Source organism: Cetorhinus maximus, chromosome 2, assembly GCF_964194155.1.
Source record: "Cetorhinus maximus chromosome 2, sCetMax3.hap1.1, whole genome shotgun sequence".
NCBI classification, from domain to species: domain Eukaryota; kingdom Metazoa; phylum Chordata; class Chondrichthyes; order Lamniformes; family Cetorhinidae; genus Cetorhinus; species Cetorhinus maximus.
Window position 1 is genome coordinate 192,716,007 of NC_135880.1, and position 243,377 is coordinate 192,959,383.

The 243,377-nt window shown below is 43.0% G+C and overlaps 5 protein-coding genes and 1 long non-coding RNA gene across 13 annotated transcripts; 2 read left to right on the top strand and 4 right to left on the bottom strand.

Moving 5' to 3' along the window:
* Positions 1–447: 447 nt before the first annotated feature.
* Positions 448–63,476, bottom strand: dcps (decapping enzyme, scavenger). Its single transcript, XM_078531004.1, has 6 exons — positions 63,258–63,476; positions 59,180–59,348; positions 15,644–15,789; positions 5,841–5,954; positions 3,473–3,583; positions 448–1,299 (listed from the first exon to the last, which is right to left on the bottom strand). The coding sequence occupies exons 1-6, from the start codon at positions 63,459–63,461 to the stop codon at positions 1,033–1,035; spliced, it is 1,011 nt and encodes a 336-aa protein (XP_078387130.1). The 5' UTR covers positions 63,462–63,476; the 3' UTR covers positions 448–1,032.
* A 5,077-nt stretch (positions 63,477–68,553) lies between these two features.
* On the bottom strand, positions 68,554–78,576 carry tirap (toll-interleukin 1 receptor (TIR) domain containing adaptor protein). The gene is made up of 4 exons (XM_078531030.1): positions 78,450–78,576; position 76,918; positions 72,373–72,966; positions 68,554–69,702 (listed from the first exon to the last, which is right to left on the bottom strand). Exons 1-4 carry the CDS (start codon positions 78,513–78,515, stop codon positions 69,590–69,592), a joined length of 774 nt encoding a protein of 257 aa, XP_078387156.1. The 5' UTR covers positions 78,516–78,576; the 3' UTR covers positions 68,554–69,589.
* Positions 76,239–108,320, top strand: LOC144668704 (uncharacterized). Its single transcript, XR_013573539.1, has 3 exons — positions 76,239–76,415; positions 96,833–97,015; positions 107,833–108,320. It is a non-coding gene; the product is annotated as an uncharacterized LOC144668704 (long non-coding RNA).
* On the bottom strand, positions 88,895–143,202 carry foxred1 (FAD-dependent oxidoreductase domain containing 1). The gene is made up of 11 exons (XM_078531019.1): positions 143,046–143,202; positions 131,327–131,547; positions 125,606–125,716; positions 121,627–121,745; positions 120,807–120,901; positions 110,628–110,729; positions 99,937–100,013; positions 98,176–98,336; positions 95,558–95,687; positions 94,707–94,811; positions 88,895–92,328 (listed from the first exon to the last, which is right to left on the bottom strand). Exons 1-11 carry the CDS (start codon positions 143,191–143,193, stop codon positions 92,074–92,076), a joined length of 1,524 nt encoding a protein of 507 aa, XP_078387145.1. The 5' UTR covers positions 143,194–143,202; the 3' UTR covers positions 88,895–92,073.
* A 525-nt stretch (positions 143,203–143,727) lies between these two features.
* Positions 143,728–187,630, top strand: srpra (SRP receptor subunit alpha). 2 transcript variants are annotated; one of them, XM_078531099.1, is made up of 14 exons: positions 143,728–143,948; positions 157,503–157,586; positions 162,998–163,161; positions 167,327–167,469; positions 170,112–170,283; positions 170,811–170,961; positions 174,061–174,167; positions 174,313–174,431; positions 174,569–174,655; positions 176,047–176,219; positions 179,555–179,768; positions 181,212–181,375; positions 183,796–183,894; positions 187,129–187,630. In XM_078531099.1, the coding sequence occupies exons 1-14, from the start codon at positions 143,832–143,834 to the stop codon at positions 187,255–187,257; spliced, it is 1,923 nt and encodes a 640-aa protein (XP_078387225.1). In that variant the 5' UTR covers positions 143,728–143,831; the 3' UTR covers positions 187,258–187,630. The 2 variants fall into 2 exon arrangements, with proteins under 2 accessions (XP_078387225.1, XP_078387219.1); XM_078531093.1 differs by having other exon boundaries at positions 143,730–143,948; positions 170,808–170,961.
* A 3,062-nt stretch (positions 187,631–190,692) lies between these two features.
* fam118b (family with sequence similarity 118 member B) lies at positions 190,693–229,402 on the bottom strand. Of its 7 annotated transcripts, XR_013573550.1 has the most exons (9): positions 229,332–229,402; positions 216,179–216,266; positions 210,607–210,859; positions 206,698–206,925; positions 204,764–204,892; positions 199,083–199,186; positions 196,121–196,397; positions 193,801–193,857; positions 191,397–191,847 (listed from the first exon to the last, which is right to left on the bottom strand). XR_013573550.1 is itself a non-coding variant. In XM_078531079.1 (8 exons), the coding sequence occupies exons 2-8, from the start codon at positions 216,241–216,243 to the stop codon at positions 191,804–191,806; spliced, it is 1,053 nt and encodes a 350-aa protein (XP_078387205.1). In that variant the 5' UTR covers positions 216,244–216,266; positions 229,332–229,402; the 3' UTR covers positions 190,693–191,803. The 7 variants fall into 7 exon arrangements, 6 of the variants coding, with proteins under 6 accessions (XP_078387205.1, XP_078387174.1, XP_078387190.1 ...); XM_078531079.1 differs by lacking the exon at positions 199,083–199,186 and having other exon boundaries at positions 190,693–191,847; XM_078531048.1 differs by lacking the exon at positions 199,083–199,186 and having other exon boundaries at positions 190,693–191,847; positions 196,112–196,397; positions 216,179–216,268; positions 229,332–229,399.
* Positions 229,403–243,377: the final 13,975 nt, after the last annotated feature.

The window sequence follows — 243,377 nt, forward strand, 5'->3', positions numbered from 1 at the left end:
CTGCCTGTCGTTTTCGTATGTTACCCCTGCTCTGCGTTGAATTAGCTGATCACTTCCTCAGCAATCTCAGCTCCTGCCCACTGGCAAAGGGTGGGGTGGGTGAAGAAGGAAAAACAAATAAGGTTCCCAGTTCCACTGCCACTCAGTGAAAGATATGGAACCTTCATGCCTGAAGACATGATAAAGGCTGTGGCATCCCTTTGGTTGGTTAGCATGACATCGCCTAATTATTGGTTTGCATGTGAAGAATGGGCTGAAGTGTGCTTTGGTGTCTGTGGAACTTTATCCCCACAAAAATCAGGACTTCCAGGAGGGAGGGCGAGAGGGATATGTAAGCATTGATATATTTGTAGAAAAATCGTTAACAACCTCTTCATAAAAAGAGGGCTTTGCTACAAATAAAAAAGAGGAAATCCTCTGTGACAGGAAAGAAGCAGAATCAAGAACCTGGATCTAACCACACACAAACATACACTGAGTTGGGTTACATTGCATGAGCAGTGAAGACAGAAGCTCCATTGAGGAGCCCTCACCCAGCCTAAACCCTGCTTACTCAGGCTAAAGATTTCCAAGCGTTTCTGCATGAGCAAACCTGAATACAAACTCTATTCAACAGTTTTGGCTGGGTTTTGCATCAACTTACGAGTGCCCACCTCTCTCTCTCTCTCTCCATCCCATCCCCACCAACTCCCATATGAGGAAAAGCAGGATAGTGATCAGAAATCAAGCCTGACAAAGCAGGTTCACTTCCTTTTGTTTTTGAAGCTACATTTGGGAATTTGACTCTATCTCCAAATTCTGGCAAGGAACATTTTAATGCCATAGCAACAACATTTATTTTGTTCAAATGGAAACTCTTAAAGCTCTGTGTTCTGAGCAACTGGAGGTCAGAACCCAGGGCCTGCTTGCTCAAAGGGAATCTGTCTCCAGTGTTGATGTTTCTAAAGCAGTGTAACCCAACTCAACGTGCATGTAGTGTCAGGTCGGTTTATTTCAAAGAAAATAGACCGTAAACAAATATTTCGCACTCTTCTATACCTTTCCTGCCTCTTTGAACTTTTGCAGGAGGGGATCGTCAGCCTTCAAGGCAAAGGTCAAGGTTCGTTTCTGGTAATACTCTGGGTTGGTTTGCAGGTTCTCTATGACACTGGAAAGTAGATGCGCACGTTCCACCATGGACCCTGGAGCGTCATAGCTAAGAGCAGTGAAGTGAATGTGAAGGTGGTAGTAGGAGGGTTGATAATGAAGATAAATCCTCAATTGGCTTCCTGGAATATTATAGCGCTTGGAGATGGCCACCTGCAGGATAGAAAAATCAGGGTTTTATAACAACACCGTTAAAGTGCACCCTTGTAAGCAAGACTAGATTATAGGATCTTAGAGCACAGAAGGTTTTGGGCCCCTCATGCCTGCTTTGAGGGTGCTCCATGCTGTGACAAATACTAATTTCCAAAGATGATGCTTCTCCTCCACTCACTCCACATCCACCTCTCTCTGATGGCCAAACAAAAGCTGGAAACTCTTAAACTGGTGTAAACCCTGGGCAGAAAACCATCCTAGCCATCCTATGGCGCTAGCACTCACATTTTGCTTGCTTGTCCTACGATTATTAAAATAATATTTTCAGTGTCCATGATTCACAAGGTAGAAAAACTTGTAACATTCTTAATTTTCACTTCAAATCCTCCATATTTTATTTAAAAAAAATTTGCCTGGAAATTGTGGAACCCCTAGCTGAATTATTGTTGTTAGCAATGCGGCAATTAGGTGACAGGTTGTTTTGAGGGTACATTTATTTTTGAAGATGCCTTTAAGGTGGTATGATGCTGCCAAAGACACTAAAAGCTAAATTGGCAGCACTGAAAGCTAAGTCATTTGGATGTACATCTTAAAAAATTGGAAAACTTGGTTTTATTTGCAATGTGACTGACTGCCGCTTGTCTTCTTGGGGCAGTCGAAGGGCTTTTCCTGCTGAAAGCGGGTTTATCAGAGTTGGTGTAACAACATAGCCTCACATACATGTGCTAATTCCCCAGGGGCTGCTAGTACATCTCTTTCTGCAAATTTTGTCATGTTAGCGCTTAGCACTGTGTGTATTGATCAACTTGTCACTGTTGACTTCCATGTGTGTGACACAGCGAGGTTTACGGTCATGGCCCATTTATAAGGTTTGATCACAATGACAGTAAGCAAATGGAAGAGAATAACAGATTTTTGCTGTTCTTCCAAGACCCAGGCTTCACATGAGGCAAAGGGAAGATTGAATAAATATAGGAACTTGAACATGATAAAGGACTGTTGGAGAGAGAGCAGGGCAGGGCGATCAGTTTTGGACTGCTCTAGTCGAGGACTGTCGTAGACATAATGTGCCTAATGACTTCCACTGTGCTGTAAAGCTCAGTGGTTTAATTCTCTGAGTGAATATTATGTAGTCAGCTGCAAGTGAAAAGTTGGCTGATACATGCTAAAAGCAGCAGCTGCAGATTGATCAGACAACAACAATAACATGCATGATATAGGAACACACAGCAGACATGGCACAGAAACAGGCCGTTCAGCCCAACTAGTGCATGCCTGTGTTTGTGCTCCGCTTGAGCCTCCTCAGCGGGATTTTACAGTCCCGCCGAAGTCAATAGAGTTTAGAATGGCTTGCCGCATTTTACGGCCCCGATCCCGTAGAATTCCAGCCATGTGTTTTTGTTTTAAAATATGGAAAAATGTTGCATTTTCTGGGCATTTGGATGCTGACCTAGATTTTCTTTTTAAAAAGGGTCATAAGTTCACCTTGGAACTGCCAACAAGCAAGCCTTTTCCAAGAAATCAAGAGGAAGGTTTGCAGTGGGGTTCCTCAGGGGACAGTGTTGGGACCCTTGTTCTTCCTGATATATATTAATGACCTAGACTGTGGCGTGCAGAGCATGATTTCAAAATTTGCAAACGATATGAAGATTGGAAATGTTGTCAGCTGTGATGGGGATAGTCTTGAACTTCTAAAAGGACACACACATGTTGGTGGATTGGGCAATTGGGCAGACAAGTGGCAGATGAAGTGCAATGCAGGGAAGTGTGAGGGGATTCATTTTGGCAGGAAAAATATGGTGAGACAGTATAAATCAAAATGTTGCTTGCCTGGGAGCCAATGTAGATTAGCAAGCACAGAGGAGAAGGGTGAGTGGGACTTGGTGCAAATTAAAACAAGGGCATCCAAGTTTTGAATTACCTCAGGTTTGCAGAGAGTAGTATGTGAGAAATCATCTAATAGTACTTTGGAATAATCAAGTCCAGAAGTAATAAAGGATGAGGGTTTCAACAATGGACAAGCTAAGGCAAGGTCCAAGTCAGGCAATGTTATGGAGGCGGAAATAGCTGGAAATAAATGGTGTCAATGTGCGGTTGGAGGTACATCTCGGGATCAAATACGACACCAAGGTTATGAACAATCTGGTTTAACATCAGCTGTTTACATACTCACCTGTCCTTCCTGCAGTATGTTCTGCAACATTGACAGGTGTTCTGCTGTTAGGTCACGCAGTGACTTCACCCCACGGCGTTGGCAAATAGCAATCAGGTACAGGTCATCCACCTGCAGCATATAAGGGAAATGGTGAATAACTTACATGTCATTACATTTATGACAGACAACTAGTTTAGCCATTCATTGCCAAATTGGGTTGGACCACATAAAGCACTACCAGGCCCTGCTGTCCTCTGTCAAAACTGTTCACTGCCTCAGGGTCATCCTGGAATGTAACAATAATCCTTGGTCCTTTTTTTACCACTACAAACTGACTCCTTTAACCCTTCTCTCCTGCCCCTCCACCTCTAACAGTAAGTGCAAGGAGCTCATGGAGTTCTTTGTCACTGTGATAGAGACCTCCCTTCTCCTGACCCACTGGGTCAAACTTTCCCTAATATTCCCCTCTTCCCTAGCCCTACATCTTTCTCTAGCTTCTCTCCCATCTCCCCTGTTCCTTCGCTGAACTCATTTGTCCATGAGACCCACCTCCTACTCCCACTAAACTGCTGACCATCTAGTATCCCTTTCTGACCCCCATAATAGCTGATATTGTTAATAGTACCCTCCCCTCAAGTATTATCTCTCCTTTAAATCAACCGTCATCACCACTCCTCAAAAAAACCCACTCTTGACCTCTCTGTCCTGCAAATTATGGCCCATCTTCAACCTCCCTTTCTTCTTCAAAATCTTTGAATGTCCCCAAATCTGTCCTACAACTCCATACCCCAGCACAAGGCCTTTATCAAAGTCACAAATGACATTCTATATGATTGTGACCATGTTAAACTATCTCTCCTCATTCTTCTTGATCTGTCTGCAGTCTTTGACATGGTCGACCACATCATCCTTCAATCTCTCTCCTCCATCATACAGCTGCATGGGACTGACCATGCCTGGTTTCATTCCTCTCTATAAAATAAGAAATCATTCTTATTTTGACGTGGCAAAATTGAAATTGAAAAGAAATCTGCTATGCCTTGTGGATGCATTTGGAATTTCATTTTCTCTCCAGTTTTCTTTCAGATTTGTTAGCTTTTCTAGTTGATAGTACCCTTCCCCTCTGACTTAGGAGCTTGTGGCTTCAAGCCCCGCTCCAGGATTTAAGCATCTAGTCTAAGTTGGAGGAGCTGTCCAAATGTTGCAATCATGTTGCAGAATGCCGACTGATCAGAAGCATCACAATTAATTAAAAAAAAATCATGCCACAATTGTTTCCCATGTTTTGTTGATCCTGTACGTCTTAACATTCACTGTACGTCATAACATTCAAGGCTATGGGTCAAGTGCTGGTAAATGGGATTAAGTAGGTAGGTCAGGTGTTTCTCACGTGTCGGTGCAGACTCGATGGGCCGAAGGGCCTCTTCTGCACTGTGATTCTGAATTCTATCCAGTTGTGGCCAGAGAATCACCTGTAAAGGCTTTTCTTCATGCTCCTGAAAACTTGTCTGTGGAGTTCTCTTAAGGATCTATCCTGGCTCTTCACCTATCTACACCTTCTCATCTACATGCTGCCCCTCAGCGACACATCTGAAAACACTATCACTCTAAACTCCTCCAGCCCTACAACTCTCTTGAGATCCCTGCATTCCTCCAATTCTGGTCTTGAGCATCCCTGATTTTACTCATTCCACCATTGGCAGCCAAACCTTCAGCTGCTAAGGCTCTAAGCTCTGGAATTCCCTTGCTAAACCTCTCCACCTCCCTTTTGTCCTTTAAGATGTTCCTTTTTGACCAAGCTTTTCGTCAAATGATCTAATATCTACTGATGTGGCTTGATGTCACATTTTATTTGATGCTGCACCTGAGAAACCAGAGGAAGATTTTTCTCAGCTGTATCACCTTGGTGATCATGACACACTGTCAGAAACTGACACTGATGGCATAGAAGAGGTGGTAGGTGCAACGTGAGCTCAAAATGAAGAGGGGTTGGGGGAGAACAGGAACAGAATCAGGACCATGAAAATATTATGGTGACACTAACTGACTGACGCTGTCTCTGTGGTTTTAACATTGCAATGTGCTTTGGATCCGCAACCCAAAATAAAACCAGAGTGAGATTTGGAAAGTTGGATGTAGTCTGGCGCCATACTGGCAGATAAAGACAATTCAAATTGGGTTCCAGAGTTCTTTGGCGGAGATGTGAAGGAACTGATTTTCCCATGTAAAAATGGGATGGTCATCACCACAAAAACTGCAGTGGTTCAAGGAAACGACCCACCAACCCCCAGTTGCTCAAGGCAGTCAGGGATGGACAATAAATGTGCCCTTGCCAACACACCCACATCCCAGAAGCAACAAAATGATACGTCATACACGATCCTACCTGCTTCTGATTCCACTTAAAGTCTGGAATCAGGACAAAACCATCTTGTGGATCTGGATTTTCATAAATTATTCTCTCAACTTCTGCCTTCTTTTCCAGAATGTTGTACACCCACTGAAAGAAAGCACACAAATAAATATGGGAAAGTTCAGGAAACCTGCATGACTGTCCATGAGATTAACAGAAGCCATAATACATTAACATGCTAGGAAAACCTCCGAATTGTTTAAGAAAGAATTGAGGCAGGGAACTGTAGGTTCTCTCCGAATGGATGAGTGAATAAGCCTTACTTAATCTCATCTATCTCCTGATTATAAACTAATCAAATGGAAGTCTATTTATTTGAGATGCTTGCTCTTCAAAACAGCTTAGAATACAACTGTAACTATCACCAAGTAATCTACCCTTAAAGTTAGAGCGCCCACCTACTGTTCAATCAAATGCAAAATGAGTTGTGTAATCATTCCTCTTGGATATGCAGGAATGGGATGTTTTGCGCATCTCCAATCGCTCTTCGTTTCATGCATCAGCAGGCAAGCCTGTTTTGCACATATCACCAGTCTTTTAAAAGCTGCCAGCACTGGAGAGCAATGGGGACAAAATTTTCCTCTGGCACTTAGGGTTATTGGATCACCTGAAGGCTGCGAATACAGGAACATCAGACAGAGAGAAACAGCCTCCCCTAAGAAGCTCAATTTCATTTGAATGGGTCTAAAATTGGACAGATTCGCAGGACGGGTGTGTGCCTCTCCTTACCTGATATTTCTCTATTTGACTTTCCAATAACCCCAGGAACACAAAAACCTATTTTTGTCTGTTTTACATTGCTCAAAATTATTGGGTCTCTTCCCTGAAATCATATCATCTGGTTCAAAACTGGACAGAGTGGTCAAAGGAATTTTTACTGAAGAAGCAGAGCTGGCCTCACTAGAATACAGCCCTAATCAAAGTCCTTTGGTTTAGTTTCAATGAGCAGAATTAGGGCGGCGGGTGCGGGGGTGCACCCCTGCCTACTTCACCTCCAGGAGCCCCAAGGGCCATTTCTGTACTTCCTGCACTTTCCCTGGTAGGCTGAAAATTCTACCCCTGAGAGCAGTTGTCCAATCAGTGGCTGGCAGAACTTTATTATCAGCAGCACCACTGGGAGTGGTAGCTATTGCCAGTAACATACTTGGGCCTTCACTGGAGTTCATCGTGGGATTCCCAAGAAAGGCAAGTGACAGTGAGGTTGGGGTTGCAGGGACTGGGATTGTCAGTAAGGGGAACTGGGGGAAAAGGCGGGAGGGGAGGTGGGTGTTAGCTGTAAGCAGGCCCTCCCTTTCCAATGCCGGGTTCCCCAACCAGGCACTGATGCTCAAGAACGAGGGACTCCACCCCATGCCACCACTAGGCTGTAAGCAAATTTAACAGGGTTTCCTTACTGGTCTTCCCGCATGGCGAAACTCCTGCCCGCTGCTGGTTGAATACCTGGACTCTGCCGCCTCTGAACCTGCCTCTGGGGGGCATTAAATTCTGCCCTATGTTTCCCATTCTATAGGTCAAGAAGAGTAAGAGACACAGGCCATTTATTAAGTAAAATATATGGATCGCAAGCACTTGAAAATTAGTTGGGATATATGGCCTGATTTACTCTCCTCTGACTGCAATCTAAAGCTGTATGGAATTCTATACTCAAACTCTTAGAATCAGAAGAATACTGATTTAAGGTGATTGACAAAATAAACAGAGGAAACATAAGGAAAAACTTTTTTTTTTACACAGTGAATGGTTAGAATCTGGAATGAGCTGCCCGATAGTGGAGGCAGCTTCAATTGTGGCTTTCAAAAGAGAATAAGATGATTAAGAGAAAAAATTTGCAGGGCTGTGGTGAAAGGGGAAGGAAGTGTGCTAGCTGAGTTGCTCTTGCAGAGAGCTGGCACGGACACAACAGGCCAAATAGTATCTTTCTATGCTGTAAACATTTTATGATTTTATGATTCAATCTCTGAAGCTCTGTGGGACCAGTAATCACTTTCTAAAGTAATAGCACAATGATAACTCACTTCATCCTTTCCAACACGCAGCGATTTAGGTTTAAAATTAGAGTCTTTATTTCCCAAAATAGTAAAATTCATTAAGTGCTTTGCAGATTAGGAAGGTCACAGCTTCAATCCCTGAACTGCTGAGGCCATCACTGAACATTCTGCACTGATGTCCAATTCTCACTCCTATTCAAGATCCAGCAAGTACCCCTTTCCCCAGAAAATGTGCATGCTGGGCAGCCACTCCCCATGAAGAAATGAGGATGATGCAGGAGGAGAGGCGAGAGTAATTGCCCTTGACCTTAAGGCAGCATTACACTGAGAGTATGACACTAAACAGTGCTACCAAAAACTAATAGGGGGTCAAAGGGAAAGTGGCTGCATCTACACTTGACACAAAATGAAGATGGGCATGGTCACTGGAGGTTAACCAATAGAGCATCGCTGCAGGAGTTCCTCAGGACAGCATCCATGATGAAATCATCTTTGGTAACATCAGATCTTCCTCTTCAACATAAGATTAGAGAGGAGTTACTTACAATTTTACAGTGTTTAGCTCCATTTACAAACCTTCTGATAATGAGGTATCCCACGTCAGTCTACAACAGGATCTGGACAATATCCAGGCTTCAAGTCACAAACAACAAGTAATGCCAGTGCAAGACAATTATATCTAACAAGAGAAGTCCAAGTCACTTCACCTTAACATTCAGCAACATCTCCAGCATCAGGTTCCCACCAACAACATCCTTGAGGCTTAAGTAACCCAATTTTACCAATACTGATTATAAGGTCATGGCAGGATAGAAAGTCCCTCCACCATCTCCACAAGTCGAAAGTCATAGGTGTCAGGGAATATTTACCACTTGCCTGGGTGACTGCAGCTGCTGAAAGACACTGAGGATGCTTAACATCACCCAGGAGAAGGCACTCTGCCTGATCAGCACCCCTGTCACTGGACCCCAAATCCACTTCCTCCACATCTGGGATACCTTGGCTGCGCTGCAGCAAATCAACAAGCTTACTTCGACAGCAAGCACCTCCAAGTCTTAGTATCACCAAGATGGACAAGAGCAGCAAGATCATGGGGACAACATCATCTCCAAGTTCCCCTTCAAGTCACACACCATCCTGACTTGGACATACATTTCGGTTCCTTCATCGCCACTGGATTAGACAACTGGAAGCTTTCCCTGCATGGACCACATCCTGAAAATAAATATTTTTTTAAATTTAAGTTTCTTGCCAATACTCACTGGCAAGGCACATATGGTAAAGAATATCTGTTTGTGAAAGCTGCTAAAGAGTTACAGATTATCCTGGTACTGTACTCCATTCTGAGTCAGAACTTTCAGGATAGCTGGAAAGAAAATAATGAGGGAGGTAGGAGAAGGAATATATAGTCTTATATTGAGTGCTGAAGCTGCTGAAAAATAATCACCACGTGACAGGCTAGTGCTGGAATCATTTAAAATAGTAATTTCAAAGGAGATTCTGTTTCAGTCTCTGGCTGTTTCCAAATTGGACTACAGCGTGGCTCATCTCCAAGGCTTTAATATTTCTTGGCAACTTCAACAGAAATAATTTCAATAAATCAACACAACATGCACACACAGCATTCAATCTATCATAGGCAGTGGTTATGTTACTGGACCAGTATTCCAGTGGCCTGGACTAACCTCTGGAGATGTGTTCAAATCCCATCACACCAGCTGGGAGTTTAAATTCAATTAATTAAATAAATTCTGGAACTAAAAGATATGGAATTAAAAACCCAGTAATCGTGGCTAAGAAACTATTAGATTGACATAAAATCTGTCTAGCTCACTAACAACAACTTGTATAGAGTCTTTAACATAGAAAAACATTCCAAGGTTCTTCGCAATGAAAAATAACTGGACACAAAAGCAGAGAATGAGACAACTAAAACATTGTCAATGATGTAGGTTTTATGGAATGTCTTGAAGGAGGTTGAAAGGCAGAGTGGGTTTTGGAGGGAACTCCAGATTATGGAGCCAAATTGACTGAATGCATGGGTGCTAATGGCAGTGTGAATAAGGTCAGGGAGTGGCATGGGGGTCATATAGAAGGTCAGAGAGCCAGAGAACGTTATAGAGACAGGCAAGGAAAGGCCATGAAGCAATTTAAGCATGAAGGTGAGAATTTTAAACAAGGTGTTGGGACAGCAAAAGCCATTGTGGGTCAGCAAGGATAGGGACCATGTGTGAGTGTGGCTTGATACAAGTTTATAGGATAAAGGCAGCAAGTTTTGGATGACCTAAATTTCATGGAGGATGAAAGATAGGAGGCTTGGCCAGACGAGCATTTGAATAATTGAAAGTAAAACTGTGTGTTGGAAATCTGAAATAAAAGCAGAAAGTGCTGGAAATACTCAGCAGGTCAGACAGCATCTGTGGAGAGAAAAACAATTAAAATTTCAGATCGATGATGTTTAGAGCAGTTGAGTTTCGCTGTGACGAAGGCCTAGATAAAACTTTCGTCGCAGCTGGACGGAAGTTGGGGCATACGAAGGTATGAATTAGGAGCAGGGGTAGGCCACTTGGCCCCTCGAGCCTGCTCTGCCATTCAATAAGATCATGGCTGATCTGACTGTAATCTCAACTCCACATTCTCGCTTACCGCCCAATAACCTTTCACCCTCTTGCTTTTCATGAATCTACCTAGCTCTGCCTTAAAAATATTCAAAGACTCTGCTTCCACCGCCTTTTGAGGAAGAGAGTTCCAAAGACTCATGACCCTCAAAGAAAAAAATTCTCCTCAACTTTGTCTTAAATGGATGACCTCTTATTTTTAAACAGTGACCCCTAGTTCTAGATTCTCCCACAAGAGGAAACATCCTTTTGTAAAGAACATATCTTATTATTTCTGTTGGACTAGGGATTAAAATTGCAATGGCTGCAGTTTGAAAGACATGTCTACTGGAACAGTGTGAGGGATATATACAATGTTGCTGCCCTGGAACAGCCATGAAAGGCAGGATGGTGCTGAGGAGGAATCTGGTCAACAGGGAACTCCAGACCCATAGCAGTGTGGTTGACTCTTAAAATGCCCTCTGATCAAGGGCAATTAGGGATGGGCAATAAGTGCTGGCATAGCCAGCGACAACCACATTCCATGAACGAATAAAATAAAATAGCTGGGAAATTATGCTGAAACTGTTTAAACCTCTAATTAGGCCACAGCTAGAGTACTGTGTATAACTCTGGCGAAGAGTGTGTGAAAAGGGAAGGATATGATTGTACTGGAGAGAGAACAAAGGAGATTTACAAGGATGTTGCCAGGAATGGAGAATTTTAGCTATGAGGTAGGATTGGATAGAAAAGGATCTTTTTTTTTTGGAACAGAGGAGGCTGAAAGGGGGATTAATTAAGGTGTATAAAATTACGAAAGGCCTACATAGCTTGGATAGGAAAGATCTATCCCCATTAGCAGAGAAGCCAATAACCACAGGGCATAGATTTGAAGTAATTGGTAAAAAGACTGGAGGGGAGTTGAAGAGAAACCTTTTCTGTCAGAAGGTGGTGGGAATCTGGAATTCATTGCCTGAAAGTGTAGAAGCAGAAACCCTCATCACATTTACAAAATTCTTTGATATGCACTTGAAATGACGTAATTACAGGGTTATGGGCTAAGAGGTGGAACATGGGATTAGGCTGGATAATTCTTTTACAGCCGGTACAGACATGATGGGCCGAATGGCCTCATGTGCAAGACTGGATGTCAGACAAGAGATTTGACTGCAAAGAGGTGGTGGAATGGTTGAGATAGGCAGTAGACAGAGTTGGGCATCATCAGTGCACAAGTGGATGGTGTTGCCATGTCCATGGATGATGCCACCAAGGAGCAGAATATTAATAAGGAAAGGTAGGAGCTAAGGACTGATACTTAGGGGACTCTGGAGGTAACAATATAGAGGTGGAAAGAGAAACCATTACTGGAGATGTTCCAACTATAATCAGCTAGGTAAGAATGCAGGTAAGCAAGCGCATTCCCACCAAGATAAGGAAGATAAGGACGATCATATGGTTGACTGTATCCAAGGCTGCAGAAATGTCAAATAGCATGAAGAGAGACAATGTGCCACAGTCACAACTAGTATTGTTATGACTTTGGTTAACAGCCATTTCAGTGCCGTGATGGAGGTGGAAACCTAATTGGACATTCAAACCGGAAGTTGCAGGAAAGGTGGGCATGGATTTGTGAGGCAGTGACATGTTCCAAGGATATTGGAGGGAAGAGAGAGATTAGATTTGGGGCAGTAGTTTTCAAGGGCAGAGGCAGGCTATTTTGAGGGCACGAAATTGAAATCAATTTCCCTTTGAAAGGGAAGATGATAATTCCTGGTGAAAGGAATCATCTGCAATATCAGTATGGGAGCCAGGAAGTGAAGTTGGGTGGTCAAAATTTTAATAGGAATGGGGCTGAGGGAACAGGAGCTAGATCCCAAAGATGAGGAAGCTTTGGAGAGAGCATGGCAGTGGAGTGGGCTGTTTGAGGGGGGGGGGGCATTGGTGTGTGGGAAAGATGGTAGATAAAATAGAACAAAATACAAATCTAAAGCTAGTGTGATCAGGTGCTTGGGGGCAGGTTTGGCTTTGTGGTCAAAAGTAAAGGAGAAGCAGCAGAGGTACCTTAACATATAAGGGATAATTTTAACCCCCCCAAAAACAGGTAGGTTTGTTCTGTTAGAAAATTAAAAAGCTAAAATTCTTAAATAGTAACCTAACCTGTCTCAAAGCCAAAGGCAAGGCAAGGAGCAGGCAAGAAATCTGCTCATAGGAAGCATGTCGACCATAGACATCTTTTAAGGTGGTTGACTGCCTTAATTTTAACATTAGCAGTGAAGTTTCACTAGATTGATTCCTAGGATGAGAAGGTTGTCCTATGATGAGAGATTGAGTAGATTTGGCCTTACTCTCTGGAATTAAGAAGAGTGATCTTATTGAAATTTGCAAGATTCTTAGGTGGCTTGATAGGGTAGATGCTAAAAGGATGGTTTCCCTGGCTGGAAAGTCTAGAACTAGGCGGCACAGACTCAGGACGAGGGGCTGTTCATTTAAGACTGAAATGAGGAGGAATTTCTTCACTCAGAGACTTGAGAATCTTTGGATTTTCTACTCTAGAGGGATGTGGATGTTCCGTCTTTGAGTGTAGTCAAGGCTGAGATTGATCGATTTCTGGACATGAAGATAATCAAGAGAAATGAGGATCGGTGATTGAAGTTGAGACCAAAGATCAGCCATGATCTTATGGCGAAGCAGGCTCTTATGGCCTACTCCTGCTCCTATTTCGTATGTTCTTAAGACCACTAGAGCCTTTGGACTAGTTCACTGGTTAAGATGCGGTGGCACTTGCTTTAATATGTATAATAAGCAAAGCAGTTTTAGAAATTAATATTAGGTATCTGTTCCCTTACCATAACCTGGATGCTATCAAAGTTGAAAGCAAAACTTAATTGAGGTCTTGTTCTTATTGACTAATTGATATCTGGCAAATAGAGTCTCTGATACATACATGTCCATTTAAATGACACTTTGGAAATGATCCATGTGACAGAATCTACTGATTGTGACCAAGAGTTTGCCCAAGAGGGATTCAGTTAGTAAGAATAGAATCATAGAATGGTTACAGCAGGAAAGGAGGCCATTTGGTCCATCAAGACTTTGGCACCTCTCTGCAAGACCAATTTAGCTAGTCCCACTCTCCCGCCCTTCCCCAAAACCCTGCAAATTTTTTTCCCTTCATATACTCATCCAATTCCCTTTTGAAAGCCATGACTGAATCTGCCTCTACCATCCTTTCAGGCAGTGCATTCCAGATTAATAACTACTTGCTGATTAAAAATGCTTTTTCTCATGTCATATTCAGCCTAGTTCTCACTTGTATTATCAACCTGACATCTATCAAAGCACTGCTTCATCTTACTCTCTATCTCTTCCATCATCCAGAGAGCTCTGGTTTTGGTTGCCATACCTTTCCCCCTTGTAGAAATATACCCTCGCTGTAATAGGGCACCAATAAATGAGGATTTCAGAATGGTCCCAAGAAAGTTGCGATAGGCAAACAGAAAAATAAACAAACAGAAGTTAAAAAAGAAATATAATGTTTTGAAATTCATCAGAGAAAAGGACAGTGTAGATAATGTATTAAATGTAAACATGCTTTTTTTAGTAACTGGGACAGGGCAGCTTGTTAAAACTGGTTTTTTTTCTTGTCTTCTTTTACGGGACGTGGGAGTTATTGGACAGGTCAACATTTCTTGCTCATCCCTAATTGCCCTTGAACTGAGTAGCTTGCTAGGCTATTTCAAAGGGCAATTGAGAGTCAACCACATTGTTGTGGGTCTGGAGTCATTTGCAGGCCAGACTGGGTAAGGATGGCAGATTTCGTTCCCTAAAGGACATTAGATGAACCAGATGGGTTTTTACAACCATCAATGTTAGCTACCGTGGTCACCCTTACTGTGACTAGCTTTATATTCCAGGTTTATTAATTGAATTTTTTCAATTCCACTAGGGCCTCTGGGTTTGCTAGTCCAGTGATGTTACCACTGTCACCATCGCCCCTGGTTCTTAAAGTTCATATGTGGCAGGAAACCTTCTCTAAATCCATATTTTGCAAACGCCTCAAAACTTAAGTATCCTATTAAATTATACTGTGATTAAAGTCAGAATGTTGGGATCTTTAACTAGGTGTGTAATTTATATGCTGAGAGATGTAATTCTAAAGTTATATCTGGCCTCAGTGAGACTACATTTGGAGTAGTGTGCAATTTTAGTCTCTCCATTTAAAAAGTATTAGTTTACTGGAGGAAATGTAGATGAAGGTTGCTGGATTCATCCCAGAACTAAAGGTACAGAGCTTTCTGGGCAAATTAGCTACCTTGGGACAAATTTTTCTGAAAATAGACTAAGGGTGAATATTTAAGATTTGAAGCGATTGTAGAACGTGGATTTAGAGAAGGTCTTCTGCCACGTATGAGCTTCATTGTTATCATTGCACATTAAGGATGACAAAACAAAGTGGGGAGTTTAGGCAAAATGTTTCCAGTAAAAGGCACGGTAAACATATGGATTGGCTACTCTGGAAGAGTTCAAAAAGGGACTAGTTAGATTCCTGTCAGCAAATATGCTTCAATATTATTAGATCTAGAAATGCTTCGAGGTAATCTTGTAGGGAATTGGATTGGTCAGGCAGATGGACCAAATAGCTACTGCTGCCTGCACGTAATCATCACTTAGTAAATTATGGCATAGAAGAGAACCATTTGGCCCATCACATTGTGCCTGCGTCATTCGGAAAAAAAAGCCTTCCAGCCGAATCCCATTTTCCAGCTCTTGGGCTGTAGCCCTGTAGGTTTCATCACCTCAGGAGTCTATCCAAAGATTTTTTTAATGTTATAAGGGTTTCTGCCTCTACCACCCTTTCAGGTTTCCCACACCCTCTGGGTCAAAAAATTCCTCCTCAACTCCCCTCTAATCCTTTTAGCAATTACTTTAATGCCCCCTGCTTATTTTTTTTCTTGAGTTGGATCTTATTTGTGTTGACACAGAGCAGGGGCCTAACAGTTCCTCAGAAAGAATGAAAATTAATAAAGAGGGTGCAGTACCAATGTTGCTCTTGTATATTTCCAACTAGCCGAACTGGCTGTGGTTTTAGCAGTTGCCTGGGACATGGCACAAGCCTGCTTGCACACCCACCTTTAACGGAGCCCACAAAAAAAAAAGAGCAGAAAGGGAAATGAACTGAAGTGCACAATACCTGAACACTAAAGGCTTGGGACTGAAGGTATGGGCTGGTGATGGTTTTGTAGTCACCTGCTGTTTCATTAATGAGGTACATCTCTTGCTTCAGATATTTCTTGATGTGTTTCTCTGTAGCTGGATATACCACTGTGGTCTTTATCTCTGTGAAGAAATAAACACTTTATCTTAGAATTTAAAATGTGTTTTTTAAAATTCTCTACATCATCTATTGTTATTTCCTCCCCACTTCCCATGGTATGGTTGCTGGGTCAGCATGAACAAGAGGCTTGTTTCTTATAGCAGTATTTAATGGAAGTGAGGGAGTTCTCATGGTGGTAGAGTCGGCAAGAGCCCCATGTCGCCTCCTTTTTGGGAAGGCCTACTGATTCCTAACCAGCCAGCGACAGGTCTTCCCTGATATCAAGGACCCCAGTGGAGGGAGGGGAGGTGGAAATCCTGCCCCTGAGATCTGATGGCCAATCAGAGGCCACCAGCTGTCATTGCAGGCAGCGCCACTCGAGGAGTGGTGGTAGCTGTCAGCAATGCACCTACCTGATGCCCAGGATCGCTGAGGGACTGAGGCCACAGATCAGCAATAGCGGGACGGGATCATGGGAGAAGGTAGGGGGGCACGGTGGGAAGAAGCAAGGGCAGGGGTGCTCTCAGCTGGCCCTCCCCCTTCCCAATGCCAGGTTCCTTGATCAGACACTAAGTGCCTTTGAACAAGAGACACTGCACCCACCCCCGCACTTTCCTTGGGTGCCTGCAAGCAATCCCAATAGGGTTTGCTTTTTAGGTTTACTGCTTGACGAGCTCTCAACCCTACCCCTCGCCACTTGTTGAACACCAGCAATGATGTGTTGAGGCCCTTAAGTGGGCATTAATTGCTCACTTAAGGACTTCAATTGGCGGCAGGGCAGGAAGGTCATCCACGAGCCTTCCAGCTCTGGACTTAATTGCGCCAGAGGCGAGAAGGTAGCGGGGTCCAAACTCAGCACCCTCCTGCCTGTTTAAATTCCCCTCTGCCACAAAACTCACCTCGGGGGTAGGGCATTAAATTCCGCCCTCAGCCTCCAACAATTCCATTCTATAACTACCAAGTAGGAGGTGCAGAAAACTCCAATGTTAAGCCTGATTGACCACAGGGAAGTATCTGCTTGTCCATAATACAATGGCTGCAGTAAAATCATAGATTTTACGCACAGAAACCCAGATCATTTGGCCAAGCAAGTCCGTGTTTGTATTCTGATATGCTACCTAATCTAATCCCACTTTCCTGCTGGCCCCCCATGCGTTTAATATCCCAGCTAGTCTAAACTTACTCATCTTTTGTCTCCCCACACTCTTTTGTATCCCAGCTCGACTAATACCACTTTCTTCCTTGCTCCACATGCCCTTTAATATCTCACCTAGTCTTATTCTCCTCTTCTGTTTCCAATTAGCCAATTCCCTTTCAAAAGGAATGTGCATTCAATAATTTGTGGTAGGAATTTTCACATTTGAACTACTCTTCATGTTAAGAAACTTCATCTAGCTTCCATTTGTACTGTTTTAAGACCATCTTCAATTTATGCCATTCTGTTACCATTTCACTGACCAGTGAAACAATCGATTACTATCAGTCACTCATCAAACAGTGAATGGTTAAAGGATATCTGTCTGCACCATAAAGCTCCAACATTTATCACCCCCCTCAAAAAAGGTAAACGGTCACCTTTTGATAGAAGTGGTTTCGAATTTTTCAGCTGGTTCATTCCTAAAGCCCGGAGTGTGAGTCTTATTAAATTGTTGTAGGGTTGTAGCCGCCCGATTTGTGTTGGCCTCACTTTGTTTGCATTTCATAATGTCCATTTTTTAATGGATGTAAGGTTATTGCCCTTGAGAAGATGGTGGTGAGCCGCCTTCTTGAACGGCAGCAGTCTATGCGGTGTAGGTACATCCACAGTGCTGTTAGGAAAGAACTTTCAGGTTTTTGACTCAGCGACAATAAAGGAATAGCGATAGTTTTCCAAGTCAGGATGGTGTGTTACTTCTAGGGGAACTTGCGGGTGGTGTTCCCATGTGCCTGCTGCCCTTGTCTTTCTAGGTTGTAGAGATTGCAATTTTGGAAAGTGCTGTTGAAGAAGTCTTGGCAAGTTGCTGCAGCACATCTTGTAGATGGTACACACTACTGCCACAGTGCACTGGTGGTGGAGGGAGTGAATGTTTCATGGTGAATGGGATGCCAATCAAGGGGCTGCTTTGTCCTATTTTTTTAATTCTTTGATGGGATGTGGTCATCATTGGCAAGATCAGTATTGTTGACCATCCCTAATTACCCTTGAACTCAATGGCTTGCTAGGCTATTTCAGAGGGCAGTTAAGAGTCAACCACATTGCTGTGGATCTGGAGTCACATGTAGCCCAGACCAGGTAAGAATGGCAGATTTCCTTCCCTAAAGGGCATTAGTGAACCAGGTGGATTTTTTACAACGTTCGATGATAGTTTCATTGTCACCGTTACCGAGTCTCGCTTTCAATACCAGAGTTTTTTTTAGTAATTGCATTTAAATTCCACCAGCTTCCATAGTGGGATTTGAACCAGTGTCCCCAGAGCATTAGCTTGGTTCTCTGGGTTACTAGTCCATGACATTACCACTACACCATCATCTGCCCCAACTCCATCTCTTCTTCCGTGTTGTTGGAATTGCACTCATCCAGGCAAGTGGGGAGTGTTCCTCCACAAACCTGGCTTGTGCCTTGTAGGAGGTGGACAGGTTTTGTGGAGGCGGGAGGTGAGTTCCTTGCTGGAGAATTCCTAGCTTCTGACCTCCTCTTGTAGTCACAGTATTTATGAAAAATACAGTTCCTGTGGATCCAGACACTTAAATACAGTGAAAAAAGTATTTACTCATTATGCTTCTCAACCACTTCATGGCTGTAATTCAACCAAAACTAAATCAGTTATAATTGAAATTGGTGACTCAAAAGATCATGCTTGACAGATCATGTACCTAAAGCTAAAACATCAGTTTGAAATGAGTACAGAAAATGCTGAAAATAGACAGCAAGTCAGTCAGCACCTGCAAAATGACAAGGCAGGTATTTCAGGCATGTATCCTTCATCATTATGAAATAAGCACTAGTCTTGAATAACATAGGGCAATAGCCTGTTTTCAGGTGCATAACCAGTGTCATGCTAAATAGGAAAGATTAAGAACAGATCCAGAAGCTCAATACTAGGAATCAATGAGATGATGTAGGCCATCAGCAGCAGCAGAGTTGTACACTTCCACAATCATGCCAGGTGACCAACACTAGTTCAATGAATAGTGTACAGACCATTCCAGGGACAGCATTGGATGTACCTAAAAATGAGTTGCCAAATTGCTGAAGTTACACACGGCACTACATGCATGTTAACAGCGGAAACAACATGCTATAGACACGGTTAAGCGATCCCGCAACAAATAGATCAAATCAAGGCTCTGGAGTCCTGCCACATCCAGTCATAAAGTGGAGGACAATTAAACAACTAACTGGAGGAGGAGGCACCACAAACATTTCCATTTTCACTTTGTTGTTTGAGGACAGATCTGTCCTGGGGAAACTGGAATCAAAGAGTGGCAGGAAAACTGTAATTAAACAAGGAGCTGCCGTTAAAGATGAGATGGTTTGGATTCGGTCCAGGTACATCCCCACAAGGAGAAAGGTAGGGCAAACAAAGGTAGAGTGCCCTGGATGACAAAGGAGACAGATAGTAAGATGAAGCAGAAATGACCAATGCCAGGCTGATAATACAAGTCAGGGCCAAGTTGAATACAGGAAGTTCAGAGCGGAAGTTTAAAAGAAAGTGAGTCAAAGAGAGAAGAGATTGGCAGCTAGCATGACAGGGAATCTAAAAGTCTTCTATATATAACTAAAGGGTAGAAAGAGGAGTAGTGGGAGGATTAGGGACCAAAAAGGCAGAAGTACTAAATGAGTACTTCACATCTGCCTTTACTAAGGAAAGAAGCGTGCCAAAGAAATAGTGAAACAGGAGGTAGATGAGATACTGGATAAGCTAAAAATTGATAGTCTATACTTAAAAGTTGATAAGTACTTAGACAAGCTAGTGGAATGGGCAGGCATGTGGTAGATGAAATTTAATGCAGAGAAGTGATAAGCCATACATTTTAGTAGGAAGAATGAGGAACGCAATATAAAACAAAGGATACAATTCTATAGGGCGTGCAGGAACAGAGAGACCTGAGCCTACATGCATATAACTTTGTTGAAGGTAGCAGGACAGGACGGATTGAGAAAGTGGTTAGAAAGAGACCGAAAGAATAGTTGCTAAATTTGCTGACAACACAAAGATAGGTAGGAAAGTAAATTATGAAGAAGGCATAAGGAAGCTACAAAGTGACATTGATAGGTTAAGTGAGTGGGCAAAGATCTGGCAAATGGAGTATAATGTAGGCAAATATGAAATTGTCCATTTTGGCAGGAAGAATAAAGGAGAAGCTTATTAACTAAATGGTAAGAGATTGCAGAACTTTGAGATGCAGAAGGATCTGGGTGTCCTAGTATATGAATCACAAAAGGCTAGCATACAGGTTCAGCAAGTTATTAGGAAAACAATAGAATACAGTGTACAGTACTGGTCTCCTTATTTAAGGAAAGATGTAAATGCGTTGGAAGCAGTTCAGAGAAGGTTTACTAGACTAATATCAGGAATGGGTGGGTTGTCTTATGAGGAAAGGTTGGACAGGTTAGGTTTGTATCCACTGGAATTTAGAAGCATAAGAGGCAACTTGATTGAAACATATAAGATCCTGAGGGGACTTGACAGGGTGGACGTGGAGAGGATGTTTCCTCTTGTGGGAGAACCTAGAACTAGGGGTCACCGTTTAAAAATAAGGAGTCGCTCATTTAAGACAGAGATGAGGAGAATTTTTTTCTCTCAGAGGGTAGTGAGCATTTGGAACTCTCTTCCTCAAAAGGCGGTGGAAGCAGAGTCTTTGAATATTTTAAGGCAGAGCTAGATAGATTCTTGATTAACATGGGGTTGAAAGGTTATCGGGGATAGGCAGGAATGTGGGGTTGAGGTTACAATCAGATCAGCCATCACCTTATTGAATGGTGGAGCAGGCTCGAGGGGCCGAGTGGCCTACTTCTGTTCCTAATTCATATGTTCGTAAAACATTTGCGAAAATGGTTCCTGGGATGACCAGCCTCAGTTATGTGGATAGATTGGAGAAACTGGGATTATTCTCCTTAGAGAAGAGATGGTCGAGAGGAGATATGATAGAGGTGTTCAAAATCATTAGGGATTTAGGCAGAATAGACCAAAATAAACTGTTCAATTGGTGGAAGGGTTGAGAACCAAAGGATACCAATATAAGATGAATGGCAGAAGAGCCAAAGGTGAGACAAGGAAAAACTTTATTATGCAGTGAGTGATTATGATCTGAAGTGCATTGCCTAAGGTTGTGGTGGAGGCAGATTTAGTCATGGCTTTCAAAACATAATTGGATAAGGAACTAAAGAGAAAAAGAATTGCGAGGATACAGGGAAATGAGACTAGCTAAGCTGTTCTTGCAGACAGCCGACACGGAAACGAGAGGCCGACTAGCCTTGTTCTGTTCTGCAATCATTCTATGATTCTATTCTGCCACCAGAATCTAATGGAATGCATCCAAAAATGCTGAAGAATATAAGTGGAGACTGCAGAGATACTGGCCATAACCTTTTGATCCTCCTTTAACACAGCAGTGCTGCCAGAGGATTGGATAATTGCAAATTATCTGGACTAGCTTTTTACATACTATGGCTACAAGAGCATGTCAGAGGCTAGGAATCCTGCGGCAAGTAACTCACGTCCTGGCTCCCCAAAGCCTGTCCACCATCTACAAGGCACAAGTCAGGAGTGTGATGGAATACACTCCACTTGCCTGGGTGAGTGCAGCTCCCACAATCTCAAGAAGCTTGACACCATCTAGGACAAAGCCGTCCGCTAGATTGGCACCCCATCCACAAATATTAACTCCCACCACCACTGACGCACAGTGGCAGCAGTGTGTACCATCTACAAGATGCACTGCAGGAACTCACCAAGGCTCCTTAGACAGCACCTTCCAAACCCACTACCATCTAGAAGGACAAGGGCAGCAGACACACGGGAACGCCACCACCTGGAAGTTGCCCTCCAAGCCACTCACCATCCCAACTTGGAAGTGTATGGCAGTTGCTTCACTGTCGTTGGGTCAAAATCCTGGAACTCCCTTCCTAATAGCACTACGGGTGTAGCTACACCACATGGACTGCAATGGTTAAAGGCAACTCACCATCACCTTCTCAAGGACAATTAGGGATGGACAATAAATGCTGGCCCACATCCCATGAGTGAATTAAAAAAAATGTTACATCATTGTTCAAAAAATGGTGCAAAGATAAACCCAGCAACTACAGGCCAGTCAGTTTAATCTCAGTGGTGGAAATGGTATCAGAAATGATAATTCAGAATAAAATTAACAGTCACTTGGACAAGTGTGGATTAATTAAGGTAAACTGGTACAGGTTTGTTAAAGGCTTTTTTAATGATGTAACAGAAACGGTTGATGAGGGTAATGCGGTTTATGTATACTGACTTCCAGAAGCTATTTGATAAAGTGCTGCACAATAGGCTTGTCAGCAAAGTTGAAGTCCATGAATTAACAGGGACACTGGCTGCATGGACATGAAGTTGAATTCATGCAGAAAAGTGTGTGGTGGGGGCCTGTTGTTTCTCGGTGTGGAGGAGGGTTTACAGTGGTGTTCCCTAGGGCTCAGTTCTAGGACCGCTGTTTTTCTTTATATACATTAATGATGTGTCACAATTTCAAAAGTTGCAGAAGACACAAAATCTGGAAGTAAACTAAAGTAGGATAGTGATAGACTTCAAGAGGATGTGAACAGGCTGGTGGAATGGGTGGGCAGGTGGCTGATGAAACTTAAGGCAGAGAGGGGTGAACTAATACATTTTGTAAGGAAGAATAAGGAGAGGAAATCTTTAATAATAACATTATGCAGGTTTTGTCTTTCTGGGTTGTTTTGATTGGTCAGTTTAAGGGGTTTGTCTGTTGGTGGTTTATTGGTGGGTAGTGCCTGGGTACATTGAGTACCTGAATGTGACAACAAAGTTTTAAAATATCTAATTAACCAATTGTCATCCCACAGGCACAGAACAACAGAGTTTTGCAGAACAACCTCACCAAACATAAAGAGTGGGGGATTGGGACAGCATGAGGATGTGAATACATGGGTGGAATGGAATGGGGGATGGGGCGGGAAAGGAAAAAAGGCTGGGATGAGATGAAATGAGAGGGATAAAAGAAATGGCATGGGTATCGCATAAGACAGATGGAATGGAAAAGATGGAACGGAGATTTAAAGAGGTGCTGTTGTAAAAAAGATAGTAACTTCACCACAAATCTTTTGTGCATTGGAAGGTAAAGGGAGCCCAATATCAAAGTTACCCTGGCTAGAGGGAGTGGGAGAGTGGGGTGAGGCCGCAGCATGGAAGTGGGAGCTACAGAATGGAGAGGGCAGTGGGGTAATGTATGGGTGGAACGGAAGGGTCAGGAGGAGGCATCACGGAATGGTGGCAGGCAGCTTCTGGGAATAGATGATGGCATGGGGAGGGAAAGGCATGGGAGAGATGGAATGCGTTGGGGATGGCATAGGAAAAAAAGGTGGCATGGGGATAATATGAGAAGGATGAAAGGAATGAGATAGGTATGGTATGAGAGGGATGGCATGGGAGAATAGAATGCCACAGGATGGGAATTTAAAGAAGTATTGTTGCAATAAATAAATTAATTTCACCACAAATGTTTTGTGGGTCCCTGCTAGAACAACATACAATTCTAAAACAGGTGAGGAACAGATGGGTCTGGGTTACATTTATTTTTCTTTATTCTTTCATGGGATGTGGGCATTGCTGGCAAAGCCAGCATTTGGTGGAAATCCCTAATTGCCCCTTGAATTGAGTGCCTTGCTAGGCCATTTCAGAGGGCAGTTAAGGGTCAACCACATTGCTGTGGGTCTGGAGTCACATGTAGGCCAGACCAGGTAAGGATGGCAGATTTCCTTCCTTGATCATTAAAGACTTGTGACTGGTCAAAATCTAATCTATATGATACAACGAGCTTGTTTTCTTGTCTTCACATTATGGAATTCTCTCGGGTGGCAACAGATTGGCCCATGCCAGGCAGGCTCTCTTTATTTAGCATCTGTACCCCTTGAAGACTAGCCTGGCCATGGCTTTGACATCAATATTCAGACTTGTGATTTTCGATTAACCGGAAATAACCTGTATGGTTAGTTTTTCAGCGAATCTACAGGCCGATCTTTTTGGAATGTTGCTCCTATTTCCAAAGTAGATGAAGTGCAGGAGGCAAAGAGCGAGGAGCAACCTGTTCAGGTTGCAGGTAAAATAAGGCACATCAGAAAAAGGGAAATTTAAAGCTAAGCAAAATAGAATAGAGAGAGGCAGAGTAGAGAATGGAAGTAATAAAATAAAAGAAAGAAGAGAGGGCAAACACAGTTAGTATTCAGCATTTGAAATAAACTATTTTAGTTTAGTTCAGGAGTTAAAAACGTTAAATGTTTAGTTCAGAAGTTAAACACAAAGCAGCTGCCAAAGAAGTTTGTTTTTCATTAGTCACCCAGCTGCAAGGAAGTGAAAAGCATCAACAAGCCCCTGAGAATTGTGTGGGCTGGGATTCTCCGGCCCCGCTGTGATGGGACCTGCTACAGGAGATGCAGTGGGCCAGCCAAAGGTCCACTGACTTTCAGCAGGACTGGACAATTACGGTGCTGGGTGGGTCTGGAAAATCCCGCCCATAGCTTTTACATAGTTTTCAAATCTGTTCATTACAAATTTATGAACTGAAACTCCGGAATTCAATATGCATTATGTTTTGTTTCTGGAATGTCACTAATTGGTCAGTGATAACTCAGTGATAACGCCTGTAAGAAACAGCTGAGGAGTGAACAGTTAGTCCCTGTCAGATCCAACTATCTTCCTCCACATCCAAACATCTTCCTCCACATCCAACCACTCTTTAACTGGCTCCTCTACCATCTTACATAATGACATCCAGAGTTCAGGCCCACTGCATAGTTGCACTTAATCCTCTTCCTTTACCCATCAGCTTAATTGTAGTACTTCTGCCTAATAAAGCATTGATATAAAGAGGCATGAAAATATTTGTTTGTCTTTTTTTATTAAAAAAGCGATGGGGCTGAAGGAGAAGTATGGACATTAAATAAACTGTGTAATTGTACAATATTTTTGTTTCATTCCATTACAGCCACCTCAGCTCACTTTCTGTATCTGATCTTCCTTTTATCTACATCATTATGACACCCTACCAGCTTCACACATTTGGTGGGAATCCTATGTGTGAAATTGGGAATTCCTGCATGTATGCTACAGCAATCGGACTGCGGCAGGTTCTATGTTGCAGTATGACTACTTTTTTTATTTGTATGGCTGGTAAGCAGTTTTAGTTCAATGTAGAGGTTAACAATCCATTCAATGGGTTCAGCTGACACAGTATGAATGGTAGTGATGCCACCAAGAATGGATCTCTTAGGGCAGCAGTTCAGTATATGGGCGATGATCTCATTTGGATGGCCACACTCACAATTTGAGTTATTCCTCATGCTCCACGTGTGGAGCAAGTGGCCACATCTTCCCTGGGCCGCCGTCAAGCAGTTGAGGGTTGTCCAGATTTTCCGTGGAAGGTTGGAACCTGAGACTTCACCACTCGGGTCAGTTACCAGGTCACAGTTGCCGATGTTTGCAGTGAAGCAGGTGTGCCATCAAGCGATGGGGCTGTCGTCAGTCTGGAGGGTGTGGAGTGTGTTCCAGTAGGGAGCATGGGATTTCAGATGAGTGTGTGGGTTTTTTCAAGGTCCTCGAAAATGAGAGTGCTTTGTTAGCTGTCGGCCAGTGGTATTCTTTGAAGGGGTTGGGGGGGGGGGGGGGGGGGGGGGGGTTTGGAGGCAGGTGCTGATGCTGAAATTGCATCACGAAGCTGACCCTAAACCGCCGACTTCTGCATTTAACTACAGGCGTGTCGGGCTGAGAGTAAATGGTCATCAGTTTCAAGACGTTAAATCACTCAATTAGTGCAATATTAACACGGCTTTTGGAGTTTAACTGTGGCTATACAGGTTTCCTGGCTTTCCTGGAACTCAGTGAAAGGAATGCAAGAACACAGCAGTAATTGAAGTGGATGACAGGGAAATTTGCCAATAAGTACTGATATACCACAGCTGCTTTCGTGCTTGCTTGTGTGAAAAAGGCATGAATTTAACAACTTTGGAGGTCTGTACATCTAATCTCTACTTTACAGCTGTGATCTATCAGGTCAGCGTGGGTGTCACTTTTGCTTTTTTTACATCAGGCCTCACATTAGGACCAAGATAACCTACAGCACCAGCAGCAGGAAGAATACTAGCAGGAGCATCAGCAGTAGGAGATGTACCAGCCTCATCCTCACAGACCTGCCATTCCACAGGAGAGAGGAGAAGAGTGCAGAGGTGAAGCTCACACGAGGGCTTACTCACAACACAGGGTCTACAGGCAGCAGGTCAGCTTCCTCAACATGTTGAAACACCAGCATCTCAGGAGGCTCAGGGTCTCATGTCAGGTGGTAACCTGCTGGAACAAAACCTGCTGCGAAGTGTGCCTGGTGGCCACGCTTTACCACCAACCTCAACCTTTTTGCCTCTGGTTCCTTCCAGGGCTCTGCCATAGACATTTGCAGGATCTCGCAATCAGTGTCCCAGAAATACTTAAGTCAAATACCTGGTGGCAGGCAATTATCTCAGCTTTGCTCTAATGACGTCAGTCAGAGCTTGGGTTCTTGTGTTTGTTGCTCTAACTGGCTTCCCACAAGTGCAGGGTGTCATTGACTGTGCACAAGTAGCTATTAAGGTCGCCGCAGATCACCCAGGAGTACTCATCAGCCCCAACAGCTTCGCCCCATCAATTAGTGGCTCATGTGTAACCACAAAAAGATGTTTAAGTAGATAGAACCATAGAAAAATTACAGCACAGAGAGGCCATTCAGCCCATTGTGTCTGCACTGGCCAAAAAAGAAAAAAATTTTAAAAACTAGCTGCCCAGATTTCCAGGCAGCTGCCATAATGCTTTTATCCTGCAGCAACCACCCTCCATGATCCCTTCACACCTTGAAAACAACTTACCAGTTTGTTGCTTTTTAATGGCTTAAAAAATGCCTGATGACACTCATGATGAACCCAAACAATGTGGCCCAGGAGCAACAGAATGAAAGCCACATGATAACCAGATGTGCCACTGAACAAACCATGCTGAAGATTTGCCTCAGGTGCCTAGAGAGGCACCGATATGCACCAGTTAGGGTCTCCAGAATGGTCGTAGTGTGCTGCGCTCTGACACTGCAGCAGCGAGGTTTGGGCCTTCAGGACGAATGAGGTGTACTCTTCAGATGGCTCTGAGGAGGAGGAGGAAGGAGAGAAATGTGATACAGCCAAAACACCAGCAGTGGCACACCTTGTTGCTCTTTTTCACTGCTGGGCACTGCCACCATGGGTCTCCCTTATACTTCTTAACAATCTAGATTTTTATTTTTCAGCCAACATTTTAATGTTTGTTAGTTTGGCATATGCCATTAGTCAGAGAGATTAGGAGGGTACAGTGGGATCCTGTACTATTTTTAGTGCATTAATTAACAGTAAAATAAATTGACCCTTCTGTCCCAGGATATATCATGCAAAAGACCATGTTTTTGGTTCACAGAGACAAAGGTGTTTTCTTTATTCTTTCATGGGATGTGGGCATCGTTTGCTAGGCCAGCATTTATTGCCCATCCCTAATTGCCCTTAAGAAGGTGGTGATGAGCTACCCTCTTGAACTGCTGCAGTCCATGTGGCGTAGGTACATCCATAGTGCTGTGGTATCTGGAGTCATTTCAAATCGTAGTACAGGCTCCTCTGGACTTGCATCAATTCTTTCCCCCCACTCCCCCCAAGAGCAATTGAACCATTCTGACCATAAAGGTCCCAGCAGCACTGTTTAGACAGCTGATCTCAGCCAGAGCAGTAAGGGGTTCACAGCTGGTTTCAGCACCTCTGGACTAGCAATGGGGTAAACAAAAACTAAACACATGCTTGGGCTACACAGTGAGAGCAAGATCTGGCACAGCTGTGATATCTGGCATAGCCAAATAACCTTGAACACATACGAGAGAAAGGGTGTGGAAGGACAATCCAGCAAGTCAGCTTGCCCTATCCAGACATGTTCAGCACTAACCCACCTCCAATCATGCAACCTGGGACAAGCAAAAGAAAAGCAGAAAAAGGACTTGTAACTTCAGCAAAATCCAAAGTTCTTCTCTAAATATCTAAGATAATGAAGCAAAGCCCTGGGAGATTGCAGTAACTCAACACAATCACAACCAACCCTCAGTAGGCCTGACTGTATCTTCCTGTCTAGTTGATGCATAAAGGATGCTCTTTGGGACAAGGTGTTACAGCCTTATCTGTGGCTTTGTACCCCAACAAGAGTCAGCAGCTCCGGGCAAGGAAAGGTAGAAAAAAATAGTGGAGCTGGCAAGGAAAACATTTGGCCCACTAAGCATGAAAGTCTAGCTCGTCAGTCTGGCAATACAACCAAGTAATCACTCTTCTATGAGTTTGCCTCTGGCCTTTTATCCAGAGCATGTATGACTGCTGGCAGGCATCATCAGAAAGAAAAAGCGCACACAGATATTTTCCACGATAACACATTTCCATTAAAATAAACACCTCAGCTTTTAACTCCAAGTAAAAGAACAAATGGGAAGAAAGAAAAAATGGGAAGAGACAGAAATTGTGTTACAATGAAGGGTTCACAAGAGGAACAGTCTGTTTAGCCCATAGCTGAGGGAATCCTAAATGACTCCAGAATTAATAAAGCTCCTCATTGTAAACAGGCAAAATTAACTTTGTTTTTGTTTTTTTTAAAATTAATTTATATTTGCTTAATAAGATGAATTCATTTCAGAAACAGGAAATAAAACATAGTAATATTGAGAGTCGAGTCTTTCTCAGCTCCTGCTTGCTTCTAATTTTGCTTCCAGTAGCCCCTCAGACTTACACAGGTTCACTGCCAATGGTTTCCTCACCAATGAAAGAGCCATCCAATGGGTGACAAAGGCAGGGAAAGAGAGTTAAGCCCAAAACAGCATCAATCTTTTTTTAACTATACAAACAACTGGGCAATATTGGCACTGAATCCCAGGCAGAGACTGCTTCCTGCAAGAGTTTGAGGAGAAATCATAGTACAACTTGCAATTACTGCAGCAGCTTTAATATTAAAAGTCTCCTGAGGGAAATTATAATGATGAATGTGTGATGTTGAGGGAGTTAAAAGAGACAACCAAAAGCTGAATTCAAAAAAAGACTTTCAAAAAAGGTGGAAAAGTGTTTAGGGAGTGTGCTCCTTGAGACTGCTTCCAAGACAGCAGAAGGTTTGTCATTACTGAGTGAAGCAAAGGGAAGCAAAAGTCTGCAGGATTAAATGAGGTTGCAAAGAAAGAGTGAGGTTAGGGTGTGGAGAAGAAAAAAGGTAAAGCTGCTAATAGATCTGAGTGTACGACACTAAAATGGTGAAGGGTGGTGGGGTGGGGTGGGGTGGGGTGGGAGCAGTGTTTTAGAAGAATGATTTTTTTTAAAGATTCTAAAGCCTAGAAACCACACAATGCATTATCAACTTGTAGTCGGGTTAAGTCCATGTGAAATTACTTTCTATTTTGTTAAAAGTGTTTTATTAAAAAACACAAACATAAACATGTAAAAAAAAGCATACAAAGTAATTTCATAATTACACTACTACTGAAACAGCATAATTTAAATGCTAGTGTGGTAACATATGAAGCTGTAAGTCATGTAATCAGGTAAAGATCAAAGATGCAGTACACTTTGGAGTCTGGTCTGGAATCTTTTAAATTTACTAAATCCATTTAGGCTTGCTCCTCTATCTCTCTCACTATCTGGAAGCCTACAGAATACCCCCAGTAGTACAATCTTACCTTTTTGCTTCTCAACTCTAACCACATGGATTATGTCCTTGCTCCCTCAAGGACAACCTCTCTTTCCAACACTATAATGTCTTCCCTAATCAGTAATGCTACCAATCTCTCTTTTTTCTTTCTCTACACTTTGCACCTGTGAATATTAAGCACCCAATCCTCATCTTTAAGCCATATTTCTATTATTGCCACGACATCATATTCCCACTCCATCAAATTGGGGGGCTTTAATTATTGAAATAGCGATTGGGATAATGTCAGGGTAAAGGGTAAGCAGGGGAGGAGAATTTCTGAACTGTGCTCAGGAGAATTTCCTTGGCCAGTATGTTTTTGGTCCAACTAGGAAAGAGGCATTGCTGGATCTGGTACTGTGGGGGTGAGGTGGATCAAGTATACATAGGTAAGAACGATCATCGTATCACAAGGTTTAGATTAGTAGTTGAGAGGAGCAAAGAACAATTAAAAATTTCCAAATTGGAAGAGGGTTAACTTCAGTGGGATGTGAGGGGAACGATCCAGGGTAAAAATAAAATAAAAGTTTGACAAGGAAAAGCTGTAATGGGACAATGGGTGATCTTTAAGGAAAAGATGTTTCAGCTACAGGCTAAGTACATTCCAACAAGAGGGAAAGCCAGGGGAACAAAAGCCAGGGCTCCATGGTTATTTGTGTTTGAAGCTCACCAATGTATTCAGCACACTTTGTGCATTTATATACATGCATTGCAAATGTGTTTTTGCATGCTTCTTGTAGTCCTTCTTCATCTGCTCCTATCTAATATGGTACTATTTCCTTCTCTGATATTATCCAACATTCTTACTCTTAAACACACCTTATTCCACTGTTTCACTTGCCCACTAAATGGGCCACATCTATGGCCAGGAGAACTCTTGTCTCTGAATCAAACAATTGCGAGTTCAAGTCCCACTGCAGAGATTTGAACATAAAATCCAGACTGACACTCCAGTGAAACAGCAACACCCTTGCACTCATATAGCACCTTCAACATAAAACATCCCATGGTGCTTGAGTCTGAGCCACATAAAGAGATACTAGGACAGATGCAAAGAAGTTTGTAAAGCATCTTAAAGGCAGATAGGTAAAGAGATTCAGGTAGGGAACTTCAAAGTTTGAGGCTGAGACAGCTGAAGGCACAGCAGCCAATGGTAGAGCAATCAAATATAGGAACTCGTAATGGGAAAAAAAAACTGGTGATCTTGCAGAGGATCTTACAGCATTGGAAAGGTGTGAGTGATGGAGGGATTTGAAAACAAGACTAAGAATTTTAAAACTGAGGATGAGCCAGACTGGGGGCCAACGTAGGTCAAGTGAGCAGAGGAGTGATGGATGAACAGGACTCGGTGCAAGTTCGGAAAATGGCAGCAAAGTTTTGGATGAGCTCAAGTTTATGTAGAAATGAAGTTGGGAGGCTGGCCAGAAGAGATAACAATGTGGGATTCAATACCAGATGAGCCAAGGCAGGGGTGGAGGTGGACGATATTATGAAGGTGGAAATTGGCAGTCTTAGTGATGGCATGGATATGTGCTCAGAGGCTCATCTTGGGGTCAAATCAGACACCAAGATTTCAAACAATCTGATTCAGCTTCAGACCATTGTCAGGGAGATCTATGGAGTTGGTGGCTAGGGATCAAAGCTTGTAGTAGAGGCTGAAGACAATGCCTTCATTTTCCCAATATTTAGTTGGAGGAAGACCCCCTGCTATCAACACAGATGATGCAAAGGAGGGTTTAGTTGAAATTAAGAAAGGGAAAGTGTCATGCAGAAATGGCTTTCCCCTGAATTTCTTCAACTTGTTTTCCTCTTTTCAACAACCTCTGTGTTTACTTGAACTATTCATAAGTTTAAAGACCTCTATTAGGGCGCTCCACAGTCCCCCCTTTACACTAGAAACGAGACTTGTAGGAGTTGTGAATAATTCTCTCATGATGTTTTTAATTGAAACATCTCATGTTACTGGACCACAGCTGCTGCTGCAACCTCATTAATATTACAAGGCTGTCATGGTTCTGCAGCTGTACTTTCACTTCAATTATAAACGGAAATCAGTATGAAGTGTTTTAAGCTCCAAAATAAAAGAAAAATGGAAAACACTAAGTTTATTGTCAATACTCTTGGCTATGTTGGCCAAAGAGCTATTATTCACTCATGAATCTCTTAATCAGCTGTTTGGTCATGTGGAACATAGAATTTGATCACAGTTCTGTCTTCAATTGACATCCATGCATCTACAGCAGAGGTCAATGGGTAGTCATCAGGAGCAGGAATGCTGGCTGGTTCTCCCAGCTGAAATGTATTCAACTCAGCACAATCCAGGCATTGAACCTTGGACCTCCAGTTCTTTAGAGCTGTTAATCACTCAACGAACTTAACACATCAGGGGAGTTGGTAAATTATAATACATTTCTCCTTTTTAATAAACCTTTTCATCTCTGAACTTTACTAGATTTTCCAATTTTAGTTGTTTTCCTGTATAGTTTTTAGTCCTTATATGAGCTGTTTAATTGGAGGCACAAGTCAGTCTTTTATGTGTTTCCCATTTTCCTTTCTTAAAAAAAAAATCGAAGTAAAATTGGACAGAAAAAGAAACCCAGCTATATTCTGCTGGACAATTTTAACAGGAATACACAGCATTGTGGAACACAGTGGAGGAAAGGTTAGCAGGCAATGAAAGAGGCGAAGACAGATGATTAAACTCAGGTGGAGGAAAGATTAAAGAAAATATGTTATTAAATCTAGCAGAGAGCCAGGAAGGATTAAAGGAAAGAAGTCATTAGCTTCAGATTACATTACAAAACAGTAATTTAAAACAACCAGAATCTGAACCCAAAATTGTGGGAAAGGAATGAACTTGGAAGAGAATAATTTTACCAGGTCAACAAGTAAATCACAACACAGATCAGACCTGCTGTGTTGCAGTTAACTTGCTGGTTGCTCATCAAACAGTTGATTATAGTAATCTTCTCCTCTTAGTAAATCAGAGCCAGCAGCCAGAATAAAAAGCATTGAAATATCATTCATTTAATGAAATTACATATAATCTTGCCTTCCTTCTGATCTGTTGTTCTAGAGTCTGATGGGTTTTAATGCAGTCAGCAATTTCCCTTGCAGCTAGGCCAATGAGAGTTGCTTACATCACAATGGCAGTCTCATCACTGTATGCACAGGCAATCTCATCCAGTGCAGTCATGAAAGTGATCACTTTTATCAATTCCAACCCACGCAGCATTTGGTTCTAAACCCTCCTTGGAGACTTTGAGGACACTTGTGGAGATTTTCAGCCATCTCCGAGTGTGTCACAGACTTCAGCTTTTGCAATAGTGTTTGTGATCACTTTATTTGTGAGTATAGCACAGCTCACAGACTTTCACCTGTACTTGCTGGCACAACTTTGTGTCTTTCATGTTGATTTTTTCTGTTTAAAGAGTACTTCAAATACAACCATATAGCTTATCTCAGTGATCTTACAGTACAAAGGAAGAAGTTGTGTTCACATATTGACTTTCACAACTTCAGGGCATCTAAAAGTGACTTACAGCCAAATAATTGTTTTTGAAGTGTAGTCACTATTGTAATATATGAAATGTTAATACACAGCAAAGTTCCAAATCTTGCAAACTAGCAATGCATATTGACCAAATCGTCTGTTTTAGTGATGCTGGTTGAGAGACAAATATTGTCTTGGAAACTGGGGACAAGTCTCCCGCTCTTCTTTTCAAAATACTGCCACAGGATATTTTAGGCCCAACCGATAGGGTAGATGCAAACCTCAGTTTAACATCTCTTCTAAAAGGCAGCACCTCTAACAGTGCAATGTTCCTTCAGCACTGGATTGGAGTAACAGCCTGGATTGTGTTCAAGTTGCTGAAGGGAAACTTGAAGCCACAATCCTTTCTGATCAGGGGTGACTAGCTGAGTCATAGCTGACTTCCTTAACTCTTCAGATATCACAAGTCCAAGTAATAGAAATATTAAAGAGAGAACGGCAGCAATTTCATGGTTATTAGGTCAATTCTAGGTTACCACTTGCCCGCTCTTTCCCCATTCCCCTTGACACCTTTGGAAGCTAGAAATCTATCTATTTCCTTCTTAAATATATTCAGTGACTTGGCCTCCATAGCCTCTGTGGTAGAGAATTCCATAGGTTCACCACCCTCTGAGTAAAGAGGTTTCTCCTCATCTCAGTCCTAAATGGTCTACCTGTATCCTGAGATTGTGACCCCTTATTCTACACTCCCCACAGCCAGAGGAAATATCCTCCCTGCATCCAGACTGTGCAGCCCTATCAGAATTTTATATGCTTCAATGAGATCTCATCTCATTCTTCTAAGCTCCAGTAAATGCAGGCCTAGTCAGCCCAATTTCTCCTCAATCCTGCCATCTCAGGAATCAGTCTGGTGAACCTTCGCTGTACTCTATGGTAAGTATATCCTTTCTTAGGCAAGGACACCAAAACTGCGCACAATGCTCCAGGGGAAGAATTTTCGGGTTGGCGAGCAGGGGCGGGGCCCGCTCACCGAGATGTAAAATGACGCACGGGGACATCGGGCTGACGTCCCCACACGTCATTTAGATTTTCAGTTCGGAGGACGCGCAGCCGACTCGGCTGCGTACCTGCTGAACTGTCAAAGGCCTATTAAGGCCATTTAAATATCAATTAAAACAATAACCTGAGTTGCCCATCCAACCTTAAGGTAGGCAGCCGTCACATTTTTCATGAAACCTCATACACGGGCGGGATGAGGTTTCATGAAGGGTTTATTAATTAAAGAATTTTCAAACATTTGATAAACATATCCCAGCTCATGTGACACTGTCACATGAGGGGACATGTCTGAATAATTTTTTTCTGACTTTAATAAAAACTTACACTCTGAACTTAATCTCCCTGAGGCACAGAGCTGCCTCCGGGAGATTTCTGCGCTCTTTTGCGCACATGCTTCCGGACGGCTTGCCCACATAAACTGGCGGTGCAGTCCCGATCAGGGGCACCGATTAGGTTTGCGCCCACAGCCCCCCCCGGACGGGGAGAAGTTTCTGCCCCAGGTATGGTCTCGCCAAAGCACTGTACAGCTGTAGTAAGACATCCTTGCTCCTGTGCTCAAGTCCTCTTGCAATGAAGGCCAACGTTTGCCTTCTTGACTGCCTGCTGCACCTGCATGTTTGCTTTCAGTGATTGGTGTACATGGACACCCAGGTCCCTTTGTATATCAACATTTCCTAATCTAAACCATTTAAATAATACTCTGCCATTCTGCTTTTCCTACCAAAGTGGATAACTTCACACTTATCCACATTATACCGCATCTGCCATGTATTTGCCCACTCACTCAACCTGTCTAAATCGCCTTGAAGCCTCTTAACACCCTCCTCATCACTCACATTCTCACCAAGCTTCATGTTGTCAGCAAACTTGGAAATATTATATTTGGTTCTCACAATCATTGATATGTATTGTAAATAGCTGAGGCCCAAGCACTGATCTCTGCAGTACACCACTAGTCACCGCCTGCCCCTCCAAAAAAGACCCATTTATTACAGCTCTGTTTCCTGACTGCCAACCAATTCTCAATCCATGCCAATATATTACCACCAATCCCATGTGCTTTAATATTCACACTAACCTCCTTTGTGGTACTTTATCAAAAGCTTTCTGAAAATACAAATACACCATATCCATTGGTTCTCCCTTATCTATTCTGCTAGTTATGTCCTCAAAAAACTCCAGTAGGTTTGTCCACATGATTTCCCTTTCATAAATCCATGTTGACTTTGTCTAATCCCGCTGATATGTTCGAAGTGTCCTGTTATCACATCCTTTATAACAGACTCTAGCATTTTTCCAACCATTGATGTTAGGTTAACCAATCGTAATTCGCTGTTTTCTCCTTCCATCCTTTTTTAAATAGTGGGGTTACATTTGCCTCCCCCCAATCTGCTGGGACTGTTACAGGATCTACGGAATTTTGGAAGATGACAACCAACGCATCCACTATTTCTATGGCTACCTCCTTTAGTACTCTGGGATGTAGATTATCGGGCCCTGGGGATTTATTGGCTTTTAGTTAGAACCACAGAAAAGTTACAGCACAGGAGGCCATTCGGCCCATCTTGTCCATGCCAGCCTGAGGACACCCAGGTGCCTTTTCTAATCCCACCTTACTGCACCCGGCCCATAGCCCTGCAGCTTACAGCACTTTAGGTGCAGATCCAGGTACTTTTTATTCCATTAATTTCTCCAGCACTATTGTTTTAGTAATATTAATTCCCTTCAATTCCTCCTTCTCACTCAATCCTTGGTTCCCTAATATTTCGGGGAAGTTATTTGTGTATTCCTCTGTGAAGACGGAACTAGAGTAGTTGTTTAATTGCTCTGCCATTTCTTTGTTTTCTATTAGAAATTCTCCCATTTTAGACTGTAAGGGACCTACATTTGTCTTCAATAATCTTTTCTTTTTACATACTTTTGGAAGCTTTTACAGTCTGCTTTTATGTTCCTTGCAAGTTTTCTCTCATACTCTATTTTTCTCCTCTTAATCAATCTCTTGGTCCTCCTTTGTTGAATTCTAAACTGCTCCTAATCCTCAGGCTTACTACTTCTTCTAGCAACTTTATATGACTCCTCTTTGGATCTAATACTATCCTTAATTTCTTTTGTTAGCTATGCTTGGGCCACTTTTCCTGTTGTGTTTTTGTGCCAGAAAGGAATGTATAACTGTTGCAATGCATACATTCGTTTCTTAAATATTAGCCATTGTCTATCCACTGTCATGCCTTTTAATGAAGTTCCCCAATCTATCTTAGTCAACTCATACCTTTGTAGTTTCCTTTGTTAAGATTTAGGATCCTAGTTTCAGATTGGTCTACTTCACTTTCCATCCTAACGAAGAATTCTCATGTTATGTCACTGTTCCATAAAGGACCCCGCACCACAAGATTATTAATTAAACCCTTCTTATTGCACAAAACCAAATCTAGGATAGCCTGTTCCCTAGTCGGTTCCCCGACATACTGGTCTAAAAAAACCATCGCATACACACTCCAGGAATTCATTCACCACAGTATTATTGCTAGTTTGTTTTGCCTAGATGTAGGTTGCTGTAGCGCCCTTGTTACATGCATCTCTAATTTCCTGTTTTAATACCATCCCCTACCTTATCACTACTGTTTGGAGGCCTATAGACAACTCCCACTAATGTTTTCCGCTCTTTGTTGCTCCTTTGCTGCACCCAGATTGATTCTACATCTAGATTTTCTGAGCCAATATCCTCTCTCACTATTGTACTGATTTCATCCTCAACTAACAACGCCACATCACCTCCTTTTCCTTTTTGCCTGTTCATCCGAAATATTGAGTACCCTTGGATGTTCCGTTCCCAGCCTTGGTCACTCTGCAGCCATGTCTTCATAATCGCAATCATATCATACCCGTTTACATTTATTTGTCCTGCTAATTCATCTATCTTACTGCGAATGCTCTGTGCATTCAGATACAGTGCCTTTAGACTTGTCTTTTTAACATTTTTACACAATTTTTTTGTACTAAGGCCCTATTTGCTGCCAGCCCTTGTTTCCTCTGCCTTCCACTTTTGCTTTCTACTTTTTTGTCTTTCATTCCTATCTTTGTTTCCCTCTCTGGTGTCTCCCCGCTCAGGTCCCCACCCCCCCTTGCCAATCTCCCCCACAGTACTAGTGAATACCCCTGCGGGGATATTGGTCCCAGTCCTGCTGGGGTGCACCCTGTCCAACTTGTATAGGTCCCATCTACCCCAGAATCAGTCCCAATGCCTCAGGAATCAAAATTCCTCCCTCCTATGCTATCTCTCCAGCCAGGCATTCATCTGGTCTATCCTCCTACTCCTGATCTTGCTAGCACATGGCACTGGGAGTAATCCTGAGATTACTACTTCTGAGATCCTGCTTTTTAATTTATTCCCAGCTCCCTATATTCTGCTTTCAGAACCTCAGCCCTCATTTTATCTATCTGGTTGGTACCGATGTGGACCACAACCTCTGGCTGTTCACCCTCCCATTTCAGAATGTCCTGCAGCTGCTCAGTGACATACTTGACTCTGGAACCAGGGAGGCAACATACCATCCTGGTGTCACATCTGCGGCCGCAGAAATGTCTATCTGTTCCCCTTTACGATACAATCCCCTATCACTATTGACAATCCCCTATCACTATTGACAATCCCCTATCACTATTGACAATCCCCTACCACTATTGACAATCCCCTATCACTATTGACAATCCCCTATCACTATTGACAATCCCCTATCACTATTGCTCTCCCACTCTTTTCTCCCCACTCTGTGCAGCTGAGCCATTCATGGTGCCACAGATCTGACTCCTGCTATATTCCCCTGAGAAAGATAGTTCCAAATGCTTCAGCCTTTTGAGCTGATAGGCTGAGTTCCCTCCTCATTGAGAATGGGGATATTTATGGAGCCTCCTCCTTGGGTTAATTATTTAATTGTCCACCACCGTTCAAAACTGGACGTAGATGGACTGCAGAGCTTAAATCTGTGGGATTCCTAAGATAGTAACTTAGTTAACTGGCTTAAACAAACTTTCAGAAGCTAGATTCAGACAGCATAAAAACAAGCCATCTGCAGTGCTGCTTTTATCTGCACTGGAGTGCTGCTATGGACATCATTAGTGTGCTTCAGTTGCAGTTTGGTGACAGAAGGAAGGAGGTGATCCTTTTGTTTTCCACCTTCCTCAGTAAGAAGAGCGGCAGTCTTGGTCAGTAGGTCCTCAGCAGTATCCAGAACAGAAAATCTGTTGGAGAGGGAGATGAACCCAGGGGACTCCTGCACTACCTGCCTAGTGCTTTTACTCTGTCTGGCGGTCACCCATTCCCTTTCTGCCTGGGCAGTCTTTATCTGCGGTGTGACCACCTCAATGTACGTGCTATCCACAAAGATTGCATCCTTACGGGTGCTCCACAGTGGCTCCAGGTGCAGCTCCAGCTCCGAAACATGGATCTCGGAGTAGCTGCAGCTGGAGCCATTTTCTGCACACATGGTCACCCTGGACGTGTCCCTGACTTTCCCCCATCGCACAGGAGATTTCCACTTGGCCGAGCTGCCCTGCCATGACTACCCTTAAATTACTTCCTTTACTTTTACTTCCTCTAGTTTAGTGAACATTAAGGACAAAAGAAATACTTACCAAGACCATACTTACCAAGGCTGCCACTCTTCTTACTGAGGAAAGGTGGAAAATGAAAGGATCACCTCCTTCCTTCTCTCACCAAACTGCAACTGAAGTACACTAATGCAGTCCATAGCAGCACACCAGTGCAGACAAAAGCAGCACTGTAGATGGCTTGTTTTTATGCTGTCTGAATCTAGCTTCCGAAAGCCTGTTTAAGCCAGTTAACTAATTTACTATTTTAGGAATCCCACAGATTTAAGCTCTGCAGTCCATCCACATCCAGTTTTGAATGGTGGTGGACAATTAAATAATTAACCCAAGGAGGCGGCTCCATAAATATCCCCATTCTCAATGAGGAGGGAACTCAGCCTATCAGTTCAAAAGGCTGAAGCATTTGGAACTATCTTCAGCCAGAAATGCCAAGTTGATGATCCATCTCGGCCTCTTCCAGAGGTCCCCAACATCACAGATGCCAATCTTCACTCCATGAGATATCAAGAAACAACTGATGGCACTGGATACTGAAAAGGCTATGGGCCCTGACAACATCCTAGCTGTAGTACTGAAGAATTGTGCTGCAAAACTAGCCATGCCCCACCCAAGTTGTTCCAGTACAGCTACAACACTGGCATCTACCTAACAATGTGGAACATTGCCCAAGTATGTCCTGCCCACAAAATGCAGAACAAATCCAACCCAGCCAACTACTGCCCATCAGTCTACTCTCAATCATCAGCAAAATGATCGAAAGTGTCATCAACAGTGCTATCAAGAGGCACTTACTCAGCAATGACCTGCTCAGTGATGCTCAGTTTGGGTTCCACCAGGGACACTCAGCTGCTCACCTTATTACAGCATTGGTCCAAACCAAATGGAAAAAAGAGCTGAACTCAAGAGGTGAGGTAAGACTGACTGCCCTTGACATCAGGCAGCATTTGTGAGCATGGCATGAAGGAGCCCTAGCAAAATTGAAGTCAATGGGCAAACTCTCGACTGGTTGGAGTCATAACTAACATAAAGGAAGATGGTTGTGTTTGTTGGAGTCCAATCATCTCAGCCCCAGGACTAGCAGGAGTCCCTCAGGGTAGTGTCCTAGACCCAACAATCTTCAGCTGCTTCATCAAAACTTCCCTCCAACATAAGGTGAGAAGTGGGAATATTCACTGAAGATGGCAGAGTTTTCAATACCATTCACAACTCCTCAGATACCACTTGCAGCAAGTCCTGGACAACATTCAGGCTTAGCCTGATAAGTGGCAAGTAACATTTGTGCTGCACAAGCAGCAGGCAATGACTATCTCCAACAAGACAGGATTTAACCATCTCCCCATGACATTCAATGGTATTACCATTATTGGATCTCCCACCATCAACATCCTTGGGGTTACCATAACCAGAAACATGACCCATCCAGTCATATAAATACTGGGCTGCAAGAGCAGGTCAGGGGCTGGGAATTCTTCAGCAATTAATCACTTTCTAACACCCCAAATCCTGTCCACCACCCACAAGACATAAGTTAGGAGTATGATGGAATACTCTCCACTTGCCTGGATGAGTGCAACTCCAACAAGACTCAAGAGATTCATCACATCCAGGGCAAAGCAGTACGCTTGAAAGGCACCCCATCCACCATTTAAAACATTCACTCCCTCCACCGCCGGCACACAGTGGCAGCAGTGTGTACCATTTGCAAGATGTACTGCAGTAACTCACCAAGGCTCCTTCGACAATACCTTCCAAACCCGTGGCCTCTACCACCTAGAAGGACAAGGGCAGCAGATGCACGGGAACATCACCACCTTCAAGTTCCCCTCCAAGCCACACACCATCTGACTTGGAGCTATATCACCGTTCCTTCACTGTCATTCAGTCAAAATCCTGGAACTTCCTAACAGCATTTTGAGTGTACCTCCACCACATGGACTGCAGCAGGTCAAGAATGTGGCTCACCACCTCCTTCTCACGGATGGGAAACAAATGCTAACCTTGTCAGCGATACTGACTTCCCATGAAAGAATAAACAAAAACCTTAAGAGGCTATTCAACTCAATGACATGCTATGTAAGTATAAGTACTACTTGTCTACCACACCCTAAAAATGAGTTTGTCTGGGGTTATAAATCGGAAGAAAAGCACAGATGTTATTTTGTGCCTGTTAGAACTTCATAATTAAAGCCAAATATTAATTAAATCTACAGGAGAGGGACCAATTTGTATTTTCCTACACATTCTTATTTTGATAAACTGTTGGCTTTACTTAAGATTTACATTAAAGCCAATTCTTTCTTTGCCAGTGAGGTGACATGCCACAGAATCTGGCACCAGTGATCATCCACGTGGTAATTACCGTTATATTGCAGCCACTGGGCACACTTTGAGCCAGCAGCAAACTTGCCTGAGTGTCTGAATACCACCACCTGGTGGTTGTGATGAGGTGCTAACACCTTGTGACAAGGGGCAGAATTTTACAGCCCCGTTCCGGTGTAAAATGCGGCAGGCCGTTATAAATCCCATTGACGACAGTGGGAACGTAAAATCACGCTGTTGTAAAATTCTGCCCAAGGAAAAGACTCTTTTGAGTAATACAGAATCCTAAAATGATTCGGTGTAGGAGGCCATTTGGCCAAACACTCCTGTGCTGGCTGTGCAAAAATCCAATCAATTAATTCCACTCTCCCACTCTTTCCCTATAGCCCTGTAAAATTATCCCCTTCAAGTACATCTCCAATTCCCTTTGAAAATTATTATTGAATATGCTCTCAGGCAATGAATTACAGATATTACAGATTATAACAACTCACTGCATAAAAATAATTCTTCACGTTCACCCTTTATGTGATATCTGGTTACGAACCCATTTGCCACTGAAAACAGCTTCTCCTCATTTACTCTATCAAAGCAAATCACCCCTTGACCTTTCCTGCTCTAAAGAGAAAAACCCCAGTCTCTCAGGACTGAAGGGCGGCATTTAATGGAGGCAACCGAGGTCTTGCCCATCAGCTGGAGAGCCGGCAAAAGCCCCACACCACCACCTTTCAGGAATTAAATACAAATTAGGCACTTAACTGGGCCTTCCCTGGGATCAAGGACCCATCAGAGGCCAGCAGCTGTGCATTGTTAGGCAGTGCCAGTGGGAGCGGGGGCTGCTGAAGGCAATGCACACACCCGAGGCCCAGGATTGCTGAGGGACCAGGCTCAGGTGAGTGATGGCAGGATGGCGGAGGAGTGGGGAGTCGGCAGCAAGGGCTGGCAGGGGCGGGGGTCCTTCCTGATGCCGAGTCCCTTGGTCAAGCAATGAATGGCTTTAAAATGTGCAAACCCCCATCCCCAGAAGCAACCTTGACAGGCCTTGCTTATCATGCTTCCCGCATGGTAAGTTTCCTGCCTGCCACTGGGTGAATACCAGAGACCAAGGGATAAAGTGCTTAAGTGGGCATCAGTTGCCTAAATTGAAGTTGGGGTGGGAAGGCCTTCCACAAGTCCACTTGCTAGTCCTGTTGGAGAGGGTTTAAACCAGTTTGGCAGAGGAAAGGGAACCTGACAGCATTAAAAGAATTATTCATGTTTTTTCTTAATCAATTACTTTAAATCTATGCTGTCTGGTTATGAACCCTTCTGCCACTGGAAACAGTTTCATCTCATTTACTCTATCAAAGCGCTTCATGATTTTAAACAGCTCTATCAAATATCCTCTTGATCTTTGCTGCTCTAAGGAGAATGTATATTCAGAAGGGTTAGAAGCAAAACTGGAAATGGAAGGCAGAAAATTAGTAAGTAAAGGTGGAAGGCGCAGGAAACAAGGGCTAGAAAATAGTTCAACAAAGAAATTTCAGCGGTTAATGATATATACTTCAAAGATGAGAATAAGGCAGATGAGTTGAGGGTGTAGACACTTGGAAGTATGATATCATAGCCATCACTGAAATGTGGCTTAAAAGGAAGGCAGGAATGGTTGCTCAACATTCCCAGCTACGGGATTTTCAGACAAGATAGAAAGGGAGTTTAAAACAGGAAAGATGCGAGGGCTTGCAATATTGGTTAAACAAACAATCCCAACTGTGAGGAGGGATGGTATGGTCAAAGGATCATTAAATGGGGAGACACGGATTGAACAGAGGAACAAAAATGGGCAATCGCACTACTCAGTGTATTACAGACCCCCAAACAGTTAGAGGGAGACAGAAGAATACACAGGCAAATTTCTGAGAAGTGTAGGAAAAGTAAGGTAGTAAAAGGGGATTTCAACTTCCTGAATATTAACTGTGATAAAATCAGTGAAAAGAGTATACAGGGCACAGAATTCTTAAAATGCATTCAGGAGAATGATTTTTGCCAGCATTCAACAAGCTCAAGAGAAGGGGCAGTTCTGTATTTAATTTTAGGAAACAAAGTTGGGCAAGTGGAAGGGGTATTAGTGGGACAGCATTTTGATGTTAGACATGGTAGTTGAGGAGGCGGCGTGTGAACTATTAGATAGCATAAACTTAGTGAAAGAGGAAATCTTTTAAAGGGGATAACTCACCAGGACCAGATGAAATGTATGCCAGGCTGCTAAAAGAAGCAAGGGAGGAAAATGCAGAGGCTCTGACCATCATTTTCCAATCCTCTCTGGCTACAGGTGTGGTACCAGAGAACTATTAGCTTAGGACCATTGTTGGAAAAGGAAAGAAGGGGCAGACTGAGTAATTAATTACAGGCTGGTCAGCCTAGCCTCGGTGGTGGACAAATTATTGGAAAAAATTCTGAGAGACAGTATAAATCATTATTTAAAAAGACAGATTAATCAAGGGCTGTTGGCATAGATTTATTAAGTCATGTCTGAATAACTTGATTGAATTTTTTGATGAAGGCAGCACATTTGATGTAGTCCAGATGAATTTTAGTGAGTCTCTTGACAAGACAGGTCAAGGCATCCAAGGAAATATGGCAAATTGGATCCAAAAAATTGGCTTCGTGGCAAGAGGCAAAGGATAATGGTCGACGGGTGATTGGAAAGCTCTTTTCTGTAAGATTCTGCAGGGCTCACTACTAGGTCCTTTGCTTTTCCATCCAATACATCAATGAGTTAGATTTAAGTGTAGGGGGCAGAATTAAGAAGTTCGCAGATGATACAAAAATTGGTTATGTGGTTGGTGGTGACGAAGAAAGTTGTAGACTGCAGGAAGGTGTCAATGGACTGGTCAGATGGGCAGAAAAGTGACAAATGGAATTCAATCCGGAAAAGTGTACGGTCGTCATAGTCCCTTGGAATCGAGGATGACGTCTGTCAGGCTTGGTGGGACTTCAGATGGCTGAGGGGCCCAATTCTGGATCCACATGTTCTTCCACAGTGAGGGCACATCATTGTGCAGGGGAGTTGAAACCGCAGACCCCGGTTAACTTCCCTCACCTTCCTTTGCCGCAGCCATTCTGCCTCGCTGTCGAGTCACTAAGCCTCAAAGTGGCTTGTGCCTTGATGGACCAGGTGGTGCCATGCTAAGCGATCGGCAGCATTCTCCTCCCAGTCAGTGGTGTCAATGCTTCCAAGCTTTAGGGTGACCTCAAGTGTATCCTTATTCCTTTTCTTCTGGCCACCCTTTGAGCCTTGGCCAATGGAGAGCTGCGAGAAAAGAGCCTGCCGAGGAAGATGGTTTTCAGGCATACAGATGCAATGGACCATCCATCGGAGTTGGTTCCACAGGAGCAGGCCTTCAATGCTGATAGACGCAGCTTCATGGACTACACTCGCATTAGCCTGGTGGTCCTCCCATTTGATCCCCAGGATTCGACGCAAGCATCACTGATGGAAGCTCTCAAGGATCTTAATGTTGCATTGGTAGACAGTCCACATTCCACTGCAGAGGAGGGTGGTCAACACAACAGCCTTATAAACCAGAACCTTTGTTGGCTTGCAATGGTCCCTGTTGTCAAAGACATGTTGTCGCAGCTTGAAGGCAGCGCTGGCACAGTTGACTCGCTATTGGACTTCCTCAGCGATGGCAGTCCCTTGGGAGAGGTGGCTGCAGAGATAAAGGAAGTGCCACACAAACTCCAGAGCCACCCCATCTACGTGGATGGCATGGGGGATGTTCAACTGGCCCAGGGAAGGTTGGTGAAGGACCTTCGTCTTGGCAATGTTTAAGGACGGGCCAAGCCTTTTATACGAGGTGTTGAAGAGGTCAAGTGTCCTTTGCCAGTCCTGTACAGAGTAAGCCATCACACAGCAGTCATCCACAAACTGAAGGTCGTGGATGTCCATGGTGGTGAGTTTTGTTTTTGTCTGGAAGTGACCAAGATTGAAGAGCTTCTTGTCCAGACGATACTGAATGCTGACACCAGGTGGTAGGTAATCTCAGGTGAGGTCAACAATGATGGTCAGGTAAATGGTGAAGAAGGCGGGGGCGGTCACACAACCTTGTTTGACCCCGGTCAGGATGTGCAAGGTGTCAGTTTCAGATCCTCCACTCAGGGCTGTGGCGGTTACGTTGTCATGCAAGAGTCTCAGGTCGATAACAAACTTCAACAGGCAACCAACGCATTGGAAGACGATCCATAAGAGCTTCACAATTTAAAGAATCAAACACCTTGGTCAGGTCGACGAAGGCGAGGAACAATTCTTGATTTTGTTCCCGACATTTTCCCTAGATCTGTCTAGCCACAAAGACCATGTCCACAGTACCCCAGGATGGTCGGAAGCCGCACTGGTAAGGGTAACCAAAGCAAATGACTAGATAATAACTGGCAGGATACTGAGAAGAGCAAGTGTTATTCACTTTCTGATGTCTTGATCACTTTTCCCACTAGACTTTATTAGGCTACTTAAATAATAGGACCACCTCTATGGAAAGCAGAAAGACATAACTTAAATGCCAAAAGTTGGAATATGAGCAAGGCAATGGAAGATAAAAGGCAATAGAGATATGGGGCAGAATTTTGCCATTGGCGAGCAGGGGGCGTGGCTCGCTCACCAATGCGTAAAATGATGCGGGATGATGTCGGGCGGAACCCCCAACATCATCCCACCCCATTTAAATTTTCAGGAAGGTGGGGGCACAGCCAAATCAGCTGTGCGCCCGCCGCCGACCTGTCAATGGCCAATTGAGGCCATTGACAGGATCATTTAAACGATTAAAGGACCTGCCCGCCCAACCTTAAGATTGGCGGGCAGGCCAGGAGCCCTGGCGGACAATAGAAAAAACATGAAACCTCATCCAGCGGTGGGATGAGGTTTCATGCAGGGTTTTAAACATTTTAATAAAGTTAGTATGTAAATTATGAACATGTCCCATCTCATGTGACATTGTCACATGAGGGGCACATATTTGGGAATTTTTTTTTCTATTTTTAACATTTTTCAGAGTGTAAGCGATCTCCCTGAGGCAGCACTTAGCCTCAGGGAGATGTGCGCTTTATCGTGCGCATGCGCGAAAGAGCACACTCTCGTTTTTGTGAAATCCCCCCCGCCCGCACAGGGAGCGCATAGCGCTTCCCGCCGGACGTCACACTGGGTGGGCCTTAATTGGCCCGCCCACGTAAAATGGCAGCGGGGCCCGCTTCTCCAGCAGGAATCAGCTCCCCGCCCGCCGGAGATTGGGTCGGGCCCGCCCACCTGACAGGCAAAAAATTCTGCCCATGGTTTCTGAGATGTACAATGAGAGTTAGTTGAACACACCGAACTAATGTGGAAGTTTTGAGGAAAGCAGGCACACAGGAAGAACTTCCGCAGATGATCACCAAGACACAGCTACAATTTTCTTCGGCATGTACTTAGGAGAGAGAAACTAGAACATCTGGTAGTGATTGATAAAATTGAGGGTAGCAGAGCAAGAGGGAAACAAAGGAGGAATACACTAACAGCCTAAAAAGCAGAACAGGCACAAGATGTGAGAACACCACCAAAATGTTGGTTGCTATCAGGGACCATGAAAGTTGGATAGCCATGATTGCCAAAGTTGTAAAACATGGCACCTGAAGAACTGAGACGTGAAGAAGAACAGAGGGACATTAAGAGAGCATGTCCACAGATCCCTGAAGGTAGCAGGACAGGTAAATAGGGTATACAGGATGCTTTCCTTTATCTGACAAGGCATAGAATAGAACAGCAGGAATGTTCTGCTAGAATTGTGGTAAAACACTAGTTTGGCCACAATGAGAGAATTGTGTACAATTCTGGTCACTCCATTTACAGGAAGGACATGATTGCACTATAGGGACTACAGAAGAGATTACTGTTGTCAAGAATGGAGAATTTTTGCAATGAGGAAAGGTTGGGTAGGCTGGGGTTGTTTTCTTTGGAACAGAAGAAGCTGAGGAAAGATATAATTGATTTGAAATTTCAAAATTTTCAGGGGCCTATAAAGTGCATAGGAAGGACTTATTTACCTTAAAAGAGAAATTAATAACCAGAGTGCATGGATTTAAAGTAATTGGCAGAAGGATTATAGGAGAGTTGAGGAGAAATCTTTTTGCCCAGAGGGCAGTGGGGCAGAATGCACTCCCTAAAAGGGTGATAGAGGCAGAAGCTCTCATTGCATTTATATGTAGTCGAATTGCTATAACTTACAAGACTATGCACCAAGATCTAGAAAGTGGGATTAGGCATGATTGCTCATTTTGGTTGGTACAGACACAATGGGGTGAAAGACCATAAACTTTATGCCATAAATTTTTGACATTCCCATGTCTCTCTGTTCCTGAACCCACTTTAAGATTGTGACCATTTAGTTTATATTGCATTTCCTCATTTTTGTGTGGAGAATTCATTTTAAAACCGCGCCGGGGTGGGGGGGAAGGGAGTGTCGAGGCTTCATTTTAAACAAAGAACGGGGAGGTTTCATTTAAAAAGAGCGGGGAGAACAGCTGATTGGTGAGTTGGATTGGTGAGTATTTCTAGTCTTTGAAGTAAAATTAAGGTCTATAGTTTGTATTTAGTCTCTTTATTTTATTTCATAAAAATAACTTTACAAGTATAAGACTGACACTAGTGTGAAAAAAAATTAATTGCTTTGTGCTTCTCCATGTAAAATTTCTGTCATCATCTGTATTTCACCAGTCTACTTACATCATACTGAAATCTATTACTATCATCTAGTTATGACATAGCAGATGGTAAATGCTGAGTTGTTCAAATTCCAGAGGGAAACCTGAAACAACTGTCACAACTAATTTTCAATTTGTATAAATTTCGAGATGCATGCCTTGAATTCAGTAAGAATTCAGAATTCTTATTGAACACCAAGTCTTATAGGTTTTTTATAAAACTAAATTAAACATTTATTAAGAAGAGAAATGGTTTAAATACAAACAAAGGTCTACAAAATACTACTTTGATAACTTCTAAATCCCCTAATCAATCTAACTCCCACTCACATTTTTGTTAAGGCAACAGTGAGGCACATATAGATTTTAAAAGATAAAAACAAAAAACTGCGGATGCTGGAAATCCAAAACAAAAACAGAATTACCTGGAAAAACTCAGCAGGTCTGGCAGCATCGGCAGAGAAGAATAAAGTTGACGTTTCGAGTCCTCATGACCGTTCAACAGAACTGAGTAAAATTAGGAGGGGTGAAATATAAGGTGGTTTAAGGTGGGGGGAGAGAAGTTGGGGGGGGGGGGGTGGTGGGGTGGTTGTAGGGACAAGCAAGCAATGATAGGAGCAGATAATCAAAAGATGTCACAGACAAAAGAACAAAGAGGTGTTGAAGGTGGTGATATTATCTAAGAGAATGTGCTAATTAAGAATGGATGGCAGGACACAAGGTACAGCTGTAGTGGGGGTGGAGTGAAATAAGACTACCAGGGCATAAAAGGTATAAATTTAAAAATAATGGAAATAGGTGGGAAAAGAAAAATCTATATAAATTATTGGAAAAAACAAAAGGGAGGGGGAAGAAACGGAAAGGGGGTGGGGATGGAGGAGAGAGTTCAAGATCTAAAGTTGTTGAATTCAATATTCAGTCCGGAAGGCTGTAAAGTGCCTAGTGGGAAGATGAGATGCTGTTCCTCCAGTTTGCGTTGAGCTTCACTGGAACAATGCAGCAAGCCAAGGACAGACATGTGGGCAAGAGAGCAGGGTGGAGTGTTAAAATGGCAAGCGACAGGGAGGTTTGGGTCATTCTTGCGGACTGACCACAGGTGTTCTGCAAAGCGGTCGCCCAGTTTGCGTTTGGTCTCTCCAATGTAGAGGAGACCACTTTGCAGAACACCTGCGGTCTGTCCGCAAGAATGACCCAAACCTCCCTGTCGCTTGCCATTTTAACACTCCACCCTGCTCTCTTGCCCATATGTCTGTCCTTGGCTTGCTGCATTGTTCCAGTGAAGGTCAACGCAAACTGGAGGAACAGCACCTCATCTTCCGACTAGGCACTTTACAGCCTTCCAGACTGAATATTGAATTCAACAACTTTAGATCTTGAACTCCCTCCTCCATCCCCACCCCCTTTCCGTTTCTTCCCCCCGCCTTTTGTTTTTTCCAATAATTTATATAGATTTTTCTTTTCCCACCTATTTCCATTATTTTTAAATTTATATCTTTTATGCCCTGTTAGTCTTATTTCACCCCACCTCCACTAGAGCTATCTGTACCTTGTGTGTCCTGCCATCCATTCTTAATTAGCACATTCTCTTAGATAATATCACCACCTTCAACACCTCTTTGTTCTTTTGTCTGTGACATCTTTTGATTATCTGCTCCTATCACTGCTTGCTTGTCCCTACAACCACCCCCGCCCCCCCACTTCTCTCTCCCCACCACCCCCCCCACCTTAAACCAGCTTATATTTCACCCCTCTTCTAATTTTACTCAGTTCTGTTGAAGGGCCATGAGGACTCGAAACGTCAACTTTATTCTTCTCTGCCGATGCTGCCAGACCTGCTGAGTTTTTCCAGGTAATTCTGTTTTTGTTTTAGATTTTAAAAGACCCAGGCAAAGAAACATGATACCCTGAACAAGTTGAATTCCAAGTGAGTTTTCTTAACTTCAGTCCTTTGAAGGCAGCAGCTTGAGGCATAGATGCTGAAGGCTTTCTCACACTTGTAAGGTCCAGTGCTTAAGGCACAGGAAACCTGCACTCTTTTATTCCATCTAGGAAAGGTCGTTTATGGGTTAAGTCTTGGGAAAGAGAATTCTTGAGAACCAAGAAATTTTCATTTTGAAAACCGAGCAGGGTGAGTGTGGAGAATTCATTTTAAAACTGTGCAAGGGCGGGGGGAGAGTGGAGGCTTCATTTTAAACAAAGAACGGAGAGATTTCATTTAAAAAGAGCGGGGAGAACAGCTGATTGGTGAGTTGGATTGGTGAGTATTTCTAATCTTTGAAGTAAAATGAAGGTCTATAGTTTGTATTTCGTCTCTATATTTTCTTTCATAAAAATAACTTTACAAGTATAAGATTGACACTGGTGTAAAAAAAATTACAATGAAGTGTAAAGAGCAGGGATACCTAGAGTAATTAATCAATAAATTAAATAAGTTAGCGATAGGAGGACGGGTGATGTGTTGCTGCTGCAGCATGTGGGATCTGCTGGACACCAAGGTGATCCAAAGAGAACAAACCTGTACTAAGTCAAAAACAGAATTACCTGGAAAAACTCAGCAGGTCTGGCAGCATCGGCGGAGAAGAAAAGAGTTGACGTTTCGAGTCCTCATGACCCTTCAACGAACTAAGTAAAAATAGGAGAGGGGTGAAATATAAGCTGGTTATTTGCAGCTCGAGGAACTTCGGACCCGAGTTGAGGAGCTGGAGTCCGAGCTGCAGACATTGCGCCACATCGGTGGGGGGGGGAAGTTATCTGGACACTTTGCTCCAGGAGCGGGGGTCATACCCCTCGGATTAGGTAATTCAAATTTGGTCTGTGATCAGGGACAGGAGGGTGTGACTGCAGGTGAGGCAGGTATGGGGACCCAGGGAGTTGCGTTCGAGGAGCCTCAGCCCCTGCAATTGTCCAACAGTTACGAGGTTCTTGCAAGCTGTGTGGACGAGAACAGGGAGTGCAGGGAGGATGAGCGAACTGACCACGGCCCTGTGGTACAGGGAGCCATTCAAGTAGGAGGAGGAAATAGGAACATAGTAGTGGTAGGGGACAGTATAATTAGGGGGATAGATACTGTTCTCTGCAGCCATGAGCGTGAGTCCCGAAGGCTGTGTTGCCTGCCTGGTGCCAGGGTTAAAGACAGCTCCTCAAGGCTGGAGAGGAACTTGGAGTGAGAGGGGAGGGATCCAGTTGTTGTCGTCTACGTTGGTACCAATGACATTGATAGGGCTAGAAAGGAGGTTCTACTGAAAGAATTTGAACAGTTAGGAGCTAAATTAAAAAGCAGAACCTCCAAGGTAATAACCTCAGGATTACTACCTGAGCCAAGGCAAAGTGGCATAGGGTAAATAAAGTCAAGGAGTTAAATGCGTGGCTCAATGATTGGCGTGGGAGGAATGGGTTTCAGTTAATGGAGCACTGGCATCAGTACTGGGGTAGAAGGGAGCTGTTCCAGTGGGACGCGCTTCACTTGAACTGTGCTGGGACCAGTGTCCTGGCGAATCAAATGACTAGGGCTGCGGAGAGGGTTTTAAACTAAATGGGGGGGCTGGGCCTCTGGAAATGGGATGTGTAGGCTTACAAAGCAAAGATATGGCAGCCTTGCAGGGCAGCTTTTTTAGGCAATGATACCCAGAGTGTGACAGGAAGGGACAGAGTGTACAAACATTTAAAAAAAAGCAGCAAATAGGGTCAAAGGGGGAAAAAATTATAAAAAGGCAAAATTAATGGCTCTTAAATGCACGTAGTATTCGGAACAAAATACATGAATTAACAGCACAAATAGAGGTTAATGGGTATGGTCCTGTAGCCATTATGGAGACATGGTTAAAAGAAGATCAAAGCCGGGAACTAAATATTCAGGGGTATGCAACTTTTCGAAAGAACAGACAAGAAGCAAAGGGTGGTGGGGTGGCCTTGTTAGTACGAGATGGGAAAAGTACGATAGCAAGAAATGACCTTGGATTGGAAGATGCTGAATCTATATGGGTGGAGGTAAGAAATAACAAAGGGAAGACGACACTGGTGGAAGTAGTCTATATGCCCCCTAACAGTAGCTATGCTGTAGGACAGAAAATAAATCAGGACATAATGAGGGCATATAAAGAAGGCAGTACATTAATCATGGGTGACTTTAATCTTCATATGGATTGGGAAAGTCAAATTGGCAGAGGTAGCCGCAAACAAGAATTCATATAGTGTATTCGGGACAGTTTCCTAGAACAATATGTTGTAAATCCAACCAGGGATCAGGTTGTTTTGAATCTGGTAATGTGTAATGAGGCAGGTTTAATAAATGATCTCAGAGTAAAAGGTGCCCTGTAAAACAGTGACCATAACATGGTAGTAGAATTTAGCATTCAGTTTGAGAGTGAAAAACTTGGGTCGGAAACAACTGTGCTAATCTTAAATAAGAGTAATTACAAAGGAATGAGCACAGAGATGGCTGGAGTGGATTGAGAAAGGAGTTTAGCAGAAAAGACGGTTGATGAACAATGGCAGACATTCAAGAAAATAGTTCATGACTCACAACAAAGATATATCCCAGTGAGGAAGAAGGATTCTAGGAGGGGGATAAACCAATCATGGTTAACCAAGGAAGTTAAGGAGTGCATCAAATTGAAAGGAAAAACATACAATGTGGCAAAGATTAGTGGTAAGCCAGAGGATTGGGAAAGTTTTAAAACCAACAGAAGATGAACAAAAAAATAATAAAGAGGGAGAAAATAAACATTGAAGTAAACTAGCAAGTAATATAAAAACGGACAGCAAGGGAAGATAGGGACAATGTGGACATAGGTCCCTTAGAGAACGAGGCTGAGGAAATAATAATGGGGAACCAGGAAATGGCAGAGGAGTTGAATAAATACTTTGCATCAGTCTTCACGGTAGAAGACACTAATAGCATTCCAAAAATACAAAATAATCAAGGGGCAAAGTGGGTGAGGAAATAAATACAATAACTATCACTAGAGAAAAAGTACTAGGGAAACTAATGGGTTGCATTCTTAGATACTAAAGGAAGTAGCTGCAGAGATAGTAGATGCACTGGTAGTAATCTTCCAAGAATCCTTAGAGTCTAGAAAAGTCCTAGAAATTGGAAAACTGCCAATGTAACACCCCTATTCAAAGAGAGAGGGAGACAAAAAACAGGTATACCAGTTAGCTTAACATGTGTCATTCACAGAATCTCTCAGTGCAGAAGATGGAACGTCGGCCCATCGAGTCTGCATCGACACGAGAAATACCTGACCTACCTACCTAATCCCATTTACCAGCACTTGGTCCATAGCCTTGAATGTTATGATGTGCCAAGTGCTCATCCAGGTGCTTTTTAAAGGATGTGAGGCAACCCGCCTCCGCCATCCTCCCAGACTGCGCGTTCCCGACCGTCACCACCCTCTGGGTAAAAAAGTTTTTCCTCACATCCCCACTAAACCTCCTGCCCCTCACCTTGAAGTTATGCCCCCTTGTGACAGACCCTTCAACTAAAGGGAACAGCTGCTCCCTATCCACCCTGTCCATGCCCCTCATAATCTTCTACACCTCGATCAGGTCGCCCCTCAGTCTTCTCTGCTTCAACGAAAACAACCCAACCTCTCTATCCAACCTCTTCATAAGTTAAAATGTTTCATCCCAGGCAACATCCTGGTGAATCTCCTCTGCACCCCCTCCAGTGCAATCACATCCTTCTTATGTGGCGACCAGAACTGCACACAGTACTCCAGCTGTGGCCTCACCAAGGTTCTATACAACTCCAACATGACCTCCTTACTTTTGTAATCTATGCCTCTATTGATAAAGGCAAGTGTCCCATATACCTTTTTCACCACCCCACTAACATGCCCCTCCACCTTCAGAGATCTATGGACATACACGCCAAGGTCCCTTTGTTCCTCAGAACTTCCTAGTGTTATGCCGTTCATTGAATACTTCCTTGTCAAATTACTCCTTCCAAAGTCATTAGGAAAATGTTAGAGTCTACTATAAAGGATGTAATAGCAGAGCATTTAGAAATGCATAATATAATCAGGCAGAGTTAGCATGAGTTCATGAAGGGGAAATCATGCCTGACAAATTTATTACAATTCTCTGAGGAGGTAACAATCAGGATAGATAAAGGGGAACCAGTAGATGTAATATATTTGAATTTCCAAAAAGCTTTTGATAAGGTACTGCACATAAGGCTACTTAATAAGATAACAGCCCATGGTGTTGGGGGTAGTATATTAGCATTGATAGAGGATTGGCTAACTAATAGAAGACAGAGAGTTGGGATACGGGGGGGCATTTTCAGGATGGCAACCTGTAACTAGTGGAATGCCACAGAGATCAGTGCTGGGGCCACAATTATTTACAATATATATTAATGACTTGGATTGGGAAATGAATGTACTATCACCAAGTTTTCAGATGACACAAAAATAGGTGGGAAGACAAGTAGTGAGGATGACACAAAGAGTCTACAGAGGGATATAGACAGGTTAAGTGAATGGGGAAAAACCTGGCAGATGGAATATAATGTGGGAAAATGTGAGGTTATGCACTTTGGCAGGAAGAATAGAAGAGCTGAATCTTACTTAAATGAAGAAAGACTGCAGAAAGTTTCAGCACAGAAGGATTTGAGGGTCCTTGTGCATGAATGCCAAAAAGTTTGCATACAAGTTCAACAGGTAATAGGAAAGGCAAATGGAATGTTGGCCTTTATTTCAAAGGGAACGGAGTATAAAAATAGGGAAGTCTTGCTAAAACTATACAAGGCATTAGTTAGACCGCACCTAGAATACTGTGAACAGTTTTGGTCCCCTTATCTAAGGAAAGATGTACTGGCATTGGAGGCAGTCAAGAGAAGGTTCACCAGGTTAATCCCGGGGATGGAGGGATTTTCTTATGAGGAGAGGTTGAGTAGGTTGGGTCTGTACTCATTGGAGTATAGAAGAATCAGAGGCGACCTTATTGAAACATATAAGATTCTTAGGGGGCTTGACAGGGTAGATGCTGAGAGGTTGTTTCTCCTTGGAGGAGAGTCTAGGACCAGAGGGCATAATCTCAGAGTAAGGGGTTACCCATTTAAAACAGAGATGAGGAGGGATTTCTTCTCTCAGGGAGTAGTTAATCTGTGGAGTTCGTTACCACAGAGGTCCGTAGAGGCTGGGTCGTTAAGTATATTCAAGGCTGAGATAGACAGATTTTTAATCTGTAAGGGAATCAAAGGTTATGGGTAAAAGGCAGGAAGGTGGAGTTGAGGATTATCAGGTCAGCCATGATCTCATCGAATGGTAGGGCAGAGTCAATGGGCTGAATGGCCTACTTCTGCTCCTACAGCACTTAGCCTCAAGGAGACGAGTGTGCTCTTTCGTGCGCATGTGTGAAAGAGCGCACTCTCGATTTTAGGGATTTCCCCCACCCCGCCTGCACAGGGAGCGCATAGCATTTCCCTGCGGACGTCACGCTGGGCGGGCCTTCATTTGCCCGCCCATGTAAAATGGCGCACCGCCTCCAATCGGGGACGCTGATCGGAAGCATGCCCGCACTTACCAGCCCATCAACTTCCCCCCCCAACGGGGGGAAAATTCTGCCCGCTGTTTCTAAACTTCACCCGGCTAGGTGACACATTTCACCCCTCCTTTGAAAACAATCTAGCCTGGTTCATTTCAAAATGCAAATGTTTCCTTGATACCTATGTTTCTAAACTTCCCCATGTTTAACTAATTAACATTTCAAACTTCTCTTCTTAGATCAAAGCACCCAGACTAATTCAATTAAGTCACTCTCTCACACACACACACACACATCAAACACACACACACACATCCCACTATTAATCTATTTAAAATAAATTCCAATAACATTATGAGAATTATTACATCTTCTTGACACATTCTCACTGCTTACCTCATAAGAGATAATGCAATGTCCTATGTGGGGTTTCCTCTGGATCCATTTCAAAGGTAAATAGGAAACAGACTTCAAAACTGTGAAATTTAACACCCGGTTCAGTTGCCAAAATAGAATAATGTGACATTATAAAGAGGTAAATAATTTTTATTGAAGTGTCCAGCAATGGCTCAATGCCAGCCTTTGCACTGTCATTTCCTTCAAAATAATGTTTAAAAATGCACTAAAACTTGTCAAAAGCTTAGTGACTGGAAATGCAAGACATAAGATTATAAAGTTAAGGATATTAATTAAACATTAAGCTCCAAAGGATAGAGTGTGCTGTGCAAAAATTCTGATTCAGCAGCCAACATCTAACAGCAATGTTATGATGACACAACAATCTGTTTTAGTGATGTTGCTTGAGGGATCAATACCTACCAGGGCACCAGAGAGAACTTCCCTACTCTTCTTCGAATACTGTGTCTTTTACATCCACTGAACAAACTATGTTTTCATGTTTTATCCAAAAGGTGGCATCTCTAACTCCTTGAGTACCGCACAATGGTGCCATCCTTGATTTTTGTGCTCAAATTTGGATTGGGGCTTGAAACTTAGAGGCAAAGGTGCTCCCTCTGAGATATAGCTGATGCCAATCAGTCATAGGAACTGGCTAACACAAGACAACGCAATTCAATATTTAACTTTGTCACAACATCAGACATGAGAAATGGACTCTTATGTTAACATAGTTCATGTCACATGGAGCCTCGAGTGGCACATATAAAAGTTTAAATCCAAGTTCCCCTTAATGTACAGATGTCAGAAGTTGCTTATACTCACAGGTCTTGTTGTTCAGATTTATCAGTCAGGTGAGGGAAGGTGGTGGCATCGTGGTATTATCACAGGACCGGTATTCTAGAGGCCCAGGGTAATGCTCTGGGACTCAGGTTCACATCCCACCAACTCAGGCCAGGCAAGATCTGGGTACTGAGGTGGGTCCCTAGGACCTAGTGTTGGGGACTGTAGAGTCGCAGGTAAGGGAGCCACGCCACCTTTTTTTTTTAATTCATTCATGGGATGTGGGCTTCAATGGCTGGGTCAGCATTTATTGCCCATCCCTAGTTGCCCTAGAGAAGGTGGTGGTGAGCTGTGTTCTTGAACTGCTGCATAAACTGCCATAAACCAGGTCCAGCCAGGTTTAAAAGGTCTTTGACAAGCCAGGGAGAAGGTAAGTGCAAGTGGTTAGGGCTGGGAGTGGGGTGGTCGGGTAAAGCCTTGTGAGGGGGGTAGTGGGGTCAGGCCTGGGGGGCTGGGGCATTGGGTTGAGCCTTGGGGATAGGGGTGGGGCATGGACGCGCATCCCGCCTTTGGGAGAGGGAAACACTGTCAGGTTGGGCCGGGCCCTTTGGGGGTGATCAGTGGGCTTTTGGGAGGTGAGGGAGGGGAGGGGTGCGGAATCGGGTCGAGCTTTGGGTGGGGGTGGAAGGCTGGGGGCAGGTTTGGGTCAGGTATCAGGTCGCATCAAGCCTTGGGAGGGGTGGTGGTGGGGCTGGGGGCAAAAGCCAGGCCTGGCTGTGGGGTGGAGGGGGTGGTTTGAGATGAGAGTAGGGCTTGATAGTGGCAGGGGAGGGGAGGAGGGAATGAGAGTAGGGCCTGGTGGCAGCTGGGGGGGTGGGGGCAGTGGGCAGGGTGTAAGATACCCCGTGGGGGCAGGGTGGGGTTTGTCAGGGGGCAGATGGAGGAGTCAACTGGAGGTTCAGGATGTTGGGCTGCGGTGTGTCAGTGCTATAGTAACCCAGAAGCTAGAAGTGGTTTTAATTCTTCTAACCTTTTTGGGGTAACTACTGATGTAAGACAGTCGGAACCATCCGATGTTTGCGATTTAAATGTAATTTTCAGATGGCTCCCGGTGCAGAGCAATTGCCCATCGGAAGTTTGCACTCGCCTTGCAATCCTTACCTGGGAATTTCCTGGAGGGGGTTGTGGGAGGGTGGCATGGGGGTGTGTTCCCCAGCGCATCTTTGGGGTGCCCCCCCCGCAATGCGACACCCTGGAGCTTGGAAGTGACGGCCCTATGACACAGATCTGTATTCAGCAGTACTATACTCCAGTGTTATAGTGACAGATGTGCACCTACCAGTGCTGTACCCCATTGTTACATATAGACAAACATGTACCCACCAGTACTGTAGCCCCTTATATCTTGTGAGATCTGCAGTAACTATTCCTATACCCCAGTATTATACAAAGACAGACCTGTACCCAGAAGTACTGTACCTAGCATTATACAGTGACAGACCTGTACATACCAGTTATGTACTCCAGTGTTATACCGTGTGAGATCCGCACCAACAATTTCAGTATCCCACTATCATACAGTGACAGATCTGATCCATCAGTACTGTACTTCAGTAATAAACCACCACACTAGCTACTGACTGTATCCTTCTCACTGGCAACAGTCTGGGATAAGCCAGTCTGTTGGCAACATTGGTCATATTTGATCCCGAGATGATTTCCCAGCCTCATATTCATGCCATCACTAAGACCACCTTCTTCCACTTCTGTAACATCACCCGACTTCTCCTTGTCTCAGCTCATCTGCTGCTGATCCCTCACTCCTGCCTTCATTACCTCTAAACATGACTGCTCAGTGCACTTCCGGCTGGTCTTCTGCAATCTACCCTCCATAAACTTGAGGTCATCCAAAACTCTGCTACCCATGTCTTAACTCATAGCAAGACCAGTTCCCCTACCACTCTTGTGCTTGCTGACCTACATTGGCTCCTAGTCGAGCAACATCATAATTTTACAATCCTCATCCTTGTTTTCAAATCCCTCCATGGCCTCGCCCCTCCCTATCTCTGTAATCTGATCCAGCCCACAACCCTCCAAGATATATGTGCTCTTTAATTCCGGCCTCTTGTGCATTCCTGATTCTAACTGTTCCAGCATTGGTGGCCGTGCCTTTAGCTGCCGAGGCTGAAAGCTATGGTATTCCCTCACTACATCTCTCCACCTCTCTTTCTTCCTTTAAGACACTCTCTAAAACCTACCTCTTTGGCCAAGCTTTTGCTCATCTGACCTAATATCTCCCTTATGTGATCTGGTGTGTTTTACGATCCTGTGAAGCACCTTGGGAGGTTTCATTACATTAAAAATGCGGATTAGTACAGTTGTTGCTATTGAAACTCTCTCCAGGTGTTTGAAAGAAGAATAACTGTACTTCTGAAGTTTTAGGTGGACAAGTTTGAAAGTTTCACACCCATCTGCACTTCAGTCAAGTACTAAGGAAACCACTGAATTTAGAAACCATTAAAACTGTAACTGATGTTCTAAATTAAGCTGCAGCCCAGCTTGATGCTGACCAATTGCGTATGGACAGCAGGGCTGGGCTGGACTGCATCGTACCATTGAAGGCTGGAAGGGGGTAGAGGTGGTGTGTGCTGTAGATGTCATTCTTCATCTGAAGGCGGAGATCTGCGTCCTTGTTGAGAAGCTGTGGTAGAGTTTCCTCACAGAAAGGTGTCTTCTCTAGAATGACCACGGCATCCTGAGTTTCTCCGCAGTCCTCTCCAACCTGCCACATTAAACAAATCGTTTACCAAATCATAGCACTCAACCACCACCACAGAGTGCAGTGGAATGTGTCTGCTCTAATGAATACAATCTGACCACAAGGAATCCTCTGCTAATCCATCATTACATTGAAACAAAAGCAAAATACTGCAGATGATGGAAATCTGGAATAACAGAAAATGCTGGAAATAGCAGATCTGGCAGCATTGGTAGTTTGAGAAAGAGAGTTAATTATTTCAGGTCGATGACCTTTCATCAGAACTGGAAAAAGTTTGATATGTAATTGGTTTTAAGGAAATGAAAGGTGGGGGTTGGAAACGGTGGGAAAATGAACAGAAGGAAAGGTATGTGATTGGTTGAAAAACAGGAGAGATTAAATGACAAGGTGGTGCAAGGCCAAAGGGACAATTTTTTTTTATTCATTCACGGCTGGGCCAGCATTTTATTGCCCATCCCTAACTGCCCTTGAGAAGGTGGTGGTGAGCTGTCTTCTTGAACCGCTGCAGTCCATGTGCTGTAGGTACACCCACAGTGCTGTTAGGGATGGAGTTCCAGGATTTTGACCCAGCGACAGTTAAGGAACGGCGATATATTTCCGAGTCAGGATGGTGAGTGACTTAGAGGGGAGCTTCCAGGTGGTGGTGTTCCCATCTATCTGCTGCCCTTGTCCTTCTAGGTGGTAGTTGTTGTGGGTTCGGAAGGTACTGTCTAAGGAGCCTTGGTGAATTCCTGCAGTGCATCTTGTAAATGGTACACACTGCTGCTACTGCGCAGCGGTGGTGGAGGGAGTAAACGGTTGTGGGTGTGGTGCCAATCAAGTGGGCTGCTTTGTCCTGGACGCTGTCCAGCTTCTTGAGTGTTGTGGGAGTTGCACTCATCCAGGCAAGTGGAGAGTATTCCATCACACTCCTGACTTGTGCCTCGTGGATGGTGGACAGGCTTTGGGGAGTCAGAAGGTGAATTACTCGGTCGCACGATTCCTAGCCTCTGACCTGCTCTTGTAGCCACAGTATTTATAATGGCTAGTCCAGTTCAGTTTCTGGTCAATGGTAACCCCCAGGATGTTGATAGTGGGGGATTCAGTGATGGCAATGCAATTGAACATCATGGGGCGATGGTTGGATTCTCTCTTGTTGGAGATGGTCATTGCCTGACACTCGTGTGGCACAAATGTTACTTGCCACTTGTCAGCCCAAGCCTGAATATTGTCCAGGTCTTGCTGCATTTGGACATGGACTGCTTCAGTATCTGAGGAGTTGCGAATGGTGCTGAACATTGTGCAATCATCAACAAACATCCCAACTTCTGACCTTATGATGGAAGGAAGGTCACTGATGAAGCAGATGAAAATGGTTGGGCCCAGGACACTACCCTGAGGAACTCCTGCAGTGATGTCCCGCAGCTGAGATGACTGACCTCCAACAACCACAACCATCTTCTTTTGTGCTAGGTATTACTCCAACCAACAGAGAGTTTTCCCATTGACTCCAGTTTTGCTAGGGCACCTTGATGCCACACTCAGTCAAATACTGCTTTGATGACAAGGGCAGTCACTCTCACCTCACCTCTGGAATTCAGCTCTTTGGTCCATGTTTGAGCCAAGGCTGTAATGAGGTCAGGAGCCGAGTGGCCCTGCAGAACCCAAACTGGGCATCAGTGAGCAGGTTATTGCTAAGCAAGTGCCGCTTGATAGCACTGTTGATGACCCCTTCCATTACTTTACTGTTGATCGAGAGTAGACTGATGGGGCAGTAATTGGCCAGGTTGGATTTGTCCTGCTTTTTGTGTACAGGACATACCTGGGCAACTTTCCACATAGCCAGGTAGGTGTCAGTGTTGTAGCTATCCTGGAACAGCTTGGCTAGTGGCGTGGCAAGTTCTGGAGTACAAGTCTTCAGTACTATTGCCAGAATAATGTCAGGGCCCATAACCTTTGCAGTATCCAGTGCCTTCAGCCATTTTTTGATATCACGTGGAGTGAATCGAATTGGCTGAAGACTGCCATCTGTGATGCTGGGGACCTCTGGAGTAGGCCGAGATGGATCATCCACTCAGCACTTCTGGCTGAAGATTGTGGGACAAGCAAAGAAACAAATGATGTGTCTAGAGCTGTTCTGAAGAGAGTCAGGCTCGACACAAATTTTAACTCTCTGTTTCCCTCCTAACAGGGAGATGGGAGCCAGAATGTAGCGTTTATAGAGAGAAAAAAGGTGCACAAAGTATTGAGAGAGGCAGAGAGCGTCAGAGTAAGAGATAATAAGTTATCAGGTGGGGTCAAGACCAAGGTGAAATGCAAATGCACAAAGCGTAGTCAATATGATTGGTGAGGTGCAGATGCACATAACCAGATGGTGATATGATGTTGTGGCATCAAAAAAGGATAGGGTTGGCTACTCTAAATATTACAAGACATTCAGGAAAGATAGGGAAAGAAATAAAGGAGGACGGACGATAGTGTCAATTAAGAAGTATATAACAGTGCTGGAGAGCAAAAGTGAAAGCATGAGAGAGCAAGCGAGTAAGAGAGAGAGACTTTATTTATCCTAATATAGACAGGGATAGTAACAGTGTAAAGGGCAGAGAGAGAGAAGAGTTTTTGATGTACTTCCAGGAGAAATCTCTTGATCAGTACTTTTCTGACCCAATGAGGAAGTATTACAGGATCTGGTTCTGGGAAATGAGGTGAGTCAAGAGTATCAAGTGTCTGTAGGGAACATTGTTCATAGTGTCGTAAGGTTAGAGTAAAAATATTTAACCAAGTAGATTCAATTTCAACAAGGGAACAGATCTGGCAAAAAACTGCAGCAGAACAATGGGCTACCCATAATGAATAAATGGTTCAAGTACAGTGAAGGCACATTCCCACAAGAGGGAAAGGTGTGACATGCAAATACAGGGTTCTTTGGACTCATGAAGGAGATAGAGAGCGAGACAGAGCAGAAAAATAGTGTGTATGACAGATGTCAGGTTGCCAATACATGTGAGAACCAAACTGAATATAAAAGTTCAGAGTGGAAGAGAAAAAGGAAATAAGCAGAGTGAGAATGAGAGGAGATTGAGAAATAACACAAAAGCAAATCCAAGTGTTCTATAGTCACATAAAAGAGTAGTAGTAAGAAGAGGGGGTTGATTAGGGACCAAAAAGATGATCTATGCATGGGGGCAGAGGACATGGCTAAAGTACTATATGAGAGGTTTGCATCTGTCTGTACCAAGGAAGAAGATTCTGTGGAAATTACAATGAAGCAGGAGGTGGTTAAGATACTGGATAGGCTAAAAATTGATAAAGAACATATATGAGAAAGGCCGGCTATACTTTAAAGTCATCAGAGCCATGGACCGCATCCAAGGGTACCGAGGAAAGTAAGGGAGGAAATTATGGAGGCACTGGCAATAATCCTCCGATCCTTCTTAGCTACAGAGGTAGTGCCAAAGAACTGAAGGATCGCAAATGTTACACCCTTGCTTAAAAAAGTGTGTATGGTGTAGAAAAGTTTAAGTTTGATAATTATTCAGAAATAGCAGTTTAGCTATGTGCAGTAATCAAGTTATTGAAGTATATCACCCAATATATTATGCTGAATTGTGGGACACTAGCACATCACATAGAAATTAGGAGTAGGCTATCCAGCCCTTCGAGCCTGCTCCGCCATTCAATATGATCATGGCTGATCCTCTATCTCAACGCCATATTCCTGCTTTCTCTCCATACCTCTTGAAGCCCCTAATATCCAAAAAATTATCAATTTCTTTCTTGAACATACTCAGTGACCTGGCCTCCACAGCCTTCTGTGGTAGAGAATTCCACAGGTTAACCACGCTCTTGAATGAAGAAATTTTCCCACTGGGGGCCCTCCCCCTTCCCACTGGGGGCCCTCCCCCTTCCCACTGGGGCCCCTCCCCCTCTCACCTTGCCGTGAATGAAGATGGTTTTATCCCGCGCGCTCTCTCTTAGTATTTTCTCGACGCTGAAGCTGTTCAGCTTGAAGCTGCTTCGCTCGGCCGGCGCCTTCTGCACCTCGGCTCCACTCCCGCTCAGTTTCCGCTTCTTTTCCTCCGGCCCCGGCGCGCTCTCCGCCTGATTCTCCGCCATCTTCAAAACAGCGGCCGGCATTCCGTTGGCCAATCAGCGAAGGGTGTTGATGGCTACGGCGAATCAGTGAGGCCTTTACTCACTGCACCCAATCAGCGGGGACTTTGTTTGAACATTGGTGACCGGGCGGCTCCATGGTGCCGCTGCAGAGTCCGCCCGATACGCTACCCCACCCCCTAGTGGCTGGAGGACAGGCTCACAGCTTTCCGCACAGGGAAGGAGCTGCTGCTCTAAAAATGGGACTTTCAATTCACTTATGCCATGTTTTCAGAATATCGCAGCATTCACCTGAGTTTATATAAGGATCCTAAAATAAATAAATTATAAACTGGGCGCAAAATCTGTTTCTAAGAATACAGAGGCGACCTTATTGAAACATATAATATTTTTAGGGGGCTTGACAGGGCAGACGTGGAGAGGTTGTTTCCCCTTGTGGGACAGTCTAGGACCAGAGGGCATAATCTCAGAGTAAGGGGTCGCCCAGTTAAAACAGAGATGAGGAGGAATTTCTTCTCTCAGAGGGTAGTGAATCTGTGGAGTTCTTTACCACAGAGGGCTGTAGAGGCTGGGTCATTAAGTATATCCAAGGCTGAGATAGACAGATTTTTAATCAGTAAGGGAATCAATGGGGACAAGGCAGGAAAATGGAGTTGAGGATTATCAGATCAACCATGATCTCATTGAATGGCGGAGCAGACTCAATGGGCTGAATGGCCTAGTTCTGCTCCTATGTCTTATGGTAAGGGACATTAACGAAGCACTCAACACAACAGATACAAGAATACCAAATTTTTACCAAAAGGGTGCCAACTGATTTTCTCATGCAGTATAAATTGTTGCCCCTTTGAAATTTGGCGTTCTTGCATCCATCCTGATGAGCGGAAGATGAAAAGCTTCGATGGCAAGTCTCTTATCTTAGGAATACTCAAGTTCAAATGACAGATTAGATAATAGGTGTCCAAAAGTATGAAGGGTTTTGATAAGAGTGAAGAGGAAAAACTGCTTCCACTGGCTGCAGGTCAGAGGACAGATTTAAAATAATTGGCAAAAAAAGAGGGGACATAAGGGCCACTATTTAAAAATAAGGGGTCACCCATTAAAACAGACGAGGCAACATTTTTTCTCTCAAAGAGTTGAGAGTCTTTGGAACTCTTCCTGAAAAGGCAGTGGAAGCAGAGTCTTTGAATGTTTTTAAGGCAGAGGTGGATAGATTATTGGTAAGCAAGGGGGTGATAGGGGGTAGGTGGGATGCAGATTTCAGGTTACAGTCAGATGAGCCATGATCTTATTAAATGGCGGAGCAGGTTTGAGGGGCTGAATGGCCTACTCCTGCTCCTTGTTCGTATGTTTCTACCCAACAAATTATTGCAATCTTGAATGCATTGCCCAAAAGGGTGGTAGAAGCAAATTCAGTAGTAACTTTCCAAAGAGAATTGGATATATACGTCAAAAGGAAAAATTTGCAGGGCTATGTGGAAAAAAGGTGGGACAAATTAATCTCTCAGAGGCAAGGTGGACCAAATGGAATCTTTCTATGCTAAATAATCCTATGAATGACTAGCATTTTATTGAGATTCCAACCCCAGCACCCTCCTCTTCCACATTAAGTTCACAATCTTAACTGTGTTTGACGAATGACAACAGACCAAGGTAAGCAGACAGAGCTGAAGGGTCATCAATTCGCCAGCTCACCAGGGGCTTGGAGAAGCCAAGCACAAAGAGGGAGAAAAGGTACATTTAACCAGACTTCTCCAGAAAAATAACATCCATGAACTGTACGATCCATGGGTTATGCAAAAAATCCTCTACAGCTTGAAACCCAGGATGGCACTCCCTCAGTGGTAATGGCACACTTACATCACTATAGAATATACTCTTCAGGTGTCAAGGTATTTGCAAACTCTAGGTATTATGGTCCACCCTCTTTTCACCTCCCCCATCCCCAAAAGGGTATTTGTAACACCCAAGACTAACTGGAATAGAATTACTCCAGCATCAGTCTTCACAGAGGGGTTCCAAGATATGGTATTGTGGGGTGTTGGAAGACACTAAAGAAGCCTCACCAATTAGCAGAACAAAACAATCTTCTAGAAAATCAGTGTAAGAACATAAGTAGCAGTAGCCCATTCAGCTCTTCAAGCTTGCTCCCCCATTCAATAAAATCATGGTTGATCTACTTCAACTCCACCTCCCCTGCTGATCCCCATAAGAGTTCAAAAAACAATTGATCTCAGTCTTGAACATACTCAATGACCAAGTATCCATAGTTGCCTGGGGTACAGAATTCAAAAAGATTCACAACTCTGAGTGAAGTAGTATCTCCCCCTTTCAGTCCTAAATAGTTGGCCGACATCCTGAGATTGTGACCCCTACTTCTAGACTCTTCAGCCAGAGAAAATAGCCTTTCAGGGAGCTTGACAGAGTAGATGCTAAGAACCTTATATGTTTCAATGAGAACTCTTCTCATTCTTCTAAACTCCAGAGACTATAGGCCTAGTCAATCTCTCCACATAGGACAACCCTCTCATGCCAGGAATCAATCTACTGAACGCTTTCTGTACCACCTCTATTATAAGTATATAGTTCCTTAGATATGGAGACCAAATCTGTACACAGTACTCCAGGTATAGTCTTACCAAAGCACCTCTACAATTGTAGCAAAATTCCCTTTCTTGTACCACATCCTCTTTGCAATAAAGCTCAGCAAGATTTACCCATTACTGTTATAAATAACAGCAAAATACTGCGGATGCTGAAAATCTGGGACAAAAACAGAAAATGCTGGAAACATTCAGCAGACCTAGCAACATCTGTGGAGAGAGAAACAGAGTTAACAATTCGAGTCTGTTTGACCCTTCTTCAGAAGAAGAGTTTTTCCAGCATTTTCTGTTTTTGTTGTTGACTGTTATAAATAAAACTGTCATGAATTAAGGAAATGTAGAGGAACCAGCTGAATGTTCTCAGGTATAACATGTCACAGAGTGCAAGCTCCTCCCAGCCTGCAGGTAGCATTGTTCTTGGGTCCTCCCATCCTACTTTATCAAACTTTTTTTTAAAATGTAGCAAATATTTGAGAAGTGACCACCTCCAACATAATTTTATTTTGTTCATAAATCAAACACTACGATAAGACTAACAACATGATAATATAGAGTGAACCACACAGCCAGACATCACCTACTGTGGTCCATTATAAAAGATTTAATAGCTGAGCACGTGGAAAACAGTGGCAGAATCGGACAAAGTCAGCATGGATTTATGAAAGGGAAATCATGCTTGACAAATCTACTGGAATTTTTTGAGGATGTAACTAGTAGAGTTGATGAGGGGGCACCAGTGGATGTAGTTTATTTGGACTTTCAGAAGGCTTTCAACAAAGCGGGCATGAGAGATTGGCATGTAAAATTAATGCGCATGGGACTGGGGGTAGTGTATTGAGATGGATAGAAAACTGGTTGGCAGACAGGAAACAAAGAGTAGGAATAAACGGGTCTTTTTCCGAATGGCAGGCAGTGAATAGTGGGGTACTGCAGGGAACAGTGCTGGGACCCCAGTTATTCACAATATATATTAATGATTTAGATGCGGGAATTAAATGTGATATCTCCAAATTTGCAGATGACACAAAGCTGGGTGGGAGGGTGAACTGTGAGGAAGATGCAGAGATGCTTCAGTGTGATTTGGACAAGCTGAGTGAGTGGGCAAATGCATGGCAGATGCAGTATAATGTGGATAAATGTGAGGTTATCCATTTTGGTAGCAAAAACAGGAAGGCAGATTATTACCTGAATGGCTATAAATTGAGAGAGGGGAATGTGCAACGAGACCTGGGTGTCCTTGTACACCAGTCGCTGAAGGTAAGCATGCAGGTGCAGCAGGCGGTAAAGAAGGCAAATGGTATGTTGGCCTTCATAACCAGAGGATTCAAGTACAGGAACAGGGATGTCTTGCTGCAATTGTACAGGGTCTTGGTGAGACCAGACCTGGAATATTGTGTGCAGTTTTGGTCTCCTTATCTGAGTAAGGATGTACTTGCTATAGAGGGAGTGCAGCGAAGGTTTACCCAACTGATTCCTGGGATGGCGGGACTGACATATGAGGAGAGATTGAGCCGATTAGGATTATATTCGCTGGAGTTCAGAAGAATGAGGGGGGATCTCATAGAAACCTATAAAATTCTAACAGGACTTGACAGGGTCGATGCAGGAAGGATGTTCCCGATGATGGGGGAGTCCAGAATCAGGGGTCACAGTCTGAGGTTATGCGGTAGACCATTCAGGACTGAGATGAGGAGAAATTTCTTCACCCAGACAGTGGTGAGCCTGTGGAATTCGTTACCACAGAAAGTGGTTGAGACCAAAACATTGTATGCTTTCAAGAAGGAGTTAGATATAGCTCTTGGGTCGAAAGGGATCAAAGGGTATGGGGAGAAAGCGGGAGCAGGCTATTGAGTTGGATGATCAACCATGATCATAATGAATGGCGGAGCAGGCTCGAAGGGCCTACTCCTGCTCCTAGTTTCTATGAGAGGCGATGCTCTTTTGCTAGATTTCTTGGTCCTCTAGTGACAGTCTCAGTCAGGAGTGAGAGCGTGCAAGAAAGCAGGATGTGCAACAAACAGAGGATATCACAATCCAGGACAGTGAAAACACAAAGCAAAAATACTTGTATTTATAAAGCATCTTGGCCTGATGAAAAAACTTAACACTTAATACATGGTGGAGTGTGATGACTGGTAACAATTATAACGTGTACTTATATAGCACCTTTAACACAGTAAACATTCTAAGGTGCAGCGCCATCAAACAAAATTTGACACTAAGCTGGATAGTGAGATATAAGGGACAGGCGACCAAAAGCTCAGTCAAAGAAACATGTTACAGGTGAAGATAAGAAGGGATTGAGAGCTTAGGGCTCAGACAACTGAAGGCACAGCTACCAATGGTGCGGCAAAGAAAATCAGGGATGAGCAACAGGACAGAATTGAAGTAGTGCAGAGATCTCAGCTGGTTGTTGGGCTGGAAGGGGTTACAAAGATAGGGGGCGATGAGATCATGGAAAGATTAAAAACAAGGAATCTGAATGGGGAGCCACAGGAGTTAGTGCAGGTTAGGAAACAGACAGCAGAGTTTTGGATGAACTCAAGTTTAGGGGGGGGTGGGGGGCAAAAGATAAAGCACTGTGTACTGTTGACAGCTGAGTCAGTGAAAGAGAGTACGTGGAGGAAAGTTTGAATGCATGTGGTGACCCAGGGAAGAGGAACATCGGAAGGAGAGTTCGAAACCCTGGAGGTGAACCCTTGTGGAAGGCTTCTGAGAGAAAGCGTTGGTTTGGGAGAAGATTCCAAGGCGAGTTCCTGGAGAGTGGAGATTGGAACCTTCGTGTGAAAGACTGAGTGCAGTGAGGTTGGTTGTCTCATGGTGTGACAAGTGTCTGGGTGGCGTCTGTCACTTGGTTTCAGAGTGTGGTGTGTCAGACCACAGGTCATCTATTGGTTTGCTTACTGTGAACATTAGAGCATAAGATAGCTTTTGTAACTTGTATTATCCTTACAAATCTGTAAATATCTGTAAAGGTGTAGCTGTGGGTAAAGGAGTATTGTAATATAATTCATCTTTTCTTGTTTAATATATATTTTATGCTTTTGTTAAAAGTTCATCAGCTGACTCCTGTGACTCTGTTCAGTAACCCCTCTCCACGTATCTAAACAAACAAATAAAAGTTAGGATCTATCAAGCTGGGTTCCACCCTGTGATCAGGCTTGTCCAGTAGTAACATCAGCTGGGAATCAACACCGGCCAGAGTGTGTGTTCAGGTGCCTAAACTCAGGAGTCAGACCAAGTACAAGCATCTGTTGGTGCCAGTTTTATGTCAGTTTTCATCTGACTGTCCCTAGGCCAGGATAGATCCCCATCACAGGGAAAGGAAAAGAGAAGAGGAGACCACACATTGCTAACACACACACACCACACAAACTATAGATACACACGTACAAACACAAGTTCAGAAACAGAGTTACACAGATTGTAACATAAATAAACACACAGTTTTCACATTTGCTCCTAAATGTTAGAAGAGTTGAGAACATGTCCATTTTATACTATCCCATCTCCTCGATGGTAGATCTCAGTGTATTGACCTTCACTCGCTCAGCAATTGTCACTTGTGTTTACAGTTGCACTGCTCTCATCCACTTTGTACTCTGGGACTCCCTGTGCACTCTCCCTCTGCTCTTGCTCCTTCCTACAGAGCTCGTCGAGATCTGGAAGCATAAAGAGACACAGGTAGCTTCCATATTATGTTCCGGGTTACCACGGGCTTGCTGGCTGAGTGATATTCATGGCAGGTAAAGTGCTGTCAGCATCAGGTTACTGGAACCCAACTATTCCCGTACACCTGGAGTTAAAGTGCCTGCACCTGAATTTGTAACTTGCCTTTGGCTTAACAACATTACAAGATGCTTGGCAGATGAGCTATAGCAGAATTAGGAGAGTTGACGTAAGTTTGGTTGAAAGATGAAGGCTTTCAAAGGCTGATTGGAATGGAGCATGGGGTGACTGAAAATACTGCTACTGATGGAAGTTGGGGTGCACCAGGAGACTAGAGTTGGAGGACAAGGATGCATGGCTGGAGGTTGGGCCACAGAGATGATTTGCAAATTAAAAAATAAAAAAGTGATTTCAGTGTGGTGTGAAAGTCAGCGAAGACTGGGGTGAAGGAGACCTTATAGGTGGGACTGAGGCAAAGTGCGGGGAGCTTCACTGCATTTGCCTGTGCTCCCAGTGAGCTCCCTGAAATGGGAAAAGTTCCAAACCTCGCAATTAAAATCATTTTATTTTTGTTCCCAAATTCAGGCAATGCTGCTTTTATTGCCCATCCCTAATGCCCTGAGGGCATTAGGAGTCAATTATGTAGTATGGGGACTTGAGTCAAATGTAGGTCAGACTGTGTGGGGTTGGCAGATTCCCTTTCCTGAAGGACATTATAACAATGCACAGCTTTTATGGTTATTTTAACTGGTGCCAATCATCAGATAAACATTCAGTCATCCAAATAACCCTTCCCACTCAGCCTTTAAACATATTCATCTTTCAGCTATACCTTGTTGAGCTCTCCTAATTCTCCCCCTTGAACCAGATTTCCTGGACTCAATTCCCAACTTGCCATGGTGGGATTTGAACTCAACCTCTGGACTGCTACTCCAATCCCATAAGCACAAGGCTCTGGTACCAGGTATTGATGAACAGAAACATTTCTTCTAACCTCTCTCCTCCTTGATGACAAGTTTCAATTGATGACTCACTCCTTGACACTCACTCCCTAACAAGAGGAAAGCCTCTCACTATTCATGGTGTCAAAACCCATCATAATTGATTAAATCTCCTCTTAGTTTCTATTATGCCTTGTGGTTACCAGGAGTTTGAAGTAATCACACTATCTTACAGATCTCACCATGTGTTGCAGACTGATACATTAGTTCAATACACTGACTGTAGTGCAGGAGTGAGTGATGAGGCATCCTGGAATGTATACATACAAACAATATAGTTCCTATAATAACATAACAGTAGAAATAGTCCCAGAATCTGGAGTCTCACCTTCTAACTATACTTTCCCATCCCCAGTATCATTCTGGTGAATCCATACTTTACAGCTCTCAATGACGTTTATGTCATCTCTATAATGGAATGCTGAATGTTGCACATAGTGCTTTAACTGTGGCCTAGCCAATGGTTTACATATTGATAACTAAATAACATCTCACAGACTCCATTATCCACAGATTATCTTACATCTATTATAACTGCCTTCCTATAATTCCTTGCCACGGTCAACCTTTATTGAGCATGAGTTTTTTTTTCTCCAATTGCAAGTTTTGCCTCAAATTCATTTTTAAAATTCTTTCACAGGGTATAGGCATCGCTAGCTGGGCAAGCATTTATTTCCCAATGCTAATTGCTCTTGAGAAGGTGTGATGAGTTGCCTTCTTGAACCGCTTCAGTCCATGTGGTGTAGGTATACCCACTGCGCTGTTAGGGATGGAGTTCCAGGATCTTGACAGTGAAGGAATGGCGATATAGTTCCAAGTCAGGATGGTGTGTGGCTTGGAGGGAGGAACTTCTAGGTAGTGCTGCCCTTGATTTTCTAAGAATAGAGGTTGAGGTTTGAAAGGTATTGTTAAAGAAACCTGCATATATATCTTCTAGTTCTGTACTCGTAGTCCAGTTTAACAAGGTATAGTTGAAAGATGAATATGCATTATCCATCCTTCTTGAACCTTTTGAAGAACTGGGAAAACACCTCCTTCAGAGTCAGGCCCATTCATACCAAGATTGTGTGTAACTTAGGCTTAGAAATCTAAACTCAAACAACAAAGATGACCATTCAGTCCATTATGCTCGTTCTAGCTTTTTAAAAGAGCAATTCAATTTCTGTAGTCATACTCCCCTGCTCTTTTCCCACAACACTGAAAAATGTTCCTTTTCAAGTGTATACACAATTCCCTTTCAAGGGTTACCATTGAATCCCACCACGCTTTCAGGCAATTCATTCCAGATCATAACAACTTGCAATGTAAAAAAAAAGACCTCCACTCCACTTCTTCTGCCATTTATCTCACATCTGTGACCTCTGGTTATCAACCCTCCTGCCAGTGGAAACAGTTCCCCCTATCTACATTGTCAAAAACACTTTGTCATTTTTAACGCCTCCATTATATTAACCTTTACCCTGCACTGCTCTAACGAGAACAATCCCAGCTTCTCCAGTCCATCCACAAAGCTGAAGTCCCTCAGCATGTTGCCATTCTGGTAAATTTCCTCTGCACCCTTCCCTAAGAGAGAGTATTGTCATCAGCAAGCACCACAAGAGACTACAAGCCGGAGGTATCCATTAGGATTTTATACAGGGATATGCAACTGGCGGTACTTACAATACAATATGGCGCACTTGATCCTTTGGAATCCGTTCTCTCTGTCCGGCCTGACGTTAATACCAAACATGAAGCGAAGCTCCTGCGGGTAATCCTTCCGTTCCAGTTGCTTGAGGACAGGAATGACTCGTCCATTGGCCGTAGGCGATTCAGACAGTGCCTGCTGCATCTGGTAACAGCACCAAGGGTCCTTGAGAAAGCTGGGCGTGATAACCAACACCCAGCAATGGCTGCTCCTGACGGCTCGACAGAGCTCAGTGCAAATAGCGCCCCCAGGGGTTGAGTCCCTGAGCTGCAGAAAGCAGCGCAAACTGTGCGGGTGCGTTTCCAGGAAAGACACCATGTCCTGCACATAGGTTATTTCGTCCTCAGTGTGACAGACACACACGTCGTACTCTTTACTCCAGCGGGCACTGCTGTCGAGTTTCCGTGATGACAAGGCGACAACTGGGAGTGAGCAGGTGTTGCTGGACCTTTGGTCCCCACAGGGGTTTTTTGTCCTGTCATTTGTCTGGGGGCTGCAGCAAGGATTCGGCCTGGGGCTGGGGTTCGGATTCTTGTTCCTCTTTAAGTCTACAAGCCGTCTGAAGAAGCCTATGAAATTTTTTTTTTTAAAAGAAAGAGATGTTAAAGTTAGTTGGTAACTTTCCTTATCCTCCCTTCCCACCTCCTCCATTCCTCAAGGTACCGGGCTCTTGATGGGGCATAGCATCAAGTGAGAGCTTAGACTGAGAACATTCGACCATTGTGACTTCACAGTCAAGCCTGATCTGATTCTCATCTTGCATACGGACACACATATATACTACGGCTGGGACAACTGCTGGAGAACTCTGGCTGAATTTGCTTCTTCCCATCTCAGAAGGCACCAAGACCAATTTAAAATCTTCATCCCATTGCAGCTGATTCAACACAGACAGATGTTGGGATCTTCCTAGTCTGTATATCAGTTTGGGTGGTACATCAGCCGACAGTGCTTTTCAGGTTGTTTTTTCTTTTTCTTTCTGCGTAACCTCCCTACACCATCTCTAGACAGGAGTTAGCCTGTACCTCAGTGGTAGCACTCCCAAGTCTGATTCAGAAGGTTGTGGGTTCAAGTCCAACTCCAGAACTTGAGCACAAAATCCAGGTCGTCAGTCTAGTGCAATAGTGAGGGAGTGCTGCACCGTCTGAGGTGAGTCTGAGGTGCTGTTTTTCAGATGAGACACCCCATTTTCCCTATCTGGTGGGCATAAAAGGTCCCACGGCACTATTTTGAGGAAGAACAGGGGAGTTCTTCCCTGGTGTTCTGGTCAATCAATATCATTAAAAGAAGTTATCTGGTCATTATCAGTTTGCCGTTGGTGGACGTTTGCTGTGCGCAAACTGTCTCCTACGATATCTACATTTCAACAATGACTGAACTTAAGGAAGTACTTCATAGGCTGTAAAATGCTTTGGAACATCCTGGGATTGTGAAAGGTGCTATATAAATGTAAGTATATTACTATTTTGGTATGTAACTCTCCTCATTTTGATGGAGGTAAGTAACTTGCTCACAAACACAAAATCTGAGCACCCGGTCAACTCAACAACTGGCCCGGCCCACACTTGGCACCTTTGGGTTTCACTAGGTAGTTCCACATTTCTGCTTATTTTAACAAGATTCACTTACGAGCCATCCGGTGTTGAGTAGGACTCTCATTCACATACCACACAGTCAAAATGCAGCAGCCAATTTATTCTTTAAGGAAAATGGAGAGTTCCTTCTTGAAGCCTCAGTCCTGGTCAGCAGCAGAAAATCCTCCTGTCCAAATACGGCTTCATGGAGATTTCATCTGTAATGAAGAACCACAGTGGTTTTGACTAAAATGTTGCAGATTGACAACCAAATAAATCGGCCCTCTTGGTTTCAGTCTGACTCCCACTGGACAAGTCCAGAGTACAAAACTGCCTTTAACTCAACACTAAATCACCAACATGCCCAGGAGGGCTAGTGTAGGAGTCAAAACATCATCACAGTGATGTGATAGAACATTGATGGGACAGTGCAGAGGGTGCTATACTCTATTTAACCCATGCCACACTGGACCCAGGAGTGTTTGATGGGAGAGTGCAGAGAGAGATTCATTCTGTACCCCAACACTGTAGCTGCCCTGGGGATTATGTCCCTCCCTTTATCCTCCCAATATTTTGACTCCTATTAGGGGCACAGTCACACAAAAAATGAGCACCCAAGTGCCCATTCTTGCTTTTAGTAATGTTACTGTCCAAGAAAGCCATACCTGACAGCTGCAAGTAAGATGTTTACCAATGGCCGATGACACAGTTGCAGGGGAAGCCACTGAATTGCTCCAAATAGCCCATGGTCTGGGAAAGGTTAATCTGGACACTTAACGTATTTGAGTTACACTTTTGTGTCTTAACACTGTACATTAAGCACAAGCACTAGCAGCCCTGCAGAAAAGCTCATTGTGAGTAACTGTTTCATATAGCTATCTTTAACTCTCAACCAGCAAAACTGACCAGAAGGTATCTGTTTCTTGACTTTGCTGAGTTAGCTGTCTAAATCGGGGGAAGCTTCTCACTTATCAAAACCCTTCATAATTTTGATCACCTATTAAATCTCCTCTGCTTCGAGGATAAAAATATCATCCTATTTAGTCTTTCAACATAACTGAAGTCATCCACATTATAGAAACTTACAACATGGAAGGAAGTCTTTAAAAGGCTATCTAAATGCTCCCATTTCCCTGTTCTTACCACACTGTCCCACAAATTTTTCCTTTTCATAACTATATCTAATTCCCTTTCAAAAATGACCATAGATTTTGATTCCACTACCTTTTAATAAGCCTATAATATAATAAGTCCTACCCCAAGACTTGATGGCCAAGGAAGGGGCTTTCATAATGTGGTCAAACAAGTTGAGGAGCAACCTGCAAATCTTCCCAATACACACCAATGGCAGGCAGTAAGAGGAGAGATTCCTGATTAGCCATGTGATGGAAAGAACATTGGAGCCTCTACCATGGCTCTGTCCATGGCTCCAGACTACAAAGCACATGTTGCCACAGCAACTCAGCCTCCCCAAGTGAACTGTAACACTACCGTAGCTTTCTGATACATTATACACAGAGGATGTACAAAGCAGCGAGAGCAGACAAGCTGCCTCTGAAACCAGTCCCTAGGTGCTGCACTCCGGCAATTCACTCTCTAATTGTCCTGTCCTGAGCATTTCCAGCTACACCCAGGAGGGGAAGCAAAATTGATAAACAAGTCATGCTCCGTGCACAGTCTGAAGCCACAACTAATACACTGACTGAAGCCAGCCCTCAGTGTACCACTGCTGAAGTCTAACCCCATGTCTGAAGGTCACAAAAACTCTGCACATAGGTCAACAACAGTGCTTCAGAACTGAGGTGAATTTAAGACCTCACACACCATCTCCTACTGTTGCTCCTTTCTCCCAGGGGCTTCAAAAAAGTATGAAACTCTTCATCCCTTACACATTTTTTAAATTCAAAACTTGGCATTGTCGAAACTCCCTGATTTACCTGGTGTTCTTTTCCCTGCTTTTTCAATCTTGGCTGTGCCTTTCACTTGGAGTTTGACTTAGGTTTTTCAGTCGAACTGAGTCAACAGATGATTTCAGAAGGACAGAACAGCACTTGACAATTCTGAGAGATTAGCACTATACTGATAGTGTTCGAAGCAGATGTTCTGCCTCCTCCTATTGAATGTCACAATTACCTTCTTCTTATTCATTCATGGGATGTGGGCTTCGATGGCTGGGCTGGCATTTGTTGCCCACCCCTAACTGCTCCGGTAAAAATTAAACTCCACTGGGCCCTGAGCATTACACTGACTGATTACACAATGCACGTGTATGGTTAAAAGCACTCCGAATTGCTAAGCACATCCTTTCTCATGACTCACAACTAGCAGCAGTTTCAGTAAGTACAGAAAAAGAATCAGGAAGTTATAATTGAACATCAGCTGCAAATGTGCATTGAAAAGACAGACAAAATCTTGGTTGAGGCAGAGATCATGTCATAAAGGAGGTAAGTATTTTTATAGATTCGCTCCAATTGCCTAAGGGAATCAGGAGGGAATCCTCCATAGTACTTTTTCACCGTTGGCCCTGATTTTTGTCTTGTCTGGTCTTTTGCCTGTCAGATGACATGGCTGAGGGTGGAAGGAAGTATTTAGTCATAAGATTTGATGGACTAGCTGGCCCTTTTCAGCCTGTCAGTTTTGTATGTCTGTGTGTTCCAACTTGTAACAGCAGAGTGTCATTTCGCATAAACTCAAGAGACCTTTTAGATCATTGGTTACACTGCAGCATCCAGGCTTGTTACAGTCCCCATGAGCAGTCCTTGTGGGACATCCCATCCTGACTCAAATTAGGAGATGGGGAACAGTTAGCAGGGGATCCAATCAACACTTCAGTTTTGGTCTAATCTACTGGCTGCGACTGAGGCACAGAGCTGTCTGTAAGGTTAGATTCAGTCTTACAGTGTTGGCCACCAAGTCTAATCCTTTTCTCCTGCTCATTCCCTTTACCCTGTAATGTTCCTCTTTTTCAGGTATTTACTCTTTTAATGGCAGCTTCGAAACGTTCAAATTTAAAGAGGGCACAGAATGTTATGCTTACCAAACCACAACAACACAATAACTATCATTGCTACATTATGATAAATATAGTCTACACAAAGCCCACAGGCAGAGAAGAACACACCTCATGTCAATGTGTGGCTTTAGGAGATCAATTTGGCTCAAGTTGGTAGTGCTTGAGAGTCAGAATGCTGTGAGGAATGCTGTCAGAATGCACCAAGACTTTGGCAAAATCCAAGCTGATATTTCAATGCAGACCTGAAAGAGTGCTGCACTGTCTGAGATGTTTGTCTTTCAGATGAGGCCCCATCTGTCCCCTCAGATGAATGTAAAAGGGGACATGCCACTATTGGGAGGGGATGAAGAGTGCTTCTCAACCAACACTGCCAAAATCAAATAAACTTGCCATTTACCTCCTTAGCTGATTATGGGACCTTTCTATGCACAAATTGACTGCCGCACTTGCCTATCTTACAAAGCGCAGCTCATTGGCCGTGAAACACTTTGATACATCCAAAAGATGTGAAAGGATCCATACAAATGCAAGTCCATTCTTCAGTTTTTTTTTAAAGATTTGCCTGTTTAACAGTCAAAGGAGTCACAAGCATCACCTCTGACTAGGAAACAGCTCCAGAGGGAGACACTTTATTCTGGGTAACCATGTCCTGTGGCACACATTTTACGCTAACATGAGGCCACCTACCGTTAATATCTAGCCTACAAAGATGCCATGTGCATTAAAAGGAGAAAAGATTTGATTTTTTAAGAGATTCATCACAAATAAATTAAGTTCCAAAAAAAAAGCTAGAGAGAAATGAATAGTTTTAGGAGAAAATATTCAAAAGCCAAATGTTGAAGTGTTTTGCTGTGCTTCTAGTGAACTGACAAGCAGACTGATGAAAAAGGAAATAGCATAATATAAAAAGGTGACCTTTGGTGTAGTGGTAGCAGCGTCATCTCAGTCAGAAAGCTGTGATTGAAGCCCTCCCATTCCTGTGATTTCAGCATGTACTGAGGGAGTGCTGCAATGTCAGTGGTGACTCCTCTTGGCTGAGCTCCCTCCAAGTTGTCCCAGCAAAAGCTCCCTGGGCAGGTACAGCACAGGTGAGATAAAGAGGAAAGCTCCCTCTACACAGCCCCAACATGCTTCAGTGATCATCTTCAGTCAGCCTCTCACGGGATCACAGAACTGTTAACAGTGTAGAAGGAGGCCATCCGGCCCATCGTGTCAGCATCGTCTCTCTTGAGCATTTTAACTTAGTACCAATTTCCTGCCTCTGAATACATTGCCAAGTAATTTTTGAGTTAGAAACTGGGTTGAAACTGCCCACCTCATGTCAGGTGCGACTGTTCCAGACAGTATATAGTGGAGTTTAGCACCGCAACAGCCTGTGCTAGACTGGAATCAATGTTGCTGTGTTAAGCCATTCAGTCACAAATAAGTCATGCTTACAGTAATCTGTGGGGCAGTGGATATTCACCCCCTTCTCCCTATGCATCCACCTCTTTCTCGCCTTTGCAACTGAGGTATATTCTAATCTTTGCATGAATGCTATCTGAATCACAGGCAGGGGTGGAGATCCCCGCACACTCCCCTTTGAAGAAAATACATTCCGATTATATTTAAACACAAGCTAGTGCAATCAGAACTTCGTAAGCCGCAGGGTAATGGTGCACAAGTTTAAATTTTAGCTCAATTTTCATCCGGAATGTACATGTTTTTTTTTATATATACATATATAAAAGAAAAATCTGGATTCTGACAAAGATTTAAACCAAACTCGATTCATGGGGAGGAGAGATCCAGGTGCAGCCCCCGGATCAGTGCACTCAGCCCGGTCTCTGCAGGCGGGGACTGGCCGTAGCTTTCAGCCCGAGTCCGAGCGGCTGCAATGATCAGCGAAGGGGCGCATCCAGTCGCAACTCTCGCCTGTCCCCGCACCCCACCCCACCCCTTCCCTCCGCACCCCTCCGCACAACCCCGCCTCCCGCGGAAACTCTCAGTCGGGGGGCGCAACCTGGAACCGGCCTCACCTACGCTGCGCTCCCAGTGAGACGGATGTTTTTGCCAAGATTTTGTAACTTGGTGCGGAGGTGACGCGAATGACACCTCCCATCGCCTCCGACTTTCTTAAAAACAAAAAAAAACTGCGGATGCTGGAAAACCAAAACAGAAACAGAAATACCTGGAAAAAATCAGCAGGTCTGGCAGCATCGGCGGAGAAGAGCACAGTTGACGTTTCGAGTCCTCATGACCCTTCAACAGAACTAAGTAGAGATTGCTTCCAATCTCCGCCCCTCCATCATTTTCACATGGTCCATCTCTGACACTTCCCTTCCTTGACCTCTCTGTCTCAATTTCTGATGATAGACTGTCCACCAATATCCATTACAAGCCTACCGACTCCCACTGCTACCTGGACTACAGCTCCTCACACTCCGCTTCCTGTAAGGACTCCATCCCATTCTCTCAGTTCCTTCGCCTCCGTCGCATCTGTTCTGATGATGCTACTTTCAAAAACAGTTCCTCTGACATGTCCTCCTTCTTCATTAACCGAGGTTTTCCACCCACGGTGGTTGACAGGGCCCTCAACCATGTCTGGCCCATCTCCCGCGCATCCACCCTCACGCCTTCTCCTCCCAGAAACATGAAAGGGTCCCCCTTGTCCTCACTTATCACCCCACCAGCCTCCACATTCAAAGGATCATCCTCCGCCATTTCCGTCAACTCCAGCATGATGCCACCACCAAACACATCTTCCCTTCACCCCCCCCCCCCCCCCCCCCCGGCGGCATTCCGTAGGGATTGTTCCCTCTCGGACACCCTGGTCCACTCCTCCATCACCCCCTACTCCTCAACCCCCTCCCACGGCACCTTACCATGCAAACGCAGAAGATGCAACACCTGCCCCTTTACTTCCCCTCTCCTCACCGTCCAAGGGCCCAAACACTCCTTTCAAGTGAAGCAGCATTTCACTTGCACTTCCCTCAACTTAGTCTACTGCATTCGCTGCTCCCAATGCGGTTTCCTCTACATTGGAGAGACCAAACGCAGACTGGGTGACCGCTTTGTAGAACACCTTCGGTCTGTCCGCAAGCATGACCCAGACCTCCCTGTCGCTTGCCATTTCAACACTCCACCCTGTTCTCTTGCCCACATGTCTGTCCTTGGCTTGCTGCATTGTTCCAGTGAAGCTCAACGCAAACTGGAGGAACAGCACCTCATCTTCCGACTAGACACTTTACAGCCTTCCGGACTGAATATTGAGTTCAACAATTTTAGATCTTGAACTCTCTCCTCCATCCCCACCCCCTTCCCGTTTCTTCCCCCTCCTTTTTGTTTTTTCCAATAATTTATATAGATTTTTCTTTTCCCACCTACTTCCATTATTTTTAAATGTATTTCCACCCATTGTTTATTTCTACCTTTTAGTATTCCCCCACCCCCACTAGAGCTATCTGTCCTGTCTTCTACTCTTAATTAGCACATTCCTTTAGATATCACCACCTTTAACACCTCTTTGTTCCTTTGTCTGTGACAGCTTTTGGTTATCTCCACCTATCACTGGCTGCTTGTCCCAACAAACCACGCACCACCACCCCCCCCCCCCCACTCAACTTAAACCAGCTTATATTTCACCCCTTTCCTATTTTTACTTAGTTCTGTTGAAAGGTCATGAGGACTCGAAACGTCAACTGTGCTCTTCTCCGCCGATGCTGCCAGACCTGCTGAGTTTTTCCAGGTATTTCTGTTTCTGTTTTTGCCTCTGACTTTCTGCCTTTCTCTCCACATTTGTCTCCACTCCCAAATCACAAGATTCATTGGCCCGTCATTTCCGAGCTCCAGGACGTCCTATCTTGGCGATGTTACCCCAAAGCTGCGCTAGCAACGCACCCCCCTCCGGTTCCCAGGTAAAGACTGCACGGCAATTACCCGGGAAGTTTGGACTTCCGATGGGCAATTGCCCTGCACTGGGAAGCATCCGAAAATTCGATTTAAATCACAAACTTCAGATGGTCCTGACTGTGTTACAGCAATAGTTACCCAAAAAACCACTTCTAGCTTCTGGGTAACTATTTCACTGACCTTCCCTACCGCCCCTCCCCCCTCTCCCGGGACACCCGACTACATTATCCCCCCCATAACCTCCCATGCACCCCTCCCTGTCTTCTAACTAAACCCCCTGCAACCCCACACTGGACCCCCAACTACCCCCACCTGCAAGGACCTCCTGACTACACAACTCCACCCCCCACCCCCCCAGCCCAATGCCTGATCACCCCAACTGATGGCCCCTCCCAATTCACAATCCTACCCACTTACTTTCTCCCCGGCCTGGACCTTTAAGCTTACCTGGTTTACAGCAGCTAATGCTGTAAACATGTGAGTGTGGCTTATCTACCTTCAACTGAGTTGCCCTCGACAGTGGGTCTCAGGAGTGCCCTGAACTTCACGGATCTCACCTGGCCTGTGTCGGAAGGTTGGGCGAGATAGGATCACCTGGATTTGAAAGTAAGAAATTATGAATGGAGGAGCAATCGGACTCAATTGCCACTTCACTGGGAGTTATGGCCCTTGAGCATTGAAAGGCAAAATCCTTGACTGCCATCCAGGGAGAAATACTGAGTTAAAACAAATGCTGATTCCTCCTGCATGTAACAGATGAAGAACAATGTATGGTTTTTGCTTGTTTTATCCAATAAACCGTAATATATTATCTGCAAACACCTTCCTTACACTGGACCACTTCCAAAACATTGGCAAGTACATAGAACCAAAGAAAGGTTATGGCACAGAAAGAAGCCATTCAGCCCATCATGTCTGCATTGCTGAAAAATGAAAAATAAAAAATAAAAAAAACTAGCTGCCCATTTTAGCCCACCTTCCAGCACCTGGTCCGTAGCCTTGCAGGTTATAACACTTTAGGTGCAGATCCAGGTGCCTTTTAAATGAGTTGAGGGTTTCTGCCTCCACCACCAAACCAGGCAGCGAATTCCAGACATGCACCACCCTCTGGACGAAGAAGCTTTTCCTCATGTCCCCTTTAATCCTTCTACCAATCACCTTAAATCTGTGCCCCCTGATAATTGATCTCTCCGCTACAGGAAACAGGTCTTTCCTGTCTACTCTATCTAGGCTCCTCAATTTTGTACACCTCAACCCCAGCCTATTCAATCTTTCCTCATAGCTGCAATTTTCAAGCCCTGGCAACATTCTTATAAATCTCCTCTGTACTCTTTCCAGAACAATCATGTCCACGTTTTAATGTGGCAACCGGAACTGTACACAAAATTCCAGCTGTGGCTTAACCAGCATTTTATAAAGTTCCAGCATTACATCCCTGCTTTCTATTCTATACCTCGTCCAATAAAGAAAAGCATTCTGTATGCTTTCTTTACCACCTTATCCACCTGTCCTGCCTTGAGGGACCTGTGGACATGCGCTCCAAGGTCTCTCACCTTCTTCAACTCTTCTTAACATCCTCCTGTTTATTGTGTATTCCCTTGCTTTGTTTTCCCTCCCTAACTGTATTACCTCACACTTCTCTGGTTTGAATTCTATTTGCCAATTTTCCACCAACTCAACCAAACCATTGTTATAATTCTGAAGTCGACAGCTATCCTCTTCACTATCAGCTACACAGCCAACTTTTGTGTCATCTGCAAATTTCCCAATCATGTCTCCCACATTTAAGTTAAAATCATGAATATATGCGACAAACAGCAAAGACCCAACGCAGCCCTGTGTAACGTCACCGGAAACTGTTTCCATTCGCACAAGCATCCATCAACCAGTACCTTTTGTTTCCTGTCGCTGAGCCAATTTTGGATCCAACTCAACACATTCCCCTGTATCACATAGGCTTTTACTTTTCTGACCAGTCTGCCATGTGGGACCTTGTCAAATGCCTTACTAAAATTCATGTCGACAACATCCATTGCACCTACCCTCATCAATCCTCCTCGTTGCTTCCTCAAAAAATTTGATTAAGTTAGTAAGACACGACCTTCCCTTAACAAAGCCATATTGACTATCCCGGATTAATCCATTCCTAAGTGACAGTTTATCCTGTCTCTCAGAATTGATTCTAATAATTTGCCAACCGCTGAAGTCAGACTGACCTGCCAAAATTATTTGGCCTTTCCTCATACCCAATCTTCTGGCATCTCGCTTGTAACTGAAGATTGGAAAATAATCCTCAGAGTGTCCGCTATTTCCTCCCTGGTTCCTTTGATCACGATTTTACTTCCTCTCCCATTATGCTTATTGTATCTAATATTTCACAATCCTCCTCTTTAATCAGAATGTCCGCATCATACCTGTCCTTTGTGAAGAGGCAAAGTACTCATTAAGAACCCTGCCCACATCTACATCCACGTATAAGTTAGCTTGTACATCTCTGATAGGCCCTACCCTTTCCTTAGTTATCCTCTTGCTCTTAATGAACTGATAAAACATCTTTGGGTTTTCCTCTATTTTGCTTGCCAATATTTTTTCATATCCTCTCTTTGCTTTCCCAATTTCCTCTTTTACTTCACCCCTGTACTTTCTATATTCGTGTAGGTTTTCTACAGTGTAAAGTTCATTGTGACTGTCATAAGCTTTCTTTCTCTGCTTTATTGTACCCTTTGCACTTCTGGATAATCAGGGGGTTCCAGATTTGGCAGCACCACCCTTTTTCTTTGTGGGACATGTCTACAATCTGCCTGTAGAAGCTCACTTTTGAATGCCTCTCACAGATTCGTCACTGATTTTCCTTCAAGCAACTGTACCCAGTCCACTTTCACCAAATCACTCTTCAGCTTCGTAAAGTTTGTCTTACCCCAATTTAGAACTTTTACTCTTGTTCCATCTTTGTCATTTTCCATAATGATGCTAAACCTAACTGTATTATGGTCACTATCTCCAAAATGATCCCCCACTGCTCCATCATCCACTTGGCCTGCTTCGTTTCCTAAGAGTAAAGCTAGAATTGCGCCCTCTCTCGTCAGACTTATTACGCTGCACTCCCTCTCATTGGGGTTGTTACATGTTCTCTTGAATGCAGTTCAAGAATTTTGTGCCCTCTGTGCCTTTCACACTATTTGTATCCCAGTTGATAATTAGGGTAGTTGAAGTCCCTAACTTTTACGCCCCATTGTTTTTGCACTCAGAAATTTGCCTACATATTTGCTCTTCTATTGTCCTCTCACCATTTGGGGGTCTATAGTATACTCCTAGCAGTGTGGCTGCCTATTTTTATTTCTGAGCTCAACCTGATGAAACCTGATGAATCTTTCTGCACATATGGTCATCTGGGTCATCGGTAGCATTCACGACTTCCCACATACTACAAGGCGCACATTTCACACGGCCGAACTGCCCCGCTATGCCTAAACTTTACTCCACTTACGTTAACTTTAATTTACTTTGGTTTACTTATATGACTTTTTAAAAAAAACTTGACCTTGACTTAACGTTACTTCCCTCTTTCTTTTGTTTCTTTCTTAAATCTAAGTAGCTACTTTTTGATAAACGTGATTTTCTAATTTTCAGTTATTTAAAGACATTCCCTAACAGCAGCTTTTCACCAACCAATGAACTTACGGTGTTCCTGTGATATCATGTTGATTTTTTTTTAAAACTTGGCCAGCTCCTCAGTAGGACAGGTCCGGTTTTCTCTGCTCCCTAAAGGTAAGTGAAGGTCCCGAGCTTCGCTCCCTCTTTTATCTGCTCCTGAGTAGAGGCGTCTCCTGCAGGTCCGGTTCTCTCTGCTTCCCAAAGTTTGAGTTTTAAAGATAAACAAGCAAAATATCCACTTATCAACCGCTTTCGTGTGATGTCACATTTTGATTTCTGTCAGACAGCGACTGCTCTGGGGAACACAGACTGGACAGCTCTTCGAACTGATGCTGACTGTCTCTGGGTCTTTCTTTCTGCCACTCATCATGGTTATTACAGACAGTGCAATGGTATTTAAGTTATCTACATAGATCATATTGCACTCTGAGGTGCTTCAATACAATTATAATACATATAGTATTCACTGCATACATTCAATGAGAGTCATACTGCCTGAGAGGTCTATACAATTCCGAGCCCCTCAGTGCACTATAGCCTTGGACAGCGACCTTTCCCCATTGCGCCTTTGCGGCAGCTGCCCCAAGCTTTAGTGCGTCCCTCAGCACGTAGTCCTGGACCTTGGAATGTGCCAGTCTGCAACACTCGGTCAGGGACAACTCTTTGCACGGAAGACCAACAAGTTTCAGGCAGATCAAAGAGCGTCTTTCACTGAGTTGATGACCCTCCAGCTGCAGTTGATGTTTTTCTCGGTGTGTGTCCCTGGGAACAACCCATATAGCAGAGTCGCGTGTCACAGAACTGCTCGGGATGAACCGCAACAAAAACCACTGCATCTCTGTCCAACCTTCTTTGCAAATGGCAAATTCCACGAGATGGTGAACAATGGTCTCTTCCCCACCACAGCCATCTCTAGAGCAACATGTGGAATGGGTGAGACTCCAGGCATGTAGGAAGGATCTGATAGGGAGGGCCTTTCTCATCAGCTGAGTTACATCTTGGTGCTTGTTGGAAAGTTCTGGCAATGAGGCATTCTGCCAAATGACTAACAGTCTGCTCGGGGAACCATCCCACAGGATCCACCATCTCCTTTTCCTGCAGGACCTCTAGGATGTTACGTGCTGACCACTGCCTGATGGACTTGTGGTCAAAAGTATTTCTCTGCATAACTTTTTCCACGAGGGACAGGTGGTACGGCACGGTCCAACTACTTGGAGATTTCCGTGGCAGCGTGGCCAGACCCATCCTTCGCATCACTGGGGACAGGTAGAACCTCAGCATATAGTGACACCTGGTGTTTGCATGTTGAGGGCCTACGCACAGCTTGATGCAGCCACACACAAAGGTGGCCATCAGGATGAGGGCAATGTTGGGCACGTTTTTTTGCCCTTTACCTAGGGGTTTGTACATCTTATCTCTGCAAACACAATCCATTTTTGATCTCCAGATAAAGTGAAAGATGGCTCGGGTGATCGCTATCACGCAGGAGTCTGGAATGGGCCAGACCTGCGCCACGTACAGCAACACCGAGAGTACCTCTCATCTTTTGACCAGGTTCTTACCTGCAATGGAGAGGGAGCATCACTCCCACATGCCCAGTTTTCTTTTCACCATAGCCACTCTCTCCTTCAAGTTTCCAACGCATGCCTTGGTCCCTCAAAACAATATCCCCAGCACCTTCAGGCAGTCTGACCTGATGGTGAAGAGGATAAAGGATCAGTCAACTCAGTTCCCAAAGAACATAGCCTCGTTGTTGCCATGATTTACCCTGGTTCCTGAGGCCAATTCGAACTGGTTGCAGATGTCGATCAGTCTGCGCACCGACAGCAGATCTGAGCAGAAGATGGTGACATTGTCCATGTACAGGAAGGCTTTGACCCGAGTGTCTCCACCGCCTGGGATTGTCACTCCTCTTATGCCTGGATCCTTTCTGATGGGACTCAGTAAAGGGTTCTATGCAACACACAAACAGGACAGGGGAGAGAGGGCAGCCCTGCCTGACTCCAGATTTAATTGGAAAGTTTTCTGATTCCCACCCATTGATTGAACCTGCACTACTGATGTTTGTGTAGAGCAGTTGGATCCAGTTGTGGATTCCCTCTCCAAACCCCATGTAGGTGTGTGATACTCCATCAAGGGCCTTCTCCTGGTCCAGGCTGATGAGGCAGGTGTCCACGCCCCTGTTCCGTACATAGGCAATCGTATCCCTGAGAAGCGCGAGGCTGTCAGAAATCTTCCCGCCAGGTACAGCACAGGTCTGGATCACCAACTCCATAGCAGACTCGACCCGATTGCCGATGACCTTGGACAAAATCTTATAGTCCACATTCAACAGTAAGATGGGTCACCAATTTCTAATTTCCTCCCTTTCCCCTTCCGCTTGTAGATGAGGGTGATGATGCCTTTCCTCATGGATTCTGACATGCTACCGGCCAGCAGTATACTCTCGTACACTCCTAGCAGGTCTGGCCCGATCCAATCCCACAGAGGGACTAACAGCGGCTTGACGTCAGTGGATCTGACTGTGAATGCTCGGCACACAAACAGGAAGTCTATCCTGAAACAGCTGGACCCGTCTGGCCGCGACCAGGTGTATCTACGCTGCACTCAGTTTGCAGGGTTGCTGAAGACATCGTGCAGCTTGGCATCCTTTACTGTTTCCATCAAGAGTCTGGACATGGCGTCCAATCTGCTGTCGGCCCTGCCAGATCATCCAGCTGCATTGATGATGCAGTTGAAGTCACCGCCCAGAATGACCGGCCTGGAGGTCGCCAGCAGCAGTGGGAGCTGCTGAAGGATTGCCAGCCGCTCGCTGTTTTGAGCCGGGGCATACATGTTAATTAACCGGAGCGGAGCATTCTTGTACAATACGTCTGCTATGAGGAGGTACCCGCCCACCATCTTGACCTCGGAGATGAAGTTGCCTCTCCACAGAATACCCAGGCCGGAGGATCGTGAGTCATTTCCTCTCGACCAGGTCGATGGCCCATGGGGTCTCCCTCGTGACCACTGCCTGTAGGAGCTGAGGTGCGGTATCGCACACTCCTGCAAAAACAGGTCAGCTTTGACCTTGGCAAGGTAATCCAAGGTAGCAACACATCGCGTAGATTTAATGCTACGCATGTTAATGGATACAATCTTTATCCCCATTTTTAAAGCATTTTGTCGCTTACCAAACCTGTTGTCTTTGAGAGTTCCAGACCTTTGGTCTACTCCTGCATAACCATAGTGTTCGCAAATTGTCTCACTTTGGATGGGCTGAGGAAACTGTCCTGAACCACCCCGTTGGAGATGTTCCGCTCAGGTGACATTGGGGGGGGTTCGTGCAAGGAGCGAGGTTTGAATAGTTCTCTGTTGGAACAGTCTCTCCGATCCATTCCCCCTCTGGGGCGTTGCTGCTCCCGGCTTCCCGGAGCTGGGGTGCGCTGAGCGCTTCACTGCTCCCAGCTTCCTGGGGCTGGGGTGCGCTGGCCTCTAAGTTGAGGGTGAAGTTGGGGGCCGTTGGTCTCTTTGTTGTCTCCAATGTTCTGGAGCTCGGGTGTCTCCTCCTCCTCCAGCTCGCTAGAGCTTTGCCGCTCTTCTAACTGACGCTGACTGCCTCTGGGTCTTTTCGGCTACTCTGCATTTTGTAACTGATTAATTTATTATGAAGTTCTGCTGTTCTGTAAACAAACGTGACAGCCAATTTTGTGCACAGCAAATGGTAAAGATGACCAATTATTGCTTTTGGTAAAACTGTTTGTAGGAGAAACAATATCCACACAAATGCAGATGGAACCCTGATTTAATAGCCCATCCTGTCACAGTGCAGCACTCCCAAGTACTGCACTGAAGTTCACCAAGTCATGGACTGAGACTCAAATCCACAATCTTTTGCCTCAAAAGGGAGTTTTAAAAAAAATTATTTCATGGGACATGGACATCGCAGGCTGGGCCAGCATTTTTATTGCCCATGCATTTATGTAAAAGAGAAATACTGTAGATGCTGGAAATCTTAAATAAAACCAAAAAATGCTGGCAAAACTCAGATCTGACAGCACTTGTGGCGAGAGAAACAGAATTAATGTTTCAAGTCCGTTAAAACTCTGTTTCTCTCTCCACAGATGCTGTCAGACCTGCTGAGTTTTTCCAGCATTTTGTGTGTTTATTTTTATTGCTCATCCCTAATTGTCCTCGAGAAAATGGTGGTGAGCTGCCTTTTTGAGCCACTTCAGTCCATGTGGTAAGAAGGGAGTGCTCCCATTCCAAGCCTTGATCAAAACCACAGGTCATCTTAAAAGAATATATTGGACAAATTAATCTGGTCACATTTTTTATTCCCCATTTCAGCATGTGTCCCATTTACTCATACAATAAAGTTGGAGATGTGGTTTCAATTCTTTGATTGGAGCAGTGATTCTCAACATTAATCATTGACACCAGCACAGACCTGATTAAATTATAACAATCAGACATCATACATTCAAAGGATGATCCGCAGGTCAATAGTGAAACAATTTGCAAATTGAGTTACAATACAGACTTAATATATTTAACCAGCTAACTGGCACATCAACGTGCCTCACATTTACATTTCGCATTTTAACCTGGTCAAATGTCCAAAGGCATGTCACAGGAGCATACAGGTAATCAAAAATCTCTCTTTGACCAAGTTTTAAGGAAGGAATATAGGTAGAGAAGTGGAGAGATTGATAGAGGGAATTCCAGAGCAGAAAGCCCAGGCAGTTGAAGACAGTTTAACAGCCATGCTGTACTATGGTAGAGTGCATTGGCAATGTCACCTCAGTTAGAGGAGTTATTTCCAACACACAGACTGCTCAAATCCTCAGTGGGTAACTGTGCAGTGGTCAGTCTGACACTTGACACATTTAGAACAGTTGCCCTGTTTGGGGCATGCTGGGGGAATAAATGTCTCTGGGTTTGCAGTGTTGGGGGGAATACAAGGATAAGAATTTTAAATCTGAGGCATTGCCAGAATGGAAGCCAATGTAGGTCAGGGAGCACAGGGGTGATGCGTGAATGGGGCTTAATGAGAGTTAGGGTAGAGCAGCAAGAGTTTTGGATGAGCTGAAATTTATCAAAGAAGGTGGGAGGCCAGCCAAGAAATTGTTAGAATAGTTAAGTCTGGAGATAAAATTGGAACATAATAGAGTCTCAGCAGCCAGTGGGCTGAAGGGGGGGCTGGGGGTGGTGAAGATCGGCAGTATTACAGAAGTGGAAACAGGCTGACTTGTTGATGGAGAGTACAAGGGATCTGAAGCTCAACTCAGGATAAAATAGGATGATGAGATTGCGAAGAGTCTTTATAGCCCCAGACAGTGGCCAGGGAGGGAGATTGAATTGGTAGCTCTGGGAACGGAGGTTGTGATGGGGACAACAGACAATAGCTACCATCTGCACAATATTTAATTGGAGGAAATTTCTGCTTATCCAATACTGGATGTCAGCATGACCCGACAACTCTGCAAACATACTCAAATTTGAGGATCTTTTCATTCAGTTTCACCTCCCTGGCATCACTCTGTCTCCCATATACAGAACTAATGTCACTGGAGTCAAACCAAAGCAAATAAACTTGTCGTCATAAACTTGGCATTCATCACTGTCTATGTTTTTAAAAATGTACGATATCTAATTTATAGAAAGTTAGAAACGGTGGAAAGGGAACAGAGAAAACTTCATTTCCTATTCCAGAAACAGGGGCTATCTCACATTATAATCCTTCAAAACAATGCTGAGTTTCCTTCTGTAACTTTCACCCAAACCAGAAGATGGTGGGCTCAAGTCTCATTCCAGAGACTTGAGCATATAATCTAAACTGACATTCCAGTGTGATACTGAGAGTGTGCTGCACTGTTGGAGATGCCGCTCAACCAAGGCCCCAGCTGTTCTTTCAGATGGATGTAAAAATCCTACAGTATGATTCAAAGAGCAGGAGTCTCTAATGATCTGGCCAACATTTATTCCTCCAGCATTTGATATTAGTGCAGGCCAGGGATTTTACCTGGCAAGTTATGGCCTGTATGGGTCTCGGCTGTCTTGTGCTGGGGAAGCTAGGACTAAAGTGTTTACAGCAAATACAGAAGTCCACTTTATTTTGTTGCTGGTTACAATTTTTTTTTTACATCGACTGAACATTTACTGCACTTTAAAAATAAATTCTGTATTACACAAGGGAGATTTTAGGGGTTGGTCAATACTGAGATTGACTGCAACAAATTACAAAGTTTAACAAATTTGCAAAATGGGCAGATAATTGGCAATTGGATTTCAACATAGATAAATGCTAAACTTGTATCGAACCTTGATTAGACCTCGCCTGGAATACAATTGTAGTCACCATATTATTAACAAAAAGAGACAGAGAGAGAGAGTGCATAAAGATTCAAAAGGATAATAGAAGGGGTACACTGATCAAGAAAGGGTGGACATGCTGGGTCTTTTTTGAAAAGGCTGGGAGGTGACCTAGAATTTTTTTTAATTATGAAAGGTTTTGAGATTGAGTGGACAAAAAAAATATTTCTACCTGTGGGTAAGAGCAAAACTAGTGGTCATCGACACAAGATAGTCACCAAGAAATCTAATAGGGAATTCAGAAGAAATCTCTTTGCCCAGTGAGTGGTGACAATGTGGAACTCGCTACCACAAAGTGGTTGAGGTGAATAGTATAGATGCATTTAAGGGGATACTGGAAAAGCATACGAGCATGAGCGCAGCATAAAATCTGGCATGGATTGGTTGGGCCGAATGGCCTGTACCTGTGCTGCATAGTCCATGTAATCCTATGAAAACCATGAGTTGGGCACTGGAGATTTTCTGAGATTCACTTACCACTGGGACTGTGAATTCACCTCCATTGACACTTCGAAGGGACTGACAGTAAAGAGTTACAGTCCTCCTTAGATCTATAGAACAAAAATTCTCTTGGACTGAAAAGTAATGCAGTGATGTTGTATTATTGAACAAATGTCATGCCATTGGTCTGCAGCATTTCCCCCCTAAAAGATAAATGCGCAGAATCTCAGTTTATTGCTGTGGGATGTATGGCACTGAAAGGCCAAATATGCAGAGATCAATCAAGAAGGTTAAAGTGATACAGATTTACTTGGAAAAACAGGTTATTAAAAGGAGAACGGGTGGACAATTGAGATTAATAAAATGAAGAGCTGTTGCACCAACTATTATAGAATAAAAACCTTGGAAAAGTGCTGTTACTAATTTCTCATTTTTAAAACCAGGTGCTAGGTGATCACACTGTAACACTTTAAAACCAGGACTGCTCCTTCACCTGAAGTGGGCACCACTGGACAATCAGCAGAGCCGTTTGGTATTCCGATACAGAATTGAGAGGACCAGTCTCAAGATGAATGGCAATGAATTAAAGTTCTCTTTAAAAGTGTAGTCCAAGAGCTTCCAAACATCCACATAAGGCAGACCCAGGATCTGCCATGATTACTGTCTAATGAAGTAGAAACAAAGAGTTCATCAAAAATAATCTATTGCGTGTCTTTTAGGAAGTCTGAGCACAGCAGTGCTGCAGGATTTCACACTATATTATTTTCCATTACTTTATTTCCTCTGTAGAATCGGATAAAGTCAAATGCTCCAAGGTCAAGTGTTTTGAACTTTCCATCAAGAATGAGTTCAGCAATAGCCCTACCCACAGCAGGCGAGTGCTGCAGGCCATGCCCACTGAAGCCAGTCGCAAAATACATGTTGGTAACCAGTGGATGAGTGCCGATGATTGCATTCTGGTCGAAGGTGTTGTAATCGTAGTAACCTGCCCAGGCGCTTTTCAACTGAAGACAGAAATTCATTAGGTTAGAATAATGGTAATTACCTCTTGCATGGTCCTCGTACAGATAGGCAAACCCCTCAGGATCTCCTGCAAACACGCACACCTCTCTGCTGAGAAACCTCTCCAAATACCCATATCCCACTTTGTCAAGGTCCCCCTTTGCAAAGATGCACAGACCTGCTGGGACTGCCTGCAAATATACAACCCCAGTGACCTCCACACACTCCCACAGAGACCTTCTGCAAATACACATGCACACCTCCATAGAGACCCACTACAAAAATGCATGCATACTCTCCTGCAAATACGAACACCCTGCCCGCCCCAGAGATCCCTGCAAATATGAACATACACCACACAAAGACCCCCTGCAGATACACACACTCATCTCCAGAGAGACTCCCTGCAAATATGTAAAAGAAGATTTGTTCATGCTGTTAGGGAGGGTTTAAACTAGCTCGTCAGGCAGGTGGGAACCTGAGGGGTAGCTCAGATTGGAAGCAAAGCTGGTAATGGGAATAGAAAAGTGGCAAGTGAAATTAGAAGGCAGGCAAAATGAAGGGGAGCATCAACTAAACCTAGAATGGAGAATAATTTCAAAAGAACTAATTTAAGGGCAATCTACCCGAATACACGCGACAGTCGCAACAAGATAGATGATTTAAAGGCACAAATAGATGTAATCAGTACATTAGTAAGGGAGGATCTCAGATCAGAAGAACAAAATGTGGAATCTGTTTGGGTGGAGCTAAGAAACAGCAAGGGGCAGTAAACATTGGTGGGAGTTGTTTACAGACCACCAAACGGTAGTGGTAGTGTGGGGCATGGTGTTAATCAGGAGATGAGAGAAGCATGTAGCATGTACAGTAATCATGGGTGACTTCTATCTGCATATAGACTGGGTAAACCTAATGAGTATTAATGCTGTGGAAGGCGAGTTTCTGGATTGTGTTAGGGATGGTTTTCTAGTGCAGTATGTTGAGGAACCGACTAGAGAACATGCTATTTTAAGATTCAGTATTATGCAACAAAACTGGGCTAATTGATAATCTTGTTGCAAAGAACCTTTAGGGATGAGTGATCATAATATAGAATTTTACATTATATTTGAAAGTAAGGTAGTTCAATCTGAAACCAGGGGGTTAAATTTGAACAAAGGAAATTATAAAGGTCTCAAACTGGCTGAGGTGGATTGGAAAAATACATTAAAAGATATGATGGTACATAGGCAATGGACTTATTACATAGGGAATTATTACATCGTTTATAGCAATTACACATTCCTTTAAGGCACAAAAACACAAAGAAAAGTCAGTCAACCGTAGATAACAAAGGAAGTTAAGGATTGTAAGATTTTTTAAAAAGGCCTATAAAGTTGCCAGAAATAGTAGTAAACCTGAGAATTGGGAAGATTTTAGAATACAGCAAAGAAGGATCAATAAACTGCTATAGAAAGGGAGAACAGACTATGAATAAAAACTAGCAAAAAACAAAAATGGACTAGCTAACACAAATGTGGATCCATTACAGACAGAGTCAGGAGAATTTATAATGGAGAATAGAGAAATGGCAGAGAAGCTAAATGATTACTTTGTGTCTGTCTTCACTGAGGAAGATATAAGAAATCTCCCAGAATTAGAGATCCAAGGACATGGGAGAATAAGGAATTGAAGGAAATTTGTATTTGTAAGAAGGTTGTATTGGAGAAATTAATGGGACTGAAGGTTGATAAGTCCCCAGGATCTGTTGACCTACATCCCAGAGTATTCAAAGAGGTAGCTATGGAGACAGTGGATGCATTGGTGATCATTTTCCAAAATTCTATAGATTCTGGAATGGTTCCTGCAGATTGAAAGATAGCAAATGTCATTCCATTATTTAAGAAGAAAGGGAGAGAGAAAACAGGGAACTACAGATTACTCAATGTGGAGAGAGAAAGAGTTAACATCGAGTCCGTATGACTCTTCTTCAGGAAGGTCTATGGTTCATTCTGCAGTGCATACTGAATTAGCTGATGTTGTTTGTGGCAGTAGTGAGTACTCTAACATTCATCAATGCCTGTAAGCCAGGGAGAAGTAAATAAACAGGTAGAATGACCATTCAGATTATCATCCAATGACTTCAGCTTGCATGATGTAAACAGATGCAGACAGTGGGTGAGGGCAAAGTTGAGCTCAGAAACAACGTCCCTCAAGTTAAGCTGTCTGCTGACTGTCAACAATCAGTGGGCTCCCCCACAAAAAACGGTCAGTCGAGCGAAGTGCTGAGAATAAATGGACCCTTGCTTCACCATAAGAAAACAAGACAGCATTCAGGACAGCCATGTTACACTGCATCAATATTCTTTCAAGATGTTATGATGCCACATAAATAACTTACCTTCAAGGATTCGAAGGCGGGGACTCTCTGAGCCAGATTGGGCCACACTGCCTCGTCAAAGTATTTGTAATCCACTTCTAGATCACTGATGTCTGGTTCTTCCTCCTAGAACAGCCAGTAATCAGAGTTGAAAGAAGTTGTGTGTCAATTCACCCAAATCTGTTTATTCACAGCAAAAGAGATGGGCAAATTTCTCTTCATTATGTATTTTTTGTGAATGTTGTACTCAGGGTGAGGGATGTTAGAGACTGAGAAATTGGAACTGTCCCATCAACCACTTCCAGGCAAAGAGCAGTAAAGGTCAGCTGCAGAGTAAAGATCCTTGTGTGCACTGGATTATGACTGACCAAATTAATTTTACATAATAACTGGGACATAGAGATGACTCATGTATCAACTAGATTTATAACCAGCTCCTCAATGTTAACACCAGAATAGAATGCTCTGCCTGAAAAGGGAGATGGAAACAGATTCAATACTAACTTTCAAAAGGGAATTAGAAAAATACTTTGAAAAGCCAACATAGGTGTAATGGACTGAATAGACTTCTCTGTGTTGTATGTTTCTATGAAGAATGTGGACTAGAGGAATGCTGCTGAACCCACACAAAATGGAATTGTCATACTCCCTACCAAGGAGGATGGAACTAGCCTTGGTATAGGGGGGTGACAGGTTATGTGGGGGAAGACAGTCAATCAGAATAAAAACTGAGGCAGACTAAGTGACATCTTCATAGGCATCCAGGTACAGCAGTACAACAAGCTTGGTCACCTTGTCAACCCACACCACTAGCTCCCAAATAAAAAAAGAGAAATGAAAATCGCAGCTTACACAGACCTCGCGGTGCTTACCTCAGTTGGAGAAAGTCCTCCTAGGTAATTTCCTCCTAAACCTTCTCGACGGAAGTAAACCCCCTTTTGGTCAATGATCAATGGGCATTCCAGTCCTGGACCATGTGGACAATGGAAGACATACACATATCTGACAAGGAAGAAGGGGAAGAGATTAAAAAGCTTTTGAGCGCTGCCACAATGATCTAACAGATGATGGACCACCAGTAATAACTTCACAGTCCATATGGTCCCAGCATGGACTCAGAGCCTGCTGAGCAAACTATCTTGATTGAGGCAGTGGTCGAGACAATACAATTAACTTTCCCATCCTCTGGCGGCAGAGGAGAGTGAGGGATCCTGTTTCTGATTGTTATTAATTCCTTTGTGGGTCAGCTGTGGCTCAGTTGATAGCACGCTCACTTCTGAATCACAAGGTTCCAGGTTCAAGTCCCACTCTAGGACTTGAACGTAAAAATCAGGCCGACACTCCAGTGCAGTGCAGGGGGAGCAGAGCACTGTCAGGAGTGCTGTCTTTCCGATGAGATGTTAAACCGACATCCCATCTGCCTGCTAAAGTGGATGTAAAAGATCACTAACTCCTCCCGCCAACCAAACAGGTGTCAGAACAGTTGCACATGCACACTCAGCCCACTGCAGTCACTGGCACATGCACAACTGCCCCTGATGCTTTGTAATTTTGAGCAATAAACTTTAGGACAAAGTAGTTTGGGCACAGTTCATTGGCAGATATAGCTTGTTCCATCATGAAATGTATCTGACACACTCATTGGAAGGCATCTGGATTTAGCATTCAGGAAACAGTTATTGTTGCTAACACTCCCATTACTTTCTCATTGGCACTTTCCCCTCTTTTACTCTGTCAGGGATTTGCCATACCAGTCTTCATTTTGAGCATACTTTTAGGGTGGGGCATTTAGTAGGTGCAACACTAATTCCTGCATAACTACAACTGCATCCGCACATGTACAGGAAATGCTCCCTCTAGCTTTGCAGCACAAATAAACACAGGCACTACTTCGAAGGAGAGCAAGGAAGTTATCCTGTGCCCTGACCAACATTCATTCCTCAAACAATATCACAAAAAAGCTAATTATCTGGTCATTACCACATTGCTGTTTGTGGGAGTTTGCTGTGCACAAATTAGTTGTCATGTTTCCTGCTTTACAAAAGTGACTACATTTCGAAAGTACTTCATTGGCTGTAAAGCACTTTGAGACATCCAGAGTATGAAAAGCTCCATATAAGTGTAAATCTATCTTTTATGGACTTCAGGTGAACACAGGATCAGAAACATCTGCAGCTGAGCAGTTTTGATGACACGCACTGCCTCGGCTACTACTTGAAGAATGGACACCTAGGTGAATGAACCGATAGTGAACATGAAACCTACTGCACCAAGACTCACTAGTCTAAGGGGAGGGAATATACGAATGCTAAAAATGCATGTTTGAATAGGTAAGAATTATATGTTTAAATCACTGTGTTACAGGAAATGAGAAGGGAGGGACTTTCTCTGTCAGAGTAATTATTGTGCAGAGGAATCGGTCGGTGCGGCTAAAATGTCAGCAAGTACAGATTCTAACAATGTTCCCACTCAGAACACTTAACCCTGGAAATTTTAACAAGATGTTTTAGCTGTCTCATTTGTTTCCAGCAGTTCTGAGATCTTCCTAATTACACTGTTCAAAAGATTATGCCAGAGTAACAGCTCTTTGCACTTTCCAAGCCTGTCCACTTAGAATTATAGAACGGTTACAGCACGAGGAGGCCATTTGGCCTGTTGTGTCCGTGCGGGCTATCTTCAAGGGCAACTCAGCTAATCTCATTCCCCCGCCTCTTCCCTGGAGCCCTGCAAATGTTTTCTCTTCAGGTAATTACCCAATTCCCTTTTGAAAAGGGACTGAATCTGCCTCCATCACATTCTCAAACAGTACATTCTAGTTCAGAATGGGACACAATACTCCAGTTGAGTTGAACCAGTGTTTTATAAAGGCTCACAATAACTTTCTTGATTCTGTACTCTGTTTCTATTTATAAAGCCAAAGATCCCATACACCTTATCTCAACCTGCCCTGTTACCTTCAATGATTTGTACACATATAACCCCAGGTCCATTTTCTCCTGCACCCTCTTTAGAATTGTAACTGTTATCTTATGTTATCTTATATTCTTCCAGTATGAAAACCACCATTTATCACTACTCTTTGCTTCCTGTCACTCAACTTCGTATCCTCGCTGCCGCTGCCCGTTTTGTTCCTCGGGCTTCAACTGGCAGTAAGTAAATTAAATCACTTTCCTTTCTGCCTCAGGCTGAGATCAAGAAGTCTCCATGTGAGAAGATCACAGGCAGGAACCCAGAACCATCCCATGCGCCCCTGACTACTCCATCCCAGCAAATCTCAGGTGGTGTCTGCGGTTATTACTTGGCATGTCATTGCGCATGTGTGACTTTATAGTGGAGTGACTGGTGCAGCAGGTTTTGCAAAATAGAACTTCATTCATAACCAATCTTGTAATCCTCTTATTGTAGTGGGAAACTGCAAAAATGAGAGAAACCTTTTATTTTCAAGACAAATTCTGTATGCCTTCCCTGTTCTGTGCATCAATTTGCTCACCTTTTCCTGGGCTCTACTGGGAGTTTTATGCCCTCCAAGGTGCCTTCAGGTCCATTGCCAATACCGATCATTTCTGCCACTTTGCCTGACCATGCTCCAGCCTCATTGATGATCAGTGCACACTCCACTGGCTGGTACTCCATACTATTTGGCATCCGCACCTGTCATCCAGAAGACACAGCAAGAGTCAATACTAGATCCCAATCCATTGCTTGACTATAAGGCTCATGCGCTGCCTGGGCAGCACCTGCCCCTGGCAGGGGTGGGGGTGGAATGGCCTCAGGTATGGTGGAGCTGAGTGATAGACCACAACTTCAGTGAAACATGACAAGAGTGCTAAATACCTGTGGATAACTCAAGTGCTTGACTTAATCTTCTGGGCTAATTGATCAAAAGTGAAAACAGCCGCAGGGCAAATCAAACTTCAACACATTTAACATATTTAATCTGTTAAACGGCACAACTCATATAGCATATTTAACATAGTAGAATATCCCAAGGCATTTCATAGGAGCATACAGGTGACCAAAAGTTTGGTCAACGGGTATAGAAGAAAGAGAGGAAGTTAGAGAAGCACAGAGGTTTAGTGGGGGAATTTCAGAGCTCAGGGCCCACGTATCTAAAGGCACATGAGTCAACGATGGAGGAATAGAAACTGGGAATGCGTCACAGAACAGTTCTGCATTCAAAATTCTTTGAACTTTCAGTCTCAAATGTCATCCCTCAGGTGCTGAGAGGTGGCTGAACATTTCTCCATAAGAGTTAGCAGTGATCCTCGCACTCGTCTCTCAGCAGACACCTGGGAGATAGTCTTCATCCTACCTTGTGCTCTTAGTTCTGGGAAGAATTCAGGGCATATTCGATATAACAAAATAAAACAAAGGTAACTGAGCCATACAAACCAGAATGGAGATAGGTTGATGCCTTGATTCTATAGGACATGTTTCCAGTATTCATTTTGCTGTACTATTTTATGAATCTATGACAATATCCTCTGTGGAAGGCAACAACTAATTTCTCACAGGAGAAACAGGTGCCTCTAATATCCAAGTCTCTGAGCACGCCAAGGGGAGGTTTGGAAAGTGGGTCAGAGTAACTGCTCCAGTTTCACACATTTTCCTTTCCATGTAACCAACTGGTTAGTTACAGACTGTCTTAATCACACACTGATCTGGCGATGGAGTGGTGTACCGGGATTAGCAGAAAATTTAAAGTTAAATAAAGCTCAGGTTAGACCCAATTTAGAGTACTGTACTCATTTCTGGACATCACATTTGAGGAAGGATGCAACGTCTTGGAACACAAATTCGCCAGAATGATACCAGGGCTAAAAGGTTGCAAAGACAAGTCTGGTTTTACCTTGAGTGTAGAAGATTAAGGGGTGATCCAATTGAGGTGATTGACAGGGTAGATAGACAGGAACAGTTTCCTCAGGTTGGAGAGTCCAGAACAAAGGATTATAACCTCAAAATTAAAGCTAGGTCATTCAGGGGGTGATGTCAGGAAGCATTTCTTCACTTAAGAGCTGTGGAAATCTGGAACTGCCTGCCCCAAAAAAACTGTTCAGGCAAGACCAAACTGAGATTGATATATTTTTGATAGTCATGGGTATTAAGGGTTACAGAACCAAATCAGGTAAGTGAAGTTAAGATAGAGATCCCCAGCCATGATCTAACTGAATGGTGGAAAAGGCTCAAGGAGCTGAATGGCCTATTCTTATTCCTATGAAGAAGCTGAAGTAAGTTACCACTGGTCTCGTACATTGACATGGTGAATTCTTTTCAGTGCGACGCTCCTGCCATCATCTGTTTTCATATCTCTGGTTGAATATTGAAAGCCTGTCAGAATATAGAAATTTTAACAAAATCTTACCAAGCAGTCTGAAGATGGCAACAATACAGATATATACAGTGGCTCCACACATTGGCTCAGTTGAAGGCTCTTCTGTTGAAGTGAACCACATTTACACTGAGCTGGTAGAAATATACGAACAAGGAGCAGGAGTAGGCCATTCAACCCTTCGAGCCTGCTCTGCCATTTAATAAGATCATGGCTGATCTGATAGTAACCTGAAACCTGCATCCCACCTACTGCCTATCACCCCCTAGCTTACCAAGAATCTATCCACCTCTGCCTTAAAAATATTCAAAGACTCTGTTTCCAGGTTTTTTTTAATCTCGGTTTTAAATAGGCGACCCCTCATTTTTAAACAGTGACCCCTAATTCTAGATTCTCCCACAAGAGGAAACATCCTCTCCACATCCACCCTGTCAAGACCCCTCAGGATCTTATATGTTTCAATCAAGTCACCTCTTACTCTTCTAAACTCCAGTGGATACATGCCTAGTCTGTCCAACCTTTCCTCATAAGACAACCCACCCATTCCAGGTATAAGTCTGGTAAACCTTCTCTGAACTGCTTCCAACACATTTACATCCTTCCTTAAATAAGGTGACCAATACTGTACACAGTACTCCAAATGTGGTCTCACTAGTGCCCTGTACAACTGAAGCATAACCTTCCTACTTTTCTATTAAATTCCCCTCGTAATAAATGATAACATTCTATTAGTTTTCCTAATTACTTGTTGTACTTGCATACTAGCCTTTTGTGTTTCATGCACTAGGACACCCAGATCCCTCTGCAATCTCTCACCATTTAGATAATATGCTCATCTTTTATTCTTCTTGACAAAACGGACAATTTCAAATTTTACCACATTATACTCTATCCGCCAGATCTTGCCAACTTAGATTAACCTATCTACATCTGTTTGTAGCCTCCTTCTGTTTTCTTAACAACTTACTTTCCTACCTATCTTTGTGTCATCAGCAAATTTGGCAACCATCTCTTCATCCAAGTCATTTATATAAATTGTAAACAGTTGAGGTCCCAGCGCTGATCCTGTGGCACCTCACTCGTTGCATCTTGCCAACCTGAAAAGGACCCATTTATGCCTACTGTTTCCTGTTAGCCAGCTAATCTTCTATCCATGCCAATATGTTACCCCCTATACCATGAGCTTTTATTTTCCACATGTGGCATTTTATCAAATGCCTTTTGGAAATTTAAGTACAGTACATCCACCCATTCCCCCACATCCACAGCACATTACTTCCTCGAAGAACTCCAATAAATTGGTTAAACACGATTTCCCTTTCACAAAACCATGTTGACTCTGCCTGATGACCTTGAACTTATCCAAGTGCCCTGCTATAACTTCTTTAATAATAACTTCTAACATTTTCCCTCCGACAGATGTTAAGCTAACTGGCCTGTAGTTTCCCCCTTTCTGTCTCCCTCCCTTTTTGAATAATGGGAGTTACATTTGCTAACTTCCAATCTAATGGTACCTTCCCCTAATCTTGGGAGTTTTGGAAAATTAAAACCAATGCATCAACTATCTCACCAGACATTTCTTTTAAGACCCCAGGATGAAGTCCACCAGGACCTGGGCTCTTGTCAGCCCACAGCTCCAACAATTTTCTCAGTATCACTTCTCAGGTGACTGTAATTTTCCTGACTTCCTTCCCCGCTTAAATTTCCTGGTTTATAGCTGCTTCTGGGACGTTACACGTGTCCTCTATAGTGAAAACTGATGCAAAATACCTGTTTTATTCATTTGCCATCTCGTTTTCCATTATCAATTCTCCAGACACACTTTCTATAGGACCAACGCTCACTTTGGTAACTCTTATCTTTTTAAAATATTTATAAAAACTCATACTATCTGTTTTTATATTTCTGGTTAGTTTTCTCTGATACTAATTTTTCCCTCCTTATTAGTCTTTTAGACATTTTTTTGCTGTTCCTTATATTCTGTCCAACCTCTGGCCTTCCACTTGTCTTTGCACAATTAGGCGCTTTTTCTTTATGTTTGATACCACCTTTAATCTTTCTAGTTAATCATGGATGGTGTGTCCGTCCCTTGGACCTTTTCTTACTCGTTGAAATATATCTATTCTGTGCATTCTGAAATATTCCCTTAAATATTAGCCAATCCATCTCTGTTGACCTACCCCTTAAGCTAATTTGCCAACTCACGTTAGCCAGCTCTGCTTTCATGCCCTCATAATTGCCCTTATTTAAGTTTAAAAACTTAGACTCAGGCCCACTCCTCTCTCCCTCAAACTGAATGCAAAATTCAATCATATTATGTTCGTTGCTAGGGGCACTTTCACTATGAGATCATTAATTACTCCCGTCTCATTGCACAATACCAGGTCTTGTATAGCCTGCTCTCTGGTTGGCTCAAGAATATACTGTTCTAAAAAAGTATCCTGAAAACATTCAATATACTCAGCTAGGCTATCTTTGCCCATCTGACTTTTCCAGTCTAAATGTAAATTAAAACCTCCCATGATGATCACCATGCCTTTCTGGCAAGCTCCAATTATTTCTCTATGCACAACCCTACCATGTGGTTACTGTTAGGGGGACTGTACACATCTCCCACGAGTGACTTCTTGCCTTTACTATTTCTCATCTCTACCCAAACCGTTTCCTCACCTGGTTTCCTGAACTTAGGTCATTCCTGTCTATTGTGCTAATACAATCATTAATTAAGAGTGCCACCCCTCCACATTTTCTTAGTTAGTTATTAGTTAATAAATTAGTTATTTCTATGTGCAATCTCAGTTCATCTGATTTGTTTCGAATGCTACGTGCATTCAGATACAGAGCTTTTAGTTTAATCCTTTTATTCTTTTTATAACCTCTAGTTTCATCTGTTGATTTACTGTTAGATTTGTACTTTCTCCCAGTGTTTTTCCATTTCCTCTAATAATACTTTTTTCTTTTGTCTTGTCCCTGCTCTTTGGTTTACCACATCTTCCCAAATTTGATCCCTTGCCTCCACTATTTAGTTTAATACCCCATCTACTGCCCTAGTTATGCGGCTCGCAAGAACACCGGTCCCAGCATGGTTCGGGTTAGACCGTCCCAACAGTACAGATCCCACTTTCCCAGTAGTGGTGTCAGTGCCCCACGAGCTGGAACCCACTTCTCCCACACAAGTCTTTGAGCTACACATTCATCTTCCTAATCTGGTTTGCCCTATGCCAATTTGCACATGGCTAAGGTTATAATCTAGAGATTATGACCTTTGAGGTTCCGCTTCTTAATTTGGTGCCTAGGTTCTCTTACTAACTATGCAGAACCTCCTTCTTTGTCCTGCCTATGTCGTTGGTACCTGTGTGCACCATGATGACGGGGCCCCCGCGCCCCCTTCCCACTGCAAGTTCCTCTCCAGCTCCGAGCACATGTCCTACATCCTGGCACCGGGCAGGCAACACAGCTGTCTGGGACTCTCACTCTTTGCTGCAGAGAACGGTGTCAATCCCTTTGACTGTACTATTCCTTTTTGCTCCCCCCACTTGAATGGCTTCCTGTACCATGGTGCCATGGCCAGTTAGCTCATCCACCCTACAGTCCCCACTCTCATCCAAACAAGCTGAAAAATCTCAAACCTGTTGGACGATGGCAGAGCCTCACACTCCAGCATTCCTGTCCTCTGATTCTCCTTAACTGCCTTACTCGCAGACACAGTCTCCTGTCCTTGACCACTGACCAAATCAGAAGACCCTGTCCTAAGAGGTGTGACTGCCTCCTGGTACAAAGAATCCAAGTAACTTTCCCTCTCTCCGATGCGTCGCAGTGTCTATGGTTTAGCCTGCAACTCAAACTCTGAGCTGAAGCTGCTCAAACTTCAAACACTTTTTGCAGATGTGTTTGTCCTGGATCAAACTGGCTTTCAGGAGCTCCCACATGCTGCATCTGTGACACATCACCTATCCTGACATCCTTAGTGTGTTCTAATTAACTATTTAATTATTTTATTCAATTATATATTTTACTTTTGTTTTTATATATCTTATTAACCTTATCACCAGTTGCTAGACTATTTTGAACTTTAAGAATAGAATAAACCTTAGTCACCTACCAAATACTCACCAAATAACTAGCTTCTTCTCCCGTAGCAGAGTACAATCACTTCCTGAAGGCTGAGAAAGTTAGAAAGCAGAAAGCAAAAGAGCACCTCTTTCCCTAACTCCTTTAATTACCCAACTCCCAGCACTCTATTCTAAGTTACATTTCTTGCAGTAAACCTTACCTACAGCACCTCTTTCCCCCTAGGCACTGAATTCCCACTTGAACCAAATTTCCAAATATATTCAGTTGGTCTCTGTCTCATTCAGGCCAAAGTCTCCCCTCACTGATTGAACCCCTCTTAAAATAAAAGCCTGTAAGCTGAGTATGAGCATCCTCAAACTTCTTCTGCAAAATCAAAGTCCTTTATTTTTGAAAAAGGCCTTGTTAGAGTGGCCTGGGTGTCTTTCCTATGTTCTTGTCCACTTGCTTTGTAAACAGAATAGCATAACTGAGAGATGGGGTTTATGTAATTTCATCAATGCCACTGAAGTATTTTATTAAAAGTTTCATGTTACAGCTTACAAGACAGATAAGGGTTTACAGGGCTTTTTGGTCCACCTTAGTTAATCAATACAATCTGTCAGCCATCCAACTGGAACTTTTGGGATATGGATGACCTGGAAAGTCAGTACTTATTGTGTATCCTTAGTTGGCACAAACCACATAGCTTGTGACTAAAGTCACATGTACAATAGATATAGTGGAGCATTAATGATCAAACTGGGTTTTAACACCCGCTCAACCTCATTTTTTCTGGTCTAGAAAATGACTGCAGCAACTAGGTCACTTAACAAATGCATGACAGGCAACATCTAAGTAGGAGGGAATGCCAGCAGCCCTCCTACTGCCTACAGACTGTAGGATAGCATATTTAATCTGATTAGTGTAAGTAAATAGCTCTTGGGATAGTTAGGGCTTCAGTAAAAAAGTGGAAAATCATAGTGTATGTCATGAGTGATTCAACAGGAAGTTTAAAATATTTAGCAGGAAATAAGTAAAACAGCTTACAATAGAAGTCAATATTAATATTGCAATTGAAATATATTCAGTGTCATACAGGCTAATGCACAGTTTAGGTTAGGTTGTTAGAATTCTGTAGGCTAAAGCTAATCGCAACATGCTGTAAAGTTTAGGGCAATTCAAGAAAGCAGGTTTTATTATAGGATCAATGTAAAGAATTATGGTCTCGTTCTGTACATGTCCTGCAAAAAGTGTGTATGTTTATAATTATGCAACTCTATCTAATGTGATACTGACAGGAGAAGAAGGAGCAACAACATAAAATCCAACTGAGCTTTGTGGATTCCACTGGAAATTCTGGTGTGGGAGCAGCACACTGTTAAGACCTGTGTGGAAATGATGGCCTCTGGTATGAGCAAAATTTGTTGCTAACTTTACTTTAGAACACAGCACACATTGAAACTGTGCTGCAGTTGTGTGTTTCTTTATTGTTTTGGGTTTTCTTTTGTCCATTATGCTATGCAAAAACTAAATTTGCTGTTCTCCAGTCTGATCTTGTGCCCCCTTATTTCACTAATACAGATTAATTTAAATTTCCATGTTTAACTTTCACTACCTGAAACTCGTGTCCTTATAGTTTGCAGACCTGCTGATAAAGCACCAACTACTGTGTACAATTTAACTAACTTCTCTGACCTTTGGAGTTAGTTTGCAGTGAAACTGAACTGTGGAGTTAATGGCACATCTAGGATTAACTAAGTAATAGTTGTAACCTCTGTGATACCCCCTCTGCTTATAAAAGCAGCCATACAGATGACAAGATTCTAGATCAATCCCCAGTTTGTGCTGGTAGCTGAGCTCAGCATAAGCAGCTGCTGGGATGCTACAAATAGCTCCATGACCTGAAGTAGGAAGGGGAAAATCATTGTTAAGGACCCTGTCCACTATCCAATGAGCCCTGCTGAAAGTGAATGTGAATGGATGGCAGACCAGGACGAATTAGACTTGGCTCTGATGTCCCCCAGGAAATTAATAACCTGTCAACACTCTCTGTCTCAGTCGTAAATTAATAACCGAGGTCTTGGGGACAATAAACGCACGTGAAACTGTGCAAGTGAAAAAAATTTCCTCAAATTCCCTCTAAACCTCCTGCCTCTTACCTTAAATCTAAGCCCCATGGTTATTGACATCTCCACTAAGGGGAAAAGTTCCTTCCTATCTATATCCCTCATAATTTTGTACACCTCTATCAGGTCCCCCCTCAGCCGTCTCTGCTCTAAGGAAAACCTATCCAGTCTCTCTTCATAGCTGAAACGCTCCAGCCCAGGCAACATCCTGGCGAATCTCCTCTGCACCCTCTCCAGTGCAATCACATCCTTCCTGTAGTGTGGCGACCAGAACTGCACAAAGTACTCCAGCTGTGGTCTAACTAGCGTTTTATACAGCTCCAACATAATATCCCTGCTTTAATATTCTATGCCTCGGCTAATAAAGGCAAGTATCTCATATGCCTTGTGTTTCTGGGATGAATGTGAGAGGTACTCAAACAGAAATACAGTGGCCTCTCTGAATATTTCTGGAGACAGGCTATCTGTAGCCATCTCAGGAGAGGACATGAAGTTAAGGTGCAAACTGGTAAGGGTGGGGAGGGTGTGTGGGGCGGGGGAGGGTGTGTGGGGCGGAGGTAGAGGGGAGGAGAGAGAGGGGAGAGGGGTTAATTCATGCAATTTCCCTAGATCAATGAAAGGTTTGAAGATACCTGGTAAACAAAAAAAGGTTTAAAGTATCCAGATACAAATGAGGGGTTCAGGTTTAAAGTTAAAGATAATTAATTTGCATTTCTATCTGGGAACAGACCATGTGCATCATGTTGCCATGGAGATGGGCAGTCTGAGGGTCAGTCTGTGTCCAGAGCAGCTTGAAGGCAGAGAGAGAGAATCTGCCAGATCCAAGGATGAGGAGCGGAGGGCCATCAGGAACCAGAGTGTTTCTGATTTGGAGTCACAGTGCAAGGGTGTAAGTGAGGCCCCTGTTCAGGCTGGGGAAATCCAAAGTCGTGAGGTGTTGAAGTAGGGCTTGAGGATTCGCCTAGTTGGATGCTGGTGGGAGAATCCCAAAGAATCCCCTCACCTCGGAAGATAACTGGTAAACTAAGGAGAAGTGGAGTGAATTTCTGGGAGCTCCGACATGCCTCTAAACAACTTTTTACCTATGGGAATGAAACTAATTCTTTATCAGACCCAAAACATACCCACCAATCTCATAAGGGTCTATCTTAGCACACACTGGGGCAAATTTTACAGTCTCTGGATTGTTGGAAACCAGATGTACAACAGAGAAGCACATTGGGAGCCCGTGGAAGTCCTGTTGTGCGGATCTCTGTGGGAGTTGTCCGGTATAAAGAACATATCTTTTTATGTCCGTTGGGCTGTGGATTAAAATTACAACGGCTACAGTTTGAAGGACTGAAACAGTGTGAAGGATATATATAATGTTGCTGTCCTGGAACAGAGTGTGCATTGAAAGGTAGGATGGTGCCAAGGAGGAGTCTGGTCTAATGGGGAACTGCCTGGCAACAACGTTTTAATTGGCTCCTGACCAGGTGACCAGGGTTTGTGTGAGGATGCAGCAGAATAGCTCCTAGACTGAAAATGAAAAGACCCAAAACCTCTTGCTCCTGTGTGTGTAAGATTCCAGTAGTTCTACAATAGCAGCTACCTGACTTTTTCTCCTCATATCTCTATAACCTGTTCTCTCTCTGAAAAGTTCTGTCAAGAGGCAAAAGGGAAAATCACTGTTAGAGACATTAAAAGACAAGTGCTCAGCCAGTGAACTGAAGACTGAAAGTGCTGAAAGACCACCTCATATCATCAACAAATAGCTGAAAGGAATTTGGAAGACATTGATCAAAATCAACCCATCGAATCCTGTACTCTGGAATTGGTGCTTTTGAACTGTTTTATCCCACCCTTAAAATCCATGTTTTTGTGTGTCTTTTATGTCTTGTGTGTGTATAGGGATTTAAGAAAGGGTAGAGTTTAAGTTATAGAGTTAGAAGTTAGCAGTTCATATTTCTTTCTTTCGCCACTGGTTAAAGACAATTTGTTCAATAAACAGTTATTTACTTATTAAGTTTACAAACCTGGTGCTCGTATTCTGTTAACCTAAATTAAACAATTAGGTGGGTTGATCAAACTTTTTCACATTTGTCGTGGCTCAGGAAGCAGTGGGGCTTGATATTGTAGCGCACTATCCCCAGTGAGTCATGACACCAGGAAGTTTCAACTTCTTATGAGCAATTCCCTTGCTTCCTGAGACGCTAAGTCAGAGTTGGAGGCTCGGGACAGTTCTTCTCTCGACTGGAATCCAAGATGAGTCGTGTCAGGACTAAGACGGTCAAGAAAGCCACCCGAGTGATCATTGTGAAATACTACACCCGCCTTGGCAATGACTTCCACACCAACAAAAGGGTCTGCGAGGAGATTGCCATCATCCCCAGCAAGAAACTTCGCAACAACTTACCTGAATAGCTACCCGTGAAATGGTAGACAAATTAAAACCTAGTGTAACTAGTGGATAAGTACACAACCAACCCTCCTCTCCCCCATCCCTGAACTTAATTATCCTCCCCAGGTCATCCGACCACTCCCCCAACCACCTGAAAAATGTCAACCCCCACCCCAACCATCCAACTGACTCGACCCGTTAACTACCCTTCCGACCTGCCGACAATCCTCCCGACCCGACCACCCACTCATCCACCTAGCCCCTCCTCACGCACTTACCCACTCACCAAATATTCAGACTGGATGTTTAAACTTAGCACACGGCAGCTAGTGTCACAAAGTGAAAATGTCTTGGCTTCCCTAACTTTACTACGATGCGATGGAGTTCTCCGAGGGACACAATGCTCCACATTTCTGGGACAGCCAGGTTTGGAGGACCCTTGTAGAAACGCAGAGCAGTGTTGGTTCGGGAAATTTCAAGATGCACAGGCAATTCAACGATGACTGCTGCTCCTCAGAAGATCCAGGTCATTGTAAAGCACTTTATATATGTCGGAATTTCCAAAACGCTTTTGACAAAGTTAACATTAACTGCCCTCAAAAAAATTCAACCAGGAAGGTAAGACACAGCCTCCTTTTTTTAAGAAGTCATGTTGATAGTCTTTAACAATAACTTCTCTATCAAGGTTGTCATACAGGATATCTCCAATGAGCCTCGTTAGCAACCAAAATCATGGTACTGGGCCAATAATTTCCCAGTTCTGATTAGTTGCACTTCATGGGCCTTCCTTCAGTTCATCAAAACAATCCCTAACCCGTGGAGCAGTTAGTGGTCTCAAAGGCTGATGCCCAGACAGGGATGATTCAACGCTGTGCTCTCCCTGTCCTTCCCCCAAACTTTGCCTCGTGAATTTTTTGCCTTCCTCTGCTGATGGTGCTGACTTGTGTTGAGTCCAGTCTCTCAATGCTGGATACATCTGATTATTGCCCAAGGACCCATCCTTCACAGGAGTCTGGACCTAGCTAATTTGGAACCTTGGAGTCCTATTCTCATCTGATGGCCAAGCATGTAAACTTTCCAGTAGGGGTGATCGGATAGAGATTAGGAAAGAGAACCATGGCTAACAGTCCCATCTCGGACAGAGTATTGTTGGAGCTAGGATCACCACCTTGATGGAAATTAGCCAAAAACAGCCCAGACTGGGTATTCAACCTGGGATTTACCTGGCCTATATAAACTTGCTGAGGCAAAAGCTGGTTGTGCAACAAGATGGAAAAGATAAAGATGGAGGCAACTTAGTGTCCTGGATTTACCTTTAGGAGTGTGTGTGTGTGTGTGTGTGTGTGTGGGGGGGGGGCGCGCGCGGCGGGGTGAATGGAGGGGTGGGGGGATGGCGGGGAGGGTAAGGAGGGATGGGGTGGGGAGGGCAGGCTCAAATGGATATGCTTTTCATTTCTCAGATGTTAGCCATGGCTCAGTTGGGAGCACTGTTGCCTTGGAGTCACAAGCTTTTGGGTTGAACTCCCATTCCAGAGATCTGAGCACAAAATCTAGTGTAGCATCGAGGGATTAATGCATTGACAGAGCTGCCGTTTTTCAGATGAGACATTAAACTAAAGACACGCCTATCTCCTCAAATAGACATAAAAGATCGCACTGCAGTATTTCGAAGAGGTGGTGGGCGGGGTGTGAGGGGGGGTGGTGGTGGAGTCTGTCCAGTGGTTTGGCCAATATCGCTCAACAAACATTGTTCAAAAAATATAATTTATTTTGCTGCTGTTTGTGGGATCATGCTGTGCAAACTTGGTTGTCACGTTTCCTACGTTAAAACAGTGATGACACTGAATTAGTTATGAAGCACTTTGGGACATCAAGGGACTGTGAAAGATGCTATATAAATCCAAATATGCCAATGACAAAGAGGACAGAACCTGCGTAAGGTTTAATGTGCCAAATGACCAATTCTAACCCCACTCTCCTTTTGAACAGTTGAAAGTTCTCCATCTGTAGCAAGAGGGTTGTAAAATCAAAATGTTTACATGTAAAATGCTCACCTACCACCTCTCCATGACATGAATACACGCCCATTGATATCGCCTTCCTACGGAAAGCATTCAGCAGCAGCCAGGGATCGAACCAACCTTCGTTCTCCAGACCTACACCACAGAGTACAAGGAGATCAGAAACCAACAGGCAAGATCAGACTGTTTGCATATTAATTTTGGTAGAGTATCTTATCAAAAAAAAAGCCATACCCAGGGATGGTGATGATGGTGTCTCGGACCTTGTCTGTAAGGTATGTTTCCGTGGGTATGCCTTTGTCAGGCTGTTGCTTGACTAGTCTTTAAGACAGCTCTCCCAATTTTGACACAATTGCCCAGATGTCCTGTTCCAACAGCAGGACAGACCCAGCAGAGCTGGTGTAACAGTGGTGTACAATCAGGAGGCACTGGGAGTCCTCAACATTGACTTGGGCCACATACGGTCTCATGGCATCAAGTCAAACATGGGCAAGGAAACCTGTCGATTACCACGTACCGTTCCCCCCTCAGCTGATGAATCAGTGCTCCTCCATGTTGAACACCACTTGGAGGAAGCACTGAGGGTGACAATGGTGCAGAGTGTACTCTGGGTGGGAGACTTCAATGTCCACTGCCAAGAGTTGCTCGGTATCACCAGTACAGACTGAGCTGGCCCAGTCCTAAAGGACAAAGCTGGGTCTGTGGCAGGTGGTGAGGGAACCAACAAGAGGGGAAAACATACTTGACCTCATCCTCACCAACCTGCCTGCCGCAGATGCATCTGCCCATGGCAATATCGCAGGAGTGACCACAGCACAGTCCTTGTAGAGACAAAGTCCTGTCTTCACATTTGAGAATACATTCCATCATGTTGTGTGGCACTACCACTGTGCTAAATGGGATAGATTTCAAACAGATCTAGCAACTCAAGATTGGGCATCCATGAGGCACTGTGGGCCATCAGCAGCAGCAGAATTGTACTCAACCACAATCTGTATCCTTATGGCCTGGCATTACCATCAAGCCAGGGAATCAGTCCTGCTTCAATGAAGAGTGCAGAGCCATGCCAAGAGCAACACCAGGCATACCTAAAAATGAGGTGTCAACCTGGTGAGGCTACAACACAGGACTACTTGCGTGCTAAACAGCATAAACAGCAAGTGATAGACAGAGCTAAGCGATTCCACAACCAACAGATCAGATCTAAGCTCTGTCGTCCTGCCACATCCAGTCGTGAATGGTGGTGGACAATTAAACAACTCGAACAAACCTCAAGTTTAGAGGGCAGAATGTTGGCGAACAGCCAGCAGTGTGTTGGAAAAGTCTAGTCTAGAGGCAATAAATGCATGAATGAGGGTTTCAGCAGCAAATGAACTGAGACGCGGGCGAAGCCAGGTGATGATATGCAAATAGAAATAGCCAATTCTAGTAATTGTGCTAATATGAGGTTGGAAGCTTACCTGAGGATCAAATGTGACACCAAGGTTGGGAACAGACTGGTTTAATCCAAATCAGAACACCAAAATCCTTTGGCATCAACTTGAGATATTTACAAATTATTGGTAACATGGACTTCAAATCTATAAAGTGACTTAAGTTAACGTATTTCCATTTTTGTATTAATAGATTTGTGATGTGACCCAATCTATCTTCTCAAATTACTCGCACCAGCAATGACAGACCTATACCATTGGTACTTCACTTCAGTGCTAAAATACAGACCTGCATCCAACAGTACTGTATCCATTTTATACAGTGACAGGCCTATAACCACCAGTATTGTACCCCAGTATTATACAATGACAGACAAATACTTCACCCTAATGCTATACAGCTCAAACTCCTCTCCAGATGCAGTCTAAGCTTGGAAGGACAAAAACTAATTGCGCTGCTAGCTGTTTTTCATAGCTCAACTGGACGAAGTACAAAAACATGATAATCAGTTTTACTCTTCACTAAAATCTCAATTACAACATGGCAGTTTAGTTATGGTTACAATGAAATATGTCCATGGCAATAACTGTTCTTATAATTTCAGGTGGCCCTCGTTAGGAAGGCAGGTCTTAACATAGGTTAAAGCAAACGTATTGCTCAGGTTGCCACCATTATCTACCAATACATTCCAACATCAGAGTTGCTCTGCTACCCAAGGTCAGACAGCATAAAATTTTCTGATGACATCAACACACAGACAGCCTCAATACTAGAGACAGCCTCAATACTAGAGACAGCCTCAATACTAGAGACAGCCTCAATACTAGAGACAGCCTCAATACTAGAGACAGCCTCAATACTAGAGACAGCCTCAATACTAGAGACAGCCTCAATACTAGAGACAGCCTCAATACTAGAGACAGCCTCAATACTAGAGACAGCCTCAATACTAGAGACAGCCTCAATACTAGAGACAGCCTCAATACTAGAGACAGCCTCAATACTAGAGACAGCCTCAATACTAGAGACAGCCTCAATACTAGAGACAGCCTCAATACTAGAGACAGCCTCAATACTAGAGACAGCCTCAATACTAGTGACAGCCTCAATACTAGAGACAGCCTCAATACTAGAGACAGCCTCAATACTAGAGACAGCCTCAATACTAGAGACAGCCTCAATACTAGAGACAGCCTCAATACTAGAAACTTGTCCATGGTGTTTGTGATATAAACTTTGACCTTAAACTCATGAAATAACAAACTGTAACCCTCTATAGTGATTACAACTTTATGATTTAGAATTTTGTACTTAATTTATTGTTATGTTTACGATTTAGATTTTTATTAAACAACTTACCGGCATGGTTCTGACAGGATTATAGAGTTACATCACAGACTAGATGGCTAAATTGCCTCATGTCATAATGACTCTATGGTCTGTACTATAATTACTGATATTAATTATGACATTGACTGTATGCTTTCAAGTATTAACATCAATACCTCTATTGTCCTTGCTCTGACATCTCTAGCACTTGGTTCAGTGTTCTACTTTTGTACCTGGTTACGCAGCGCAATCCGCAGCAATTCAATTTAGGGAACCCCTCAACATAAAGTGTTAGCTTGCAATCCAAGTCTCAATATATGCATATTGGTGAATTGGATGGGGAAGATCTTTGATACCTTTCCTCTAATATAAACTCCATACTAGGACTTCTCAATACAACGGGCAGAATTTTCCGTGCACGCTGATGGCGGGAGCAGACTATATGGTGAGAAGGCCAAAAATCGATTTCACGACATCGTGAAACCAGTTTACAATTGCCCGCTCTGCCTGTTAATGGCGAGCAGTGTATCCCACCTTTAGACGTTGGGAACTTCACTGTAATACAGCTGCATATCATTATAAGCCCAGCTTGCCGGAATCATCCCCAACGTTGGATCATCCGTGATTGCACACCAAACATATATAAGACGTGCAGCTAGTGAGCTGCACTTCAAAGGGAGCTGGGAGGTGAGTGCACAGTAATGTTGTGCAGCGCTCACAAGTGTCGCCTATTGGATTTCAAGGCTGAGGCGTCACACATTCAGGCGAGGGCTCAGGCAAGTCACTTTTTCCCAGCTGGCTAACAGTACGGTGGTTGAGGTGACTTGGAGATGGGGGTGGCAAGGGCTGCCCTGCGGTTGAGACAAGTTGGGGGGAGTGGGCAAGGATTGCACTGCGATTAAGGAGAGTTGGGGGTTTTTGGTGCGTGAGGCGGGTGGGAAGAGGAGCAGGGACAAAGGCAACGTTTGATTGATGGTAGTGCACAAGCTTGTACTGGGGGGCGGGGCATTAAGGAAACCTTGTATAAAGTGACCATTCCTCCATAGTCGAGACAGTTCAGATGCAGCCACATTGACATGCTTGGAGTCAGGCCTCTAGCTTAACTGCCCACTCAAGCAATGCAAAGACATGAAAGTGCCACCAAGTGCTCCAGAGCTTGACACCCCTCAGGCACAGACTGCAAACTAATGAGCGTTTTAGTGGACAGCAAAACAATGGGGTGACTGGCCAGCTTTAGCAAGGACAACTTGCCCATGAAGCCTCCCGGTGGAGGCACTCACAGACCTTTGCAATGTCATCATTCAGGTTTGGGCCAGTCTCCCCCATGGTTCAAGCTAACAGTGCAGCCTTACAGTGCAAGTTAGGAGAATGCCTGCACCCAAGCTTAGAGCACAGCATGCAGTCCAGTGACGAAGCTGCCGCCAAATGTTCAGGTGCTAAGTGGGGTGGAGTTGGGTGGGTTCTCAGGCAGCCATGCAGTGCACTAAACTCTGGCCATCTAAGAGGTAGCCAGCACACTCTGGGATGTGCTAAGGGGGTTCAGACTTAACCAAGAGAGGCTCTTAGAACACCAAAGCTAACCCACACGTCTCTCTCTTTCATCCTGTAGGAGTAAAACATCAGGAGCATGGAGGCTGGTGACCGAGCTGCATGCCTCATGGCTTACGGAGAGAGTGGAGAGGAGAGTGACGGAGGAGCCTGGCTGGGCAGAGAGAGGGGCAGCACCCTCAGGAAGAAGGGACGGCTGGGGTTCCCGCACAAGCCGCTGAAGAGCCACACCAAGCTGTCGTTGGTCAACGTCTAGCTAAACCCGGGGTCCATAGACGCCGCCTTTCATTCCTGCAGATGGCTGAGAACCAGTGTCGCCAAAGACTGCGCATGCCTAGAGAACTGGTCGGTCACATCTGCCACCTGCTGCAGGATTTGGCACCACTGAGGTATGGAGGGCATCCACTGCCCATGGCTGTGAAAGTGATCGTGGCACTTTCAGGGCTCCACAGGTGACCTCCGAGGGATCTCAAGCCTCTATTCACAAATGCATCCATGAAGTCACGGATGCCATCTTTGTGAGGGCACACAACTTTCTGCATTTCGCCTGGGACCAGAAAAGCCAGGATGCAGGAGTGCTGGGATCTGCCCAGATCTCAGGTTTACAAGAGGTGCAAGGTTCCATCGACTACACTCACGTGGCGCTCAGGTCTCCGTGGCAACAAGTGGTCAACTATGTCAACCACAAGGGCTTCCACTCGCTAAATGTTCAGCAGGTGTGCGACCACCACAAACACATCCTGCAGGTTTGAGCACAGTTCCCAGGGAGTGTCCACGACTCCTACATTCTCAGTCTATCACAGATCCCTGATGTCTTCCAACGTCCACAGAGGCTGCAGGGATGACTCATGGGGAACAAGGGCTACTCACAAAGGACGTGGCTGATGACACCCATGCGATGGCCTGAGACTGCAACAGAGCAAAGGTACAACAAGACGCACACGGAAACTTGCACCATGGCGGAGCAAACCATTGGGACGCTAAAAATGACATTCTGGTGCCTAGACTGGTCTGGTTGAGCCCTGCAATATAGTCCCCACAGGGTATCAAGCATCGCTGTCACCTGCTGCAACCTTTACAACCTGGCGCTGCAATGGGACGTGGGGCTGGCTGAGCAGGAGCTGGACGTCTCCTCCGATGAGGTGAACATCGATGGGGATGAGGGTGAGGAGGTCCTCAAAGGAGAGGATGATGGCAATGAGGCCATCGCACTGGCCAGACGAGGCAGGCATGCTCAGGAGGCCCTTATCATTGTTAGATTCGTGAAGGATGATGCCGACGCAGCGAAGAGACACCACAGATCCTCACACTGCATCTGAGAACATTTGGCTCCAATCTGGCTGATGGCAGTGCACATACCCTCTGTCATAAGGCTCTTGTCATGGGCATGCAGCGGAGGCCCTAATAGTCGCTCAATTCCGGGGGGACGATGACAACATGCAGTGGGGACACTCCACATAACCTCGGAGAGTTGAGGGCTATGAGGAGCTGGCACGAAAGAGGAGTTGAGGCCTGGGGTAGACCAGCCATGATCTTATTCAATGGCGGGGCAGGTTTGAGGGGCGGAATGGCCTATTCCTGCTCCTATTTCTTACGTTATGTTCTAACACTAGATGGCGCAGTGGTATTGGTTGGGAGGCGATGGCACAGTGATATTGTCACTGGACTGGTAATCCAGAGACGCAGGGTAATGCTCTGGGGGCCCAGGTTCGAATCGTGCCATGGCAGATGGTGGAATTTGAATTCAGTAAGAATCTGTAATTAAAACTCTAATGATGACCATGAAACCATTGTCGATTGTTGTAAAGACCCATCTGGTTCACTATGTCCTTTAGGGAAGGAAATCCGCCATCCTTACCTGGTCTGGGCCTACATGTGACTCCATACCCACAGCAATGTGGTTAACTCTTAAACGCCCTCTGAAATGGCCTAGCAAGCCACTCAGTTGTATCGAACCACTACAAAAGTCACAAAAAATGGAATGAAACCGGAGGAACCACCCAGCATTGACCTAGGCTCCGGAAAAGACAACAGCAATCGCAGCCTTGTCAACCCTGCAAAGTCCTCCTTATTAACATCTGGGAGCTAGTCCTAAAATTGGGAGAGCTGTCTCACAGACCAGTGAAGCAACAGCCTGACATAGTCATCCTCCCGGAATCATATCTTACAGACAGACACCACCATCACCATCCTTGGGTATGTCCTGTCCCAATTGCAGGACAGACCGAGCAGAGGTGGCGGCACAGTAGTATACAGTTGGGAGGAAGTTGCCCTGGGAGTCAACATCCACTCTGGACCCCATGAAGTCTCATGGCATCAGGGCACTCAAGGACAAGGAAACCTCCTGCTGATTACCGCGTACCGCCGCCACCACCCCCACCCCCTCAGCTGATGTATCACTGCTCCTCCATGTTGAGCACCACTTGGAGGAAGCACCAAGGGTGGCAAGGGCACAGAATATACTCTGGGTGGGGGCCTTCAATGTCCATCACCAAGAGTGGCTCGGTAGCACCACTACTGACCGAGCTGTCAAGACCTAAAGGGCATAACTAGACTGGGTCTGCTGCAGGTGGCGAGGGAACCAACAAGAGGGAAACACATACTTGACATCATCCTCATCAACCTGCCTGCCACAGATGCATCACTCCATGATAGTGTCAATAGACATGACCACTGCACATTCATTGTGGTGACGAAGTCCCTTCAACTTGAGGATGCCCTCCATCATATTGTGTGGCACTAACCACCGTGTTAAATGGGATAGATTTCGAACAGACCTAGCAACTCAAGACTGGGCAGCGTTGAGGCGCTGTGGGCCATCAGCAGCAGCAGAATTGTACTCAAAACACAATCTGTAACCTCATGGCCCAGCATATCCGCCATGCTACCATTACATTCATGCCAGGGAATCAACCCTGGTTCAATGAAGAGTGCAGGAGGGAATGCCAGGAGCAGCACCAGGCATATCTAAAAATGAGATGTCAACCTAGTGAAGCTTTAACACAGGTCTACTTGCGTGCCAAACAGCAAATGATAGACAGACCTAAGCGACCAATAGATCAGATCTAAGCTCTGCAGTCCTGCCACACCCAGTCGTGAATGGTAGTGGACAATTAAACAACTCACTGGAGGAGCAGGCTCCACAAATATCCCCATCCTCAATGATGGGGGAGCTGAGCACATCAGTGCAAAAGATAAGGCTGAAGCATTTGCTACAATCTTCAGCCAGAAGTGCCGAGTGGATGATCCATCTCAGCCTCCTCCTCTGGAGGTTGCCAGCATCACAGATGCCAGTCTTCAGCCAATTCAATTCACTCCACGTGAGATCAAGAAACGATTGAAGGCATTGGATAGTGCAAAGGCTATGGGCCCTGACAATATTCCGGCAATGGTACTGAAGACTTGTACTCCAGAAATTGCCTCGCCCCTAGCCAAGCTGTTCCAGTACAGCTACAACACTGGCATCGCGGCTATGTGGACCATTTCCCACGTCCTGTACACAAAATGCAGGACATATCCAACCCGGCTAATTACCGCCCCATCAGTCTACTCTCAATCATTAGTAAAATAATAGAAGGGGTCATCAACAGTGGTATCAAGCGGCACTTGCTTAGCAATAACCAGTTCACTGGCGCCCAGCTTGGGATTCGCCAAGGCCACTCAGCTCCTGACCTCATTACAGCCTTGGTTCAAACATGGACAAAGAGCTGAACTCCTGAGGTGAGGAGAGAGTGACTGCCCTTGACATTAAGGCAGCATTTGACTGAGTGTGGAATCAAGGAGCCCTAGCAAAACTGGAGTCAATGGGAACCAGGGGGAAAACTGTATGCTGGTTGGATTCATACCTAGCCCAAAGGAAGGTGGTTGCAGTTGTTGGAGGTCAGTCATATCAGCTCCAACAGGACATCACCACAGGATCTCCTCAGGGTAGTGTCCTCAGCCCAACCATGTTCAGCTGCTTCATCAATGACCTTCCTTCCATCATAAAGTCAGAAGTGGGGATGTTTGTTGATGATTGCACAATGTTCAGCACCATTCACGACTCCTCAGATACTGAAGCAGTCCATGTCCAAATGCAGCAAGACCTAGACAATATCCAGGCTTGGGCTGACAAGTGGCAAGTAACATTTGCGCCACACAAATGCCAGGCAATGACCATCTCCAACAAGACAGAATCTAACCATCACCTCTTGACATTCAATGGCATTACCATCACTGAACCCCACTATCAACATTACCGTTGACCAGAAACTGAACTGAACTAGCCACATAAATACTATGGCTACAAGAGCAGGTCAGAGACTAGGAACCCTATAATGAGTAATTCACCTCCTGATTCCTCAAAGAATCCACCATCTACAAGACACAAGTCAGGAGTGTGATGGAGTATGCCCCACTTGCCTGGATGAGTGCAGTTCCCACAACACTCAAGAAGCTTAACAACATCCAGGACAAAGCAGCCCGCTTGATTGGCACCATGTCCACAAACATTCACTTCCTCCACCAATGACGCACAGTAGCAGCAGTGTGCACCATCTACAGGGTGCACTGCAGGAATTCACCAAGGCTTCTTAGGCAGCTCCTCCCAAACCCATGACACTACCATCTAGAAGAACAAAGGCAGCAGATAGATGAGAACCACCTAAAAGTTCCCCTCCAAGTCAGTCACCATCCTGACTTGGAAATATATCGCCGCTCCTTCACTGTCGCTGGGTCAAAATACTAGAACTCCCTTCCTAACAGCACTGTGGGTGTACCTACACCACATGGACTGCAGCTGTTCAAGAAGGTAGCTCACCACCACCTTCTCAACAAAGGATAGGCAATAATTGCTGGCCGAGCCGGCAAAGCCCACATCCCGTGAATGAATTTTTTAAAAATCCACCCAAAAAGCCTGCCAAGGTAAAATATTTCAGGAGACAAAAGTTGGAATGAATTCTCCACAGTGATACAGTATTTAACCTTTAGGGCAAAGGGTATGGTGCATTGAGATTGGTCAAACTAGTCTTGAATGATTAGGATGAGTATAGAATTTCCTCCCCACCTCCAACACATCAGATCTGAAAACAGTAACATGCCATTATTTTAAAGATGTGGCTGCAAACTGATTGCAATGAAAACTGCTACTCCAATGGTGAGAATCACTGACATACGAGCTCCAAGAGTTAACGTGTTAAGACGTCAAGTGAAATTCAAGATGAATTGGTGATGGCAATGCTGCTTCCTTCAAGTTAAATATGTTTGGTGATGGATTTCTGTAACTCAGGAAAGTTCCTCTTTTCCCTCTGCATACATTTAAAGACCAGGTATTCAGGAACATTCAACAGCATATGAAATAGTATCAAGATTCCTAATGCAATATTTAAAAAATCATAACAAACTGAGTGATTTAATTCAGGTAAAGAAACTCAGGTTAAGAGTAGTAGTGGACAATAGTGAGGAGAGAGAAGGGGTGAAGGTAAAGACATCAAAGCTTTCACTGCAAATGTCATAGTGCAAAACTGTTAAAATGAGAAAAGGTCTCTCCTGTGTTTTAGCTATATCGGTACTATGTTTAAATAGCCATGTTCTTATTGTGACCACAGCATAAAACTGCCCTTTACTTCAACATAGTAGGCTCTCATATCACTCAAAAGGCCATAGGCTGGCTGAAGTAGGGAATAGAAATATGGTGCATAAGGGCCACACACCTGAGGTTGGGTGATCAGATGGACTAGAGTACAGCACTGGAGTTGTACTCTGCACCTAACCTGGACTTGGTCAATTTAACACTGTCTGCCTGAAATTGCTCCACTAACCGGCAGTGATGTGTTTCACTCTGAATACAAGAGGGTCATCGTTTTTTTCAAAGCATTAAACTCATTCAAATTATTAGTCAGATATTTTTCATAATGCACTGACCGTATGAAGCTACAGTGATCCCATCTGTGTTGATCCACGGGAACCGCCTTTGTAACTGCTGTGGTGTTAGTAGAGTGACTGCTGCTCCCTCAGCCCTGAAGGTTGGAAACATTACATTAACCTTTTTTCTCATTTAGTCTTTATCCATTTCATTTTCCCTCCAGGATCATCATGCAATTCCACCACCAGCACCCCCCCCCTCCCCCCACCACCACCCCCCCAAACAGACTGGTGACCAATGCACAAGCCACAAGGGTACAGTGCATGTAGCCGCTAGCAACTGTCTCTGGAGATTGTTTCCCTTCCTGCCAGCAAGAGAAAACCTGACAATTCACACTTTCCCACAATGGTGTGCCTAAGGTTGAAAACTCAACGCAAACAGCATCAAAAAACTTGCATCTATCTGATCTTGTGGCACAGGGAGTTGGCGCTACATGATTCTCAAAGCACACTCTCCTCGCTAAACTCTACACACATTCTTGGAAGAAGGGAGAAACAGCCAGTTTGCCATTTTTAAGCTGAGCAAGCAAATGTAGCACCTGACCCTGGTCACTATATTTACCCTTTAAGAAAGCTCCCAATGTAGACATCAAGTGAGGATGGGATTGAACTTGGTTTTGATCCTTGTGACTCAATAGCATACCAACACTTGCTTTGTGGGTTCACGCAAGAACAAGCAGTTTGGAGGGTGCAAGAGTACTATAAAAAGAATGCACACCTTCAAGTGAAAGGATGAGAAAGTTGGAAAAAAAAAGTCTTGTTAAAAAATATACTTTGCCCTTGTTATTTAATCTTCTTGAAATCTTTTCAAATATCTCACCTCTGAGTTCGATAATTTTCCTCCAAAATCTCACTCTGCTCCTTCCCAGCCAGAAATAGATAGCCCGAAGGGTTGAACTGGATATCTACAGGTTCCTCGTTCACCACATTTAAGTGTTCCTGTTAGACAGACATGGAGTGAACTTTTAACTTATGGTCAATGTTCTGCTGCCACACAGTCTATTGAGGATCCCATTCATTTACTACAAAAAGAAGTTTGCCACCATGAGAATCTAGAGGCTCCTCTGGTGATTCAGTGGCGGCAACATTAAAGCTTAGGTGGATGCTAACCTGTACATAGTTTCTGGTAAATTTGTTCAAGCCAATCAAAGTGGGATTTGTTCTCCTTAATTTTGCAGTCAGCAGTTTTGGAGGAAAACATAATGAACTTGCATTTATATTGCATCTTTCACAACCTCAGACTGTTAATGCTTTGAGTGAATGGGGACCTTAAGCACAAGTCTTATTAATGAATGTCTGCCATCCTTCAAAGCCACTTCACCATGCCCATCTTGGTGGTCTTGCTGCAATTAGCTATGCTCCTTCTACAGATACTTCAATGGAAGATAAAGTTGTGGATAATACAGAGGGCTACAGTGACCCAGGAGTTATTTCCCAATATTGTAATACTTCTCTTGATTTGTCAAGACATCGGAGGCACTGTTCAAGCATGCCTATAACGGGTTCTATGATGACTTGGATAGCTGCTTTATTGTACCTATGCTCAGCACGTGTATGTAGCTGGCATAGAGATGTCATAAAGAGAACTGCAGACTGTAGCTGCTGTCTTCCTGCAACCATCCATATACTTAACTTTTCTTTTAAATAAGGTGGAAGCTTGGAGATGATCAACATACCATTTCTGCATATGGGCATGGATTGCTTCAGTATCTGAAGAATCATGAATGGTACTGAACATTGCTGGGGAAGACCAAGGAACAGGGGTTTAAACAATGCAAATGTAGGAATAGAAACACAGAAAATAGGAAGGGGTCATTCAGCCCTTCGAGCCTGCTCCACAATTCGATATGACCTGATCCTCTATCTCAACACCATACTCCCGCGCTTTCCCCGTACCCCTTGACACATTTAGAGTCTAAAAATCTATTTCCTTCTTAAAAATATTCAGTGACTTGGCTTCCACAACCCTTTGTGGTAGAGAATTCCACAGGTTCGCCATCCTGAGTGAAGAAGTTTCTCCTTATTTCAGTCCTAAATGACCTGCCCGTATCCTGAGACTCTGACCCCTTGTTCTAGACACCATCCCCCAGCAGAGGAAACATTATCCCTGTATCCAGACTGTCAAGCCCTGTCATAATTTTACACATTTCAATGAGGTTCCCTCTCATTCTTCTAAACTCCAGTGAATACAGGCCTAGTCGGCCCAATCTCTCCTCATACGACAATTCTGCCATCCCAGGAATCAATCTGGTGAACCTTCGCTGCACTCCCTCTATGGCAAGTATATCCTTTCTTAGGTAAGGAGGCCAAAACTGTACATGATACTCCAGGTGTGGTCTCACCAAGGCTCTGTATAGCTGCAGTAAGACATCCTTGCTCCTGTACTCAAGTCCTCTCGCAATGAAGGCCAACATACCATTTGCCTTCTTAACTGCTTGGTGCACCTACATGCTTGCTTTCAGTGACTGGTGTACAAGGACACCGAGGTCCCTTTGTACATCAACATTTCCCAATCTATCATTTAATTAGTACCCTGCCATTCTGTTTTTCCTACCAAAGAGGACAACTTCACAATTATCCACGTTATACTGCATCTGCCATGTATTTTCCTACTCGCTCAATCTGTCTAAATCGCCTTGAAGCCTCTTAACATCCTTAAGACTCACATGCCCGCCAAATTTTGTAGTGTCAGCAGAATTGGAAATGTTCTATTTGGTTTCCTCATCCAAATTACTCATACATATTGTGAATAGCTGGGGCCCAAGCACTGATCCCTGCAGTACCCCACTAATCACCGCCTGCCATTCTGAAAAAGACCCATTTATTCTTACTCTGTCTCCTGTTTAATCAATTCTCAATCCATGCCAATATATTACCACCAATCCCATGTGCTTTAATTTTACACACTAACCTCTTACGTGGGACTTTATCAAAAGCTTTCTGAAAATCCAAATACACCACATCCACTGGTTCTCCCTTATCTATTCTGGTAGTTATGTTTCCAGTAGGTTTGTCAAACATGATTTTCTTTTCAAAAATCCATGTTGACTCTGTCTAATCCCGTTGATATTTTCTAAGTGTCCTGTTATCACATCCTTTATAATAGCACTTTCTCTACCACTGATGTTAGGTTAACCAGTCTGTAATTCACTGTTTTCTCCCTCCTTTTTTAAATAGTGGGGTAACATTTGCCACCCTCCAATCTGCCAGGACTGTTCGAGAATCTACAGAATTTTGGAAGATGACGACCAACGCATCCACTATTTCCATGGCCTTTAGTACCCTGAGATGTAGAATATCAGGCCCTGAGGATTTATCGGCTTTCAGTCTCATTAATTTCTCCAGCACTAATGTTTTAGTAATACTAATTTCCTTCAATTCCTCCTTCTTACTGGACCCTTGATTCCCTAACATTTCTGGAAAGTTATTTGTGTCTTCCTCCATAAAGACAGAACTAAAGTTGTTGTTTAATTGTTTTGCCACTGCCTTGTTCTCTATTATAAATTCTGTTTCAGACTGTAAGGGACCTACCTTTGTCTTCACTAATCTTTTTATTTTTACATACTTATAGAAACTTTTACAGTCTGCTTTTATGTTCCTTGCAAGTTTACTCTCATATTCTATCTTTCCCCTCTTAATCAATCTCTTGGTCCTCCTTTGCTGAATTCTGAACTGCTCCCAATCCTCAGGCTTGCTACTTTTTCTAGCAACTTTATATGACTCCTCCTTGGATCTAAAACAATCCTTCATTTATTTTGTTAGCCATGGTTGGGCTGCTTTTCCTGTATGAGGTGTGAGTTGATTAAGAAACATTGGGGAACTGCATTACTACTTCATTAAAAGGCATGATAGTGGGTAGGAAATGGCTAATACCTAAGGAATGCAATATGAAGGTAAAGGATACATGTCAAAGGCACCATAGTCTTCATCTCAAATACAGCAAGTGCCAAGCTGCGAACCTAAGGGCACTTTCGTCCCTTGTGGGATCTGGTTCAAAAGCACAAGTTAGAAAATGACAACAGGTGAAAGCAGGAGCCATTGTCTGATAAAGTTTGTACTAAGTTTGCTCCAAGACAATTACCATGTTGAGCTATTTTATGCTATATACTGTATTACCAGTCATTCAGTTTGGGACCAAAGCCTAGAAAATACTTTTCATTCATACTTGGTGACAGCTTAGTGTATTTTTGTGCAGTTCATTTGTATGCTATGATCAGAGGGACGTGTGGCAAATGTTCAGGACCTGGAACACTGAGCCATGTACCTGCTACCTTTAAGGGCAAATCTGACAGAGTGATATAATCTGACCAAGGACAAGACACCACAGAGCATTATTTTAAGAAGTGTTTAGTTCCCCATAAGGATAAGTGCACTTCTGGTACAATACAGAGTCATAGAGATTGGGGAAAATCCAGCTTCTATCCCTTGTGCAAAGTTATCTGATCTCATGGGCATCTGTTGTGGCACAATTAGTGGCCAGGGCAGAGGTGAAGAAATCAGAGTCAGAGCTCATGCGAGAAAGGCTCAACTCCCAGAGTGTCAAATATTCTTCAGGCACTCAATATCTGGACTCAGAAGACCTTGTGAGTAAGGCTGCCATTGCCTGTGGAACTGTGTCCCTGCACAAGTTAACAAGTAGAGGAGAAAAAATAAATGAACAAGCAGGGCAAGTTGTCAAAGCTTTTTTCTAAAACAATTTCCAGCCTTAGAAACAACCAGTAGGCATTCAGCCTCTGCGAGAAGCCATTCAAAAGCACAAAGCAGCAGCCAGCTATGTGGCAAGCACAAACTGTCGGTACCTGGATATTACGAAGGAAGTGAGCAGACTGCATGGACAGGTGGATGTTTTCTGGTCGAGAGAACTGCTGGCGAATTCCTCCTACTGACAAGACTGTGGAGGCTTTGGCATACTGTGTGCAAAAGAAAAGAAATTAGCATCTGTAGCAAGAAACATTCAGTAAAAAAACCATCATATGTGGACCAGCGTCACAGAATGTCACTGCACCTATATATGAACATACAAACTAGGAGCAGGAGGCTGCCACTCAGCCCTCCAAGCTTGCTCCGCCACTCAATAAGATCATGCTGATCTGACTGTAGCTTTCTGCCTACCTCGGTAACCCTTCACCTCTTATCAAGAATCTATCTACACCTGCCTTGAAAACATTCTAAGACACTGGAACTCCCTTAAGGTAGTGTAGGCAAAGACTCACTACCTTCAGAGAAAAAAAATCTCATCTGTCTTAATTGGGCGGCCCTTTTTTTTTTAAGCAGGGACCCCTAGTTCTAGATTCTCCTACAAAAGGAAATATCCTTCCCACATCCACCCTGTCAAGACCTCTGAGGATCTTCTCTGCTTCAATCAAGTCGCCTCTTACTCTTCTAAACTCGAGTGGATACAAGCCTAGCCTGTCCAATCTTTCTTCATAAGACAAGATATTAGCTTAGTTAACCTTCTCTGAACTGATTCTAATGCACTTACATTTTTCCCTAAATATGGAGGCCAATACTGTACTCCAATGCCCTGTACAACTGAAGGATAACACCACCCTACTCTTGTATTCAATTTCCATTGCAATAAACGATAGTATTCTATTAGCTTTTCTAATTACTTGCTGTACCTGCATTCTAGCCTTTTGTGATTCATGCACTAGGACACCCAGATCCCTCTGAACCTCAGGGTTCTACAATCTCTCACCATTTAGATAATAAGCTTCTTTTTCATTATTTCTGTCAAAATGGGCAATTTCACATTTGCCACCATTATACTCCATTTGCCAGATCTTTGCCCCATTCATTTAACATATGTCCCTTTGTAGCCTCATGTCCTCTTGACAACTTACTTTCCTACCTATTTTTGTGTCATCAAAAAATTTAGCAACCGTACCTTCAGTCCCTTCATCCAATTCATTTATATTAATTGTAAAAAGTTGATGGCCCAGCACTGATCCCTGTGGCACACCACTAGTTGCATCCCACCAACCAGAAAAAGACCCATTTATGGCTACCCTCTGTTTCCTGCAAACTAGCCAATCTTCTATCGATGCCCCCTAACTATGAGCTTTTTTTCCCCCACAATAACCTTTGTTGTGGCACCTTATCAAATGCCATCAGGAAATCTATGTACAGTACATCCACTGGTTCCCCTTTATCCACAGCACATGTGACTCCTTTAAAGAAGTTAAATAAATTGGTTAAACACGATTCCCCCTTCACAAAACCATCTTGACTCTGACTGATTGCCTTGAATTTTAGTAAGTGCCCTGCCATAACATTTTTAATAATAATTAATATGTTGTGCCACACTGACAGAAAATACATTTCCCTTCATTATGCCAATCAGTGAATCAGAAAGTGAATATATTGCACTGCTCCACAGGAGAATAAAAACATGCAGAAACAAAGAAAAAGCAAAAGTTCCAATTTCCTTACAAGATCCCAATGACATTATGCCCTTCTTTTTAAAGAAGAGCTTGGCACTTGGCTGCGTAATTTCAATAAGATAGACAAAATGCTTACACCTCTTGCTTTGAGTAAAGCCCAGACAACAGGATAAAGTGTCCTTTGTGCTGCTTGAGTTTGAGGCAATTTCAATCTACTTCCTTGTAATTGCATGTCCAAACTACAAACTATTTGTAATTTGTTAAACTCTGAATGATCATAAGGATGGCTGAAGAGGGTTATGACTCAGCATACAATATAGCACCAGGGTTTGCATTGTAATCCCTTGAAAATTGCAATTCTGCATAATGGAAGGCCCTACAGAGGCTATATGGGAGAAAGATCATCCTGGTCAGCTCTTAGACACTCTCCAGGGATTAGACACAGTGCTTGGATTATTCACATTTCTCCTCCATTGCAAATGGGTGCAAACACAGTGTAACCGAAGAAAGGGGGAGAGAAGGTGGTAAACAAAGGGATAATCTTTTGATTTTGTGTTTCCAGCCGGGAACTCAAAAGCATCATGAGAAATACAAGCAATCACCTAAGCTTTCAACACACGTATCTGTAGTAGCCCAAAGTCAGTTATTCCTCAAAGATGAGTAGAAATAATAGTCACTGGAGATCATTTCTTCCTATCTTGACTCCGTTTTCTTTTCCCTTGTCCAGTCTCTTTCCACCTACATCCACGATTCCTCTGATGCCCTAACGTCATATCAACAATTTCCAGTTCCCTGGCCCTAACCGCCTCCTCTTCACCATGGACGTCCAATCCCTCTGTACCACCATTCCCCACCAGGATGGTCTGAGGACTCTCCACTTCTTCCTTGAACAGAGGTCCAAACAATCCCCATCCACCACCACTCGCCTCTGCCTGGCTGAACTTGTTCCCTCACTGAACAATTTCTCCTTAAACTTGCCTCACTGCCTCCAAATAAAAGGTGTGGCTATGGGTGCCCACATGGGTCCCAGTTAGGCCTGTTTCTTTATGGGGTACGTGGAACATTCCATGTTCCAGTCCTTCTCAGACCCCGTCCAACAACTATTTTATCGGTACATCAATGACTGTTTTGGTGCCACTCATGCTTTCGTCTGGACCTCGAAAAATTTATCAACTTTGCTTCCAATTTCCACCCCTTTATTACCTTCACATGGTTCATCTCCAACATTTCCCTTCTGTTCCTTGACCTCTCTGTCTCCATTTCTGGTGATAGACTGTCCACCAATATTCATTATAAGCCCGCCGACTCCCACAGCTACCTCGACTACAACTCCTCACACCCTGCTTCTTGTAAGGACTCCATTCCAATCTCCATTTCCAATCGCCTCCGTTCCGATGATGCCACTTTCCAAAACAGCGCTTCTGACATGTCTTCCTTCTTCATTAACCGAGGTTTCCCTCTGCAGTGGTTGAGAGGGCCCTCAGCGTGTCCGACCCATCACCTGCGCCTCTGCCCTCACACCTTCCCCTCCCTCCCAGAGCCATGATAGGGTCCCCCTTGTCCTCACTTTTTACCCCAACAGCCTCTGCATTCAAAGGATCATCCTCTGCTATTTTCGCCAACTCCAGCATGATGCTACCCCCAAACACATCTTCCCCCTCACCCCTCCCATCAGCATTCCATAGGGACCGTTCTCTCTGGGACACCCTGGTCCACTTCACCATCACCCCCAACACCTTATCCCCTTCCCACTGCACCTTCCCATGCAGTCGCAGAAGGTGCAACACCTGCCCCTTTACCTCCTTCCTCTTCAACATCCAGGGGCCCAAACACTCCTTTCAAGTGAAGCAGTGCTTCACTTGCACCTCCTTTAATTTGGTCTACTGCATCCACCGCTGCCAATGTGATCTCCTCTACATCGGGGAGACCAACCGCAGACTGGCTGACCGCTTTGCGGAACACCTCCAGTCTGTCCGCAAGCCTGACCTTCTGGTCGCTTGCCATTTCAACACTCCACCCTGCTCTCATGCCCACATGTCTGTCCTTGGCCTGCTGCAATGTTCCAGTGAAACCCAACACAAACTGGAGGAACAGCACCTCATCTTCCCACTAGGCACTTTACAGCCTTCTGGACTTAACATTGAGTTCAACAACTTCAGGCCATGAACCCTCTCCTCCATCCCCACCCCCCTTTTTTTTAAATCCCCTTTTTTCTGCATTCATTTTTATTTTTTATCCACTTATTTTTATTTATTTATCCGTAGTTTTATCCCCTTTTTTATCCCTCCTTCCATCCCATTTTCTATCCTTTTTTAGCACGAGCCACTAACACTCCCTTTGTCCTTTAGTTCATGACATCTTTGTCAATCCCTTTGTCCCCACCTATCACTGGCCTTCTATCCAGCTTCACCTGCCCCCACTCCCCTTTAAATGGTATAAATTTCAGCACATTTCCACTTCTCGCGGCTCTGAAGACTCAAAATGTTAACTCTGTTTCTCTCTCCACAGATGCTGCTAGACCTGCTGAGTTTCTTTTCCCAGCATTTTCTGTTTTTGTTTCAGGTTTCCAGCATCCGCAGTATTTTGCTTTTATATTACTGCTTTACCGTAACTGGATGTTCATCACCCCTTGGATTTTATTATTACAAGTGCTTTGTTCCATGAGCTCATTGTTTTATCTCCATGAAAACCAGCGGCCTTGAAATAATGCTCAAAAGATCGGGCAACACCCTTTTTAACCCAAAGGCACATTTATTTGTTTGGTGCAATTTAATCTGGAAGATAGTAAACAAGCATACCTGTCAGTCAGCATTCCATTCCCTGTTTTTGACACTATAGAAAATACATTATCAACTTTGGTGCATCTAATGTATCTAAGCCATTCTTTTGATCTTTGCCATTATAACCAGCTATGTTACAAATACTGTAAATCCAAATTAGAAACCAAAAATGCTGCAAAATATACAGCAGGTAAAAGGAAACAGGAGGCTTCAAGCTAAACAAACGGCATCTTTTTCTCAAACCATGCTCCACCTCTTAAGATGGAGAAAGCAGAGAGGCTGAAAAAACAAAGGGATGCAAGCTAGACAAGTGCAGAGGAAATTTACTGAAATGGTATCAGGGATGATGAGTTATGTGGAGAGACTAGAGAGGCTGGAACTGGTCTGCCTTAGAACAGAAAGATTTGAGGAAATTTTAAGAGGGTAATTCAAAATTATGATCAAGAGAAACAATGTTCACAGGCGTGTGGATTTTACGAGGAAAGATTAGGCTTATATTCATTGGAGCTTAGAAGAGGGAGAGGTGATCTTATTGAAATATAAGATTCTGAGGGGGTTTGACAGGATAGATGCTGAGAAGATGTTTCCCCTTGTGGTGGAATCTAGAACTAGGGAGTAGAATGTAAAAATAAGGAGTCTCCTATTTAAGGTGGAGATGAGGAATTTCTTCTCTCAAAGGATCATTAGTCTTTGGAATTCTCTTCCGCAGAGGGCAGTGGAGGATAAGTCATTGAATATATTCAAGGCTGAGTTAGACAGGTTTTGATTGACAAGGGAGTCAAGAGTTATGGGCAGGAGGCAAGAAATTGGAGTTAAGACCACAATCAGAAACAACAGATTTAAGATAACTGGCAAGAGAATCACTGGAGTGGGGAAGAGGATGGTGCAGAGATGAGAAGTTATTTTTACAACAGTGAGTTATGATGATCTAGAATAGAGTATTTGAAAGGGTGGTGGAAGTAGTTTCATTAATAACTTTCGAAAGCATGAGTAATTAGAAAATAAATATTTGCAAAGGAATGGGGAAAGAGCAGGGGAGTTGGACTAATTCGTTAGCTCTTCCAAGAAGCTAGCAAAGGCACGATGGTCCAAATGGCCTCCTGTGCTATATGATTCTATGAAACTTAAAAAGTTACAATAGAATGAAATACAGAGTGTAAAATTAAGTTAAAATGAAATCCAAAAACTGTACCCCAGTACAATGCTTACATTTTTATTTTACAATTTGTTTCATAGATTAGGATTATAATACAGGATAAAAATCAGTATTTTTATTGTAATATTAGTGTTAATTTTATTACCACAGTATATGGTTGGCCGAGCAAGATAGTCACTCCCCTGCCAGTAGCCTACTCACAGTTGGGTCTCTCTCTATTACCACCACCCGGACCCCTTCCCGTATTGCTTCCTTTTTCTTCAACCAGTAAGCAGTGGACCAGCCAATTACTCCTCCTCCCACAATGACGATGTCAGCCCACTCGGGAGGCAGCCCAGGAGTCTGGTGCAGTGGACTCCAGCCACTGCCAGGGAGTGCTTCCTTCGTTTTCTGCCTGATTTTGACAAACTCCTTCTCTAGATCTAGAACAGAGACAGAAGAGCTTTTAAAGGCTGTTGATAGACACCACAAGGAAACACTAGGGTATCAAACTAGGGTTTCAAACATATTGCTGGCAAATCTTCTTTCATCCATGCACATTTGGGAGACGGTGACGTAGTGGTAATGTCACTGAACTAGTAATCCCGAGATCCAGGCTAATAAAAACATAAGAAATAGGATGAATAGGCCATTCAGCTCTTGGAGCCCGCTCTGCCATTTAATGAGATCATGGCTGATCTTCTGTCTCAACATCATTTTCCTGCTCTATCCCCATAACCCTTTATGTTTTTAAAATGTAGAAATCGATTGACCTGAGTCTTGAACATACTCAACAATTGAGCATCCACAATCCTCTGGGGCAGAGAGTTCCAAAGATTCACCACCCTCTGAGTGAAGAGTCTCCTCCTCATCAGAGTCCGAAATGGCCTGTCCCTTGTTCTGAGACCGTGTCCCTGATTCTCAACCCCCCAGCCAAGGGAAACATCCTTTCATCTACCCTGTTGATCCGTGTAAGAATTTTTTAATGTTTGAATGAGATCACCTCTCATTCTTCTAAACTCCAGAGAATAAAGGCCCAGTCTATTTAATCTTTCCTCATAAGACAATCCCTCCATCCCAGGAATCAATTTAGTGAACCTTCATTGCACTCTCAGGACATGGGTTCAGATACCATCACAGCAGCTGGTGGAATTTGAACTCATTTGATAAATCTGGAATATAAAGATAGTCTCAGTAATGGCAACCATGAAACTATTATCTTAAAAACCCATCTGGTTCACTAATGTCTTTTAGGGAAGGAAATCTGCCATCTTTACCCAGTCTGGCCCATATGACTCCAGACTCTCAGCAATGTGGTTGACTCTTAACTGCCCTCTGAAATGGCCTAGCAAGCCACTCTGTCCAAGGGCAATTAAGGATGGGCACAAATACTGGCCTTGCCAGTGACACCCAGATCCCACTGAAGAATAAAGGACAAAAAATTCCAACAAGGAGTGTGATCACAAACCCTAGCTGATTGTACCCTCCTCCACCTAATGAGGTTGAGGCCAATTACAACTCCCAATATTGTTGCTCTGGCTAAAAGCAGCTAACTCAGTACTGATCAGGGGTCAAATCCAATGTTTCTGGTTTGTATGGTTCAGTACGATACTGAGTTGTGCAAATATTAACTGAGCTGTCAGGTGGTGCTGTTTGTTTTTCAAAATCAATGAGGTACTAAAGTTTAAGTCAGACTGCTTATTTAAAAATTGTTGCTAATCTACTTGGAGAGCTCACAGTAAATATTTGCTGCTGAGGTATTAATCACCATCGAGTCATATACATCACAGGAGGCAGCCATTAGCCCATCGAGTCCATGCCATCTCTGTGGGGCAATTGATGTCAGTCCCACTGCCCTGCTCGATCCCTGTAGGTCTGCAGGTTTATTTCCTTCAAGTGCCCATCCAATTTCCTTCTGAAATTTATCAAGCCTTTAATAGCATCACCTTGCACTTATATTGCACCTTTAACTAAATAAACTGATAAAGCCACAAAGAAGCTATTATGACAGGCTTTAGGAGGTAGGTTTTAATGAGTATCTTAAAGGCTGTGAGGTTTAGAGGGAATTCCAAATTATAGGGCCTCAGCACAGTCACCAATGCAGCAACGAGATCAAGGATGCACTGGGGAACTGGAGGAGCCCAGAAGTTTCAGAGGTCGCAGAGATAGGGAGGGTTGAGGCCATGGAGGGCAGAGGGATTTGAAAACAGGGATGCTAAACAGAATCCAGTCAGAATTACATTCATGTTAAATAATAGGAGCCTTGTTAAGTCCTAGAGGCCAGATGATTTCTAGTCATTGTTGTCTACCAAAATAAATTTAAGAATCAGTTAGAGAAGGGATGTATTCAACTGTGTAATCTTGTATTCCGTATTCTATCTATAGTTACTTTGTATCCAATCTTTATTACCTCAAAAAAATCAACCAAAAAAATTCTGCTCCTGAATACTATCTAGGGGAAGTTTCTGCCTAAAGTGCTTTTTGCAGATATTGGATGAGGGCAGAGAAAGAAGCTCTGAAAAGTCACATGGATTCGAAACGTTAACCCTGTTTCTTTCTCCACAGATGCTGTCAGGCCGGCTGAGTTTTACCAGCAATTTCTGTTTTCATTTCAGATTTCCAGCATCCGCAGTATTTTCATTTATCTTAGCACTTGTCAAACTCTGTGCACAACTCTGGCACAAGAGAGAGATACTTGCTTGCAGACCAAGTTCAAAAGTATCCAAGGCTGACGTTCTGACAACCCTGCTTTATGCCTGTAAAACTTGGATAACATAGACACGTCCATGTTAAGGAACTGAAACACTCAATTAAGCTGCATGAGGGGACTAATGATGATCAGAGGGTAGGACATGGTCCCTCACACAAAAGTTCCTGAAGCAAAAAAGCTGATGTGTCAAGCATGGATGTTCTGATTATCAAAACATGGAGGCAATGATCAATTCCTGTACTTTGAATGCCTGAAATACTCATCCCAAAAAAATACTTGCATTTCTAGAGCATCTTTCATAATCTCAGGATACGCCAAAGCACTCTATGACCAATGAAGTATTTTTGAAGTGTAATCAGTTTTCATGGTTCAAGAAACAACAATGATAGGCATGATTGAATAAGCTGTTTGTCAAAGGATAAAGGTGGCCAGGATACCAGGAAAACTCATTGCTCTTCAAATAAGGCTATCATTTACATCTGCTCGAGGGCAGGTGCCTTTGATTTAACATCGCATCCAAAAGCCAGCACCCACAGCATGAACAAGTATTTTTCCAATTCCTCTTTGAAATTTACTGTTAGACCATAAGACCTAGGAGCAGAAATTAGGCCATTCGGCCCATTGAGTCTGCTCCGCCATTCAATCGTGGCTGATAAGTTTCTCAACCCCATTCTCCCGCCTTCTCCCCGTAACCTTTGATCCCCTTATCAATCAAGAACCTATCTCGTCTTAAATACACTCATTGACCTGGCCTCCACAGCCTTCTGGGCAATGAATTCCATAGATTCACCACTCTCTGGTTAAAGAAGTTTCTCCTCATCTCTGTTCTAAAAGGTCTTCCCTTTACTCTGAGGCTGTGCCCTCGGGTCCTAGTCTCTCCTACTAATGGAAACATCTTCCCCACGTCCACTCTATCCAGGCCTTTCAGTATTCTGTAAGTTTCAATCAGATCCCCCCTCATCCTTCTAAACTCCATCGAGTATAGATCCAGAGTCCTCAAACGTTCTTCATATGTTAAGCCTTTCATTCCTGGGATCGTTCTCGTGAACCTCCTCTGGACCCTCTCCAGGGCCAGCACATCCTTCCTGAGATACGCGGCCCAAAATTGCTCACAATATTCTAAATACGGTCTGACCAGAGCTTTATAAAGCCTCAGCAGCACATCCCTGCTTTTATATTCTAGTCCTCTCAAAATAAATGCCAACATTGCATTTGCCTTCCTAACTACCGACTCAACCTGCAAGTTAACCTTAAGAGAATCCTGGACTAGGACTCCCAAGTCCCTTTGCACTCCAGATTTCTGAATTCTCTCCTCATTTAGAAAATAGTCTATGCCTCTATTCTTCCTACCAAAGTGCATGACCTCACACTTCCCCACGTTGTATTCCATCTGCCACTTCTTTGCCCATTCTCCTAACCTGTCCAAATCCTTCTGCAGCCTCCCCGCCTCCTCAATACTACCTGTCCCTCCACCTATCTCTGTATCATCTACAAACTTAGCCAGGGTGCCCTCAGTTCCTTCATCTTGATCGTTAATGTATAAAGTGAAAAGTTGTGGTCCCAACACTGACCCCTGTGGAACTCCACTAGTCACCGGCCGCCATCCTGAGAAGGACCCCCTTATCCCAACTCTCTGCCTCCTGCCAGACAGCCAATCTTCTATCCATGCTAGTACCTTGCCTCTAACACCATGGGCTCTTATCTTACTGAGCAGCCTCCTGTGCAGCACCTTGTCAAAAGCCTTCTGGAAGTCCAAGTAGATAACATCCATTGGCTCTCCTTTGTCTAACCTACTCGTTACTTCCTCATAGAATTCTTGAATGTGCTTCCACCTAATTTTCAGACAGTGCATTCCTGATCATAACTACTAACTGCATACATGTTCTCCCTTCTACTTCTTTTACCAATCACCTTAAATCTCTCTCTTCTAGTCATTTACTCTTCACCCATTGGAAAGTTTCTCCTTATTTACTCTGTCAAAACCACTCATGATTTTGAACATCTCTATTAAATCTCCTACTTACCTCTCCCCAAGGAGAGTTACCCCAGCGTCTCCACATAAAGTGAAGGCCCTCATACCTGGTCCTATTCTAGTAAATCCCTTCTGCACCATCGGGGGCCTAACCATATAAATGTCTAGCTTAACTTCCTTGCCTTTGTACTCTGCACTGCTATTAATAAAGTCAAGGATTCTGTGTGTTTTTTTTTAAAAAAGAAACTTAGAAAGTCAGTGTCATTACTGCACAGGCGGTAGTCATTTGGCCAATGAGGCCAGCTCTTATAGTGCAATCCAGCCAGTCAGTCCACACTGCTATAACCCTCCTGTAAATTTATTTTCCTTAAGTGTCACCAAAAGTCCTTCTGAAATCATTTATTGTTTCTGTTTCCACCACCCTTATAAGCAACGAGTTCCAGGTCATGACCACTTTGTGCAAAAGGTTCTTCCTCATATCATAAAGACATTAATGTATATAATGTTATTGGAAATTAATTTAAATTGGACTTGTCGTAGAGTCTGTGTCTGTGGGGGTGTGCGTGTCTTAATTGAATTAAAGCCAGCAAGTCTGGGTGCTTTGATGTATAGTAGTTTTGAGATGTTAAACAGTAAGGTAGAGGGTACATTTACATTTTGTTAAATAAACCATTCAAAGACTGGGGGTGAAATCTTGCACCTAGCTAGGAGACACCAAGCAATATGTATACACTACTAATAAAATTGGTACTGTAAAAGGGGTTTTATTGTTAGAAGAGGTGGAGTTCAAGGGCCTGGTGATACAATGAGAATTTGCCTTCAAAGAGAAGGCTAGGTATATACAGGAAGAGAGTTTTGTGTGAGAGTCAGAGGCCTGTAAGGTCTAAGCCTGTAAGCCTACAGCTGTCTGCAAAGGAAACAAATTACAAGGGACCTCATTTTGAATTCGTAAGATAAAATGTGGTTTGCTTGGTGTCTGTTTAAAGTCTATGGGTTGTTGTTGCCTTTGTGAAGATATTTAACTGGGAGTGATAAATTTGGGGATTTAAGAGTTATTATGGTAGTAATTTGTAGACATGTGTATGTGTTTAAATTTGTGTTAAGCTAATAAATGTTTAATTTAATATATAAAAAACCTCTTGAGGCTTGGTGGTTTTTATTCCTGAATTCAGAGCTGCATCTCAAACATACCAATTGAAAATATAGGTTATGACAGTTGTTTAAAGTTTCCCTCTGGGATTTTAAATAACTCAGCCTTTACCAACTGCTATCGTATACTCACAGGGCCTCAACATGCCCTGCCACTTTCAAAGATCTATGCACATGCATCCCCAGGTCCCTCTTTCCTTGATCTTTTCATTGTGTGTATATTGACTCTCCCTATCACATTTGCCAAAATGCATCACCTCACATTTTTCTGTATCAAATTCCTTTGAACGTCAAAGAATTATGAGCACATTCTAGTTTCTCTGTTCCTGCACCCCCTTTACAATTATAACATTTTGTTCATATTCACTCTTTATTCTTCCTACCAAAATAAATTACTTCACACTTGCATATTAAATTTCATCGGTTATGTGTCTTTCCTTTTCGGCAGTCTATACCCTCCTGAAGTTTGTTACCATCCTCATTATTTACCGCGTTTCTGAGTTTTGTGTCATCTACAAACTTCCAAATTATGCCCTGTATACAGTACCTAAATTCTTGGCATTAATACAGAGCAGTGGTCCCAATACCAATCCCTGGGGAATGCCACTGTATACTCGCCTCCAATCTGAAAAACAACTGTTTATCTCTAATCTCTGCTTTCTTCCTTTACCTACCCACACTGCCATGCCTCTTTAAGGCCATGGACTTTTGTCAAGCTTACAAGACTTGTGATACTTTGTCAAATGCCTTTTAAAAGTCCATATATGCAACATCAACAGCATTGCCCTCATCAATCCTCTCAGTGAGCTCACTCAAGTTTGTCAAACACAATTTGCCTTTAACAAATCAATGCTGACTTTCATTTATTCGCCCTTAATTTTCCACGTGCCAACTATTTTTGTCCTGGATTATTGCCTCAGGTTTAAGAGAGATCTTTAATGTTTTCATAGAATTTGGATCTAAAATTTCCTCCTATGGGTCAAGAATTAGCAAACAAAACGCACACTATCAAAACAAGCTTAGGCAACTTTTTTTTGCTTTCAGTGACAGGGGAAAAGAATTGTAGAAGATGCCAACTGCACTACAGCTTCAGTAAAAATAGGCAGTCCCATTGGGACAAAGGTAACAGACTATTAGTTGCAGAACTATGGTAGATAGATCAAAGGAAGGATAAAATGATAAATTCCCCCTTTATATTTAATAACAATGCTTTCTGCAGATATCAACCACTTAGGGCTGAAAAAATAATGGGTCAATATCCTGGATTTTTGGTGCATTACATTCTAGGATAAGGGGCACGTTTCACAAAACTTTATCTTCCCAGAAGCTCCTGAGGAGAGGGCTAAGGGACACTAGTGCACAGATTTTTTTGTATTCTTTCATGAGATGTGAGTGTCATTCATCAGGGCAGCATTTGTTGACCATTCCTAAGTGTCCTTGAACTGAGTGGCTTGCAAGGCAATTTCAGAGGGCAGTTAAGAGTCAACCACATTGTTGTAGGTCTGGAGTCACAGATAGGCCAGGTCGTGTAAGCATGGCAGATTTCCTTCCCTAAAGGGCATTAGCGAACCAGTTGGGTTTTTACAACAATCGATGACAGCTGCCATGGTCACCAATTACTGAGACTAGCTTCACATTCCAGATTTATTAATTGATTTTAAATTCCACCAGCTGCCATGGTGGGATATGAATCCATGTCGCCAGAGCACTAGTCTGAGCCTCTGGATTACTAGCCAAGTGGCATTACTATTACACCACCATCTCCCCAAATTAAGATGTCTTAATCAGGGAAGGATCATGGGCATAGTCAATGTAGCAATATGTCAAAGGGACATCTTGCTGTAGAAGAGACTGAAACACCATATTCAGTGTAGTTAACTCGCCAAGGGAATGAGTTGAAGTTCAGGCTTTCTTCAAACAGTTTTCCCCTTACAGTCATGGAAGAGGTTAAGTTTCCACAGGTAAACATAGTCTTCTATGAACTGAAAGCAGCACTTGTCATGAGCAGGATAACGAACAACGGAATTTGCGATTATGGTATTCTAAACTGGAGAGAAACTGGGATGAATGCTGCGTTTTCTTTAACTTCTGAAATACAGTAAATGTCACAGGCAGGAAATTACACTCAGGCTAAAACTAATGATCAGAGTTATTTATACATACAAGAAACTAGAAAGTCTACTCAATTTACACACTATGCAAAACGTTTCAAATCTTTGAAGTTCTTTTTAGCAAACTCTGACTGATGGATAGAAGTTACATGGACCCTTGATAACCACCTCACACGACATGGCCACAACAAATAAAGCAACTGAAAGCTATGGAATGAACTGTATACCACATAGGGCGCCTATTCTTTGATGTGAAGGCGTCTTCCCTTAGTCTATTAGCTGTGGGTTACTGCTGGTCAAGAGTTTTTTCATAGTTTTCAATGCCCTTAAACAATCTGCATGAACTTTCTTCCAACAAAGCTCCCTTACAATTCAATGCATTTAGAATGTAATACATTAAGCTTTCACATTTTAACACTTGCAACAACTGAAACCACCCATATGATTTGTATTACTACACAGTAGTAGTATAATAATGACAACGTTGTAAATTCAATTTCCACCATGACACTTTGGGAAATTGAATTCAGTTAACCTGGTCATGTATGACTGGAATCAGAAAAATGAATATGAAACTGACAGATCATTGTAAAAATCCAACTCAAGTCACTGATATCTTTCACCATCTCCCCTTACCTAAGTCTAGCCTGTGTGTAACCTGAATCACACACTTGAATCTTAATACTTTAGTATAGCCAGAGCCAGTAAAAAAATCTTGAGCTTACAATTCAAAGACAAATTTCCCTCAGCTAGCAGTTTGATTAGTATCTAGAAAAAAGCTACTGCATCTTGACCGATTTACATTTAATAACCTCCCTGTGGTCTCAGATCACCATCTATGTTTAGTAAGGCAAAGAACTGAAAACTAGTTCATCTTTAAAAATAGATTTAATCTGCATATACAAAATCATATAAATTTGTATAATGGAGACTTTAGAAATCATTATTCAGAATTCTCCCCGAAAGGTCTGTGATATAGGTGTACATACAATGGTTAGTGTGGTTAGAAGTCAGCCTGGACTTGATGGTTGCACTGCTGACCGAGTCAGGAGGTCATGGGCTCAAGATTCATGCCCAGAAACTTTAGTGCATAATCTAGGTCAATGTTTGTCAAACATTTTTTGGTTGAACGGCTCCTTTTCAAGTGGATAAGAAACCACAGGTTACCTCCTTCCATCTAGATTATACTTTTTTTTAATCCTTTCACAGGATGTGGGCATCGCTGGCCAGCCCCATCCCTAATTGCCCTTGGGAAGGTGGTGGTGAGTTACCTTGAACCACTGCAGTCCATGTGGTATAGGTACATCCACAGTGCTATTAGGAAGGGAGTTCCAGGGTTTTGACCCAGTGATAGTGAAGGAATGGTGATATAGTTCCAAGTCAAGGTAGTGTGCAGTTTGGAGGGCAGCTTGCAGGTGGTGCTCCCATGCATCTACTGCCCTTGCAATTCTAGGTGGTAGAGGTCACAGGTTTGGCAGGTGCTGCTGAAGGAGCCTTGGTGAGTTGCTACATTGCATCTTGTAGATGGTATACACTGCTGCCACGATGTGTCAGTGGTGGAAGGAGTGAATGTTTGTGGATGGGGAGCCAATTGAGCAGGCTGCTTTGTCCTGAATGGTGTGGAGCTTCTTAAGTGCTGTTGGAGCTGCACTCACCCAAGCAAGTGGAGAACATTCTATCATATTCCGGACTTGTTCCTTGTAGATGGAGGATAGGTTTTGGAGTGCTATAGCAAAAGTATTTATATGGCTAGCCCAGCCTGGTTTCTGGTCTATAGTAACTCCCTGATGTTGATATTGGGGGATCCAGGGATGATATGCCATTGAATGTCAAGGGCAGGTGGTTAGATTCTCTATTGTTGAAGATGGTCATTGTCTGGAACTTGCGTGGTGTGAATGTCACTTGCCACTTATCAGCCCAAGTCTGAATGTTGTCCAGGTCTTGCTACATGTGGGTATGGATAGTTTCAGTATCTGATGAGTCACACATTGTGCTAACCACTGTGAAAGCATCAACATTTCTGACGTTATGATGGAAGGAAGGTCATTGATGAAGCTGCTGAAGATGATGGGGCCTAGGATGTTACCCTGCGGAACTCCTGCAGTGATACCCTTGGACTGAGATGATTGGACTCCAACAGCCACAACCATCTTCTTTTGTGCTAGCTACGACTCCAACCAGTGGATTGTTTTCCCCAATTCCTGTTGACTTCAGTTTTGCTAGGGCTCCTTGATGCCACACTCCGTCAAATGCTGCCTTAATACAAATTCACAGATATAGACAATGAGCAGACAAACCAGACATCAAGCATTAGTGTGATTCCGCTAACACACTAATGAATGCCAACTAACCATTTTTAATACAAAAGCAGAATACTGCAGATGCTGGGGAGATGAAATAAAAACAGAAAATGTGGGAAATACTCAGTAGGTCAGGCATCTATGGAGAGAAACAGTTAATGTTTCAGGTCATTGAACTCTCAACATGTGGTTTAAGATTGCCTATTAGTTGCATACATAATCAGTTTACGGATCACAACCAATGCAAACAACTACTGGTAACATGAGGTTAACAGGCTCAAAGCAATTTATTTTAATTTTGAAAATTAATTTTGAAAAAAATTTCTACAAACATTTGGGTTCCATACCCTCAGTTTTATTGGCGTACTCACGAACATGAAATTCTTAGCAATTTTGGCTGACAAATCCAGGCCAACTCCTTTGTATTTAATCATACAATATTTTCCAATAATGTAAATTCCTTGAAATATTTAATCAAGTCAAATTCACATTACAAATAAAACCAGAGATTAATAAAACAGAAAATGCTGGAAATACTCAGCAGACCAGGGGTTGTTAAACCAAGATGCCGTATGGCCTTTGAGATCAACATAAAAGAACGTCAGCAGGGAAGTTCTTTCCAGTGTCCTGGCCAACATTTATCCCTTAACCAACATCATCATTTGGAAGCTTGTTGTGTGCAAAGTGGCTTACACGCTTCCTATAATACAACTGTGAGTACACTTAAAAAGTACTTCAGCCCCTTGGAAAAGGCTTTTGGACATCCGAAGATTATGGAAGGGGCTACTCTGGTGCCTGTCTTTCTTGCTTAAACAGATGAGGCTGGGGATTCATTTCCAGGTTAAACTTCCGTAACATTTCAAATGAGATTTGATAGGTGGATGAAGGTAATGGGGACATAGGAATGTATACATTTGACTACATGGAAATAGCCTTGTCCCTACCAGCGTTAACCTTCAGAGGAGCAAACAAATTCACACGTGATAACTGTGATTAAAATTATTTACTCGCCTAAAGGCTAACTGACCATGGACTACCTCTAACTGTGTTATCACTTACAACATATGCATTTCTAGTCCTTTATGTCTGATGTAGTGTCTGGGGTGTGAGTGTAATATGTAGAAATTGGTTAACATACTTAACTACATAACAGCAAACGCACTTAAAAAGAATTGGATCTAAAACACCTCTTTCTGTGTAATGCACAAGGTTGCAACATAGTCCATTTGGCGCTAAAAACCAATCCTTTTTTTAATTCATTGGATGTGGGTGTCACTGTCTAGGGCAGCATTTATTGCCCATCCCTAATTGGGCATCTAAGGGAGCATTTAAGAGTCAACCATATTGTTGTGGGTCTGGAGTCACATGTCAGCCAGACCAGGTAAGGACGGCAGATTTCCGTCCCTAAAGGGCATTAATGAACCAGATGAGTTTTTACAAACAATCCACAATGGCTTCATTTTAATTCCAGATTTTTACTGGATTCAAATTTCACCATCTGCCGTGGTGGGATTCGAAAGCAGATCCCTGGAATACCTGGGAATACCAGTCCAGTGACAATGCCACTGTGCCTCCGTCCATGCCCCCGAACAGGATTTTGAAATTGTTTAAAAAGTGTTAATGACTAAGGAGGACGCATTGCTGCAACTGCAGAAACGTTCATGCACGGTGAGGTCCGGTCACCTTTAAGGATACTTACCTTGAATGAAGTCGCGTTTCCGAGCATGTGCGCCGCTGCTGCTGCTGACGGCGGCCCGGCCTTGCCGTCGGCCCAGCAAACATGCACAGCGGTGCGGGAAGCTCAGAAAGCCGAGAGCTCGAGATCCACAGCAGCTCCAAAGAAACATTGTCTGTCTCTGGGTGGAGGCGAGGGGGGAGGGGTGGCAGTGAGCGGAGTGCCCAAGCGCTCAAAGGGGCGGGGCCCGCCGTACCGTACGTCACTGGGCGGCGTGGCGTCACTCCGCACACCGCATCAAAACCGATTCGGGCAGGCGGCCCCATCACGTGATGGGTCTCTTTCTCTCCCCCCACCCCCGCTTCAGCTTTACCTTCGAGGGCGGGAATTAAAATAAATCGTAAGACAAATAAATGTGCGTCATCAGACCTCCCCGCCCCTTTAATAAAGAGACCGGCTCCCGTTCGGCACAGTTTGTCATATTCCTGTCAGAACGGGAGGGCTGTGAAGCAGTTGACATTCTGCCTCAGTTTTTTTTTAAACTTTGCACCGTGGAGATTTTCTCGTCGCGAAATAAAAATCAGGGACCCTTCAAATCCGACCGTGGGTCAGTCCGAGCGCACCGTGTTTTTTTTTTGGAATCAATCTCTCTCCAGCTGTGTACAGCCTCCTGGCTCCCCACACCACCCCCAACCCCGGGTTGGTCTCCAGGAAGTGACGCCAGCGCCGGAAGTGAGGCGCCGCGGTGCTTGACGTGTCGCTCTCTGTGTGTCCCGGATATTTCTGGATGGTTCTGAGGCCGCTTACGCCATGCTGGACTTTTTCAGCATCTTCAGTAAGGGCGGTATCGTGCTCTGGTGTTTCCAGGGAGTGAGCAGCCCCTTCAGCGGCACTGTCAATGCACTCATTCGGAGCGTCATCCTCCAGGTGAGGAGGAAGCGGGGAATTGAGCGGAGGGAGCAGGGACACCGGGAGGGAGGGAGGGAGCAGGGACACCGGGAGGGAGGGAGGGAGGGGAAATCGAGAGAGAAGCAGAGATAGAGGGAGGGGGGAGAAGGAGAGAGATATGGAATGGGGGGAGGGGGGGAGTTGGGGGAGAGGGGAGGGGGGGAGTTGGGGGAGGGGGGAGGGGGGGAGTTGGGGGAGAGGGGAGGGGGGGAGTTGGGGGAGAGGGGAGGGGGGGAGTTGGGGGAGAGGGGAGGGGGGGAGAGGGGAGGGGGGGAGTTGGGGGAGAGGGGAGGGGGGGAGTTGGGGGAGAGGGGAGGGGGGGAGTTGGGGGAGAGGGGAGGGGGGGAGTTGCGGGAGGGGGGAGGGGGGGAGTTGCGGGAGGGGGGGAGTTGGGGGAGAGGGGAGGGGGGGAGTTGGGGGAGAGGGGAGGGGAGAAGGGGTGTGGGGCAGGGAGAGAGAGAGCATGGGGAGAAGGGGTGTGGGGCAGGGAGAGAGAGAGCATGGGGAGGAGAGTGAGCGGGGGAGGGGGGGAGGAGGAGAGAGAGTGAGCAAGCGAGGGGAGAAGGAGAGAGAGTGCAGGAGGGGGGGGAGAGGAGAGAGAGCATGCGTGGCGGTGGGTGGTGGGGTGTGGGAGAGAGAGAGAGCCCAGCAAGGAGGTTGTGGTGAAAGAGAAAAGGGGAGCATGGTGTTGAGGGGGGAGGCTCTGCCCCCTTGAGCTGGCATTCGATGGCACCCCTGAGCCTCGCCTGGTTTCCCCCTCTTTCCAATACCGCCGGACTGGTGTGGTTGCAGTTTTTGTCTCCTTTTGCCCCCATCATACTTTTTCCATTAATGCTGGGCAATAAACGGGTGTACATTGGGAATTAGAGTAAGGAGCAGAGCAGAGCAGAGTGGAGTGGGGCTCCGTGCTCCGTACAGTCTCGTTCCAGTGTTGGAGCTGGACTCTGCATTTAGCGCATCACTATTCTATAGTTTGGAATGATAGGACTTATCCCTGAAAGTAACTAACTAACAATGGTATGAAGTGTAATAGCTGTAACTTGATGGATTAAATAAGATTAGGACTGAAGCAATTAAACTTGGCAATAGGTGTCAGATACCTGACTATCCATGTAGATTCAGGGGAGTAGCTGCCCCATGTCACTATATCAATAGTTTGCCATATCAAGACTTCATCTGATGCAGGGCACTTTTCAGTCACTGGCACTGAACTTGGTTGAAAGATTTGCCATGATATAGCATGTTTCACAAATTCAGAGCGTCCCAAAGTGTGTTACAGCCAGTGAAGCGCTTTTGAAGCGTGTTTGCTGTCAGTTAGGAGATACAGTAAGCTATTTGTGCACAGCAATTTACCACAAACAGCAATGTAATGATGACTAGATAATTTGTTTTGTGATATTGATTAAAGGATTATGTTGACCAGGCTGGACCTCCCCGTCTTTCTTCAGAATAGTGCTATGGAATCTTTTAAGGCCACCTTAGAAGATAGACAGGCCTTGGTTTAACATCTCACCAGAAAGATTGATTGTTGGGTGGGTAAAAATTAAATAGATGACAAATCAAATTGTTGGAAGCAAAGTTATTTATGATGAGGTTTTAGGAAATTGGATGACACATTCTGGCCCATGTCAAATGCCTGCTGTTTGCCACACTTCAGTCAGTGAAAGTCCTATCTAACATTTCAGCCATGTGCTTTAGGAAAGCTCCCAAACATGCGCTGCATATCGTTTGTGAATTTGTTGAGACTTGGAATAATTGCACTTCTTAACCTAAATTAGTTCAGAGTCTTGTTCACATTTACATGGGGCTATCCAGTGTGAATGTTGATTAAAACCCCCTGCTTTTTATCATGGTCAGAATTTCCTGAGGTTTATTGCAGCAAGTAAGATTTGTTTCAGATATAAAAACAAAAAGAAAAAACTGCGGATGCTGGGAATCCAAAACAAAAACAGAAATACCTGGAAAAACTCAGCAGGTCTGACAGCATCTGTGGAGAGGAGCACAGTTAACGTTTTGAGTCCGTATGACTCTTTAACAGAACTATATTTTTCCTTAGTTCTGTTGAAGAGTCATACGGACTCGAAATGTTAACTGTATTCCTCTCCGCAGATGCTGTCAGACCTGCTGAGTTTTTCCAGGTATTTTTGTTTTTGTTTCATGAGAATTCTATGATCATTGGTCGAGCAGGAGATGGCCAAGCAGACAATATTGAGATCTGATGCAGGAGAAAAAAACACCATGGCACCATACATAATATACAATAACCTGATTTGAGACAGCTGTGATCAGACAACTATAGGCTTAGAAGTTCATATTTGTATATAATTTTATAAATCTGTGTACAATATTAATTGCACTTCATTGTGTGCTTGGGGATGAGAGTGAATCTTCATTATTCATTCGCTGTGGGATATACCATCTGCAATCAACCTGCTCCCAACAACAACAATGAACATGAATGAACCATAAGGAGGTACAAGTGATGACCTGGGATATCTTCCCATGATATTTCCTCCTTGGCTTATGGGGATGGTCTCTAGTCATTCTATGAAGCAGAGGAATTGGTTACGCCCAAGTTGTGTCAGCCTTTAGAAGTGCACCAGGGGTTTGAATCCCTTAAAGATTATTAGCCGAATTCAAAAGCAGAGGCTGGAATGGATGGGGTACCAAGTCATCCACAATCATAACAGCTGTTCTAAGGGTGTTTTTTTTTGTTTTTGTTGAATAGATCATCATTCAGTAGATTTTCTATTTACATTGGGGTAATTGTAGGAATGTAATATTGATCTTACAAAGGATGTAACTGTTTCTCTTCAAATGGCATAAGAGTAAGAGATTAAATCCTTCGTTCCTGATGTGTTAGCTCGCTATGTTAGTGTAAAGTGGTAGTAAGTACAGTTTGCTTCAATGTCCTTGGAAAAGGAACAGAACTCAGTAGAGTGGGAGAGGCTAGAAATAGGGGACACAATTTAAAAGTAAGGGGTCTCCCATTTAAGCTGGAGATGAGGAAAAATTTTTGAGGTTTGTGAATCTTTGGCACTCTTTCTCTGGAGAGGAGTGGAGGCAAGGTCATTGAATATTTTTACGGCAGAGGTAGATAGATTTTTGACTAACAAGGGAGCCAAAAGTTATTGGAAATAGGTGGAATATGGAGTTGAGGCCACAATCAGATCAGCCATGATCTTATTGAATGATGTGGCTGGCTCAAGGGCCAAATGGCCTACTCCTTCTGATTTGTATGTTCAGGTTGGAAGATACAAGAAGCATCTTCTGAACTACTCAATTAATTTCATACTTAAGATTGGAAAATTCATCAGAAAGCCAGTCTAAATTGCCTTCGTTGTCCAGCTCTACCACCACCTCCCCCAACCCAATCACCAACTTTCTCAACCCTTCCAAGGTCTCTGAATTGTCAGACTGTCTAACATCCAGAGCTGAGAGAGTATAAATTTCTTCCAACTTCACATTGAACGACCAAAGCCACAGTCTTCGGTCCCTGACACAAACTCGGTCCCCTAGCCACTGACTCCATCCACCTCCCTGGCAAATTTTTGAGGCTGGATCAGATTTTGATGTCGAATCTAACCCTGAGTTAAGTTTCAAGCACATATACGTCACTAAGATCATCTATTTCCAACTCCATGACTGCCCCCCGTATCAGCTCATTTTCTAAAACTCTTGGCCAGCTTTGTTGCCTCTAGACTTGGCTATTTCAAAGCACTCTGGCCAGCCTCCCTTATTCTACTTAATGTAAACCTGAGGCCATCTCTTGCATGTGGCTTAATGCATACAGTCGCATTCATTCATCCAGCGTCCCTGTGCTTGCTAGCTTAGATTGGCTTGCAATATCTTGAATTTAAAATCCTCATGGTTCTTTCCAGATCATAAGAAATAGGAGTAGATGATAGAACCTTTGAGCCTGCTCCACCATTTATTGCAATCATGGGTGACCTTCTGCTTCAACTCCATTTTCCTGTCGGTCCCCATAAATATCTCTATGGCCTTGCCCCTCCCTAATTTTCATCTGCTCCAGCCTCAAAACCCTCCAACATATCTGCACTCTTAGTCTGGCCTCTTGAGCACCCCCTATTTTAATTGCTTCACCATTGGTGGTTGTCTTCAGCTGTCAAGGCCCCTCAGTGCAGAGTTTGTTTTTGCCTGTTCAAAATTTGTGCTGCTTGTTTTTCCTATTACCTCAGAGATTTTATCTTCGAGGATTTTGACTGAATACCCTTGTTTATCTCCTTTGGGCCCTGATCTGCTGTACACATGGGATGTTACAAAGCCTTCTACAAGTACAAAAACACTCCTCGAAGATGCTTGTTTGTGAAGTTCTGTTCCAGCATCTGCTGCTGTTTAGTGGCTTGCTTACTTTAGTTGTTGATAAAAGGCATATATCAAGAAAAAAACTTGTACTCATGTCATCAACATCTCCTAAAGCAAACGCAGTAGCCAATTTGCATGCAAGGTCCCACAAACAACAGTAAGACAAAAAGCTAGTTAATCTGTTTAGATGTTGGTTGAGCACTCAATGCTGGACAGAACAACAACTTGCATTTGTATAGTGCCTTTTCATAGGAAAGCCCTGGCACTGCAGGAGTGTAATGAGGCATAAATTAACATGGAGCCAAAGAAGGTGACTAAAAGCATAATCAAGAGAGTTTTGAGGATTTTCTTAAAGGAACCCTAGGTCTAGACAGCTGACCTGCAGCCACCAAATTTGGAGCAGGAGGAGAATTCAACTCTTGGTAAAGATGTATGACACTGGCCTAGATTATGTGCTTATGATTCTGGAGTGGGGCTTCAATTTCTGACTCCCTGATTCAGAAGCCATACAGCTGTCAAGTGAGCCAAGTTGCCACTTGATCAACTGCAGTAATCTTCAGTTTTTTGGCGTATATACCATGCAAGTGTGCACGACTTGTTAATTTTGCTCATTGCAAGTTGCTGTTGTCCAAATGAACATTTAGCTCTTGACCATCAACACCAAACAGATTAATAGGTCCATTATCTACTTGCTGTTTGTGGAGCCATGTTTTTTTTGCCTGTATCCATGAATAAAGGCTGAAGGCATTTGTTTGTCTGCTGCTTCTAAGGGGTAGCCTTTTTATTTGAATAGCACACAGTGAAATGTGTCATCTGCTGATATCACCAACATAAATTTCTAAGCCAGTGTGACAATTTGAATATTCCTTGCTCATTCTAGTTCGTCAGTGTCACAAATGAATTAACTTTACACAGAAGTTATCAAGCTTATACAGAGTTTATTCAGGTAAAGCCATTGTAATAACTGTGCTTTGTGTGTGGATAACCTAGCTACCTCTGCCTCAAGAGAGCTGGAGGTAATGTTTTCACCCCTGTTTGTAAACAATATATCTCAAAAGCTAACGGACAGATTTCAATGAAACTTGGTACATATATAGGATATAGCCCAAGGATAAGCTGATTAGTTTTTAGTGAAGCTGTGGATCCAGATCCTGAAATTTTTTTTTTGAAGGACCCACATGTTAACATTGGGAGATGGGGCAAAATAACATCTTGGAATATTGCAGGTTGTTTTATTTAGAAATATGTGTATTGCCTCGGCTGCTGTGGTGGAATTTGTCACAGTTGTCAATGTGAGCAGAGTTCTCAAAGCAGGTTGTTTAATGTGAATTAGCCTATAGCCTCCTCAGTGAGATGGAAGTTGTTACTAAAATTATTTATTTTTTTTACAGCTTTGTAGCTACAGAGCACCGATCAGGCAGGGAAAAGCCTCGAAAGAACTGTGTAATTGTAATAATGTTGAGTTAGTACAGTGTGGTGGAGCTACACACTCTTTGAGTGCCCTCTTCATTTGTTTTTTCACGTTTTTCCCCCATTGGCTGGGAGATTGTACAGTGTACCACAATGTGGTTATACCTGGACAAAGTTTACAGGCTGTCTTGGGTGCCAAATGTTTGAGACCTCTTGATTATGCCTTTAGTCACCTTCGTTGGCTCCATGTTAATTTATGCCTCATTACACTCCTGCATAGTGCCAGGGCTTTCCTCTGAAAAGGTGCTATACAAATGCAAGTTGTTGTTGTGTGCTCTTGCTGTTGTGTGCTCTAAGCTAGAAAGTTCTCTGAGCAATTAAATTCTGATCTTAAATTTACTAGCAACATTACTAACAATTACACTTCTGGTGGCTGTAAAGGAGCACAGCTTATATATTTGTGAATTGTGCAGTAAAACACAATGAAGAGGTTGTGTGGCCCATCGTGTCCATGCCACACTCCCACCCTCTTCCTAAAATTTTGCAGACTTTGTCTCTTCAGGTGTTTATCCAATTCCATTTTGAAAGCCCTGCTTGTATCTGTCTCCATACCCTGGTGCAGTGTATTCCAGATCCTAACCACTTGCTGCATAAGAGTTTTTCCTCGTGTCACTGTTAGATCTTTTGCCAAAGACTTTAAATCCCTGTCCTCTAGTTTTCGACTCTTCCACAATGGGTACAATTTCTCTATCTACTCAGCCTAGACCTCTCATGATTTTGAACATCTCTGTCAAATCTCCCTCAACCTTCTCCCCAATAACCACATTTTCAATCTGTCCACATAATTGAAGTCTCATATCCTTAGAGCCACCCTAGAACTATAAAAAGAATATCCTTATACCTACCTTAAGATCTGTTTGTTATCTTTCTTTTTCCTAGTCTTGTCAAAAAGTTGTACTACAACGTGGATCTGATGATGTCCTTTAATATTCAGTGTGGTGATTGTTTCTATTACTGGGGATACTTTCGCAAAATATTAGAGCTTGCATTTATATAGTGCCTTTCTCTAATTCCGAACATCCTAAAGTGCTTTACCACTCATGAAGTATGTTTGAAATCATGGCAGCCACTTTGCTGGCATTGACAGCAAGCTTCCACAAATAACAATGTGATAATGACTAGATCTGTTTTAGTGATGATAATTGAGGGATAAATGCTAACCAGAGCATGATCAGGGAGAACTCCCCCCACACCAACCAACCAACCCCGCCCCGCCCTCAATTCTCCAAATAATGCCATAGAATCTTTTAACAGAGGGAGCCTCAGTTTAACATCTCATCTAAATATCAGGAACGCCAATAGCATAGTGCTCCCCAGCACTGCAATGGAATATCAGCCTAGAGGTCTGTGGAGTTCAGCTTAAATCCGTGGCTTTCTGAACCTGGACTGATGTCAGCATCTATTCAGATTTTGTTTATCATGCAAAGTTACATACAATATAGGCAGTTTGACCAATTGTGAGAAGGATTAAATAACCTACAGTTGCACATACCCCCCCTGCTGACTTCTCATTTACTTCTGGTTGGCTACAATTGAAGTGATTTTTAGCTGGGCCAACCTGGGTCATGGCTCCTTTTAAGGACACTGAACCCAATCAGCTTTATTCCCCCATTATGCCCCCAGAGTTCTGAAGAAGGGTCATACAGACTTGAAACGTTAATTCTCTTTCTCCCTCCACGGATGCTGCTAGACCTGCTGAGTTTTTCCAGCATTTTCTGATTTTCGTTTGATTTCCAGCATCCGCAGTGTTTTGCTTTTAGCTCCTTGAATCATACCTCTTTGACCAAGCCTTTGGTCGTTTGGCCTAATTTCTCCTTGTGTGACTGTCAAATTTTATAACATTCCTGTGAAGTGCCTTGGGGTATTTTTTATTGCATTAAACGTGCTATATAAGCTACTCCTTGACACCACCCCCCCTATAACGCCACCACCAACCCATGTGTTTTGTGAATATGATGGGTGATTAACACGCCTTCTTCATAAGTGAGGAGCTGTATTACCTCAGCAATCCACTGGATAAACCCATTCTGGAACTGAGCTGCTCTACAGCACAGGAAGATTCAGAAGTCTGCTGAGGCTGTGGTTGGGTGCTTTATGTGACACAAGATTGTTTGGTTGTGTTGTTATATATCTTTCCCATCCGCTCTTGTGTTGAAAGTCCTGCTGGTATTCACTATTTAGACTTGCACGTGGCAAGTTGGTAAATTAACAGAAGACTGGCACTTTGGAATTGTGCCCTATCATGAGTCGCCATTAGGAGAGAATAACAACAAAAGTGCAGATGAAAATGAATACTGTTTATTATATATTTCTGTAATAATTTACCAACCCAAGATTTCATTTTAGTTATTTCAAACTGCACCTATTTTGTTACCCTGTTACAAAGAAACCTCACCACCCTAAGTGGTAGCAGTCTGAACAAAACCAGTCATTTGTCAGCCTGTTTGAATCAAGTGATTATAAATGAATCTGTCTCATAAGTTGAAGTGTGCGTGCAAATGATTAGAATCTTTTGCACAACTGTTTACACGTGGGAACAGCAAATTGCACCTGCAACAGTATTTTTTTTTGACAACTATTTTCAGCAGTTTTTCCATTGGGAGAGAGTTGAATGTCTCCCTGTTGGCAGAGGTGAGATGGGGAAATTGAATTCTTATGTTAACTTGTAACGCTTCCCCCCACCCCTCCAATCCAACTTAAAAATAGTTGGCAACAATTGGATGATGTAACAAAAATTAATTTTTAAATTTATCGCTGCCATTGTTGGCAATCATTGAGATTGTTCAGTCGGCTATAGATTTATAGGAGACATATTTAAAATGCCAAGTGCACTGCATTATTTAAAAATTGACTTTGATATCAAATTACCATAAATATGCAGCAGTTGATAATGGATATACAAGGTTTGTATCTGTTTTAATACAGATTTTAGAAGGCATTTTTACAATTGAGGTTCTTGAACCATTTTGCTCCTGTATACTCAGAAAGTGCTGATGTTTGCTGGGTGTCATCAGGCTTTCTGTTACCTTACCTCCAATAGCAGTTGAATGCGTATGAGTGAGTGTAGAGAGCACCCAGCAGAGTTTGAAGCTGTTCCCACTTGACAAACTTAGTTGTATTTTCCAAAACATTCACTAGCTGTAAATTGGCAGCAAGAGCCTTGACTGATCTTAATCCTTTCTTGACCATAGCCACTGAGACCAATTGTAAGTCCCTTATTATGGCCCTGCTATCAGCTAATTCAGCACTGGCTGTGGATCACACCTGGGACCCTCTGGATCTGTGTACTAAGCAGCACCCTGTGGTGCATTGAACTCCTGTTCAAAATTGTAAGAATTCCCAATGATGCTGCTTAGAGCTCAGCACAGCTTATTTCACATTGCAACAAGCTTAGGATTCAGAAGCAAAACAAAAAGTGAGTAAAGCAGTTGTTGTAATGTACCTCCTTTTATGATATTTGTGAATGGTACACACTGCTGCCACTGTGTGTCGGTGGTGGAGGGAGTGAATGTTGAAGGTGGTAGATAGGGTGCCATTCAAGCAAGCTGCTTTGTCCTGGATGGTGTCAAGCTTTTTGAGTGTCATTGGAGCTGGTCTCACCCAGGCAAGTGGAGAGTATTTCGTCACACTCCTGACTTGTTCCTTGTAGATGGTGGACAGGCTTTGGGAGTCAGGAGGTGAGTTACTCACTTCAGCATTCCCAGTCTCTGACCTGCTCTTGTAACTGCAATATTTATATAGCTGGTCCAGTTCAGTTAATGGTCAATGGTAACCCCTTGGATGTTGATAGTGGGGGATTCAGCAATGATAATACCATTGACTGTCAGGGGGAGTTAGTTAAGATTCTCTCTTGTTGGAGATGGTCATTGCCTGGCACTTATCAGCCTAAGCTTGGTGCATGATAATTGAATTCTCATCAAAGTGGAATATCTGTCGTGACAAGTTGTCTACTTTCCATCTCTTCAACCAATCATCATAGCCACTGAATCTTCTAAAACTCTCCTCATACCTTTTGCTTCAGTTCTTCAGAATTTTCTCCAATTTGTTTTGATGCTATCATGGCAGTAATTTACAAGATAAAGACTTTGATTTAAACTGCACCTTCAAGGGTTTGAGTATCAGTCATTCTCCATGCTGCTTGTGAACATTCATAAGTAGAAAAGTTTTTGTCAGATAGAATATCTTGACAGCCTTCCAGAGCTAGGGGCGTTTCTTCCAGGAGGTGGTGGACTAATAACCCAGAAACCGAGGTTTGAATCCCACTATGGTGAATGGTGAAATTTGAATTCTGTAAATATCTGGAATTAAAAGTCTAAAGACCATTGTCGATTGTCGTAAAAACCCATCTGGTTCACTAATGTCCGTTAGGGGAGGAAATCTGCTGTCCTTACCTGGTCTGGCCTACATGTGACTCCAGGCTCACAGCAATGTGGTTGACTCTTAAATGGCCGAGCAAGCTACTCAGTTGTATCAATCCGCTAAAAATTCTAAAAGGAATGAACCGGATGGACCACCTGGCATGGACCTAGGTACCGGAAGTGACAACAGCAAACTTAGCCCTGTCAATCCTGCAGAGTCCTCCTTACTAACATAGGGGGCAGTGCCAAAATTGAGAGAGCTGTCTCACTGACTAGTTGAGCAACAGCCTAACACAGTCATACTCATGGAAACATAAGTTCAGACAAGGTGTTAGACACACCATCACCATCCCTGAATATGTCCTGTTCCAAGTCTCATGACATCAGGTCATTCATGAGCAAGGAAATCTCCTGTTGATCACCACATACTGCCGCTCCCTGCCTCCCCCCCTCCTCAGCTGATGAATCAGTACTTCCCCATGTTGGACACCACTTGAAGGAAGCACTGATGGTGGCAAGGGCTCAAAATTTACTCTGGGTGGGGGGACTTCAGTGTCCACCACCAAGAGTGGCTTGGTAGCAGCACGACTGACCGAGCCCTATCGGGCATAGTTGCTAAACTGGGTCTGCGGCAGATGGTGAAGGAACCAACAAGAGGGAAAAGCGTACTTGACCTCATCCTCACTAGCCTGCCTGCTTCAGATGTATCTGTCCCTGACAGTATTGGTAGGAGTGTCCACCGCACAGTCCTTTGGAGACTAAGTCCCATCTTCACATCGAGGATACATTCTATCGTGTTGTGTGGCAACCATGAGGTGCAGTGGGCCATCAGCGGCAGCAGAATTGTACTCAACCACAATCTGCAACCTCATGCCCTGACATAACTCCCACTCTACCATTACCACCAAGCCAGGAGATCAACCCTGTTTCAATGACAAGTGCAGAAAGACATGCCAGGAGCAGCACAGGGCGTACCTAAAAATGAGGTGTCATCCTGGTGAAGCTACAACACAGGACAACTTACATGCCAAACAGCATAAGCAGCAAGCAATAGACACTAAGAGATTCCACAACCAATGGATCAGATCTAAACTCTACGGTCCTGCCAAAGCAGTCTGTGAATGGTGGTGGATAATTAAACAACTCACTGGAGGAGGAGGCGCCACAAAATCCCCATCCTCAATGATGGGGAGCCCAGCACATCAGTATAAAAGACAAAGCTGAAGCATTCACAAAAATCTTCAGCCAGAAGTGCCGAGTGGATGATCCATCTCGGCCTCCTCCGGAGGTCCCCAGCGTCACAGATTGGTCTTCAGCCAATTCAATTCATTCCATGTGAAATCAAGAAACAGCTGAAGGCAGTGCATACTGCAAAGGCTATGGGCCCTGACAACATTCCAACAATAGTACTGAAGGCTTGTGCTCCAGAGTTTGCTGCACCCCTAGCCAATCTGTTCCAGCACAGTTATAACACTGCCAATGTGGAAACTTGTATGTCCTGTACTCAAAAAGCAGGATAAATCCAACTTGGCCAATTACTGCCCCATCAGTCTAATCTCAGTAAAGTGATGGAAAGGGTCATCAATAGTGCTATCAAGCAACACTAGCATAGCAATAACCTGCTCACTGACGTTCAATTTGATTTCCACCAGGGTGTCATTACAGCCTTGGTTCGAACATAGATAAAAGGGCTGAACTCCCCAGATGAGGTGAGAGTGACTGCCCTTGACATCAAGGCAGCATTTGACCAAGTGTTGCATCAAGGAGCCCTAGCAAAACTGGAGTCAATGGGAATCGGGGAGGAGGAGCGGGGGCGGGGGGGGAGACTCTGCTGGTTGGAGTTATAGCTAGCACAAAGGCAGATAGTTGTGATTGTTGGAGGTCAGTCATCTCAATTCTGGGACATCACTGCAGTAGGAACTAGGAGGGTAGCGTTCCAGGCCCAACCATCTTCATCTGCTTCATCAATGACCTTTCTTCCATCATAAGGTCAGAAGTGGGGGCTTTTGCTGGTGACTGCACAATGTTCACCATTTGCGAACCCTCAGATACTGAAGCAGTCTGTGTCCAAATGCAGCAAGACCTGGATGGTATCCAGCCTTGAGTTGACAAGTGGCAAGTAACGAGTGCCAGGCAATGACCATCTCCAACAAGTGAGAATGTAACCATCGCCCCTTGACATTCAATGGCATTACCATCACTGAATCGCCCACTTGTCAATGGTAACGCCCAAAATGTTGACCAGAAACTGAACTGGACTAGCCATATAAAAACTGTGGCTGGAAGAGCAAGTCAGGCTAGGAATCCTGTGGCAAATAACTCACCCCCTGACTCCCCAAAGCCTGTGCATCATCTACAAGGCACAAGTCAGGAGTGTGATGGAATACCCTCCACTTGCTTGGATGAGTGGAACTCCAACAACACTGAAGAAACTTGACACCATCCAGGACAAAGCAGCCAGCTTGATTGGCACCACATACACAAACATTCACTCCCTCCACCACCGGCGCACAGTGGCAGCAGTGTGTACCATCTACAAGATGCACTGCAAGAATTCGCCAAGGCTCCTTAGCACCTTCCAAACCCATGACCTCTACCATCTAGAAGGACAAGGGCAGCAGACCCAGGGAACACCACCACCTGGAAGTTCCCCTCAAAGCTGCACACCATCCTGACTTGGAAATATATCACTGTTCCTTCACTGTTGCTGAGTCAAAAACCTTGAACTCCCTTCCCAGCAGCACTGTGGGTGTACCTACACCACATGGACTATAGCGGTTCAAGGAGGCAGCCCACCACCACCTTCTCAGGCAAATAGGGATTAGTAATAGATGTTGGCCTAGCCAGCAACACCCACATCCCATTAATGATTTTTTAAAAATCCTTCCTTCCAGCTGTGTTCCTCATTTAAATATGCACTAGTCAGTTTCTTATTGTGTTGCAGGTGGAGTTAAGACCAAGTGTAGTGTTCAAGTCAAGTGGCATTAGAAGGCGGGAGGAGATGATCAGGCCAGGGCCATAAGCATAATTCAGGTCTTACATTCTAAGTTTGTTTTTGTATGTTTCTACTATAAGTAACTATTTCCCCACCTGCACAGGCATGCAGATGGAATTGTAGCCTGGAAATTTAATAGACGGTTTATTATGGATCAATTTCTCGGGGAAACAAAAAAAAAATCATCAAATGTAACAAACTAGTACCAAAGCAAGTGGCTTGGAAAGTTAGTCGTTTCTTGCTGACGCAGCATTGTCAACGCGTGTATGAGAGAAATATCTGTCAAGTTGACATCCCAGAGCAAATTCACTGGGCCTTGTTATGTTATCCTTAACTCTGAGACATTTTATTCATTCAGCTGATGAACTAACTTATCTTTTGCAGGAGAGAGGGGGAAATAACTCATTCACTCATGAAGCCCTCACCCTTAAATACAAGTTGGACAATGAGTTTGAGTTGCTGTTTGTGGTGAGTATTCAACAGAGCAAAGATACTTGCTAAATATATAAAGCATAACAAGAAGCCATTTTCTCTTTGTGGTGTCTATGCAAATTCTTTAGTTAATGTCAATGGTATCAGGTGACACGCTATAAAATGCTCTAACCTGAAGCTGTGGTTGAGTTCAGGAAAATGGAATATACGAGCATATGAACAAGGAGCAGGAGGAGGCCATTCAGCCTCTTGAGCTTGCTCCGCCATTTAATAAGATCATGGCTGATCTGATAGTAACCTGAAATCTGTATCCCACCTACCACCAATAATCTATCACTCCCTTGCTTACCAACAATCTATCCACCTCTGCTTCCACCACTTTTTCAGGAAGCGAATTCCAAAGGCTCACGACCCTCTAAGTGAAAAGATTTCGCCTAATCTCTGTTTTAAATGGGTGATCCCTTATTTTTAAACAGTGACCCCTAGTTCTAGATTCTCCCACATGGGAAAACATCTTCTCCACATCCACTTTGTCAAGACCCCTCAGGATTTTGTATGTTTCAATCAAGTCACCTCTTACTCTTCTAAACTCCAGTGGATACAAGCCTAGTCTGTCCAACCTTTCCTCATAAAACCAATCCACCCATTCCAGGTATTAGTCTGGTAAACCTTCTCTGAACTGCTTCCAAAACATTTACATCCTTCCTTAAATAAGGTGACCAATACTGTACACAGTACTCCAAATGTGGTCTCACTAGTGCCCTGTATAACTGAAGAATAACCACCCTTCTTTTGTATTAAATTCCCCTTGCAATAAATGATAACATTCTATTAGCTTTCCTAATTAGTTGCTGCACTTGCGATTCATGTGATTCATGACATTGACTGTGATGATTGATACTATTGACATCTACTTATATAAAATACAACCAGGGCAGCTTGTTTCTCTACCCCCCCCCCCCCGCACCACCACCTTGACTGTAATTTTCCTGACTACCTTCCCCGCTTCCACTTGTGACTCATGCACTAGGACACCCAGATCCCTTTGCACCTCAGAGCTCTGCAATCTCTCACCATTTAGATAATATGCTTCTCTTTTATTCTTCCTACCAAAATGGACAATTTCACATTTGCCCAGATTATACTCCATCTGCCAGATCTTTGACCATTCACTTAACCTATCTATATCTTTTTGTAGCCTCCTTCAGTCCTCTTAACAATTTCCTTTCCTACCTATCTTTGTGTCATCAGCAAATTTGGCAACCATCCCTTGAATTTCTTATCTGAATCATTTATATAAATTGTGAACCTTTGAGGTCCCAGCACTGATCGTTGTGGCACACCACTCGTTACATCTTGCCCACCTGAAAAAGATCCATTTATGCTGACTCTCTGCTTCCTGTTAGCCAGCCAATCGTCCATCCATGCCAATATGTTACCCCCTATACCATGACCTTTTATTTTCTGCAATAAGCTTAGATGTTCATTTTATCAAGTGCCTGCTGGAAATCGAAGTACGGTACATCCGCCAGTTCCCTTTAACCACAGCACATGTTACTTTCTCAAAGAATTCTAATAAATTGGTTAGACACAATTTCCCTTCCACAAAACCATGTTAACTCTGCCTGGTGACCTTGAGCTTATCCAAGTGCCCTGCTATAACTTAAATAATAGCTTCTAACGTTCTCCCTACGACAGATGTTAAGCTAACTGGCCTGTAGTTTCCCACTTTCTATCTCCCTTTTTGAATAAAGGAGTTACATTTGCTATCTTCCAATCTAATGGAACCTTCCCTTAATCTAGGGAGTTTTGGAAAATTAAAACCATTACATCAACTATCTCGTTAGACACTTCTTCTAAGACCCTAGGATGAAGTCCATCAGGACCCAGGCTCTTGTCAGCCCACAGCTCCAACAATTTACTAGGTACCACTTCTCTGGTGACTGTAATTTTCCTGACTACCTTCCCCACTTCCATTTCCTGGTTTATAGCTGCTTCTGGGTTGTTACTTGTGTCCTCTATAGTGAAAACTGATGTAAAATATATGTTCAATTCATCTGCCATCTCCTTGTTTTCCATTATCAATCCTTCAGTCTCCCTTTCTATAGAACCAACCAACTTTGTTAACTTTTTAAAATATTTATAAAAACTTTTTATAAACGTTTTTTACGTTTCTGGCTAGTTTTCTCTCATAGTCTGATTTTTCCCCTCTTTATCAATCTTTTAGTCATTCTTTGCTGTTCCTTTATATTCTGTCCAAACCTCTGCCCTCCCACCTATCCTTGCACACTTATATGCTTTATCTTTAACCTTTCTTGTTAACCACGGATGGTGTATCCGTCCCTTGGACTTTTTCTTACTCGTTGGAATGTATCTCTGCATTCTGAAATCTCTCCTTAAACATTAGTCACTGCATCTCTGTTGACCTACCCCTTAACCTAATTTGCCAATTCATTTTTGCCAGCTCAGCTTTCATGCCCTCAGAATTGCCCTTAAGTTTAAAAACTTAGTCTCAGACCCACTCCTCTCTCCCTCAAACTGAATGTAAAATTCAATCATATTATGGTAGCTGCTACCTAGGGGCCCCTTCATTATGAGATCATTAATTATTCCGGTCACATTGCACAGTACCAGGCCTAGTATAGCCTGCTCTCTGGTTAGCTCCAGAACATAGTGTTCTAAAAAAGTATCCCGAAAACATTCAATGCACCCCTCGTCTAGGCTATCTTTGCACATCTGACTTTTTTCCAGTCTACATGTAAATTAAAATCTCCCATGATTATTGCTGTGCCTTTCTGGCCAGCTGCAATTATTTCTTTCTTTATGCTCAACCCTACCATGTGGTTACTGTTTGGGGGCCTGTACACAACTCGAAGTGACTTCTTGCCTTTACCATTTCTCATCTCTACCCAAACCGTTTCCATATCCTGGTTTCCTGAACTTGGGTCACCCCTGTCTATTGTGCTCAGACCATCATTAACAGAGCCACCCCTCCAACTTTTCCTCACTTCCTGTCCTTCCTAAATATCTTGTACTCTTCAATATTCAGGTCCCAATCCATGTCCTCCTACAGCCAAGTCTCCATAATGGCTATCAAATCGTAATTATTTATTTCTATGTGTGCTCTGAGTTCATCTGTTTCGTTTTGAATGTTACGTGCATTCAGCTACAGAGCTTTTAATTTTATCCTTTTATTCTTTTTATAACCTAGTTTCATCTGTTGATTTTACTGTTAGATTTGTACACTCTCTCCCTTCGTGTCACGGCCTGTTTTTCATTGCCTGTAATAATACCTTTCTCCTTTGCCTTGTCTCTGCTCTTTGGTTTGCCACATCTTCCCAAATTTGATCCCTTGCCTCCACTATTTAGTTTAAAACCCTCTCTACCTCCCTCGTTATGCAGCTTGCAAGAACACCAGCCCCAGCACGGTTCAGGTGTAGACCTTCCCAATGGCTTAGATCCCACTTTCCCAGTACTGGTGTCAGTGCCCCACGAACCAGAACCCACTTCTTCCACACCAGCCTTTGCGCCACACATCCATCTCCCTAATCTGATTCGTCCAATGCCAATTTGCACGTGGCTCAGGTAATAATGCAGAGATTATGACCTTTAAGGCTCTGCTTCTTAATTTGTTGCCTTAGTCCTCATACTGACTATGCAGAACCTCCTTCTTTGTCCTGCCTATGTTGTTGGTACCTGCGTAGACTACGACTAGGTACCCCCACCTCCCACTGCAAGTTCCTCTCCAGCCCTGAGCATATGACCCACACCCTGCCACCGGGCAGGCAACACAGCCCACTTTGTTGTAGAGAACGATGTCAATCCCTCTAACTATACTATCCCCCTACTACCACTACATTCCTTCTTGCTCCCCCCACTTGAATGGCTTCCTGTACCACGGTACTATGGCCAGTTAGCTCATCCATTCTGCAGCCTCCACTCTCATCCAAGCAAGCTGAAAAAACCTCAAACCTGTTGGACAATTGCAGAGGTTCTCACTCCTGCGCTCCTGCCCTCAGTGTGTCTAGTGCATATTGACAGGGACAAATTAATTTACTTGAACGGGAGCACAGTAAAATCTGTAGAATTGGACATCTGCAAGTAAACAGACAGCGACAGTTCCAAATAATATACAATAGATACAAGCCGTATCATGAACCCACAGACGCAAGCCTTTAATGTACTGTGTCCATTTGCCACCTAAGACAAAGGGCAAGATCATTCTCTGCAGGACCAGGAGCTGCAGCAACAACATGGAGTGGAAGTAACACTGAACCAGTGAAGAATTCAGAGGAAGGTTCTTTAAATTGTGGGTTATTAGGTCATGGGATCCTTCATTGGTTGTGGCTGCTGGGGTAGAGACTAATACCTAATTGTAATGGGAAGGGAATAAATATCTGAAAAGGTCGAATATGAAAAAACCAAGAGGGCCAGCACCAGAGACTGAAAACCTCTTCCTGTACTGTAACTCCTCCATTTCCCCTCTTTAACTGCACAGGGCTGGCTGCCTGGTTTTTGGAACATCGCGCAGTGCCAATGAAGGATATCCCAGATTCCCACGTTCCATGCAAGAGAGTCCCAGATGGCAGTGATTTGGGAAACCAATGAGCAGATCATGAACTAAAATCACCTATTGGCAGGGATTGAAAATTAATCCCAATCTGAAGTGAGGGCAAAACAAAGAAGGAATGCAGCATGAGATACAGCCAATCCTGAAATATTTGCTCAATCAGTTTACTGTACATGCAATGAGCATTTAAAAAATAATGACACGAGGACAAGTTCCTTCAATTTTCCTAATTTACAGGTTTCACTGTATCTATACTAAATCCATGTATGTTAATTTACTTTATTGCTGTGCAATGCCCACCCTTGTTTACAGCAAGAAAATTCACTGCACATGTCTCTTCCCATATTTACTGTGATAAATGTCAACATTTCAGGATTAAATAGGATGGTCTCTGATTTCACTGCCTTTGGTCACAGAGTTCCCACATTGTACACTTCATAAATGCAATGTTCTGCAGGTTGATGAGAGAGAGTACTACCCGATCTTTGTATTTTCTGCCCTCAATGAAACCGTCAGTGTAGCAGTCCAGAAAGTAGAGCACGACAGTATATTGCTTCCATTACTGGTGCATGTTACATTGCCCAGTTGCCTCAAACTCATGTGACATCACTGCTGTCTGTGATATTAACCCTGATGCAAATCCATGGTTTTAGCCAATAGTTGGGCTCAGTTCCTTGAGGTTTAGTACGGGTCTATTAACTTGCAGCAATTTGTAATGCTTCCTTTTTATTTTGTGCCATTGAGGAAAATTCTAAATATTCTAGGATGAAAAAGAGTATTTTTGCAAACTTGCATTGACTGAGTTTAACGTGTGGTTGTCAGAATAAGATCCAGTTCATTTAGGGGCATTTTCCCCCCACCTCTCTTTGCCTTACAGGTGGGATACCAAAAAATCCTGACGCTAACGTATGTAGACAAATTTATTGATGATATCCACATGCAGTTCCGGGATAAATATAGGAACCAGTTACAGCAGCAAGGGGTGATGGGCCTCCTCAATGGTTCCTTTGACTTTTCAGATGACTTCAGAGGCCTCCTGAGGTAAGAGAATTGAAAACCTGGAAGGTGAAAAGTTCCTCTTCTGGATCCATTAAGTTGTCGCACTTTCGAGACAGGTGAAATAACAGTTAACACTTGCAATAATTACATAAGGGACTCGAAACAAAGCTGGGAAAAGGCAAAGGCCTTAACTTTATTGATTCCAGGGGGATACACAGACCCAGTGGAATTATTCACATCTGGAGAGAGGAAAGCTGCTGGAGGCAAAGGGCAGGATTACCCGGCCCTGCCTGCCACCAGGATCGCCCAGTCCTGCCAAAAGTCAATGGACCATTGGCCTGGCCGCTAAATCTCCCGCGGTCGTCCCGCCACAACTGGAAAATCCTGACCAAAGAATCCAATTAAGATAAAAGGCAAGAAAACTTTTCGGCCTTGAAAATTGGAGACTGAAGAGGTTTATCAAGATATGTAAGGTATTTAAATTGGGCATCTATGATTCTATGACTATTTCCAGATGTGGCACAGGTTCAAACTGGTGAAAATACAACTTTGACTCGTGAGTAGTGATCAACACATTTGTGAATTTATGTAATGGTGAAGGCAAAATCCTTGGACTCATTTAAGAAACAGTGGGCTGCTGTTATGGAGCAGCTGTCGATTTTTTAATTTTGTGTATATCACACTGGGCCAAATCGGTTTCTCTCTCTATATTTAATCTTGAACTTTTCAGTTTAGCATCTGCTCAGTACCCATTTCTTCCACTAGAGATCTTTAATGTGAGCTGTTATGGGCTAAGTCACATAACTCTAACTTTGCCAACCCCACAGTAACTGGTGGATTTCACTCAGAAATAAATTGGGGATTAAAACTTGTAGTTTCATTTCCATTTGTGGTTGAAAAGATATCACTGGCTCTCCTTTAGTTATAGAACCACAGTATGGTTACAGCACAGAATGAGGAAATATGGCCCATTTGTATCAGTGCTAGCTCAACACAAAAACAACCGAGCTAGCCATGCTTCCCTGCCTTTCCCCCATAGTCCTGTGAATTTTTTCTCCCCTTATAATTATCCAATTTCAAATCCTAACCACACTCTGTAAAAACATTTTGCTTCATGTCATCGTTGGTCCTTTTGCCATTCATCTTAAATCACTGTCCACTGTTCTTTACCCTTCTGCCAATGTGAGCAGTTTCTCCTCTACTCTGTTCAGACCCCTCATGATTTTGAACATCTCCATCTCTCCTCTTCACGCTCTCTTCTGTAAAGAGAGCAGCTGCAACCTCAAACCTATCTCTTAACTGAAGCTCTTCATCCCCAGAACCATTCTCATAAATATTTTTGCACCCTCTCTTAATGCCTTCACATCCATCCTTGAGTGTAGTACCCAGAGAATTGGACAATACTCCAGTTGAGGCTTGACCACTGTTCAATAAAGATTAACCATAACTTCTTTGCTTTTGTACTCTATGCCTTTGTAAAGCCTAAGATCCTGTATACCACTTTTTCAATCTGATCTACCACCTTCAATAATTTGTGCACATATATCCCAAGGTTCCTCTGTTCCTGCACCTCCTTTAGAATTGTACCTTTTATTTTATATTGCTTCTCTTTGTTGTTCTTGCCAAAATGTATTCATTAACTATTTCTCTGCATTAAATTTTACCTGTCTGCCCATCTGACACCTGCCTGCCCATTCCATCACCCTATTGATGTCAGTTGAAGTCTAGCCTTCTTAGTCATCCTCTCAGTTCATGTTACTTCCAAGTTTTGTACCTTCCACATTCTGAAATTGTGCCCTGAACATTGCTGAAGAAAGAGACATGTTGCTGAAGCTTTTCATCTTGCATTCATCAGGACAAATACAAGAATGCCAAATTCAAATAATCACGACAATTTGTACTACAGAGGAAAAGGATGCTGCTTGGGTGGCAAGTAAACTCTGGCTGAGGTGTTGCCAAGGAGAAAGCAACAGGGAACTATAGGCTCCCCAAGCCCCTGGGTAATTCAAAAAAAGGCACAAGTTTTGAATATATTCCTTTTGTTTGCAGAGAACCAGCCCTTACATAGCAATATGTGTTGCTTCTAAGAAATGTAAATAAGCCATGTTGAGAGTGCAACTGATTATCTTAAATTGGTTGTTAGTTCCCTGTTGATTTCTCATGGCAACACCATGGCCAATCAGAGTAGACTTGCCAACTAATGAATATCTTTTTCGCCTATAGTATAAATTATGATTGTTTGAAATTTGGCATTCTTGCATTTGTCCTGATGAGCGCAAGACAAAAAGCTTCAGCAACATGTCTAGTTTTTTTAGCAATATTCAAGCTCTCCTACCAAATGATAAATTGTGCCCTGCACACCTAAGTCTAGGGCATTAATATAGATTAAGAAAAGCAGCGGTCCTAATACTGACCCCAGGGGAACTCAACTATGTTACCATCCTCTGGCCCATAAAAACAACCATTTGCCACTACTGATTACTGTCACTCAGCCAGCTTTGTATCCATGCTGTCTCTGCCCCTTTTATCCCATGGTCTTTTTACTTTGCTGACAAGCTAGATATGTGGCACCTTAAACACTTCTTGTGATGTGCGCTGTATCAACTACATTACCCTCATCAATCCTCTCTTTTACCTCATTAAAAAAAAATCAAGTTAGTTAAATTGATTTGCCCTTAACACATCCATGCTGGCTTTCCTAGATTAATCCACATTTATCCAAGCAACTGTTAATTTTGTCCCACATTGTTTCTAAAAGCTTTCTCACCTCGGAGGTTAAACCTACTGCCTGTAGTCGCTAGGCTTATCCTTACACTTTTTTTTAAAGGAGCAGACTTACAATTCTCCAGTCCTCTAATACTATCCCCTATCCAAGGAGGATTAGAAGATTTATGGCCAGTGCCTCTGTAATTTCCACCCATTCTTTCCTCAGTACTCTTGGAAGCATCTCATCCAGTCCCGGTACTTCATCAACTTTAAGTGCAGCCAGCCTATCAATTTTTAGCCCATCCAGTGTCTCAACTACTTCCTCTTTCATTATGACTTGGGTGGCATCCACTTCCTTGGTAAAGGTAGATGTAAAGTACTAATTTGGTACCTCAGCCATGCCCTCTGCCTCCTTGTGTAAATTCCCTAATTGTCCCTGTTTCTCCTTTTACCACCTTTTATTACTACTTTATATGCCTATAAAAGACTCTGGGGGTTTCCCTTTATATTAGCTGTCAGCCTCTTGTACTCTTTGTTTATCTTATTTATTTTTTCACCTCCCTTCTGAACTTTCTATATTCCACCTGGTTTTCAATTGTGTTATCAATCTGACATCTGTCATACATGTGTTTTTTCTGCCTCATCTCTATCTTTTTGTCATCCAGGGAGCTCTTGCTTTGTTTGTCCTATCTCTTCCCCTTATGGGAATGAACGTTGACTGAACCTGAGCCATCTCTTTAAAGGCCATGTTTCATTACAATTTTGTTTGCCATCTTTGATTCCAATTTACCTGGGCCAGATCTGTTCTCACCCCATTAAAGTTGACCCTCCCACAGTTAATCTATCTTACTCTAGATTGCTCCTTGTACTTTTCCATAGCTAACCTAAACATTGTTTAACTATATCGCTGTTCCCCAACTGATACTTCTTGATCTACTTGACCCATCTCATTCCCTAGAATGCATTTTTGAGGCTGTGGGGTCTTTTTGTGTCTCCTCAAGCATATCTTGTCGTATTGTGCTAATTGCTGTCACGGGCTGACAAAGATATTTGAGGAAAAACAAAAAAAGGTCTGGTAGTAGGATATGTAGTTGACCTCGGCACCTTTAGCTAGCATGAGGGGAATCAGACTAGGCTCCCACTTCTGATCCCTCTCCAGCACCCACTGCTAGAAAATTAATATACAGATCATAGATTAGGAGAGAAGTGTACTTGGGTGTGATTTCCCCCTACAGTATAATGGTTGCATTCCACTGCCTAGACTCTTCATTAAGAATGGACACAAAGCTAGGTCCCAAAGAGCTACCAGAATCACTTTTTGTGCAGGGGAATCAAAATAAAATAAATGTTTACCACAGTACAGAGAATATTCAGTCCCTTGAAACTAGAAATCTCATGCCAACATTACCTTTGCTTTTTTTTTAAAGAAAAGCAGTTTTTAGTCTAGTTGTGTTTGGATAATTCTGTTCCTAATCCATTTAATTTTGTTGGTGACCTTTAGGGCTGCTGAGGAACGCACCAAAGGAAAAGCACCTTCTGTCATGAAAACATTTGAACAATCCGATAAATCAAAGAAAACTGTGAAATCTATGATAGAAATCCGTGGAGAGAAGGGGAAGGAGAACAAGAAAAACAAGAAGGATGGTAAGCAATTGTGCATTGGCAGAGTGTTACTCTTTTTGGATGTTGCTTCATGGTCTTAGGAAAGTAGACTCTTTAAGGGAACTGAGATTATTTAACCAGGCAGGAAGGGTATTTGATGAGCTTCTCTCTCTTGCCGAAACCTGCTCTCAAAGAATTTTGACAAAAGAGTCATGAACAATGAGAATCGCCCCTTGTTTCAGTATTACAGTTGGATATGTTCAGAGGAAAAGGTTACAATTCCTCAGATGCAGGACAAAACAGTTTTTGAATCTGTTTGTGTCATTCTCTAAGAACTTTTAACAGGAGTTTGAATGGATAACGATATGCACTGTTGATGGAACTCGCTGATTATTTCAATGCATTGCATAGTTTTTTAAATACACTTGAATTTTAGTTGGACTTCAGTGATGGGGTAGTTTTCTTTTTTATTATTCATTTATATGAATTTTTAACAAACGAACAATGTGCCCAAAATATAGTTACGAATGGACAATAAAGTGAAATTGAGTTGAATTGAAGTGGCTCAGATAATGTAATGTGCTATAGAGAAAGAAACAGCTGTGCTCAAAAGGGTGCTTAGTAAAAGAAGGTAGCAAATCGTCAGAACACTGATAATGGGAGGAATACCTTTTGTTTCTGGAAGCACAAATCTAATTATTTGAGAATGATCCTTACTGTGACTCTCCTTATGTAAGTAGTTATACTTTGAAGTTGCTGGCTGGAGCAGATATGTTAGCTCCGCCTGCTGCAACATGAATATGAAGTTCTACTTTAATGACCGGAGCCATTGCTGCTGCTCATCTCACATGAGAGGGGAGTTCTGTGCAGATGAGTATTCTCAAATTGCCTGCCATCAGCATGGTACCAAGAGGCGACGGAAAGACCCCTGTATGTGTGCTGATATTTGTAACACTTAAGTAATACACTCTCTAATTTAGCAACCTAATATTGAATTGTGGTGTGTTACATGATTACTAGGTCCCAAGGTTTGTATCTGGAAGTCCTCTGAGCATGGCCCTCCCTCTGACTGAAGAGGGCATGGTGTCTATGCAACTGGTTTGATGTTTCCAGATGTGCAAAGAATTTAAGCGCCCTTCTGTTCCTGTGGCAGTGGGAAAGTACAGACTTGTTTTTCCCCTTCCAAAAGAAAGTAACTTTCAGCTTTGCTGATTCCTGTATAGTGGAGACACTTTCTGATGGAGAGACCAAGGGTGACATTCCCACTCTTAGTGCCTAGCGCAGTAAATATGGAGGAATCGTGGGCAGCGTGCCAGTTGTTTCCAAAATGCAAGGCGGAGGCTATCCTAGCAGCACACCAAAATAAAAAGATTTATGTTGCAATTTTCATGACCTCTGGACACCCCAAAGTCCTTTTACAGCCAATGATTTTCTTTTGGGTGTAGTCATGGTTGTAATTTAAGATGCACACCAGCCAATTTGCACACAACAATCTCTCTCAAAAGGAAGTGTCATAATGACCAGAATCTGTATTTCAGTGATGTTTATTGAGGTATAAATATTGGTTAGGACACCAGGGAGATCTCCTACTGTTCAGATGGGATCTTTATTGTGCACGGGAGGGGGAAAACCGGGTCTCATTTTAACATCTCATCTGGAAGATGGCACTTCCAGCAGTGCAGGACTCCCTCAGTCCTTCACTGGAGTATCCACCTAGATTTTTGTGCTCAAGTTTCCACAGCTTCTGACACAGGTGAGTGTTACTACTGAGACATGGCTGGCAAAAAAGATCAGTCCTGTGTTATAAACAAGTTTAAGATCAGAATTAGCAAAAAAAAACAAATAATCCAAGGCTAAAGTTAAAACTGCTCTACTTTTAATCTGTGGGGAAATTGAAGGCATCAAACCCCATTTTTTAGCTTTACTTGGGTTTAGGCTTCTTGAGTTACAAACCAATTATGAACTGGTAGGCATTCTTCTTTATTATTGCTGCTATTTGTGAGAAGAATCCAGTGATGGATCAATCCCTGGAATTTGTTTTGACGAGGGGTGTCCAAGAACACTGAGTAATATAATGTCCCTAATCCTATTCCCTCCTGTAGCTGCTGATTCTTTTGGTATGATATCCTGGGCACAGCCTTATCCAAGCAGCTATTGCTTATTTCTGATTCTAGACGTTTCAATGTCAATTGATGTTGGTGAGCAGTTGAACATAGAAGACGCAAGCAGCTCCAATTCTGTCTTTGTCTACAATCCTGACACATGCACTTTTTGGTGCTCATTGAATAGTGATCAGCTGGAGAAAGCTTAGGACTTTTGATTTGTTCCCCTCTCTAGTATGGGTACTGAAGTTGGCTAACCTAGCCCTGGGAATAAAACTTATACTGGTGATGTGTTGTTTTAGCTGTCCTACTTCAGTGATACACGCTCTTTTTCGCCCTTGTGGCAAAGATATCACAAACTTGATGGGGTGAATGGCTTCCTTCTATCTTATAATCTATGATTCTTAAAGGTAGAGGAGATGAGCGTTCATTTTACAAATGCCTATGATTTTTTTTTTCTATGTTGTCACTCATTTTCTCTCCTCTCTCCTTTTTCTTTCTCTCTCTTTCTTTCTCTCTCCTTTTTCTTTCTCTCTCCTTTTTCTTTCTCTCTCTCTGCCCCCCCTTCTTTCTCATTTCCAGCACCTGTACCCGAGGCACTTGCAGCAGAAAAGAAAACTGAAGTTCAGTTAAAGGCTTCTGTAACCGTGGCTGCAGGAGATACCAACCAAAATGGTTTGACTCAGGAAGAAATCATCCAAAGGAATAGGGAGGAATTTTTTCGTAAAAGACTGGGGAAAGAGAAGAAAGAAAGGTGAGAAGGCACTTTATTTCTGAGAGAACAAGAGCATTATCAGGTCAGCTAGCTAGTAGTTCACTGGATTTACCTGATAGTGGATAATGCTATACAGGGGTAATGGTAAAGCCTGTTTTTCTTGCCAATTTCAGAAGAGGCTGCAACTTCCCTTGGCTTGTTACAAGTACAGCTTAGATTTTTTCCACTAAACTTTGTTGAAATGCCTATATTATAAAACAGCCCTTACTTATACATGTAATACATTTTACATCACTTTGTTGAACCTTAGTGCAGATCAGTGACTTGTGTATTATATTTGCACATCTAATGGATTTATAGTGTTCATGATTTTCTGGTAATTAACCTAACAAATTACTCTACAAACTCAAATTACTTTGATACCTTACATTAGACTGTCACCACGCTACGCCACCACTTTTTAATTTAATTTGTGCCTTTTAGTGGTTCAGTTTCTCTGTAATTTCAGCGGACGATAGAGCAGAGATTGACTACAGTAATGTGTCTGTCCTCCTGAATTGCAGCAGCAAGTCCCCTAAACCAATTAAACAGAAAACTCGTCGTATTTGGCCTCCAGATTCTAACAAAGCTAGCGCCAAAGAGCTTGACTACAGCAAGAAACTGGTCAACGGTCAATCCAGCACCTTCAGCAATGGAGATGACACCATTACAGATATGGTATGCTTGCTCTTTATGTACAGCACCAACCTTTCAACACTGATCATTACCCCACCAAATCAGGGTGATACTTCAGCCTTGATATGTTATTTCCATGAGCGAGTCCTTCTCAATCTCAAATAAAAACAGATGCTCAATTTTCAAACTTTGTGGATAGCACCAAATTGGTAGGATAACATTCAATAGTAATGAAAACTGGGACAAAATACAAGATGTTAATAACCAGATTTTGTGGCAATATGTGAGGAAGAGCAAGGAGGCATCTGAGGTCAAGAGACAAACGTTGCAAGGATAAGGGGTTGGTGCTGGCACCACTGTTGTTCATGATTTACAAGAATGACTTGGACTCCAAGCACAATTTTAAAATTTTCAGATGACACCATATTAGGGATGTCGTTAATAGAATCACAGAATCTCTCAGTGCAGAAGAGGCCCTTCGGCCCATCGAGTCTGCACCGACACGAGAAACACCTGACCTACCTACCTAACCCCATTTACCAGCACTTGGCCCATAGCCTTGAATGTTATGACATGCCAAGTGCTCATCCAGGTACTTTTTAAAGGATGTGAAGCAACCCACCTCCACCACCCTCTCAGGCAGCACATTCCAAACCATCACCACCCTCTGGGTAAAAAGGTTTTTCCTCACATTTTCTCCCCCCCACCCCCAAACCTCCTGTCTCTCACCTTGAACTTATGTCCCCTTGTGACTGACCCTTCAACTAAGGGGAACAGCTGCTCCCTATCCACCCTGTCCATGCCCCTCATAATCTTAGTATACCTCCATCAGGTATCCTCTCAGTCTTCTCTGCTCCAATGAAAACAACCCAAGTCTATCCAACCTCTCTTCATAACTGAAATGTTTCATCCCAGGCAACATCCTGGTGAATCTCCTCTGCACCCCCTCCAGTGCAATCACATCCTTCCTATAGTGTGGCGACCAGAACTGCACACACTACTCCAGCTATGGCCTCACCAAGGTTCTGTACAACTCCAGCATGACCTCCCTACTTTTGTAATCTATGCCTTGATTGATAAAGGCAAGTGTCCCATATGCCTTTTTTACCACCCCACTGACATGCCCCTCTGCCTTCATAGATCTATGGACACACGCACACCAAGATCCCTTTGTTACTCAGAACTTCCTGGTGTCATGCAGTTCATTGTTCAAATAGAAAGGATGAATGTGCCAAAATACAAGAGGACATCAATAAACTTGTAGAATGGGTGTATCATTGGCAAAGGAATTTCAACATAGATAAGTATAAAGTGGTACATTTTTGTAGGAAAAATGAGGCCCTGCTCACTGGAAAATAAGAATCTAAATGAGGTAGATGAACAAATTTATCCAGGGTGCAGATACACAAATCGTTAAAAGCAATGCGGGTTAATTAGGCTGTTAAACAAAAGCACTGGGGTTCAGTTCTAGAAGGATAGAACTGAAAAACAGAAGTTATGTTAAGTTTGTATGGAATTTTGCTTGGCATATGCACGTAGTTCTTGCCTCCATATTATAGAAGGATATAGAGGCATTGGACAAGATACAAAAATGATTTACAAGATGATACCAAGCCAAGAGATTATATATATGAACATACATATTAAGAGCAGGCCTATCAGGAATGATTGAACATGCTGTGGTTTTTTTCCAGTAGGAAGGTGAAGGCTGAAAGACAGTGTAATAGATATGGAAGGGTTTGATATAGTAGACATAGAAATGTTGCTTCCATTGTGGGTGAGACCAGAATTAGGGGCCATAAATATAACAATTCCCTGTTGAATTCATTAGGGAATTCGGAAGAGATTTCACCCAGTGATTAGATTGTGGACTTGCTACCACAGGGATAAGATAAATAGCATAGATGCATTTAAATGGAAGCTAGATAAACACGAGGGAAAAAACAAAAAAGGTTATATTGATGGGATTAGATGGGAGGGGGCTTGTGTGGAGCATAAGCACCAGCATGAACTGGCCAAATGGCCAATTTTGTGCCATATGTTCTGCATGCTCTATTTAGGTTGGGGGAACTATGTGTCATCTTGCCTTCAGTTATTGCTGTGTTTGTGCAATTTATTCTTGACGGTCTTTGGGTAGGGCTTCCAGTCTGTATTTTTGTATCTTTATTCATTGTTTCCAGTATGACCTGACATATGGAAATAAGATGGCAGGAGCATGATCTTCTTTCAGATCTTTACCATTTCTCCTATAACCAGCCACGAAGCTACCCAGGTGTAGCTCTTCCCTCCCTTTCCCCTCTCCCCATGCAGTTAGTTTGGGAAGTCACTGCATGCTGTCTGATCTCTTGCTGCATGCCTTAGGCATTTAAGAAATGTAGGGGTTATTAAATGAATAGTTCAGTAAAGAATTATATCATAGAGAGATATATAAGAGCAGAAGATTAATGTATGAAACAAACTACCTGGGGACAAAGTACTGGGGAATAGTTCTAGAAAGGATACCAGGGAACCGGGCTGATTTGTAAAATTAAGGTTTTTCGAGAGATTAGTGTGCGTTGTTTGTCATCCAGATAGACTGCAGTGATCTGTCTTTGAATGAGATGTTAAATTGAGGCATGTCTGACTGTTTAGGTGATGAGGAAGCAGTTGCACTATTCGGAGAAAAGTAAGAAGTTTCTGTGGTGTACTGCCCAACGTCCCCCCACCCCCACCTAACCAACTCCGTCAAAAGTGAATTACTGGGTTGTTCATCATTATGTTTGTGGGAACTTGCTGTGTGCAAAATAGCTGCTCTTTTTCATGTGTGATAATTCAGTGCACTTCAAAATAATTTATGGTGCATAGAGTATTGAGTGCATTCTGTGACAAGGTAAGTTTAATACAAATGTTTCTTTTCTGGTTCTGTAGATTTCCATATTATGATTTACAGAGAAAGTTGAGGGAGAGTCAGACGAAATTATACAGAGCGAAACAAATGACAGTTTGTGAGAGGCATACAGAGAAAGACAAAGTGTGAGATGAGTACAAAGCTCCAGGAAGAGAGAGACAATGTTTTACTTTGTCTATGAAAATCAGTTGGTTTTAAAGAGGAAAAAGCTTATTCACTAATTGCATCTCCTGATGCAATGATTATTGTTTCAGAATTTTTATCCTGGATCAATGGCAGGAGATTTGAAAACTGTGGATTATGAGAGCTGTGAAGAGGAAGATGAAGAAGAGGAAGTAATTCAAGAAACTTCTAACACCAGGTATATATGAACCAGATCGATCTTCAGATTCGATGAAAATTTAAGCTCTCATCCAATGTGAAGAGACTATTCATAATTTTGTTAAAATGGATTGCTTGTAATAGTTTTTACATGAAACAAATAAAAAGCAATGTTCCACCTACAGTGTAAAGAAACGTGGATTTGGTGGCATGTTTGGAATGCTGAAGGGCTTGGTTGGATCTAAAAGCCTTACGCCCCAGGATATGGAACCTATCCTTGACAAGATGAAAGATCACTTGATTGGTAGGTTGTGGAGATTTCCTCAGTAATACTAAACTATGACTTTACATATTGCAATACAATTTACTTACATACCACAACCAATCTGATTGGCCTAAGGCACTATCCTTGACTCATCCTTTCTCTTTATCTACCTGCAGCTAAAAATGTTGCTGCGGATATCACAGTCCAGCTGTGTGAATCAGTGGCCAAAAAACTAGAGGGCAAAGTCATGGGAACCTTCAGCAGTAAGTTGGATTTATGTTGTGACCTGGAGTCTGTCCAGCTGTCACCTGTGACATGACCTATGTTTAACATAGCGCCTCACGGGATTAACCTTTAGATTTGAGGCAGAGTTCAGCTCACATCTTTCACTAAGCACTTCCAGTAGGTAATGTTAACTTTTACCAATTCATTACTTTCAGCTCCCCAAGTATAGAAAGTTTGATCATACTTTGAATGTTGGTGTGGTGTAGGAGTGATTCTTTAGAACCATGTTTCCAATATTTATCACTAAATATCTTGAAGAATTTTATTTAGGTTACATTGATAGCATTCTGTTGTGCCCTCTGGCCTTCCAAAATTGTTCTGCAGTAAAGGATATTGCACAGTTAACCTGATTTAAATTTAACAATGTATGAGTTCCTTGAGGTCCCTTGCCTGTCGTCAACTTCATTGTCATTAAGGAGCACTTTTCTAATGGAGATTGTTGCATTTATGAATGGCATCCTTTGCCTCACCTTCATCACTATACAAGTTTTGCAAGCACCATAGCAGAAATCCTGAGAGCAAGCTTAGTGATGTTCATGTAATCATAGCCAGTCTCAGTCATCATCAGGGACACAATTTCTGCATTATTTTGTTTGAGATAACTGCAAGGATAAAATGATGGAAACTGAACAGCTGCAGCAGTAGAGCAAATCTTGTAATCTTTAGTTATTAAAAATGTTGTTAAAACTTGAGTACAGTATAAACCAATAAATTGATTTCCATAAATCTGCACCTCCTTTTATAAGCTGTGATTTTAATTCCTGAAATTGTACCACGTTTGTTCTGTTTCTGAACCTCTTTCTGGTGTCCTTGCAACTTGGCACAGGAAGTGATGTCTGCCTCTAGATGGCAGCTTCTGGCTGTTTGGTGTACTCACTTTATTTAATGGCAAGCATTATGTACTACAATAGTGCACAGTGAGGTAGCGTTACCATTTAATACCACAGCTAGTGTCATTTTTAAAAAACAGGACGAATCCCAATGGAAAGCTACAGCTGGTTTAAAAATATAGCATCTGCAGAATTAGCTGATCTTCCCATTTGTTCTGGGGTGGGGAGGGGAAAGCTAACCAGTTTCTGCTCCTGAAAGACAGGCAATGGGGCTCAGCTGTGTTCTCGCTCTTCCCCACTCAAAAGATAGGAAAGCTCATTAACAACAAAGTTATTGTTTAGACTCGCATGAATAGACTGGCATCCCTGGTGTGGTACTGCAGGCTGCTAGTGCAGCTGGTTGCCCAGCAACTTCAAGGAAGATGGTAGGGGGGAGGAGGTGTTGGAATGAAGGTACCAACTTATTTTTTTTAAATCCTTTTTCTTAATTTGCCACCCCCCCTGGCTAACTAAGCATACCTTTCTCTACGCTCTGACAGCGGTGACCTCGACAGTGAAGCAGGCTTTGCAGGATTCCCTCGTCCAGATCCTGCAGCCAAAGAGGCGCGTCGATATCTTGCGCGATATCATCGAAGCTCAAAAACAAAGGCGTCCCTTCATCGTTACTTTCTGCGGCGTGAACGGAGTTGGAAAGTCTACCAACCTCGCCAAGGTCAGGCATCAGTGAAACTTATTGTTGTGACAACATGCCAATTGTACACAAGATGGTAAAGTTGGAAGAGTTACAAATATAAGAGAAATGACAACCAAGTGGGTTTCTTCATTTCCCCACCACCCCCTTCCCTGACTCTATGCCATTTCATTTTCCAAGCTCAAATGGCAGCCAATGCCTTGTGTTTGCCTCTGGCTTTGGGGATTGGCATCTTTCTCCTTTCTAGCTGAACTCAACTGTTCAGCCCTGAGCTGTTTCCAAAGACCAGATGCTTTCACCTCTAACATTTAACTGTCTCTGGCCTTGCTTCAGTCCAACTGATGCTGAAACCCTCCTTTGTTTTTTTTTTATCACCTTTAGACTCCAGAGTCCCCTGCCCAGTCTCCCACCCTTTGTAAACTTTAGAGCATACCTGTATCTTATCCTGTTCACACATCACTCCTATTCTCACTGACCTACAATGGCTTTGGGTCTCCCTCCTGGTCACCCCATGCCTCCAATTTAGAATTCTCACACTTGTTTTTAAATCCCTTCATAGCCTTATTCCTGCATCTAATTGTGTCCTCCTCCAGTCCTACAATTTCCATCTGATCAGCCCCTCCTGGAATTTCCTGCTTAACTTGAGCTATTTATAATCTAAATGACAGACAAAGAGACCATGAGTAATGTATCTAAATTCGTTGACAATACCAAGCTAAGTGGGATTGTAAGCTGTGAGGAGGCCACAAAGAGGCTGCAAAGAGTTACAGGTTAAGTGAATGGTTAAGATGGGAGATGAAGTATAATGTGGGGAAGTGTGAGGTCATAAGAATAGAAAAGCAGAATACTTTTTTTAAAGGCATGAAACTTGTAACTGTTGATTTTCAAAGAGACTTGGGTGTACTTGTACAAGGAACAGTGAAAATAAGCATTTAGGTACAACAAGCAATTAAGGCAAATAGCACGTTGGCTTTATTGCAAGCAGACTTGAATGAAGAAGAAGTCTTGCTATAATTGTACAGGACTTTACTGACATGGCTCCTGCAATACTGTGTGCAGTTTTGGTCCCCTATTTAAGGAAGGCTTTACTTGCAGTGGGGGCTTTGTAGCAAATATTCACTTGGTTGGTTCCTGGTTGGTGTGGTTATCCTTTGGTGTGAGGCTGACGTTGGGCCATACTTTCCGGAGTTTTGAGGAATGAGAGTTGATCTCATTGAAACGTAGGAGATTCTGAAAGGGTTGACATGGTAGATACTGCAGGGTTGTTTCCCCTGGCTGAGGAATCTAGAACACAGGCACCGTCTCAGGATAAGGGGACGATCACTTAGGACTGAGATGAGAAATTTCTTCATTCCAGGGTTGTGAATCTTTGGAATTCTCTACCCCAGAGGGTTTTGGATGCTCCATCGTTGAATATATTTAAGGCAGAGGTGGACATTTTTTGGTCTCTCAGGGAATCAAGGGAAATAGGGCTTGGGCAGGAATATGGAGTTGAAATCAAAGATCAGGCCTGATCATATTGAATGGCAGAGCAGGTATGAGAAGCTGTATGGTCCACCCCTATTTCTTACATTTGTATGTTCTTAATTCCTCTGCCTGTCCATCTCCCTGTCGTCTCCTCCATAAAGCCAAGTTTATAGCCACTCTTCCTCTCTGGCTGTGTCCATTTTTTTTCTTTATACCTCTGAAGCGTCTTAGGATGTTTTTCTACATTAAGGCCCACTGACTAAATACAAATTGTAACAGCACTGAAAGCCCTGTAGGATCGCATAATTCTAGACTCTGGGTATGTCCTTTTCCTGCCTTCTGAATCCTCCATATTGCACAACCTGCTGCTAAACAGCTGACTTGTGTTACTTTCCCTGTCCGCTCAACAAATTTAGAATTATAATGTTACAGTTCCTAAGAGTTCCAGTGCATGTAGAAAGGAATCAGCTTCTTCCATAAATGAGGCTCCTCATACAAGGGCTGGGATTTTCCGGCCCCGTCGTGGGCGGGACACGCTGCGGGTGAGGCGGCGCCCCAGCCAGAAGTCCATTGGCTTGTGGCGTGACCGGAAGATTGCAGCGGCGGGCGTGGAAAATCCCACCCGAAGAGTTTTTCTCCAACAGAAGCTTTTATTTGTTTCAGTGGCTCTGTAGCCCTGTGCATTAGGACACCAAGTCATAGGTAGGGAGAGAAACAGTATTACACTTTGGAGGGCTGGTACAGGTGGCAGAGTTAGTGAGGCATAAAGAGATAGAAAGGCAGGCAGAGAAAAACTTTCAAGTTGGAGTGGTTGGGCAGCTAAAAGCCAGCGATCCTGTTCATGGGGGATAGACCTGGCATAGAGATGGGTGGGGGGGATTACCTGTGAATGGACAAACTTTATTGACAAGGTTGTTGGTGAGGAAGAGGCCCTGTCCAGGAGATAGGGAGGAGCAGGAGTCACATTTGCCTCTGCTGGACATGGGAGTGACAATTGCTGCCATAAAAAGAATATACTCCAGTTCTCTATAAGCAAGAGAGTTCGGAAATGTATGGAGACAAATTAAAGCTCCAAATGCTGGAAATCTGAAGCAAGTAAACAGGTCAGTTGGTATCTGAATGAGAAGGGTCTTGCTGTTTGTGAAGGTGGCTTTATTTAAACCAGGCATGTCTAACTGGCGGCACACAGACCGCATTGGGCCTGTGAAGCCCCTTGATGTGCCCGTTGAGCCACTGTTCAAAAGCTGGTGAGAAAGACCAGTGAAATTCAAGATTTTGCAAGGGATTGCTCCAATCAGCAGCAAATGAGGGTGAGAAACAGTCTCTGATCGAAGGAGCAGCGAACACCAGCGTAGTTGTGTGCTGAGGGCTGCTGGTTCCAAGGGAAGATATGGCAAGGCTGGACCCTGGGGAACCAAGGCATGCTGAGGTCAGAGCCCAGGGAACAAAGGTACAGTGGGGACTGGCACCCAGGCAGGGCAAGGCTTTGGCGGACCCAGGCAGGGCAAGGTGTCGTGTATGTGTGGAGTGAATGTCTGACTTACTCCCTTTCTGTCTATCTCTCTCTGTGGGTGACAGTGAGCACCCTGAGTCTGGGAGTGAACCACACACTGACCCTTTTGCACTCTGGTCATTATTTTTAATTACTCTTAACTTAATTAATTTATTGTTGTTTTGCTCAAATTGTTTATCAATACATCAACTTTTTTTAAATACAGTTTATTGTGCCAAACCTTATCTTTCCAAAATTTGCTGATTGGTGCCTTGATTGAGAAAAAAATGGAAACGTGACACCCCCCTCTCTTTCCCCCCCCACCCCCCCGAACAAAGGTTGGACAAGCCTGATCGAAATTAACAGAAAATTTAACTCTGCTCTTTGCTTCCTGCAGATAACTTACTGGCTCATGGAGAATGGTTTTCGGGTTCTCATTGCTGCTTGTGACACTTTCCGAGCTGGAGCTGTAGAGCAGCTCCGGACCCACACTCGCCGCCTGAACACCTTGCACCCACCTGAGGAGCACAGTGGCCAGAGTATGGTCCAGCTCTTTGAGAGGGGATATGGGAAGGATGCTGCTGGCATTGCAATGGAAGCCATCGCATTTGGTAAATTTTGTAAACTTCACTACGTTTGGCCCTTAAAGGTACTTCTTTGTCTGTGAGGCACTTTGAGATGTTTCTAGGGCATGTGATGTGCTCAGTTTTTATTCTTGTGGTCCTAAATGTTCCTATTTTCTTGTGATTTACTGAGTTATTTCTGCCTCACTCTGGCCCCTGAGATTGATAGTATAGAACTTGCACGTGTATACTTTGAAGCAAGACTGGGATTGTGGTCGCTTTATAGAAGTTTTCAGACTCTTGGAAGCCATTTTTGTAGTTTCTGCAAGAGTAGTAAATCCCATTTGATAGAATGAGGGAATTTTTTTCAGTATATTTGGAGAGAAAAATGGGAATCTTTGTAGAATTGGGGGGGGTCAGTTATGCATCTGATCTATGAACATGTGATTAACACCCATTTCACCAAAAACACCTGCAGCATATAGCTATGTCAACTGAGCACTGTTAATACCTAGCAAAGGGCCTGAAACCTGGGCTTCCAGGAATCAGTCCTCACTACAACAAGTGCACCATTGACAAGGCACCAGTCAGGAGTATGATGGAATACTCTCTACTCGCCTTGATGACCGCAGTTCCAACAACACACACTAAACTTGACACCATCCAAGACAAAGCAGCCTATTTGATCAGCACTCCACCTACTGCCTTAAAAATTCACTCCCTCCACCAACAGCACATACTGACAGCAGTGTGTACCATCTACAAGATGCACTGCAGCAACTTACCAAGGCTCCTTCAACAGCATCTTCCAAAAGCGTGACCACTACCACCTAGAAGAACGAGGGCAGCAGACAATTTGAGAACACTACTTGCAAGTTTCCCCTCCAGGCCACACACCATCCTGACTTGGAACTATATCACCGTTCCTTCACTGTTGCTGGGTCAAAATCCTGGAACTCCCTTCCGAACAGCACACGGACTGCAGCAATTCTAAAAGGCAGCTCACCACCACCTCCCCAAGGACAATTAGAGTTGGAAATCCTTGCCAGTGATGCTTGTATCCCATGACTGAATAAAAACAACATTGTTTTGAAGGCCATGTTTTGTTAAAACTAATGAAGTTTTCCCAAGCTCTGGGCAGTACAATCGAAACACTGGCACAGCATAGTTGCAGAATCAGATTTGTGCTCAGTGTTTGAACTGTGCCAGTGCAGAGCTGATGCAACAATTGGCTGTTTGTATTATTTCCTTCACTGGAATGAGTAGGAATTGGCTAACTGAAGGATGGTATTTAGGGTAGTTCCCACGATATGGATTTGCCTTTTGAAATTTGAAAAAAAAAACACCCTTTGCTTCAGTCTGCTTGAACTGGCTGTCATGTTTGAACCCTGTTTGCTTGGAGTTGGGTTGAGACCTCTTGTACTTGATTTGGTTTAAACCTCCAGTGCCCAGCCCTGAATATAAAGTTTAAAATGCACATTTCTTCCACAGCTCGAAATCAAGGCTTTGATGTGGTGCTGGTGGACACTGCAGGCCGAATGCAGGACAACACCCCGTTAATGACTGCTCTTGCCAAACTCATCGCCATTAATGTGCCGGATCTGGTGCTTTTTGTTGGTGAAGCATTAGTGGGGAATGAGGCTGTGGATCAGTTGGTGAGTATCAACTGCTGCTTGGTTCCCAAGAAGTTCCATTGCGTACAACATGTTAAGAATTACTCCACTCCTTTTAATCTCTTGGAGTGTGGACTTTTGACAACAGGTTTGACAGCTCACTTGGATCCATTCAAAGTCATTCACCCAGAAAGAGAGAAATCTTCAGCTGCCTCCTACCCCTAACAACTGCTAGAACGTCCAACAATTTCTGGAATGATTCTGAAACTTTTGCCTCCATTACTATATCCAGAAGTGATTTTCTGAGCAGATAGTGTGGTAATATATCCTTAGTAATGTGGGTCTCACTATGGGGAAGTCATAGTTATTACTGAACAATCAAAGGTGATAACTCTGACATTTTTATGTTCAAGTTGCTGGCCTTTTATCAAAGCTGAAAGATGTTGGGATTTAACAGTTTTAAAGCAAGCAGAGAGGGGGAAAATGGCAGGCGGGATGGAGAAGAGGAAAGAACAAAAGGAAGGTTTGTGATAAGGTGGAAGGCAGGAATGATTTGATTAAATGATAAGCAGGGTGATGCAAGGCTAAGGGGCATGGTTATGGGACAAGTCAAAACAAAAGATAGATCTAGATGAGGTTTAAATATGGTAGAACAACTGCCGGGGAGAAATTTTTGACATTGGAGCTCATTTGCAATAATAGGCACAAGTTCAATTCACAGGTTAACCTGGGTATCAGTAACTGTCGGCCAGCTAGCTTTGCAGCAACTTGGTGTGATGCTCCTGGAAAATATCAGAGTAGCAAACTTTTTTCGATTAAACATTGCACCTTGAAGATAAACCTGCTGAGGTACGGCTGTGTATGAGATACAATGCTGTGCTGTTTGTTTGTGACCAAGCTTGATATGGGTGAGCAATAACGGAATCAGGCTCATTGGCAACATCTCGTGGCACTTGGGTCATTTACCTGATGCACGATGGTATGGGATAATACCTTCCCTGGTTCTCTTCAGCAATGCTGTTGTGTTTCTGCTACAAGATGCTAAAGCGTGTGCTCAGCATTGATTGTGACCGGTGACCACTTTCTCCTAGGAATGTTGCACTTCTGTCCTCTGGAGAGGGTAACCTTCATACCCACATTGTACAGCTTCATGTATGTTTGGCTGCCCGTCAAGCAGGTGGGCTGGGTGCCCACTGTTCCTGCACTTGCCCACGTGATTAGTATTGGTTGCACTTCTTCCTTACTACATTGACAGCCAGCTTTGCACTATGAATGAGTTGCTTCTTCTTAGCGTGTCCACGGACAATCTATACATGGCCCAGCCAGAACTGGACACATTTTTGCGCCTTGTTGTTGAATTCGGCAAGATCTGCAACAGTGCAGGGTTCCTCTAGCGATAGACATTGCAGGAGATGTTGCATAGTTTGTGGCTCAGTTCCACATACACAAGTTGTTGGGCAGGTTGTATATCCCCATTTACTTAGTGACACCTTTGAACGACCTACACCAGTCCTAAGTCTGTTAAGGCACTTCCAGGTTGCCCAGTTGCAATTAACTCCTGGTGGAAGGCTTTCATCCGGTAGAATTTCCATCGCTGGGGGTTGTTCGAGACTGGCGAGCCGGTCCTTCCACAAGGCGATGCGGGCTTTAAATGGGGTTGATTGTAATGGAACAACACTGTTCATGAAGCTCTTCCTTGATTTTAGGCAGTTGGGTGTAGGTGTATGACCATGTAGAGGGTGCCTCTCATCTGATGTTTGACGGAGTTGCTCTTTCTTGCTGGCTGCCATTCTTCTTATATCAGGGGGAGAGATACCCACCAGGATATGTAGGCTGTTGGTGTTTGTTGGTTTTAAACAACCTGTGATAAGTCGGCAGCTTGAATTCAGAACAGCATCCATCTTCTTAGCATGAGTAGATCTTTCCCATGAATGAGCTGAGGTCTAAACTTAGCCTACTGCAACCTGGACTGTGAATTGGGAGGGGAAACTGATTAAAAGACCCACTTGAAACTGGTTCGAATAGAGCTTTAAGTCCTGGTTAAATAAACATCAGTTGGCCAAATCTCCTTAACGTACGCTTTTAATGTGATGCATGTAACTTAGCGTCTCTGATTTCTTACACTGCTAGTAGCAGACTAATACCTATTACTACTGCCCCTCAACAGACCTGTATCCATCAGTTCTGTACCTCCAGTGTGATATGGTGATGGACCTGTACTCAAAACGACTATACCCCATTGTTAGTGACGTATGTCAGTTCACTGTAGTGCTATACAGCTCAAAATGTTCTCTTGAGGCACAGTACAAAATTGGAAGAACAGAACCTATAATTGGCCTGCCAAGTATTTCCACAATTAAAAAAAGTTCACACGCTTTACTGAAATCCATAAATAACCTTGCATACACTAGCTGCAGTACGGGGTTTGTGTTCTGTACTGACTCTTTCTCTCTCCCTCTCAGGTAAAGTTTAACCAGGCTCTGGCTGACCATTCAATGGCTGAAAAACCACGACTGATTGATGGCATTGTACTGACTAAATTCGACACGATTGATGATAAGGTAATGCTCAAGTACTTGCTGAACCCGTGTTAACCTTGTTTAGCCTGACTAGAATTCAGTACAACTGCAGTGAGACGGAATGCAAGTGTTTGTTCGCCATTTCTATGTGCAAATACCTCACAACTAATATCTTTTGTAAATATTATTAAAGATTTCTCAACTGATAATTCTTATTCACGTTGGTTGGTGTAGGTATAATCATTTTAAACTTTAGCCTGAACTGTGAACTGTAGATGGAATCTACATTTGTTCATTAGATGGTGTTAAACATTCATACTGTGTAAGTACAGCAGCTGTTGAGCTGTGTTTCTGCTGCCAGTAATAAACTCCAGAAAACCAACATTGTGACATTTCTCTGCTGTCCAAACCAAATTCCAGTCATGTATTAAAGGTCTTCCAAACGTGTCAAATTTCACATGACTTGAGTTTTAAAAAAAACATTTAGCCACATATTTCTGACACTTGAAAATCGGGACTGCCTCTTTCCTGTTCTACATCTCGACAAGACCAGAAACGGTCTGTGAATACTGATTCAGTGGGTAACAATGTTCAAAACTGGTGCTGAAATAGGGTTGCATATTTAAGCTGTTAATTTGTAGCTTGGATCTGGGTTGGGGTGTTTCTTTATTGTAACTTTACATGTGACCCACAGAGCTCCATTGTATATTCAAAATAAATGTGCCCTGAAGGAAAGGTTTGGAGACCTACTGCTTAGATGTCATGTGTTGTTTGTAACTGAGTAATGTAAAATCGCTTTCTAATGATGGCCTCAATGCACCATATTTACTCATGGTCGGAGTGACGAGTAACTGATCTATGTGGGATCTGGAGGAGGCCATTCAGTCTGTCAAATTCAATGAGATTGTGGCTGATGTGCAACTCCTCCATACAGCCATCAGGAAGTGGTACTGAGCAATTTGTTGGAGCTGTGGGCTGACAAGTCCCCAAGACCTGATGGACTTCATCCTAGGGTCTTAAATGAAACAGCTAGTAAGAGAGTTGATGCATTTGTTTCAATTTTCCAAAATTCCCTAGACTCAGGGAAGGTCCCATTAGATTGGAAAATAGCAAATGTGACTCCTTTATCCAAGAAGGGAGTGAGACAGAAAACAGGAAATTACAGGCCAGTTAGCTTAACATTTGTCATAGGGAAAATGTTAGAAGTATTAATAAAGATGTTATAGCAGGGCACTTGGATAAATTCAAGGTAGTTAGGCAGAGTCACATGGTGTTGAGAGGGAAATCTTGTTTAACCAATTTATTGGAATTCTTTGAGGAAGTAACCAGTCCTGTGGATAATGGGGAACCGGTGGATGGTACTGTACTTGGATTTCTAGAAGGCATTTGATAAGGTGTCATGTCAAAGGTTATTGTGGAAGATAAAAGCTCATGGTGTAGGGGGTAACACATTGGCATGGATAGAAGATTGGCTGGCTAACAGGAAACAGTAGACATAAATGGGTCTTTTTCTGGTTGGCGAGATGTAACGAGTGATGTGCCACAGGGATCAGTGCTAGGGCCTCAAACGTTTTTACAATTCAAATAAAAATGACGATGAAGGGACCAATGGTATGGTTGCTAAATTTGTTGATCACACAAAGGTAGGAAAGTAAGTTATGAAGAGGACATAGAGGCTACTAAAGGATATAGGTTGAGTGAGCAAAGATCTGGCAAATGGAATATGTGGGAAAATGTGAAATTGTCCATTTTGGCAGGAAGAATAAAAGGGAACCATATTATCTAAATGTTGAGAGATTGCAGAGCTCTGAGGTGCAGAAGGATCTGGGTGTCCTAGTGCATGAATCGCAAAAGGCTAGCATGCAGGTACAGCAAGTAATTAAGAAAATTAATAGAATGTTACAGTTCATTGTGAGAGGAATTGAATACAAAAGTAGAGGTTATGTCTCAGTCATACAGGGCATTGATGAGACCACATATGGAGTGTTGGTTTCCTTATTTAAGGAAGGTTGTAAATGCATTGCAAGCAGTTCAGGGAAGGATTACTAGACTAATATCAGGAATGGGCAGGTTGTCTTATGAGGAATGATTGGACAGGCTAGGCTTGTATCCACTGGAGTTTAGAAGAGTAAGAGGCAACTTGATTGAAACCTACAAGTTCCTGAGGGGAATTGACAAGGTGGATATGGAGAGGATGTTTCCTCTGCTGGGAGAATCAAGAACTAGGGGTCACTGTTCAAAAATATTTGACAGATGAGGAGAATTTTTTTCTGGAGGTAGTGAGTCTTTGGAACACTCTTCCTCAAAAGGTGGTGGAAGTAGAGTCTTTGAATATTTTTACGGCAGAGGTAGATGCTTGATGAGCAAGTGAGTGAAAGGTTATTGGGGGTAAGTGGGAATGTGGTGTTGAGGTTGCAATCAGATCAGCCATGATCTTATTGGAGCAGGCTCAATCGGCCAAGTGGCCTACTCATTCATATGTTTGTATGCTTGCCTTTGCCACATAACCTTTGGCTAACAAAAATCTACCAATTTGTTCTGACAACTGATCTAACATCAATTGCCATTTATAGAAGATCATTCTAAATTTCTATCACTTGGTGGGTAGAAATGTTTCCTAATTTCACTTCTAAAAGGACTGACTCTGATTCTTAGACTGTGTCCCCAGTCCTCGTCTCCCCAACTCATTCTCTCCCTTTCTCTATCATGTTATTCATAAGTTGAAAACTTTGATCAAATCACCCCTTAGCCTGCTAAATTCTAGGGAATACAACCCTAATTTGTTTGTGTTCTCCTTGTAGCTTAACCCTTGGAGTCCAGCTATCACATGCTCCAAGACCAATCTTTCCTTCCTAAAGTGTGCTACCTGGAACTGCTCACAATACCCCTGGTGTACTCAATCCAGGGCTTTTTATGGCTGTAGCATAACTTCTACCCCCTGTACTCTAATCCTCCAGACACAGGCCAGTATTCCATTCGCCTTTTTGATATTTTCTGTACTTCTCTCTGCCATTTTAATCTATGTATCTGGACTCCCAAATCTCTTTGGACCTCCTCTGTGTTTCTAGCTTTTTTGCCCTTTAGGAAGTCCCCTGTTCTGTCCTTTAAGCCCAAAGTGGATGACTTCAAATTTGCCTACATTGAAATCCATTTTGCACAGTGCGTATAACTCTCCATTTCCCATTAGCAGTGCCAGACTAATACCCACTACTGTTGCACCCCAGTGTTGTCCATTCACTTAAGCTCTGATGTTTACAGGCTTTTCTCTTGTTTCAGGTTGGTGCTGCCATTTCTATGACTTACATCACTGGCCAACCAATAGTCTTTGTTGGAACTGGACAGACCTACAATGACCTGCGCAGCCTCAATGCCAAGGCTGTTGTCAGTGCTCTGATGAAGGCTTAAATACCTGCTTTTCACTACTGTCTTAATACAACCCAACTGCCACTGAATTGTCGTCCTTCAACTCATCACTGATTTCTCCCTGCATATTGGAGGATTGCTGTTGAATATGTTATGTGGCATTACCTGTTCAAATTGCGACATTTCCAGCATCAGTCTGCTGCAAACCCCTCCAACAAGCTTTTTAAAAAAAACATGGACATACAGGAAAGTCTACCACCTCATCACTGATGGAGAAAAGAGATCCACTGCTTTTCCTTTTATATAAAAAAAACAATGTCTTTTAATTCTTAGTGCAATAAACTTCAGTACTGGCTGCCTATGAATTAGAGAAATTGTAAAGAGAATTTATTAAATAAAGCTGCTATCATTGTCAGCTGTGGCCTTGTTGGCTGTTAAGCGTCTGTTTTTATGGGTCTGTGGGCGGTATAGCATTTTCTGCTTACTGTTGGAAAACAATATCTGATTCAGCACCTTGAATACTGCAATAAAAAAGCAATGTGCCAGAACTCGAGCAATTCCGTCCACACTTCGAAAGCGGGATTCCCAAATGAACAGCCTGACACTCGCATTTCCAGCTTTTGTATGGTTTATGTTCTGATTCTGTTCAAGTTCACTTCAGCCGGCTAGAGTGCGCTGTGCAGGTCACACTCCCTCGCCCTGCTGTTACCGAGGAAATATACTTGTTTGAAAGTTGTCATCAATATTTGTTTAGAAATAGTTTTCATTGAATAACTCAGTCTGTGTTGTACCAGATTTGCCCTCTGACTTGACCTGAGGAAAGGTATATGATCATCAATTTCAAACCTTGCCCTCTCCTAACTTTTGAAACAGGCCAGAAATTTCAGGCGATGGAACAGCAGAGTGCTGTTGTTTTCTTGGAATTAAAAGAACTTCTAATTACATAATATATAGCACAGACAAGCCAGTTGACCCAACTGGTCTTTGCTGGTGTTTATGCTCCAAACAAGCTTTCTCCCAACCCTCTTCATCTAACCTTTTTCTCTCGTGTACTTACCTAGCTTGCCCTTAACTGTGTACCTCCACTATTCATCTTACGGACTCCATATGGTTATAAATTTTTAACTTTCCACTCTATAAGGAAGTTTCTCCCGAATTCCTCATTGGCTTTATTAGTGACTACCTTATGTTTATAGTGTAATTTTAGACTCCACAAGTGGGAACATCTTTCCAATATTAAACTTATCAAACCCCTTCATAACCTTAAAGACATCTTCTAATTTAATCAGGTTATATGTCGAGAGGAACAGAGGTAAAGTTTCAGGTCTGTATGACTTCTTCAGAGCTCTGAAGAAGTCTCTCAGTATTGAAATGTGAACTCTGTTTCTCTCTCCACAGATGCTGCCAGACCTGAGCTTTTCTGTTTTTCATATTTCTAGCATCATCTGTATTTTGCTTTCATTTCAGGCTATGTCCAGCTTTTCACATTTTAAAGGCTCTAGTTGCTTAATGGTTAGATTCATCAATAATTAAAAATTAAGCCATTCCTCCCATAGCTGTTTCTGCAACTCATCCTGCATTGTGCAAAGGCACTATCCCTGTGCCATAATGTAGCTGCTTGTTGCATTCTAATTAAAACTACATGGAAACACTAAAGATGGTTTTATATTTTCTTTTGATGCTTCAACTTAGTTCCTTTGATGTTGTGAAAATTGGCTGCAGGATCAATTACAATATTGGAAAACTTAGCATGCATGCCACAGGAATAAACCCAAGTTCTTTGGTCTCTAATGGATGTGCAGCATCTGGAAAGTTAAAAACAAAAGCTGCGGATGCTGGAAATCCAGAACAAAAACAGAATTACCTGGAAAAACTCAGCATGTCTGGCAGCATCGGCAGAGAAGAAAAAAGTTGACGTTTCGAGTCCTCATGACCCTTCCACAGAACTTCACTGTTGAAGGGTCATGAGGACTCGAAACGTCAACTTTTTTCTTCTCCGCCGATGCTGCCAGACCTGAGTTTTTCCAGGTAATTCTGTTTTTGATCTGGAAAGTTAAGTTTGGTATTGGCATAACAAGGCTCCTTGAGCCATCAGTACTCATTGTCAGGTATTAAGAGGCAAAAGTGCCAAACAGTAAGTTCTCAGCATAATTTATAAACAAACTTTAATTCATACCTGGTAAATGTGCCATCTGAAGCTAATGAGCCCTGAGTTGAGATCAAGTATTTCTTTTCTTCCCCCAACCACCCCCTGTCAAGCCAGATGCTCCTCTGTTTCACAGTAAGAAAGTGATGGTGGTGGTTCCCAATTAGGATATATTAGTTCTGCAGTCCTGGGTTTTGAAGCCTTGGCTGATGATGTAAACAAACCTGGCATATTCAAGACTTTTTGCTGGGAAGAGTGAAAGTGGTCTTAAGGCCTACAGGCTCTTTGTTTAATTTCTATGAACAAATCTATTTGGTTCATTCTTGAATCTTAAGTTCAACTTGCAAGTGGTTCATTGATGATACCATTTTCCAGAGTAGCAAAAAGTGCAAGACACCAATGATTCCTGTTAGGGGCAGAGAACACCGTGCTCCAGATTCTGATTCATAGGGCTATAATAGCTTTTGTACAAAATAGATCACCAAAATATCCTAAAATTACATTGCTCAAGTGGCAGTGAGTTGTTAGAAATATTTGTTGAGAGAAACCCATTGCAGAATCGTATTACACAATAGACATGTGGCTGCCAGGAATTGGGTTGAAGGGGAGTTGGTGGCATTATGGTAATGTCACTGGACTGGTAATCCAGAGGCCCAGGCTAATGCTCTAGGGCCATGGTTAGAAATCCCACCATGGCAGCTGGTGGAATTTATATTCCAGGTTTATTAAATGAATTCAAATCTATTTTCAGTAACGACCATACCAACATCAACAGTTGTAAAAATCCCTAAAGGATATTAATGAACCAGATGGAAGGAAAGCTGCCATCCTTACCTGGTTTGACCTATATGTGACTCCAGACCCACAGTAATGTGGCTGACTTAATTACCCCAAAATGGCCAAGTGAGTCACTCAGTTAAGGAGAATTAGGGATGGGCAATAAATGATAGTGACACCCATAACCCATTAAAAAAAAAGCAAAAACAAAAAAATCAAGTTTATTTATTTAGGATTCTTGCTACCTGATGGGGCAGTTAGTTTGGAATGGATTTGAATGCATATCTGTCATATGTATATAATAATGGAAAATATTTTTCTTTTAAAATAGAGGTTAAGTCTGTGGGTGTGTCTTAATTGGATTAAAGCCAGCTAGTCTGGGTGCTTTGAGTACTAGTTCTGAGATGTAAGAAAGGTAGAGTTCATTTGCATTTTTTTTTTGAATAGAGCATTCAAGCAGTGGGGTGAAATAAGGCACCTAGCTAGCAGATACCCAAACAATATGTTTATATTACTAATAAAATCGGTACTATGAAAGGGGTTTTATTGTTAGAAGAAGTGGAGTTTAAAGAGGCTGGTGATACAATGAGAATTTACATTTAATGAGGTGTACTGGGTATAACAGACAGCAGTCTGGGCACAGGCAATGTAAGATCAAAGCAGCTGTAAGCCTACAACTGTAAATCTCTACGGGAACCAAAGTGGAAAGAACCTCATTTTGAAGTCGTAAGCTTTGCCTGGTGTCTGGTTAAGTCTATGGGTTGCTGTTGCCTTAATTTGGGAATTTGTTAAAAGTTATGATAGTAATTTGTAGCCATGTATGTGTGTTTAATGTGTTGTAACTTAATAAAATGTTTCATTTAGTTTAATATAAAACCCCTCAAACTGGTGGTCTGATTCCTGAATTTAGAGTTGCATCTCAAACATACCACTTAAAAATATAGGCTATGACAGTTATTTAAAAATCCCAGAGGGAAACGTTAAACAACTCAGCTTTACCAACTGCTGGGTCATAACAATGTCCCCTTAGCTATAAAAGGGCAAGTTAAAATTATGCCACCCTGTCTCACATCAGATCTTTCTTAACCTTATTTGTATACAATTAGTTTCTGGTCAAATTCCTTCACAAAAATTCATGAGCACATCAATAAGAATCAGCAACAGAAGACCATGTTCTCTTGTTGCATGCTGGTATTTTAACACGTTATTAATTTTTCACATGCTGCCTGGCTGTGCATCAACAGAATACCAAAAGTCATATCATTAATCATTTTTAATGATAAAATAATCTGTACAGAAGTCAGTCATTAACAGTACAAAATTTCTACATCAAACTGGGACTGTACAATTGCACGAGTCGACAAGTATGGGAGAAGAACTCAGTTGATGAAGTCTATAAGATCCAGCTCACTTTAAAGAGCAAAAATACCAAAGGCGAGATTGGCGACTTTAAAAACTGAAGTTTGACTTAGAAGTGAAGAAAATGGAGTGTTTGCAAATACAGCGAGGTGGGACATTCCTTTCAACATGTGCTCTCACTCTGTGTCAGTGCTGGTACCAAGTTTTGGCCTCCTCAGTGGCTGTCAGTTATTGTGCATCCCCCTGTACCATTCTCATCCATGTCTGGCCTATATTTCAACAGTCAGTCTTATGAAAGGCAAGAACTCATCTCCCCAGCTTTACCTCATCATCTGTTTCCATTCTCTGGCCTGGGCAGGAGAACAAAAGTCATGGTTGAGCAGACAGCTCCAACAGTTCATAATACTTACAATCCATAACACATACATTTGACCCGTACAGATATGAGCTGGATTGAGTTTTAGAAGGTTAACCTGCAATGGGAAACGTACACAGGGGATCACTTGGGGGGGTTATATCTTGCAAGTCAAAAAGTTAAAGACAGGTGGGGGAACTTCCAAAAGTATTTTAGTCCTAAAAGGCAACATTCTTATGTTACAGGGCCAGGGAGCCTATATAAAGACCTACTGAATTACATCACTAAATAACCATATAGAATCCAAGGAATTAAAGCATAGGAGGCCATTCAGCCCACTGCGAGTGTGCTGGCACTAGATTTTCCAAATTGAGCTATCTATCTCTCTCAATTTCTCTGGATTAGTTGTCTTATTTTAAAGGGTGTTATAGTTCCTGCCTCAATAATCACCTGTGGTAAAGTTTCATCAATGTGACAATTCTGACAAAATTCTGCCAGTCCAAGTTCAAAAGAACACAACATACTAATTCAAGAGCTAGAGGACCCTTTTGGCTCTTCAAATGTGCTCCACCATTCAATAAGATTACAGTTTATCTTGTAACTCAACTCCACTTTCCTGCACGATTCCCATATCCCTCAATTCCCTAATTACCTAAAAATCCATTAATCTCCACCTTGAATATATTCAATATTCCACAACCGAGTAAAAACATTTCTCCCCATCTCAGTCCCAAATGGCTGACCCCCACTCTGGGACTGTGACCCCCACCCTTAAACTCCCCAGCCAGGGGAAACATCCTCCCAGCACCAACTATGTCAAGCCCCCTCCCCCTACCCCCCAGCACCACCAAGAATTACACATGCTTCACTAATCACCTCCAAACTCAAGGGGACACAGGCCTAGACCACTAAATATCTCCTCACAGGTCAACACTCCCATCCCAGGAACCAGCCTGCTGAACCTTCACTGCACTTCCCCAAAGACTCCAGTTGCACCAAGATCCCACTTTAACCATAGCAAGACTGCTCCATTGCAACTCTATAATCTCCCTGCAGCAAAGGCCAACAAACCACCTTGCCTCCCCAACTGCCTGCTGCTCCTGTACACCAACCCTCGATTCACAGTGCACAAGGACACCCAGGTTCCCCTCCCCCACTCCGACACCAGTACAGTCTGGTCTCCCACTATTCAAAAAGCACTCCACTACTCAATTTTTTCCAACCAAAGTGGACAACTTCAACTTCTTCACATTACACTCCATCTAGCATGTTCTAGCCCTCTCATCCAACCCATCTAAACAACCCCTGCAACCTCCCCACAAGCTAATTGAGATACATCATACTTACAAATAACCAAGGCCCAAGCACCGATCCTTGCAGCACACCCTGTCATATAATGGGAGGACGTTTCCCCTGGCTGGGGAACCTAATCTCTAGTCAGTCTCAGAACAAGTGATCGACCATTTTGGACTGAGGTAAGGAGAAATTTGTTCACTCAGAGTTGTGAATCTTTGTAATTCTCTACTCCAGAGAGTTGTGGCTGCTCAGTCGTTGAATATATTTAAAACAGAGGTTGATAGGTTTTTCAGTACTGAAGGAATGAAAGAATAATGGGGATAGGTGGAGTTGATCTTATTGAACGGTGCAGCAGAATCGAGGGCTCAAATGGCCCTCTCCTGCTCTAAAGGTTTAAAATAGCTTTTAGGTTAAAGAGAACAGAAATATTGTTCAGGTCCCCATAAACCAGGACAAAGAAAAGTCAATTTCCCAGGGTCAATCAAGAATGGAGTAGTTTCAACTATGTCAGAGACACCAGAGTGTTCCCTCATTCCCACAGATGCTTTCGTACATTAATAGCATGATATAAATGCAAATTGTTTTAAAATGTGAACTGAAGCATCACATATGGAAGGTCTCAAATATCCTGAAGATGACTCGAAATTCATACCTTGGCTATTCACTGTAAAAGGGCCATTCTTGAATATATTGTCAACGTTGGATGTTCCTATCAGAGAAAAAACAAAGGAGGAATGCAGATTAGACACAGCATAGTAATAGTTTTTTGCAGCAGTCCTCAGGATTGAAGCTTCTTTGGGAAATATATAGCATTTGGAGTGAACATTTCAGCTAATGAGATGAAAGAGGCCATCTTGGAGACTAAACACCAACGTTTATACTCCATACCAACATCAAGGTTAGGCATAGTACAGGTCAGATGCAGAACAAAAAGTGTCTGTAAGCTGCCTGATAATGCACCTCAGTCTCAAGCCCACAAGAGCACTCCCTATTACACCATCATGAATTTGACTTCCCACACCAGCCCTCTGGGCTACTCACTACAACCTGAATTTATATCATCACTACCCAGCTCACTGGGGGTGGCTAACAGGTCAGTCAGGAATTGCTCTTGATTCTCCACCCATTCATTTCATTGCGTAATGAACCAAGGTTGGACATGTCCAAACTTCTAATAACCATTTCCAGCAGGCCAAGCTCTTATTACTGGGCAATGAAGTAGCAAATCTAGCTTCATACTTTTATTCCCAATTTGTGAGAAGTTTTTTTTTATTCTGAGCTTGAGTTTACAAGAAACTTGTGAAAATATTAAAAGATTATTGACAAAGATATTACAAATGGACCAAATCAGACCACATCTGTAAGGATGTTGAGACACCATCCATCTCCACTTTAACTACCTCAAGTCCACGCAATCTCAGCTCAATAACAAGTCAGTGTCAAACTGTTTCCTGTGGCAGAGAAAGAACCATGACTCAAGCTGCAGTTATAATATTGCATCAGTAGAAATGTGGCAAAGTGAATTTTGGACACACCAATGTAAAAGTATTTGTATAACTCAAGATTACAGAGTGTTCTAGGTCCTCCAAAGTGCAAGATGCATTATAAAAGCAATATAATTCCAATTTTATTGGAGGAATGTAAGGAGTTTAAGAAGTTGCATAAAAATTGTATACAGTTAATATCACACAGTTACTAGAAGAATACAGGTTCAGCAAGCAGACTTCAGCCTAGCCCTGATCAAAACAGAGCCTTGGACTTGCAGTTCCAGAGTGACAGTCTGGGTTGAATTACTACCATTCTTCCTTTATCAGTTTTCTTGGTTTCCCCATGATCTCCTGCAGACACTGCCAGGTTTCACAAGTGCCTATTACTATCTGGCATCTGCAAAATTTGCCTATAAGTTGGGAACAGATGGTGCTCCTCAGCTTCCATATCTATGGAATTCACCTTTTGCCTATTTAGTACTTTCAGTAATAATTTTAAGAGTCTTAATATTAAATACTGGATCATCAGGCACATTGGAACACAGGAACAGGAGTAGGCCATTCAACCCTTTGATCCAGTTCCAACATTCAGTTAGAATCATAGTTGCCCTGTACCTCAGTTCCATCTACCAGTCTTTGTTCCATATCGCTTGATACCCTAATTGAATCATTCAAGTCCTTCATTGTTCTGGTGAACCTGCACTGTATCCATTACAAGGCCAATACATCTTTGTTGAGGTTCCCTGCCCAAATTTGAATGTAATAGTCCAGAATGGGTCTGATCAAGGCTCCATACAACTGAAGCATCACTCTGTCAAATCCCATTAGCTTTTTTGATTACTTTTTGTGGCAGTTTTTAATGGTTGTGTACCCAGACACCCCAATCCCTTTGTTCCTCCCCAGCTCTCACCTCATTATTAAGCAAACGTTTTGATTCACCTCTCTCAGATCCAAAGTGGATGACCTGAACAAACTGCATATCTTTCCTTCATGTCATCTGAAAAATTTTAATGTATAACTCTTAATTCCTCCATTATGCATTAATGATTTGGAAGGAAGTCACTTAATGTGAAAAGTTGAGGCTCCAATACAGATCCTGAGGAACAATACTCATTCACATTCTGCCAATTGGAGAACTGACCCTTTATCTCTACTCTGTCTCCTATCTCCTAGCCAATTACTGACCTTGGCTCCTTGACCACAGAGGCTGAGCACTGGGATTTACACACCACAGCCAAATCTTGGCTTGCCTGATCTTTCAGATACACACTTACACCAAACATTCACTGGACAGCAAGCAGAAGCAGGAGCCCAAGCTGATTTTCCCAACTTATCCCGTTCTGAAGGTTGCATTGGTCCAATACATCACCAAATAGATCTTTTTCCTTGCAAAATGACATGTTCACAATGTTCATTGCAACTTGTGAGATTGGTTACTGCATTAAGGTCATTAAATCCAACCTTCCAACAACATACCTTGCCTACCTACTGAACAGATGGTGTTGGTTAACCGTTCAAGGTATTCTGGCAGATCGTAGTAATGATCCCCATAAGAGATCACTTTAATCCCTTTATCCAGCATGTTTTCACGAAGCTTTTTAAACTCATCCACATCATCCCTGCGCACCAGCATGAAGTGTTCCAAGTCAGACTTGTTCCTCACTGCTTCCAGGAAGAGCGACTGGAACGTTGTGTCCTCAACTGTCCGGCCACAGCCGAGGAAGACGAAGGCCTTATTTTCATACAGCTTCTGAATTTCCCTCTGTTCAGTAATGAAAACACAAACATTTATAGCAGCATCTACTCCCCAGTGTACAACTGAAATTTAGTTACTGATTGAGATCAAATTACAAATGTTCACATTTACAAAAGTTAACCATTTGTACTAAACAACGAGTGCCAGTCCTTTAAAACCCCCCTCCTCTCCTGATGACTGTGGCTCCCGCTGGTGCCACAAGTGCCTTACAGGTCCTTTCCAAGTGACCATGGTTCCTATACCAGCCTCAACAGTTAATGTCAATCAGCTGTGGGTGAATCAAGCCCAAATCCTGTCCTCATCCAATATCCACACATGCATACACTTTCCTGCATGAATCACTGGATTGCAAATAGAATCACATGAACTTTGGTGGACTTTTTCCTCCTCTTTTAGCACAGAGCATACAGAAAAACTGCATTATCAAAACAGCTGCCATGGCAGAGATCAGCCAACTCTCACCCCACCCTCCAAGTTTTTAGCTTTGTAAAATATGGGCACATTTATTCACTGAACCATCAGGGGTGCTTGTTTTGGTTTCTCTAACTCCTTTGCTGATCTGTGCTATCCTGACCTACATGTGAATTTACAGAGCAGAGTATATCTAGTGCAATGTGATGATCTGTTGGACGGGACAATCAGTCATAATGCTTCTACTTTATGGAGTTTTCCATCAACCATGTCAGAACATGTATCAGGCAAGACGATGACAATATTCCATACGTATGATCCCACAGATGTCAGCTCTTCAATACACTGTTTATTTGGGATGAACTGGATTTTGTTTCACAGGAGTTGTGGAAAGCTGACGAGACTAGGTAGTAAGTCAAAACATGAAGAACTGCTGAACATAATAGGTTACTACAGGTTTACAGCGCAGAAACAGGCTATTCAGCCTAATTGATCTATGCTACCATTTATGTTCCACAAAGCCCCCTCCTGCCTCTCCTCATCTAATCCCATCAGTGTATCATTCTTTCTGCTTCATGTGCTTATCTAGTTTCCCCTCAAATGCATCTATGATATTCGCCTCAACTACTCCACATAGTAATTCATTGCACAGTCTCATCACACTCTGGGTGAGCATGTTTTGCTTGAACTTCCTATTGGATTTATTAGTGACTATCTTATATTTACGGCCCCTAGTTCTGAACTCACTCACAAATGGAAACATTTTCTTAAAATCTACCCTGTCAAACCCTTTCATTACCTTAAAGACCTCTCAGGTTACCCCTCAGTCTTCTCAATTTTAAAGACAAACTTTCTTAATAAGTATATCCTCTCAGTTCTGGTTTCAAACTCATGATCTTTTTGTTATTGCTTTCAGTGCCTCTATATCCTTTTTATAATATGGAGTCCAGAGCTGTGCACAGTACTCCAGGTGTGGTTTAATCAAGGCTTGATACAAGTTTTAACATCAATTCTCTGTTTTTCAATTCCATTCCTCCAGAAATGAATCTGAGATTGGTTTGATTTTTTTTTAAATAGCGTGATTAACTTGGGTTGTTATTTTTAGATATCTGTGAATGTGTACTCCTAGACCCCTCCACTCCTCCATCCTGTTTAGATTAGTATCTAGGTGGGATGTGACCTCTTCCTAGCAAAATGTACCACCTCACATTTACAGTATCTAATTAAAATGCATTTGCTAATTACAACCCCATTCCACAAGTTTATTAATTTCCTCTTGTATTTTGCCATATTCTTTCAGTGAACTACACCCCTGATCTGGTATCTTCTGCAAATTTTGAAATGTTCTTCAAATTCCAAATCCAATTGTGAAGATGTTCAAGCACCAATCCCTTTAGAACATCACATCTCAACTTTAGCCAGTCTGAGTAGCTACCCTTTACTCTTACTCGGTTTTCTGTTTGTAGCCAATTTGCTAACCACTCCGTTAATCATGATCATAATGTTATGACCGATGCAGTTGGTAAAGCAGAGTTATTCAAAAAACCCAGAGGGAAACTTTAAACAACTGTCATAACCAATAATTTTAAGTGTTATGTTTGAGATGCGACTCTAAACTCAGGAATCAGACCACTAGTTATCGAGGTTTTACATTAAACTAAATGAAACGCTTTATTAATTACACAGGTTAAAATATATACACATGGCTACAAATTACTAATATCATAACTTTTAACAAATTCCCAAACAAATCTCCATTAAGGCAACAGCAACCGATAGACTTAACCAGACACGAGGCAAAGCATTTTCACCTTACAAATTCAAGACTGAGGTTTGTTTCACTGTGGAGCCAGCTGGACCAGTTGGAGGCTTGCAGCTGCCTTTTTATCTTACATTGCCTCTCCTTGCACACCCAAAAACTACTGAAGTTATACCTACCACCACTGATTGTCTCACCAGTCTATTTGAACTTTACCTTTTAACAATGAAACCAAATTCATTGTACCAATTTTATTAGTAATATAAACATTTTGCTTGGTAGCTGTTAGAAAGGCATCAAGTTTTCACCCTACTTCTTGAATGCTCCATTCAAAAAATGCAAATGCACGTTATCTCTCTTACTTATCAAAACTAGTACATATCAAAGCTCCCAGACTAGCTGGCTTTAATCCAATTAAGAAATACCCACAGACTAAACCTCTGTTTTAAAAGAAATATATTTTCCAAAATATTATATACATTAATAGCTTCATGGCAATAATCTTAATCATGATGTGGTACCTTACTGAAGGCCCTTTGAAAGGCTGAGAGATAAATGTTTGCCAGGGCACCAGGAGCCTCCCCTGTTCTGCTTCGAATAGTCCCATGAGATCTCCTGTGTCCACCTGAGAGAGCAGGTGGGGCCTTAGTTAAACATCTCATCCAAGAGACAGCACCTCAACAGTGTTGCACTTCCTGATTACTGCACCGGCCTAGATTAGCCTAGATTATGTGCTCAAGTCTCTGGCATAGGGCTTGAAGCCATGGCCTTCTGAATCAGAGGCAAAATAGCCACTAATCCAAGGCTGGCATATTTTAGTTAAAATTGTTTCATCTTAATAAATGAATGGGTTGTAGCCCCCAAAGGGAAAACATCAACATTGTCTTTAAGAAATATTTAAATATCAAAAACAAAAATAAAAATACCTGAAAAAACTCAGCAGGTCTGGCAGCATCTGCGGAGAGGAACACAGTTAACGTTTCGAGTCCATATGACTCTTCAACAGAACTAAGTAAAAATAGAAAAGAGGTGAAATATAAACTGGTTTAAGGGGGGGGTTGGGACAGGTAGAGCTGGATAGAGGACCAGTGATAGGTGGAGATTGCCAAAAGATGTCATAGACAAAAGGACAAAGAGGTGTTGAAGGTGGTGATATTATCTAAGGAATGTGCTACTTAAGGGTAGAAAGCAGAACAAGCAAGGTACAGATAGCCCTAGTGGGGGTGGGGTGGGGTGAAGAGAAGGGATCGAAATAGGCTAAAAGGTAAAGATAAAACAATGGACGGAAATACATTTAAAAATAATGGAAATAGATGGGAGAAGAAAAATATATATAAATTATCGGGGAAAAAAGGTGGGGGGGAAATCGGAAAGGGGGTGGGGATGGAGGAGAGAGTTCATGATCTAAAATTGTTGAACTCAATATACGCCTTTGGTCTGTCCGCAAGCATGACCCAGACCTCCCTGTCGCTTGCCATTTCGACACTCCACCCTGCTGTCATGCCCATATGTCCATCCTTGGCTTGCTGCATTGTTCCAATGAAGCTCAACACAAACTGGAGGAACAGCACCTCATCTTCCTACTAGGCACTTTACAGCCTTCCAGACTGAATATTGAGTTCAACAATTTTAGATCATGAACTCTCTCCTCCATCCCCACCCCCTTTCCAATCCCCCCCTTTTTTTTCCCAATAATTTATATAGATTTTTCTTCTCCCACCTATTTCCATTATTTTTAAATGTATTTCCATCCATTGTTTTATCTCTTCCCTTCACCCCACCCCCACTAGGGCTATCTGTATCTTGCTTGTCCTGCTTTCTACCCTTAAGTAGCACATTCCTTAGATAATATCACCACCTTCAACACCTCTTTGTCCTTTTGTCTATGACATCTTTTGGCTATCTCCACCTATCACTGGCCCTCTATCCAGCTCTACCTGTCCCAACACCCCCCACCCCCACCACCCCCCCAAACCAGCTTATATTTCACCTCTTTTCTATTTTTACTTAGTTTTGTTGAAGAGTCATACGGACTCGAAACGTTAACTGTGTTCCTCTCTGCAGATGCTGCCAGACCTGCTGAGTTTTTCCAGGTATTTTTATTTTTGTTTTGGATTTCCAGCATCTGCAGTTTTTTGCTTTTAAATATCAAATGTCAGGTTATTTCCCCTCAATTATATAAGCTTCATCTAGACTGTTCCATTATTTGTTCCACCTGAAAAAACATTAACAATAGCTAGAACAAAAACAGCTTACATCTCTAAAGCACACTAATTGCATCATGGGTCCCTGACTTTTATCTATTAATAAAGTCTGCCAGCAACAGGTGGCCCCAACACTGCTGAAAATCTGGAATTTAAATTATTGGTAAGATAAAAAAAAACATCTTGTCACACTACTCCTTTCACACGACTCCTTTCACGGGATGAGGGAGTCACTGATGAGGCCAGCAATTACTGCCCATTCCTAATTTCCCCTCGAGAAGGTGGTGGTGAGCTGCCTTCTTGAATCGCTGCAGTCCATCTAGTATAGTTACACCCTCAGTGCTGGTAAATTTTGACCCAGTGACAGTGAAGGAACAGCAATGTAGTTTCAAGTCAGGATGCTGTGCGACTTGGAGGGGAACCTCCAGGTGGTGGTGTTCCCAAGCGTCTGCTGCCCTTGTCCTTCTAGGTGGTAGAGGTTGTGGATTGGAAGGTACTGTCAAAACAGCCAGCAGAGTTCTGCAGTGCATCTTGTAGATGGTACATACTGTTGCCACTGTGTGTTCGTGGTTGCGGGAGTGAATGTTTAAGGTGGTGGATGGGGTGCCGATCAAGTCCTGGGTGTTGAACGTCTTGAGCATTTTTGTAGCCTCACTGGTCCAAGCAAGTGGAGAGTATTCCATCACACTGCTGTGCCTTGTAAATGATGGACAGGCTTTGGGGAGTCAGGAGATGAACTAGTCATGTCAGAAATCTCAGCCTCTGACCTGCTCTTGTCGCCACAGTATTTCTATGGCTGGTCCAGTTCAGTTTCTAGTCAATGGTCACCCCCAAGGATGCTGGTAGTGGAGGATTCAGCGATGTTAATGCCATCGAATGTCAAGGAGAGATGGTTAGATTCTCTCTTATTGGAGATGGTCATTGCCTTACACTTAAGAACAAGTAACACTCATGCCACACATCAGCCAAACCAGAATGTCATCCAGGTCTTGCTGCATATGAACACTGGCTGCTTAAGTGTCTGAGGAGTTGCGAATGTTGAAGAATGTGAACCTCCCCACTTCTGACTTTACGATGAAGCAACTGAAGGTGGTTGAGCCTAGGACACTATCCTGAGGATGAAAATGATTGGCCTCCAACAACCACAACCAACTTGCTTCATGCAAATAGTGGACAGGCTATCCAACCAGTGGATAGCCCTGATACCCAATGATTTCAGCTTTACTAGAACTCCTTGATGCCGCATTGGGCAAATGTCAAGGGCAGTCACCCTCAACTCAACTCCTGAGTTCAGCTCTTTTCTCCATGTTTGGATCAAGGATGTATTGAGGTCAGGAGCTGAGTGATCCCGAACCCAAACTGAGCATCAGTTGCTTGTAAGTGACGCCTGATAGCACTGTTGATGACACCTTCCATTACTTGATCACAAGGATTGCTGGGGTGGTAATTGGCCGAAGTGGATTTGTCATGCTTTTTGTGGACAGGACACACCTGGGCCATTTTCCACATTGCCGGGTAGGTACCAGTGTTGTAGCTGGAACCGCTTGGCTAGGGCGCAGCTAGTTTGAGTACAAGTCTTCAGTACTATTGCTGGAATGGTGTTAGGGCCCATACCCTTTGCAGCATTCGATGCCTTCAACCATTCCTTGATATCACATGGGATGATAAATTGAATTGACTGAAGACTGGCATCTGTGGTTGTTGGAGGCCAATCATTTTCATCCTCAGGGTAGTGTCCTAGGCTGGGGACAACAGGAGGCGGCTGAGATAGATCATTCACTCAGCACTTTTAGCTGAAGTTGGTTGCAAATGCTTCAGCTTCTTTTGCACTTATGTGCTGGGCTCTCCAACATTGAGGGTGGGGATGTTTGTGCAGCCTCCTCCTCCTCCTCCTCCCATTAGACGTTTAATGGAGCACCATTCATTCCTGAATGTGACAGGACTCCACAGCTTTGATCTGATCCATTGGTTGTAGAATCTCTTATCCCAATCGCATGCTGTTTCCGCTGTTTAGCATGCAAGTGGTCCTGTGTCGTAGCTTCACCAGAATGCACCTCATTTTTAGGTATGCCTGGTGCTGCTCCTAGCATACTCTCCTGAACTCTTCTTTGAATCAGGGTTGATCACTTGGCTTGATGGTAATGACAGTGAGAGATATGCCAGGCCATGGGTTACAAACAGATTGTGGTTGAATACAATTCTGCTGCTGCTGATGGCCCACATTGCCTCACGGATGCCCAGTTCTGGGCTGCTAGATCTGTACTGAATCTATCCCATTTAGCACAATGGGAGTGCCACATAACATGATGGTGTGCGCGCTTATTGTGAAGACGGGACTTCATCTTCACAAGGACTGTGCAGTGGTCACTCCTACCTATACTGTCTTGGACAGATGCATGGACAGGTAGATTGGTGAAGACAAGGTCAAGTAAGTCTTTCCCTTTTGTTGGTTCCCTCACCACCTGCTACTGGTCTAGTCTGGCAGATATGTCCTTCAGGACTCGGCCAGCTCAATCAGTAGCAGTGCTTTGAGCCACTCTTGGTGATGGACATTGAAGCCACCCCCGACCCACCTACAGCATTCTATCTCCTCAGTGCTTCTTTCCAGGTTATGTTCACCATGAAGAAGTACTGATTCATCAGCTGAGGGGGGACAGTAATCAGTAGATTTCCTTGCCCATGTTTGGCCTGATGCCATGAAACTTCATGGGGTCCGGAGTCAATGTTGAGCAGCCTCAGGGCAACTCCCTCCAAACTGTGTACCATTGTGCTGCTGTCTCTGACCTGCTGGTGGGACAGGACATACCCAGGGATGGTGATGGTGGTGTTTGGGACATTTGTTGTAACATAAGATATGTTGAGTATGACTACATCAGGCTGTTGCTTGACTAGTGTGGGGGACAGCTCTCCCAGTTTTGGTACAAGGCCCCAGATGTTAGTAAGGAGGCCTTTGCAGGATCAACAGGTATTTTCTGGTGCCTAAGTGCCTAATATCAAGTGGTCCATCCAGTTTTATTTATTTTTATCTTTCTGTAGTGGTTTGGTACAGCTGAGTGGCTTGCTAGGCCATTTCAGAGGACAGTTAAGAATCAACTACATTGCCGTGGGTCTAGAGTCACACATAGGCCAAACAGCTGATTTCCTTCCCCAAAAAGATATTAGTGAACCCAATAGGTATTTGTGGCAATTGGTGATAGTTTTATGCTCGCCATTACCGAAGACTAGCTTTCAATTCCAGATTTAATTATTTAGATTTAAATTTCACCAGCTGCCATGGTGGAATTTGAACATATGTCCCCAAAGCATTATACTGGACCTCTGGATTACTAGTTCAGTGACATTTCCACTACGCCGCCATCTTTCTCCATTATTTGACAACCACCACCAACACACATGTTTCACATCGGAGTGGGATGTTAAAAATTGAGCCTTATAGTTGTTGCAGTCAAGATAGTTGAAAATACTGTGTTTGAAAGGCTTCGACTTTGTGGAGTTTCTCCATATTGCTTAGACTCACCACACGTGTTATCTGGGAGCTACAAGGCTGTCATAAATTGAAGCTGCAATCGATATCCAAATAATTTGTATTTTTAAAAAATCATCTTACATTAACCTCCCTTAGCCCAAGTGGTGACAATAATTATTCTCCACAGGCGGTAGGGATGCAGTGGGTGGGGGGGTGAGGGTGGGGGTTGGTGGTGGTGGTGAAGGAAAATCACCGATTGGGATAATTAGTCAAGCAGTGTGTCACAGGGAAGCTCAGATACATATCTGGTGTTCTGCTGCAGAACAGTAGAAGCCAAGGTACAGACTGCACGTCTGATCTCAGAGTCATAAAGTCATAGAGGTCTACAGCACAGAAAAAAGGCCCTTCAGCCCATTGAGTCTGCGCCGGTCAAACAAGTACCTAACTATTCTAATCTTCCAGTTGTGTCCTTTTAAATCTCGGACCTAATGGTATTTCAAAGTCTGCACTAGGAAAGTAATATGGAACTCACCATTACTTCTGTATTACGCAACACATTCTGGTAGCCCAAAGGATGTAGAACAATCCCACTGGGGTTAGTGTAAACGCCGTGGATGTGTAACACACTCAATCTTCTTTTCTCCTGCGCCCATTCAAGTACCTATCACAAACAGAAACAGAACGGAACAGCGAGACTAGCTCTTCCAGCCTGTCAAAATACATACAGCAAAAACAAATGGCAATTGCTATACATAATATTTGTTTAATGAGATTATGTGCAGTTTTCTGCCTCGCTCGTAATCATACTAGTAAATTCTCAAAGAGAGAGCTGATATTTTTACTTGCTTTAGCAAAAGGTACCTTACCCAGGCATCAATTAATTGAAAAATTAATTTTCACAGCCTGTTATACATTACTTAACATCTTTTGTTTATGCTGTTGACTTTGATAGCACCCAGTTGGGTCTAGATACATCTCTTGTACCTCTTACATGATAAGCAAATGTTTAAATTAATGAAATCTTTAGAGGGCACTTAGGGACTGATCCACTAAATACAGTAAACAGCAAGTTCGTGCTGCTGAGAACTTTTATGTTAGGTACGTAAGAGGTCTTTCCAGTTTCCTGAGATCTGGGAAAGAAAAAGTGTATAAATGTGAGGGAAGGGCATTGTATGATTATGGGGTAATTCTTTAAAAGAAAGAATTTACAGTAATGAAGAGATTTGCAAAAACTATTTTCATAAAATGGTAAAATAATTCTTGTTGTCATAAACATTTGCTGTTGCAGATTGTTACAACAGCTCATTATATTTAAATGACTAAATTTCATTCCTATGTGTGTGCCACAGAGGCATTGTTCACTGTGACCTGAATCAATGGCTCACACAATTTAAAATTAAAAACAAGAATTGCTGGAAATACAGGAGGTGTGCCAACATTGCAAAAGAAAGAAAACAATTTACCATTCGGACGAACATTCATTATCAGAACTAAAAACAGGAAGGTGAGAGACAGCCTTTACCACCTGACTAAAACTGAGAACAAAAGGTAAATAAAAAATGTTACCAAGGCTGAGACACCTGTTGCGACTGTAGAATTCTCTCTTTTATTATGTTCTTTTGTTTCTCATCATACTTCTCCACAGTCGTGTTGATGTTGGCAATTTCCTAACCGTTCCAAAGCTACCTCCAATTGCCCAATTATAGTCCTTTTACGACTTGGAATGTGTGTGGATGATGTGAGGAGGGGACTTCATAGACTAGTTCAGCACAGAATGAGGCCATTTGGTAAATCGATCTGTGCTGGCTCTTTCAAAGAGTCCCACTCCTTCCTCACATCCCTACAATCTTTCCTCCTTCAAATATTCACAGTTCCCTTTTGAAGACTACTACTGAATCTGTGTCCAAACCCTATCAGGCAGTGCATTCCAAATCCCAAAAACTCATTGCGTGAAAATTATTTTCCTCATGTCACCTCTAGTTCGTGTTCCAGTTACCTTAAATCTGTACCCTATGGTTATTAACGCTTCAGTCTTCTTTGCTCCAAGGAGAGCAAACCCACGTTCTCCAGTCTATCCAGGTAACTGTAATCCCTCACCCTTAGAACCATTCTAGAAAATCTCTTTACCTTTTCCTAAGCCTTCACGTCCTTCCTAAAAAGTGGGGATTACAATTGCAAACGCTATTTCTGCTTGGGCCCAAAGTATTCCTTCCTTTTGTGTATACAGTTCTTGCTTATTGGTATACAGAGACCTCGTTTTTTTAATAAGGTATGGGGAGGGTTCTCACTTAATATTGTGATTATAGGGCAGAATCACATTTCTGGGCAATCACATGCATCTGACTAACTGGTTTTAGCATTTGTATATGGCTTCAACTTCAAAACATTGAACATCCCGAGCTAGGCCACTGAGTTGACACAAATTGTCAACATTTTGTAAACAAGACAGCATTCCATCCTCTTTACCTTTTTCTCATCCGTGAGGTCTAAGGACTCTAATTGCGTTCCTTGGTGAGCTCCGTAGATTTCAACAAGATTGTCAAAGTTGGTGGTTAAAACCAGGGTTCCATTTTCCATCAGCTTCAGGACTGATTGCAAAAGGTGCTTCCCAATGTCATCCATCTTGGATTCGAGGTCATCGAAAACCTCATACAAACAGTCCTTGAAGAAGGTTGATCGAACATTGCTAGTGCGCTATGGGATTGAACAGATTCAGTGAATACAATCGTACATCAGAACATAAATCAAGCACACGGGTTGCAATGAAGCCTCAAATACTCCATAGGACTCACAAAATATTTGTCTCAAAGAAAATCTCACTTCTCACTTAAAGGAAAATATTAATGTTTAGTGTGGGAAGGAGGTAGAAAAGAAGAAATGGAGAGCGTGTATGAGAGAGAGTGAGATTGCAAGAGATCAAATAAGAGATCAATAATGCTCTAAAACTGCTGATTTAATGGCAAACTTGGCAATCTTGCAGCACGCATACTAATTTCTGTTTCATAGATAATTTTAACTCTGTGAGCAAGCTAAATCCCTCTCGTACAATTAACTCAAATGCAGCTTTTTACAACTCCAATTTGTGATAGAAGTTGTTCTTTTCCAAATCCAGTAGCCTTCTTGCAAGGGGTTCTGATATTTTGCACTGCGTGGAGCTCGGAGGATGAGTAAGTCGAATGAGTCAGTATTAAGTCATTTTTTTGTTCTTTAACAAAAACAGTCTTCAATCAGAGGGCCCAGACACAAGAGTGCAAGGTGATTGGCGAGTGGTGGGAGAGTGTTATTTTTTTTATCCTGATCAGGGACAAAACTTAAGTTTATTTAGCTAGTCATATAATAAACCCAAGGATGTCAGAGTACCTCAGTCCCGCTGAATGTACATTCTGTGCCATGTGGGAACTTCAGGATGCTTCCAGTCAGGTGTGTATGTGTCATCAGTTGGAGGTGGTCAAAATCTGAGGTTCAGAACTTGAGCAGCAACTGGCATCACTGTAATGCATCCATGAGGTGGAGAAATGTGAACAGTACGTTCCAGGAGGTGGTCACCTTGCAGCTTTACAGAGCTCTGAGCAGACAGAGAGGGAAAGGCCTTAACTGCCAGACAGGCAAGGAGGACCAGGCAGTAGCGCAGAATTTCCGAGTGCATCTTGTTCTCTAACTTATATTGAATACTGGTGAGGACGATGGTTCCTCTGGACAGTACAGTCACAGGCAAGGCTGAGGCACCTTAGGGTTCAGCTGCACACGAGTGCAGGAGGAATGTCAGAATATCAAGTGATAGGGAATTCAATAGTTAGGGGAACAGGCAGGTGATTGTGTGGTCACATATTTGACCCCAGGATGGTATGTTGTCTCCTGTTGCCAGAGTCAAGAATGTCACTGAGCAGTTGCAAAACATTTGAGAGGGTGAGTGGGGAGAACATTTGAGGGGAGGATGAACAGCCGGAGGTCATGGTCCATATCAGTATCAATGGCATAGATAGAAAGGAAGATGAGGTCCTGCAGGCAAATTTGAACTAGGAAAGAAAGTTAAAAAGCAGGACCTCACAAGGTAGTATCTCCAGATTTGTCCAGTGCCAGACGCTAGTAAATACAGGAATAGGAGGATAGAGCAGATGAATGAGAGGGTGGAGAGATGGTGCAGGAGGGAGGGTTTTAGATTTCTGCAGAGGTAGGGCTTGTATAAGTCAGATGGGTTGCAGCTACTCAGGCTGGGACTAATATATTGGCGAGGAGGTTTGCTAGTGCTGTTGGGGAGGGTTTAAACTAACTTGACAGGGAATTAGGAACCTGAGAGTAAATTCAGGAAGGAAAGAAGTGAAGAAATGGAAGGCAGGAAATTAGCAAGCAAGAATGGAAAGCAGAGGAAGCAAAGACTAGAAAATAGACAAAGGAATCATTCAGTAATTAGTGGTATATATTTAAATTCAAGGGGTTTAGTGAGTAAGGGAAATAAGCTGACGGCACAGATACACTTGGAAGTATGATGTCATAGCTATCACTGCAAGATAGTTTAAAGAGCAGCACTGGCAGCTCAACATTCCTGGCTACAAGGTTTTCAGATGGGTTAGAAGGGCGGAGAAAAAAAAAGAATGGATGGTTGCAAAATTGGTTAAAGAAACAATCACAGCTGTGAGGAAGAATGATATGCTAGAAGAATCATCAAATAAGGACATTGGGAATTGAACTGAGAAACAAAAAAAGGGCAAATCACATTGCTGGGAGTGTACTATAGACCGTCAAACAAACAGTCAGAGGGAAAGAAGAGCAAATGTGTAAGCAGATTGCTGAGAAATGCAGAAACAATTAGACAGTAATAGTCAGGAATGTACTTGGAAGGTGACTGGTCCTTGCTGAGTCAGACAAAGAAAATTGCACCAAAAAGTACAAGTGAGAATGGTGCTAGATAGAGGCAAGAAAAAAATATATTTTCCAATTTATAAACAAAAATATACATGGGTGTGTTACTGAGTATATAATAAATACAAATATCTGGATGTTTAAGGGACCATCTGTCATTTGGGCACCTGTGTGAAAACTGGTCGCAAATGATCCTGGATCAGATCAAATTTATTTGTTAGGAAAAAACCCATCAACCCCAAATAAATGACTTCTCAGTCATGCGAGATTTGGTAATCCTTTTTATAGGAGCAGTTGCTGATGCCAGAATCACAATAAGTCTTGCGTGAAGGCCAGACCTAGTGATGCCCCAACCCATTAAACCACAGGGCAATGAGTCATATGATTCATCATACGTCTAGAACTAGGGATCACTGTTTAAAAATAAGGGTTCGCTCATTTAAGACAGAGATGAGGAGCAATTTTTTCTCTGAGGGTCATGAGTCTTTGGAACTCTCTTCCTCCAGCAGAAGCAGAGTCTTTGAATATTTTTTAAAGCAGAGATAGGTAAATTCTTGATAAGTAAGGGGATGAAAGGTTATTGGAGGTAGGCATGAGGTTACAATCAGATCAGCCATGATCTTATTGAATGGTGGAGCAGGCACGAGGGGCCGAGTGGCCTACTCCTGCTCCTAATTCATATGTTCGTATATGGTCAGCCCTTGATTCCATGTGCCACTCTGTGCAGGTGCTGAGTGCAGAGAAGGCACTTCCTTACAGGATGGCATAGATGGGTTTAAAAGACTTAATACAATCCATTCAGGTACTTTTTGCTTCCCAATATTGAAGAGCAAGAGGAAGGTGCAGTGCTGAGTCATAGCTCAATGTGAATGAAGGCCCAGAGGCACAGAGTAATAAGTTTGCCAAGTACTAAAGGGCAAGGGAAAATGGGCCACAAATGAAATCATTAGCAACAGTGCTTAAAAATGGAAAAGATAACGAATGGAAAGATAACAGTGTGCAACCAATAACAGTAAAGCAGCAGACTGGAATCTGAGACAGATCCATGTCAGTGTTGGCAATGAGACAAAGAGATTAGCGCCACTGCCAATTATGGTTGCTGTACAATTACCATCAGTACTGGAGCAGGGCATTGTATCAGTCGTGGGTCTGTACTAGGATCAAATCATGTGGATGCTAAACCTATATTAACAACAATTTGAAGCACAATGGCACTGGTTCTGAATGGCTGATTTTTAGTGGGTGAGCTAAAGCACAAATGTGTTCAATGGAGCCAGATATACAGGGTGTTTCAGCACTTCACTCCTATAACTATAAAAGCACATTGTAATACACTCTTCCCACTGGGATTGGCTGCACAGAAATATTGATATAATTAGTCTCCAGCCAAAAACAATAAAAGCCGGATTTCAGGTAATTTGAAATTGCTGATCTATGACCCATGACAGTTGTCACACTGAGCTGGGTCATTCTTTACCAAAATTGCTAATTACAGGCTACTAAAAATTCACTTACTGGTGAAAGTTTCTGTATCAAGTCATGTGCCACATGCACAAGGTTCTTATCTTCATGGAGGGATTTTTGGAATCTTTTGTTCTCCTCCTCCTCAAGGAGGTCAAAGTCATTAGCAGCATCTAGCAAAGCCTGAATGAGTCCTTTCCAGGATTTGAGTGCAGGGACCTGTGGTGCTACAGCAGCACTCACACCCGTTCCAATCACCAACACTAAGTCCTGGGGTCTCTTCGTCTTCAGACTGGGCAAAAGCTTCCTGGTGGATAGATTTCTGTTGTTACATTTCTTTAATGATTGTAAACATTTTAAATTTTACTGATAATAAACAGAACTTAAATGAATTCTGATATAAAGTCTGTTACATTCAACAAAACAGCTAAATGGAACAAAAGAAAAATACTATGGATGCTGAAGATAAAAACAGAAATTGCTGGAAACAATCAGTAAGTCAGGTTGCACAAATGCAAGAGAGAAAAACAGTTAATGTTTCAGTTCGTTGACATTTCATCAGAACTGGAAGAAGTTAGAGGTTTACAAATTTATAAGCAAGTGCAGAGCCAGGGAAACTCCGAATGGGTCGAAGGTAGGAGTGATTAAATGATAAAAGAGACCAAATGATAGAAGAGATCATAGCACAGTACAAAATGGAGTGGTAATGGCACAGGAAACGAAAGATGGGTCCAGAAGAGGTGTAAATACAGCCGAATTATTACCAGCAGCTGTTGTCTGAAAAATGGGAGTTTGGTTGTGAGTGGAAAATCGTGAAGTGGCAAATGAAAAACAAATGGAATACTGTGACATTTAAAGTAAGTCCCACACAGACATCCTTACCTCACATAAACAATTTACAACAAATTGTTTTTTCTTCAAAAATATACATCTTGCTGCCAATTCATTTTTAAAAAATTCAAGGAAAATTTGGTTCCAATATCTACATCCTCAAACCAGTGTTTTTAACTGCAATGTGATTATATTTTGCAACATACAAAAACATGCAATTAAAGAGTCTCATTTACAGAAGATTCAACAATACTAAACATGGCAATTAGTTGCAGCCAACTCATAAACCTGTTTTGTGTTCCAATTACGGAGTTATTCTCCTTACAAACCTGAGGCTTTAGGCCCAGCTTTGTGTTCAGTGCCCAACTGTTACATTGATTGTTGCAATGTGTGTACAGAAAATCAAAACCACCTGAATCTATATATATTATATACACACACGCACCCAAACAAATGAAGAACAATTATAATAATTGGTTGTCAGGAACTGGCACTGCGGGTGGAAATAAGTGGAAGCTGGCTTGCAACAACCATTAATTTATCCTATTATTGAAATATCACAATTTCAGGTCCAGAAGTTAGCTAAGCTAATTAGCCAACTTTTCTCTTAAAGGATAAGAATTGCTTTTTCTTGTCTTCTGTTTGGACACTAAATGTCATATAGCAAAGGGGTGCAGTCCGCAAGCCTCTGTTAACACTGTTGTAAGGCACAGTGTTCACGATCGAAACAGTAGCTATTTATAAAAGCATGACACAGAATCATGTCACTTTTCCAACCAGTCTGTCAGGGTCTACCGTTCATGTGAACAAATAGTTCAAATAATTTCAACATCTTTGTTTTTCAGCTTTTCTCTCCCAACCACTGTCTCATCAATGTTACAATCCTTCCACTCAAAACCAGCCCACCCTCCATGATACATTAGTCTGTCATCACCTCCTCCTCAACTTCGGTTTGGAGCTCTATCATTTGAGCTCCTATCACTTCCTACAGATAAGGTTTGCTTGAGTCAACTCAACCTGGTGCTCAAAACTCCTACATCTTGTAGGAATTACACTCCACTGATCCATGCTGACATATCACTGTGCCTCGCTATGCTCATATTTCTGGGTTAGTTTATTGTATGCTATGGTTGATATTACTTGCAAGAGTATCAATTAGTTTACTTAACACCTCCTTTCCAAGACCTAATATTGATCTTGGGAAATTTTACTTTGACTCACCTAGTGACATACTCTCGACTTGAGATTTTCCCTCCAATCCTGTGAAGCACATAAACGCCTCACATCCAAAATTGGCAACTTACAGGAGAAACCATGGAAACAAAAGCCATGTTATGCCCTTTGCACTTCAGAAAACTGGCACTTCCATATCCCCTAGACATCCAGTTGGTCAAGGCAGAAATACATTGTAACGGAGAGATAATTTCCTACCATCTGGATATTTTGGAGTTGTTTTAAGATTCTTAAAATTCAGTATTTTGTTTGGAGATGGGAGCTCCAATTCATTTTCATTTGGAGTTTAATACCTGAATGTGTGTGGCAGAGGGGAGGAAAACCAATACTTGGAAGGTATAGGTGAAAACCAATTCCCAGAGATCACATACAACCATAGAAATGAGCAAAGTCAGACAACGAAACCTGCTCCCTCTATAGCTCATATGCAATAGTCCCTACCATGGACTCTACTCAACCCATTCATTTCCTGAGGGAAGCAATAAACCATAGCTAAAAACATCCAAGATGATAAAGAAAAATTTCTCCTAATCTCTAAGGTACCCATATAAATTTCTAGACCACATATTCAACTTTACCACCCATGTTATTTAGCTCTAGCCATTTAGACTCCATTTATTTGAATAAGGTGTAGTAGACTTGTTGACAGGAGTTGTTGGGAGGGGGGGGGTTGCATAGGGCAGGAGTAGTGAATAAATGCTTCCTTTTCGAACTCGAAAGTAAAATATTGTAAAGTCCCACCGTGTGTGGGGGTTATGTTCCCGTGAATTCTCGCAAAGGGCAAAATCACGAACAGTGAACATACTTTATAATGGGAGTGAATTAGAAAGGTTCCAGTCATCCCAAAATTTGACTTTTTTTTATAAAGGAACAGAGGCAAAAAAAACTCTGGTTTGAATAAATTAAAGACAATTTTACAGGAGAAATTGTTTAACAAAGCAAGAAAACAAGAACAATGTAAAATTTGCCACACTTACGCAGTACAAATTACTGTATAGTACTTTATTTGAGAGTGGAAAGAGTGGAAGGAGTGGGTGAAGTGGCTGATGTAGATGTTGATGTGGATAAAAAGAACAATGTTATTCTTGACTGCTCGGCCTTTTGCTTGTCAATTTTAAGTTCTTGGTAAGGAGCAATAGCAGTGCCAATCACTCTACAAAAGGCAATGCTTCTTTCCATGTTTGTATCCATGGTCTGTCAACTGTTTTTCAGATTTTCAGCTGATCTTATGAGATCTGCCATCATTTTGATTGTGAAATGAGCCTCCTTTGGCTCCTGTTTACTTTCATTTAATTTCATCAGTTCAACCAATTCTTCTGTAGCGAGTTCCTCTTGATGAGACTGAGGCAACTCATCCACTTCATCCGTGGCCAGGTCTTCAAATCACTCCTTACCAATTTATTTTGCCAACTCAGCAATCCTGGGCACTTTAGCATCCTCGTTGGGGAACCCTGTGAAATCATTTACAGCCTCAGGCCAAACTTTTTTCCAGCGGGCATTTATGGCTGAAGCTCTAACTTCATCCCATGAGTCCTTAATTATGCCTGTTGCTATGAGGATGTTGCATTGATTCCAGCAATCACTGACTGTGGTTGAAGGTTCTGCTTCCTGAAGATGAAGGATGTGGCTGAAACTTCTCCGGGTGTAGTGAGCCTTCAAGGACACAATGGTCCATTGGCTGGATAAGTGGGGTTGTATTTGGGGGTAAAAACAAAATGTCAACATCTGGATGATTCTCTACAAGAGAGTGTGAATGTCCAGGTACATAATCGAGGATAAGTGAGACTTTGAAAGACAGGTTCTTTTCCCTCAAATAAGCCCTACCCTCTGGCAGAAAGCAATTCTCAAACCAGTCTTCAAATACCACTGCTGTAACCCAGGCATTGCTGTTAGCCTTCTAAGAGACTGACAGATGAGATTTAATTTTCCCTTTAAAAGCTCAAGGGTTTTCTGATCTATAAACCAGCATTGGTTTACAATTAAAATCAGCCATGTTGGCACATAGCAGAAGTGTCAACCTGTCCTTTGCTGCTTTAAACCCAGGAGCTGTCCTTTCTTCTTTGGCTATGCAAGTCCTATTTGGCATCTTCTTCCAGAACAGGCCAGTTTCATCTATGCTAAAGACCTGCTCTGCCTGGTAGCCTCTCTCCTCAGTGTAGTCCTGCAACACCTTGGGAAACTCTCCTACCGCTGCGCGGTCAGCTGATGCAGCCTCCCCCACCAACTTCACATTATGCAGCCCAAAATGCTTTTTAAAGCAATTAAAACCATCTTGTACTGGCTGAGAATCCTTTGGAAGGCAAAGGAGAGGCACCTCCTGCGCCACCTTCATCATCACTATTATCACCAGTGACACCAGCACTACCCTCTTTACTACTTTTTATGCACTGGAACAATTCAAGTGCCTCATTTCGAATGACTGGATCATTAACTCGGGTTCTCCTTCGATGCTGCCGCTCTATCCACACGTTTAGTAACTTCTCCATTTCCTCTAAGTGTGGATCTCTCCTGCTCACAAAAGTTATCTTGGCAGTACGGCTACCAGAAACACTAACACTGACCCTTATTTTTTCTTCAGACTGCCTAGTGTACCCAATTATTGATTCATTGACACTGTATTCCCTGGTAGCACATGTACCATTTTTCAGTCTAAGATTGTGACTTTTTCTGCAAGTATGATCACTTTCCTGGGACATAGTTTGCTTGGCTTTGACTCACTCATATTTAGTAAAGTGTTGTACTGTACCTGTACAGTAAAATACTGGTCAGGAGCTACAGTATCCAGTAAATCACAGCAACCCAGTAGAGTTACAGATGAGCATGTGCAGTGCTCACTTCCTACTGGGGGAAATACCCCACATAAACCTTGGTTTTTCTATCTTCGAAGTGCCAGTTTTTCTTTATTTCAGGACCAATATATGTTCAGTTACAAACCTTTAATGTTTAAATCGCGGATAGACGAAGAACCGTAGAACCATAGAAAAGTTACAACACAGGAGGCCATTTGGCCCATCTTGTCCATGCTAGTGAAGATTTGGGACTGCAACGAGCGATCATGTGTGCGAGGACTTTTGGGCAGGTAAACGCATTCGCGAATGGCAGGACTTTACTGTAACAATAGAAATTATATCAAGACCTTTTCCTGCAGATCCATCGGAGGGAGCTGATTTAGATTATCCTTCTGTGCATGACCCTGCACAGAAGCAGAGATCAAAAGAAACACAGGAGAGCAATGCAAAAAGCTAGTTTGAAAACCAAAACCTTTGATTTTGTTTAAAAAAAGGCCCATGGATATGCCCAAATGTTAATCTTTCAAAGACATAAAATGCTCTGTTGGTGGGTTACACCCTACATTAATGTATTTTTTTGCTTTTAGATAGTGCTCTACTCACTATACAATTTCTGTTTATAATTTTAGATATCTGGATTCACCATTAGTTTCTTACATCAAACAATACATTTTTTTAAAAATCTCGAAACAGGCTGCTTGTAGAGTCACTTAGAAACACAAGACAATAATTGCTTTAGTAGGTTGGACGTCATTACAAAGTGAATACTCTACCTGCATTTTTTGGCTGATGGCGCTTCATCCCTTTCACTCGAACCTTGCCTCTGTTGAGATGCCATCCAGCTTCTGGGACATAGAGAAACTCTAAAGTTAGGGAGTTAGATAATGTTTCAAAAATAAGGAATGATGCTGAAACTTCTCAAAGTCAATACATTTAACTTGCACCGATAAATATTTCCATCAGTCCTTCTAAAATGCCACAGGCTGAATTTTGGAACTATCATGTCTCCAGCTACCGCTTTGCTGACTCATTGCAAAGTTTCTGAGACATAAGCAAAATCATATTTAAAGTGCACGAGCTTGTCACAGAGATGCATCCCTGGCTACTTGTCCAAAAGTTAAACCTGACTGACCAAACCGTTTTTCAAGTGCAAAATACCTAAAAAAGATTGTAAAAAAAAAGAACTGCGAAATAGCATAACAGCAAAGCTGCTTAAAATCTTAGAGGGTTAAAGGCTTTCTGACAGAACATTATTAAAACAGAAAAACAATTTCTATTTCACTATGACAAGAAGATACAGAAGATGACCTTCTTGCAGTGATTCCCTCAACACGTAGATGTGAGACATGAGATTGCAGACCAGGCAGTTCCCTAATGAAGGGGCAGGAGGAAAGGCAGTCATCGCTATACGTCTCTTACACACCTTCCCAACAACCAGATTCAGGTAGGCAATAGCTGAGAATTAGAAACAGCCACCTGGACTCTCAGCCAAAAAAAGTGTGTGAGCAGGGGGGGAAAACAGAAAAGAGAGTAAGTAACTTCCATAAAGAATAATGGATAACCATATCAGTCAAGGCTCAATTGATAATACTGAATCAGAATGTTGTGCTTTAAGGCCCACTCCAGGGGCATGAGGGTATAATCAAGGCTGCCATCATTCAGATGAGATGTTAAACTAAAACTCTGTCTACCCTCACAGGTGGACGCAGACGATCCCATGCCACGATTTTAAAGAGTTGGGGAGTTCTCCTTTGTCCTGACCAATATTTATCTTTCAACCAACTTCATTAAAGAGATTATCTATTCATACATCTCATTGCTGTTTGTGGGTCCTTGCTGTGCACAAATTGGCTGCCAAGCTTCTTCTATTACACCAGTGACTACACTTCAAAAGTCCTTAATTTGCTGTAATGTGCTTTGAAACATCCCAAGGGGTGCTATATAAAGGAAAGCTCTTTCTTTAACCAGGTAGGAGTTCGTGTTGCATGGTCAATCTCATCGAGGGGTTTAGGTGGCATCAAAAAACCTGAGGGAAACAAAGCTTTGTCACAGTAAGTACATTTCCTTGTTTAAGGCCATTAACTAAAAAAAAACATGGCTTTGGTTTTAACGGTCAACTCGAGGTCAAAGCAGAACAGCTTTTATATTGGTTCCAACCCCTTTTTGTGTCCTGAGTGTTCTAGTATGCTGCACTTTGCCATGACCCTGTTTGAACACAGAATTCCATCACAAGTCAAGTTTCTAGTTTCAGTATGTGGTCAACAAAAAGAAAATAGAGAAAGAACCTCTCACCAGTTGGCTGATGATTGCCTCTGATTGGCCAGCTCAGAGCTGCACTGGCAGTCGCTTTGGCACAGGTCACCTACCCACTCTCTTGGCTGCATTTAGCATGTGGCTCATGGAGAAAATAACATGAAGGTGGGAAAGAGAGAGGTGGATAACACAAAAATACCAGCAGTACAAAAATAAAGAACTTTTCATACAACGCAGGAGCAAAGCAAGAAGCTTTGGTATTTTCCTAAGTCAATATTTAGTGAGATAGTGGTTATACCACGTATTAACCAAATTACACTTTGCTTAGGCTGAATAAACAAACATTTTGTTTGTCTTTGATACAGAAAAAAATTATGCATGTCCAAATAAAACTACAGCTGGAAAATTCTAATCAGAAATTATCAAAAAAGCCTAAGTCAGCTTCCAGCTTTAAACAGGGCTGTAAAACAAGGCAGACTCATCAACTCACAAATAACATTCGTGCTTATCCTTCCATAAAATGGTTAGTTCGAGTTAATCAACTAGGACAATGGAAAGTTTTACTCGTGCAACAATGAATACCCTATTGCAACAATTTTTATAACCACCCCACTTACATGACAATGGGTAGAAATTAAAGGGGCACTGTCTTTATTACAAGACTTTGCAGAGGTTTTGTTTTTCTCTTGGGAAGGAGAAGAGAAAAAGTATCAAATAAGGCCCTGAATTTACCATAACCACAACATATCCTAATGCATTTTACAGCCAAAGAAGTATTTTTGAAGTGTACTTGCAGAAATCACAGAATCAACAGGTGGGCCATCATTCATACCGGTATTGCAGAGTGGTTTTCTCTAAAGGCATTTGGACACAACAGAAAGATCTTCACAGGGCATTTAACTCATGCCAAACTTGAGATGGAATGCTTGACAGGGCAGTGCAGAGAAGGTTTTACTCTCAGTACCTGGCAGCGCTTGGCACTATTACTGGGTGACAAACATGTTCAGTTTCCTTTCTCTATTTAGTTTGTTCTGGAAGAAATGTTAAGACACTGCTGCCAGTGCATTTGCTCAGTGTACAGACTGCCCTCCGCTGTGAGTCACTATCCAGTGGAGTAGTATGCAGGGTGAATCCTGCTTGCAGGGCCCACAGATTGAGCAAGCTGGCGTTGTTTGCTTGAAGGTGTCTGAAGTCCCAAGCGGTGGGTAGCACTGTCGCTGCTCAAGTGGGAAGGTTACACATTCAGGTCCCCTTGCTGACAAGCCAGCATATGACCAGGCCCTGCGGCAGTGCAATTTTCCTGGGCACAAATTGGCCATCAGGTTTTTTCTAATACAACAGGATTACACTTCAAAAAGTACTTAATTTGCTGTGAAACACTTTCAGTCAGAGTAGACAGGGCCTGGACAGGGTAGATGAGGAGAAACTGTTCACATTGGCAGAAGGATCAAGAATGAAAGGGCACTGATTTAAGGTAATAAAAACAGAAAATGCTGGAAAAACTCAGCAGGTCTGGCAGCATCTGTGGGGAGAGAAACATTAGAGTTAACGTTTTGAGTCCATATGACTCTCCTTCAGAGCTTAATGATTTAAGGTAATTGGCAACTGAAGCAATGGCAACATGAGGAGAAACTTTTTCACACAGCAAGTGGTTAAGATCTGGAATGCACTGAGAGTGTGGCAGAGGCAGATCCAATTGAGGCGCTCAAGAGGAAACTGGGTTGTTATTTGAAAAGGAAGAACGTGCAGGGTTACAAAGAGAATGGGGGGGGGGGCGGTGTCATTCGGAGAGCAGGCACAGACATGATGGGCTGAATGGCCTCCTTCTGCGCTGTAAAAATTCTGTGATTTGAATCTGGTATCATTGTGAAACTGGAAATTTCTGTTAGCAGCTTTTCATCAGCAAATTAAACCAGGGTTGAACACATCTTTACTGGTCACAATTAGAGAACTCTGGAGTGGTGTCAAATGCAAATATATCTGCAGGAGCACCAAAAGACCATTAAAACAGGTTACAGGCAGCATTCTCTGTCTTTCTGTAGGAGGAAAAGGAGAACCCTTTAAAACCTGGAACATGCACGTTACTGAACGCAACCCAAAATAAAATGTTTATGTTTGATTTAAATGTGGAAGTTGATTTCTGATGGAAAAAGCAAAGCTGTGTATAACAATCTTCATGGGGAGATGGAGGCATAGTGGCAATGTCACTGGACCCAAGCTAATGCTCTGGAGTCACGGGTTCAAATCCCACCATGATATGGAATTTTAATTCAATTAATAATTCCAGAACTGAAACTATCATTGATTGTCATAAAAACCCATCTGATTCACTAATGCCCTGTAGGGAAGGAAAGCTGCCGTCCTTACCTGGTCTGGCCTACATGTGACTCCGTGCTGCTCTGGAGTAAGACGAAGTGCAAAGTTATAAATTGGAAAAGTTGATGAGAATTGAACTAGGGATAAATTAATTGGGAAAATTAATTGACAAAGAAATAGGCTAGCAGTAGCAAACATTTAAAACAATAATCAAGAATACCCCAGATAAATATATAATGCCAAATATATAGCCTATAATGACATAGTTGATAAATAAAGAAATTTGGGTAAAATTGAAGCTAAAGCAAAAGGCTTGTACTATGTACACGGAAAAAGGAAAGGATGACAAAAGGGAATATAAAGAAATTAGGAATTAAGTTAACAAAATTAGGAAAACAAAGAAATTATGAAATTGGATCAAGGAATATAAAAATAGTAAAGCATCCTGGACACAAATAATAGAAGTAAAATTAGGATAAGTATAGGGGCCATAAGTAGGATAAGTATAGGGTTCCTAAGTATAATAGATACACATGATAAACTCATAATTAATGAAAACAAAATGGCAGAAATATTAAGTTACTTTGTCTTGGTATTTACCAGGCAAACTGGCAAGGTAGACATGACATTAGAAGAAAAGAATCAAAAAGGATATAAAGACATGAGGCAGGAAGCAGAGGGTGATGGTAGGGAGATGTTTCTGTGACTGAGAGTCTGTTTCCAGTGGGGTTCCGCAGGGCTCGGTGCTGAGGCCCTTGCTGTTTGCGGTGTACACAAATGATTCGTGCTTAAATGTAGGGGGTATGATCAAGAAGTTCTTAGATGACACGAAAATTGGTAAGGTGATAAATAGTGAAGAGGATAGCCGTAAACTGCAGGAGGATATCAATGGACTGGTCAGGCAGGAAGAGCAGTGGTAAATGGAATTCAACCTGGAAAAGTGTGAGGTAATGCACTTGGGGAGGGCTAACAAGGCAAGGGATTACATTATGAATAGTAGGACCCTGGAAAGTACTGAAGATCAGAGGGACCTTAATGCGCATATCCATAGACCCCTGAAGGTAGCAGGGCAGGTAGATAAGATGGTTAAGAAGGCACATGGGATACTTGCCTTTATTAGCCCAGGCACAGAATACAAGAGCAGGGAGGTTATGCTGAAACTGTATAAAACGCTGGTCAGACCACATCTGGAGTACTGCATGCAGTTTTGGTCACCACATTATAGGAAGGATGTGATTGCAGAGGAGAGAGTGCAGAGGAGATTTACCAGGATGCTGCCTGGGCTAGAGGGTCTGAGCTATGAGGAAATATTGGATAGGCTGGGGTTGTTTTCCTTGGAGCAAAAAAGGTTGAGAGGGGACCTGATAGTAGTGTATAAGATTATGAGAAGCATAGATAGGGTGGATAGGAAGGCGCTTTTTCCATTAGTAGAGGGGTCAATAACCAGAGGCATAGATTTAAGGTAAGAGGTAGAAGGCTAAGAGGGGAATTGAGGAGAAATTTTTTCACCCAGAGGGCGATGGGAGTCTGGAACTCACTGCCTGAAAGGGCGGTTGAGTCAGAAACTCTCGTAACATTTAAGAGATATTTAGATATTCATTTGTGTTACCATAGCATCTAGGGCTATGGGCCAAGTGCTGGACAATAGGATTAGTGTTGTCAGGTCTTTGTTGGCTGGCGCGGACTGGATGGGCCGAATTGCCTTCTTCTATGCTGTAACTGTCTATGAGTCTATCATTGATAAATTAATTACACTTGAAAAATCATGTTAAATTAGTATAAAACCTTAGTTAGACCACACAGCAACACTGTGAATAGTTCCAATCTCTACATTATAGAAAGGACCTAGAAGCACAAGAGAAAGTGCAAGAGGTTATACCTCTCAAGAAAAAAGACTGAGGGGAAACCTGTTAAAAATGTTCAAGATTATGAAAGGGTTTAATAGGGTAGAGAAAGAGAAGCTGTTGCTATTTGCAGATGCGACCAGAACAGGAGGCCATAAATATAAGATAGTCACTAACAAATCCAATAGGGAATTCAGGAGAGACTTCTTTACCCAGAGAGTGGTGAAATGTGGAACTTGCTACAACAGGGAGTTGTTGAGGCGAGTAGCATAGATGCATTTAAGAGAAAGCTAGATAAACATATGAAGGAGAAAAGTATATAAGGATATGTTGATGGGGTTAGATAAAGAGGAGTGGGAGAAGGCTCATGTGGAATATAAATATTGGCATACACTAGTTGAGCTGAATGGCCTGTTTCTGTGCTGGAACTATTTCAGATAGCAGATGCATTGGAGTAACAAAGATCGGGGACTGAGAGAACAATTTCAGTGTGTTTGTTCCAAAGAATATCAAGCTTCTGCCGAGTCTCAGGACAGCAGCCAAGTAATAGCTGTCTAATAATTTAATTGCCTTTGGGCAATATAAGATAGTGTAACTATCTTATAGTTATCTTATAACTATCGCACGCGATGCCATGGCATACAAGGCTATAGGCCTAGTACTGAAAAATGGGATTAGAATAGTTAGTTTGACCGGCATAGACTCAATGGGCCGAAGGGCCTTTTTCTGTGCTGTAGACCTCTAGGACTCTTGCTGTTCTACCCCCACAAAACTCAACAGAATCTGGTAAACTAATGTATCTAGAGTACTTAAACACACTGTCCCTCTTGTTCTGGTTATTACAGTCATGAAATGGACTCATAACTCACTTGCAATGATGTCTACTTCACTTACTGTGATAAACAGTGTAGTAACGAATCCAATAACGTGCAATAAAATGTAGGAAGTCAGGTAAACAGCAACATTACTCTGCAGCAGCAATCAGACTCTGCAATCTCATGCACTTGCATATCAATTGAAGCCATTCTTCTATGGTTAACAAAAAAAATGCAATGAATAAACATTCAACTTCCGGCTATTCTACCAGCCTGAAGGCTGATCACAATGCAATACGTAAAGAATGAAGCCAACCGAAAAAAATACTGACACAAAATCAGTAGGAGATAATTACTGATTTCCAGTTATAGTTGTGTTTTCCAATAAAGTACCATTTGAGTGCCTATAAATAATTCCACAATACTTTAGCAAGTCTGTTTCTTATCCAGTTTCCTATCTTTGGTTGACAAATGCAGTCACAGTAAATGGGCATAACAAAACTTGACAACCACAAGATGAAACAGACTTACACCACGTGCAAAAAACACTTCACAGGCCACTAGCTAGAACTAATAGCATACGTCAGCTGTGGCTCAATTGTAGTTAGGCTACATTCTAGTGCAGTACTGAGTAGCCATCTTTCAGATGAGAGGTTAAACCAAAGCCCTGTCTGACCTCTCAGGTGGAAAAATCTCATGGCACTATTTCAAAGAAAAGCAGGAGAACTCTCCCTGGTGTCCTGACCAATATTCATCCCCCAACCAACATCAGTAATAAATAGGATATCTGGTCATTGTCACGTTGCTGTTTGTGGGAATTACTGCACACATATTGGATGCCACACTTCCTACATTACAACAGTGACTATACTTCAGAAGTGACTATAAAGTGCTTTGGGACATACCAGAGGGACTGTCTATGGATTTTATTTATATGGATTTCCAGAAGGCATTCACTCAGGTTCCACAGAGAGACAACAAAAATGACAGCACATAGAATTGGAAATAACTTAGTGATATGGGTAGAGAATTGGTCATGAGGTAGGAGACATAGAATAAAGGATGTGACTAGTGGTGCCCCTAAGGATCTGTACTAAGGCCTCAGCTTTTCAGTATAATTTATAAATGACAGATTAAATAGGGAGCTACATATCCAAGAGAACACTAAAGTTAGACGGCAAAGTTAGTTTACGGGAGTAGAAAGTTGCAAGGGAAAAACTGAAGATTAAGTGAGTGAGTGAAATAGCAGCTGATGAAGTTTACTGTGAGGAAGTGTGAAGTCATCCATTTTGGACCCAGAGTGTTTTCTAAGTGGTGAGAAATTAAGAATTGCAGAGGAGTAGAGTGATTCAGGGGCCCACGTACAGAAAAATCACTGAAAGTTAAATGGACCAGTACAACACATAATTATTTCAAGGATTGGGATACTAAGAGGTAGAGATAGAAATTATATAAAGCTATGGATATGGCATAAACAAAAATATCTGGAAAAACTCAGCAGGTCTGGCAGCATCTACGGAGAGGGACACAGTTAACGTTTCGAGTCCGAATGACCCTTCAACAGAGTTCTGTTGAAGGGTCATTCGGACTCGAAACGTTAACTGTGTCCCCCTCTGCAGATGCTGCCAGACCTGCTGAGTTTTTCCAGGTATTTTTGTTTTTGTTTTGGATTTCCAGCATCCGCAGTTTTTTGCTTTTATCTTATATGGATATGGCATACCTGGATTACTGTGTTCAGTTCTGGGCACCACATCACTGGCCTTGGGAGGGCTGCAGGTTCACCAGATTGATATCGGAGCAAAAATGGGTTAAATGATAAGGACAGGTTGTATAGACCAGAACCACGATCAGGTTCCCCTGATCCTCACTTTTCACTTCACCAGCCTCCACATTCAAAGGATCGTCCTCAGCCATATCAGCCAACTGCAGCATGATGCCACCACCAAGCACAGCTTCCTCTCACACACCCCCCCACCCCACCCTCTCCACTGTCAGCATTCCGTAGGGACCGTTCCCTCCGTGACACCCTGGTCCACTCTTCTATCACCCCCAACATCTCATCCCCTTTCCACAGCACTTTCCATGCAATCGCAAAAAGTGTAACACCTGCCCCTTTACATTCTCCCTTCTGACCGTCCAAGGCCCAAACACGCCTTCCAGGTGAAGTAGCAATTCACTTGTACTTCATTCAATTTGGTCTCCTGTATTTCGCTGCTTACAATGCGGTCTCCTCTATATTAGGGAGACTGAACACAGACTGGGTGACTGCCTTGCAGAACAGTCCACAAGCATGACCCAGGCCTTCCTGTTGCTTGCCATTTCAATTCACCATCTTGCTTTCATGTCCACATTTCCATCCTTGGCCTGCTGAAATGTTCCAGTGAAGGCCAACGCAAACTGGAGGAACAGCACCTCATCTTCCAATTAGGTACTTTACAGCCTTCCGGACTTAACACTGAGTTCAACAACTTCAGACCATAATCCCTTGCCCTCCATTTTATCATTTTTTTCCCCCAACCCCCTCCCCCACAGGGCCCCTTGTTACTTGCTCTTATGTTTTGCTTTGAGAACGCTGACCCTTATTCTGCTATTAACACATTCTGCTACCTGACCTTTATGCCACTCTTAGCACCTTCTTCAGTCTTTCACACTACCATTAACACTCCCTTTGTCTTGTGTCCATGACATCCTTGTCAAATCTATCCAGAGCTCCCACATATCCCTGACCTTCTACTTTGCTTCACTACCTTCACCCCCATTTCGTCAGTATAAAATCCATCACATTTCTACCTCTCTTCAGCTCTGAAGAAGAGTCACACGGACTTGAAATGTTAACTGTTTCTCTTTCCACTGATGCTGCCAGACCTGCTGAGTTTTTCCAGCATTTTGTGTTTTTATTGCACAGACCAGGCCTGTACTCCTTAAAGTATACAAGATTAAGAGATGATCCAAATTCAGCACTTGAGACAATTGAAAGGATTTGATAGGGTTGACAGAGTAGCTGTTTCCCCTGACAGGAGAGACTAGAACAAGAGGTATGACCTTAAAATCAGAGCTAGGCTGTTCACTGGTAAGGTCAGGAAGCAGGTTTTCACACAAAAGGTAGTGAAAATCTAGAAAAATTCGCTCCCAAATAGCTGTTAGGGCTAGGTCAATTTGAAAATTGAGATGGTTGGAGTTTTGTTAGGTAAGAGTGTTAAAGGTTACAGAACCGAGGTGGGGGGATGGAGTTAAGATACAGATCAGCCATAATCTAATTGAATGGTGGAAGAGGCTTGAGGGACTGAATGGCATCCTCCTGTTCCTACGTCCTAAGGTCAACTGTCAGGTCATCATGTTATGTCAGAGTCACCTCCAGATGCTGCTCTTGCACTTTTACGATCAAGCATTGTCTCTGTGGCACAAGAAGCCCTGTTTGATATGAAGATCCACACAGGCAAACATGTGGATCCCATTTCCCACATCTATATAATTGAAGCCAACTCCCTTAACCAACATCTCCCCCCCGCCCCCCACACACACACACCCCACAGTGCATGAGCAATTTGTTTAAGCACGTGGGCCCTTTAGTTTTTGCTTGGCCACACACATATGGTAAATTAAAGGGATAACCTATGTGCAACCTGCATGGGAACTTTTAGTTTCCTGCGCAACGTAGAGGGAACATTGCTCCATCTCAAGCAGTCTGTTTACATTGCTAATCTCATGGAACATACACGAGTGGTTTGAGTGCAGTACATCAACATGATGAGACTGAAATCTCAATTTGAGGAAATGTCATATGGTACAGTTCAAAAAGTGAATTTAAAATGTATTTTCAACATAATCAACAGAATCCTTTAGTAGGTATTCCAAATGTGCATACAATTAATAGTCCTGGAGTACATCAATTGAATTAGAATAATTGGATCAACAAATATCATCCATTACATATATAACTCACTAACATATATCATACACCATACGTCCTCTAAATTTGCCACCGGGTATTAAGATTTATGTATACAAATCTCAAGTTCCAAATTACTAGCTTGCTAATAATTATGAAGCACTTTTTCTATGCAGGCAATGAGCAACTTCAGCTCAGTTGTAGCCCTCTTGTTTAAGTCAGAAAGTCGTGGGTTCAAGCCCCACTTGAGAGACTTGTCCGTGGATATTTCAATACAGCACAGATGGTTTTACTCACAAAAAGTGCTATTAAACCAAAGCCCCATCAGACTGCTAAGACAGAAGTGATAGATTTCACTGGCAGCATTCATAAAGTTCTTCTGGAAACAGGCCTAGTCATTTGCATCATTTCCATGCATCATATCTAATGGTGGGTAAACTGGCCATCATGCTTGCCTTTATTACACATTGGCAACATTTCAAAAGTAATTCACTGGCTATGATTTGCTTTGGGATGTCTCAAGAACCTTAAAGGTGTGGGTTAACATTAAAATAAAAAGTGCTGGAACTACATAGCAAGACAATCAAACACTTGCAAAAAGAAAATACTATGATGACATTTGCAGTTTGCACCCTTCTTCAGACCAAATGCTTAGGAACCAACATTTAATATTGATATTGAAGCTGTGTTTATTTATAGGGTGCTACTATAAAAGGGCTGAATAATCAATTGAAAGCATTGTATTTTTATTGTTTTAAAACAATAAGATCGAACCCTAATCAATCTCAATTAAAGCAGCACCTAAAGTTACCGTTCATCTAAAGCTTCAAGTGATATCATGTCCAGAATTTGCCAAGATTATCTAAGAGAACTCCCATAATAGCCACAGTGAATGAGTTACCATAGTTACAAAATGTACCAACTGAGCAAGCAGTTTTTTTTTGCTGCTTTTACTTTAGACAACTAGCTGGTGGCTGATGGGCAATTTCCTCTCCAATGGATGCTTCCCACTGTAGGACAGGCAACCTCACAGATCTAGTCCTGAGCACTTACATTCTGGGTCGCTGCAACAAGTGGAGGAACCCGCCCTCACTGCCAAATTTTGCCAAAGCATCCAAGTGTTTTATGGTATGGAGTGCAGCCAGCAGAGAGAGAAAATCATAGTCTGCAACCAGCTGGACATCTGTAGTGGAAAAGATTTCCTGGACAGGTCAAAATGAATCTAAAGTGTAATGGGACCTTTAATTTGCTGTTTCAAAGAAATTCGTTTTTGATCTTTGTCTGTGGGAAAAACCCAAATTCATATCTGTGATAGGACAAGTGTTTACATAACGGTTGTGATCTTCAATGCATAGTAAAAACAATTTTCTTAGGGCTATTTCTGCATCGTAGACACAACAGCTGATTATCAGATTTCCCACACACCAGACAAAACAGACATCGAGCCCACCTCCACAACATAACCACCACAAGGCTGACGAGGAATCTTGGTAAAAGCTTATGAATTCATTTTTAAAAGCCTGTTTACACTTGAACTCTCCTGCTTCTAAGCTCAGTCCTCCATCTTCACAGGGAGAAAAAAATACACAACATCCTCTTCATTAATTTTAGCATTAAAACAAGAGAACTCACTATGCAGATTTTAAAATGCAATCCACAACCTCACAAGACAATACACTACAAATCAACAGTTCAAGCAATTAATTCATTTTGCAGTTGACAAAACTGCCATTATGTTTTAGCATATAAAAAAGCTTGAGGCTTTCGTTCCTCTCACGACAGTACAAATCCCTCTTTTTTTTCAACCACATTATCTCCCAATTGGTCAACATTTTTACTATATAATGTGTCCACACTCACGCCTGAGCCATAAGGTTGTGGGTTTAAATCTCATTCTAAATAACACAGCCTGACACTTCTTAGGATTGTTTTTTTAACAGTTTCCCCTTTAAATAATCAATATCATTCGTCTCAACTCATGGGGTAGTGAGCTCCACATTCTAACCACTGTCTGGGTAAAGAAGTTGCTCCCCGAATTTCCTATTGGAAATATTAGTGTCTGATATTTATTGCCCCTAGATTTCCCCACAAGTGGAAACAAAGGGGTCACCTAAACTCTCCCCACGCCTACTCTACTGTCCTGACACCCCATCTCAGTCAGTCATCCCATCCATCACCCACCTTCTCTCCTAAAACTCTCACCCACCCCCCCCACCAAACCTTCATGGCCCCACCCTAATTATCCCCTTTCTCTCTCGAATCCCCCTCCTTACCCCCATTGCCCTTCTCCCTCCCTGCTCCCAATCTCCTGACCACCTCCACGACCAAATCCTATGTCTCTCCTCCTCCCAGGTTCCACTCCACCTGGGATTTCCCCTCCCCCCTCCCCCCAACCGATCATCCCCAATCTCTCAAGTATTCCCAGACTTCACCGCCCAGTATTCCAGGTTTTACCGGTTCTCCTTGCCCCGGTTTGCTCGGTCTCCCCAATATTCCTGTCATTCCCACTCCTGCTCCCCAGGTATTCCCAGTCCTCTCGGTTTTCCAGGTCTCCCCAGTATTTTGGTTTATCTCCCCCGAGCATTCCCAGTTTTTCCCCCGCCCTCCCCCCCGGGTTATTCCCAGGTTTTCCCTGTCTATTCCCGGCTTTCGCCCGCTTTTCCCGATATTTCCCTGTCTCTGCCCTGTTTTTGTCCCGATATTTCCCTGTCTCTGCCCTGTTTTGTCCCGATATTTCCCTGTCTCTGCCCTGTTTTTTCCCGATATTTCCCTGTCTCTGCCCTGTTTTGTCCCGATATTTCCCAGTTACCTCACTCTCCAGGTTTTTCTCCGGACGCCGAGCGCGCGCCACCCGCGGACAAACAGCTCGGCAACGGCGGCCGCAACACACGGAGCGGCGGAAACGCGCAACTCAAAACTCACGCCACAAGCTGAGAGCAGCCAGACACCAGAACACAAAGAAGCTCAAGATTCTGTTCCTTTTTGCCTGTGTTGCTTTGTACTGTCGACTGTAATTAGCAATTGAGCATTCAGTTGTCACTTAGGAAGGGGGAATGGATCTTGCATCTCAATGAATTCAGCAGCCTAAACTTGTGGAGGTTCTTTACATCCAAATAGTACCAGAAAATCACAAGGGTCACACAAACAGGCCGAGTTCCAATTTATCCTTATTTCTGAATCAGGCTTCATGCAACAATAACTTGTATTTGTCTGGCCATAGTTGCATCAAAAATGTCTCGAGGCATTCTGCTTTAGCATAAGGCAAATAGGATGCCAAGCCAAAGAAGGCAATGTGATCAAAAGCTTTGACGAAGAGGCATGTTCCTCTAAGGAGTGACCTAAAAGAGGAGACGAAGATGAAGCAGCAAAGGCATTTAGGGAGGAAATTCTACAATGTTAAGTTTAGGTGACTGTATGCACAACCACCACAATGATGGAGCAAAAAGGCAATACAAATGAGGCCAAAGATAGAGGAATAGAGCATTCAGAGTGCAGGATCCAGCACTGCCTTAATGGAGATCTTCTCTGGTCTTGTGCACAGTGAAACAGAAGTTATATAAGGACAGATCTGTTAAGGCAATTCATGTTTACAGGGACACTGGCTAAGTAGCACTGGGTGTAGCCTTGGAATCTGGAAGCAATGGAACAGGATCCCAGCATCAGGAAGCACTGGGATGGAGTCTCTAAGTCTAACAGTATTCTGAGAGTAGCTCCAGGGGCCGGATACAAGTGTCTCGGGATTACAGGAGCACCAGAGAAGTTGTAAGAACATTGGTGTAGGGTTGAATTCTGAGATCATTGCCGGAGGGAAGTTGGGATTTGAGACCATTGGGAGAGAGGGATTGCGGAGTGTGGAATTAGTGGAGTTGTTTTCTGGATTAGGGAACACTGGGTTATTGAGCATCTAGAAATGGGGGAGAATATGGGGTCCAGCAGGACTGAACAAGGTAGTGCTGAGGGAACAGAGTCAGGCGGTATTGGGCCTTAGATTATCACAAAAGCCTTGCTTTCAACTGGACATTTTTACCTTACAATAGCTTTCAATCACATCTTCGTTTTCAAGGCAGGTACAATTTGAAGAATTTCCCAACATTCCATCTGCACATCAACAAGATATGAAGTATAGAAAGCATAGCAGTCAACTGCCAGCTTATCATTATTTTCCAAGGAGAAACAGCTTTCATCAGTGGCATGGAAGGTTGTCAGTATCAACTAATCAGATCATGTGAAAAGTGGAACTGGGGCTAGGGTTGCCAACCTTCCAGGATTGACCTGGCATCTCCAGGAATTGAAGATTAATCTCCAGGACATCACAGACAGGGGGCGTTTAATTTAAACAGCCCTGATTTCTCCTCTCACCACCTGTCCATAAACAGAAAGGTGTTTTTGATTTTTGATTTCCCCCTTTATGTGTGGTGGCGTATTTTCCCAACCCCTCAGTTTTGGTGTGATTTAATTCTCTATTAATAACTCTACAGCAAACTTCAGATAGGATTAACTAAAAGGGTTAATTTATTTGCACACACTCAAACGTATAACAACATGGCCTCCTTTTAATTCATAGAATAAAGTGTTAGGAAATAGAGACAGTTTAAATAAGTCATGTTGGTATTTATAGGTGTTAGAAATTAGCTTTAGTTTTAAAGTTTAAGTTTGATTTGCATTTCTGTATCTGTGTGTTAAGAAAGGTCAATTTGAGTTTAGTTTCACTTTAAAAAGGTGCTTGCATTTCTAATGAGAGTTAACGACTTAAGAAGTTAAACAAACAAGAGTGGAAGAATTTGGCTGTTGCCTAGCAACAGAGGTCCAGAGAGGTAGGTTCCTCCCACAGAAAAACTAAAGAAACAGCAGTTTTAAGTTCAGTTTGAAGACAAGACCCCAGGGAGACTGGACATTGGGAGAGGGAGCCACAGATTTCCCAAAATAACCTAAAGGTCCCGAGGCCAAAGGAGTGATACAGAAACAAGGGAAAGTCCCAAGCAGACCTTCTAGTCAAAGGAAGGACAGGACCTGGAAAAGGTCCTGTTAAGGGAAGTTAAGAGTGAGGGGCAGAGAGAGAGGCTCCAAGCTTCAGAATTAAAGAGATAAAAGCTGCAGAAAGCAGATTTAAAGCAAGAACAGCTTCCAAGAGGCAAGAAGGTCCAAGGAGACAACTGAAAGTCTGTAACTCTTTGCTATGGGCATGTGAAGCAGTGGTACTGTTGATAGCTGAGTTGGAGACAGAGAATGCTTGGAAAACACTTGAATGCATGTGGTAACGCAGGGGAGAGGAACATCGAAAGGAGAGTTTGAAACCCTGGAGGTGAACCCTTGCGGAAGGAGTCTGAGGGAAAAGGTCTTGAAGAGTGGAGATTGGAAACCCTCACGTAAAAGACAAACTGCAGTGAGATCAGTTGGCTCACAGTGTGACCAGCGTCTGGGGGGAGTTGAGGTGAGATCCAAAGCATCTGGTTGAGGTAGTATCTGTCACTTGGTTTCAGAGGGTGTCAGACCACAGGGTGCCTATTAGTAAATGGACTGTGTATTTACTGTGAACATTAAAGTATAACTTTGTAACTTGTGTTATCCTTACAAATTTGTATATATCTTTAAATGTATAATTGTGGGTGAAGGAGTATTGTAATGTAGTTCATCTTTTCTTGTTGAATAAATGTTTTATTCTTTTATAAAAGTTCATCAGCTGACTCATGTGACTCTGTTCAGTAGCTACTCTCCACATATCTAAATAAATAAATTAAAAGTTAGGATTTATCAAACTGGGTTCCACTCTGTGATCAGCCTTGTCCAGGGATAACCTCAGCTGGGATCATAACAAAAGGTGGGATCGAGAACCAACAAAGGTACAGGGCAAAGACCACAGACAAAATAGGAATTATTATTTCATGTGAGTTTCTTGTTTCACATGAGTCCGGAGTCCAGAATCAAAGTCCACTGGTGTTTTCTTTCATAGAGTCAGCAAGCTGAAGACAGATGCTGGATAATCCACTCTTCCAGTAGAGATGACTTCCACAATGAGATGGGCCCATAGGGATGAATTAGTCTTGTAGGCACTGGTACAGAGGTTCATAAGTTCCAGTAGAAACAGTGTAGGTGGGGAGCCAAGTATTCAAAAACATGGACACAGCCCTTTTCCTGCTGCTGCCTGCTAGATGGAAAATGACAGTCTGCCTTTTCCCAACTCCACAAGGGAATATTGCAAGTTCTAGCAGCTTGTGGAGGACGTCATGTGACATGTGTCCCACTTCTCCACCTTGTTTAGACAAAGGACGTATATTCCTTGTCTGGATTTTTGAGATGATTAATGTTTCATCCATTAATAATTTTTAAAAAAGAGGATTCAGAGTACTTTGTCCTCACAGGGTGTTTGTCTCCATTGGCCAGTGCCTGCCCTTAGCAATGTAAATGGTCTTTATACAACTCCTTGGGATTTGATCTCTGCAGTAGCAGGGGCATTTGCATCTCTTTAGAGACAACAAGATCGCTGCTGTTCTAAAGGCCAGGAATTCCTTTTGTATGAGACATAGCCAATCATGGCTTCAGTCAGTTCAATGCCTTTGCTCAGTTTCAGAAAAAATAATTTTATAGATTAGCCAGGATGATATATATATTTTATAAAAAATATAGTGCGGGGTCTTAGCTCTGGGACAGCAATCCTGGAGAAAAATCATCGGGGCATTAAAAAAGATTTAATTTTTTTTAACATTTCTCTTTACCAGATATAAAAATACCGAAAATGAGGAGGAGAAAAGGCTGTTTGGCTGACAGTCAAGAATCATCCAATTTGGCAATGAGTTTTTTCACTTTCCAGTTGGCATAGAAAGGCAATGCATCACAAAGATGTGTTAGGAACTAGAGGTGGTTTTAAGTAAGTTATATGCGTATTTGTATACATAAAGCTATAGCTTTAAGTTTTAATTATTTTTTTTATTTGTGGGCTAAAAGGGTAAAACCTGGGTCTAGTTTCATTTAGAGTTTTCTCTGTGAGTTGGAATTAGTTAGTCTGAAGCCCTGTTTGTGTACCTTCATTTTAATGAGGTTTTATGACCCCTTGAAGTGGAGAACTGTGCTTCAGGCAGTGGGGGAGGGGGGGTGGTTAGTGGTTTAGGGAAGTTAAAATGAAGTAGGAAAACTGTGCTGCTGCCTAGTAACAGGGGGCCCACAGAGACAGGGAGGAAAAGAAAGCAGTTTTAGTGCATTTGGAAGCAGGTGCCAGGAGAAACTAGACATAGGAGAGGGAATTGCAAGAAGCAGGTTCCAAAGAGCAAAGAAGATAATCCCAAAACCAGGGATTGGTACAGGAAAAAGTCACAAGATGACAGTTAAGTCAAAGGACAAGGACGGGAATCTGGAATAGACCATGTTCAGTGAAGTTAAAGTAAGGAGCAGAGGAAAGGGCTCCAAATTAAAGAGAGAAAGCTGCTTGGAGCAGAATCAAGGCAAAGTGGGCTTGTGAGAAGCCAGAAGATCTGAGGAGACAGACAAAGGTGAGTGACTCCTTACTACGGTCCTGTGAAGCAGTGGTGTCCAGCTTGGCACAGACGAATACCTTACATGATCTCAAAACATCCCAAAGCACTTTGCAGCTAATTAAGTACTTTCTGAAGTGAAGTCACTGCTGAAATGTAGGGAAAATACTGTTTGCTTCCAAATAAGTTATAATTTAAAAAAGGTTGCCAAAAAACATCTTCTAAAACCTTTGTATTTTCCTCAAAAGGAACTTCCTGTGAGGTGTCTAATTGTTGTTTTATGTGAGTGCTTATTCTCTTCAATATTGATTACAATTTTTTTAGTTAAGGTAGATTCCCAATGCTGAATGCATTAATTAGCTTTACAGGCAATTCCTGTCATTGACTTGAAAGTAGTGCCACTGATTAGGAATAGAGTAGAAAGTAACGTCAAAATGAAGAATCATTTGCACTAAATTTAAAATCCACAAATTGAAGTGGGCTCCAAAGCAGTAATAAATATACCAAATTATGTATCAAATATCTAAATGTTCCAAAGGAATGTGTCCCCATCGAAAATAATATTTAAAATCTGTATAACAAATTATTTTAAACATATATATGTTAAAATGTAATATTTATTTATGCTTTAAGCACTGGCATTCTCCCTTAAACAATTTCTAAACCATTATTGCTGCCAACTGTGCTTTTCTGTACTGCAAGTCAATATATCTGCAGCATAGACTATACCAAGCCCATTGCCATTTTGTACGCTCAGTCTAACCAGCCTTCCACCTTCCATTCTTCATTAACCTGAGCTCATCCAAACTTCTGCTGCCTGTATCCTGACTCATATCATTCACCTATCAACTCCAAGCTTGCTGACCTGCATTCCCTCACAATCCACCCACCAAAAACTCTAATTTAAAACTTTTCTCTTGGTTTTCAAATTCCTCCATGGATGTCTCCCCTGCCTATTGCTGTAACCTCTTCCTGTCTATAGTCCTTCAAGAACTCTGCACGCCTTCAATTCTGACTGCTTGTTCATTTTAGATTTCTTTTGCACCACCATTGAACCCATGCCTCCAGCTGTCTAGATCTTAAGGCTTGGAAACCCCCTCCCTCCTCCGGAACCTCTCCGTTATGTCGTATGGCACTGCCACCATGTTGTGTTTTTATCATTACAAAGTCACTAATCGCTCATAAGGGATTGTCTAAGCACATTATCGGTTCATTTATTTAGACTAGGCATATAAGAACATATATACATGGATAGAAAGTTTGAAGACATCAGCAGCAGAGCTGTGTATGCTGTATTCTGCTCACAGGCCAAAGTGAAACCAAGGTTGAATCACATGACACACTTCCTTTCTAGTGATGGTATGCTGCTATCTCTTAAAGGCATATTACAACCTCTCTCTCTCCTCCCTTAAGTCACTTCTTAAAACTTACTGCTTCGAGCAAGATTTTTGTCACCTGTCCTATGTCTCATTCTTTGGCTTGCTGTCAATTATTTTTACCTGATTATACTGCTGTGAAGCACCTTGAGACGTTTCACTACATTAAAGGTGCTATATAACTGCAAGTTGTTGTTGTAATGAAATGTGTGCATGTAAACAAATAAGATTGTTTCTTGTTCATACTTCAAACCAACTTGTCAGTTGTCTAATGACCAACCAGTTACTATTCACCATGGGGGAAGATGCCATGTATCATAATAGCTGTTTGGCCTGAAGATGAAAGGTTGGAAAAGGTTCAACTTTCTGTGGTAGATTTGGTAATCCAATCCCTTTGCCAGAAGCAGCTGCAGCACTCCAGGGCTTGGGAGCTGATTGATCATCTTGTGAGGGGACAAAGACCTCACCCTGCATATTTTGTATAAAATTGGACAAAGACCTTAAACTGGCTGAATTTGTCTGTTTGTGACCCCTGAACAAAAGGAGCTACCTGACAGTATCAAAGAAACTTATGCCTCATTATCTCAAAACAGAAACTAACGACACATTGTGGGCTGCACAAACAAAATTCAGAGATATACAAAGGCCATCTGAATTTCATAACCCAGGCTGGTCAACTGGAGTCTAGTTGTCTGCTAAGGCAAAGGGCCTCGCAACCTTCCTTTCATTTCTTAATGGGTGAGACATTTAACCATCTCAAGGATCCAGATGAGGGCAACACACTCTTTGTCAAAGACAGTGTGAAGAGGTGCGAGTCATGTGACATGAACAACTGGTTTGTGGAACCAGTAATATTGCCTTGCTGTGCTGCCATTTTACCATCTAACTAGCAGTATCACAGGCAAGGAGCTCTGACCCAGGTTGGACACCTGCACCCATCTGCACTGCTTCTACTTGAAATTCTATACCAAGGCCTACAAGACTGATTCATCTCTGTATGCCTATCTCATCATGCAATGTCAACACCACCTGAAAAGTGAATTATCCAGCATCAGCTTTCAGCTCACCAAACGCCATGAAGGAATTTTTTTTTACTTATTCATGGGATGTGGGCCTCACTGGCTGGGCCAGCATTTATTGCTAAATCAACCACATTACTGTGGCTCTGGAGCCACATGTAGGCCAAACCAGGCAAGGATGGCAGATTTCCTTCCCTAAAGGATATTAATAAACCAGGTGGGTTTTTACAACAAATGTTTCATGGTTATCATTAGACTTTTTTTAATTTCAGATTTTTTATTGAATTCAAATTTCACCATCTACCACAGTGGGATTCAAACCCTGGTCCCCAGAGCATTACCCTGGGTACCTAGAGTACGAGTCCAGTGACAATACCACTACACCACTGCCTCCCCAGTACCTCATTAGACTCTGGAACCCACATGTTTCCCCAGCACTGCAGACACACCAGCCTACCCTCTTCCACCTGTGCCTTGCCAGCTGTAATATTTAATCTTGGGCAGGGCAGCGATGTCTCACTGAACTGGTAGCCGGTGGAGTTGGAGTATTTGGTTGAATTTGACCCCAACCAACCTGGCCACTTTCCGTTGTGAGGATATATGTTTATCCCGTCCGTGTTCCTTGGTTTCCCGCCTCCACCCCGTGTTACGATGGGTCAGTTTCCTCAATACCCCTGCCTCTGTATTCGTCAGGTCCTCGGGGTCAAACCATGACTCGGCCATTGTTCTAACCCGTGGCAGGTAGTGGGATACCAGGGTCCTCAGTCAATGGTTTCTGGCAGCCCCTGCTAGTTGTAACAGACCCTGGTTGCCTCCCGTAGCCTTCAGATACACAGGCCATAACCTGTCTGCAAACGCGTCCGGAACCCCCCCCCTACTAGCTGCCGGGTCTGTTCGACCTGCAAGAACAGGCTGCCCTGACCATGTCCCAATGCAATCAAAATCTCATCCTTCAACCCGTTCACATTTCCACCCCCCACCTTAGTAGCTGCCGATAAACTCTGATACAACTTCCCATCCAGGGAGAACAAGATCAGCTTTTTCATCTCGTCCTCATCATAGTTGTTAATTCCCCCAATCTGTTCTATATTTGTGAAGTAGACAGAGGCGTCCCCTCCAGGTTTTAACTCTGGCATGTTGGCTAGCATCTCCTGCAACTTGAGGGTTGTATATGGGACTACATAGTCACTTTGCAACAGTGCCAGACCCCCGCCTAGAGGAGGTGGGCCAAATTTCTGCTGTTGCAGAGGGCACATCGGTCTTGGTGGACCAGGTGCTTCAAGAGCAGGCTGAAGGCTGCTATACTGAGCCCCGTCATCAGACTCTTTCCCCACTTATCCCTGGCTACACCACATTCTCCCTGGTGCCATGAGGTTGGCCATATTTCTGGCCCCTGATAGTGTTACGGTTATCTTCTGGATCTTTTCCCTCCAGGGTCCGCGGTCAGCCTCTTCATCTGCCTGATGCTGTGCTACCTTGTAAGCTGTCTTAACGTCCTTCAGCTGCCATTCAGCTCTCTCCAGATTCCTGGCACTTTGTTCCCATTGAGCCTGGCATTCCCTCTTACTTTCCGTAACTTGGCATTACAAACATTCTGCCGTGTAGCTTAAAGCCTCTTCCTGCGCTCCCCTCTCCTGCCTTTCACTTCTAAATTCTGCCACCAGCTGATCCACCACGGCCTCCCCATAATTTGACCTGTTCTCCCACTCCTCCTTTTCCTCCCGCACTTGCCTAATTTTCGCTACTAGAAATTGATTTTGTCTCTGCGGACAGAGCAGCCAAACTGTTTTTTCTTTTGATTTCTCGGGTGAACTACTACCCGCCCACTCCACTACCTCCTCCTCCGAGCAGGCAGCAATCATCAACTCCTGCACCAACGATGCAGAAAAGTTCAATTTACCTCCTACATACTCGAATATCCTCTGCTCCATTGAAGATTTCTTGCTCTTAGCCCTGTCCGTAATTTGTCCTCAACCTTAAATTCCTGTCACGGTTGGCAGATATGTAGGGAGTTTGATCAGTGCTCGTTTTCCCTTACTGTTTAGAACGTTATAAAGGACAAACTCGCAAGGACACAGGAGTTTAGGTTCAACCACAAACTTATTTATTGACAGAACACCTCCACTGCCCCTAATACAAGAACTCTAGTGTAATGACACCGCACAACATTCTAAACCACAAGATAAAAGCAAAATACTGCAGATGCTGGAAATCTAGAAAAAAACAAAAATACCTGGAAAAACTCAGCAGGTCTGACAGCATCTGCGGGCAGGAATACAGTTGACGTTTTGAGTCCGTACGACTTTTCGTCAGAACTAAGGAAATAGAGAAATGAGGTGAAATATAAGCTGGTAGAGGGGGTGGGACAGGTAGAGCTGGATAGGGGGCCAGTGATAGGTGGAGGCAAAGAAGAGATTGCCAAAGATGTCATAGACAAAAGGACAAAGGGGTGTTGACGGTGGTGATATTATCTAAGGAATGTGTTAATGGGGACATTAAGGGTAGCAAGCAGGACAAGCTAGTGGCAAATGGCCCTAGTGGGGGTGGGGTGGGGGGAAGGGATCGAAATGGGCTAAAAGGTGGAGATAAAACAATAGATCGAAATAAATTTAAAAACATGTGGGAAAAGAAAAATATATATTTTTTTAAACTTTAAATTATTGGAAAAAGGGGGATCGGAAAGGGGTGGGGATGGAGGAGAGAGTTCATGATCTGAAATTGTTGAACTCAATATTAAGTCCAGCATGCTGTAAAGTGCCTAGTTGGAAGATGAGGTGCTGTTCCTCCACTTTGCGTTGAGCTTCACTGGAACATTGCAGCAGGCCAAGGACGGACATGTGGGCATGAGAGCAGGGTGGTGTGTTGAAATGGCAAGCAACAGGTCTAAAGGTCTAAGCAATCTAAACCACAAACTCATTTATAAAACTCCACTGAAAAGTAGAACCACAGGCAAAACCCCATGTTTCTGCCCCAAAGCTTACTCAAATTCAACTCAAACCCCCTTTCAGGATTTAGTTACTACCCTTAAAGTTATCCTTAATTCTCAGCCCCAAAATCCGTGGATCTGACTGATACAATGCCCCACACGGTTGATCGTTCCAGTGTGAGCTGTAGGTCCGTGAATGAGGTTGACCGTTCCTGATCCTCCTTGGTGACTGCAGAGCCAGACCCAGCGGTCTTGGCCTTTTTATTACAAATTTTGTTTATAGTATCAAAGTACATTTCCTGGAGCACATTCTGTTTCGATGGTCGGTGCTTAGCACCCCTTAATCTCTTTAGTCTGGTTCCCGACTTGGTTCAGACAACCCATTCATCACGATGTTGTTTCCATGACTGAAACAATAGACCCCATCCCAGTGTGATGTCTCTGGACCTCAAGTTAATGTGCATGTGATATGATCCATTTCTCCTTAGCTGCTGTCGATGTTTGTTTGTGTGATGGCTGTTGTCTAGGGCCATTTGCTGTGATGGTCTCCCAGTTTCTTTAATTGGGTTGTCTGATGGCACCTGCTTTATGTCTTTGCTATAATAATGTCCCAGTATCTTAACACAGTATTAATTTGGTTGCGGTATTGACATGTTTGAAGATTAACCCCTTGCTGTACAGCCTGCCCCTGTGTTGAGGTTTGGCCTATTTTGTTTTGCAGTGCTTATGTCCACGAAGCAAGGTCTTTGGGGTTTTTATATTTAATAAAGTCCAGTTCAAGGGGATTCCGATCCTACAATTGTTAATTGCAGTTGGGGTATGCCAACTGATCTCAGGGCTACTGGGTGAAACCAAAAATCTGACTGGAGACAATATGGGCTGTATGGCAGTCAAAGAATATTTTCAGACCTTTCAATTCACCCTTCTTTGCAAAGCCTGTATATTATATACTGGCATGCTATCATTATTTAGTTTAGTGATTTATATTCCATAATAATAATTGAAGACTTTGTTACAGCCCAAATTTTCTGGGACCAAAAGTAGCCTCTGCATGCTAAGAAAATATAAACATGCTGACACTTCTTGCATTTGGAAAAGTAGACTATATGGTATACAAAATGCACTTCAGATAATAGGCCTGATTAACCCACTGGGACACCAGGGAAGTTTTAAAATACACCTGGAGCGAGCTCATTTCTCTAAAACAAACTTTTAGAAGCGATAGGCAAAATGGAAAAGGAGGAGGAGTAGTTCTGATAATAAAGGATCGGATAAAGGCAGTAGAGAGAATAGACCTTAGCTCAGAAAATCAAGAAGTAGAATCAGTTTGGGTGGAGTTAAGAAACAGCAAGGGGCAGAAAATATCAGTGGGAGATGTTTATATAACCCCTAAGAATTGTTGTAGTATTGGGCAGAGCTCAGGAAATTAGAGCTGCACGTAATAAGGGTAATCATGAAGAACTTTAAATTTTCATGTAGACTAGGCAGACAGAATGTTCAGTTATAGTGTGGAGGGCATGCTCATGGAATATATTCAAGATCGTTTTCCAGATCAGTTTATTGAGCAATCAAAGAGGGAACAGGATAGTTTAGATTGAGTGGTATGCAATGAACGAGGGTTAATTAATGGCCTTGTAATAAAGGGGCCACAAAGGAAGAGTGACCATAATATGGTGGAATTTTATAGAGTTTGAAAGTGAAAGAAAAGGAAAAAAGACTCACAGTTATACAACATTTTTCACAATCATCAAATATGTCAAAGCGCTTTATAACTAATGAAGTACTTTTGAAGTGTAGTCACTGTTGCAATGTCATAAACGTGGCAGCCAAAATGTGCATCACTGTATCTCCTGCCAATGAAAAAGGGCTGTCTGCGAATGCGCACTGGCCCGAGCAGATGTCACTCTGCTCAGTTGGAAAGCAGTTAATGTCTTGATTACACACAGGATATAATTCTGTTACAATATGTTCCAGGCAAACAAGATGGTGGGCCATAATAAATTTAGTGTTGAGTAACTGGGACAGACTTGGTTCATAACCTAAGTGAAATTTGAAAAGGAGAAACGTAACACAAATACTAATATCTTATATTACAGAAAGTGTAAATTTAACAGGCTGAGTTACAGTGTAATCGCAAATAACCTGTAGGGAATGACTGTGAATTAAGCATCTAAATATATCAAAGCCATGGCTTTAAACCTTGTATGTTCCTGCCATTCCACACCCACTACAACTCTACTCCCCCTGCCTCCTCGCCCACTCCAAGTTCAGAAACTTTGCATCCAGACCTGTGCTAAAAGAGTAAACATGACGGAGAAACACTAGAACTGTGCATGCATGGCCTTGGCAGCAAACACAGTCTACGTGCACAGGAAACTCCCACAAACGTTAATGTGATAATGACTAGATAGTCTGTTTTTCTGATGTTGACTGGGGGCTGGATTTTGGCCAGTACACCAGGGATAACTCCCCACTCTTCTTTGAAACATAACCATGGAATCTTTTACATCCAGCCGAGCGGACAGAAGGGGCTTCCATTTAACGTCTTATTTGAAGGACCACATCTTCAAGGAGTGCTCCCTTGGCATTGCACTGGAGTATCAGTCTGATTTTTTTTTTGTGCTCAGGCTCTGGGGTGGAACTTGAACCTGGAGCCTTGTGACTCAGGGGTGAGAGTGCTACCAACTGAGCCATGGCTGACTCAAATTATCTATGTCTGAAGCTAGAGTCTTAAGTTTAAACAAAACAGATTACATAAGGGTGAGGAGTGAGTTGGCTAGGGTAGATTGAGAAACTACATTAAAAGAAATGATGGTGGACAAGCAATGGCTAGCAAGGGGGAGGTGATGGTGTAGTGCTATTGTAATCCAGGAACCCAGAGTAAAGCTTTGGGGACCCGGATTTGCCACGGCAGATGGTGGACTTTGAATTCAATAAAAATCTACAACTGAAAGTCTAATGATGACCCATCGGGTTCACTAATGTCCTTCAGGAAAGGAAATCTGCCAGCCTTACCTAGTCTGGCCTACATGTGACTCCAGCTGACTCTTAAATGTCCTCGGAACAAGGACAATGAGGGATGGCCAGTGACATCCACATCCGATGAATAAAAAAATACATAATTTGCAACAAATATACATTCCTTTAAAGCGCAAAAGAAAAAAAATGGTCCAAAAATATCTCAGGCCACAGGCAGAACTGATGCGTTTTTTTGCTGTCTGTGATCAAAGTGTTTTGTATGTGAGGTGAGGTGGGGGGGTGGGGGGGGCTTTACTTACCATCAGAGTGGTTGTTCCAATTTAAATAAACCCAGCAGCAAGCCTTTTTGTGAATTTTAAAATAAGGGAGGGTTATTTATTATCCTACACTTGTCATGGAGTTTAAGAAAAATGACGTCTCACTCACTTGACTCACACAGACTACCATTCACACAAAGACTACATACAGATGAAGTATAAAAATACAATTACAATGTATAATTATTGTAGTCTCTTTTGCATGGCAGGTCTGCAATTTCTTAGATGACTTGACGCCTCTAGTTGAGGTGAAGGTCTTGTAAGCAGACATTCCTCAGTAAGCTGTGAGGCTTCTTGTAGTTGAATTTCCAGGTTGGTTCTCAGGTGAACTTGAAGCTGTGACAGGTTGGGGAGAGTCCTTCTCCCACTTTCAAGGGATTGCGGTTTATCATCTTGGCTGCTTAGGTGACTGCAGCTGGTTTGGTGGCTTTCTGATGGTCACTCTGTCTCTGCAGAGCTGACTCTTGTTTTAAAAGCAGGCAAAACACATGGCTCACTCACCCATATGACTTGTTACAAGCTCAAAGTCCTTTTCCAAATAAGGTGAGTGGTCAGGTCGATAAACATCCTGTGTTTGTCATTTGACTCATTTGACATTCGAAATTTACTCAGTCTGGGTCAAATAAGGGACCATCATAATACAATGGGAGGTCAATGGGAACCCATTCACATTTGTCTATGCACATTGAGTTGCAATGTGTCTTTTGTCCATGGTGACCCAGATGTTCTGCCTATCACACAAATGAGTAAAGCGGTATTTGAATCTCAGTGC

What these genes read in the sequence shown, in the direction of transcription:
- dcps (XM_078531004.1), bottom strand. Translation starts at nt 63,461, where the DNA reads ATGCCGGCCGCTGTTTTGAAGATGGCGGAGAATCAGGCGGAGAGCGCG. An exon ending in CCCCCTTCCAGCCTTCAATG is followed by an intron (nt 15,790 to 59,179) that starts GTACGATGCAGT and finishes ATTTCTTCACAG; the next exon opens with AGATAAAGACCACAGTGGTA. An exon ending in ACATACTGCAGGAAGGACAG is followed by an intron (nt 1,300 to 3,472) that starts GTGAGTATGTAA and finishes TCTATCCTGCAG; the next exon opens with GTGGCCATCTCCAAGCGCTA.
- tirap (XM_078531030.1), bottom strand. Translation starts at nt 78,515, where the DNA reads ATGCAAAGATTAGAATATACCTCAGTTGCAAAGGCGAGAAAGAGGTGG. An exon ending in CAAGTGCGCCATATTGTATT is followed by an intron (nt 69,703 to 72,372) that starts GTAAGTACCGCC and finishes TTATGCTTCCAG; the next exon opens with ATCTCGACGAGCTCTGTAGG.
- foxred1 (XM_078531019.1), bottom strand. Translation starts at nt 143,193, where the DNA reads ATGTTTCTTTGGAGCTGCTGTGGATCTCGAGCTCTCGGCTTTCTGAGC. An exon ending in GAAACGCGACTTCATTCAAG is followed by an intron (nt 131,548 to 143,045) that starts GTAAGTATCCTT and finishes TCTCTGTTCTAG; the next exon opens with ATCTAGAGAAGGAGTTTGTC. An exon ending in GATCACTGTAGCTTCATACG is followed by an intron (nt 110,730 to 120,806) that starts GTCAGTGCATTA and finishes TCTGTGGTGTAG; the next exon opens with GTCTGGAGAACGAAGGTTGG.
- srpra (XM_078531093.1), top strand. Translation starts at nt 143,832, where the DNA reads ATGCTGGACTTTTTCAGCATCTTCAGTAAGGGCGGTATCGTGCTCTGG. An exon ending in AGTTTGAGTTGCTGTTTGTG is followed by an intron (nt 157,587 to 162,997) that starts GTGAGTATTCAA and finishes TTTGCCTTACAG; the next exon opens with GTGGGATACCAAAAAATCCT. An exon ending in ATGACACCATTACAGATATG is followed by an intron (nt 170,962 to 174,060) that starts GTATGCTTGCTC and finishes TTATTGTTTCAG; the next exon opens with AATTTTTATCCTGGATCAAT.
- fam118b (XM_078531048.1), bottom strand. Translation starts at nt 216,243, where the DNA reads ATGGCATCTCAACAGAGGCAAGGTTCGAGTGAAAGGGATGAAGCGCCA. An exon ending in TGCGTAATACAGAAGTAATG is followed by an intron (nt 196,398 to 204,763) that starts GTGAGTTCCATA and finishes ATTACTGAACAG; the next exon opens with AGGGAAATTCAGAAGCTGTA. An exon ending in TTTTACAGTGAATAGCCAAG is followed by an intron (nt 191,848 to 193,800) that starts GTATGAATTTCG and finishes TCTCCTGCCCAG; the next exon opens with GCCAGAGAATGGAAACAGAT.